Source organism: Pseudorca crassidens, chromosome 13, assembly GCF_039906515.1.
Source record: "Pseudorca crassidens isolate mPseCra1 chromosome 13, mPseCra1.hap1, whole genome shotgun sequence".
Taxonomy (NCBI): domain Eukaryota; kingdom Metazoa; phylum Chordata; class Mammalia; order Artiodactyla; family Delphinidae; genus Pseudorca; species Pseudorca crassidens.
Genome location: NC_090308.1, coordinates 8,858,182 through 9,089,036, shown reverse-complemented (window position 1 = coordinate 9,089,036; position 230,855 = coordinate 8,858,182). Strand labels below are relative to the sequence as shown.

The window sequence follows — 230,855 nt, the reverse complement described above, 5'->3', positions numbered from 1 at the left end:
ATACTTAAATATATAGGGCATGTTATGCCTCAAATCAAGAAAGAAAGGATGCTGCTCTTGTCTATTTTTTTAAAAATACACATACATTATTTAAAAAATACACATCACACAATCAGCAGTGTCATTTCTGTGTACGTGATGGAAAATGAAGGACGGATGCATAAAGTTTCCATTCCTAGAAGGACATCAATTTAATGGGGGGAAGAAGGCTGTGAATTCTTGTTCCTCTGTGTGAGTTAAAATGACGCTATCCAGTCCTTTCCCCATAAGATCAACTGAAAAAGATACGATATATCTGAGATCAGATCGTCACCATCAAAGACACTTCAGTGTCTTTATGCAGACATAACGGTGGTTCACACTACAAGCAACGTGCGCTTTCTACAGACTTTCAACTTCAAGAGTGTGATATCCACTTCCGGCTCAAATTAAGTTAGGACCGCACACAAATCATTACATTACCGGGTAGGAAGGATTCCTCAAGGGGGTGGGGTTCAGACTGGCTAGTTACTGTTTTCACTGTTGTCCAGGCTGTGTAGTTGCCCCAAGGGACGAAGACTGCGGGGTGCGCGTGTGTGACACGTGCGTGAGAACCGGTGGGCGCGCGAGTGGGTGTTCGGCGGTTGTGTGTGCGCTTTGAGGGAGTGCTCGCGAGTGTGCAGTGGCTGGAGGGTCTGTTTAGTTGGGGGTTTCGCGCGTGGCAGCAAGCAGGTGACGAGCGCGTCAGCAGCTTGGGCCGCGGCAGAGCGCGAGGCGAGGGTGGCGGGGGCCGCGACCCCAGTACGGAGCCAGCGGGCGTCAACGGACGGGACGCGGGTCCCCGGGGGCGCGAGGGCGCGAGGGCGCGAGGCTGGCTGGGGAGGCGCCTGCCAGCCGCGCCGGGTCACGTGGCGCGATCACGTGGCGCACAGCCGGGCCCAGCGGCGGCGGCGGCGGCGGCGGCGGCGGCGGCCGAGGGAGGCGGAGACTCCGCGGAGACACTGGGGGAGGCGGCGGCGGCGGCGGCGGCGTGGGGCTGCTGGAGGCGGAGGCAGAGAGGCGCGGAGGAGCGCGGGGCCGCCGCCACCGGCGCCCGAAGGTGAGGCGGGAGCTGGGCTCTTGTCACCGCCGTCCCGGCCCGGGCGCTGCCGCCCTCCCATGGAGGAGGTGGCGGGCCCGGCCGCCGGGCGGAGCGCCCTCCGGAGCCGGGCCGGGCGCCTGTCCCCTCGGGGCGGGCGCTCGAGCCCCCAGCCCCGGCCAGGCCCCTCTGCCGGGCTTGGGCGGGGGTGCGTCGGGCGGCCCCCGGCCGGGGCTTGGGCGGGGGGCGGCGGGCGGCTCCCTCGGGTGGGCTTTCCCGAGGGCGCGGTGGGGAGACGGTGGCCGACACCCGGCTCCGGGCGGCGCTCGCTGCCGTTTAGCGGTTTTAGTCTTTTGTTTCAGTGTCTAAGAAAATGGGGCGATAGAGGAGCTTGGTGTGCGCGCGCGCGCGTGAGTGTATGTGTGTCTGTGTGTAAATCAGGAGGCGTTTGGCTTGGAGCCATTTTTTTTTTCTTAATTGTGGAGACAGAAAACCACCTTAATTGTGGAGACAGAAAAAACGGTTTCCCGGGGGAAACTGTGCTCCTCCTCTTCCTCCCCGGCGTCTGGATGGAGTGGATTTCCCTCCCGGCCTCTGCCCACCTTCTCGTCCTCCAGGCTGTCCCCCTCCCGCCTGGCCTTCCTGCCGCCCCACCTCCGTGTTACCCCCGACCGAGCGGGGTGTCTGCAAAGCGGCCCGGTCACCTGTCGTGGCAGCTGCATGGAAATGCTGGCGCTTCTGCTGTTTGGTCTGTGCTGTTTCCTCTGGCAAATCACGGGGATTCCGCTCAGAATGCCAACCCTTCCTCTTTTCTCTCTGCTTAAAAACAAAGTGCATGATGCTGCGTCTGAAGTTTGACCGGCTCGGGCAATTAGTAGGGAGAGGTGTCTACTTTTTCTTGTCACACCACTTTAAGGTTGGAAAGGTGAGGTTCATCTAGCTTTGTGGAAGGAAATAAGGGTGACACAGTTCTGTCGGGGATGGATGTGACTTACCTGCTAAATTGCCATGGTGATCAGAAAGTCTTCTAACACTTCTCCCCTGGTGGACAGTCAGCTCCCCTTACAGGGAGCTCTGCCCTGGATTTCTCTATTTGGGGATTGTCCTCTTCTTTGTATTTTGCAGTAGTTTAGCAGCACCTTAAGGATACCCAGTAGGCAGATTCTTAAAAAAACACAGGGAAAATAATTTATTTCTAAAGTTTTGAAGAATGTAAAAAAACATTTGGGAGTCCCTTTCTTTGTGCCTCTCTGTGTCTCAGGTTTGCATTTCTTGGAGTTTAGTTCTTGCAGGCAAGGCCACAGGGAATGGTGCTATGGTCCTGGAGGATGCTCATCCCCAGGCCCTGCAGCACTGATTGCTGGGATTTGGGGTTGTGATGGATGGAAAGTGACAGGGCTCCTTGCACATAGCCACGCCGCAAACCAGAGGCAACTGCCTGGACTCCTGGTGATCTGGTGGGGCAGTTTGGAAGCTGATCTCAACATTGTACAATGATAGCCACGCTCAGATTGGGAGGAACTCAGCCGTCCCTTTCTATTTCTTGATAGTTTACTGTTGTGGAAATGAGTATATGAATAAATTGTGAATAGCTAAATCTAGTGTTTAACCATAGGACTTAATTTGTGTGAGAGAGTTGCTAGAGGATGTGAATTTCTTTGGAGAATTTTAAGTGCTCTATTTTAGTAAGGGCTGTGAAAGTAGCAGTGTTTTCCTGTGATGGGGGGAGGTGTTGTTGACCTCTAGAGTTGGAAGTATGTAGTACTGAGTTAGAGGGATTATATAGGGAAAATTTTTTTAACACAGTGAAGCTTTATGACATGGGAGAAGAATAGAAAGCCCAAGTTAACTTCCTGTGCCCGAGAAATAGTAATGTATTTACTACTGTTTATTTTAAAACCAACTTTTCATTTAGAAAAGATGTGTGTATCATATTGAACTTTCTAGTTTTCATATGGAGCTATATGAGTGGTAGTTTGATTATTTACATTTTCCCCACCAAAACCCTGCATGGAAAAAAACTTTTTTAAGCCATAAAAGGATATGTGGTTCATGAAACCTGTTTTATATTGAACCATCCAACATTGATGCTGAGATCCCCAGTGATGAAAGAACAATAAAGAGACAGCAGCCTTCCTTCAGTGCTTTCCATGTGCAGGACTAAGCTAGGACATTGTTCTTCATCTGTTTCACTGCATTTACAGTATCAATGATCTCTTTCCTGTTCTCTTCTGTGGATGGAGAAAGATTGAAGATAGATTGGGTGACCCAACTATGCATGTGATTCATCAAATGCATTAAAAAATTGAGTAAGGGCTTCTCTGGTGGCGCAGTGGTTGAGAGTCCGCCTGTTGATGCAGGGGACACGGGTTCGTGCCCCGGTCTGGGAAGATCCCACATGCCGTGGAGCGGCTGGGCCCATGAGCCACGGCCACTGAGCCTGCGTGTCTGGAGTCTGCTCCGCAACGGGAGAGGCCACAACAATGAGAGGCCCGCATATGACAAAAAAAAAAAAAAAATTGAGTAAAACTTCTGTTATGAAATGTCTTGATTTAGTTATTGCATTGGTTTCTATTGGTTCCTACCCTGTGAAGTATTTTCAGTATTACCAAAAGCTTTTCCCAAATTGTACATCTCTCCTTAGTGAGACTGCAGGGAATATGTAATTGAAATGTCGAATTTCTTTTAGTTTGGTTGGGATAATGTTAATTTAGTCAACTAAATTTTAACAGATTAAAATACTAAGTTTTTTATGATAAAATATATATAACATAAAATTTACCATGTTAACCATTTTTAAGTGTACAGTTCAGTGACATTAAGTGCATTCACATTGTTATGCAACCGTCACCACCATCCATCTCCAGAACCGTTTCATGTTCCTGAACTGAAACTTTGTGTCCATTAAACAATAACTTCCCATTCTGTCCTCCTCCCCGCCCCCCACACACTCCTGACCACCACCTTTCTGCTTTCTACTTTCTATCTCCATGAATTTGACTACTTTAGGTCCCTCATATAAGTGGGATCATACAGTATTTGTCCTTTTGTGACTGGCTTATTTCACTTTGCATGTCAAGGTTCATCCATGTTGTAGCATGTTTCAGAATTTGCTTCCTTTTTAAGGCTGAATAATATTCCATTGTATGTATACATTACATTTCGTTTATAAAGGTTCTAAATTTTAACATACTAAGTGTTAGCAACTGAGGTAATCTCATGCTGATCAAGAGCTCTCACTGGAAATTATTTGACTATGATTTGTTTAATTAAAACAGAAAATCAAATTAGTTGTTTTAAAATTTTATTTAATTTTATTTTTTAATGCACAGTACCTTTTTAAAAGTTTTATTTATTTATTTTTTATACAGCAGGTTCTTATTAGTTATCTATTTTATACATATCAGTGTATATATGTCAACCCCAGTCTCCCAATTCATCCCCCGCCCCCACCCGCCCCAACTTTCCCCCCTTGGTGTCCATACGTTTGTTCTCTACATCTCTGTCTCTATTTCTGCCTCGCAAACTGGTTCATCTGTACCATTTTTCTAGCTTCCCATGTATGTCTTAATATACGATATTTGTTTTTCTCTTTCTGACTTACTTCACTCTGTATGACAGTCTCTAGGTCCATCCACATCTCTATAAATGACCCAATTTCGTTCCTTTTTATGGCTCAGTAATATTCCATTGTATATATGTACCACATCTTCTTTATCCATTCATCTGTTGATGGACTCTTAAGTTGCTTCCATGTCCTGGCTATTGTAAATAGTGCTGCAATGAATATTGGGGTGCATGTGTCTTTCTGAATTAAGGTTTTCTCTGGGTATATGCCCAGTAGTGGGATTGCTGGGTCATATGGTAATTCTATTTTTAGTTTTTTAAGGAACCTCCATACTGTTCTCCATAGTGGCTGTATCAATTTACATTCCCACCAACAGAATGCACAGTACCTTTTAAAAATATGGGAACCATGGGGGATGAAACTAATATGTATGTTATATCCTTTCTGGGTCCTTTAATTTCCCTTCCACGTGGATAGTGACATATGGTACATCTTTCTGAAATTTGCAGCTGATGCAGATGATGTTTTTTTCCTCAGCTAATGTTATAATGGTATATTTTGCTGTATGGAAGAGCATGAAGGACTCACCCTGAGGTATACATACATTGTGTAGGAATGTTTGATTATTTCCCTTTATTTGCCACTCTCCAAAATCATGAGTTGGTTCCCTGCCATCTTCCAATGGTAATGGAGCTAGGGTCTTTTCTTTCCTTTTTTTTTTTTTCTTTTTGAGGATCTTTATGAACTACTCTGTTTTAGCATATATGATGCGTTTCAGTCCATTTCAATTATTGTCCTTTTGATGCTCAAATTGCCATATCTTTGGGCAGATAGACTTATTCAGTTTGGCTCTGAGTCCTTATGACACAGCTCTAGTAGCCTGTAGTAGCTTCCTTGCTTTCTGGTGTGACAAGATGTTCCAGGCTCATCCTGTAGCCTTCCTGTTCCAGGTTTGGAATCAGAACAGACCATTTTTAAAAGAAAAATAAAAGAGAAAGTAAATGACCAATAAATATATTAAAATATTCAACTTTACTAGTAATTGAAGAAATGAAATTAAAAGCAAAAATAAGATACCATTTGTTATGAACCGAATGTCTCTCCCCCAAATTCTTATGTTGAAGCCCTATCCCCCAGTGTGTTGGTATTTGGAGGTGGGGCCTTAGGGAGGTAATTAGGGGTAGGGTGGAGCCTTCATGATGGGATTAGTACCCTCATCAGAAGAGACAGACAACAGAGAGCTCTCCAACCCCTTCCAAAACACTTCCCTCCCCGCCCCTCACCATGCACAAAGAAGGGGTCATGTGAGCACATAGCTAGATGGCAACCACTTACAAGCCAAGATGAGAGGTCACAAAAGAAATCTGCCTTGTTGCCATCTTAATCTTGGAGTTTTCAGCCTCCAGAATGGTGAGAAATAAATTTCTGTTGTTTAAGCCACCCCAGACTGTGGTATTTTTTAATGGCAGCCTGAGCCAACTAAGACACCATATTTCAATGATTATATTGGCAATGTAATTTAAACTGAATTTAGACCTTACTAGATGTGAAACAATTTGGTAAAGCTTGATATAAAGTATTATGTTATTATGATTACTTTGGGTATCCATTCTCTTGGTAGTCTTAATATTTGGGCATTTCCTAATTTGGAGTGGGAATAAGGATGATAGTAATTCCCAGTGCTGCTGAAGATGAAGGGACATGTATACTCTTTGGTCTCAGTAGAGGTGTAAATTGATGCACTTATTCTAATCTTTTAAAAAATTTTTTTTAATTTGGCTTTGTTGGGTCTTCGTTGCTGCATGTGGGCTCTCTCTAGTTGCGGTGAGCAGGGACCACTCTTCATTGAGCCGTGTGGGACTCTCATTATGGTGGCCCCTCTTGCTGTGGAGCACGGGCTCCAGGTGCGCGGGTCTCAGTAGTTGCGGCCCGCGGGCCCTAGAGCGCGCGGGCTTCAGTAGTTGTGGCTCGCGGGCTCTAGGGCACAGGCTTAGTAGTTGTGGCTCGCGAGCTTAGTTGCTCCATGGCATGTGGGATCTTCCCAGAGCAGGGATAGAACCCATGTCCCCTGCATTGGCAGGCAGATTCCGAACCACTACGCCACCAGGGAAGTCCAATGCACTTATTCTAAATAACTACTATTATGTGTCAAAACGTAAAATTTGCATAACCTTTAACCCAGCAAGCCCACATTTAGGAACTTATCCTAAAAAATAGTAGGAAAAGTTAGCAAAGGTATATGTATACAGTAAAGAACTATTTACTGTATACGGTTATTTAGTAAATAACCTTAAGTAAGGAATTGATTAAATAGATTAGGGTACCTTCTTTGCATACAGCCATTGAAAATAATGATATAAATCTATATTAACCAATCTGGAAGGAGGCCCATTATATATTATTGAGTGAAAAAGAGAGGTTACAGAACTGTAGGCATAGCAATTACATATAATATAGGCATAGAAAATGCTGAACGACTAGGCTTTGCAGGCCAAGAATCAGACCTTCGAGGAGCTAGGCTTCAGGAACCGCCTAATGGGCAGTCTGTTACAGGTGCCGTGGTCTTGAAGACAGCACCCACTGATTTCATTCTTGTGTTGAAAGATTTAGTTTTCCTGGGGAGAGACTGTGATTGGCCTTGTTAGGTAATTTGCCCTTTAGCTGTATGTGTGTGTGTGAGAGTGTGTGTGTGTGTGTGTGTGTGTGTGTGTGTGTGTGTGTGTGTGTGTGTGTGTGTGTGTGTGTGTGTGTGTGTGTAGGATTGCTCTCAGTTGACAGTCCCACAAAGATATAGAATGGAGGAATCACAAGGTGAGTTGGGGTGCTTTTAACTAAAGAAAGGGAAGACATTCCAGGAAGACAAGGCGATAGATGCCCACTACACATTCAGTTAAAATTAAATACATTCTTTGCTCATAAACATTGAATTAATTACTGCATCTCCATAAATTACTACACACTCTGATAAACTTGGGCTTTCTTTTCCTTTTAACTTCTGTTTTGTTCATGTTAGGACCTATACCAGTGGGTCAACTCTATTTGATTTCTGGCTTTCATAGAAAATGGATCAAAATTAAAATTTTGGATTATTCTTGGATTGTAAAAATTATACCATTTTTCCTTTAAATGTGGTTAATCCAGAATCAAATATATTTCTCTGATGTCAGTAAGTAGAAATAGAAGTCTTTGCGCTTATGTGGTGACAAGGATACCCACCTTTGAGAGAAAGTATTTTAAGAATAGAATGGAAAAGTAGTGTTTATGGAAAGCCTCCTAGTAATGGCGTAGTAGGCTGTAGAGTGTAGAAAATTATTCTGTAGGTGTGCAGAGGTGCTGTGCAGATAATACAGACTCACTTGAACATCTTTCTCACTGGTATTATTTCTAATCAAAAGCACAATTAGAGTCAAAATGGATGTGAAAGAGCTTTGAGAAAGATAACACACACTACAACTTAAGATTTACAGTTTCTCACTTTTTAAAAATTGAAGACTTAATTTAGATCTTAATGGATGTGAAAGGATTTGGAAATGCATAATATAAGTTATTATGTTGTTACAATTATTTCTGCTATGTCTTTTTTTGGTAGTCTTAATACTTGGACATTTTCTCCCAGTTTGGAATGGGCATAGTAGAACCACTGTGTTATAGTTTTTCTTGTATCAGATCTGTTCGTGTCTGGTTAAGGCTAAGAATTGGCCTTTTTCGTGAATAATTTTTATGACAGTCTCAACCTTTCCTCTTAAGTCTCACCTGTTGATCCCAAGCTAGTTACTGTGTGGGACACTTGGTTCTACAGGCTCTTTGGTATCTACTTTCTAAAACTGTTGCTCAGTGTTTTCAAATTCTCCTTTGATAGAGACAAGTATCACTGGGTTCAGAATTTTTTCATCCTAACTGAATGTTTCTTTGACCAGTTTCTTGCAATCAGCAAGGGAAGATTAGTTTAAATTTTGGAGGCAGTTACACCTGGTGTGTGTGTGTGTGTGTGTGTGTGTGTGTAATTTTCAGTCTCTGGCAAGAGAAATGAAGAGTCTTGTGTAGAACATACTTTGAGTACCATGTTGTTGGCCCCCTATGAACCTTTCCTTCATCTTTGGCTTTTAAGAGTATATGATACTGTCCTGGGGAAACACATGGCATTGTGTCAGAGTGCCAGGGGTCCTCCATGAGGACAGGCCGGTTAGTACTGGGACAGTTTTAATATTCCAGAAAAGCTGATCAGTAGTGATGTTATCATGTGCTGAGAATATACAGGATTATCTTCACATGTAAATCAGTTTCTGAAGCTTCAGACAGTCCTCTTAGCCACAACCCAGATGGACAAATTCAGCTCCAGTGGTTAGAATATCAAAACATGCGTGATAAGAAGTTAGCCTGATGCTGTGGATGAAAACCCTGGACACCAGAGCTGACATTTCAGGTGGCCATAGTTACTGCTGTGTTAAATCATCAGGAAGTATATTTATTAACATCTGTCATATTACACAAGAATGCCTTCAAAAAGTCATTCCTGGATTTAACTTACCTGAAAGAAAGAAGTGTAAGGAGGTTGGATCATGGGGACAGCTAGGTGGATGAATATGGCTAAACCCAGGTCACATTTTCCAGTGCCTACAAATAGTTGGAACCCTTTTTGTTTTTGTGCTTGCCGTCTTTTCCCAGGAAATGAGAAACCCAGTCTGTGTTTCCTTTGTAGGAAGTTAACTTTTCAGAATTTTCTGATATCTGAATGATGAAATAAATTCTGTAATATTTGAAATGCTTGGAATAAAATACAGCAACTCAGTAAAAGAAAGCTCACAGTTTGCTTATTTTATTCCAACAGTAGTACTTTTTAATACTATGACAGAGTGAGAATGAAAGTGGCACACACATTGTTCTGTCTCCTCACCCAGCTTTGATTTTGAGGGACTTGGGGATAAATTAAGTAGCGTGGGATCGGGGTCCCGCCCACAATCCATCCGTCATAGCTAACTGGAGCATCACTTCCCAGCCTTTGTGGATTTATGGCGTCCTGTTTGTGTTTGATTTTGCATCTGCTTCCTCCTCACCATTCTTACAGCTACGACAGCCAGGTCTCTGTTATCATTGGAGAGTAAAGTGCTGATATATGAAGTCCACAAGTTATCACCATAATTCAGTTTTATCTAATTATGTCAACCTTTAATTTTAACTAATCAGCACCAAATCTTTTCTGGACCATTAACAAGCTGCACAATTACATTGCTGTATGGAATAGATTTATTTAAGTTTTTGATCAACTAATTAACGTTGTTTTGAAAAATTTCGTGATACAGTACAGTGAATAGGACTTGTACTTCTGTGTATTTATGTGCAAGAAATGGGATAGAGAAACATTAAGTACCATTGTAGGTCCCTCCTAGGCTACAAATGCTTTTCTTCACAGAGGTATTCATAGGAGCAATAATGTTTATGAGGTGCTTTGACATCAGTCTCCTATGAATTTAATGTAATAAGTTTATTGTAAATAAGTAGAGAAGTCTCAGGATTAACCCATGGTTCAGAAATGGTGTATTGTTTTTAATTCTGAGAGCCTTGGGATATCCCATTGTCTTCCCTTTCTTTGCTGTCTGTGATTTGCAAAGAACAGTGATCTCTGCTGATCAATGGTCATAGAAATGGAATCTCCTTGGCCGTCCTTCACCCGTGTTCAGATGGTGAAGTTTTTCTCTTTCATGTGACATAGAAGGATGTGCGTGTATTTGGCTTTGGGGAATTGAGCTATTTCTCTGGTGTATGTAAGACAGCTGAAACTTGTGGGAGAGAGGTAGGCACTGTCACGTGAACTATACCAGTAATCACCAGAGGTCAATATAAGCCAGTTGCTTCAAACCTTTTACTAGATGGTTAATGACGAGCACAATTGGTTTAAGTTAAACCTCCTTTGGTGCTAATGAGCAGTAAGGTGGACCCAAGGTGAGATGTCTGAGGAAGGAAGCCTGCTGGGGAGTCTGGAGTTATTCACAAATTAGATCATGAATGAGCGTCAAGAAATTAAGATTGGGTTTAATTCTATTCTTCGTTTTGTGTCTACTTGGCCTTAAGTACTGTCTTAAGTACTTAGAGTTATTTTAAGACATGAACTACTGTCTTGTAGCATAGGAAACTCCAGGTAAGTAGGGCAACAGAAAGTCTGCCTAAGGTTAATGGAAGAATGTAATCAGCTGGGGTGCAAACTTCTAGCTCCTGAATTTTTAGCTAGTGGTTTTAATCATGGTCACACTATTCTGTGTGAAAAATATTTTATCTTTTGACTTCTGTATTGTTTTATGTATGGAACTTCAATGTTCTTTTTGCTTCTTAATTTTAATATAATATGACTAATATTAATTCTTAGTATAATTCTAACTGACATAAACTCTACATATATGGAGACACCTTGAAAGAAGTATATTCTTCAGATTCTCTGGTCCCCTTCTAAATTTAAAAGCACAGAAATAACAACAACCAAAAAATTACTAAGATTGGTTGGCTCTAATATAAACTGCTGAGTTAGTTGTAACTGTGTTTTATTTTACGAAGGTGCTTTTTCTCTGAATAGGTGAGTCTCTCTAGAAATCCAGGTAAATGGGGCTCCAGGTGGGAGGCGGCTGCCCACCTGTGGTGAGTGCTTTTCTGCTTCCTTTTTTTCTGATTGGCTGGTGCTGAAATTTGAATCTGGTTTTGACCTGCGAGGTCTTCGCACACCTTAGTCTTTTCTCAGGATTCCCACTTCTGGTTGTGGTTTGACCTGTTTTCAGTATTGTGGGCACCAAGTAGGTAAGCTTGACATATTGCGCTCATAAAGAAGAAAAGAGTCCTAGATTCTAGAAGGAGACTTTGGTTAGGAGTGGTCCAACAAATTGAACAGGGTTAGCCGCTGTGGGGAAGGCTGCACTGAAGCTCTGCTTTCTCTAGCAGAGCCCCCAGGTGTGGGGGGCTGTCAGAGGCAGTGGGTGGAATGGGAAGAAACGTGGTTTAAAGGGACTGAATTGGAGTTTGGACATACAGATTTGATATGTGTGAAAGCAGTTGTAGCAGATGGAGTACCTAGGCATGTGGCCTTTTTTTAAAAATTAAAAAATATATGAAGTTTGCTATGTTATGTATATCAACCCCTTTTCTCGCATGTATATTATAAATATTTTCCCAGTTTCTTGGTTGCCTTTCAACTCCAACTCTGTTCATGGCATATTTTATGTATAAAAGTTTAAATTTTCTATGTAGTCAAGTCTTTCAATTTTTTTCCCGTAGTTTCTACTCTGATGGTTTGCTTAGAAAGTCTTTTCCCATGCAGTGTGTTTTTTCCCCTTCTTTTTTTTTTTCCTTTTTTAAGCAGACAGGTGTTTTAAACTTTTAAAAATAAGCTTCGTATCTTAGAATAGTTTTGGATTTACAGAAGGTACAAAGATACTCGGTACAGAGAGTTCCTCTGACCCAGCTTCCTCTAATGTTATCCTACAAAACTATAGAACATTTGTCAAGACTAAGAAATTAACGTTGATACGTTGTCATTAACTAAACTCTAGACTTACTTCTGATTGCACCAGTTTCACTGATGTCCTTCCTCAGGGCACTACATTGCATTAAATGGGGTGGGTTTTGAAGAGGCAGGACCACACATGGCAACGTGCTCTGGGGAGAAGCTGAGCTCGAGACACTGCACTGGTGTGGGACATGGCAGCTTTATGGTTTACAGAATTCTTTCATACATACACATGATTTAGACGGAAAATATTCTTGATCATCGGTCTTGTTAGACACACCTGCCCCTTGGAAGTGTGTGTCTTGGGAGTGGCGCTGTTCTGCATGTGTGCGACCACAGGGAACTTGGGCAGAGAAATACCTCTCAAACTGTCCAGACTGCCAGTTGCTGCCTCCGTTTTCCCTGCATTGTAATTCCCTAACATGTCTTTGCTCTCACACTGTTACCTGGTTCTTCTGCCTGGACTGGAGTGGAAAATCATACGTTGTTGATTTTTAAGTCTCGGAGAGAAAGGCACCCTCACCGTGAGGAAGCGTTTTAAGTTCCTAGACGTCAAAGTAAACCCAGAATATCACTGCTTTCACCCTCTCGAATCACAGTACTAGGCACGGCCAGTCTTCTCACTTTATTGCCCAAATGAAGGGGGATGTATCTAATGAGAAAAAAATGTGGTTGGCGTAGGTGAACGCGTATCTTACTCTTTAGATGGGTTTGAGCCTCTCTGTGGCTCGCTTGCCCATCTCTACCCCACGGTAAGTGGAGACAGATGAATGAAGAGGTGGGGCGGGCAGGTGGGAGATTAGGTAGAACACAAGCCATGTTGGGTGGCTCCATGCCCACACTGCCTGACAGAAATAGCGTTAGCAGGGAGGCCTTAGATAACCTCTGCACTTATTATCTATAGGCATCGCGACTCACACACGTTCACGTGAGTTGGGCTGAGCTGTCTCCTGGGTAACCACTGGCTTCTACTTGTGCATTCAAATCCGTCTCCCCTCTCCTAACTGAAAACACTTAGGTTTTCTTAGCCTTTTCTGGCTTGTAAACCACCCCCCCCCCCCCCCCCCCCGCCTTTCGATTTAGAAGGCAGTGAGAATATGACTGCTGTGCGTGCCTGAGGAGGAGGGATCAACGCAGAAGTGAAGAGGACCCTGGGTTGGCTTCCTACGGACCCCTAAGGCAGTTTCTGTAGAGTTGTTCTGTTCCACCTCAACTCAGAGAGAGTCGGTAGATCATGTTGGAAAGCCTCCAACCAAGTCACAAGTAAATCAATAGAAATGTAATTTTTAAAGCAGAGATCCATTAGTAGATTATACCTGCTTCAGTTTGGCCAGACAGACAACTTTTTTTTTTTGGAGGAGTTTTTCTCGGTGGCTTGTGACTTTTTACAAGTTTTAGTTATCATTGTTTTTATAAAGCCTTTTTCCACATCTACCGTTTTATCTGGTCTTCACAGTAACCTTGCACATCATGTCAAGCATGTATTTTTTTATTTTATGAGAAAGCTGAGGTTGGGGGTTTGCCTACGGTCACATAACTGTTGAGCACACGTCTTGGGACCTAAGTCTGCACCTGCTGATCGAAAGTCCGCATCTCTTCTCTTACCCCCTCGTTTGCCCTGTGGCCTCCTGTCCAAGCTGCTGCTGCTGGTTTTATAGGTGCATGTGGGTGAAGCTAGTGGGGTTTTCTCTTGGCAACAACCAGCACGTATCCCAGATTGATGACTAGCCGACCCTGTTGAGTGCATTTCTAACATCCTTTCTTCCCTTCGTCATGGAATTGGGGTTTTGTTTAGATACCCTCCCCGTCTGCATGTGCTGTGGGGAAGGCGATCCATCCCCAGCACAGGGGTAAGTCCTGATCTGTTTCAGCCAGTCCTGCGGGTCCCACTCACCATCGGTGACTGCTGTAGGGATAAGCAAGAGACCTGGTTCTGGTCTGCCAGAGGTTCTGGAGTACTTCTCAATCTTAAAATGACAACACTAGGAAAGATAGTCCTTTTCCTCTGAGTACAGTCCTGTCTGGATGTGGTGCCTGGAGTTGTTACAGCCGCATTTCTACAATCTGAACGTGAAGCTGGTGCAGGGGAGAGGACAGAGCCGAGAAAAGAGCAGCGAGAACTCCTCGGAGCCAACCACGCACCTGCCTTTGGACTTACTTTGTGAAATACATTTACCTATTGTTTAAGGCAACCTGAGTTGAGATTATCTGTTACTTGCACTGAAAGACATGCTAACTCGTTCATTCATTCATACCACGAAGGAGAAGTGCAGGGTATAAAGGTGGGATTTAATCTGGTCAGAAGGTCAGAGATGGTTTCCCTGAGGAAATGCAGAGGACTTGGTGAAAGAGATGCCTTTTCGTGCTGGGCCTTGTATCCCGTGTTTAAGGATTTTGGTCTTTATTGCAGGAGCAGAGCCCCTGAAGGGTTTCATCACTGGAGAGTGGCAGGAGAACGTGGAGCTGTAGTTAACTTAAGCTGCCTCTGCTAAAGGAAACCTTGGCTTAGCATTCCAAAGAGTCCCGTTGGATCTGCTGAGCAGGCAAGGATCAGTCAGTGGTTCAGGCCCTGGTGATGGTCAGGTGTGTCCACAAAACGTGAAAGAACATCTCTGCTTGGAATCTGGTGAAGTAAACAATCTACTTTTCCTTTTCTTCCTCCTTGCCAGTGTGTGTGTGTGTACACACATGTACATATCCATGCACAGAGGCAGCTTTCATGTTTTCTAATTTAGGCATAATTTGTGAACAGTCTATCGTTCTCTTAGTGTTTGATTATTTAAGTTAAAAAATGGCAGCTAAGAAATCTGTGTTGGAGTTATAAAAACAGGATAGATAGTTTCATTGTTAGTAAAATTTTAAGGATATATTAATGTGGCTGAAATTGAACTTTTAGCATCTCCAGAGGTTTTCCTCCAGGTTTGATGTAATGAGATCTGCTGTGATTCTCATACATATGGATATATTAGAAAACTGGATTCCGTCCCAGTGTAATCAGGCCGGGAACCAGCCTGAGCTGCAGAGTGGAACTGCAACGAAAGCTGCAGAGTCTCCTGTAATCATGTTAGAATGCGATGTGGTCCCTCCCTATGTTTATTAATTAGTGGAGTTGTAATGAGACTCCCCCCCATGCTTTTAAGGATGCTGATCAGTGGGCATCTGGGCGGGATTTGAGTTGTGTTTGGGAGCCTTCTGTGTGCAGGTGGGAGGGATCGGTGTTTCAGGTGGCGGCAGGTGAGCCTCCCGCCAAGTCGGCATAATGGGAACAGGACTCTTCTGGGTTGCCATCTGTTTGTGGCGGATAGGAAACCAGCAGTGACTTCTGAGGAGTTCATGTTGAAATACTTAGGAATTAGTAATGCTGAGACTATGCTGATCAGGTATTAGGAGGTAGGGGAGATAGCCTGTGGAGTGGCTTTTCATCACTGCTGGTTTCAGGACGTGGCTGCCTGGGCTCAGCAGCCCCCGCTCCCACCTCCCCCAAACCGCAGCTCTCTTGTACCCACCCAAACGGCCACTCACGTCGCCCCGGTTCTGTTCTGAGTTGCCCACGGCAAGGGGACACGTTATTGACAAGACTGTCTCAGGTAACATCGTGCATGGTGTTTGTCGCAGGGTGGGGGGCTCAGTCTCTGTGACTCTTGATGTATCATGTTTTTTTTGTTGTTTTAAATTGTGGAAAAATGTACATAACAAAATTTACCATTGTAGCTATTTGTAACGTGTACAGTTCGGTGGCAGTAAGTACATTTATGCTGTTGTGTGACTATCATGATGGGTCATGTTTTAACCAAGTAAAAATAGTGGATGCTTCTTCTCTGTTTACCAAATATATGTATAAAAAAATCATCAGCATGCTCTGTCTGATGGATGTCCTTGTGGTTTTTAAGCTGGGATTTCCTTCCTTTCCGCCTGGGAGTTGACTTGGTGGGATAGAGGTGCCGTGCCCCCGTTGTTCTGGGTTTAGTTTGCTGTTCCTGAACCTGGGAAGCTCTGCCCTCCAGGCACAGTGCTTTTTGACGGTACCCTGAAAGCTGCTCTGCCTCTCCTGTATTCCTCTTTAAAGCAAGGGTGTGGAATAGAGAATAGCTCACTCCCCTTTTAATCTAGCATTACTTGGTAGGTTAACTAGAGGAGTTGCCCTCGGGTGGCCTGCTGAGGATGTGTGAGGTTGGAGTCACCCTGTTCAACCCCTGCTGCTGCATCAGGTTCTGAGGTGCTGCCTGCCTTTCTGACTTGCAGACCCGGCTGGGTTCCATCTGCCACCTGCAGGTTTCTAGCTTGCCTCCTTCAAAACAATCAACAGAAAGGACCACAGAGCCCTCTGTTAGTTAGGGGACTCCTGGTTATAAGTTAGAGAGACCTAACTGAACTCGTTTATACACTAAAGGCAATTTATTGGAAGGATTCTGGGCTGTGTCCTAAAATCTCTGCAGGGATACAGCTGGGCTTCAGGCCAGGAGCCAGAGACTGGAACACTCTGTGGATGGGCCTGGGAAGCTCTTTCCTTCTCTCTGTCCCCATCTCATAGCTTCCTTCAGTGCTTCGAGTTCTTTGTTCCAGACCAGCATCCTCTGCTCCCTGGTCCATGTGGCACAACGTGGCTGCCAACACCCATGTTCTTCATTGTTATGATCCCGGTGTCTAGAGACTATTTTCTCTGTTCCAGAATTTCCTGGGAAGAACTCATGAGTGGTCACAGAAGATGGAACCAGGCTGTGAAAGCACCTAATACGCTTTGCATTAGAAATTACACAGAACAGTGAGACCCCAAACGAAATCAGAACGAAGTGCTACCATCTCCACTACCAACAAAAAATCCAGTGAGTTGAGGAGATGAACCTGCCAAACACATTCTGGAATCACCTTTTTTAAAATTAAATTTCTTTTTTAGTGAAATAAATTAGAGCCTATTTTTATGTCAGCATTGTTTGAACTCAGAGAAATTGTGGCCAAAGTTTCCTTGAGCAGGGTAGCTTGATGTGGGAGATAGATTCCTGAAAACCTGAGTATAAATACAATATTTTAAATTAAATTATATTTTAAATATACAAGGGGAGTCAGTGGTTAAGGCCCTGACTGCTTGCTATCAGAAGGAATCCTTCTGTAAATCTTTTTCTAAAATGCAGTAATTTTAACCTTATGAATTTGGATCTTCCTCTATCACATTTACCTAAGATCAAAGTGCACCAGTGGATTGTCCTTCCTTGCCGTCATTATCTTGTCGGGGTCACTGGCTCATTGGCAGATTGAACGCTCCACCGACTTCTGAGGTTATGAACAATAACAGTTCCTCTTTTAGTTGTTTGGTTACACCCATAGATCCCCTGTATGAATTTGAGAATTCCTCTGTGAGTTGGAATTAAGTTGGGATTGAACACTCTGTCTGAATTGTGAAGCTGTATGCAATAATCCAAGCAGGTTTGAAAGTATCACTTAGTGATTGCAAGGAAAAGAGCAGTCTGACAATTCTGGGAATTAGTGCCATTTGAGAATTTGGGAATTGGTCATGTTGTCAAATGTGCAGGATCTATTGTATTTGCACAACAGTCGTAAAGGTGGTTTATTACCTATTTGACTTATTAGTGTATTTAAAATTAAAAACTCAGTTTCCCTCCTCAGAAAATGTGGGTTGTGTGGAAGTATGAGTATCACTGGCCTTGAGGGGAAGGGCATGGTTAGCACCTGAGTAAATATTGGCGTAGTGGAAGATGACACCCTCTGGAAGGCTGCTCTATCTGACATGCCCCTCACTGTACTAGATTTCCTGCCCTCAGAAGGATAGGAAACATTTCTGCTTTAAAGAATTTAGAAGCCACTGGTATTCTAAAATAGTGCTGAAAGAGCCCTGCTGTTGGATGAAACCTGGGAGTACTGCATGTGGGTTATGGGAAACCCTTTATTCCATATGACCTTTCTCTCCTTGTGCAGGCCTCTTTCTACATACCATGGGGGATGCCTCTGACATGGCTTGTCTTAAATAGAATGCCTTGAACCGTCCTTCTGTCTCAGAAATGCAGAGCTGGGGAGCTCTGAGGATTGGGGAGACTCGGTGCTCTCAGAACGACAGAAGTTAGAAGTAATAATGGAAAAACAAAAGCACATATGAGGGGGCCGATTTCATGTGGTGCCTTATGACAACCCAGAAGAAATGAAATTAGTATTGTAAATGAGTATTGTAAGTTAGTACTGTAGATTAGTATTGTAAATGAGTATTGTAAATGAGTATTGTAAATTAGATAAGGCACCACCTTTTAGTTTATAAAGCATGTTACATTCCTCAGAGCATTTTTATAAACGTTGTCACCTTTGATCTTTATAGTGTTGTCAGTAAAGGTGGTAAAGAGGGCAGCAAATCGACTCTCCATTTACGGATGGGAAGCAGTCTGCGAGCAGCTGTGCACCCCTGGCATGTCCCCGCCACTAACTAGCACAGCTGACTGGAGCTCCTCTTCCAATTCCTGCTCAGATGCTTTTCCCGTTTCACTTTTTCTGACCCTCCTTTTTAAAAGAAATTTTATTTGATGATAACTTTATTTACTTACTTATTTAGAGCCCAGCCTTCTCCCACAAAAGAGTTAAGGTGGCTTAAAAGTAATGACTAAGAAGGAAATTATGTTGATAGAAAATATTGGCTCAAGTAAGGCCCGTTTTCTTCTTAAACTTTGAAAATGGGGATAAGAGGAAAACTGTTAGGTTAAAATTAAATCCTCTCTGTGTGCCGAGAGCTCCCCAGCAGTTGTTAGGTCATTGCACAGCCCCCAGATATTAAGCATATATAAACCTTTTTCGTGCCCCAAGGTTAGGATTGTATGAATGGAGAAAGGAGTAGTACGTGAGGGAGCTTTGTGGTTACAGACACCTGAGCTTCGCTCTTTTGGTGTTATACTTAGTGTCTTTATAAGTGTAAGCATAAAAAGCAGCAGTATATTACAGTACATTTATACAACGGTGGAAAATCACCCGCGATCTCCACCATTATTATAACTCTTAAGCATAGCATTATATTGAATTCTCTTACAAACACCTTTGTATGCTTTTGAAAATTGAACATAGCACAAGAATTTTTCATGTTTCTATATAGTCTTCATAACTATAGCTTTTTATTGCGACAAAATATATAACATACAATTTACTCTTTTAACCATTTTTAAAGTGTGCAGGTCAGTGGCCTGAAGGAAATTCACCTTATTATGCAGCCATCTCCACCATCCGCCTCTAGAACTTCTTGTCTTCCCAGACCGGAACTCCATACCCGTTAAGCACTCGTTCCCCATTCCCCACTCCTGGCAGCCACCCTTTTTCTGTGTGTCTGTAGGAGTGTGACTACTCTAGTTACCACATTATATTCACTTACAGTGAAATCATACAGTGTTCGCCCTTTTGTGACTGGCTTATTTCATTTAGCATGATGTCTTCAAGTTTCATCCATGTCGTAGCGTGTGTCAGAAATTTCCTTCCCTTTTAAGACTGAACAATATCCCATTGTATGTACATGCCACGTTTTCTTTATCCATTCACCTGTTGATGGACACATGGGTAATTACACATTTTTGAGGACTGTATAATATCCCACCAAGTAGATAAATCATATAATGATATTCTTCAGTGTTTGCTGTTTGGGTTGCTTCCATCTGGGGGCTATTTTAAAGTAAAGATGTAGTAAATATCATCGTACTTTTTTTTTTAAATCCTTCTGGGTTGTTTCTTTGCAATGATTATACAAATACTTATGTTCTGTTTTGTTTGTAATTTACTGAGTTAGAATTTAGGCTAAACTTTTGGATGAAAATAATTTAGGTGTATGCTAAAAATAAAAAGCATTACTCTGCATTTTATTGACTATGCCTTAGTTTTAATGAGGAAGGGCCACCTAAAGAATTCTTACTACGTCAGTCAGTAGAATGCCTCCTCAGTGAGAGGGCATGGCGCAGTGGTTTACAGATGTCAGAGATGACTGATGTTTCAGTAGTTGAAGAACTGATTTCAGGACAATATTCAAGAAGAGTCTATGGGCTGATGAAAAGATGATCAGATCTTTGAGAATTAGTCCAGTGGTGAAACTATAATTTTTACAAGACGGAGTGGTCATGTTGGGGGAGAATTGGTATCTTTGTTCCTGTTTTTGTTGTTATCAATCTTTGGCATGTCTGTGAATACAGAGCTGGAGTGAAAGATGTGATCCTTGACCTCAGAGATCTTACACCCAGGTTGTCATACCACCATGTCAAACAGTTAGAAAACCAAAGCAGCGAAGTGGTAAGAGAAGCCGGCATTGGGTTCCTACAGAGGAAGCAAAAGCAGGCTTCCCTTGCTTTTAAGATAGTTGTTAGACTGAGAGGAGGGTAGGCCCTAAGAGAGTTCCAGAAGAGGGTCTTCAGTTTGATATCCTGCCCTCCCTCCTGCACCAGCTGCTGCTACATTAGGCCTCTGCGTACAGTTTGTGGCCGTCTGACAGTAAGTCCTCCGATCACTGGGGAGCTTCACTTCTTTGCAAGGCTGATCTTCACCCTTTCCCAGGCAGCTCATTGCTGTGGCATCCACCGTGACCTGGAGTGTCGTTCCCCTGCCCATGGGTGCAATAAGAAGGCCTGTGCGGTCTCACCGACCCAGTGCAGACAGCCATTCTTTGGCCAGACGTTGCCTACAGCGCTTCAGTGGTGTGCTTGCCTTTCCTGGCTGAATTAAGGCTCTTTGTTACTTTTCTGTCAGTCTAAACCTATCTGCTCCATGTCTTTTAGAAATTCCTCAAGGGCCTGTCAGTAGTGCCTATCTGTTTTGTGCAAAAAATTCTTGTGGCACTTTTATATTTGTTTGATCATTTTAAAGGAATTTGAGAGAGGGACTAGGTAAACACATAGGCTCATTCATCACTTTGAATTTATTCTTGTGCGTTTTGTTTTCCCATTTTACTGAACTCTCTTAATAGTACTAATTTCATTCAATTCTGTGTGTTTTGCAGATGGAAAATTATTTATAAATAAGGATTTTTTGCTCTTTCCATTTTTATATGACTTTTTTTTTCCCTGTCATAATATACTTCTTGGAATTTTTGCAGTGGTGTTGAACAATACTGTTGGTGAACATCTTTGGCTTAATCCTCACGTTAGCCAAACTTTAGCACTGTTGGTGTTTTTTTTGTTTTTTTTTGTTTTTTTTTTTGCGGTACGTGGGCCTCTCACTGTTGTGGCCTCTCCCGTTGCGGAGCACAGGCTCCGGACGCGCAGGCTCAGCGGCCACGGCTCATGGGCACAGCCGCTCCGCGGCATGTGGGATCTTCCCCGACCGGGGCACGAACCCGTGTCCCCTGCATCGGCAGGCGGACTCTCAGCCACTGCGCCACCAGGGAAGCCCAGCACTGTTGGTTTTAATCACTGTCTTGTGTATTGCCCAGTCGCTTTCTGGAAACTGGGACTAGTACTGGAGTGTACATGTCACCTACAGCCTCACTAGTGTTGAGTGCCCAGAGTATTGCCAAAGCTCTTCTTAATCTGTAGTTCTGTCATTTTAACATTAAATTTGAGTTTGGTCATTGGTTATTTCCTGTAGACATTCTGGAGTCCATGAGAACAGTCAGAGTTGGGCTTTATTCATACATCATTTTGTTCTCATCAAATACTTATACACAGCTTTCCCTTCCTATTCCAGAGCAGCTTGGGTGTGGAGTGGAAATTACTGGCAACACAGTTTGGTGGAGAAAGTATGGGCCTTGGATCAGGTGTCAAATCATAGCTCTGTGACTAATAGCCCGATGATTTTTGATAAGCTTAACTTAAACTCTGAGTCTTGGTTTAATCATTTGTGAAGTAGGGATTTTACTGTCTTACAGAGTGGCTTTGAATGTAGAGGAAGATGCAAGGAGGGCTCTTAGTAATGCAGAAGTCATTCTTGCTCCTTGCCTCTTCTCTCCCCAGTGGGTTATTAACATACTAAGGCCATTCAGCAAGAATTGGCCACGATTTTGGTAGACTTTACTTTTAATCAGAGATAAGTTTTACTTCGCCACCACTCCGATTCTTTGTCCCTAATTTTCCAATTGAAATCAGGGTGAATGATGGTTGTTTTTACATATCTTTTTAATAACTTATTTTATTCCAGTTTTTTAATTGCTTAGTGGGTATAATATAAATAACATTACAACAGCAATGTCTAGCATTTTTTTGAGCAACTATAACTATGTGACAGGCAGGTAATTAAAGTACTTTGTATTTATTTATTTATTATTATTTTTTTGTATATATTTATTTAATCGTCCCAGCAGTCCTTCTTCATAGGAAACTGAGGCTGAGACAGGTCACCGAGGTTGGGAGTGTGACCCAGGCTGCACATCCTGGCAGTCTGACTCTGGAGTTGTACTTCTGCTGCCTCTGGACTGCCATCGTGGTATTGAAGGGTTTGTTCCCTTTATTCTGTATTCCTGAAGCCCATTCTAGTGTGAGTGTGTATACATATGTATGTAGAAAAAAAAATCTTAGTTTTTGAAAAGGCTAGTTATTATGAAGTTAGATAGCAAATGTCAAATACAGAGCATTCATATCTATTGAATATGTTAATTCTAATCGGTAGCGTTAAGGCTTTTTCCTTACCTAGGCAGCATAATTTGATTTATCCCCCCTTGAAATTGCCACTCAGATCTGAATCCCTCTACTATGTCTCTAGAACCCTGGTTTCGTTTTGTCCTAGATTATCATAAAGTCCTCGTTATTGGGATATTCTTAAAAATTTTTATTATAAAATATATCTAACATAGAATTTACCATCTTAATCATTTTTAAGTTACAGTTCAGTGGTGTTAAATACGTTTATAATGTTGTGCAACTGTCACCACCATCCATCTTTATAACTGTTTTCATTTTGTGAAACTGAAACTCTTTACCCGTTAAACATCCTCCCCCAAGCCCCTGTCAACCACCATTCTACCTTCTCTCTCTTTGACTAACCTAAATAGTTCATATAAGGAATCAGACAGTACTTGTCTTTTTGGGACTGGCTAATGTCACTTAGCACAGTGTCCTCAAGGCTCATCCAAGTTACAGCATGTGTCAGAATTTCCTTCCTTTTTTAAGACTAACATCCCATCATATGTATATACCACATTTTGCTTATCCATTTATCTGTTGATGGATACTTGGTTTGCTTCCATGTCATTATCTGGACAGTCTTGTCAGTATAGTTCTTGTCAGTATATTCTCCTTGCTTTGGCCCGTGGTTAAAATCTTTTTTTTGCTTTGCTATTGCACCATCTTCTTAAGATCTACACTGGCTTTATGTTTCCAGGATCTGTCGTTCAGTCACGATGCTCTCAGCTCTGCCCCAGTGCACTTGCTGGCCCTTGGTTATAGCTTATATCTTGTAATGTTGAAGTTTACGTGTTTCGCCCATCTTCTCCGACCATGTGGGGAGCTCCTCAGGGCAGGGACTGGATTTCACTAAACTTCGCAGTGCTGGCTCCCCCTGAGTGTCTGGGCCTGGGTGATGGGTACCCAGTGACCACACCTCGCTTCTTGTTTCTTGTTTGGGTGTTCCTCGGCTGCTTTCCTCATTTCATATCTCACTTTGGACTCTTGCAGCTAAAATTAACACACATGAGCCATTGATTTGATGCTTGCCCTTTTTAAAGCCTTCCTAAGCTTTCAAAATTGCTTCTTGAAATTCTGGATCCTTCACTGATGAAATGTCTCCTGAATTAGAGGTAATTTTTACCCCAGCCTCCATTGTGCCTAAATGTGGCATCTTTCGAGGCTGCCTTCACTTTTGTCTCAGCTTATACGCCAGCTTATTGTCAACATAGGCTGTAATAGGTTTATTTAATGTAAGCGGTTTTGTAGTAGTCTCTGCTCTGCCCTATTTTATTTTGTTTTCAGTTGTTGCTTATCATGTGGTAATCACGAAAGCATTTGAATCCTTCTCAGGTGGGTAGCTGTTTTGGTCCAGCTCCTCAGGGTTGTGTCATGAGGCATTGATGAGGAGGATGGGCAGAGAAATATCTAACCCACATATGCTTTGTCTCTTAGGGGAGAGAGATTTTTTTTTTTATTGTATTGCCCTTTAGAAATTTTGAAAGGGAGCTTTGATTCAGGTATAACTATCCTCCCCAAGTAAAACAAAAAGTACTGAAAAGTTGGATTCTAAAGTTAGAAAGCACTGAGAATGAATCTGTGCCAGGGAGAGCTTATTGGAAGGCTACGTTTGGGAATCTGTAGGGTTGCGTTTAAGGCGAGGTAAAGCGTGTGTGTAAAGAGTTGGCGGGGGAGGGGGGAGCTCCTTGAAAGGATTTATTAGGGCACCTGAGCAGTGGAGACCTTAAAAGTATTTGCAGAAATAATGTTAGAATCTTTAATTTTTAAATTAGAAATTTAGGAGTGGAATTTAGGAGTAAAGGGGTTGAATACCAAGAGATTAGCTCAATAACTGCTATCTCTGAGTCAGATGTGGATGCTGCCCTTGGTGAGGTTACAGTCAGGGGGGAGCAAAGCTTTCCCCACTAGATTTTTTTAAAAAATAAATTTATTTATTTTTGGCTGTGTTGGGTCTTCATTGCTGCACACGGGCTTTCTCTAGTTGCGGCGAGCGGGGGCTACTGTTCGTTGCAGTGTGCGGGCTTCTCATTGCGGTGGTTTCTCTTGTTGCCGAGCATGGGCTCTAGGCGCACGGGCTTCAGTAGGTGTGGCACGCAGGCTCAGTAGTTGTGGCGCACGGGCTTAGTTGCTCCACGGCATGGGGGATCTTCCCGGAGCAGGACTCGAACCCGTGTCCCCTGCATTGGCAGGCAGATTCTTTACCACTGCGCCACCAGGGGAGTCCCTCCCTACTAGATTTTAATTACAGTAAGATGCTGAGTTTCATGTGATAGGATGGCAGGTGTATTTCAGGCACCCAGAATAAGAATGTTTGAGTTGGGAGTCACCAGCGGTCACCATTATATTCTTCTTTTCATTATTTTCCCTCTTTGTCCCCAGAAATGACTAATCTGATTAATAGCTAAGAACTTTTGCTCAGTCTAAGATAATGGTATTAATAGTTCTTACTCATTAGGTACTTAACAATGAGCCCTGTGGAACCCAAACATTCCAGGTCAGGCCAGGGTGGAGGAACCAGCAATGGAGACAGAGAAAGAACAGTCAGGAAGGAAGAGGAAAGCCAACAGGGAGTTCCTGCCAAGATCTTACAGATGAGGAGGCTGAGACTTTGAGTGGTTAAATGACACAGCTGTCTGTGGTCACGCCCTGAGGAGTAAGTGATGGAGTCCCCCTTCTTAAACACTGCTGCTTCCCAGGTGTACAGGTGTTTCCATACCCAGTTATAATTTCACCCAGAAACAAAGAAATGTGACAGTTTAGTTTGTATAACTTTATCTTAGGTAGATGCCTAGCTCTCAGTACGTGTTTTACATTTGTGGACTGAAAAAAAATGCACAACCTAAAAGTTGAGAATTTTGATTTATTTGGCAGAGAAAACTGAGGACTTAAGCCCGGAAGACAGCCTCTCAAATAGCTCTGAGGAACTGCTCCAAAGGGTAAGAGAGGAATCAGGGTATATAGGGGTTTTTGCAACAAAAAGCGGATAGTTCGAACATCAAAGGATTACTGTTAATTAAAGAAAACCAGATACCTCAAGTTAATGAATTTAGCACTTGAAGATTCAAGAGTCTGGGCTCATTGACATTATTCCTTTGGTATGCGCCTTAACCGTCTACGGCCAGTATCCTGCTTTTCTCCATCTGGAATCCCGTGCTTTTTTCCATTTCGGGGTGGCTGCAGTGGCTGCAGTGGCCGCTGGCTTGATGCCGGCAGCATCCTTTGTTTACTGATGTGGCAGGCGGTGTTTTTCGTCCACACACTTTATCTTAGCCAAAAGGCTGGGAAGTGATCAGTACATGTTTTAAATATTGAAAGCTAGCGAATGGACTTTGATTAGTGGGTTTTAGTGCTTAGGGTACTCATGACCTGTGATTGGGAATCTGGTCCAACCTTGCCATTTTACCTAAGGAGAGAACGGACACCCTTGTTGTTTAGGGACTTACCCAAGACCTCACTGGAGTGGACTTCAGTCTTTTGACTCCAGGGTCAAGTTTTTTTCACTGTACATGGCCTTTGGAACGCATTTTCTTTTACAGGTAGTGTTGTAAATGGAAGTTAGGTAGAGTTGAAGTGAACACATAAGATGCTAAAAATGCCGTCGTCAGAATCACTGGTGTCACCTCCACAGGACCACATCCAGTGTCTTCATCCACCCTGACGCCCCAGCTGACCTTTTTGCTACGTTGTGAAGACTCCACTCTTCATTGGCTTTCCTCCTCCTCTTGACTCTTCTTTCTCGGTCTGCCCTGCTGGCTTCTCCGCCTTGGTCTGTCCTGGAGTGTTGGGGTTCCATAGGGTTTACCACTAGACCCTCTTTCCTCCTTCGTCTTCATCCTCTCCCTCACTGACTCACCAGGTTTTGTACTTAACTCATCTTGATGTGGATGATTCTTAACTTAATACTTCTAGTCCAGTCTTCTCCTCTGAGGTTCAGATTCATGTGTCCGGCTACTTACTTGACCTTGACATTTGGATGTTTCACAGACACTGCAAACTTAACATGCCAAATGGAAGCTCTTCCGTAGGCCCTCTGGACCTGTTCATAGCACCCCTCTCCCCCACCCTGCTCTTTAGTTATTGCCACCACCAACTGGGAATCATCCATGATGATAATAGTAAGAGCTGACGTTTATTGAGAATTTATTATGTGCCAGGGACTTCCTTACAGGCATTGCATGAATTAACTCAATCTGTTTTGTTCTAACAGCAGTACCACGAGGTAGGTGATGGTAGTAGTAGTCGTAAGGAGAATAGATGATTTAGCTCCTAGCGCATACTAGGCACTGTTGTAAGCGTGTTGTAAATACTGACTCGTGGAATTCTCAAATCACTGAGGTAGATACTCTTACTATCCTTCGTTGACAGATAATGTCGGAAACTGAAACACAGAGAGATTCCGTTCTTCCTACCACACTCCAGGTCCCCCAGCTAGTACGTGTGGAGCTGGAAGTACAGTCCGGCAGAGACTGAGCATGCGCACTGGCGCTGGTGCTGTTTCTTACTGTGATTGTCCCCATTTCACAGACGGGAGGCAGTTCCTCCGTTTCCTCTCCCACATCTGGTGTGTCAGAATTTCTGTCGATCCTGCCCCCACACCTGTCTCCAGTTGTCTGCTCCACTTCGTCTGTCTGGTGAGTGTTGTAGTTTAGCTACTGTGGGCTCGCCCTGGACGGCGGCCACAGCCCCTGCCTGTGCTTTCTGCTTTCTCTCTGTCCCCTGCAGGGCTCCTCCACACAGCAGCCGCTCCGGCCTGAGCCTGAAAACCAGGACGTTTCCGCCCGCTGCGGAAAGCTCGGCAGGGGCTCCCACTGTGCTCAGAAGTAGACGTGCTCTCCTTTCTGTGGCCCTCAGGGCCCCCTAGACCTTGTTTATGCTTTTGGTCTCCACTCCCCCCGCCCCAGTCTTTTTCGCGTCCTCATGTCTGTCCTTGCTGCCTCTGGGGCCTGGCACGGCATCCCCTTGGCAGGGAAGCTCCCACCCGCCTCCAGCCTTGTCCGGCCTCCGCTGCAGTCTCTCCCCAGGCCCGTCCTCCCCGCTGCTCCGGAGCTCTCCTGGGCTCGGCACGTATCACCCGTGGCCCTAACTTCCTTATCTCTGCCCTTTTGCTGCTGTTTCTCCATAAGGATGTAAGCTCCCTAAGGGCCTAGAGTGCAACAAGTGTTTGTTGAAAGAAAGAAATGCAGATTGAACTTTGGCTGCCTTAGAAAGCTGGCTTTTTCCAGGTGCAGGTGTGTCCTGAGCCCAGCAGAGCTGCCTCTCCCGGAGCCCTGTGCTGCTGTCTCGGGGGGCGCAGGCGCCAGGGTCCCGACGTCCCACCAGCTTCCTCACGCACCACAGGGTCTGAACCTTGTGGCACCACTGCTGCCGAAGCCTCAGGCACTTTGTGGCCGGGGGAGGGGAGCCAGGCGGGGGCTCTCACCAGGTGAGCTGGGCCTGCCTGCGACAGACCCCCGTCCCCTCCCTGCAGCTCGGGTTCTCCCACAGCCATGACCTCTCTTCGCTCTGTCTGGGTGGCCGCTCTGTCCCTTGGCAGCTCCAGGTCACTGTCCCTGGGGATTCTTCTAGAACGACCTTAAATGTGCATGTCACTTTAGCGGCAAGTTCTTTGACTTTCTTTAGTAACTCATTCTCCCAGGATGGGGTCCAAGGAAATGTGCCTTTTGAGAATTCCTGTAGTTAAGCAAAAAGATGAAATTTGGGCTAATATTAGTAAACAAGCAGTAACTGTTAGCAAATTAATTACAGTCTTGCTTGTAGTTCTGTTGTGGAGGACAGGAAGCGATCAGCTTGTCGAAGACCCTGTAACTTCCTAAGAACTGACATCCTGTGAGAGTACGGGATGCGGTGGGCCCCGGCGGGAGGTGTAGGAGTGTGCTGGCGTACGGACTCCTAGACTGGGGCACTCACCTCTTCCTGAGCAGCAGTAGTGGCTGCAATGACCTGGGGAGACCCTTCCTCTGAAGGAACAAAAACATGTTCTTAGTTGACAGTGGAAGAGTAAACACGACCCTGATTAATGACTGCTTCAGCTGTTCTCTGGTCCTGAGCTCACAATTTACACAGGTAACAGCCTTCGGGTCCCCTTCCCACAGCACTCTTTTGATTTTAATTTGGAATAACTGGGAAGTGATGGGTGTAAATCAGCACTTTCTCTGCACATGCCCCAAGGTGTTTCTGTTGTGCAGATAGGGCCTAAGCTATTAGAATCTGCAGCTGTTCTTTTGCCTGGCTCCTCTTGGTCCCGAATGCCACCTGTAACCGCCCCGCAGCCAGGGAGGGTCAGGGAAAGGAGATGGCTTCGTGGATGGTAAAGCGTGCGGGGGCAGGTGCTGGTGTGTTAGCCCCAGTCCATTGTGGGGTGCGGGACTTATGGACTCGCCTGCGTAGCAGTGATAATGCTTGACTTTACTTCGTCAGGATCATTTATTCAGAGTTCCGAACAATCCACTCACAAAGACTGTAACCTCATAGAGTGTGGACTAACGGGGAAGTTTGCAGCAGGGCCACCAGAAGAGGGGACTGGCCTGGGCCACACAGGCAGCAGCAGCTCCTCCTTCCGGTCCTCTGCTGCCGCCGTCCTGGTCTGGGGGAGCTCAGGGTGGGCTGCGTAGGGTCTTGTTTCTCCTGTCACACTAGGCTCGGTGGCTCTGACCTCTTGGTGGCCTGGAGGGTAACTTCTGGCTTTCGTGTGGAAACAGTTGCTGTGCACGTTGAGCATTAGATCTTATACAGGACACCTCGGGATGAGTCTCAGCTGTGGAGCGTTCGCGTCAGTGATGCACATATCCTGAAACCACTCACTCCTTCCTACAGAAGTCCCCGGTGTGTGGGCACCAGAAACATCCCTCGTTTTCTTTTTCTGACAGCAGTCATCTTTGTGGGCTCTGTGGGGCATCTCAAGCTTGGCTTGAGGCAGCTCTGCTTTCTTCACTCAGAGATCATCCTTTCAGCCCCTGTCTCCTCTAATTCCTGTTAAGTCCCTCCACTTCCTTTATACTGGGGCCTTCTCAGCAAGAGGCAGAGGCAGCTGTGGGCTCCCTCCCTCTCCTGCTAAATTCATCATCACAGTTGTGGAGTGACAACTTCAAGGGATCTTAAATCTGCCGATTGTCAGTCAAGTGGACTGCACTGTATTTGTTTTAGATAAAGTTCTGGGGGAAGGGTAGAGTCTGTTTTCACAGCTCCTTTCAGACTCTTCAAGGTGTCCAGTCTTGGTGGATGGTATAGTGAATTTTATTGACAACAACTTCATAAAGAAAGAGCCAAGTCCAGCCCCTGAGCTCTCCCTTCAGTTGTTTTGATATAGTACATTTTGGAGTGTTTGGAGGGGGCAATGTAGAGTAGGGTACTGGGGGTTTTTTTGGCCTCTTGTTTTGAATGTAAAATGATCCAGCATTTCCAAAATATGTTTTTATTATTAGAACCAAAAGACGGTGTTTATGCTCATGTTGATTGAATTGATTGAAATGCTTAATTTTATTGACATGCTTAACTCTTTTATTGACATGCTTAACTCTCTCCTAGGATGTTACTTTGATAATACTTTTTGGCTGAGAAAATTTTTACATCATGGATTTAGAAGAACTGTTGCTCTGATAGGAGTGAAAATTTCTTTTGATCATTCTACCTATTTTCTTTTTTAATAGATGCCAGTAAGTATTTATTTGATCCTCATTTTTCCCCCCTTTAAACTTCTAATTGAACAAATACTTTTGGAGGGTCTGCTGGCACTATGTTAGGTGATACAGACCCAAGTCACAGTCTCTGTATTAGGGAGTCGTTAGGTGAGGTTTAGCCTTCCTTTACACAGACTCTGGGAGGGGGTGTGGTCAGGAAGACTGGGCATAGTTTTAAATAATGTAGAACAATTAATCATTGTTCAGAGTTTAAGTCTTGTGTTTGTTTTCTACCATCTAGTTGAAACTTTAAAAAGATACTGTTAAATTTACACATAAACTGCATTAGTATATATCCATGCTTTAGCTCAGGTATGATAGAAGATGTTCTTTTCCTTACTCTGTTACAATCTAATCTTTTTAAAGTTTATTTTTCTATTGTCTTCTTTTTAAAAATATTTAATTAATTTATTTTATTTTTGGCTGCGTCAGGTCTTAGCTACGGCACACGGGATCTTCGTTGCGGCATGCGGAATCTTTCGTTGTGGCTTGTGGGCTCTTCGTTGCAGCGCGCAGGCTTCTCTCTAGTTGTGGCGTGCGGGTTTTCTCTCTCTAGTTGTGGCACGCGGGCTCCAGAGCGCGTGGGCTCTGTAGTTGTGGCACGCGGGCTTAGTTACCCCGCGGCACATGGGATCTTAGTTCCCCAACCAGGGATCGAACCTGCGTCCCCTGCATTGGAAGGCAGGTTCTTTACCACTGGACCACCAGGGAAGTCCCTGCTATAATCTAATCATAATGTCGTGGGAAGATAATAATACAGAGTTTGGTAGTAATATGTTTAGAAGATGCTTCCTAGCCTAAGTATATGATATTCTATATGCATCAGTGAGGAAAGCCTTCATTTAATATATGGCTCAAACTATGGAAAAATAAGTTTCAAATGACTTCATCAGTATTTAACTTCAGATAATTATGTTAAAAAAGGGAAGAAACGAAGAATCACCCTCTCCCAGCCCAGTCATTTGACGCGAGCGTAACTGGGACAGTGTCCCTGGCCTGTCTCCTTCCCCTGCCCCTGGGATGGTATGGGCTACCCTGTGTTCTTGCTGAGACATACAGCAAGCAGACCTCTTCGTTCTCTTCCAAAAAGTTCTCAGACGCAGCAGACAACTGTGAACACTGGATACTTGCTTGGCTTGGAATTAGCATGTGAACCTCTCTACCTAGAAAGTCATTCTCCAGAACATAGGGCTGTTGCTTCAGAACGGTGTTTGAAATTAGGAGATGCCTCTGTATGAGCAGGCTGAACGTTGAGGCATTAACCGTGTGGACAGCCAGGAGATGCATCACAGTAGATGAAAGGGTTTGGCTTTCTCAGTAACTGGGGAGTCAAAATGGATAATTCAGTACGTGAGAAAATGGCATATTTTAAAAATATATTCTCTCTTCATTTCCTTTTATAGATCATCTTCAATGTTTGTTGTTGAGAGGTAGACCTTGGTGTGAATTTTAATTAGAACTGTGGTACAACATTAATCTTGTGGTAGCAAGCCCAATGTGTTATGAATGCATGTAAAAAAAGGAATGGTTATACATTATAAAATGGATAATTGAAGCCATGCCAAGTGCACGGTACTATGCTTTTATGCCACTGTATCTTTTTTTTTTTTGGTATTGCTTTTTTATTTTTAATACTTTCTACTGGTCATTTATCACCTTATCCTCCCTGGTTATTTAACATTTGTTCATTTTCCTTCACCAGGAACCCATTTTCTTGGCTTCTTGGAGTAAGTGGCTGCCTGAACGTAGATTTTATTTTTACAGTGAAGATTAGTTTCTTACAGAAATTCTTCAGTGAGATTAAAAACTGCTTCATACCAAAGGAGAAAACCATGGTCAGGAAGAGTCCCTGCACGATTTGATCTCCCCCTCAAATGGCTGCCTCGGTGCCTCTGTAGCCAGGAAAGCTCCTGGCACAGTGCCTGCTGGCTGCGGGCACAGAGCTGAGAGCCCAGCTGCCCAGTGGCCCTAGTCGGGTGATTTTGTATTTGAGTCCCCGAGCCATTATCAGGTTTGCAGGAGACAGTCTTACATTCTAATGCTGTTTGAAAGGTGCATTCTTATCGTGCAGTACACATTTTAACCATTTAAATTGGGAGAGGGAAACACTGTCATTTGTCATCTAAGTTAGAAAGTCAGGGATGTGTTTTATTGATAGTTTCTTCACTGCTTAGCACAGAGGCTGGGGTGTAAGGTGCTCAAGTTGTTGACTGAAAAGAAATGCTCAGCCTAGAAGTTGAGAGTTATGGATTATTCGGCTGATTTTCTGAGGGCTTAAGCCAGAAGACAGCCTCTCAGATTGCTCTGAGGAACTGCTCCCAAGGGTATGGGAGGAGCCCGAATATATAGGGGTTTGTGCAACAAAAACCGAGTAGAGGGGGCTTCCCTGGTGGTGCAGTGGTTGAGGGTCCGCCTGCCGATGCAGGGGACGCAGGTTCGTGCCCCGGTCTGGGAAGATCCCACATGCCGTGGAGCGGCTGGGCCCGTGAGCCATGGCTGCTGAGCCTGTGCGTCCGGAGCCTGTGCTCCGCAACGGAAGAGGCCACAACAGTGAGAGGCCCGCGTACCACAAAACAAAAAAACAAAAAACGAGTAGTGGGAACATCAAAATACTAGTGTTAATTAAAGAAAACCAGACATCTCAAATTAATAAATTTAGCACTTTTCTATGTATGGAAAGGTGCAAGAGTCTGGGCTCATTGAAATCATTCCTTTGATATGCACCTTAGCTATCTGGGGCCAGTATCCATCCTGAGTTCCCTCAGGACTCACTGTGGGAAGGCGGGGAAAAGGGGGAGCCTGTAGTGGCTGATGGCTTGATGGCTGCAACATCCTTTGTTTGCTGATATGACAGGTGGCATTCTCAGTCCGCAGGTGTTTGTTCAGTGAACTAATAGAGGGACAGATGTATGGATAAATAAATTTAGTTGATTTTTATTCTTAAAATATTTTATTTAGGAAGAAATAGCAGATACGTTATATCTGAGAAAAAAGAGCCACTTTGCATCCTTCGTGCCCCCAAGTTTTTGGGCGAGTGGCTGGGAGGGGTATGGATGATCACACAGGGCCTGGCGGAGCTGGCTGCCTCAGCTTGGGAATGTTCTGGGAAGGATATTCAAAAAGGCAGGAGAAAGAAACGGAATTTCGTCATTAGTTTCCATGCATTTTACTGGTATCTGAGAGAGTTAATTGAGACTTTGGGCTCCCTGGGCTGAAGTCCTTGCTTTAATATCCTTATTTACAGAACCAGCCTAAATAGTGGGGTCTTTTTTTCCCATCCTGGCGTTTAATCCTTCCATCAGCTCAAAGGGATGAGGCACTGAAGTGGCAGCACTTCACAGGTGACAGAGGGAAACGGGGAGATGGAGTGTGAGCCTTAGGGCCCTTATCTTAATTTGTAACTAGTCTGATTAAGAGTCATGCATTTGTTTATGGTTTCCTTTGCTGTGCAATAGCTTTTAAGTTTCATTAGGTCCCATTTGTTTATTTTTGTTTTTATTTCCATTTCTCTAGGAGGTGGGTCAAAAAGGATCTTGCTGTGGTTTGTGTCATAGAGTGTTCTGCCTATGTTTTCCTCTAAGAGTTTTATAGTGTCTGGCCTTACATTTAGGTCTTTAATCCATTTTGAGTTTATTTTTGTGTATGGTGTTAGGGAGTGTTCTAATTACATGTAGCTGTCCTGTTTTCCCAGCACCACTTATTGAAAAGGCTGTCTTTTCTCCATTGTATATTCTTGCCTCCTTTATCAAAAATAAGGTGACCATATGTGCATGGTACCCTCAGAATGGGAGAAAATATTTGCAAATGAAGCAACGGACAAAGGATTAATCTCCAAAATTTACATGGAGCTCACGCAGCTCAATATCAACAAAACAACCCAATCCAAATATGGGCAGAAGACCTAAATAGACATTTCTCCAAAGAAGATACACAGATTGCCAACAAACACATGAAAGGATGCTCAACATCACTAATCATTAGAGAAATGCAAATCAAAACTACAGTGAGGTATCACCTCACACCAGTCAGAATGGCCATCATCAAAAAATCTACAAACAGGGCTTCCCTCGTGGCGCAGTGGTTGAGAGTCCGCCTGTCAATGCAGGGGACATGGATTCGTGCCCCGGTGCGGGAAGATCCCACATGCCGTGGAGCAGCTAGGCCCGTGAGCCATGGCCGCTGAGCCTGCGCGTCCGGAGCCTGTGCTCCGCAACGGGAGAAGCCACAACAGTGAGAGGCCCACGTACCGCAAAAAAAAAAAAAAAAATCTACAAACAATAAATGCTGGAGGGGGTGTGGAGAAAAGGGAACCCTCCTGCACTGTTGGTGAGAATGTAAGTTGATACAGCCACTATGGAGAACAGTATAGAGGTTCCTTAAAAAACTAAAAACAGAACTATCATACGACCCAGCAGTCCCACTACTGGACATATACCCTGAGAAAACCGTAATTCAAAAAGAGTCATGTACCACAGTGTTCATTGCAGCTCTGTTTACAATAGCCAGGACATGGAAGCACTAAGTGTCCATCAACAGATGAATGGATAAAGAAGATGTGGCACATATATACAATGGAATATTACTCAGCCATAAAAAGAAATGAAATTGAGTTATTTGTAGTGAGGTGGATGGACCTAGAATCTGTCATACAGAGTGAAGTAAGTGAGAAAGAGAAAAACAAATACCGTATGCTAACACATATATATGGAATTTGAAAAAAAAAAAAGGTTCTGATGAGCCTAGGAGCAGGACAGGAATAAAGGTGCAGATGTAGAGAATGGACTTGAGGACACGGGGAGGGGGAAGGGTAAGCTGGGACGAAGTGAGAGAGTAGCATGGACATAGATACACTACCAAATGTAAAGTAGATAGCTAGTGGGAAGCAGCCACATGGCACAGCGAGATCAGCTCGGTGCTTTGTGACCACCTAGAGGGGTGGGATAGGGAGGGTGGGAGGGAGATGCAAGAGGAAGGAGATATGGGGATATAAGTATTTGTATAGCTGATTCACTTTGTTATAAAGCAGAAACTAACACACCATTGTAAAGCAATTATACTCCAATAAAGATGTTAAAAAAAAAAAGTCACGCTTTTTAGGAAGACTGGGACGGACATATTCTCTGTTCACCTCATAGCACATTTCAGTCCACAGTACCCTAGCCCTCAAAAAACTGCTGTACCTATTAAGGTTAAGTTTTTATTTGTATTTCACTATAGGAAATAATTGTAAATCCTCTTCTACATTTGTGTGAGATTGTTACAGACATTATCTTTTCCATCATCTGATGGCCATTCTGTAGTGCTTTGATATTGAAATTTTTTCAGAATACAGTAATAGGGAAAATGTTTCTTTCCTGGGTAATAGACAGTTTCCTCATTTCTGATAATAAGATTTATGTAAGCCATCCTGAGTCTCCTTCTGCCCTGGTTGCAGGCATGCTTATGGCCAAGATTTTTGTGCTCAGTGTTGACATTTTTTGTCTCCTTTTTCTTAACTTTTTTCTTTTAAAACTGTTTTAAAGGTGATAAATAATCTTATTTTGTATGCACTTTTTAATCAGGTGCTTTAAATTCTTTCTGGAGAGATTTGTGCTTTTAATAGACTCATTAAAACAATGGTGCATGTTTATTATTCATTAAGTACTTGCTTTGAGTTTACGCTTGTTGTACTCCAGCCCTCTTTTCTTGCTAACTCCAGTCGACTTTTCTTTCTTGTTTAGTCCTGGGCCAGGCTTAGTATCTCCATATTTAGGTATACTTATACTATTTTATTTAAGATCTTAAGGTTGTGGTATAAGAAGTTGAAGGAAACAGAACTGATCTGTTTCTTCTGAAAGCTTAAGCTTTTGATAAATTACTCTGAATCCCTTCTGAGAACCTGGGTGATATAAATCATTGCCCGAACCCAAGACTTATGTTCATTATCTCCAGCTGTGATTATTGCCCTTAATTGAAATGCAGTTTAAGGGAGGATTTGGATCATTATCCTTTTTCCTGCTACCCAGTGTCTTCTCTTTTGTTTGAGGTGATGCTGTTTTCTGGGAAGAAGGGTTACTCCAGTGATTAGAGAGCATCATAGTGGAGATTTAAATTCTGCACTTCATTTTCTCATGTTTTATTTGCGCACTTACTCAGCCTATGAATTAACTGAATTTTCCCTGACACTTTTCATTCTTGTTAGTGTTACTGTAACAACGCCTGTAGGAAGCAGGTATCTGGATCCTACAGGGACACAGATGCTTTCCTTGATGAATCCCATTTCATATCAGCTTTTTCTCAGTTTTGAATTCTTTCAGCTATTTCATATACAGAATGTTATATTATGTGACAAGCTACAGAGTTGTGTGCCTGTAAGTGCTAAGATGTGGTGGTGTGACACTGGATCTTTATCCAGCTTCTTTGAGCTTCATTTTGCTAATTATGAGTATCTCCCATGTATGGTTATTACAAAAAAAATAAATAATAAAAAAATCTTGAAGCAGTATGCTTGACTACATTCAGTAATAATTGAATTAAAATAATAAGTGTTTCCAAGCCCTTGGTGCTGGTCCACTTATTCCCCAGTCTTTATAACCAGATTCCTTTGTAAAGCAGCACCTTAATGTGGAATGTGACAAGGTTTGGCTTGTGCTGTGAATCTCATGATTTCACAGTAGCATAACACAACTGACAGTTTGCTTCCAATAATGGAACATCCACTTCATTTATCTCATTTCCGGTACGTGGGGTTTCCTATGCCATATCTCCTACTTGAATTAACTTTATATCTGTGTGCTTGTCTTGAATTTTTTTGATAAGTTATATATACAAACGACAGAGTTATATTCCCAAATTGTCCTTTTCAACTGGTGGAAGTACCGGTAAAGATAAGCATTGTTTTCTTTTTCTTCCAGTCATCCTTCAGAACTGATTTCTGAAGCTCACATTGGTCTCCTTATCATTATGAAGTCAACGCCTGCGTTTTGTCTTGTGCCCTCCAGGTCTTTTGCGCCACACCCTGGGTCTTGCTCTTGCCCAGCCAGCCCTAGCTGCCTCTCATGTGGCCCTGCGCGTTTCCTTCGCCTGCGCTGGGCATATCCTGCTTTGACTGCTCACCTTGTTTCAGCTCCTGCTCACCTTAGGGATGATTTCTAAACCCACGTTGGAAGGTGGTAGGTGGTAGTGTGTGAACCCCTCCTGGAAGTGGAAGCTGACCAGATGTTATGGAAACCTTCCTGCTAGAAACACTTCCACTAGAAATACTGGAGAAAATAAAACAAACACCCTTTTATTATCTTTATTATAAGAAAGTGAGAAACCCACAGGTGGGGAAAAAGATAAAGAGGAGTAAACATTTCTGAGAGAGAGAGAGAGAGAGGGTCTAAAACCAGAGTGGGACATGACAGTGAGGGGACTTCTGCTGATTCTGGGAACGTAGATTTCAGGGAGACGGTTTCATCTGGACCTGTTTGAAGGGCTAGTCTGCGAGTATGCGTGGGGTGGGAACATCCATTAACAAAGGGAGGAGGTGTCTTCTTAGCTTTAAAAAAACAGTCTCTTTTGAATCTTGTTGGATTTGGGATTTGAATTTATGCCCTCCGCATGGTCTGGAAAACCCAAGATGGGAAGCTCATCTCAGTGCATCTGGGTTGGAAGTGCCCAAGGGCTTGGCAGAAGTAAACACAAATCTCCTCTGGAAGAATGCCACCCTCAACCCACTGATTAAGAGCTCTGAAATTCGGACAAACAACAAAAACTAGATGTATAAGGAAATGAGTCACCATAAGGAGAGTCACCTCGGAGCCCATTGTGATGTGCCGTTTGTTCATCCATTCATTCCTCGAATTTTTATCTATCGGTCATTGTATACTAGGTGCGCTTCTCAGTGCCGAGGTTATAACAGCAAAATATTCTGTGGGGAAGGGGGTATTGCTGTTGACCCGAGGCGAGGCTTTGGTACGTTTGCCCCAGAGTCCTGCCCACTTCAGGTTTCTGAGTCACTTCCAGGAAACTCTGGTGCTTTTTCATCCCCAGTTTGAAGACCTTTATTTTACAAGTGAAAAAACTGAGACCACTGTGGTTAAGTAACCTGCCCAAGGTATGAACCTCAGTTTCCTTGTCTGTAGAATGGGGATAATACCTACCTCTTGGGTGCTATCATGATGAAAGGTTAACCTACACGTCACCTGCCACAAATACGCCTGTTCTTCCTTTTCTGTGCCACTGATAGTCACACATGGTACGGACTCGGTTCTCCTGACTTTCAGGCTAAATGCTTTTTTACTACTGGTTCAACTCCATGAGATCTTAGACTGTTGAAGCCCGTACAGAGTCCCACACTTTCACGCTTAATTGTTCTCTGATTATTTCATGTTTGTGAGTTTTGTTTCCATTAGTTAGACTGTGAACTGTTTAAGGTCAGGGACCAGATCTTGTATTTTTTTTTTTTTTTTTTTTTTTTTTGCGGTAAGCGGGCCTCTCACTGTTGTGGCCTCTCCCATTGCGGAGCAACAGGCTCCGGACACGCAGGCTCAGCGGCCATGGCTCACGGGCCCAGCCGCTCTGCGGCATGTGGGATCTTCCCGCACCGGGTCACGAACCCGTGTCCCCTGCATCGGCAGGCGGACTCTCAACCACTGCGCCACCAGGGAAGCCCAGATCTTGTATTTTTATATTAATTTTGTATTATCTAGTCTCAGGCTGGTTACTTGGTAGAGGTTTTATAATATTTGTTTATTGTTGCTTGATTAAGCATGTAATGCCATTGTTATGAGGAAATGAAAATATTTCTGTCCAAAAAAGTTATTACGGTCATAATGTGAGAGTTTTGGCAAAGTAAGAAAATACTTTCGCTGGCCTTTATGATGTAGACATCTGTATTCTGCACTCTATCCCTGACGGATAAGATGATTCCCACCTGGCTTCCTGCTGCAGTGTCCTTTTGAGTCCAAGACTACTCATTCATTCAGGGCCAGGCACGTGTGTAAGTGCTGCTCACCAAGCTCGGACTCTCTGTGTGTTGGAAATTACTGAATACCCCACAGCCATTTCGGTGTAGTCCTAAGCACATGTTTAGGATCGGAAATGTGTCCACTTGTATGGGCACTGGGCCATCAGTCAGCTCTGGTCCCCTGCCTTCCTGCCCTGCCCTCTGCCCCAGGACATGGCCTCGATGGACAGTCGGGCGTGCTCTCTGTGTCTGCCCTGTCCATCTGTTGGCTGCGGGTCAGGCATTCCTGCTCACCATTGAAGGAATGGTGTCTTTCATTACTTTTTTGAAGGGTCAACATTTGACTTTGCTTAGCCTCTCTAATGTTATTTTTTCTCTTTTATGAATTTCTCTTCTTATCTTTATTATTTCCTTTACTGTCCTTTGGTTTATTCTGTACTTTTAAAATGAACATTTATCTTCTTAATTTGTAACACTTTTTCTTTTCTGTTATAAGCATTTAAGGAAATAAATTTCCCACAAAACACTGCTTTTTCTGTAGATGACAAGTTTTGGCATGTAGTATTTTAATTCACATTGAGTATTTTACATTTTCCATTATAATTTCTTCTTTGTTTTATAAGTTATTTAGAAATGTGTTTGTTTAAAATTTTCCAGTATATAGTTTTGTGATCATATTTGTGTAATTACTTTTAGGGTATTTTTTTTTTTGTGGCCGCATTGGGTCTTTGTTGCTGTGTGCGGGCTATCTCTTAGTTGGTCTTAGTTATGGCGAGCGGGGGTTACTGTTAGTTGCGGTGCGCGGGCTTCTCATTGCGGTGCGCAGGCTTCTCATTGCGGTGGCCTCTCTTGTTGCGGAGCACGGGCCCTAGGTGCGTGGGCTTCAGTAGTTGTGGCCCGTGGGCTCATTAGTTGTGGCACACGGGCTTAGTTGCTCCGTGGCATGTGGAATCTTCCCAGACCAGGGCTTGAACCTGTGTCCCCTGCATTGGCAGGTGGATTTTTAACCACTGCGCCACCAGGGAAGCCCTGTGTAATTGCTGTTAACTTATTAGCTTTGTAGTCATATTTCATTGACACTTATTCTTTAAAATATGTTGAGACTCAACTTTACATGGTAATTTTTTTTAATGTTCTTTTGTGCTTGAGAAGAATATGCATTCTCTGAATAGGATACAAGATTCTCTATTTGTTCATTAAGACCAAGTTTGTTAATTGTGACATTAACATCTTCTAAATGTTTACTTTTTTTTCCCCCCAGCTTGATTTATAAGTAATTGAGGGAGCTAATTGAACTCTTGTATTTTGATGGTGGGTAACTAATTTCTCCCCATCACTTTTTGCTTTGTGTATTTCAACGTTATTTCATTTTGAGTTTTATCAGGTTAGAGTTGTGATGTGCACCTGGTGAATAGGACTGTTGATCACTCTGTGGCTAGCTCTCTTCTTTGCTCCATGTTAACTACTTTTGCCTTAAAATGTATTTTGTTTGATATTAATAGAGTAACCCTAGCTTTCTTTTCGTTTCTGTATACATAACATATCTTCTTTTAAAAATCCTTTTCTTTGGGCTTCCCTGGTGGCACAGTGGTTGAGAGTCTGCCTGCCGATGCAGGGGACACGGGTTTGTGCCCCGGTCTGGGAGGATCCCACATGCTGCAGAGCGGCTGGGCCCGTGAGCCATGGCCACTGAGCCTGTGCGTCCGGAGCCTGTGCTCCGCAACGGGAGAGGCCACAACAGTGAGAGGCCCACATACGGCAAAAAAAAAAAAAAAAAAAAAAAATCCTTTTCTTTTTAAAATTATTATTATTTTTTTAACATCTTTATTGGAGCATAATTGCTTTACAATGGTGTGTTAGTTTCTGCTTTATAACAAACTGAATCAGTTATACATATACATATGTCCCCATATCTCTTCCCTCTTGCATCTCCCTCCCTCCCACCCTCCCAATCCCACCCCTCTAGGTGGTCACAAAACACTGAGCTGATCTCCCTGTGCTATGCGGCTGCTTCTCACTAGCTATCTATTTTACATTTGGTAGTGTGTGTATGTCCATGCCACTCTCTCACTTTAAAATCCTTTTATTTTCATTCTTAACTTGATCTTAGGTTTTGGGTATGTCTCTTGTGAAAGCATTTAACTGTTTTTCTGGGTTTTTTTCCCTTTGGTGTAATCTGATACTCTTTGAACTGGCAAGACTAGGTCTTTTAATCATTGATGTGCTGTGATGACTAATATATTTGCATTTAACTTTGGTCTCTTGTTTTCATTTATTCTGCCTTTTGTTTGGTTTTCCTCTTTTCAGAGGACTGATTTGAATCCACTCCCACCTCCTCCATTTTTTCTGTCTTGTGACCCGGGGTGTTGCATACTTTGTTTCTGGTCTTTCAGAGATTGCCCTTTACAATTCACCATGCTTACCTAAGCTAATCAAGTGTAAAGTTAACTAGTGTTTTAACTTTCTGAACATTATAAGGGCCTTAGGGTATAGCTCTGATCATTCTTCTTTTCACCCAATTGTCTTTTTTTTTCTTTTTTTAGTTTTCTATTTCCCCCTTCAAATAGACACAGGTCAGTGGTTAATCACAGGGGCTAGAAACCTACAGCCTGTTTGAACCCCAGTTCTGCCACCTACCAGATGAGTGAAGTTGGGCAAAGTGCTTAACTTCCCTGTGCCTCAGTTTCCTCATCTGTAAAGTATGGACAGTAAAAGGACTTTTTTCCTGAGGCCAGGGGTTTTGAATGAGAAATGCAGTACCTATAGAGCATTTAGAACTGTATCCGGTGGTTAGCAGGTGCTGTGTAAGTGTCTGCTATTATTGTTCTTTTTTGAAAAGACAGTGTTTAATTTTACCTACGTGTTTAACAATTTCTTTTTCATCATTTCTTCTTCTATCTTAGACTTTCCTTCTGAGTCACTCTCCTACCTGAAAAATATTCTTTAGAATTTATTTTGTGAGTTCAGCTGGTTTTAAAATTTAGCTTTTCCCCTTTTTAATCATCTTTGTTATTTAACTTTTAATTCTTAAAAGACAGTTTTTCTGGGTATATAATTCTGTGTTACATATCCAGAGTAGAATTCTATATTTTCTGTCAGTGCTTTGAAGATCTTAGTTCATTGATCTCTGCCATTGTTGATGTTGAGATGTCTGTTCTCAGTCTGTCATTGCTCTGTAAGTCCCTGTCTCTTTGGCTCTGTGTTTTGCTAAAATGTACTCAGGTGTGGATTTGTTTTTTATTTATCTGCCTTGGTGTGTGTGTATATATATGTGTGTGTGTGTGCGTGTGTGTGTGTGTGTGTGTGTGTGTGTGTAGTGCTTCTTGTATCTGTGGATCTTTCATCAGTTCTGGCAAATTCTGTCATTATGTCTTCAGATATTTCTTTTCCATATTCTTTGTACTATCCTTTTGGAATTCCACTTAGATCTGTCCTCCTTTTCTCTTTCTCTTTCCTTTATATTTATATCTCCTTGTGCCTCTGTACTACAGAAGCTTTCATGGGAGATTTCTTGGAGCTGTTAGATACAGTTCATTAATTCCTTTTTTGGCTGATGTCTCATATATTGCATTCTGTTTTAGTGATTAGGCTTTCCTTTTGTCTCTCTCTGGTCAATTTAGATAGTGTCTTATTGCTTGCTTTTTTATTCCTTTAAACATTTAACTATTTTATTTCTCCCTTCCTAATCTGGTGAGTTCAACTATATTGTTATGGATTTTCTGCCTGTTGGATCTGTCCATTTCTGATAGAGGGGTGTTGAAGACTCCAACTATGATAGTGGACTCATCTCTTTTTCCTTGCAGTGCTGTCACTTTTTGCCTGACGTAATTTGATGCTCTCTTGTTAGGTACATACACATTAAGGAGTATTACGTCTTCTTGGGGAATTGACTCCTTTATCATTATGTAAAGCCATTATTTATCCCTGATAATTTTCCTTATTCTGAAGTCCGCTGTGTCTGAAATTAATATTGGTTCTCCCACTTTTTAAATTTGTGTTAGCCTGGTATATCTTTCTCAGTAGATGTAGCTTTTAATCTGTATGTGTCTTTATATATATATATATATATTTTTTTTTTTAATTTACCTGTCTTTTTTTAACATCTTTATTGGAGTGTAATTGCTTTACAATGGTGTGTTAGTTTCTGCTTTATAACAGAGTGAATCAGTTATACATATACATATGTCCCCATATCTCTTCCCTCTTGCGTCTCCATCCCTCCCACCCTCCCTATCCCACCCCTCTAGGTGGTCACAAACCACCGAGCTGATCTCCCTGTGCTGTGCGGCTGCTTCCCACTAGCTATCTATTTTACTTTTGGTAGTGTATATATGTCCATGCCACTCTCGCACTTTGTCACAGCTTACCCTTCCCCCTCTCCATATCCTCAAGTCCATTCGCTAGTAGGTCTGTGTCTTTATTCCCGTCTTACCTCTAGGTTCTTCATGACCTTTTTTTTTTGTTGTTGTTAGATTCCATATATATGTGTTAGCATACGGTATTTGTTTTCTCTTTCTGACTTACTTCACTCTGTATGACAGACTCTAGGTCCACCCACCTCACTACAAATAACTCAATTTCATTTCTTTTTATGGCTGAGTAATATTCCATTGTATATAGTGCCACATCTTCTTTATCCATTCATCTGTTGATGGTCACTTAGGTTGCTTCCATGTCCTGGCTATTGTAAATAGAGCTTCAATGAACATATTGGTACATGACTCCTTTTGAATTATGGTTAGCTCAGGGTATATACCCGGTAGTGGAATTTCTGGGTCATATGGTAGTTCTGTTTTTAGTTTTTTAAGGAACCTCCATATTGTTCTCCATAGTGGCTGCATCAATTTACATTCCCACCAACAGTGCGGGAGGGTTCCCTTTTCTCCACACCCTCTCCAGCATTTATTGTTTCTAGATTTTTTGATGATGGCCATTCTGACTGGTGTGAGATGATATCTCATTGTAGTTTTGATTTGAATTTCTCTAATGATTAATGATGTTGAGCATTCTTTCATGTGTTTGTTGGCAATCTGTATATCTTCTTTGGAGAAGTGTCTACTTAGGTCTTCTGCCCATTTTTGGATTGGGTTGTTTGTTTTTTTGTTACTGAGCTGCATGAGCTGCTTGTAAATTTTGGAGATTAATCCTTTGTCAGTTGCTTCATTTGCAAATATTTTCTCCCATTCTGAGGGTTGTCTTTTGGTCTTGTTTATGGTTTCCTTTGCTGTGCAAAAGCTTTGAAGTTTCATTAGGTCCCATTTGTTTATTTTTGTTTTTATTTCCATTTCTCTAGGAGGTGGGTCAAAAAGGATCTTGCTGTGATTTATGTCATAGAGTGTTCTGCCTGTGTTTTCCTCTAAGAGTTTTATAGTGTCTGGCTTTACATTTAGGTCTTTAATCCATTATGAGTTTATTTTTGTGTATGGTGTTAGGAAGTGTTCTAATCTCATACTTTTACATGTACCTGTCCAGTTTTCCCAGCACCACTTATTGAAGAGGCTGTCTTTTCTCCACTGTATATTCTTGCCTCTTTTAGCAAAGATACGTTGACCATATGTGCATGGGTTTATCTCTGGGCTTTCTGTCCTGTTCCATTGATCTATATTTCTGTTTTTGTGCCGGTACCATACTGTCTTGATTACTGTAGCTTTGTAGTATAGTCTGAAGTCAGGGAGCCTGATTCCTCCAGCTCCATTTTTTGTTCTCAAGATTGCTTTGGCTATTCGGGGTCTTTTGTGTTTCCATACAAATTGTGAAATTTTTTGTTCTAGTTCTGTGAAAAATGCCAGTGGTAGTTTGATAAGGATTTCATTGAATCTGTAGATTGCTTTGGGTAGTAGAGTCATTTTCACAATGTTGATTCTTCCAATCCAAGAACATGGTATATCTCTCCATCTATTTGTATCATCTTTAATTTCTGTCATCAGTGTCTTATAATTTTCTGCATACAGGTCTTTTGTCTCCTTAGGTAGGTTTATTCCTAGATATTTTATTCTTTTTGTTGCAGTGGTAAATGGGAGTGTTTTCTTAATTTCACGTTCAGATATTTCATCATTAGTGTATAGGAATGCCAGAGATTTCTGTGCATTAATTTTGTATCCTGCTACTTTACCAGATTCATTGATTAGCTCTAGTATTTTTCTGGTAGCATCTTTAGGATTCTCTATGTAGAGTATCATGTCATCTGCAAACAGTGACAGCTTTACTTCTTCTTTTCTGATTTGGATTCCTTTTATTTCTTTTTCTTCTCTGATTGCTGTGGCTAAAACTTCCAAAACTATGTTGAATAATAGTGGTGAGAGTGGGCAACCTTGTCCTGTTCCTGATCTTAGTGGAAATGCTTTCAGTTTTTCACCATTGAGGATGATGTTGGCTATGGGTTTGTCATATATGGCCTTTATTATGTTGAGGAAAGTTCCCTCTATGCCTACTTTCTGCAGGGTTTTTATCATAAATGGGTGTTGAATTTTGTCGAAAGCTTTCTCTGCATCTATTGAGATGATCATATGGTTTTTCGCCTTCAATTTGTTAATATGGTGTATCACGTTGATTGATTTGTGTATATTGAAGAATCCTTGCATTCCTGGAGTAAACCCCACTTGATCATGGTGTATGATCCTTTTAATGTGCTGTTGGATTCTGTTTGCTAGTATTTTGTTGAGGATTTTTGCATCTATGTTCATCAGTGATATTGGCCTGTAGTTTTCTTTCTTTGTGACATCTTTGTCTGGTTTTGGTATCAGGGTGATGGTGGTATGGTAGAATGAGTTTGGGAGTGTTCCTCCCTGTGCTATATTTTGGAAGAGTTTGAGAAGGATGGGTGTTAGCTCTTCTCTAAATGTTTGATAGAATTCGCCTGTGAAGCCATCTGGTCCTGGGCTTTTGTTTGTTGGAAGTTTTTAAATCACTGTTTCAATATCAGTGCTTGTGGTTGGTCTGTTCATATTTTCTATTTCTTCCTGATTCAGTCTCGGCAGGTTGTGCATTTCTAAGAATTTGTCCATTTCTTCCAGATTGTCCATTTTATTGGCATAGAGGTGCTTGTAGTAATCTCTCATGATCCTTTGTATTTCTGCAGTGTCAGTTGTTACTTCTCCTTTTTCATTTCTAATTCTATTGATTTGAGTCTTCTCCCTTTTTTTCTTGATGAGTTTGGCTAATGGTTTATCAATTTTGTTTATCTTCTCAAAGAACCAGCTTTTAGTTTTATTGATCTTTGCTATCGTTTCCTTCATTTCTTTTTCATTTATTTCTGATCTGATCTTTATGATTTCTCTCCTTCTGCTAACTTTGGGGGGTTTTTGTTCTTCTTTCTCTAACTGCTTTAGATGCAAGGTTAGGTTGTTTATTTGAGATGTTTCCTGTTTCTTAAGGTAGGATTGTATAGCTTCCCTCTTAGAACTTATAAGCTTCCCTCTTAGAACTGCTTTTGATGCATCCCATAGGTTTTGGGTCATCGTGTCTCCATTGTCATTTGTTTCTAGGTATTTTTTGATTTCCTCTTTGATTTCTTCAGTGATCACTTCGTTATTAAGTAGTGTATTGTTTAGCCTCCATGTGTTTGTATTTTTTACAGATCTTTTCCTTTAATTGATATCTAGTCTCATAGCATTGTGGTCAGAAAAGATACTTGATAGGATTTCAGTTTTCTTAAATTTACCAGGGCTTGATTTGTGACCCAAGATATGATCTATCGTGGAGAATGTTCCATGAGCACTTGAAAAAAATGTGTATTCTGTTGTTTTTGAATGGAATGTCCTATAAATATCAATTAAGTCCATCTTGTTTAATGTGTCTTTTTTTTTTTTTTTGCTGTATGCGGGCCTCTCACTGTTGTGGTCTTTCCTGTTGTGGAGCACAGGCTCCGGACGCGCAGGCTCAGTGGCCATGGCTCACAGGCCTAGCCGCACTGTGGCATGTGGGATCCTCCTGGACCGGGGCACGAACCCGCATCCCCTGCATCGGCAGGCGGACTCTCAACCACTGCACCACCAGGGAAGCCTAATGTGTCATTTAAAGCTTTTGTTTCCTTATTTATTTTCATTTTGGATATTCTATCCATTGGTGAAAGTGGGGTGTTAAAGTCCCCTACTATGATTGTGTTACTGTCAATTTCCCTTTTTATGTCTGTTAACATTTGCCTTATGTATTGAGGTGCTCCTACGTTGGGTGCATAAATATTTACAGTTGTTATATCTTCTTCTTGGATTGATCCGTTAATCATTATGTAGTGTCCTTCTTTGTCTCTTGTAATAGTATTTATTTTAAAGTTTATTTTGTCTGATATGAGAATTGCTACTCCAGCTTTCTTTTGATTTCCCTGTGCATGGAATATCTTTTTCCATCCTCTCACTTTCAGTCTGTATGTGTTCTTAGGTCAAGTTGGTCTGTTGTAGACAGCATATATATGGGTCTTGGTTTTGTATCCATTCAGCCAGTGTGTGTCTTTTGGTTGGAGCATTTAATCCATTTACATTTAGAGTGTAATTATTGATATGAATGTTCCTATTCCCATTTTCTAAATTGTTTTGGGTTTGTTATTGTAGGTCTTTTCCTTTTCTGGTGCTTCTTGCCTAGAGAAGTTCCTTTAGCATTTGTTGTAAAGCTGGTTTGGTAGTGCTGAACTCTCTTAGCTTTTGCTTGTCTGTAAAGGTTTTAATTTCTCTGTCAAATCTGAATGAGATCCTTGCTGGGTAGAGTAATCTTGGTTGTAGGTGTTCCCCTTTCATCACTTTAAATATGTCCTGCCACTTGCTTCTGGCTTGCAGAGTTTCTGCTGAAAGATCAGCTGTTAACCTTATGGGGATTCCCTTGTATGTTATTTGTTGCTTTTCCCTTGCTGCTTTTAATATACTTTTTTGTATTTAATTTTTGATAGTTTGTTTAATATGTGTCTTGGCGTGTTTCTCCTTGGGTTTATCCTGTGTGGGACTCTCTGTGCTTGCTGGACTTGATTAACTATTTCCTTTCCCATATTAGGGAAGTTTTCAACTATAATCTCTTCAAATATTTTCTCAGTCCCTTTCTCTTTCTCTTTTTCTTCTGGATCCCCTATAATTCGAATGTTGGTGTGTTTAATGTTGTCCCAGAGGTCTCTGAGACTGTCCTCAATTATTTTCAATCTTTTTTCTTTATTCTGCTCTGCAGTAGTTATTTCCACTATTTTATCTTCCAGGTCATGTATCTGTTCTTCTGCCTCAGTTATTCTGCTATTGATTCCTTGTAGAGAATTTTTAATTTTATTTATTGTGTTGTTCACCATTGTTTGTTTGCTCTGAAGTTCTTCTAGGTGTTTGTTAAGTATTTCTTGTATTTTCTCCATTCTATTTCCAAGATTTTGGATCATGTTTACTGTCATTACTCTGAATTGTTTTTCGTGTAGACTGCCTATTTCCTCTTCATTTGTTAGGTCTGGTGGGTTTTTACCTTGCTCCTTCATCTGCTGTGTATTTGTCTGTCTTCTCATTTTGCTTAACTTACTGTGTTGGGGGTCTCCTTTTCACAGTCTGCAGGTTCATAGTTCCCGTTGTTTTTGGTGTCTGCCTCCAGTGGATAAGGTTGGTTCAGTGGGTTGTTTAGGCTTCCTGGCAGGACCGTGTCTGTTGGTGTGTTCTGGGGTGTCTGTGAACTTACTATGATGTTAGGCAGCCTCTCTGCTAATGGGTGGTGGTGTGTTCCTGTCTTGCTAGTTGTTTGGCATGGGGCGTCCAGCACTGGAGCTTGCTGGCCGTTGGGTAGAGCTGGGTTTTAGCATTGAGATGGAGATCTCTGGGAGAGCTCTCGCCTATTAATACTACGTGGGGCCGGGAGGTCTCTGGTGGACCAAAGTCCTGAACTCGGCTCTCCCACCTCAGGCTCAGGCCTGACAGCCGGCCCGAGCACCAAGACCCTGTCAGCCACATGGCTGGGGAAGATGGGCTATGAGTTGGGTGTCAGCCACTGCCCTGTTGTAGCTCTGTCTCACCTGTCTCCAAAGGTCACCCAGATACATTGGGCTATTCCACCATTCCTCAGAACTTGCACCTGCCAGTCTGGGATCTCCTGATACTCTTCACTGAAATATGTTGCATTCATGGTGGTGAGAGAGATGCTAGTAGTGTTGGTTATCTTCACTTCAGAGACTGGGACAGTCTGAGCCTTCATGTGGCCAAGTCAGGAGCACCTGGCCAGTGGTCCCAAAGTGATAACATGTCAGAATCCAAGAAGGCTTTCTGTAGCTCCCGAGCAGTGGTCCCAAGCAGCCACTCCGCTCAGGTGCAGCACTCTGACCAGGGGACTCGGTGGGACCCTCAAACGAGGATTTCTGCTGGCCTTAGAGCCTGACTCGCCCACCCAGGCAAGGTGCTGAGGAGAGCGTCTCCCGGCCCCGTCTCACCGGAGGAGCGGACACCTGGAAGCTCACCACAGTATTTTAACGTCTAAGTTCCCAGTGTGGATTCATTCTCAGAAGTATCTAGTTCCCACTCTTTTAAACTTGTAATCAGTCTGTTTGTCTTGCAGCCTCCATGCTCTCCTGTCTCTGTACAGATAATTAGATGTTCATGTTCTTAGAAATGGCTGTAGAAATCAGGCACAGAGAGTAAATAGGAGTAACCTTCCCTGAGAATGTATCTCTTTGCTGTTCTCTGAACACAGCAGTGGACCGCAGTCCTCTCCCTGAATTCTTGCAGTTGCATGGGCTGCAGTGCCTGGGGGCCTCAGGCTTTCAGAAGGCCCAGATCTGAATGGTTGGTGTTGGTGACCACTTGATGGTTTGTGAAGAGAACCTCATTCAGTCAGCATTTAGTTTCCCTTTTTCGTAGGCGCCTGTTTGGGACTCTGAACCATACTTAATACAGTGTTGAACACTTCATTAAATGCATTACTGGTGGGTACTGCAGGTGAGATAAAAACTGGAGTTCGGGTGTTTGTGGTTTAGTAGGTATGGTGGGTTATACTGAAAAATAGCTGTACTATGAGCAGAGAAGACCCTTGCCATGTGAGTCTGGGCAGTGCTTCTGTGTACTACGAGCATCTAAAGGAGCTAGTGCTGTTCGGAATAGGACAGCTTTTCTGTGGGAAGCGTCTCTAAGATTTACAGTCAACAGGAAAGTGATGTGACACTCACACAATTGTAGTAAGATTGCATCTTTTGAATAAGCCTGGGTATCACCATGCATATGTGTCTTTAGTTATTATCTCACTAGCATGTTTTGAGAATTAAGATCTAGAGAATACCAGGATAAAATATGTTAAATCATTATTAAACTCCATTATCTTTGCAGTGGTGGTGTTGTAGATGTTTCATGTGTGTAGCTGTTTCCCTGCATATGTAGGTAGTAGCCAAGTGACAGTTGATTGCTGGGAGTGTCTGGACCTTCTCGCCCTCTCTTCCTGCCCCCTAGGCTGTTTGACATTGATTTTTTAAAAAAATAAGTGTGGTTGTTTTATAATATTATATTAGTTTCAGGTGTGCAGCATAGTGATTCAGTGTTTTTATAGACTATATTCCATATAAAGTTATAAAATAATGGCTGTATTTCCCTGAGCTGTACAATATATCCTTATTGCTTATCTATTTTATACATAGTACCTCACAGTCCCCTACCCTTCTTTTGCCCCTCCCCCTTACCTCTCCCCACTGGTAAATAGTTTTCTATATCTGTGAGTCTGTTTCTGTTTTGTTGTACACATTCAATTGTTTTATTTTTTAGATTCTGCTTATAAGTGATAACATACACCGTATTTGTCTTTCTCTGACTTATTTCACTAAGCGTAATACTCTCTAGGTCCATCTGAGAATATCCCTACCTTTAAAGGCAGTCTTGGAAGGCAGATTTGAACTAGCCTCCAGGCAGCTATCGAAACTAATTAGGAGCCAGTTAAAACTCCCTTGATGTTTGTGGGTTGTGGAAAATTCCCCAGGGAAAGGAGTGACTGTAATTAGAGGCAGGTCAGTGTAGTTACTTTCAAATGTGGAGGTCTTCCCTGGTGGCGCAGTGGTTGAGAGTCCGCCTGCCGATGCGGGGGACGCGGGTTCGTGCCCCAGTCCGGGAAAATCCCACATGCCGCGGAGCGGCTGGGCCTGTGAGCCACGGCCGCTGAGCCTGCGCGTCCGGAGCCTGTGCCCCGCAACGGGAGAGGGCACAACAGTGAGAGGCCCGCGTACCGCAAAAGAAAAAAAAAAGAAAAGAAAAGAAATGTGGAGTTCAGGACCTGTTGTTGTCTGTGGAAAGGAGGCATCAGGGGAGCCCCGGTGCGGCGGCAGCCACCCTCCCTCCACCCTGCCGTGGCTCAGCCCAGGACAGCAGGTGTGCTTAATTTACATCACCAATCAGCAAAACTCATGTTTATATCCTTTTCTTTGCTCAAACCTGCAAACAACTCTGTAGTCAAAAGCTTAGATTGTTGGGAATATTTTATTCAAAAGTTTCTACTTTGTTTTTTTTTCCTGTTTTGCATTTATCTAACAACATCTATGTATTTTTTCCTAAAATCTACTCTCCGCTTCTCATCTCAGTCTTCTGCCTAACTACTGTATAAATTTTCATCCTTTAGAAAGAAATAGAGCTTTATTCTGAAATTTTCTTATATCCATTTGTTACTCCTAATATGTTTTTTCTTTGTGGATACTTTCTTAGCTTGAGAATTAAAATAGCATTTTTGATACTTTTTTGGGATTTTCTAGATTCAGAGAGTACTCATTAAGGTTGTATATAATAACTAAAAAAACTCTCTTAATAATTGATTTAAATTATCATAAAACCCCAGAGAACTGATGCCTAATATAGTTCACAGTGCGTTAAACCTGCTTATTGTGAGATGTACCATCCATGTAGAAGAATATGTCAGACATAGAGGTGTAGTAAAGAATAATTATGGAGTGAACACCCCATAACTACCACCCAGATCAAGACATGGAATATATGGAATATTGCTAGCGTCCCAGCAGTACCACTGTGTGCGCCCTCCCCAGGCACAGTTTCCAACCCCCTCTCCCCTTTCAGGTGACTACTAAAACAAGTGACAAATGCATTTTTATTCCCCCCAATAGTAGATTTTATCCATGTTGGTGGAAAGTAGGAATCAGATAAAACAGAATAACCTGTAGTGAAATAACTTTAGTTAGAAAATAGAATATCTAACCGGGGGCAAGAGGGGCAGCAAGTGCAGCACAGGGGCCTCCTGCATAATAGATGTTCAGTTAACATTTGTTGGTTGATTAATCCAGGAGTGCCTGTAATTAGTACAGAATTTTCTTGATGATGTACAATTCTGTCCCTAAGTTGTACTTTCCCAAATTCTCGGGCTCCTAATTTGCCATTAGGACTGGATAGTATGGGAAGTTAGAGTGTGAGGCATCTTACATGTTTACTGTCTCCTAGATCGCTGTCAGGTTATTAATTCAATCAGGCACATGTATTATTTGCTTTAAGATTGTAATCTTCTAAAAGCAGATTATAGTAGAGTTGATAGAATAGAATGGATTTTTCAGTGATTTACGATAGGAATAGTCTGAAAATAAGCTGTAATTAACAGAAGCAGGTTTGGGCCAGAATTCAGAGGTTAGCATTGTTTCTTCCTAATGAAAGCCTCCAAGGATGGCTCATGGGCCTGTATTACAGTTTTAGGGTAAAAAACATCATAATGCCAAACTGAGTATTTACTTTCAGTCTGTTATCAAAAAACTTTGTATGAATAGTTGCTTTTCTCACCTGATTTTAAAAATTGAGGTGAGATATACGTAACAAAATTTACCATTTTTATCATTTTTAAGTGTACAATTCAATGGCCTTAATAGAAGTACATTCACGTTATTATGCAGCCCTCACCACTGTCCATCTCCAAAATTTTTTCATCATCCCAAACTGCAACTCTGTACCCATTCAATAATGACTCTCCTGTCTCCCCGCCCCCAGCCCCTCACAGCCACCACTTCCGCTGTCTCTATGAAGTTGGCTACTCTAGATACTTCATATAAGTGGAATCATACTTACATGTATTTGTCCTTCTGTGTCTGGTTTATTCCACTCAGCACAATGTCTTCAAGGTTCATCCATGTTGCAGCATGTGTCAGACAGAATTTCAGTTTTTTTAAGGCTGAATAATATTGTATGTTTTTCCACATTTTGTTTACTCATTCATCTGTCTGAGGACACTTGGGTTCCTTACACCTTTTGGCTATTGTGAATAGTGCTGCTTTGAACATGGTTGTGCAAATATCTGTTCCGAGCCCTGCTTTCAGTTGAATAGTTGCTTTTTAATCTTTTTATACCAAACACCTTTACTAGTGTTGATTTGACAGTCAGCTTCCCTCAGAAACTAGTTAATCAGTTAGAGCCTTATTTTCTCATCCTCATGAGAAAATAAGACAGAAGGGAAGTATCCAACATCACCTATTTCTATTAACGGTAGCACTAAGATAGGCACCAGCCTTTCAGTAATTAGGAGACTATGATGGTAGTTTTTTTGTTGTTAGATTTTTGTATCTGTTATCCATTTGAGAAATAATAAAGGAGCATGTCATTTTTCCTTAAATGATCTGCCTTATTTTGTCTAGCGTATATGGCACTCTGTAATTTTAAAAGTTTGATTAAAAACCATTAGCAGCATATATAAAATGAAATACTTTTGTCTGTGCTTTTACTATGGAAATTTATCCTACATACTTTATTTCAACAGTTATTTAAGGCTTATATTCTGGAGAGTTAGCATATGTCAGTGATTTGTAACCTTTCTGGTTTTAGGACCCCTTTGTAGTCTCAAAAATTATTGAAGTCCGAAAAGAGCTTTTGATTATGTGGGTGTTAGCTCTTGATATTTACCATATTAGAAATTAAAACTGAGAAATTAAAAAAAATTACTAATTCATTTAAAAACAATAAACCTATAAATATTATAAATAATATATTTTTTATGAAAAATGACTATTTTCTGACTAAAAAAATTACTGAGAAGAGTAGCATTATTTTACATTTTGGTAAAATATCTTTAATGTCTGATTTATTGAAACGATAGTTGAATTCCCATTATGCTTCTGCATTCAGTGTTACAATATGCTGTTTTTGTTGAAATGTCTGAAGAAAATCTGACCTCACACAGATATGTAGCTGGAAAAGGGAAGAGTATTTTAATAGTCTTTTCAGCTAATCATGAATATTTTTCTTTGATACTGTACTAAACTCAACAAATGGTAGTTTCTTAAAGGTTAGTAGCAATGGAGAATTTTAAATATATCAGTGACTTTTTTGTACTTCGTTACATTAAAATCCATTTGTCTTTCTTGCACCTTGAATGGCTCTGTCAAGCATAATTGGTATCATCATTCACTGGTCATTTGAAGAATATTGCTTCAGCAAATTATGCGAATCTTCCGAATATTGACACACTATGAAATATACTGTCAGAAATTCACATTTATTAATATCACCTTCTGTTGCTTGCAGAGTGTCTTTAAATCTTGGGGAGCTATCAAGCTCATAGTGATAGATGCTGGTTTTCCCACAATTCTAATTTTAACTTGAAAGCTCTACTTTTATTATCAGCAACAAATACCATCAGTTGTTTTCTTTAAAGTGACAGCTCACTTTGTTCACATTAGAGAAAAATGTCTGCCAAAGACCCAAGCCTAAATGACCATAATTTGTCATTCATTCTTTCCAGTAAACATGGCATTTCATGAAAAAGCAGTTTGCTCAGCCCATAACTTAAACTATAGCACAAGCGCTTTTTCTTAGGATTACCACTGTGGTGCTATAGTCAGCAGAAGTGCTATGTGTGTATTTACTGTTTGAAACACAGAATATTAAACAACCATGTCCTCAAGGGGTGAGATTTAATAAATTAATAATTTTTACTGCTGCACTAAGAACTTTTTTTATTTTTAATATTTATTTATTTACTTGGCTGTGCCGGGTCTTAGTTGCGGCGTGCGGGATCTTTAGTTGCGGCATGTAGGATCTAGTTCCCTGACCAGGGATCGAACCTGGGCCCCCCTGTTAAGACTCTGGGAGCGCAGAGTCTTAACTGCTGGACCACCAGCCAAGTCCCAAGAACATTCTTAAGTGAAGCTGGCATTTAAAAAACTCTGATGAGCACTGGTGCTGGCTGGTGCTGGGCCTTTATTTGTGTCACAGAGCTGGCTGATAGTTTGACCCACTGTTGCTGTCGCACCGTTGATAGAAATTGTCAATGCCGTGAAGAAGACAAATAATGTCTTAGTTTTATTTTGAAAATAATTTTGACGTTATAGACCCCTCTCCCTCCAGGACAGTGTGAGGGAACTGATGGTTTACATTGTCGTGTTTAATGTGGGTGCTTTAGTAATTGTGGCTTATGCTCTTAAATAGTTTAAACCCTGTGTATATATTGCTGGGTCTTGAGAAGTTGCTTTTGCTTTTCCCCTCTGTGGTGCTGTCCCCAGGCCAGGGTAGGGACTAATGGAGTATTATACAGTGACATTAGAATTTCAGGAGGAAGGACATGGCACAATTTGAATTTTATAGCATTTGTTTTCACTTTTTCCCCTCGGGTACAAGTGCTTCCTGAGAGAATCTGTTTTGATTTTAGGCACATAGGAAGTATATGTCCTGTGACTCACCTGAATTAGGGTATCTCCAGGAAATTATCTGTAGCTGCTGCCTTGCCCCCGCCTGCATCCTCTTACAGACTTTTACTGAGTAACTTGTTTGTGCTAAGCTCCTTGCCAGGGACGAGAAGGGTAGGCTCCCAGCCTCTAGACGCAGCGAGAGGAAGACTGTTGCACGGGTTAGTACGGAGTCTCTGGGAAGCTTCATGGGAGAGGGGGTGTTCGGTGGGTGTTAGAGGGGGTGTGGGCTGGCTGGGCAAAGGAGCAGCAGGTGTGGAGACATGAAGGAGAGGGGGCACTCAGTACTTGGGGACATGGTTCAGGGAGTGGCCAGAGGGCGACGGCTGCAGCACAGGCTGGACGTGGAGGCTGTGGCAGAAGAGGACAGGTTGAAATCACATCCTAAGGGGTCTTGCTGGGACTTGATCTCATAGGCCAGTGGTTCTCAAAGCTGGTCCCAGACCAGCAGTGTTAGCGTCTCTCAGGAGCTTGTTAGAAATGCAGATACTGAGGCCCAGCCCTTGACCTTCCGTGTCAGGTATTTGGGGGTGGGGGTGGGCTGTCCGTTTCAGCTAGCTCTCCGGGGTGGGGGTGGGGTGGGGGTGGGAGACTGCCTGGGCGGGGCGAGAACAGTCCAGGCTCTTGGGGCAGCCTTGAATTTTAGAAAGATCGCTCTGAGCGTCCTCTGGAAGGTGGGGTGGTGTGGGGAAGTTAGGGATCAAGTTGTCCAGTGTCTTTGCGGATGTGATGTGGGCCTGGACTGAAGGCAGCAGGAAGGAAGAGGGGATGGGTTTGCTGGAGGTAGATTCTCTAGGACTGTGTTCTGGTAGACGACGTAAAAGCCGAGAAGACAGCTGTGCCTTGCTCTGTGACCTGCCGGCAGTTAAAGGCCTTTGCTGCCTTGTGTCTTCAGGGATTGTTTTTTACTGAAAGTGAAAACATCAATTCAGAGAACTTGCCTGAGGCTCTCCTGCCTCCTCTTTGAAGATGCCTGCCGAACTCAGGCTGATGACCTCTGGGTGGTAAAGGTGCACCTTCAGGGCTCACGGTCCTAGGAAGGACAGTCTTAGGTGTTATTTCATTCACTCTGCACAGCTGCGGGCAAATTTAGTAAATGGTACCTGGCGCTCAGACGCCTCATGTCGCCTGTTGTCTGTAAGCTGGCGAGGAGCACCCTTTTACTATTCGAATTTTACCAGTCAGTTGCTCCATTTGATATATGTAAGCGTCCAGACGGGTCTCTGATTTCAGTTACAGTGATTATGATGTTATTATACGATATTCATATGTTCATGCAAAAAGGTGTATTAGAACCTTTATTCTTCAATATTTTAAAGTTCTTTTTTTTATGTCCTATTTTGTTTTACAGATTTGTAAGACTCCAGGGCCTTCAAGCTGTGATTAATCCCATGGTTCCTGAAATGACTGGGAAAGCAGACGTTTTGTGTGCCAGTTGAAGAGTGTATGTCTGTGTCTATTTAAAACCTTCTTTCTGTGCACACACCTTTACACGAGAAGGCAGGCTCATTCTTGTGTGCACTTGAAGAGTTTTACAACTGATGAAAATTAATTTAAGAATCAGATGGAGCAACTTGACACCACTGGGCTTGGGAGCCCGGGGAGAAAAATACGTCAGTAATGGCCAGTTTTCCATATGGTCTTCACGGGTGAAGAAGGTTTGCAAAAAGAAGAAAAAAAAACTTGCACAGATCAGGCCTCAAAAATACCTCTCCAGTTTAAAGAAGGAACTAAGTGAGAAGGTGACTGAGGGAGAAGTGTGATTTCAAGCATTGCAGAGGGGAGCATGCAGTGCTTTTTGCACTTTATTTTTCAGTGGGTCTGGTGATTTGGACAGAGGTGAAAATTCTGGACCGAAGAGTGGCTCTTACTGTGTGGTTATGACTGGAGGGAAGCCAGTTAGGGTATGATGGGACAAGTTTGAACAGTGAACTGATTCCTTTGCCTTTTTTCAGTTAACTGTATTCCAGAAATTTTAATTTATTACTTCCCTTTTCCTTTCCTATACCTATAGGATAATACCTTAAGGTAGCAGTTGAAACTGATAATTACAAACTAATTATCAAGGAGCATCCGAGTAAAGCTTCTTTCCCTGGACTGTGCACGTGGCATTTGGAGACGGTCTCTGGAGGTGATCAGGAAGGTGCCCGTCAGCCGAACATGGTCGCTTTGTAGGGAGACAGTGGGGAGGAAGCTGACTCTCACCTGTGTTTTCCGTTTTAAGGGATTCCCTTCCGTGTTGAGGCTAGGAATCTTTGTATATAAGAGGAAGGCTACTTGATGGACTTAATTCTGAGATTAGTTTTTTTCCTTCAAGATGGAAAAGTATGTAATCTTTACGAGTGGAAAGGGGAGAAGTGACTAGGGTAGGAAGGGAGGAGACACAGCCTGCAGCCCAGCTTGGCTCCCGTTTGCCAGCAGGGGTATTTAGGATTCGCGGGGGGCCCACACTCAGACTCCCTCCCGTGAGAGCTTTAGAGCCTTCTGGCTCTGCTGAGGGAAGGGGCTTTCTCACCCGCCTCTATGGCACCGAGGGGTGCGTCGGCCTGCAGAGGGGCCCTCCCCGGGGACGCAGCCACCTGCTGGGAAGCCAGGTTGGGCTTCGAAGTTGGAGGTTTCTGGTTCTGAACAGTGGGGAAAGAGTCCTTTTTTCTCCTAAAATTTGGACTGCTGTCTGCACAAACTCTGGTCTGTTTTGCACGGTTTGTGTGCCTTTTTTTCCCTTTATGCAATCTTTTTCAGCTTTAGCAGCAGAGATTTGTCTAGTTGAGAAAACAAGCCAGAGGGTGGCTTCAGAAGGAAGATGATCCCCATGTATTCTGTCTCTGCATCTGAGCTTTTGAAGAGAAGATTCCAGCTCGAGGGATTCTCAAAGCCTTAAGTTACTTGAAATCTATGTATTTGCAGCCCTTTGTCTCTGGAATCACATTACACTAAACTGGAATCTCAGGCTGAATAAGAAGAACCAAGTTGAGTGAAAAGAAGAACACTCAGTTTCTTTATCACCACTTGTTAACAATGCTCTTTCTCCAAAGGGTCAGCCCCCTCTTCCTCTGAGGACTTGAACATAAAAATGGACCCCACGTTGTTTTTAAGCATTACCTTTTCTTAGCGGACTGCCGTCATCTTTTCTAGAGGAATTTTTTCACTATGCATTTGGTGGATCTTTATAAAATACTGACCTTCTAATTAGAACCGGGTCAGTCTTAAAAGGGGGTCAGGGAAAACAGCGCAAGCCAACCACAAAAATAACATCGATCTGTCAGTGGAAGCAATTTTTCAGCATTCAGCATTACTTTTTAAGTAAAACGGTTCTTCAAAAAAAAGTATGTATGCAGCGGTGGAGCATGGGCCTGTCCTGTGCAGTGACTCCAACATCCTCTGCCTGTCCTGGAAGGGCCGCGTCCCCAAGAGTGAGAAGGAGAAGCCCGTGTGCAGAAGGCGCTACTACGAGGAGGGCTGGCTGGCCACGGGTAACGGGCGCGGCGTTGTTGGCGTGACCTTCACCTCCAGCCACTGCCGCCGGGACAGGAACACTCCGCAGAGAATCAACTTCAACCTTCGGGGCCACAACAGCGAGGTGAGCGGGCTTCTGTTTCCCTTTTGGTCTGGTCACTAGCAGTGGATTTGAGCCCATCCTGCATGGATTCCAGTTTCTCAGACTTGCTGCTGAGGGAGACTTTTCAAACGTGAACCCTGTCTTGTGTGTGTGTCCCAGTCGGAGACACAGTTCCCAGCGGGCTGTGTCACCTCTCCAGCGTCCCTGGTCCTCCTCTCCCTGCGGTGGGTGGGCTGCCCCCTGGCAGGGACACCAGGGCGGCTTTCTGACCAGGTGTGAGGTTGGATGAGACGATCCTAACCTGCCTGTCATGCTCTGAGCCTTTATGGTCGCCTGTATCCATGGCAAAGAGTCACTGCCCCAGTGTCAGATGGGGAGTGCAGGCCATGGAAGTGGTGCTGGCTTGGCCGTGCACAGTTCACATCTGCATGCTTTGTGATGGTGTAACACCTAGCTTGTATTCTTGTAGTGGGAGGTAAACAAATGAATTAATTGGACGGAGGTGAAAGGAGTAATTGGACAAGAGTCATGGTTTTTCACATCTATGGGGTATATTCTGTTGAGGACATTATATATATATGTATACATGCGTATAGATTCCTCTGGGCTTCTGAAACATAACCATGGTCATTATCTTTGAAATTCTTTCAACCAGCATTTAGTGAGCAGTGTGTTTACAAGAAGAGTTGTACTTGCATAGCGTGTTAACCATATTCATGCTTCACTGTTCACTAGTTTCTTATGAGGAATCCACCTTAAATTGTCACTAGATGGTTTTTGGTTAGTCGTTATAAAGGGGAAGAGTATTTTTGAAGGGTAGCATACAGTAAAGTGCGTTAACCGTACGCATACGTACGTCTCAGTGATTATGTACATACGCAGTCACCCATGTAACCTTCCCCCAGATCAGGGTGTAGAACGTTTCCAGGACCTCTCACAGGTACCTGCTGCCCCTTCCCAGGCCCTACAGCCCACTGAGAGGTGACCCAGACTCTGGCTGTGTCATCACAGATCAGTTGTGCCTGTGCTTGAACTTCATGTAAGTGGAATCATTCATTTTATTCTCTTTGTGTCTGGCTTCTTTCACTCAACATTGTGTCTGTGAGATTCATCCTTGTCGTGTGTGCTGTTAGTTTGTTCCTTTTAACTGATGTTAGTTTTCCACTGAAGGAGGACACCACAGTTTTTCCATTCCTCCATTCTTCAAATGGTGGGCATTTGGAATGCTTCCAGTTTCTTGCTGTCTTGGTGAAACCTGCTCCGAACATTCGTGTGCGTGCCTTCTTGTGGACCTGTGCACTCATGACAGGTTTCCAGGTTGCACAGTGGGCATGCATTTAGGTGTAACAGGAATTGCCAGGAACAGTTTTCCAAAGTGATTGTGCCGTTTGATACCCCTACCATGGATGTATGAAAAGTTTCAGTTGTGTAAGAAACTTCTTTTGGATTTGGACTTTTCATATTAAAAAAAGGTAGTTTCATGCAAGGAATTTTGGTTTACAGATTCTTCTGTCCTTACTACACACACACACACACACACACACACACACACACACACCTGTAATTTTGAACTGGATGCTCTCTTAAAAGACATATTTTTCTTTTTCTTTTTAATAGATCTTTATTGGAGTATAATTGCTTCACGATACTGTGTTAGTTTCTGTTGCACAACAAAGCAAATCAGCCATAGGCATACACATGTCCCCATATCCCCTCCCTCTTGAGCTTCCCTCCCACCCTCCCTATCCCACCCCTCTAGGTCATCGCAAAGCACCGAGCTGATCTCCCTGTGCTATGCTGCTGTTTCCCACCAGCCAACTATTTTACATTCGGTAGCATATATATGTCGATGCTACTCTCACTTCACCCCAGCTTCCCCCCGCCGCACCCCATGTCCCCAAGTCCATTTTCTATGTCTGCCTCTTTATTCCTGCCCTGCAACTAGGGTTCATCAGTACCATTTTTTCTTTAGATTCCATATATATACATTAGAATACGGTATTTGTTTTTCTCTTTCTGACTTACTTCACTCTGTATGGCAGACTCTAGGTCCATCCACCTCACTACAAATAACTCAGTTTCATTTCTTTTTATGGCTGAGTAATATTCCATTGTATATATGTGCCACATCTTCTTTATCCATTCATCTGTTGATGGACACTTAGGTTGCTTCCATGTCCTGACTATTGGAAATACTGCTGCAGTGAACATTGTGGTACATGACTCTTTTTGAATTATGGTCTTCTCAGGGTATATGCCCACTAATGGGATTGCTGGGTCATATGGTAGTTCTGTTTTTAGTTTTTTAAGGAACCTCCATACTGTTTAACATAGTGGCTGTATCAATTTACATTCCCACCAACAGTGCAAGAGGGTTCCCTTTTCTCCACACCCTCTCCAGCATTTATTGTTTCTAGCTTTTTTGTTAGTGGCCATTCTGACCGGTGTGAGGTGATACCTCATTGTAGTTTTGATTTGCATTTCTCTAATGACTAGTGATGTTGAGCATCTTTTCATGTGCCTCTTGGCCATCGGTATGTCTTCCGTGGTGAAATGTCTGTTTAGGTCTTCTGCCCATTTTTTAACTGGATTGTTTGTTTTTTTCGTATTGAGCTGCATGAGCCATTTGTATATTTTGGAGATTAATCCTTTGTCTGTTGTTTCATTTGCAAATCTTTTCTCCCATTCTGAGGGTTGTCTTTTTGTCTTGTTTATGGTTTCCTTTGCTGTGCAAAAGGTTTTGAGTTTAATTAAGTCTCATTTGTTTATTTTTGTTTTTATTTCCATTACTGTAGGAGATGGGCCAAAAAAGATCTTGCTGTGGTTTACATCAAAGAGTGTTTTTCCTGTTTTCCTCTAAGAGTTTTATAGTGTCTGGCCTTACATTTAAGTCTTTAATCCATTTGGAGTTTATTTTTGTGTATGGTGTTAGGGAGTGTTCTAATTTCATTCTTTTACATGTAGCTGTCCAGTTTTCCCAGCACCACTTATTGAAGAGGCTGTCCTTTCTGCATTGTCCCTTGTCGTAAATTAGGTGCCCATATGTGCATGGGTTTATCTCTGGGCATTCTATCCTATATTTCTCTTTTTGTGCCAGTACCATACTGTCTTGATTACTGTAGCTTTGTGGTACAGTTTGAAGTTGGGGAGGCTGATTCCTCCAACTCCGTTTTTCTTTCTCAAGATTGCTTTGGCTGTTCGGGGTCTTTTGTGTTTCCATCCGAATTGTAAAATTTTTTGTTCTAATTCTGTGAAGAATGCCATTGGTAGTTTAATAGGGATTGCATTCAATCTGTAGATTGCTTTGGGTAGGATAGTCATTTTCACAGTATTGATTCTTCCAATCCAAGAACATGGTACATTTCTCCATCTGTTTATGTCATCTTTGATTTGTTTCATCAGTGTTTTATAGTTTTCTGAGTACAAGTCTTTCACCCCCTTAGGCAGGTTCATTCCTAGGTATTTTATTCTTTTTGTTGCAATGGTAAATGGGAGTGTTTCCTTAATTTGTCTTTCTGATTTTTAGTTGTTGGTGTATAGGAATGCCAGAGATTTCTGTGCATTAATTTTGTATTCTGCAACCTTACCAAATTCACTGATTAATTCTAGTAGTTTTCTGGTGGCATCTTTAGGATTTTCTATGTATATAGTATCATGTCATTGGCAAATAGTGAAAGTTTTCCTTCTTCTTTTCCAGTTTGTATTCCTTTTATTTCTTTTTCTTCTCTGATTGCCATGGCTAGGACTTGCTAAACTATGTTGAATAATAGTGACGAGAGTGGACATCCTTGTCTTGTTCCTGATCTTAGTGGAAAAGCTTTTAGTTTTTCACCGTTGAGTATGATGCTTGTTGTGGGTTTGTCATACATGACCTTTATTATGTTGAGGTAGGTTCCCTCTGTGCCCATTTTCTGGAGAGTTTTTTTTACCATAAATGGGTGTTGAATTTTGTCAGAAGCTTTTTCTGCCTCTATTGAGATGATCATATGGTTTTTATTCCTCAGTTTGTTAGTGTGGTGTATCACATTGATTGATTTGCGAATATTGAAGAATCCTTGCATCCCTGGGATAAGAGATATCTTTCTAATGCTGTGCAACAAATCACCATGGACTTAGTGGCTCACAACACCCACTTCTTATCTCACAGTTGTGTAGGTCTGAAGTCTGGGCTGGGTCCTCTGCCTGGGGTCTCATGGTGGCATCAGGGACTGTGAGCTCCTCTGAAGCTGGGGTACCCCTCAGACGCATTCAGGTTTTTGGCAGAAATCAGTTCCTTGCGGCTGTAGGACTGAGGCCCTCAGCTCCTAGAGGCCGCCCACCACTCCTGCCACATGGCCCTCTCCATAACGTGGCTGTTTGCATCTTGAAGGCCAGCAGGAGAGCATCTGCTGTAGCTTGGAGTCTGACTTTCCATCTCTGAAAAAGGGTACATCTGACTAGGTCAGACCCACCCACACTCCAGGTGAGGGAATCATATAGGGTGTGCACACCAGGGGCTGCTGTTTTAGAATTGTGCCTACCACAAAAGAGGTGATTATAATTCCTAGTGACATGGATATTTCACTACTGAAGCTATTTCATGTGATTTTTCCATTTTGTATTTTTACTTTTAATTTTTCTTTTAATTGAAGTATAGTTGATTTACAATATTGTGTTAGTTCCTGATGTACAGCAAAGTGATTTAGTTATATATACATACATACTTTTTCATATTTTTTTCCATTATGGTTTATTACATGATACTGTAATCGTTTCCTGTGCTAATTTCTATTCTTAACATTAGAATAGTTCCTATTTATTGAGTGCCTGCCAAGTAGGGTGACCAGCCATCCTGGTTTCCCAGCATGTGTGACTGTCAGTGCTAAAACTGGAAAATCACAGGCAAACTGGGATGTTTATTCATCCTACTGCCAAGGGCCAGACATAGTATCAGGTGCCTTGCAACCAAATTACTTCATGTGGTTTTCACAGTAGACTTAGGGATAGATATCACTTTCCTATTTTACAGGTCAGAAAGCTAAGGTTTATGGATGCTAACTGGTTTGCCTAAGTTCATACAGCTCGTATGGAGGAGAGCTGGAATTGGATCCCAGAGCTCCGCCATTCTCCTTCAGTGTACCTTTATTTTCTTAAAACTTGTGTTAGGTGTAAGTTCTCAGTCCCTTAACCACAGTTGTGAAATCTAAGGACTCTGAAAATGGAAAGTTTTTGCATGACTCATTTAATGGCAAGACATGAACTGATGTGAGGCTATTTTTTGTCCTCATCCTGTCATGTCGGCTGCAGAAATGTTTATGTTTTTATTATGCGTGCTGCCCAGACCCTGCTGGGGGTGTTGTGTATTGCTGGTGTCTCCTGTTTTCAGGCCTAAAATTTCAAAAACTCTGAATTTCAAAACTTACCTGGCTGCAGGGATTTTGAGTACATGATTATGAGTCTGTATCTTCCTTTAAGGGAATCATGAAAAGCAACCTCTGAAGAGTTTTATGTTTTTTCATTTTCAGGAAGGCTGACGTTTAAGTCATCTCTGTCCATTGCTTAGTTACCTTATCTTCACTGGCCTTCCACTCGAGGAGCCAAGTCCCCCTGCCCCCACCCTGACATACCCTAAAAACTCTAGTCAAGAACTGTCGCAGGATTTTACTGTCTTCCGGCCATGGGATGACCAAACTGCGCACGTCAGGTCTCGTGATCTGCTGTTTCACAGCTGAAAAACTTGGGAATGTTTTTCTTTTAGAAAACAATTCATTACGGTTATTATTGATGACATGCAAGTTAGTCACTGATTCTTCATTTAAAGAGATTTTCTTCACTTAAGTGCGGACAGGCATCCATGCGTGTTTGGTGGGATTTGTTTCATTACAGGGACCCATCCACTGTAGGAACGGTGTCTCCTGGGTTCCTGGATCTGGTTACTTCTTCTCTGAGAAGCTTTTTCTGACCCTCTGCCCACCCCCACTCCCCATCCCAGGCTGTACACTGTACACCGAACAGACTTCTGTGCTTGCCCTGGTAATGCCTTATTACAGTTACCTGCTTGTGTAGATTGGTAAACTTAGTGAAGATTGTCTGTTCTCGTGTCTTAATTTCCTCACCTCCTACTATTTAAAATGTCATTCGTTTATCTTAATTTCCTTTAACTTGTTAGCCCACTTCAGTGGGGCTTCTTTTCCCGCCACTCCACTGAGATGGTCACATTCCCAATGACCCCACGTTGCTAAACCCGTAGGCCACTTTATTGCACTTGCTGTCTTGGAAGCCTTCAGTGGAGTTGAAACGTTATTTTCTCTTGCTTTCCAGGACACCAGGCTCTCCTGATTTTCCTCTTACCTGTCTGGCCTCTACTTTCCACCCTTTTTGCTGGCTCTGCCTATTTTCACCTCATTGTTAATAAATGTTGGAGGGCCCCAGGGATGCATCTGTTTCTAGATAATCTCTCCAAGTTGGTGCTAAATCTACCTATATGCTGATGGTTTCCGAATTTATACCTTCCACCTGCCATCACCTTCTAGTTCCAGATTCTGTTCTACGATTTGTTATATGAGACACAGAATTGGACATCAGTCACTAGGCTTCCCAAACTGTAGCCCCTCTAAGAGAGAACTCCTTTTCCCCCTGCCCCTTTAGCCTCCATCTGTCTTCTCCATCTCAGGAGATGGCCCCATGGCTGGCCAGTGAGTCACACCGTACGCTGTACGCGCAGCAACCTCCCTGCCGTTTCCTTTTTCCCAGATCCAGTTATTAGCAAGGCCTCCCACTGTATTCGACTTCCAAGTGATGTCTGAAACATGCCTTCCTCTCTCCTTCACACCATGCTGTACAAGCCTGCTCACAGATCTTTTGACTTAAACTCTGTTGTTAACCCATTGTGGAGGGCTCTGCTTACCAGGGTATGTTTAGTTTCTCAGGTGTCGTTAAAGTATTCTGATTTATATCTGATGTACTTTAGTTTTCTTTTCTCTTTCCTAAAAATACTGTATGACATAGGTCACAATTCTGAAAAGAATGAGAATTTCTGGATTATAAGAATGATCTCCCCTTGTAGTTGGATCTCAGGTTTCTGTTATGCTCCGTGGTGTGTCTAGTTCACCCTCCTTTCTAGAAGCCCCAGGGCTCCGGGGGGATTGCTGAGCCTGGGCTTGTTTTTGCATCACTGTGCATGGTGATGGTCAGCTTTCTTAAACTTAAAAGAGATTTGAAAACTGCTTTTGATTTATAAACATTTGTACAGGATTCAACATATTTAAGGGTCATACACTAATTCCAGAGAGAAAATTTGACAAATTCTGGATTAAAGCCAGTGAGAAGACACAGGGAATCTTTTATCTTCCTTCTAAATTCTTCATAAAAAGTGACTTTTGGTAGATTTGTGGTCACCCACTGTGGTATCACAGTGATAGATGGACGGGAGGACGGTGATTCACTTCCTGTGGTGATGGCCTATTCCGTTCCCCGCTCTGTTCCTGTTTTTCTATATCTCTGTTCCAAGAAGTTCTAGCTCTACCACTTAACTAGCTGGTGTGTCCAAGCTGTTCATGTCCTTATTTTACTCATGGTTAAGTTGAAATAGTAATTTCTTTCTTTCAGAGTTGTCGTGAGAATCTATGAGAGTATATTTCTGAAAGGACTTCTGGTTTTTTTTTGAAGAACATTTTATTAGCCTAATCACATAAGTTTCTATTAATTTTCATTTCCATAATTAAACTCATGATTTTATGTAGTTCTCCTGATCTGCAATCATACTGTAAGCTATTGCAGCACACTGAGCAGTGGAACCCTGTGAAGCCAGCTATGTTCTTAGCAATTAAGAAGTTGAACATTCAGATACAGGAAAGTAAATATCCACAGAGTACTGCTAATATCTGTGTCAAGTCGGTTGTCTTTCATCCCTGCCTTTGAAAGGACTCTGAAAATAGTGAACGCAGTGTATATAAATGGTGATGTTAAAGTATTTCATACTCTATTTACTTACTCATTTTGGGTTCTGTAAATACTTGAGGGGCCACGCTAGGCTGTAAGCTGCTGGATTTCGGCTCCGCAATGATGAAAGAAGAGCCATTCCTGCCCAGATGACCTGCGTGTCAAGAGAATGGATATGGTTTGTAAGGAAATAATGTTGCTACTGCTGATGACAGTTGCCACATATTATATGGCCACGATTTTTTTTATGTGCTTTATGTCCACTGTTTAACCCTCAGAACAACTCTCTACAGCTTTGTTTTACTATCCCTGGTATACAGGTGAAGAACCTGAGGATCAGAGGTGTTATGGAAGTTGTCCAAAGTATAGAGCTAGATGATGACAGTGACAGATCTGGGATTTGAATTCATGCGTGTGTGTTCTTCCTTCTGTAAGACACTGCTTCGAGAAGAGGTGAACCACAATGAGCAGAGAGACAGTTATGAGTGAGACGGGAGTGCAGCCACTTACACACTGGAGGTATTTGAGAAGCAGCTCTTTTAAATGTTCTTATGAATTCTTATTTTGAACAGAGAACTGTTCTAGCAAAGAGGCAGAAATAGGCATGTTTCTGGATCTTTAGGTCAGAATTTCCTAAGACAGAATTCGTAAATCATAAATTTTAAGACTTGTATGTCTGAAAATACCTCCATGTTGCCTTTACTCTTGATGCACAGTTTGGCTAGGTATATATTTCTAGGTTGGTTCCTTCAGAATTTTGAAGGCATTTTTCCATAGTCTTCAAAGTTGCAGAGTTATTACTGAGAAGCATAATAGTTAAGAGTTCAGGCCCTGAAGCTGGATGCAGTTTGAGTCCCAGCTTTATCACTCAGTAGTGTTGTGACTTTAAGGGTGGTGTTTAATTTCTGTGTACCATAATCTTCTCATTTGTGAAATGTGTTTGTTGTAAGGACTAAATGAGCTACTATATGTAAAGCATTTACAGCAGTGTCTAGTACATCATGGGGACTTGGCGAAATTGGCTCTTACTATATTATTATTCTAAGTCAGTTATAGGTGGCCTTTAAAAAAACTGACATCTGCTCATTATCCCAGCTATGCTGAAGTTTCATGATGATGTTTAGAAGTCATGTATTGGAAAGCTTTTCGTCACCTCTGTGTGTGTGGGTGGGGGGCGCGGGTAGTTCAGCTGATGGGCTTTACTGTGGAATAACCTGGGGGAGAATCAACTGTTCTGTTGGTGACTGCTAAATGCCAGCAGCCAAGCATATTCACTGGGGCTGTTCAGTTTCTCTACATAAGGCCCCTCCGGTTGCCTGCCTGTGAATTTACTCCTGCTGTCAGCATTCTGAGAGCCTGAGGAGGGGGTGTGTGTGTGCGTGCGTGCGTGCGTGCGTGCGCTGGGCGAGAGGTCGTGATAGTAGAAGTGGAGGGGCAGGAGGAGGAGCTGATGCTTACTGAGTGCTTGCTGTGTGCTGGCCCCACTGTCAGAGCTTTACCTCGTTTAATCCTGACATCGGCTCTAGGACTTTGAACCTGTTTATTATCACCATCTTATAGATGAGGAAACTGAGGTGCCGAGATGCTGAGCAGCTTGCCTAAGGTGACGCACCTTTGCTAATCGATGGAGCTGAGACTGAGCCTGGAGCCCCTCAGATTCCACACACTTTTTTTTTTTTCCTATGATTCCATTTCTTGGAGTTACCTCCAGTGGTCAAATTCATAGAGACAGAATCTAGATTAGAAGCTACGAGGGGTAGGGGAAGATAGATTCCACACTCTGAACCTCTCGGAAAACGCCCAGTTGTCAGGCCTCGTTTTTGTCTTCTCTGTGCCCAGTGTCCCCGAGACTGCTTCCTGTGGTTCACTCTGCCAGGGGATTAAGCCTTCAGGCTCTGACGCTGCGGTGAGGATTGCCTGGCGACGTCTCTGACGGCTCCGGGGTCGGGAGCGTCATCTGGCTGCGTGGGCGCCTGCGCTAACATGCTCACGCCGGCCCTCTGGCTTCAGCCCAGCCTGCACCTCTCGCAGTCCCTGAGCCTCATTCCTGAGCCTTTCCGGGCTCCCTTCTCCCAGGCACCTCTCTGCAGGCGCCCTGTTTGGCCTTCCTCAGTTTTGTGCAGCCAGTTGCCACGTTCCTTATCCATTTCCTGTCTGCACATGCTGCGGTCAGGGCACCTCGAAGGTGGCTTTTGTGTGTGTTCTCATGCTGCTTGTGTTGAGGTGATTTCTACGGGATGGGTTAGGATCGTCTTTATTTTGACGTCTTAAATCTGAAATCTCCTGTTAACATAGTTTTTAAAGATTCTTAAAGGCATTAAATGCAGATTTATTTTCCCTAAACAAAACCCAGACTATAATAGAATTATATTTTATTAAGAAAATAGAATTTGTCAAAATAATGGCATTGTTCATTTTTTTCCTTTAGCACTTTGGTTTGTCTAATTTTTTTCTCTTAATGAAAATAAATGATCATATCTGAAAGTACTTTAGACTCATGGCAAGCTATCTTTTGGGTGTTTTTTTTGTTTTGTTTTTTTTTTGCTGTGTTGTGTCTTTGTTTCTGTGCGAGGGCTTTCTCTAGTTGTGGCAAGCGGGGGCCGCTCTTCATCGCGGTGCACGGGCCTCTCACGATCGCGGCCTCTCTTGTTGCAGAGCACAGGCTCCAGACGCGCAGGCTCAGTAGTTGTGGCTCACGGGCCTAGTTGCTCCGCGGCATGTGGGATCCTCCCAGACCAGGGCTCGAACCTGTGTCCCCTGCATTAGCAGGCAGACTCTCAACCACTGCGCCACCAGGGAAGCCCTGGGTGTATTTTTGCTAGAGAGCGTGAGAGAGGGATGTGAGTACAGGACAATAATTTTTTTGGTAGTAGCCTCCTAGGGAAGCAGCTTCAAGCTTCATGATGTCAAAATGAGAGCAAATGAGAATGAGATTGTTACTGAATTCCTGGGCAAAGAAATACTTCCTGAACTGTGGAATCTGTGTTCATGATTTATTAATAGCTGAACCTATGGATTCTTGAGCCAGACTGCTTGGGTTTGAGTTGACCCCCTTTTGGTGTGATTTGGGGCAAGTACTTACCGTCTGTGTGCTGTGGTTGCATTATCTCTAAGGGAACATAACACCTGCCGCCTAAAGTGGTTGTGCTGACTGAAAAATGTGACCCACAGACAATGCACATAGAAGAGCTCATTAAGTCTTAGTTCTTACTTAATTGTTGTTAGACTCACTGTCATCCTTGGGTGTTTCACCCGTCTGCATTTCCTTCTGAAGCTAGAACAGTGGACCCATGGCCTCTTTTCTTAGACTGCATGAGTTGGCCTCATGATGGCAAAACATAAGAATGGAGCGTGAGGTGGGAAGCAGGTGAGGGGTTAGGAGCAGGATGGGAGTGTCCCAGCCGCGAGGGAGGCTGGGCTCGTGCCAGTAGTTTTATTATAGGTTTGGGATTCTGGGACTAAGGGCGCCTCACCTGTGTTGGTTCCTTATCTGCAAGGCACTCTTGACTTCGTCTTAAGCAGAGCTCATTCCTGCTGTCAGCTTCTGTCTGAGTCCACGGGGCCTGACTCGTGGCCTCGGGGGTGCGTGGCGCATCTGTTGATCCTTCAGCAGGGAGGCTGTTAGACATAACGCAGAAATGGATCCATGTGCGCTGGCAGCGGGTATCGTATTCTAGTAGGAGATTTTTGTCTAGAGTTGATCGAAGTCTTCTTTCTGGGATATGGTCTGGGGTGGGTGGGGAGAGTGTGGGTCAGGAGAGAGAGCCCGGGATCCTGTGCTGTGAGTCAGTTTGGTGATTCTAATTGGTTCCGTCCACATGCTTGACTCCGAACTTCCAAAACAAACACACCTATGCACGTTGCCCAAGACGGTACTGCTGGGTGTTCTTATCATACGTTCTGGCAACCCACGTTTGGTTTCTCTCCCTCGTTGTTGCTGTTGTATAGAATTCTTACTGACATTTGTTGTTTTCTCCACTTGGCCTGGTTAGATTTGGATAACTAAAATACAGAAGAAATTGTCTGGCCCAGGGACCTTTTCGTTATCCTGAAATAATCCTGTTTAAGTTCGTGCCCGACCTTCCTTTCTCCTCCCTGTGTATAATCCCTAAAATAGTGTTTCAAACAAAAACCAGTTTTGTCCGTCTTAGCTCAGTTCTCCTCTTTATGTCCTTCTTAAACCTTTAGAGTTAAGGAAGAGTTTGTCAGCCAGAACCTTAAAACGGAAAAATAAGTAACGTTGTAAATAACATCGTTGTCAGTCAAGTTTATTTCATAAACTCCTTGGTAGCAGAAGTAACTGTTTAAAGGCTTTGTTTATAAGATACTATAAGTTAATGTTTAGGATTTGGGAAATTGATGTTATTCATACAGAGTTTGAAAACAGAAGTGTGAAAACCATCTATTTGTCTTCCCATTTGCTTGGTATTTTCATGAGTTTAGATTTTATTTTTTCTCCTCTTCAGGAAATTTGCTACAGATTAGCCACAAATCGGGCAATTACTTAAACAACACGACCAGAGAGCTCTTTCTTGTCTCCTAGGCCTTAAAATTTTCTTTTCCCTTAATTATGCCTTAAAAAAACCTAATTATCTACTTTATTTCCAAGATTGAAATCACCTTAGGGGAGTCAGAATCTGTAATGTTCCTTGACATTTTTCTCTAGTAATGAAATACTTGTTTAAGAGATCAACAAACACCTCTTTTCAAAAAAAGGTATTATTATATTTTAGATCAGCATTGTAAGAGAAATACAATGTGAGCTACATGTGTAATTTTAAATTTTCTAGTAGCTACATTATAAAGTAAAAAGGTGAAATTTATTTTAATAATATATTTTATGTAACCCAATATGTCTAAAATATCATTTCAATATGTAATCAGTATAGAAACTCTTAATGGGATAATTTATATTCTTTTTCATATCAAGTCCTAGAAAGTTGGCACGTCTCAATTTGAATCAGCCACATCTCAAGTGCTCAGTTGCTACATGTGGCTCGTGGCTACCATATTGAATGGTGTCATTTTGGACGATTCTGCTTCTTTTTGAGGATTATGGCAGAGCTGCATGCTTACCCCAGAGAGCTTATTAATGTACGACTTAAAAGGCCTTTTGTCCAAGGTCCTAAAACCTTTTTATTTGGAAACAATTTCAAACATACATAAAAGTTGCAAGGTTAAACACGCAGTCTTTCCACAGATTGACCTGTTGTTAACTTGTGCTTGCTTGTGTGTGTGTGTGTGTGTGTCTGTGTGTGTCTGTGTATTTCCCCTCCCAAACCATTTGAGAATATATTTCTTGATTTTTTTACCCTGATATACTTCAGTGTATAAATCCTAAGAATAAGGACATTCTCTCATATAACCACGATAGTACAGTTATCACCTTCAGAAGATTTATTGATAACATTGATTCGATGCGTTAATGTACTGTCTATATTCCTTTTTTTTCCCCACTAAATGTTCATATTTATTGCTAACTTGGGGCCTATTAACATTTAGAAAATACAGTTTCTAAGAGGCAGCTGCTAGAGATTGGCCAATTATAATTCACAAGTCAAAGAGAAAATCTTATTTGACTTTAAAATTCTGTACTTGTTTTCTCCTTTCATGAATTATCACACAGCCAAAGCACTGTGTCTGTGAGAGGAGGGATACAACAGACTTGCTTCCCGACTGTCTGCAAAAATGTATCACCTCAGATGACCTTGGTTCTTTCTACACTAAATAAGGAATTTCCTTCTGCTGATTTTACAACCGATTTAATTACAATAAAAACAATTGTGTGAATAAAATAGATTGTGATTATCTATCTCTGTTTTCAGTTCCTGTGAGGAATCTTGAAATGTCAACAGTTCTGTAGGAGAGCGTTTGTGTCATTTATTACAGTGTGCCTCCTGTATCGTGATACATCCAAAAGCCATACCAGACTGATGCTTGGTCTCCCAGACAGGTGGTTTTCAGAGCTGGGTTAAAATTCTGAGTATATAATTGCTCTTTTTTTTTTCTGTATTTATTTTTGGCTGTGTTGGGTCTTTGTTGCTGCGTGCAGGCTTTCTCTGGTTGCGGCGAGCAGGGGCTACTCTTCGTGGCAGTGCGTGGGCTTCTCATTGCGGTGGCTTCTCTTGTTGCGGAGCACGGGCTCTGGGCGCACAGGCTTCAGTAGTTGTGGCTCGCAGGCTCAGTAGTTGTGGCACAAGGCTTAGTTGCTCTGCGGTATATTCCGTTTTTTGTCAAAATTGTTTCTCCAATACAGAATCTAATTTAGGCTCACAGATTGCATTTAGTTATTATGTATGTTTACACCCTTTTAATCAGGAACAGTTCTTCAGTCTTTTTTCTTTTCCCATGTCATTGGCATTTTAGAAGAATACCCTTCCCCATCTCTAATAGAACGTTTCTGTATTTGGGGTTTAATTCAGGTTAATTGTCCCCAGCTGAACACCCTGTAAGTGATACTGGATGTTGCCTTCTTCTCAGATACTGTGTGGAGGCTCATAGTATCTATTGGCCCCTCATTGCTGATGTTAATTTTGATCACCTGGCCAAAGTGTTGTCCAGTTTCCCTGCTGTGTAGTTACCATGTTTTCCCCTTGCATTTGACAGGCATTTTATGGGAGGACACTTTAAAACCACGCAGATAGCCTTTTCCTTATCAGGATGTTCTCCATAGGTTTATCATCCATTAATGATTCTTGCTTCAGCCAGTTTTTATTATGATGGTTGCGAACTGCTGATTTTCAGCTGCAGTACTCGCTCCACAGAATGTTCCCAGTGGACATTCTATGTAAGCAAGAGCTCCCCATTCTCCCCATTCATCCATTCATTTACATATTACCAGTATGAACTTATGAATTTCAATTTTTTTCTTCAGTGCTCATTGTACTAAATTGCTGAGACCCAGTTTTGCTCAAATTATTCCATGTTTGGCCAGTGGAAGCCCCTTCAAGCTGGTGTGTCCTTTTGATGCACTCCAGTCATTGGGGGTGCCTCTACTTTCTGCCACAACAGAAGAGAGCATATTATGTATTTTTTTTCTCCTGTTTTATTGAGATATAATTGGCAACATTGTATTAGTGTTAGGTGTATATATATGCTTTTTTGTACTTTTGCTTTTCTACTTAGCATCTGGAAGTGGCTCTATGTCAGCTCATGCAGAATGTCCTCATCTTTTTTTTATAGCCCACGGTGCTCCATTGTGTGAAGGTACCAGAGTTTATTTGGATAGTGTCCAAATATTTGGATAGTGTCTCTAAATATTGAATATTTAGAGAGTTTTCTGTAGTTTGTAATTATAACTAATGCTGCAGTGAATAACTTGTACATACATATTTTCATATTGGTTTTTTTTTAATATTATTTATTTAGGCTGTGCTGGGCCTTAGTTGCGGCATGTGGACTTCTTAGTTGTGGCCTGCAGACTCTTAGTTGCGGCATGCATGGGGGATCTAGTTCCCTGACCAGCGATCGAACCCGGGCCCCCTCATTGGGAGCACCAAGTCTTACCTGCTGGACCACCAGGAAGTCCTGTATTTTTGTATTGTTGGAGGTGTATCTTCAGGATAAGTTCTTAGAAGTGGGATTGCTGTGTTCAAGTGTGAAAACATAAGTAGTTTTGTTGGATTTTGCCAGACTCCTTTCCATGATGATTGACCCACTTTGCATTTCCACCAGAAAAAGTATTTTCAAGCTTTAAAAATTTGCCAATCTTCTAGATGAGAAATGGTAACTCAGTGTAGTTTTGATTTGGATATCCTTTATTATGAGTGGATTCGAACATCTTTTTAAATATTTAAGGGTCATTTTTATGTCTTGTGGGTTGTCTAGTCACATTGTCGGTTTTTCCGTAGGATTTTTGATTACTTTGCCACCTTTACATTTTAAAAGTTCTTGGTGTATTGGGGATATTAGTTTTTTATTTGTAATATATATTGCAGATATTTTCTCCCAGTTTGTTATTGATCTTTTAACTTTTCTTATTATATTTTTTGCCATACAAAAGTTTAAAAAAATTTATCTAGTCAAATTTATCAGTCTTTTATTGCATCTGGATTTTGAGTCATAGTTAGAAAGCCTTTTTATATACCTCGGTTATAGAGAAATTCACCCATATTTTCTATAGGTTCAGGAGAAGACTTGTAACAGAGTACTGCTCGAAGAAATCAACACATACTTTGTACTTGCTGTGTAATCTGTCATCCATGGCCTCCTTACAGCAGGACAAATGGTAATTATGAACTCTTGGACCTGCCAGGCTGTTGGGTTTTGAACTGCTTCTGCAAACAGATAAACTAAAGAACAGAGAGAACCATTCAGGTTAAGTTAGAATTTCAGTCAGTGACAGAATTGACAATGTAACTCATTTTTAAAAACTCTTTGTATTCTTCATCTATTTTGAGTTAGTCCCTAAGACCAATCCACTCGTTTCTGAGATTCTTGTTTGTTAACTGGGTCCTTTCGTTTAAGGTTATTTCCTGATTTCATAGAGCATCTTGGCAAGTCTCATCGACATCTTAGAGCTGTGTTTGTCTTAGCATAGCGCTGAGGTGTGCCGAGGTTATCTGGAGAGCAGTTACAGGCCGTGACGTTTCTTAGCCGTCCTTCGTGACCCCCACTGAGCAGAGGCTTAGGATGGTGATTAGCTCCGTGTGGGCGGGTGCAGAAATCAGTCTTCACACCCCTTTCTCTGGAGAGATTTGTGTGAAAGGCCCCTTCAGCAAATGAGCTCCCAGCAGTCCAGGGGCTGGGAGAGGGCAGGTTCCCTCTGTTACTAAATAAGTGAAAATAATGTTGTAGTGATTGGTTTTCTTACAGTGAAGTATGAAAACGGGGGCCAGGGAGCAGCAATGAGTAGATGCTGAGCCCTGGTGTCTGAAACTGCCCGTGTGATCCGTGATGGATGGAACCAGTGGGAGGGAGTCCTGGGTTCTGTTCTGGCTGACAGTCACCGATGTATGACTGTCGGCCAGTACTTTCTGACCTTTAATTTTCTTTATCTTAAAATCAGGTGGTCTCCAAGAACCTTCCCAGCTCCAAGGTTCTAAATTCTTCTAGTGTCTTTTATTTTCTGCTTGTAATATGGTCCCCAAACTGCTAAGCACATTTGAGTCTTCGTCTTTTTTTTTTTTTTTAAACCATTCACTTCTTTCTAAAATTTTCTTTTTGAACATTCTTGGTCTTAAGAGTATTGGTCAGATAAGTAGATTGGTACTTGATACTTTGTCATTTCTGGTTGAGTGTAAGCTCCATGGGAATGGGGACTTGGCGTTAGCACCTTAAACTAAAAGGTAAATAGTGTATTTCTTCTTGGTGTGGCTTAGGTTCAGAAGGGTAATCAATCCTAGGGGCTTAGTAATATTGAGGTAGGCCTTAATGTTTCAGGTTTTTACCATATAGACCAGTAAGCTATCTTTGTTTCATGGTCCTACGTTGTACCCTTGCATAATTATGGCCGGCGATCATGAAAGTTCATTGTTGGGTGCAGAAAGGTTGGGTGAAATTGTTGCTTGATCCTTGCAGATCCATCCTAGTGCCTTGAAAAACAATGCAAAATATGGTAATGAATTTATACTGAAACCACATTCAGTATTAGTTCCCCCTGCCCCCCAGCTTATGTTCTGCTGTTTCACTTGTAAAATTTCCTTCATGTCTGAAGAACGGAGAATTTAATTATTAAAAAGAAAATCCATTCCCAGTTGGAATGACATTTATTGAGAACATTTGGCCTTATTGTTGAGCAGCTATCTTATTTCTCTTATGTGGGAAAAAAAAGCCGATTAAGTTTTCAAAGTTGTGACCCAGAGCCAGATGTTCACTTGAGGTAGCCCATGTCCCTTTTGTAATGACCAAAGGTACAAAACAATTCATGTTGCCATCTAACAGTCAGTGGTTATCATAGAGTTAGCTTAATCAGGAAGGAAATGCCAAGAGTTTTGTGTAATATAAAATTCTTTTAAGTTCCATGGATTTATAATAATTACTGTAAATAGAAGGCTTCTTTTCCAATGTGGATTATGTCTGTAAAGTCAACTTTTCTTTTTTTTTTTCCTAGTGAAAGTGAATTTTGGTGGTTGTTTTACTGTTGAAATTTTAAAAGGTAAAAATACCCATGTAGGGAGTTCCCTGGTGGCCTAGTGGTTAGGATTCCGGGCTTTCACTGCTGTGACCCGTCATTAATCCCTGTTTGGGGAACTGAGATTCCGTAAGCTGTGCGGTGTGGCTAAAAAGAAAAAAGAGAGAGAGGAAAGAAAAAAATAATAAATTATATATATAAAAAATACCCGTGTAAAATATTTTGACCCTAGGTTTTCATTCAGCTCATTTGAAAAAATGTTAAGCATCTTCTGTGTGCTAGCTGCCATACTAACTGCTATGGTGATAGGGGTGAACAGGATGAACATAGGTTTTATTAATTATGATATGTTTGGTTGCAAGCACAGAAAACCTACTCGTATTGGCTTAAGCAGTTAGGGAAAGGAATGTGCCGGCTCATGGAACTAAGAACATCCAAGAGATATCAGGTGTGAGTAGTGGCTTGAGCCGTTGGGACCTGGTGACTCTCCATCTCTCTGCTTCTGTCTATGTGGGCTTCGCAGGCAGGCTCATTTGACCTGGTTGCCCTTGGCAACCTAAGCTAATAATCTCCTAGTTCTCACTCTGATGAAAAAGAGAGACCGCTCTTCCCCAATAAAATGTTGGGTTTGACTCTTATTTATGTGGACTTAGTCATGTGCCCAAACCTGAACCAGTCACTGTGGCCAAAGTGAGGCAGTGCTCCGATTGGCCAGGCCTGAGCCAGATGGAGAGAGTTGTCCCTTTTCTAGCACGACGGCTGAGAGTAGGGAATAGTGGTCCCAGGGGGGAAATCCAGGCTCTGCCCTAGAAGCAGGGAGTGAATGGAGTCAGCAGTAACCATTGTCTACCTTACAGCCTAGTGGAGGAAGACGGAATTTCAACAGCAATGACTGTAAAGGGCGGTGGCGCTCTGAGAGAGGAAACACAGGCTGCCGTGGGTGCACCCGGCAGGAACACGTCAGTATAAAGCTTACTTTAAAATGTAACAAATAAGAGCAATCAAAAATGCACCCTTAAAATTACATGTTTTAAGGACACATAATATGGTGAAGGAACGTGGCAGTTAACCTTATTTTGGACATTCTCGGGCAGCAAACCGGTTGAGTCAGTGCCTGTCGGCTCTTTCTCTTTGGCCAGGTCTCTGCTGGAAGAGGACTGACTCAACCGTGAACTTTTCCCAGGCCGCCGGGGCAGTGACCTCTCATCCCGTGTTCCCTGCAACGGTGAACATCCTACGTTTCCATGTAATGAGGGCTGGTTCAGTATTGTGATAGTGGGTCAGCCACCTATGTTGCACCTTTAGTCAGAGAGAGGCAAGTGTGCTGCAACATGAGGTCTGCACAGGGACCTGAATCACTGCCCCTGTGATGGCAGAGGGGACTTTGGGGGGTGGAGGGGTGATCACAGAACATTTCATGGACAGCATGGCTTTGAGGTAGGCCTTGATTATGACCAAGGTTCCTCCTGACTGTGGGAGCCCTGCCTCACTTCATCTGCTGTCTGCCCTCTTTGGAGTCCCTGAGGATGGCTCTTCTCATGCAGGTGGAAGCATTCCTGGGTGAGTGAGCGTTCCCCATGCTCACCTGGAGGACTTCCTGAGAGGATTGCAGAGCTCAGGGAACGTCAGTCCAGTGGCCAGTTGAGTGCATTTGAGGTCCATCTGCTCTTGGGCCCTGAGTGGGGCTCACCGTGAGGACAGAAGCAGGAGTGTGGTCTGACCTGGTGCCTGGGGGCAGCTGCTTGTTCTCTGGAGGTGTCCCCCGCAAGACGCTGCTTCAATGGCCACTAGCAGGCATGCTCAGAGATGTGTAATTTCATTTGGTGGTATGTACTTTGGTAATTCAGTGACTAGTGAAAATGTTATTTTTCTGGGAAGGGCGTTTATCAGAATTGTTTTGTATTTATTTAGCCATTATATTCAACAAACCTCAAATAGTAGTGTAGACATTCAACTATAGGGCTACTCATAACTAGTGAGTACAAATCATGTTTACTGAATTAAGGCCCCATTAATTCAGTTGTATTTTCTTAAGTTTGTCCCTGAGTTTCCGAGTGTCCTTCCCCACTCCTGTGTGTGTGCATGTGGGGCGAGTCGGGGCACGCACACAGCCTCAGGTGGGAAGGGCTTTGCTGGTACCGTCGCTTAGAGGAATGAGATAGCCTGGACTCATTCCCCAAACCATCCACCGCAACAGCACTGGGCCTGCGCTTCCTGTGGATGTGCTGTCCTGCTACCGCCTCCACCTTTCCTTGGGAGTTCCTCCTTAGGACCTGCCTTCTTTCTTTCATCACCAGGATACATGGTATCCGTTCTCAGGACTCCCGTTCATCCTGCTTTTCCCTGAAGCTCCAGACCATTTGGACCAACGGTCCCTGAGGGCCTCCCACTTTAGCGCTTGGTGACTCTATGGTCACCCATCGCTAATCGTGCCACTCGCTAGGCGTAGGACTCCTTGTCTTTTGTCGTGTCCAGGGGTGTGTGCGCGTCGGGCTCCTCTGGTTTGCACTGTCTGAGTTAGAGCCTTTGAGGGGTGGCTGAGCTGCTGGAGACGGCACACAGTCAGCTGGGAGAGTTAAGGAATTTTAAGGCTGCCTCTGTTTCTCTGTTTTTGTTTTTTTTTTTTCTTTTGCGATACGGGGGCCTCTCACTGTTGTGGCCTCTCCCGTTGCGGAGCACAGGCTCCAGACGCGCAGGCTCAGCAGCCATGGCTCACGGGCCCAGCCGCTCCGCGGCATGTGGGATCTTCCCGGACCGGGGCACGAACCCACGTCCCCTGCATTGGCAGGCGGACTCTCAACCACTGCGCCACCAGGGAAGCCCAAGGCTGCCTCTGTTTTGAAAACATGTAGAGAGACTGCTGCACTTTGAAAACATTAATTTACATAAGCCCGTACTATTTATCACCATGAGTCACATCTTACCTTTGTGGTTCGTTTGTACACATTAGATATGAATCCTGAAAAACTAGCGTTTTGCTTATATAGCCTGGATTGTCAGTGGAGGAAAGTAGCTCTGCACGGCTGATTCATTCAGGGAAGTAACTGCATGGCCAGCTTGGTATCTTAAGCATGCAGGATTTCTAGAATAATGAAACAACTAATTATATAATACGTGTTTTAGATTTTGTATTTGATACTCCTCAGTGAAAGTGCAAGTCCCTGTGCTCAGTTGCCTATAATGCTGACCTTTTGAAGGGTTGGATGAATGACACTGTGGTATAAAGATCTTAGGATCTGGAGTCAGATGGACCTTGCAGCAACTCTTGGTTCTGTCCTGTACTAGCTGTGTAGTCTCACCATGATTCCTTAGCTATGAAGCAGGGATTTTAAAAGCATATTGGACTGTTGTGAGGATTAAATAGGACTGTGTATATTTATCTCACCTATAAAGTATCTGGTATAGTGTTTGACCCTGAGAAGATGCTCAATAAATGGTAACCGCTAGGCTTCCTGTAGTGAACAGTGGGATGAAAAATAAACAGTATGTTTTGGGACCAAAACTTAAATTTCGGGATACTTCTTCACAATTGTCATCTGATAAAACCATCAATTTAGTGCTTTGCGGTGCAAACACATAAAACCATGTGTCTGCTGCCAGGCCCGCTTCCTCTAAGAGTGCTTCCTCCAGACCAGCCCCAGGTGACGGGGGAAGATGGACCCACTGCAGCAGGGGAAGAGGCGGGACTGGGAGTTTCTCTGTGATGGCCTGAGGCTCACACACAGCTGACCCAGGAGGAGTGCGTAGGTTGTGCTCTTATAGCTGTGCTTACCTTGGAGCTGTTTGTGAGGGAGTTTGAGCTTTATGCTTTGTCTGTGAAGGGGAGGAGCTCTGACTCCAAAGGTGAGGTTTGCTCTGGTTCCTGTCAAGGGGCTGAGCTGGAATAGAAGTCAGATTCTGATTGAAACTGGGTCCAAAATGATGTTGTGATCTAGCTTCTCCAAACTTTACCTGGTTAAATCATTGTACATATGCTTTTTCTTTTTGTTGTGTTTCTAACCAGACAAAACACAAGTCAAGTTAATGCTGGGAAGGGGAGCATGATGAAGAAGAGACTAAAGGCTCTTCACTGGCTTCCTTTTTCCTTTTCCTTTCTTTTTTTAATCTGTCAGGACAAGTAGTTTGACTTAAAATGAAAATAGTAATAAAATGAAGTACATAGAGAAAATCATAATAAAATTAAGTATGTGAATCATTCCTATCACTGTTGTTTAGCTTTCTGAATATAAAAAGAATGTGTAATATCATACCTGGGCTTCTTTTAGTACTAAAAGGTCCAGTATTTTGGGTTCTAAAGGTTCATTTAGGCAGAGTATTTTTATTTTATTTATTTATTTATTTATTTATTTGGCTGTGTTGGGTCTTCGTTGCTGTGCGTGGGCTTTCTCTAGTTGCGGCGAGTGGGGGCTACTCTTCAGTGCATGGGCTTCTCGTTGTGGTGGCTTCTCTTGTTGCGGAGCATGGGCTCTAGGCGCGCGGGCTTCAGTAGTTGTGGCTCGTGGGCTTTAGAGCTCAGGCTCAGTAGTTGTGGCGCATGGGCTTAGTTGCTCCACGGCATGTGGGATCTTCCCGGAGCAGGGCTCGAACCCGTGTCCCCTTCATTGGCAGGCGGATTCTTAACCACTGTGCCATCAGGGAAGTCCTAGGCAGAGTATTTAATGATTTAAGATTGGTCTAGAGTTTCAGCTTTTGCTAAAGCAAACCCCCTTCAGCCACTTCTTTCCTAAAATAGAAATCGGGCTTACATTTCTGCTCTTTCCTCATGACTGGAATAATCATGATTCATAATTCTCTGATCTTTGCTATGTGCTAACTTGACATTGAACTTTAACCTTAATGTGTGCGTATCAAAATTTGGTTGTAAAATATGACCATAGCTGTAGCAAACGTGCAAGATAAAGTTCATTATGAAATTCCAGAATGTAAAAATGTCAGGTAGTTTTTTTGTTTTTTTTTTCCTTCTGGCAAATAATTTTTTGTTTTCCTTTTTTTGAAATAAGCCATTACAATAAAATATAGTTTATATAGCTTTTAACGAATTGGAAATCCTATTCTCCTGCGCTGCAAGGGTAGTTGATATTGATCATATGATCCTAAGGCATTACAATATTCCAAAGTGTCTTCTGAATCATTAAAGAAATATTATCTTTCTTAGTTTTTTAGTTCATTGCGTTTTATTGTATTATAATTGAAAAATAGAGATCTGCATATTTCATATATATGGGAACCTTCTCATTTAAAAAGCAATGCATGATCCATTAACATATACATAGCTATAAATATAGAAATATGAAATGTTGTGCATACATTGCTAATCCAGTCACTTCTTCTCATTCTGCTGCTAACCCTTCCGGAACTGTGCTGACCTAGCTGCTCACCTGCTTCTCCTCCGGACGTCCCTTTAGTCCACACGCGGCCAGAATCACATTTCTGAGCGTTAGGTGATCCCGTCACCCGTCTGCCTGTTTAGTGCCTGCTTCCTCCTGCCTTCCTGAGGTGCAGTCCTGCCGCTGACCTCCCTCTACAGCCCTGGGGCTGAGCTGAGCCACATCCGCCGCCTGCCCGCCTAGTGCTGTCTTGCATTTAGGTTCCACCTTGTTTAAGGTTGCTTCCTCAGAGAGGCCTGTCCTGACCACTGAGTCATGAGTTATCCCTTCTCTAGCTTTCTTGCCTATTTAATTAGATTTTTCTGACAGAACATTTGTATTATATTACCTCCCTGATTAAGAATCTAGAAGTGTTCTCTGAATTGTTTATCTCATCAAATGCAAACTCATACTTGGGTGTTCTTCTTGATTTGCTCTCTCATTCAAACGTTTATGTTTTATACAGTAAACCTAGGGCCCCTTTCCTTGCTGAGTTGCTGTTTCTAACAGTTGGTCATTTAAACAGCATAACCCTGAATATAAATGTCGCAAGTGTCATTTGGGAAGGCTGGCTATATGCATGACTTTATGTTGTGGTCTTTCACTGTGTTTGGGGGCTGTCACAGAACTCAGGGGTATGGACTCATTCTCTGGTACGGAGCCACACGTGCTTGCACTTACATAGGCTCCTGAGAGAGAGGTGAAGAACGGATGCTTGCTTAGGCCGGTTCTGTCACTGTCTTGGCCTGCTGCTCAGCCCCGTGGACCCAGATGTGCTCACGCTGGCATTTACACCTACTTCTTCAGCGCCCTGTCGGGTCTGTTCTTGAGGCCCAGGCTGAGCACAGCTTAGTGAGTTTCAGCTCCTGCGTGGAGAAGGCTCAGCGACCTGCTCGGGGGAACCAGTAGCAGTGAGAGTAAGGCTGCTGTTACAGCTGTCACAGTAAGGCTGCTGAAAACTGTGTTGTTTCATTTACAACTTATGGTCACACGTGTCGTGTTCTTAGGAGATGAGAAAGTGCTGGTGGCATTTCCTAGGAAGAACTCTTGGTAGATGTGCTCTCTTTTATAACTGTGACCTAGTGTGGTATTTATGGTCCCCCAGACTTAGCTACCCTGTGTAATTCAGGGATTGTTTGCGTTGGCCCAGCTGAATTTTGTCATTTGTGATAATTAAGTAACATCTTTTCATATGGCTGTATTGTGATTCGTTTAATCATTTCCTCATTGGGTGCATTTAAAAAATATTTTCAAGTTTTCCTTAGAGTAAATAGTGTTAACACACTCTTTGTAGAAGTTCCTTTGGGATTAGTTTCTGGAGATACAGTTTCAAAAGTGAGATTAATAAGATTAATGACTTGAGTAATTTAAAATTTTTGTTGTACATTCCAAGATGTTTTTCCAGAAGGATTGGCAAAATGATGAACACCAGATTTTTTTAAGACTTCTGGAGTCTAGAAGTTCTAGATCATATGGAGTCATAATTCTTTTTTTTTTTGGATAACTGAGGGGTAAAGTACTATATTATGGTTTTTGGTTTTATATTTTCATTTATTAATTAGGTTGAAATTTAACAATAATATCAACTTGCCATCTATGTGGACTAATATTGATTCTTTAACTTTGCAGATATAGTGAATTTTTGTATGTTGTATTTTATTACTTTTCTCCACCCATTAAAATATTTTTATTTTAATTTAATTTTTTTTTATTTAAAAATTTATTTATTTATTTATGGCTGCATTGCGTCTTCACTGCTGCACACGGGTTTCTCTAATTGCGTTGAGCGGGGGCTACTCTTTGTTGCAGTGTGCAGGCTTCTTACTGCGGTGGCTTCTCTTGTTGTGAAGCATGGGCTCTAGGTGCGTGGGCTTTAGTAGTTGTGGCACGTGAGCTCAGTAGTTGTGGCACACGGGCTTCAGTAGTTGTGGCTTGCAGGCTTCGGTAGTTGTGGCTTGCGGGCTCTAAAGCGCAGGCTCAGTAGTTGTGGCACATGGGCCCAGCTGCTCTGTGGCATGTGGGATCTTCCTGGACCAGGGCTCAAACCTGTGTCCCTTGCATTGGCAGGCAGATTCTTAACCACTGTGTCACCGGGGGGTCCCTAAAATATTTTTTAAATTAAAAAAAGATTTTATCTTTAATCACACCCTTCATGTCTCTAACAATCACATTTAACTTTGTTTTAAAATAAATACGTAAATCTCTTCTAAATATTTATCATGATTTAAATAACAAAGGCAAATAAGATATGTTTCCTTTCAAAATGTTCTTTCGTATTTGTGCCAACTTAATTTTTCTGACAAATTTTACTGTCATTTTAAAAAAATTCATGATTGTCAGGGCTGCAGAGAGCAGGTTCTAGTTATGAAAAAAAATTGGTCCTCAAACCCAAGTAAGGATGAGCCAGCCAGAAATTTTTACATGGGATTGATGTTGATCTGTGGTGTGTGGTCTGTCTGCTTCCCAGACGGCTTGGCTCCAGTAATGCATCTGCTTCTTTCATTCCCACCTCCCGTGGCTCTGCCAGTAGTTTTCATCGCGTTTGATAATGCTTTAAACCTGTGTATTAAATGGGGCCATGTCTCCATTGCTGTATTTAGAATTCCAGTTAGAATCCTCCAGTATCTCTCCATTTGTCTTTATCTCCCATTAGAGTTTTATAATTTTCTTTAAATAGATTGCTTATGTCCTACTTTAAGGTAATTCCCCCAAATTGCTCTTACTGCAAATTATAATTGCTTTACAATTTCATTTCGGTCCTATAGTCATGTATAATTTCTCAAAAATTTGGAGCCATAGAACAATAAACATATTCGGTATGTATATATATTTTAGTACATGCTCTTCATAAATTGAAAGCAGTCTGCGTAGTAAAATTCTCAATGTGTTCTTTTTTTTACTCTACCTGAAAATACCTTTCCAACTTCCAGCTATAAGTTTACATCTTCTTTAATTGGTTCAGACATCTCTTTTATTGGGTGCTGTTTGTGGAGAGACAGATAATGAGAGTGTTAAATTGCTGGATTGCTTGTTAGTTGGTATCTTCAAATACAGTACTACTTGTATCTTCTGTCTTTAAATTTTAGATCTCTGAGGATAGATCATTCTTAAAGTCCCTAACATTTCTTTTTTTTCCTGGAGGTTGAAATACTATGAATTCTCTAACAATAAAAACCTCCCAAGTAAAGCCTTTGACTTTGAGATTCTCTCAAGTGTTTTTTGTTTGTTTTTTTGTGTGTTTGTTAATGTGGACACTTGTTAAGGATGTCAGAGAACAGCATCCTCTCTGAAGTAGCTTCAGTGGTCGCTGTGGGAATAGGCTCTGGAATCTTCAGGGAGCATTTCCGTTGACTCAGAAGATGCTGCGTCCTTACCCTGAACACCCATCAGGGTTCTCCACCACCACTCTTTGCTAAGGAGCACCTTTGGAATTTGGGGGGTAATTATATACCCACTGTATATTAGGGATTTTATTAGACGATTGTTATGTCTTCATTTCCCCCAGTATTTGCACTTCTTCTCGGAAAAAGGTATTTAATAATTGTTAGTTGGCAGAAAGAACGAGTAAACTAATGAGGCTGGAAGCTAAAGTGTGAGTAACTTTTATGTGTTTTAACGTGTTTTAGTTCATCTCTAAGGCATCTGGAGAATGTCCAACTGCATGACAGCATCACTGAGCAAGTGCGACCATGGGTGCGTGCTCTGGTACCAACATTTTCTGTTACCGTGTTTGCTGACTGGTATCACCGTGAACAGGTACAAAACTCTGTCCTCTGACAGATTTGGAGTGTGTCTAATGGGCAGGCTTAGTAGAGTGTCAGTTTTTTCTTGTTTCACGGCTTATTTTTAAAAAACCCAAAATAGTTGTCGAGGCCACTTGTCGACAAGTGTGAATAAAGGATAAAATATTTGTCCTCAAGATGCTCATTGTCAAGTATAAGTAAAAATTTCCATACAGTGAAGTAGTTGGGTAGAGGTGTGTACGAGGTGTTGGAAGCTGTGAGGAGAATGTGAGGGAAGTCTTCAGGGGACGGTTCAGACCAGATGAACTATAAACAGTTTTGAAGGGTAAACAGAGGTTTGTGAGGAGACTCATTTGTCCAAGAGTCAGTGTAGCATGAGAGGAAGCGGACGAGGTGGGACCTTGTGTACCGAGTGAGGGATCATGTCGTCCCCGTTGATGGCGGGATGCAGCTGAAGGATGGAAGCATTTGCGTTTACGCAAGCTCTGTTTGTGCAGCGTAGGTTCTGAACTGCAGGAGAAGAGGCACTGGGGGCTGGGACTTCGGGCTCCTGCAGGGATCTAGGCACAAAGGGGTGCTCAGGCCATGGCAGTGGGAGTGAAGAGGGCAAATTTGAAAGAATGGAGGAGATCAAATTACGGGGTTGCTGACAGGTTTGATGTGGATGGCAAGTAGGGTGGAACCCAGGATGGCTCCCAAATTTATAAATGGATGTGATTGACTGAGATAAACAATGTAGACTTCATTTTGGGCCGTGTTGCATTTGAGGATCAGGTAGGATATGTATTAAAAATTCAGGTTCAAATTTATACACACAACAACAGGGATGAATCTCAGGAACATTATACTGAGTGAAAGAAGCCAGACACAGATAACTGCATGCATAGTGCGTGATTCCATTTATGTGAAAGTGTAGCAGAGACAGGTCCAATCTGTAGTGTCAGAAAGCAGGTCAGTGGTCGTCTGGGGGCTGAGTGAATGGGTGGGGTGCATTAGGAGAGCGGAGGTTGGATGCAGATGGACCCGTTTCCTCTTGGGGAGCAGGGTGGAGAGGCCGACTGAAGGGGCATGGAGCAGCTTTGGAATAGCTGCCTAGGAAGCGGGAGCGGGACGTGGCCCCAGAGGAGCGCAGGGCTGCTGAGAGGAGCTAAGCCTGCAGATTAGAAACTGCCGGGATTCGGGTTGGACGGGCTGTCGTTTCTCCCGCCGTGCCCAGCCCTTCAGAAACACAGGTTTCTCTCGCTAAGACACAAGGTGACTAGGTAGCCAGATTAACATTCCCTTTAATCTGGTTCCTAAGGGGCATTGCCTTACGTGCTGCAAAAGGTCATCTCCGTCTGCAGCCCCCGGCGCCGTCCAGGAGGGCATGTCCTGGGCCCTTTGCCCCCTCCCCATCTGTGACCACCGCGCACTGGACGTGAGACTGGTAGGGGTTGTGTTTGTAATTGACTTTGTGCCTCTCCGAATAAAGGTTTTGTTTGACTAGAAATGAGAGCCTTTTGCCTGAGGAGAGCATGCTCTTCCCCGACCCCCAGCTTTATTGAGATATAATTGACATGTGTATTGAGTTTAAGGTATGTAATGTACTGGTTTCATGTATATATTGTGAAATGCTTACGACGGTAAGATTAGCGAACGTGTCGTTCACCTCACGTAGTTACAGGGTTTTTTTTGGTGGTGAGAACTTTTAAGATCTACTCACTTAACAACTTTCAAATGTACAACACAGTTTTTGTTTTTTAATACATCTTTATTGGAGTATAATTGCTTCACAATGGTGTGTTAGTTTCTGTAGTACAACAGAGTGAATCAGCCATATGCATACGTATATCCCCATAACCCCTCCCTCTTGCGTCTCCCTCCCATCCTCCCTATCCCACCCCTCTAGGTGGTCACAAAGCATGGAGCTGATCTCCCTGTGCTGTGCTGCTTTTAACTATAGTTACCATGCTGTGCATCAGATCTCCCAAAGTGAAGGTTCACTTTGACCACCTTCAACACTGCCCCTCATGCCCCAAGAATATGCTTTCTTTAATGAAAATAGGCTGAAGGAGTAGCAGTTGGTGTTCCCTGGTAGAGTTGGCAGAGGGCTTATGTCAGGCTTAAAGCTGAGCCATCAGGTGAGAGTCACTTGTGCTGTCTTCTAACAGGCGTTTGAAATGCAAACCTTAGCTTCCGGTTGGAGGACCACCCTGAGAACATTCTCTTTCCCAGGACCCATGTTGGTGTATAAAGCACCTCTGAGATCCTATGTAGCAATGACCACAACAAGCTCACAGGACCCCAGATGCCAGCAATTCCATCAGCTTAGTGGAGAAAGTGCTGTGGTTTCTGCTGCTGTTGTTACTGGCAGGAGAGCTCCACCTTTCTCTGTGATCCTGTGCCCAGAAAAGGAAATGTTTTCTGGAACCAAAAATGTTTCTCTGGTTCAAGGCCTGGCCCTGCCCTGCTGTGAGCGCTGCATGGCCCAGTTTTACCAGGGACTCCCAGGTGCCTGGCCTTTTCCAGTTGCTGAGTTCGTTGGGTGAAGCAAGGAGGAGAGCTTTCACGTCCACCTTTGCTTCTTACTGGACTGTAACCTCTTGATTCCTTTGTAAAACTTAGGACCTCAGTTATGTGCTAAATTCAGAAAGCATGGGTTTCTAAAGATCCAGTGTAAGCGAGGAGGTGAGGTTGGGCATATCACTTCACCTTCTGCATCTAGTGTTCACCTCTGGGAGCTGGGTCGTGATTATGTCTGTCCCGCCCACCACATTGGAATGCCCTGGGCATTAATTAAGAGGGTTTAAGCAAAATGCTTTGAAAAATGTAAAGCACCACGCAAATGTTAGTTTTTAATGTTGTTGTAAGTCCAGAGAAGACCTTGACTTTCAGCCTTTCCGCCTTTCCTATGCCACCCAAAGACCTGTTTCTCAGAGTCTCCTCCTCAGAACAGCATGGGGGGCACAGGCGGGGGGAGCGGAGAGCGATTGTGTCTGAGAAACTCTGACAATTTTTTAAACTAAAGACTCTGTTTAAATAAGATAATGATAGAGCTGTATGAACTCTTCTTTGAGGCAAAAGTGATTCTTCGTGTAAATTTTAAGTGTGCTTTGTCATCATTGTGTCAGAATTGTGCTCAGAATGCTCTACCCTTACCCTACGAAGGTATTTTATTAATTTAAAAAATCTGAATCCATCAATCCTCGTGATGATGTCACTTTATTTAATTGAGTTGGTCCATTTGGGAAAAACTTGCTGACTCACATGGACTTATGCCTGACTTATTAGGCAGTTAGCACCTGTTTTACAAAGAGAACTTGAGGGTGAAGACTTTCTCAGTGTCATTCTAACAAGGAATAACAAATGAACTTACTGGTTCTTGCAGTAAAACCAGTGTCCTCTGTAAGGCTAGTCAACACGTCCTTAGCAAAGGGTATAAAAAGGCCTGTGTTTCTCTAATGATTAATGATGTTGAGCATTCTTTCATGTGTTTGTTGGCAATCTGTATATCTTCTTTGGAGAAATGTCTATTTAGGTCTTCTGCCCATTTTTGGATTGGGTTGTTTGTTTTTTTGTTATTGAGCTGCATGAGCTGCTTGTAAATTTTGGAGATTAATCCTTTGTCCGTTGCTTCATTTGCAAATATTTTCTCCCATTCTGAGGGTTGTCTTTTGGTCTTGTTTATGGTTTCCTTTGCTGTGCAAAAGCTTTTGAGTTTCATTAGGTCCCATTTGTTTATTTTTGTTTTTATTTCCATTTCTCTAGGAAGTGGGTCAAAAAGGATCTTGCTGTGATTTATGTCACAGACCTACTAGAGAATGCACTTGAGGATATGGGGAGGGGGAAGGGTGAGCTGTGACAGGGTGAGAGAGTGGCATGGACATATATACACTACCAAACGTAAGGTAGATAGCTAGTGGGAAGCAGCCACATGGCACAGGGATATCCGCTCGGTGCTTTGTGAGCGCCTGGAGGGGTGGAATAGGGAGGGTGGGAGGGAGGGAGACACAAGAGGGAAGAGATACGGGAACATATGTATATGTATAACTGATTCACTTTGTTATAAAGCAGAAACTAACACACCATTGTAAAGCAATTATACTCCAATAAAGATGTTAAAAAAAAAAAGGCCTGTATGAGAAATGGTTCTGTACTCACAGGGCTCTTACTTGACAGCAGAAGACATGCTTGTAGGCTAGTAATATACAAACCGTGAAAAATTCTAAGTAAGTGAAGGACTAAAGCACTGTGATAACTGAGGCATCATCTCCGATGATGTCAGAGAACACTTTCAAAAGCAGGACATTTGAGCTGGGTCTTGATAGGCAATGAGGGGGTTCCCTAATTGAAGAATGGAGAACAAGTGATGCCAGCCCACGGCCCTTGCAAGGGATGTGAGGAGACAGGCAACTGGTGTTGGCTGGGGCCTGGGAGGGCCTGGCCAGGCTGGAAGCGGGTGCTGGTCTGAGCTGTCGGAGCTGGGTTCATACGTGCACGTTCCTCTTCAGTTCAGCTGCTCTGATGTTAAATTAGGAGTGAGTTGTGGTGTGCTTGTGTTATAACATAGCTTTTCATAGGAAGATTCTGCCCCAGTTTATTGTTTTTATTTGTGTAGGTTTGTGCCATCCGCCCTCCCCTCCCTCATTTACCTAGAACTAAACTGAGAGAAAATGGGTGTCTCACGGTTTACAGAGGAGGTGCATGCCCATGGAACTGGGGGAGATACTCCCTCTTCTTTTAAAAGAAAAAACATCTTTCTTTGGTAATTATTGCTCTGTTCCTTCATAGGTATATCAAAGGCAGATAATACGATCTTTAACTGGTAAGTTAAAAAGTTTTAAATGCCCAGAATTTGTCCTCTCTTCTCAGTTAAATAGACCTTGACACAGAAGGTTTATACTTTTGCTTATTATGTGATGAGCTTCTCTGTGGGCCTGGCCCCCACAGATTACCTTTTGGTTTGTATCCAGTTCTTGTCCTTTGCTTCATTTCATCTGGCCCTGGGGACTCGCTGATTATTTGGCTCCACTGGACTAAGGGTTAAAGTTACCGTTGTGATTTTGGTAAACTAAAGCAATTGAAGCTTTTTTGTGCCCTGCCCCCTTTTCCTCAAAAAGTGTGAGGTTAGGGTAATCATACATAACAGGAATTACAGTCTTCATGCCGGTTGGGGAGCAGCTCTGTGTTTTGTTCCTGTGCACCCTTGTCATTCTTGGTGTCCATTTGTCCATCTTGGAGTGCTTGACAGGGTCCAAGGGAAACAGAAACCTGCAAGAACTGACAGACCCTTAATTCACCTTCTTCGGGGTTTGCAGCCTCTAATGAGATTATTAGTGTCTGCCCAAGAGGATTCTTATTATATAGCATATGCCTTAAGAATCATTCTTCCAAGTTGATGCTATTTTTCTGAGTGATGTAGAAGATTGATTTAAAAATATGGTTGGCCTGCAGTGGCAGCAACAAAGATGTGACATTTATAAAGAATTGGGTCCTATTACAAAATGAGTGAGTAGCAATAACCAGAACATTAGGTGGAAGGGGAAGAAAGACATCCAGTAATATTTATTTTACAGATGTTTGCTGCTCATACATTTACTGAATGCTGGAAGATGGAAGATTAGAAGAATACCGTCTCACAGGCTCTTAGCAGGTCAAATAGGCTCTGAGCAAGTGACTCCCTCCCCGATAAAGAAGTCTAGCAAAAGATGCAGCCCATGTTGTCATTTTCCCATCAGAAATTAGCCTGTGACTGCATTTATGTTGCAGAATTACATTTAATGGAATTATCGGTACAGTCGGACTTAGGGCTGCTATTTTTCTATTTGTCTTACCTCCTTTTTCGATTCTTCTGATCCTCCTTTCCTGTCGCCTTTTGTGTTAACCAGAATGTTTTCCTATGTTCTTTTACCTTGTGGTTTTCAGTTGTTTCTTTGCTGTATATTTGGGTTTTTTTTTTTAAGTGGTTGCTCTAAGGATTATAACGTTCATTTTTGGATTTGTCACAGTATACTTAAAGTTAATATGCAGTCACTTCTGGCAGATCCAGGCGCCCTGCAGCAGCGCCGTTCCATTTTCCCTCTCCTCATCCTTGGTGCTGTCGCCGTGGGGTCTTTCCTTTCCCTCTCAGTGGGTTGGGGCTGTTGGAGTTGGGAGCAGAGAAGTGTCAGGAGGGGCTGTTGCTGCCAGGGGTGTGTCCACACCCACTGATGACTTGAACAGAGCGGTGTTTAATTGTAGTTTGTTTCATGACGTTTTTTTCTTTTAAAAACCTATGAGTAGAGTGTTTTTCACTGTTTAGAAATAGCATGTGTTGCTCCTTAGCATTGAGAGAGATGCATCCCTGAAAGAGAACCTTAAAAGCCTATTTGATCAATGTGCCAGACTGTTTGGCTTTTCCTTAGTTTTTTCTGAAGTGGTGGATTAGTGTTATATTTCATTTAATTAGAAGTAAATCCCTATCTTATAGCTTGTTCCTCAAATCTGTTAGCTTTTTAAGTGTTTCTGACTTTTAGAGGTGCAAGTGGCTTATTTTCTTTTTGAAATTAATACGTGTACATTCTCACTGTAAAAACCTGGATGCTGTATAAACGTATGGAGTAAAATGTGAGTTTTTCTCCCTGAAGGGAAGTCTCGTGGCACATGGAGAGCTGCTGTCTCTCACCACTTCCATGTTCATTGCATCTTTTCTTTCTAACAAAGAGTGTGTACTCCTCCAAATAATACCAACTTCCTCCTGATTTTAGAGGTTAACTTATAGATGAGTCTGTCTGTTCCATCTACCTCCCCTTATAGCTTAGAACATTTCTCAGTCATCAACATAAAAGTTTTAGGTGGCTTATTGGTTTTGCCTCAAGAATATTCAAGCTCTGCAGCTTTGAAAACTTCTCTGGTAGTTGAAAGATTGGTTTGAGATTAGTTTTATTGGTTTCCACAGAGAAGGTCCCATAGCATCATTGAAATAGTGCTGTTGCATAACTGTCCTGTGTCTAAAAATAACGGTTGAGTAGCATCAGCTCTTGCCCAGGGATATGAACACACACTCTTTTGGTTATTTGTACTGACTCTGACCACAGACTGGCTTCCAGTGTGTCCTGCCAAGTGATCCTTTATAGGAAACACCAAGCTTGTTCCCATGCGGTCTGATGCTGTTGTAGTCACTAACGGCACGGCAGACGGACAGCACTTGGTGTCTGCCCAGGCCTGACTTGCCAACATTGAGGGATTTTCATAATTGTTTTTATACTTCTCTGAGGTCTCGTTGCCTGGGGTTGAAGATTGTCTATATCTGCACTGAGCCGGTACACAGAAAGTGTCTTGAAGTGAACCTTCAAGTCAGATTCAGTGTCACAGTCTCTGTATTAGGTTCAGGGTGTGTTTTCCAGCTATACACTTTTGAAATTAATACTCCCTTTATTGCCTGTTTTATCACATGAAAAACTATTGACCCTCCTCTTAATGGCTGTCTGTACAAGGTTGTGAGTGATTTACAGAGCCTAAAATAGGCAGACAATTGCTCTGGGGTCCAGATGTGGAGATTGTGGGATGACTTTATTAGGGAGTGTGTGAATGTACCAAGGATTGCGCACAGGAACCGATGTTTATATGTGAAGTGCTGTTACGTCTTTGAGGGCATCTATTTTTTTATTCACCTAGAGTGCCAGCTAGATTTTTAACTATTGTTATTTCAACTCCTATTTCCCTTTGAATTAAGGATATGATAGTCACGTGTGTTTTGTTTTCATTAAGTCAGTACACAGTTGGTATTTGCAAAACCCACTTTAATAAATGCATATTAAAATAGCAAAATAATTAGGGTCATATTAAAAGGAACATGCAACATAGACAGAATTTCTCTTTATTTGCATACAAATCAAAGACAATTATGAACTATTTATCAAAACTTCACATTTTAGAATTAGGTGAAAAAAATCATGATTTTGTGTTAAATATAGAGGAAATGGAATGAATTGTTAAGGGCCACGTAATTTGACCAAGGAAATGCAGAGAAAGTTAAATGACTAGTAAATAACTTCTTTTGGAATTCCTCCTCCTTATAATTATGCTCCAGGGAAGTTTTTAAATTTAGAAAAGGAGAAATAAGAATCTGAACGTTGTGAAAAGTATTTTGCTCGTATTTAGGAGCTGTCAACTTGGGGTTTTTAGAACTGAAAAATTAAGAGGCAGAGAGTTAGTTGAGAGGAAAGAATACTAAACTGGCAGTCAACATTCCAGGGTTCTTATTTGTCTCAGCCATTAATTAGTTATGAAACCTAAAATAAATCTTTTATTTTCTCTCTCAGCTTCTTGTATTACCTTTCAGTTTTTAAAATTATTTTTGTTGAATGTATATTCTTTATTAGTTTTTGTAGAAACTGTCTGTAGAAGGTAAACTGAGTCTTCATGTTTCATTAAAAAAAAATCTTTATTTCATTCTCACTCTTCCTCCTTACAGATTCTAGGTTAACAATGGTTTTCCCTCAAAACCGAAAATATGAATTTATTGCTTTCTACATAAAATTTATTGTTGTTATTGAGAAGTCTGCTGCCAGTCTAATTATCACTCTTGTAACTCTTTGTTTTTTTCCCCATGGTTTTTCAATCTGTTTTTCAAGATTCCTTTTTTTCTTTGAGTTTTTCAGCCTCACTACAATTCATCTAGGAGATTTATTTTTATCCAGTCTGCTTGGCACTCACTGTGGGCTTTCAGTATCAAGATTCACGTCTTCAATTCTGGAAAATTTTTGGCATTATTTCTAACACTGCTTCCCACCATTCCTTCCAGCTTCATTTCTGGAAATACTGTTAGCTGTGTTTCTCTGTCTCCCTGTTGTGTTACTTAACTTCTCTGTATGTACCTTATCTCTTTCTCTCCACTCTGAGCAAACTTCAGTTTACTAGTTTTCTCTTTGTGCCTGGTGTTGAGTTTCACTCATCTACTGAGTTTTTAATCAAGACCTTTTTTTTTTTTTTTCATTTCCAGGATTTCCAATAGACCTTTGTTTTCAGATCTACCTCTTGATCCATTATCTGACTGATTTTGGTTCCAAAAATTTGGGGGTGGTTATTTTTCTTTTGTATCTCTTTGAAGGTTTTAATACATTTATATTACAGTCCTTTTCCGTTTGCCATGTTTTCATTTTGTCAGGAGTATCTTTTTCTGATGGTTGAGTATTTGTCAGTCTTTTTTCTTTTTTAACTAGATCTCTATCAGAGTATAATTGCTTCACAATACTGTGTTAGTTTCTGTTGTACAACAAAGTGAATCAGGCATATGCATACACATGTCCCCTTATCCCCTCCCTCTTGAGCCTCCCTCCCACCCTCCCAGGTCATGGCAAAGCACCAAGCCGATCCCCCTGTGCTATGCTGCTGCTTCCCACTAGCTAACTATTTTACATTCGGTAGTGTGTATATGTCCATGCCACTCTCGTTTTGCCCCAGGTTCCCCCTCCCACCCCACGTCCTCAGGTCCATTCTCTATGTCTCCCTCTTTATTTCTGCCCTGCAACTAGGTTCATCAGTACCATTTTTTTTTGTTTTTTTTTAAGATTCCATATATCTGTGTTAGCATATGGTATTTGTTTATCTCTTTCTGACTGAATTCACTCTGTATGACAGACTCTAGGTCCATCTACCTCACTACAAATAACTCAGCTTCATTCCTTTTTATGGCTGAGTCATATTCCATTGTATATATGTGCCACATCTTCTTTATCCATTCATCTGTCTATGGGCATTTAGGTTGCTTCTGTGTCCTGGCTATTGGAAATAGTGCTGCAGTGAACATTGTGGTGCATGTCTCTTTTTGAATTATGGTTTTCTCAGGGTATATGCCCAGTAGTGGGATTGCTGGGTCATCTGCTAGTTCTGTTTTTAGTTTTTTAAGGAACCTCCATACTGTTTAACATAGTGGCTGTATCAATTTACATTCCCACCAACAGTGCAGGAGAGTTCCCTTTTCACCACACCCTCTCCAGCATTTATTGTTTCTAGCTTTTTTGATAATGGCCATTCTGACTGGCGTGAGGTGATACCTCATTGTAGTTTTGATTTGCATTTCTCTAATAATTAGTGATGTTGAGCATCTTTTCATGTGCCTCTTGGCCATCGGTATGTCTTCTTTGGTGAAATGCCTGTTTAGGTCTTCTGCCCATTTTTTAACTGGATTGTTTGGTTTTTCATATTGAGCTGCATGTGCCGTTTGTATATTTTGGAGATTAATCATTTGTTTGTTGCATTTGCAAATTTCTTCTCCCATTCTGAGGGTTGTCTTTCTTTTTGTCTTGTTTATGGTTTCCTTTGCTTTGCAAAAGCTTTTAAGTTTAATTAAGCCCCATTTGTTTATTTTTGTTTTTATTTCCATTACTGTAGGAGATGGGTCAAAAAAGATCTTGCTGTGGTTTATGTCAAAGAGTGTTTTTCCTGTGTTTCCCTCTCAGAGTTTTATAGTGTCCGTTTAGGTCTTTAATCCATTTGGAGTTTATTTTTGTGTATGGTGTTAGGGAGTGTTCTAATTTCATTCTTTTACATGTAGCTGTCCAGTTTTTTCCCACACCACTTATTGAAGAGGCTGTCCTTTCTGTATTGTATGTTCTTGCCTCCCTTGTTGTAAATTAGGTGCCCATATGTGTGTGGGTTTATCTCTGGGCATTCTATCTTGTACCATTGATCTATATTTGTTTTTGTGCCAGTACCACACTGTCTTGATTACTGTAGCTTTGTGGTATAGTTTGAAGTCGGGGAGGCTGATTCCTCCAACTCCGTTTTTCTTTCTCAGGAGTGCTTTGGCTATTTGGGGTCTTTTGTGTTTCCATACGAATGGTAAGATTTTTTGTTCTAATTCTGTGAAGAATGCCATTGGTAGTTTGATAGGGGTTGCATTGAATCTGAAGGTTGCTTTGGGTAGTATAGTCATTTTCACAATATTGATTCTTGTGAATATTGTGAATATTGATTCACAATATATTCTTGTGAATATTGATTCACAATATTGATTCCAATCCAAGAACATGATATATTTCTCCATCTGTTTATGTCACCTTTGATTTCTTTCATCAGTGTTTTATAGTTTTCTGAGTACAAGTCTTTGCCTCCTTAGGCAGGTTTGTTCCTAGGTATTTTATTCTTTTTGTTGCAGTGGTAAATGGGAGTGTTTCCTTAATTTCTCTTTCAGATTTTTCATCACTAGTGTATAGGAATGCCAGAGATTTCTGTGCATTAATTTTGTATCCTGCTACTTTACCACATTCATTGATTAGCTCTAGTAGTTTTCTGGTAGCATCTTTAGGATTCTCTATGTATAGTATCATGTCATCTGCAAACAGTGACAGTTTTGCTTCTTCTTTTCTGATTTGGATTCCTTTTATTTCTTTTTCTTCTCTGATTGCTGTGGCTAAAACTTCCAAAACTATGTTGAATAATAGCAGTGAGGGTGGGCAGCCTTGTCTTGTTCCTGATCTTAGAGGAAATGGTTTCAGTTTTTCACCATTGAGAATGATGTTGGCTGTGGGTTTGTCATATATGGCCTTTATTATGTTGAGGTAGGTTCCCTCTATGCCCATTTTCTGGAGGGTTTTTATCATAAATGGGTGCTGGATTTTGTCAAAAGTTTTTTCTGCATCTGTCGAGGTGATCATATGGGGGTTTTTTGGTGAATTTTTGAATTTTATCTTTATTTATTTATTTATACTGCAGGTTCTTATTAGTTATCTATTTTATACATATTGGTGTATATATATGTCAATCCCAGTCTCCCAATTCATCCCAACACCAACACCACCACCCCACTCCACCACTTTCCGCCCTTGGTGTTTATGCATTTGTCCTCTACATCTGTGTCTCTGTTTCTGCCCTGCAAACCGGTTCATCTGTACCATTTTTCTAAGTCCCACATATATGCGTTAATATACGATATTTGTTTTTCTCTTTCTGACTTACCTCACTCTGTATGACAGTCTCTGGATCCATCCACGTCTCTACAAATGACCCAATTTCGTTCCTTTTTATGGCTGGGTACTATTCCGTTGTATATATGTACCACATCTTCTTTATCCATTTGTCTGTGGATGGGATTTTGGTTGCTTCTGTGAGCTGGCTGTTGTAAATAGTGCTGCAGTGAACATTGGGGTGCATGTGTCTTTTTGAATTATGGTTTTCTCAGGGTATATGCCCAGTAGTGGGATTGCTGGGTCATATGGTAATTCTATGATCATGTGGTTTTTATTCCTTAATTTGTTAATGTGGTGTATCACATTGATTGATTTGCATATATTGAAGAATCCTTGCATCTATGGGATAAATCCCACTTGATTATGGTGTATGATCCTTTTAATGTGTTGTTGGATTCTGTTTGTTAGGTTTTTTTTTTTTAATTTTTATTTATTTTTTTATTTTTGGCTGTGTTGGGTCTTCATTTCTGTTCGAGGGCTTTCCCTAGTTGCGGCGAGCAGGAACCACTCTTCATCGCGGTGCGCGGGCCTCTCATTGTCGCGGCCTCTCTTGTTGCGGAGCACAAGCTCCAGACGTGCAGGCTCAGTAGTCGTGGCTCACAGGCTTAGTTGCTCCGCGGCATGTGGGATCTTTCCAGGCCAGGGCCCGAACCCATGTCCGTGCATTGGCAGGCAGATTCTCAACCACTGTGCCACCAGGGAAGCCCTGTTTGCTAGTATTTTGTTCAGGATTTTGGCATCTATGTTCATCAGTGATATTGTTATCTGATTTTCTTTTTTTTGTGATATCTTGTTCTGGTTTTGGTATCAAGATGATGGTGGCTTCATAGAACGAATTTGGGAGTGTTTCTCCCTCTGCAATTTTTTGGAAGAATTTGGGAAGGATTGGTGTTAGCTCTTCTCTAAATGTTTGATAGAATTCGGCTGTGAAGCCATCTTGGTCCTGGACTTTTGTTTGTTGGAAGATTTTTAATTACGGTTTCAATTTCATTACTTGTGATAGGTCTGTTTATAGTTTCTAATTCTTCCTGGTTCAGTGTTGGAAAATTGTACCTTTCCAAGAATTTATCCATTTCTTCATGCGTGTCCAGTTTATTGACATATAGTTGTTTGTAGTAGTCTCTTATAATCCTTTGTATTTCTGCGGTGTCAGTTGTGATTTCTCCGTTTTCATTTCTAATTTTATTGATTTGCGTCCTCTCCCTTTTTTTCTTGATGAGTCTGGCTAAGGGTTTATCAATTTTGTTTATCTTCTCAAGGAACCAGCTTTTAGTTTTATTGATCTTTGCTATTGTTTTCTTTGTTTCTATTTCATTTATTTCTGCTCTGATCTTTATGATTTCTTTCTTTCTACTGACTTTGGGTTTTCTTTGTTCTTCTTTCTCTAGTTGTTTTAAGTGTAGAGTTAGATTTTTTTTTTTTTCTGGTTAGATTGTTTATTTGAGATTTTTTCTTGTTTCTTAAGGTGAGATTGAATTGCTGTAAACTTCCCTCTTAGAACTGCTTTTGCTGCGTTCCATAGGTTTTGGGTCATCGTGTTTTCATTGTCATTGGTTTCTATGTATTTTTTAATTTCTTCTTTGATTTCTTCAATGATCTCTTGGTTATTTAGTAGTGCACTGTTTAGCCTCTGTGTATTTGTGTTTTTTACAGGTTTTTTTCCCCTGTAACTGATTTCCAGTCTCATAGCGTTGTCAGAAAAGATGCTTGATACGGTTTCCATTTTCTTAAATTTTCCAAGGCTTGATTTGTGACCCAAGGTGTGATCTGTCCTGGAGAATGTTCCGTGTGCGCTTGAGAAGAAAGTGTATTCTGGCGGTTTTGGGTGGAATGTTCTATAAATATCAATTAGACCTATCTGATCTATTGTGTCATTTAAAGCTTGTGTTTCCTTATTTATTTTCTGTTTGGATAATCTATTCATTGGTGTAAGTGGGGTGTTAAAGTCCCCTACTATTATTGTGTTACTGTCGATTTCTCCTTTCATGGTTGTTAGCATTTGCCTTGTGTATTGAGGTGCTCCTCTGCTGGGTGCATAAACATTTATAATTGTTTTACCTTCTTCTTGGATTGGTCCTTTGATCATTATGTAGTGTCCTTCTTTGTCTCTTGTAATAGTCTTTATTTTAAAGTCTATTTTATCTGATACGAGTATTGCTACTCCAGCTTTCTTTTGATTTCCATTTGCATGGAATATCTTTTTCCATCCCTTCACTTTCAGTCTGTATGTGTCCCTAGGTCTGAAGTGGGTCTCTTGTAGACAGCATATATATGGGTCTTGTTTTTGTATCCAGCCAGCCAGTCTGTGTCTTTCGGTTGGGGCATTTAATCCATTTACATTTAAGGTAATTAAATGTAATTAATTACCTTTAATTGGGGGTCATTGTCAGTCAGAAGGAGGCGGAATTTACTTTTGTACAAGCTTCTGAAGTCTGTCTCTTGATGGAGGATTGGTAGAGCTGTTTGTTTATGTTTTAAGAATAATGTTTAATGAAGAACTGCCAACATTGCAGTTAACATTTTTCGAAAAATAACTTAGCAAGGAAGCAACCATATGGTATTTGTTTAAACCTGGAGGTGTAGAATCTATTTTAAAAGATAGACCTACAAAAAGGCCAAACACAAACCAAACCCTCCCCCACTTTAATAAAAATAGTCTTTAACCATTTATGGTTAAATTTAAAAATTAGACCTAATAGTTTTAAACTTTTACAAATAGCATGTTAAATTTGGCAAGCAGAAGTTCTGAGGAAATGTAAATTTGATCCCAGTCCAGTGGTTCTCAGTGATTCTTCTGTTGCTAACCTTCTAAGCAGAAGAAAGAATTGCAGATGACTGCAGTTTTTAGGGAACCAGGTGCTAGGAGAAGAATGGGGTGAGGGCCTGCCATTAATTAGGAAGAAAGGCAAGGAAGTAGTTAGAACAGAGGGGGGAAATGGGCTCCTGAGTGGAGCCCAGGAGGAGAGGGTGGTGCTGCTGTGACCTGATGCCCAGGCCGACTTCTCACGTGGCCCCCACCTCTTTGACACACACAGGCGCTACCTGAACATCAGGACCTCAAAACTGGCGTCAGAAGTGACCTATCAGATCTCAAGTGGAACTTTGAGCTATCCATGAATTTCCTTTGTTGGAAATTCTATTGCCTCTTGGTTAGTTTGTCTGTATAGTAAAAACCTATCTATATAAAATGATTAGAATTTTTTGCATGAGAAGTTATGATCATTAATGCTAAAATGATTTATAACAGAATTGAGTTATACTCTTTAGTTTAACTGCTGGATTCAGTGTAATGTTCTTAGCCCTTTTGAACAGTATCCTATATGCCTTTTGTCTTATGTTGAAAGCATATCAGAAACCCATCCCTAATAGTCTTTAATGGCATTTGTGAATTGGGCTAATAATTAGCCCATTTGGTTAAAACACTCTGTTGGACAGAGTATTGCTTCAGCCCCTGGGTTGGCCAGTTAATTTCTTTCAGTTTTCTGAGTACAGAGCCTTGGTCCCCAAAGAGGAATAGATCCTCACATCACAATTATAAAAACAACTTCAGGGTGCACGACTAGGGCATAGTGTGTATGTCAGTACCATTTTCATTAAAATGTATATACACACAATCTCTTTTTTTAAGTATATAAAAATTATATAGTTGCCTCTTGTGGGACAAGGAAACAGTTAAATTTTTTTTTTTTTTGCGGTACACGGGCCTCTCACTGTTGTGGCCTCTCCCGTTGCGGAGCACAGGCTCCAGACACGCAGGCTCAGCGGCCATGACTCACAGGCCCAGCCGCTCCGCGGCATGTGGGATCCTCCCGGACCAGGGCACGAAGCCGTGTCCCTTGCATCGGCAGGCGGACTCTCAACCACTGCGCCACCAGGGAAGCCCTCAAATAGTTAAATTTTAAATACGTTTTTATCTTTGCAGTATTTGTACGGTATTTAGCAGATTATTTTTTCACTCAGTATGGTATAAAGAATCCTTATCATATGCTTCTTGGCCTCTGTGTAACCATAATCTTGAAGAAAACTGTGCTATGATGTAGTTTTATCTGTTTTGAAGGGACTTTTTAGAATTTTATAGTGCCGAAGAGCCACTGTAGGAGATATGGTGCCAGATTGCAAGGAATGTCTCCCTTTATATCTTATTAGAATCAATTTTAAGAATACAAATAGAGTTTCATTGAAAGGCCATGATTTTATCCTCAAGGTAACTCTTACTTCGTGCAGCTTTTATTTTGTTATAATGGCTTGTGATGAAACGTCATTTTACAAGGGAGGAGACAATATTAAGAGGCTCCGAGTTAGCCTCTGCCATAGGAGGCCAGGGCAGGAGTGGAGAGAGACCACCTGGGTGGATAACTCTGTTGCATCTGGCGTTGGGACAGCTTCACTTGAGACTTTCAAAGGTGGGAGCTGAGTATGTTTTTTAAAGCAAAGTACAGAGCAGATGTTGCTATAATTTGGTTTTGCAAAGTCATACATGTATACTTCTATACGCGTAGACTATCTTCAGAAGATATTACGCAAGAAAATGGTAACCGTGGTTGCCTCTGGTTGTGGTAATTTGTGCTTGGTGACAAGACTTGGTGGAGTCAGATAATAGCTCTTATCTTAGGGAATTAATTTATCTTCAAGGCTCAGTTTTCTCAGAAGAGGGGAAAGGAGAATATAGTAGACATCTGTTGTTTTTGACATCTAGTATCCATGCACCCTTTATGGCAGCCCTACTGGGGTTCTTGCTGGGGTTCCAGTGCAGCTGCGGGTGGTCCCATGACCTGGAGCTAGGCTTTATGGTTCCCCGATCTACAGCGATTGGCTCAGGAATAGGGTCATGACCTTGACATAGTCAGTGAGAGGTAGAGAGACTTTTGTTAGCACATCCAAGGATGAAATTCTTGTTCTTTCCCACTGGACTTGACTGAAAAAAAGGTGTGAGGTTTGGAATAGCAGTCATCTACATTCTAACCCTAAGAACCAGAGAAAATGCCAACAAGGAGGAAAGCATGGAGCCTGGAGCCACAGGTGGGATCAGGCGACCCTGGCAGCTCATTCTGTCCCAGCTGATGACTAGGCTCTTCACGTACTCAGGCCAATAAATTCACTTTCTGGCTTTAGTTAGTTTCTTGTCACGTATGTGAGAAAACAAAATCCCAGCTGGTACAGGGGAATAGCATTTGAATTTTAGGACCACTCGTTGATTAAATGACACGTATCTATTAATACGAAGCATGGTGCCTGGCACGTTGGTCGTTCTGGAATATTTAGTCACATTTTACTACTAACTTGCTCTGAGGTGGAGTAGAGGCTGCAGGAGAGACTCTAACAGGTATTTAGCTCCCAGGCCTGGCACAGGTACACTCTACTTCTGCTCAAGGCCAAATACTGTGTGAAGATAAAACACAAGTCTCTTTGGTGTATCGCAGCCGGGAAACACTAGCTCTGCTCAGGTTTCAGAGTTGATTTGAATTCCCTGTTGTTTTCGGATTTAAAAAAATACGATTCCATTCTACCTGCTACTCTTTTAAAAAAAAAAAAAAGAAGGCTATGTTGGGTGACTTAAAAATAAAAAAACAGGAACTCAACAATAATGAATGTCAAAGACTGATCAGGTCTCCGGAAGACAACACCTCATGACGGCATGATGATTTTGACTACCAGGTCCTCCAAGGCAGAAAAATCAGAACAAGCAACTATAGGGATGGAAATGTGTTGTTTTAGGTTGTTAGCATTGAACCACAGAACCCATTGGATTACATAATAGCAGAAATATCATTGTTGGTTTTCTGACATCTCAATACTCTCCTAAAAGTGCAGTGTGGCATATTTTTAAAAGATTAAATTGAATTAAAATCAGTTTCTATTTTGAGAATTTGAGTAGAGTGAGAGAGAATTGCAAAGGCCCTGGAGTGCTTCAGTAATGATTGATCATTGTTCTTAATGACAGAAATGAACCCTGAAATGACAAGCATTTTATACCCTCCAGCTAACCTGATTTTTAAAATAAAAATATTTCTAATGCATAGGGAGCTCATGTCCCCTATCTGCAATAATCTTGAACTTTTTCCCGCTTAGGGCTTTTATGTGATTATCTCATCCCCGGCACCATGTTTCTGAAGTGTCATCTTTTTTGTTACCAGCAAATATAACATGCACAGTATATGGTTTTGTTTTTGCTGCTTCATTGCTTTCACATTCTGAAAAAGTAGCACATAGCATATAGCAGATCAGTCAGAAAACATTAGGCATAAATATAAGGAACTAGGAAATTAAGCTGATATTTAGATTATTTTCACGCAGTAATAATGGAAACTGTTGCTAGCACTCCGTCAGCAGGCACCACTACTGGTGAGCAAGGTCTGGTCAGCTTGCCACTGCTCAGAGAGGAAGAACCTGTAGATTAAAATAGGTAGTGAGTAGAGTAGGGTGGGAGCTTGACCATAACTAAATGGGAAGTCAGGTTCTTAAAGACGGAGTTCTTTGAAGCAAGTGTAGAGTCTGTCCACAGTGGTAAGAGGAATTACAACAGCAGTAATGGTTTATATGTACACAGCTCTCGCTGTGTCCCAGGCACTGTGCTAAATGCTCTGCATACACTAACCTACTGAGTCCTCTTAGCAGCCTCCGAGGCAGGTGCAGGGGAGCCAGGGCACGGGGTGGTGAGGTGACCTGCTTCAGGCACCCAGTTAGCAGGTGTGGGCACTGACGCTGTTCACCACCCCCCGTCTCGCTTCCCAAGTGGACGGTCCCTTTGATGAGCGACACGTTGAGAAAGCCAAGGGGAGCTCTGAAGAAGCGGTCCTTCGTCCTGAAGGCTTTGCCCTTGAGCCAGACTTAAACATCGCGCCCGGCTGGACGGTATGGGTACTTCTTGAAAAACAATTTGGTTGGGTCCACTTACAGTTATGGAGTTCATCTCCTCTTGATAATACTGTCTTAATGAACTTCATGCTTTTCAAGGAGAGGACATTTGGAATAAACAGGTTATGGCATCCCCAGGTTCCTGAATGGTTAATTCCTCCAAGAAGCTGCCTTTAACTTTCTCAGGCCACACAGATTTTTCTTTAGGATTTATTCATGATAATTATTTACCAACTGCCAAGTACTGTGGCATGTTTTTTAAAGTTATTTTTCATGTTGATGCATTCATCAGATGTTTATTGGGCCCCTACTGTGTTCCAGTCCCTGGAGAGAGGGATTGAGGACCAAAGTGGTCCTCAAAGACTAGGTAGGTTCCATGTGGGTGGAGAGACCAAGCGATCTTACTAGAGGAGAACAGCCTGTGCAGTTGTTCAGAGAGGACCATGAGAGAGGCTTATTTTCCTTTATTTTGTAAGATACTTCAAACCTGGAAACTGTGAATCTCTGGGTTGACACATCCTGCTGTTTGGGAATCTTGACTGCACAGACCGTTTCTGGACTTGTTTTAATAGTGCCATTAGGATACTATTAATAACAGAACAATGCAGACGCCTGCTTAGATGCAAATGCTGATTAGAAGTAAAGAGTAGACATTTTCCAGGAGTGAGCTGGTAGTGTGGACGTATTGCAAATATGAGTGGTATTTGGTGGTTTACATTGATTTTCCAAAAATGGAAAGAAATGGGAGAAGAATTACGAAATTCAGAGAAGATACTACCTTGTTAGCCTTTTAGGATCTGCTCTCCAATTTTGGATTCTATCGTGGGAGCTGTCGCATGGACCAAGGAGGAGGTCAGGAGTCTAGCTTTCAGCCTGCTGCTGCCTTGGGTGACAGGGTTTATCCCTTAAGTTCTCCATATAACTCCAGATATTTACTGTTTCACTCAATTTCTTAGAAGTGGTTAAAGTTGTTTGTAGGGCACATTGCCCATTCCAACAATGCTAATACTAACGTAGGAAACATCATACTGTCCCAGCCGTCATTATGAGTTCCAGGTTTCAGCTCTAAAGCAGTGAATTTATTCACGAGTGTTACCTCCTAGGACTCATTATATTTTTGTTTTAAAATAGGTCTGAAATGTAACATTTTCCCAAAGTAGCTTATTAAGGATGCTTCTTGGTGTGTTTATAGAGTTATCAAGGTTTTATTTCTGTCCTCAAAGTAGTAGCCTTGCTATGCTTACCTAAACTAAGTGTTAAAAAAAGTCAGGTTCTCAGTCATAATTTAAGCAATTAAATGGGAGTTGTGTGTTTTTTTTCATTTAAGCTCTCCCTTTTTTGTTAGTTGTTAGCAATTCAGTATGTGTTCCTTTTTCCTCCACTCATCAAATGTTTGCTGAATACCTGCCGTATGTCAGCATTTGGTGCGGGGAATAAAAAGCGGAATACAGTACAGTCATTCCCTTAGTAACGAAGTGGTTTGGTGAGGAGACAGGCCCACAGTTCCAAGATAACGGGACAACTGAAAGGAGTTGAGGAGTGTGGAGAAGGGAGAGTGGGAGAAGAAAAGGACACACAGCCCAGCACTAAGTGGTGGAGAGACACTGAGCATCGTGTGAAACACAGGATGCTCAATTTCATTCCGCAAGAACTTATTAAACTTCTACTCCTTACCTGGTAAGGAGTAAACTAATGTATATAGTGCAGTTATATGTTGGGATCTCCATGAACAAGAACTCATACTAGATCTAAGAAGCCAGTATAATGGGGGAAAAGAATGTGACTGAATGTAATTCAATTTTTTAAATGTCTGTTATGGACAGCGGTCACTGTGGAAGTGTGAGGCGGGGCCCTGTCCTGAGGATGTGAGGCCATGTCTGCTTGTGCTGGCTGGGGCTGCAGCTCCAGGTGAGGCAAGAACAAAGGCACGGAGGCCAGAAATAGCTGCGGGATCTGGGGCAGTGAGGACCGCAGCTGGAAGGACAGCTCCCTTTCCTAAGCCCCTTCTCTTTTGCCTGCCCCCACTGTTTTAGTTGTCTGCACTGACGCATAACAAATCACCCCAAAACTCAGGAGCTTAAAACAGTAGTAATCGTGTATAATCTCTCACAGTTTCTGTGAATCCAGTACTCAGGAGCAGCCCCGTCAGGCAGTTCTGAATCAGGGTCTGATGGGAGGCCTCAGTCCAGTGGTGAGGGGCTTGGGCTGTGGTCATCTGGAAAGCCCTCCTCAGCCCCCCACCTTGGGGGGGGGGGTCTGTCTGCATGGCCTCTTCAGCCCGACTCTTCACACAGAGCCTCAGGGCCCCAGAGACATACGTCCAGGAAAAAGGGAAGTCCAGGTGGAGGCTGTATCACTGCCTCTGACTTAGCCTTGACAGTCACCAGCATCACCTGCACTGTCACAGAACCCCACCCAGATTCAAGAGGAAGGAACTTGGATCCTGTGTCTCAAAGGGGGAGTTTCAGTGTCTGTTTAAGGAGAGCATGTGGAATGGGGTATATTAGTGTGGCCATCTTTGGGAAATGCAACCTGTCAGAACCACAGAGCCTGTTCACTTTCTTGGCCTCTCTTGTGGGATGTCAGTAAGACATAAGGAGGAGTTGGCTGGGAGCCCTGGGAAAACCTTTGTTTTCCACGTAACGGGAGCAGACATGACTGCCACTGCCTCGTGCTTACCCTGCCAGATGTGGTCATTATGCCAGGAGCTGTGGCAGCCATCTTGTGACCGTGAGGGAAGGGCCAAGGGAATCCGAGTGGTTGGCTCTGGCCCTGTCTGTCGTTTCGGGTGCTGTAACAAAGTACCATAGACTGGGTGGCTTATAAACAACAGAAGTTTATTTGTCACAGTTCTGAAGGCTGGAGGTATGAGATCTGTGTGCCAGCATGGTTGGGTTCTGGTCACCCGCCTCTTCCAAGTTGTAGACTACCAACTTCTTGTAACCTCACTTGGAAGAAAGTGGGTGAGGTTCTTTTTTTTTTAAATTTTATTTATTTGTATGGCTGCATTGGGTCTTCGTTGCTGCACATGGGCTTTCTCTAGTTGCAGCGAGCAGGGGCTGTTCTTCGTTGCGGTGCACAGGCTTCTCATTGCGGTGGCTTCTCTTTGTTGTGGGACACGGGCCCTAGGCACGCGGGCTTCAGTAGTTGCGGCACGTGGGCTCAGTAGTTCTGGCTCGCGGGCTGTAGAGCGCAGGCTCAGTAGTTGTGGTGCACAGGCTTAGTTGCTCTGCAGCATGTGGGATCTTCCCGGACCAGGGCTCGAACCCATGTCCCCTGCATTGGCAGGTGGAGTCTTAACCACTGATCCACCAGGGAAGCCCCTGGGGGTGGTGAGGTATTTTGGGGTGAGGTTTTTTGGGGGCACAAATCCCATTCATGAAGTTCTACTTTCATGGCCTAGTCATCTCCCTAAGGCCCCGCCTCCTAATACCATCTCTTTAGGGGTTAGGATTGCAGTATGTGATTTTTGGGGGGGACACATTCAGTTCATTGTAGGAACTTTAGACAGCCCCGGACAAGTGACAGCACCTGTTTGCCTCCAGGCTTCTGTTTCATGGAAGAGAAAAACTCCTGTTTGTCTGAGACACTGTTTCTGAGGTTTCTGTTGCTCACATCTGAATGCCTTTCTAATGAGAGAGTATGTGATATTATATAATATGGGATGGAAGAGGTAGTAAGTTTTTTTTATTGCTGCTGCATGAGAGTAGTTGAAATTTTAATAGGCAGTGGGAAGCCATTTGAGCTTCTTGTGTAGAGTTTGAAATCAATCTGTTGCTGAAGTATTTATCAGTGTCTACTACCTGCTCAGCTGTGTTATGCAGGATGGGAATAAAAAAAAGCACAAAGTAACATCACTGTTACTAAGTAACTTATAGTTTACTTGAAAAGAGAAAAGCAAGTGGGTAATATTAATACACATACATATGACTTTTTATGTGCCAGGTATTATGCTAAATTATTCAATTTAAACTCAGAATTATTATGTGAGGAAGGTACTCTTATCTCCTTTTTTTTTTTAATTGATGAGGAAACAGATGCTTAGAAAAGTTAAGTAGCTTGCCTACGTTTAATTGTAAGGTTTTCTGTTTTTCTAAATGTGAAAGGAATTCGCCCTGGAAGTGCACATTTTTCAGATCATCACTTGACATTCATTTAGCCTGTATTTTGAGCCTCTGCACTTGTGCTGGACACCGTGTTGGGTGCTGAGAGCACAGAGAGAAAACATGATGGGACCTGCGCCTTTGAAGAGCCAAATGGAGAGGGAGGCCAACCTCCGTGTAACCACATTTGGGAATGCGACACACATCTATCGAGGGCCTTCTGTGAGCTAGGATGTTTTAATATGTTCCCTTTTAATGCATCAAATTAAGTTCTGTAATGGTTATTTATTGTAGCATAACAAACCGTTTCAAAACGAAGTATTGAAAACAACAGCTGTTTATTTAGAACAAGCTTCTGTGTGTAAGCAGTTGACTGGGCTGATCAAGGCGGCTCTTCTGTGCTCGACCAGACTAGTCACACTAGTCACACTAGCCACACTAGCCATGCATCTGTGGCCAGCCGCTGGTCAGCTAGCTAGCTCTGCTCTGAGGGTTGGTAGGCTGTCCTTTGGAATGACAGGGGCAACCAGCCCACACGTCCTTCTTCATCCAGCAGGCATCCAGGTTGGCCTGGGCTTTCTTTCATGGCAACTGGGCAGGATTCCAAGAGAGAGAAAGCAGAAGTGTGCAGGGTCTTCCGAGGCCTAGACCTGGGACTGGCACATCCTCTCTTCTGCGGCCTTCTGTTGGCCACGGTCACAGAGCAAGCCCGGTTCAAGGGATGGAGACTAGGCTCTGACTCCTGATGGATGGAGTAGCTGCAGAGTCACATTGCAAAGGGGAAGAGGATGAGTTGTGGCCATTTTTATAATCTGACCCAAGTGTTATGATAGAAATACGTTCCAGTGCATTGAGAGCTGAGTAACTGTAGGGTTTCTATCTTAGGAGTATGGTGATATCATGTATAAAAATTGAGTGATTGGGATGGGGGTCCCAGTTCTGGGGGGAAAGATAAGTTCAGTTTGGAGATGTTGAGTTAGAGGTGACAGTGGCTTATCCAAGCACTTGTATTTAACTGGAAATTTGGACGTGGAAAAGTCAGGGGGCAAGAGAGAGCTTTTTGGAATCATCTTCCCAGGGTGACAGGAGGAGCCGTGAGAACGATTTTGCCCTAAAAGGGAGGAGGGCAGAAATCTAAGTGCTGTCTAGTGGCCGTAGGAGGACCGGAGTGGAACAGGGAGACAGTGAGGGCTGCAGGAGCCTCCTAGGAGAGAGACAGGCTGGTGGTGGCACATGTGATGATGGTGAGAGTGGATTCTGGTAGAGGTGACAGGATTTGCCAACGAATCACATTTGAGGCGTGAGATAAAGAGAGGACTCAAAGCTTTCTGGCCTGATCAGTTGGAAGGATAGAGTTGCCATTTACTGGGGTGGTAAAGATTGAGTACCACATTTGGGGCAAGAATTCAGGACTTAATGCTTTGAGCTTCAGCTTGAGATTCCTTGGCTATCCATCCAAGCAGTGATGTCAGGTGGGCAGGCTCATAAAGGAATCTGGAATTCAGGGAGGAGATTCAGGCTGCAGATAAAAATTGGGGGGTTAGCTCTGTATAACTGGTATTTAAAGCCACTATAAAAAAATAACCCACTAGATTGGATGAGATCACCTAGGGGTGCTGTAATAGATGATTAGGGACTGGGTTAGGGTGGTGGCAGTAGGAGTAGAGAGCAGGAAATTCGAGAGTTATTTAAAAGAAAAGTGAACAGGACTTGGTGATAGTTATGATTTCAAACCTTAAAGATAGGGAGGATTTACACATACCTCCTTGATCTTAAGAGGAGTTTGAAGATAAAAAAGGACAGGCTTCCTGGTTTTGTTTACCTTAAGGTCTTGTGAGCAGTTTTTTATTTTATTTTATTTTTATTTTTATTTTTTTTATTTTTTTTGCGGTACGCGGGCCTCTCACTGTTGTGGCCTCTCCCGTTGCGGAGCACAGGCTCCAGACGCGCAGGCTCAGTGGCCATGGCTCACGGGCCCAGCTGCTCCGCGGCATGTGGGATCTTCCCGGAGTGGGGCACGAACCCTTGTCCCCTGCATCGGCAGGCGGGCTCTCAACCACTGCGCCACCAGGGAAGCCCTTTTATTTTTATTTTTTAATTAATTGTTTTTATTTTTGGCCATGCCCTGTGGCATCTTAGTTCCCAGACCAGGGATCGAACCTGCACCCCTTGCATTGGGAGTTCACAGTCTTAACCACTGGACTGCTAGGGAAGTCCCAGCCGACAGTTTTAAATTTTACTCTATCTTGTATATGAAAACTGTGATCTGGTGAGAATGGAGCACACTTACGAGACCCTCACAGAGGGTGCAGGCTCTGCACAGCCCCTCACCACCTTCCAGACCACACATCCCCTTGCTTTGGCAATAACGTAGAGTTAGGAAACAGTTGTGCTGAACAGATGTTTCTCAGCCCTCAAACGGCCTTTCTGTGTTCAGCAGCCAGGCCTTAAATAGCTCACTTTGGGTTCTATCTCACAGCTTTCAAGCAAAGCAGAGTGCCAGGAGGAACACGGCGGCCCAGGTGTTGCTCAGCATTGCTGAGGGTAGGGCAGTTCGGTAAGGGTGGTTTGTATCTAGAGTTGGGGTGACTCACGGGCTACACAGATGAATTTCTGTTGGGTAAGAGCCCAGGCACTCTGCTGGGCCCCAGACAGAAAGACAACGACGACAGCTGTGCTCTTGTCTGGTGAGGAAGATGGATGCGGCCCAGGCAGCGGCCCGCTGGGTGTGCCAGGTGGAGGGCCGTTCCGAGCCCTGTAACGGCGAGGCGGCGTGGGGCGGGGCGGCGTGGGGGGGGGGCGGGGCTGGAGCGGAGAGGGTTTCCTGACCAGGGTGTGGCGCACTGTGACTCGTTTGTGCGTTTTGCTCTGATCCTTGGTGATTTGGGGGAATGTCTGCAGGCAGGAAGATAGATACTTTTTACTTGACAGTGAAAAGTAGTGTTTCTTTGATTTCTTACTTCCTCTGTGCTTCCGAAAGCAGATACAGCACCATAATTTTATCTGAGACTCTGTTCTTGAATTCTGAATATTTTGAATTTTAGAAGGTATCGGACGCACATACCATAGAGTGTGAAAGATTCCTCGCAGGGCTGGGTAACACTGTAACCAAACATAGTATTTCAGCACAGCTCCCTAAATGGATGAATAAAGGCCTAACTGAGCCATGTGCCAGTTCAGAACATGATTTGTGGCCAAGTAATAAGTCAGCTTAGGTTTTATCATCAAATGAGTTAGTGAAAAACATCGGATTTTCAGCAATTTCTAGAGCTCAGAATTGTGGATAATTGATTGTTGACCCGATTCCAAATGTAGGGCGCCGCTTCCTACTTTCTTCTTCCGTTACGGACTCGATGTGCATTAGAGCCGCGGGGCATATTTCACAGTGCGGGGGTAACGTGACTGAATTTGTGACTCGCTGTGTGGGACGAACCCTGCATTCTGAGCTGAAGATGTAAACTGTTACCAAGAAGACCAATTCAGGCGCACTTATTCTTTAATAATGGCAATAGTAGAGTTTCATTTATCTTTCTAAAAGCTCAAATTATGAATATTTAACTTTTCTTCATGAAACTGCAAGTAGCATGAATTTTCTCTTACTATCAATAATCTGTGTTAATTGGATATGGCATTTCATTATGTGCAATGCGATTATTTGTCTTCCTCACTAGACAGGAAACCCTTTTCAGGTAGGCGCTGTCTTTTTTAGCTCTGGTGTCGGCATAGTGGACACTTAGGGCTACACGTGGCTCTGGCCTGACTCTGGGATGCTGTGTCCCGTGTTCTTCAGAAGCCTCCGGAGGTGTCAGCGTGCTCTTTGGTACCGAACTGACGGTCAGGAGCAAAACTTTCAGAAACAGATTTCTGAGGCTGCATCTGGCTGGCTGGCTGGCTCTGCGGTTTGGGCACTTGATCTCTATCTCTATCTGTTTAGTCTGGGACTCTGTCCGTGGCCTCTTGTGCCCGCTAAACCTTGAGAAGTGGAGGTTTCAGTGCCCTGTGAAGTTTGGGGGCCTTCACCTGTCCCTTCAGCACGGTAGACCTCTTCCTGCACGAGGATGACAGGATCCCTCTTTTTTCCCCTCTCCATTTGCCATGTTCCTCCAGGTGGTAGAATGGGTGAGAAAGAGCTTTGGAGCCCAGCAGACTGGGAGTTGAATCCTTGGTCTGCCATTCCTTACTAGTTTCTTTTTGGTGGAATTACCATGAATCTCTGAGCTAGGTTCTTACCTCTGAAATGTTGATTAACAGATAAGCTCTACCTCACAGGCCCGCAGTAAGGATGAAATGAGCTATTTCTGTACTGTGGTGCAGGACATGCCACCAGGGAAGCCTGGATGAATGGAAGTTCCATCATTGACCCCACCCCTGTGTGTGCCTTGAGACTTTGGAGAGGAACTCTGGCATTTGTGTGAGAAGTTGAGGTGTCATTACAGCAAAGATTGACATATTAATTAGAGCAATGTCCTTTTCACATAAGTGAGTCAAATACCATAATAAATACCATTAATCTTGGGAAATCAAAAAGGAGGTCCTCAGAGGCAGAGGGGGTGGTGCTGGAAGTGGAATGAGAAGAATCAAGGTCACACGGCTGATTGAGCCCCCAGTGCGTCATGAGAAGTATTTGCTGGAGCAGTTTGGCACAGTTTGTTGGATCTGGGACTAAATTGAACCCATCTTGCCCTGGACCGTTCTGCTCAGCACCTGCCTCAAAGTCCCATGGCCTTTAAGGTGTAGAAGCTAGATTTAGACCCAGTCCTGTGACTTCAGACCCGGGCGCCTCCCCCCCGCCCCCCCACCCCGGCCTTACTGCTGCTCAGAGTAACACCACCTCCCGGGGTACGTTCAGCAGGCGCCAGTGATGATGAGAACACGACTTGGTGAATTCTGTGAAATCTTGTATCCCGTTCCCTGCCTGTAACACGGGAATGATTATGTTTACTTCCGCGTACTCTTGTGAGTATTGTAATGGAACGATTCAAGTAAACGTGGCACACACAGGAATTTTATACATATTTCGGCTGTTATTACCAAAGTGTGGATTTACATCGTTCGGGTTGGGGTAGTGCCTGTTTTCAAGGCTGTGGGCAACTAGTCTGGAGATGAACCTTATAAAGGTGAAAAGGAATGGACCATTAGCATTATAGGCTGGACAGATAACTGACTAACCCACAGCAGCGTGGGGATGACAGGCGAGCCCACAGCGACCGGGAGTGTGCTCTGAGCTGGACTTGGAAGGCCCGAGGGACGCAGGAGAGCACAGCCTGGCCATTCTGAGTGCGCAGGTGGAGCCTGAGAGAAAACCTGGGAACATGGCCCATGGATGTACTGGGACGGGGTGAGGGTGGGGTCAGGGTGGGAACTGCGGACCGTCAAAGGGGCTTTGTTCTGATCTGCAGGGCTGACTAGATGAGCACACTCGGTGAACCCCCTTCTAAAGAGTTCCAAAGGGGGTGACTGTCTCGTAGGAGTTGGATGTGGCTTGGATAAGGCTTTGGAAGAAAATGAGAGCAAAGAAGTATCAGGATTTGGCAGGGAGTAAAGGGATGAGGATGCATACTGCAGAGCCAGACGTTATCTATCACAAGACTTGTGGATAGAGGAGGGGATCTAGCAGTGACGGCTGAGCCTGGTTGGTAGGATTGGTGGGGAGACTTTGGTGAAGTTCGTGAGCTCTGTCCTAACCTTCTGTATGACCGTAGTATTCTTTCTTTAAAATAAATTACCTCAGATATTCTGAACACAATTTTTTTCCTAGCATATAAAGCCAATTCTTTCATTCCCTGAATGTAGTAGACATTATGACGAAGTAATTTAATTTTGAAAATGTGACTTTTAGTATAAGAACTATATGCTTGTTTAGCTCTTACCTTTCTGTCTTCTTCTTAGTTGGCAGTGGTTGATCCTTTCTTCAGGCCATGCATTTTAATTGTTTGACAGGCCATTAGCTGGCTGACTAAGATGGGGTGAAGTGGCATTGTCACCCAAACTAGGATGAGCGGTTGACTCCGTAGCCATCTGGCATCGGACCTGAATGTGCCCTTGTTGGTTGTCACTGAAGGACTCTAGGAGCAAGACGTCCCGGGCCTTATTGCTTTGGAACGTAGTCAAGGGCTCACCTTATAAATGTTTGGAGAGTGTTTAACATGAAGAGACTGCAATATCAAACGATCTGCTTGGAAAACTTCCCAGCAGTAGCTTTAGGAATTCTGAAATTAATTCCAGATTATATCTCCCAGTACCCAGCCCCAAAGTTAGGCTTTTAATTGGGTTAGCCCGTTGACGACAATAAACAAATGGATGCTTTCATCTGGAAAGCAGATGACCTCACCTGCCTCAGGAGGTGCTGTTGTGAATGTAGGCTCTATTTCAGTAGGTCACTCAGTAATTACCAAGAAAAATAGAAAAGGTGCATGAGCACCTACTGGCCTTCCACTTCCATCACCCACTAAAATGATGATCTTGGTAAAATTATCAGGGGCTTATGATTTTATGACGGCAAACATTCCAAGGCCGTTCTTGCTGACTTTCTGTTGCCTCTGGCTGCTATTATTTCTCACCTGTGCAGTCAGGGCTTCCAGCTCACCTTTAATTAGGTTGTACTATATGTGATAGCCCACAAGGGATGGTTTTGGTCAAAACAAGCAATGCCATCAAAACAAGCAATGCCCCGTGGCAGAAGGAGCATGGGATCTTGGATCAGCAGACTCTGGCTTCAAATCCTGCCTTTCAGTTTAGTAAATGTGTCACCTGAGCAAGCTTTTTTTTATTTTTTATTTTTTTTTTTGCGGTACATGGGCCTCTCACTGTTGTGGCCTCTCCCGTTGCGGAGCACAGGCTCCGGACGCGCAGGCTCAGCGGCCATGGCTCACGAACCCAGCCGCTGTGCGGCATGTGGGATCTTCCCGGAGTGGGGCACGAACCCCTGTCCCCTGCATCGGCAGGTGGACTCTCAACCACTGCGCCACCAGGGAAGCCCCTGAGCAAGCTTTTAACCTCAGATTGTTCTGTGAAATGGTGATACCTCCGCCTCAAGGAGTTGTGAGGATTAAGCTAATATGCACATATATCATATATACATATATTGTATCTACCTATATACACCCATATAATTATATACACACTATGTAAATATACATTATAATTTATACATTGTATGTATCATTTACTATAGTGCTTGGTACATAAAGTTCCTTATTCAGTGTTAATTTTGATTCTCCCTTCTTCCCCATAATCATCTTGCCAACACATATGGTGCCATGTAGCTCAGTTTACGTTGATTAAGGAAAAGCTTACAGATACTCTGTGTAATATCTTGATTATAAAGATTGCAGTTGGCTAGCTGAAATATTCACCCCAGACATTATTTTATTTAATCTTAGCCACAATTGTCAGATCACTGCCCCTATTAATTGTAAGTTTTATTTCAGAATTAGAATAATAAATTTGGAATTTCAGTGCTCAGACCTTAAGAAAACAGTGAATTTTCAAAATTTAACAAAGTAAAACATTAATTAGATATAATTTGGAGAACATCCAATCTTTCATGGTGACACAGTGAAATTTACTAAGAGATTTGTACTCTAGCCCTCTTTCAAGAGAACAACACCTGCATAAGGTGTTCGTAGGTGCTAAGAGACACAGTGGTAAACCCATCGTTTTACTAATTTAATGTATATAAATTTCTTTCTTAAAACAAAATAACATATTACAGACGTAACTTATTTCATGCATAAGAAGGAGCCCTTAATTCCTTGACTGCAGTTTAATATAGCTACAAAGTTCAGATAGGACAGTCCCTGTTCAGAAAGGCTGTATCTAAGCACACAGACATAAGCCAGACTGGCTGGAGTAGAAATCTGACGTAACCATTTATTAGCTGAATGACCTTGGGCAAATTCCTAAACGTCTCTGTTTTCTATATCTTTATTTGCAAAATGGGGACAGTTATCATTCCTGTCTCATAGGGTTGTTAAGGGAACTAAATGAGTTAAAGCTTGGAAAGTACTTAGAATTGTATCTAGCACACAGTGTTACCTGTTTTTTAAAACTTTGAAAATTGAGGAAGAATTAGTTTATTTTCTGTTTGTTTCTCTCATCTCAAAGTGATTACAGAAATAAACAGGTTAGGGAAAATTTGGAGAAGGTAGTCAAAATAGGAAAATGTTGTAAAAGCAGAGGATAAAATCAGGAAGAAACTGTACAGTACAGTTGGGAGAGCAGGTAGGGGCTAAAGCAGAGAGGGAATCATGCTGCCGTATAATAAATGTGGAGCTGTTTGTGTAGTTGTCAATTAAAGCTTTTAATGCAAGTTCATTGTATTATACCAAAGTGCAAATTGAAATTTGAAGATCACTTCTCATGTAGGACATCAAAATTGCTATATGCCTTATATATTAAATGAGCACCCACCAGTTACACGTGTATCTTAAAGCTTCAAGATGTTCTCCAACGTAGCATGCCTTGGTAGATGTCCGTATTTGAAGGAATTGAGACTGGCAGGTGGTTGGTTAATCCAAAAGAGAAAAAAGAGAGAGAAAAGTTGGATAAGATAAGGAGTCGATTAAAAAATGATGCATTTTACTTTAAAAGTTTTACTTTAACTTAAAGCATAATTTCTGAGCAGCAAATTAACCAGTAAATAGTTTTTCCATATGTTCACTACATGGATTCCATGATGTTTTTTCCATTGTCCAAGGCATGTGCTACTTGCCATGAAATACCACACTGCCAGTGTTTTACTCAAGAAAGATACTGATGGGATTTCAGGTTATCTTTCTTACCCCCCCTCCCCATTTACCCTGAGACAGACAGACACACACACAGACACACAGACACACACACACACACACACGCTTCTTTCTTTTTAATTCACATACCATACAATTCACCTGTTTAAAGTTTGAATGTTCAGTGTAATGTTTACAGCCGTTTATTGTGAGCAGAATGAAAGCCACTTGGAAGGGAAGGCTCACAGTGGGCGCTCTCTCTAGATTATTGTCTCTGATTTTTGACAGTCGGATCACCCTCAATTCAACTGAAATCTTTCTAAGTGACCTGCCTTCATTGAATCTTTGCAAATTGAACTTAGTTTTCATAGTTAAATCATATTCATGAATGTGCATGTGAACGACTCTAACTCATTCCTCCCAAAAGTGAATTTTTAAAAATTAATTAATTAATTAATTAATTTTTGGCTGCATTGGGTCTTCGTTGCTGTGCATGGGCTTTCTCTAGTTGTGGCGAGTGGAGGCTACTCTTTGTTGCGGTGCGCGGGCTTCTCACTGTGATGGCGTCCCGTTGTGGCGCATGGGCTCTAGGCGCACGGCCTTCAGTAGTTTTGGCTCGCAGGCTCTAGGGTGCAGGCTCAGTAGTTGTGGCACATGGGCTCAGTAGTTGTGGCACATGGACTCAGTAGTTGTGGCTCGCAGGCTCTAGAGCACAGGCTCGGTAGTTGTGGCGCATGGGCTTAGTTGCTCCGCGGCATGTGGGATCTTCCCGGAGCAGGGCTCAACCCCGTGTCCCCTGCATTGGCAGGCAGATTCTTAACCACTGCGTCACCAGGGAAGCCCCCCAAACTGAATCCTATAATCAGTTCTGCTGTCTTATTTTAGTGCATATAACATAGCTGCTTAGAGAAAATTGCTGCTTTAAGAGATTCAGGTGTCTCAAATGGTTTAGCTAGAGTAAATATAAATAATCACATCTTTTCTGTTTTCCCTCTATTCTAGCAGATTGCCAAATTCCATCCAATTCATGTGGCATAGGACTTAGTAATTTCTCTGCTTAACTAGCAAATAATAAGCCTTGAAATTTTGTTTATATAGAAGACTGGTAATAAAATTTGGTCTCATCTATCAAGTAAGATTCTTAGAGAAAAATAATATACTCCTTTTCTAATGAATCAAAGAAAGCCCTCATCAAAGGTACAGTTTTTCTGCACATGTATAATTATGTTATTATTTTAAAAAACAGTCGCCTAAAAAAATTTTAGTTTAAATTAAAAAATATCTTCCTGAAGTAATCGAAGTAAACTCTGTAAATTATGGTCAAAAGTAAATTAACTCTGTAAATTATGGTCAGTGTCACAACTGAAATCTTACTAAGAACTGTAAAGCACAGACTAGATCACAGTTGTTCTGAGTTCCGTGGTGATAGCAAAGGTGACACTTCCCACCTGGGGCCGTTTCCATGGTGACTGCCAGTATTTACCGAGAAGAGCACAGGTCTGTTGTCACTCTGTCCAGCTTCAGGATCTCTGATCCTTATCTGAGGTTTGAGGAGGAATGTCCCAACTCAGGATGATGTGCGTTTGCTGATTCATGTTTCAAAGAGATACATGAGACCAAAGTAAACAGTGTCATAGTTTTGCCAGCTATGGTAGGTTTTGCTGAAAGTATCTTAATAGGCAAAGGATTTAATTTTCTCACTAAAACCTGCAACTGAAATCAGTAAAAGGCAACTTTTCCCTGAGGTAAAAGTGAGACAGCATTTTTTTTCCCTGTACTTCTTATCATATACATAAAAATACATGTTTTGAATGGAGATCAGTAGAGGTGGATTTGGGGATTTTATTGTACACATTATTTCTTACGTTTTAAATAATATTATTAATCGCAAAATGCTATAAAGGGCCATATGAATCGTGTGGTGTGCCTCTTTCCTTGGAGTTGGCAAACAATGCTTTTGATGAAATTTCTATTATTAATAAGTATGGATTTGGCCAGAAGATGGCCAGAGCCCAGTGGTACCCCTCACACCTCAAGTATGGGAAGAGCCTTTGGTTTAAGGTTAGGGTATCTGTTGGAGAGTATAGCCCAGTTCAGGTTGTTGAACAAAAATTGATGTGCACATGAATAAGCAACCAGGCTGGGTAGTTTTATTTGGTTTGAATAGTGTTAAAACATGTTTAAAACATAAGTCATTCATTTGCATAGTGAGAAATAAAGAAATACATGAAGTGAAATACCGTCTCCAGTATCTGGGGAAGCAGCTATGGGTAGCAGTCTGATATTCTTCATGAATTTTTTTGTGCGTTCAAGAATAGGCAGAAAGACACGTAACACGCACGTAAATGTCCACGGCTTTTTGTAAAACAGAGTTGAATCACGGTACCCCTGATCAGCACCGTGCTTTTCTCTCTGTGTAACTATATGTGAACTTCTTTTCTTATCAGTACACTTTTTTTAAAAAAAAGAGAGGGAAAAAAAAAAGATTGTTATTCAAATGAATGGATGGGCCATTATTTATTTAATTATTCAGCCATGTATTGGTGGGTGTTTAGGTTGTTTTCTCCTTATTGATTTGTTAGCATCTTCAACTTAAAAAAAATAACAATCTGATTCCAATTTGTCAGCTACTGCAGTAAGGACTCCTAGCTGCAGCTGTCTACAAACATTATTGTACTGTTGACTTCTTCCTGCAGTTAACTTTATCCCGCCAAGTGTTCAACCTCATTTGCATAGAAGGTTGACCCTTCTGTTTGGCCTATCAATCTTTATACTTCATTTCATCAAATACATTATGTAACTGGAAGTGTCGTTAGAGAACATCTATAGGGTGTTTATGTGACAGTTTCCTAGATACGGAGTTGTTACTATGCCCAACAGATGGGAAAATCAAATCACAGCAGGAGAGGGAGCCAAACAGAAGATCTAAGAAGATCGCAGCCTGTGTACCAAGTAATTGAAAAGTCAGATGATAGAGGGAAGCACACTGTTTATGGAGTGGTTTTGTGGAAATTAAAAACTCGAGTGAAGAATTTCCATCAACTAGCACATTTATTTTATTATGTATGGGTACTATGTTTATTTTAAAATAGGAATAAAATGGAAATACTTGAAATAATAAATAGCAGTGTGGAGACAACTTTAGTACTGTAAGGATTTCTTTCTTTAGATAGTATAGTGTTTGTGGATGTATTTATGTCTGGGGGGCAGGTAGGGGATGAGAGTTGGTGTTTATTTCCTTTTGTAAAATTTAAAATAAAAACCATAAGGAAGTGTTTTATTATGAAATGGAATAATATGGATATATCTTGGAAAATTGAATAACAAGTACAGCCCTTGTATACAGCAAGGTCTTTAGCTTTTATTTTCTGTTTCCTTATAATAATTGCATTTTTAAAGTTCATCATGCCCACAGGAGAGGATCCCAGGGAGCTGTGATGGAAGCCAAATAATCATTAGCAGCAGTTTAGAATCGGCTATACTTTATGAGGGTTTGCTCAGGAAATTTAAACACAGAGAAGCAAATTTGGTGAGTATTTAAAAAAATATTCTTTTAGCAACTACACGTTTCCCCTAAGACAAAATTTAAACTAGACCAGAAATACTGAATCAGGGGCTTCCAAATGTGTTTCCATACCTGGTGTAAAAAACATGGAATTCTTGGATTAAGGAGAACGAGTTAGGAGTGGGAGTGGCTACTTTGATACATGTGGTCTGCTTGCTTTCCAGTGTGAACCAGGCTGTCTCGGAGTCCGATTGTAGTTTTATTGTGACTTTACCAGCATTGGATGTTGTATTTCACAGTGACCTTTTGTTGGTATTAGTTTTGCTTATGAATAGGTGCTTAATGCTGTCTGTCGTGCTTAGACGTGCTTTCCTCTGTGCTGTAAGGAAGCTCCACAAGATCAGGCCCTTTCTGCTTTGCTCTGTATTCCTAGAGCCTAGGATAGTGTCTGGAATGTGGTGGGCACTCAGTAATATGTTGAATGAAGTAACAACATATGCCTAACTGTAGCTTATAGAAATAGGATTTTGAATCACATAATAGAAAGCCCAGAGGCAAGTGGCTGCTGCCGGTTTTTTTTAAAAGCCTGAAGCAGCATCTCTGCCATTCTCTTGGCCTTTTCCTCATGGCCGTAAGATGACTGCTGCGGTTCGCTCCACCGCATTAGAGTATAAGGCAAGAGAAGCAGGGTAGGGTGGCTTCGGCTGCCTTCCGCTCACATCTCATTGGCCAGAACTATGATATATGACCAGTCCTGACTACAAGGGAGGTTGGGGGGGTGGGGAGCCTAGGAAATCAGCAGAGGCAGATAAGGAAGGGGGTGTGTCGGGATTGGATGATAATGGGTAAGCCATCCACCGTCCTACACTGCCACTGTATCTGTTTACATTTGCATTTCTTTGCTCACTAGGGAAACTGAGCATTTCCTGTTATTTATTTATTTAGCATTTTCTGTTCTTAATCCTTTATTGTATTTGATAGACACATTTTTCCTAGTTTGTTTTAACCTTTTAAATTTACTAATTTAGCGATTTCAGTTAGCATTAGTTATATCTTTTTTGGTTGCCAGTTGTGTAGATCTGACTTTAACTTAGCCCCAAACACAGAATTTATTGCCTCTTATGACTGAAATGCCCTGGGTTGGTCTGGCTTGGATGTATTTCGGTCCACACATCAGGTGGTGTCCTCAGCTCTGCTTTCTCCATGTGTTGATTGTAGTCACTCATCAGCTTCTCCCACAGGAGGTGGTTTCTGATAGCCCCCAGCTTCCATGACCTCAATGGCTCATAGCGCCAGGTGAAAAGTAAACCCTCTACCCCTGGAGCTGTGACGTCAGCAGCCACCTGGAAGGCCTGGTTGGCGGCCTGAGTCATGGTCATCCTGGCCAACTGGCAGGGAGGCACAATGATGGCAGTCCTGGCACCAGCACACGGGGTGGATGAGGAGTTGCTGGACACAGAGAAATGGGGTGTCCACTCAGACCTGACAGGAGCATGTGGATGTTTCTGTAGTTGAGTCTCCTGTTTTTCTTTGATTTTTCTCCTGTTGCTTCAAAGCTTAGAAAATGGTCAGTTTTCAAAGATGTTACACCTGTACAATTCTGTTTTACGCTGGATGTGCTGTTGTTTGATATTTCCGTTCTCTGCTCAGTCCCCCTGGAGTTGATCTGAAGTGTGATGCGGGCGAGGTGTACAGAGCTGGCCCTTGACTCATATCCCCAACTTCACAGCATGGCCCGGCCTGCAGCAGCTGAGACCTTGAGCAAAGTAGGAAGTCTTCCTGTGCCTCCGTTTTCTCATCACAGAAAGTCTGGATAAAAGTAGTTCTCACTAGTGAAGTAATGCTCAGAGTTCAGTGAGAAAATGCATGTAATACTGTTAGCAGAGAGCCGAGCGGAGTGTCGGCCCTGGTGCATGTAGCTGCTGTAGTTACTGCTGTTGGCGGTATTGCCTCTCCCTCCAGCCCGTCCCGTCACAGCTGTCGTGTCAAGAGCAGAGCTCTGCCTCTTTCCTCCCTTTTGTCGTGCCCTCATGCTGACTTCATCACTTACATGTTCTTGGCAAAAATTATCCTTAATTTTAGGCAGTTCTGTCAGACTATGAAGAAACATTTACAGAAAGCTTAACTCTGCATGCCTCCTTTGAGATAGAGGTCCAGTTTTACAAGTCAAGGAAGTGCTGTGATAGTCAATTTTGCTTTCTTTCCATCAGGTGCGATACTTTAAAAAGGCAGTCAGAGGGGTAATGTATACAAAAGGAATTCATTGTCATGAAATAGGTCCTTTGAAAATATACTAAAGGGACCAAATTTAATACAGCTTTTCTAATTTTTATGTAATCTTTTATATATAAATTTATATAAATATATTTATTTTGTAAAAAATGTACAGCAGGAAGCATATAAAAATCTTTTATAATCCCATCTCCTAGGTGGCTTTTTTTTTATACACATACACATATGTTGTGATATAACTTAAGATGTTTCACTTAAGTAGTCATAAGTGGGAGAGGTGTTTTTTTTTTTAACTTACTGGTAGTAACTTCCCTACGAGAAATGTACATGCCTTTTTCTTAAGCCCAGGCAACCAGAACCCTGGAGAAACTGGCCGAGCCTGCTTTCGGTCTAATCTGTGGGAGGGCAGCTGGAGGTGTGGGAAGGCTTCAGCTTCCTTATCTTCACAGGACATTAACCAGGGATTGAGGAAAATATGGACCATGATGGGATTAGCTGATGTAATTATGAAGAGTGAGGATGTGTTTGCTCTGCAAGAGGGATTTTCAACAATAAGATGACCTTTAGGTGTTAGCTGACAACCACGTGGAGAGCAGCTGGAGGGAAGTTCGGGAAGTGGTCCTGGGAGCAAGGGTGCTGTTGTTGGACAGCCTCATGGAAACGTTTGCCTTGACTGTGGGCACTTGAGTCTCAGAGTAACCAGGTCAGAGTCAGAAGTGCCTCTTGGAATCTGGCTGTGCTCCCCATGCTGGTGCCCTGACTTCTCCAGGGACATGCAGGATTGCCCTTCTACTTCCCTTCAAGTTAGATGTTTGCAGTTAATTCACGACTTGGCCAGTGAAATACGTGCAGAACCTTGGAAAGGCTTGCTTGATTCTCCACGCCCCCTTTCCCTGCACTGCCGGTGATGATGGAACGGGCACTAGAGGCTCCATCAGCCCAGGTCCCCCGGTGAAGACAGTGTGGAGCAGAGCTCCGACTCACCCTCACGGCTGTGAAGCATAATCAAGACAGAAGCCTGTGTGATTTTAAGCCTGTGAGGTTCGGGACATTACTGGTTATCGCAGTGAGACACGGCCCCTCTGGGCTGATCTGTGGCCTTGGCCCTTGTCCTCACCTGCAGAACCAGTTCACCTGTTCCTGGGCCCAGGTGGAACTGTAATACTGCTTCTATTAGGTTGGCAATCCTATCCTCCTAGCTTTTTTTTTTTTTTTTTTTTGCGGTACGCGGGCCCCTCACTGTTGTGGCCTCTCCCGTTGCGGAGCACAGGCTCCGGACGCGCAGGCTCGGTGGCCGTGGCTCACGGGCCCAGCCGCTCCGCAGCATGTGTGATCTTCCCGGACCGGGGCACGAACCCGTGTCCCCTGCATCGGCAGGCGGACTCTCAACCACTGCGCCACCAGGGAAGCCCCCCTCCTAGCTTATTGAGAATAGGTTCATTTTGGTGTATGAAATATACTGATGACCTCCTATTTTTTCATATGTCATGAAACTTTGAAAGTCAAAATAGAGTTAGAAAGATAGATAATAGATGTTCTGCAGGGTGGTGAGGGCAGATCCAGTCCCAGAAAACCACCGTGTTAGGTTCGCGCTGGGCCTTCCTGCCTCGGGCTCCAGCAGTCTAGTGGGTCGAAGGGGAGTAAAAATCTCTCTTCTCTACCCGTCTTACATTCTCAGCTGGGCCTCTTAACTAAAGGACAGATGAGCGAGAGCAAAGCATACACATTTATTTAATATATGTGTTACATGACACGAGAGCCTTCGTGAGGAAATGAGCCGTGAAGGAGTGCTTAAGCCTAAGTGTTTCGTGCTGGGTTTGACGCGGACTGGGAAGTGGTGGGAACGTGATAGGACAGAAGGGCTGTGGCTGAGTGCAGGGAACTGGGGGAGCTTAGCCAGGCTCGTCCGTCCAGTCCTCTCACGTCCCTCCATCTTCGGAGACGATGGTGCCCCTTCCCTTGGGGTACGGGGAGGCCACCTCTCACATGAGGGTCGATGACCTGCTTCAGGGGAGAAGGATGAGGGCAAGGTCCGAGCCCTTCCCGCTCCTGCCGTTTCTCAGATTCCTTCAGTGTAAAATATGCAGCGTGCCAGCGTGTGCACATGTTGGGGAAGTGCGTCCTGAACCCCATCAGGGTGATGACCTAACAGGTCGCTAGTGCCCGGACACACAGCCAAAGGCTTCCCGGCTTCCTCACCAGGTCCTAGGGCTGGCCCTGTGGAGCCTGACGTCCTTAGTCCATCTGATCTGGGAAGTCAACCAGTTACCCCTGGTAAACACCACATGTGGGGAAGGTTTCACCGCTTCTCCAAACCAGGCTCACGGCAGGCAGGCTCCTCTCCTGGATGGCAGCTCGCGACCCGGTGTGACCGCTGGGGCCCGGCGCCGGTGTCCTCAGCTCCCAGTGGTGGTCGGCCCAGTGCCTGGCCCCCGAGGCTTTTGAGGGCTGCCTCTTCACCACGAGGCCAGACGGTGCTTCCTGCAACACTGACCCACATTGCTGCAAATGACGCTGCCCCCGCCCTGCGTAGGAAGAGTGCCTTTCGCTGAGGGGCAGCTGTAGTCACAGTTTAATATGCTGCCCTCACCCCAAGCAAAACACCTTTCACTCGTGGAACCACCTGTGTAGACTCTGCGAAACCATTTTCCATTAGTATACAGCTGATGTTGAGTTTTCTTTAGTTGGAGTATCGTTGATTTACAGTGTTGTTAGTTTCAGGTATACAGCAAAGTGATTCAGTTCTCTCTCTATATTTTTTTTCAGATTCTTTTCCATTATGAGTTTTCTTACTTTTAAATGCCTTAACAAAATTACAGAGCCATCGCGACCTCTCAGTGACTGGTATGTTCTGTTTTGGGAACACAGGTCGTTGCTATGGCTGCATCTGAGTGGTGGCTGTGTGTTCATCTGAGTCCGGCGGTTTCTACCATCCACCTGTCGGTCAGGGGGTTTCTAAGTAGAGAACACCCTCGATGTGCGTGTGCAGGTGTGTGTGTAGGTGTGCGCAGGTGTGGGTGTGAGCCTCTGCTGGCACCTTCCTCTCACGGGCACCAGTGTTCACTTTGGAAAAAGATGTTTTCCTCTGCCTCAGTTTGGGAGCTGTTCAGAGTAATCCTTAGTTTGCTGGGAATCTGAAAGGCTGGCAGCTTGTCCTAGGACTGCTGAAGTAACAGGAGAAAGGAGAAAAGACAGGAGGGGTTGCTGCTTGGCAAGGAATGGCCTTGTGGGCTTAAATGTGCTCCCTTATTAGCAGCTTTCACCTGGGTGGGTTTTCCGGATGCTGAGTGGGTGTCCCAGCATTTTATGTGACCACATAGCTGGCGAAGTGGACGTTTAGTCCTGTAGGGCGCTGCCTCGCAGACTTAAACACGCATATGAGATGCCTGTTGACATGCAGATGCTAATTCCCTGGGCCTGGCGTTGCTGATGTTCTGACACTTGGGGTAATTCTGACCGGGCTTTCGGATTCCAGTACTCAGAAGAGAAGGTGCTAGCATGTTATAGCCATTGCTTAACAGTCTGTTAGCCTCAGAACTGTATGCTCCAAATCACATTTAACAGGATAAAATGTTTACTGATAAACATGAAATTTAACTATGTTATCATTTTGTTACCATTTTGATAAAGTTTATCAAATTAAAGAATTTTAGGGCTTCCCTGGTGGCTCAGTGGTTGAGAGTCCGCCTGCCGATGCAGGGGATACGGGTTTGTGCCCCGGTCCGGGAAGATCCCACATGCCGCGGAGCGGCTGGGCCCGTGAGCCATGGCCGCTGAGCCTGTGCGTCCGGAGCCTGTGCTCCGCAACTGGAGAGGCCACAGCAGTGAGAGGCCCGCAAACTGCAAAAAAAACCAGAAACAAACAAACAAACAAAAAAATTAAAGAATTTTATCTATAAACCTTTTTAAAATTTACTGAAGTGAAATAATGTAAAGATATTTTTTATACCTTAGCATGAGCTACAAACTTTCCTTGAACAAACACCTCCAATCCCCATCAGTTAAAAAAAAAAAAAAAGCACGTACTCCAGTAGATGGCGTATTTATTTACATATTATAGGCTACTATACCAATAAAAAGTGTGTACCTTATAACATAAACACAAAAGAGAAACTGTGAACGCATGCGATGTCAGTGAAATAGTGAAATAAGTAGTAATTTTAAATGTCTTGCCAATCTGGTGGATTCATTCCGTCATTCATGTCTGAAGGTGTAGTGCTTAGAAGGCCCTCTGTTGAGTCACAGTTGTCCTTGTAAATCAGTGTCTACAACGGTCATCTCGGTAATTTCTTTCTTGATAATTTGAAATATATGTATGTTTATACATATATACATATTTAATATTTATGTAGGTTTATTTAATACACACATGCAGGCCATGTCTTGTCAGATCTGTCTAGATCAGCCTTGTACTTTTGTCACTGGTGAAGAACCCATTCGGACAGTAGGGAAAATGTCAGTCCTACCATTTTCTTGTTTTCCCTTGTGCTTGCATAATTAGTTTTATCTTCACCTTCGTTTTCTTGGCAATGTCTTTTTAAAACTGGTTGTCCTCTTTGTGAGGTTGGCTTGGGTAAGCTGGGTGCACACTCAGAAACGCAGCCCTGGGTGTGCGTACGTGCGCGTGCCTAGGACGGCAGCAGCGCTGCACAGCTCCCCCTCCTCCTCTGGGGCCTGGCCTGTCGTACCTGACCTGGGGAACCTTTCCGAGTTGGGGACCAGAGGGCCCCACTATAGTTCATATGTTAAATATTGATAACATTTTTGTTTACTTTAACTTCAAATAGTTACAAGGAAAAGTATTTCCTCCCCGCCTCCCAGTGGATTGCCTTGTGTACACCTTGGGGCACCTGTGCTAAGCTGCCAGGTCAGTTGGAGGAGGTTACGGGGTCTGCCTGTCGGAGCTCTGATCCGGTCCTCAGACGTGGAGGCTTCCTCGGGTGGCAGTGGCACTCAGTGATTGCCGTGTCCTAGTCAAGACCACAGCTCTCTTTACCTTGTAATGGCAGCGTACTATGCTTCACTACAGCCTTTGGTCGATGATGGTTTCTGTCCTCTTGAAAAATGACCTCATGTTCAAAATGGTCAGGTGTCCGTGATGTGACTCTGCAGTCTCCCCAGGACCGTCAGTCAGGGCTCCACAGGACAACAGTGTTTCAGCCTCATAAATGTAAAGACTCAGGTTTCTCTTGACTTTATATAAAGTTTAACTCTACAAATGGCCTCCCTTTTCCAAGTCAATCCCTTGCTCTTACCAAAAATTTTACACAGTGAATCTTGCCTTTCTGGCTTCTGCTGAAGAAATAATTATGTACCGAATATGTACAAAGGACCCCTCTCCCTGTTGCCTTCCTCCGGCGTGGGTGTGTGTCTTCCTGCTGCTCAGGCCTCTCGGGAGCGCCCTCCCTGGGGCATCTGGTAGGAGCTGGGTTTGCTTTTTCAGCACCTGGAGCTGAAGCATCTTCCACTAAACGGGTACAGCTGCTGCCCTGCCTTCACGGCGCACGTAAGCTCCCAAACTGGTTTCATCAGAATCTCCTGGAGGGCTTGCCAAAACACAGATGGTGGGCCCCACCCCAGAATTTCTGATTCACTTGGTCTGTGGCAGCCTAAAAATTTGCATTTCTCACAAGTTCCCAGGTTGTTCTGTGTTGGTGAACCTGGGACTAGACTTTGAGAACCACTGGCTGTGGTAACACCAAGTTTCTCATCAGTCTCATTTTTCCAGACTTAACAGAGCGTCTTTGGTGAGCTGGGTGCCCTCGAAGCAGAGCCTGAGATGGGGATTCTTGTTTGAACAGTTTACTGAAAAGGCTCTCAGGAGAGAGGGAGTAGGCGGCGTGGGGCAAGCTGGGCCAGACTCAGCACGGGGTCCAGCTTCACCCCTGCAGCAGCGGAGAAATGGGGCAGAGGGCACAGATCACCTCCCGGGGCTGCGTGTTTTCTCCCTGAGGAATGTTGGGTGGGATTTCGGAGACTGCCTGGCGGAGCAGATGGGAGGGAACGAGAGAGTGCAGGTGATGTGATTCAAGCTGGGGCACACGTGGACTTGGGGGCTTGAAAGGAAGGGGACGACTTGGGTTTGTCTGATCCCGAGAACACAGGGTGGGCTGTGATGCCCCGGCCACTCTCCTGGCTGAGGCTTTCTCAGCAACGTTAGAAAACGATGTGCTCCTTGATAGCAGCCACTATTGTGGATGCTGTCTATGGGGCTTGATCGTCCGGGCGCTGGCCCACGGGCTGTACTTGCATCGTCTCTAACAGGAAGGAGACGGCAGTTTAGAGATTAAGACAGGCTTTGGGGTCTGACTGACCAGGGTCATCCCTGGCTCTGTTCCCAGTTGCTGAGAGATTTGGGACAAACTGCTGAGCACCTCGAAACCGCAGTTTCCTCATCTTTGCGGTGGGATGGTCCTCCATACCCAATAGGGCTTTGGCATGAGGATTAAATGAGGTGCTATGTGTGAAGAACCAAGCAGATGGTGAGTCCAGAATGAATGGTAATTATTCTTCTCTGCAGTTGACTCTTGCAGCAGTCCTGTCAGTTAGGTGCTGATGCCTCTGTTTACAGATGAGCAAACTGAGGCTCAGGGAGATTGTGTGACTCACCCAGAGGCGGGCGAGGCGTGTGTCCCGTTTTTGGTTAACGGTACTCACGATGGAGTAGAATTGACTCTTGTTTTTTACAGGTTAGTAAAATAGTGGCTGAATTCTTCGGCCACCGTTGCCTTTGATGATTCCCTTCACAAAGAACGTTTGCTCCAGAAATGTGTCGAGCAGTGGATCATTCAGCAAGATGCAAAGAAGTTGAGCGTTAATAACTAGGAACATAGAGCGAGATGCAAACACCGAGTGGCTAAAGTGGAATTTAGGTGTAAAAAGGACTGGAAGTACATTTCCGGTATCTCAGGCTATTGACTGAGATCCAGTGAATGGTAAGTTATACTGCAGAAGCACATATGCACAGAAAACTAAACACTGAGAAATACTTTGAAGGGGAAATCTCAAATGCTAAATATATTAGGGAATATATAATTATAATTTTTTGTTTGTAGCTGTCAAAAAGCCCACCCCAGTTTTCATTCTGAAAGGGAGTACTGGGCAGAAGGGAAGTCTCTTGCTTGTTGAAGGAATTCTAGATAATTAGTGTTTTAGCAGGGAATGCTAAGCTCCCCTGGCCCTGGGGGTTTGGAGACACCTGAGAATGTCTTTCCCGCAGGGATCTGTGGCTAAGGAAGCCTCCCCACGCGTTCTCTCTGCATAGAGTGTTTCTGGCACCTCGCTGAGCCCATGGTTGTACAGTTACTTACCTGCCTGTCTCCCTGTCCTGAGGGCCTCTCGGGCGTGTGAGCCAAGTGCCAGCCTCGGCTGTCTCTCAGGCTCCAGCATGGTGTCCGGCGCGGGGCAAATGCCCGCTAAGTGTAAGAAGTGCCTCAGGGTCCTCTACTGTGTCTTGTACATTTTAATTGGGGTGTAAGCCCAGTGTCATTTGCCTATTAATTCTATAGGCTAGCCACCCCAGTACTTTTTGTTAATAATTGCATTGTTGGAAATGACGTAAGTCATCCTGGTAATAGTTTTGGTAACGCAGAATTTCACTTCTAGCCTTTCAAAGTGTGAAAGAGTCATAAATCAATTTGATAAGAAACTCAGCTGGGTTTTTCCCTCCTATAAGTTGTGTTTATGTTGTGTATTTCTGTGTATCATATAACTTAAAAGAATAATGACGTTTCATTTCTTAACATGGACTCATTGATGGGACAACGTGGTGTTCTCGGCTGTGTATTGAAATAAGTAAGCAGAAAATAAGGTCTCAGTAAGGCCTCTCAAGTGAGAAGAGAACATTGGCAGGTAGGTGTAGTTCAGGTTGACCAGTTGTTCGCATAAAACGCAGTGAATGTTTGCCTGTGCTGCTTACTTTCATCTGTTGCACATATTCTGGGTTGTAAGTGTAAAGTGTCCCACAACCCAATAAGTAAACAGAAGAGGGACTTTCCTGGTGGTGCAGTGGTTAAGAATCCGCCTGCCAATGCAGGGGACACAGGTCGAGCCCTGGTCTGGGAAGATCCCACATGCCGCGGAGCAACTAAGCCCGTGTGCCACAACTACTGATCGTGCGCTCTAGAGCCCGCGAGCCACAACTGCTGAGGCCGCGTGCCACAACTACTGAAGCCTGCGAGCCTAGAGCCCGTGCTCTGCAACAAGAGAAGCCACCGCAGTGAGAAGCCCGTGCACCACAACAAAGAGTAGCCCCCGCTCACCGTAACTAGAGAAAGCCCATGCGCAGCAACAGAGCCAATGCAGCCAATTAATTAATTAATTTAAAATACTTTAAAAAAAAGAAGTAAACAGAATATGTCAGACAGTGGTGAGTGCCAGAGATGGAGCTGTGCTGGGCCCTTTCATTTGGAGGCGCTGAAGGGACCTGTGTGGGGTGGAGCCTTGGTCAGAGGGTGTGGGCGGGGCCTTCCAAGCAGTCAGCAGAGAGTCAGCTCTCCGCGACTTAGAGACTCATCACCTTGTCTGTAGCTTACCTGAGCCTGACCTTCTCACTTGTCTCACGTAGAGTGCTGTCTTCTAACTTTTGCTGTTCTCCGGAATCACCCTAGTAGGTGGAGACTACACCTCCTTTCTCTGTTCTTTTGTTTGTTTCTTTTTTCGGTGGATATGACTTCTTCATAATGCTCAATGACCATCTGGTTTTTGTAAAAGTGGTTCAATCTATACCTCAATGTGGTTGAAATTAATCACTCAAAAGCAGTGTGGTATTCTGGACCGATTTTTAGGAGCCTGAATCTTCGTGCTGGCTTATAGGTAAGTCATGGAAAGGTCTTAGATAAAACTTTGATGTATGTTGTCTTATGTGAAAATGCTCCCCGACTTCTGAGAAAGTTGTGAAGTTTCCCAGGGATGTTATGAGGACAAGTTAATTAGAATTCTTTGGTGCTGCTTTGAGCTTCAAAAGCACAAACATCGCCTAAAACCTAGTTCTGAGTTGACCTCCCGTAGGTGATTCATACCTCCCATGTGGTATTGTCTTCCTAATAACCGTGCTTTAAAAAATTGAAATGCAGCCAAATGTACAGTGCAGTGCAACCAAGGATTCTCCAACAATAGTTTTTAAAATACTGGTCTCCCTCCCTTTGACTGAGAAGTAAGAGAAAGTTCAGCTAATTTTAATATAACTATGGTTTTCTGTACGGAACTGCACCATCTTCGTTTCTGTTTTCTCACAGACATCCATTCTTTACTCAATTTTTGTGACACAAATATTATAATTTTGAAAGAATAACCATGGTCAATGCTATCTGCCAACTGATTAAAAGGAAAAAATGGGGGGGAGGGATAAATTAGGAATTTGGGATTAACATATACACACTCCTATATGTAAAATGGATAACCAACAAGGACCTACACTATAGCACAGGGAACTATACTCAGTATTTTGTAATAACCTGTAAGGGAGAAGAGTATAACTGAATCACTTTGCTGTATACCTGAAACTAACACAACATTGTAAATCAACTGTATTTCAATAAAAAAAAAAAACCACCAATCTGTGATTCCATCTGTGAGCTCTCTGCTTTTGCACTTCAATTCAGTCCAAACAACAATCAGGCACTACCCTCGGGGCTGGGACTGTGCTTGGCACTGAGGTACCGAGGGTTACGGCACAGTGTGGTACACGCTGCACTGGGGATTCGGCAACGTGTGGGGCAACTGAGAGCGGGGGCGGGGGGCGGGGGCAAAGCAGGGGCACCGGGCACTTGGGCAGGAAGAGCTCCCCACGGGCGGTCAGCTCAGCTGTGGCTCGCACGTGGTGAAGCCGGTCCTCGCATGCGCTCTGGTCCCTCTGTTCCCCCAGGCTGAGCCGTCAGCAGGGCTGCCTCGTGCCCTCATGCTGCTGCCAGTTGAGAACGTTGGGAAGCTCTTCCCTGTGGCCGTCTCTCATCTGACTGAAAGCTGTGTCAGTTCCAGGAGCCCCGAGGAGCTCTCTGGTGGGGCAGTCCTTTAGGACAACCATCCACGGGCTCTGGTGAAGGTCAGTCAGTGGCGCCATTGAGGGAGGGCTCCTCACTCTCCTAAAGGAAGTCCTGGCTGGTTAACACGAGCTGTATTAAGGAGCTGCTCTTCCCGGGCACCAGGGTCTTGTGATGTGGGAACAAGATGGGGACGGGGGGTGTTCCCTCTGCCCATGAGTTTGTGGTTCAGTTTAAATACAGAATTCAGAAGTGAGAAATTGCTCGAAAACAAGATACTAGTGTGTGCAGAGATGATGACAGGAAATGGAATTGTTGTGAGGCGATGTGAGGAACTTAGCTTTTGGAAAGAGGAGGACGAATACACAGTTATTTGGATTAAGGAGTCGTGCAGGTCTGTTCATCAGCGAAGGGAAAGTATGAATCTGAAGGAATGTGCACCAAGTAGTTGAGATCTTTGTTTCAGAAGTACAGCATCTCAGGGAATGTTCCTTTTCTACTTACATACTTCTGTAATGTCTGAATTTTACTTAGTGTATATTTACACGACTAGAAGGAAGGTTAAGAGGGAAAATCGTATATGAATATTTGAGAAAATTGTAAGATATTTTAACTTCTGGGCCCCACTCAAAACCGTCAGCTTTTCGGGTCCCTAGGTAGATAGGCCAGAGTGTCACACCCAGATTAGGAGCACGTTGCCTCTGAAATCCAAAAGGGGCCCAATCAATTTGACACATAAAATTAACTATCACTATACATAGAAACTCAATCTGTATGTAAGTCTTGAACTAATTACCTAAAAAGTAACATCTCTCAGGTTTTTAAAATTATGAATGCTTAGGAGGAAACTTTTATTTAGCTCCTAACTCTGGTTGAATTATTATAACATATTCACTCAGCTCCCATCAGCTACCCACCCTCCTACCAGGTGTTATGTCATGATCCACGTGCTAGATTTTTTTTCTTGGGTGGCAAATGTGTTGAAGTTTTGCAGGATACTGCACTTAGGCGTGACTAGGCTGTATTTGCTTAGTACTTGACCAATTAGAATCCAATGTGTCAAAATATTAGAGCTGGAAGTATCTTTAGAAATGGTCTAGGCCAATTTACTTTTTCAGACAAAATGAAGATGCAGGGTGTTAGAGACCAGAGTGGAACTTGGGCTTTCTGTTGTCAGTGAGAAGGGCTTCTCGGTTCTGGCTCTGCCCTGCTCCCTTGGATCTGAGAGGCGTGCTTTAGGCTGGGCTGAGAGCCAGCTTGTTGGGAGGTGAGCTGACGTTCTGTCTTCAGTTGGTAGTCTGGCAAACTTGGCCACCGATCAAAGGTGGTGACTGAGAGGTAGCGATCTTAAAGAGCAGGATGTTGAGAATCCTGCTATCTTAACTAGTTGCTCTGAGAATTGAAGAGGAGCATCTGCTAGATTAAATGTAAACGACTAAAGTACACACCTGGTTGACAAGGTTACTATCATATTTAATATACAAATTTTTAATTCAAATGGCCAAGTTAACTACTTGAATAATTGAATTTCCCTGTAGCAAATTTAGTGGCAGTTCATCAGTAGGTAGACGCTTAAGAGCTTAAGATCAGCCTTTTTGTTTTTTGAGGCCGTAGCATCACCGGTACTAAGGCCACGTTTAATTTCGATTTGTCATCTTGGAGTTGGGTGGATGGTGATGTGGAGGTCCTCTGGTTCTAATCCAGAAGCACCCCCAGACACACACAACTGGTTAGATGAGTTGCTTCCAGGTACCCTTGGCAGTTGGCTGTCCGGCCTCTTTTTTAAACCCTTTCCAGTGTTCCAGCTGCCTTTTGAAGACAGCCCCTTCCAGTGATTGGCCGTGCTCCTTGTTAGAAAGTTCTCTTTCACAGTAAACATTGGGCTTATAATTTGCGCTTATGTCTCCTGGTTCTGCCCCAAGACTTTTTTCTAGTTTTCTCAATATTTTTCATAGCTCATTTTGGATAGGCAAAAATTCTAGACTAGAGATTTCAGCTTTCTAATTAAAAAACAAGTTGAGCATCCTTCACAAATACAGTAGTTTTCCCAGGGTGAATAGGTGTTTTCCTCCCCCGCACACACACCCCAAATAGGATCATGAAGTGATTCTGCCTTACTTCACTTTATATTGATAGGTAGGAAAACACACTGGACTAGGAATGGAGGTACCTGGTTCCCAGCCCCTGCTCTGCCTCTTGCTATTTGGGTACTTCGGGCAAGTGAACCTCCCTGAACCTCAGTTTCCTTTTCTATAAAGTGAAGATGATAATGCCTGCTCCAGGTACCAGGCCCTTTTGGGAATCAGTTGTTTTTGTAGTCTGTCCATTTCCCTACAGATATAGGAGGTTAACTCCCTTGTTTTAGAACAGAACATTTTGAATTATAAATTTGATTTATCAGGGGCTTAGATAACAAGTTATGATGATTAAAAAAGGATAGATGATGCTTTCTCAGGAGTCTAAACCCCATGAATGTGGTGGGTTGACAATTCAGTTTATGCTTTTCTGTTTTTATTTTAGAGACTGGGAAGAGATTTTAAGAAATTCAAGAAGAAATAAAATGTATGAGTTATATTGTGGAAGCTAACATGTTTGTTGGCTTAAATTAACACTGCATACCTCTAGTGCGGTCCGTGTGAAGATCCTGGTTTTAGCTGGGATCCCTGCTACCTCCACATTAGAATCAGATCTAAATCCAAGGGGGAAAAAGTATCATTTGCTAATAGACAATAATGACTTTAGGAAATTAGCGACCTTTGCTGCTTAATGCTTTTTATTCAGAATACTTTAATTTCTCATTTGTTCCTGCCTGATTCTCCTCTTTTGGTACTTCAGGCAATCTGCTTTATTTACAGCTGCTGGCACCTGAGTCCTCTCTGTGCGCTTCCAGCCAGGCTCACCAGGCTGGAAGGCTGAACAACACAAAGATGTGCTCTTCCCACTGTGAAAACAGTGGACGTGCGGCCTTTTTCTTTCCTTTCCTTTCCCTTTCCTTTTTAAAATCAAGCACTGAGTCCATTTTTTCACACACTCTTCTTCTCTCTTGCCAACCAGAAACATATTACTTATTGAGAAATTAATTCTAAAGTATGGAATTGGGGTTGTTTCACAGTCACGGTTTTGGGGGGAAGAAATAAAAATGTGTAAAAGGAAATAGTAATACAGTGTTTCAATCGAATTTGGTGCATGTGACACCGGTTTTGAGCTTTTTGTGTATGTGTGTGAATCATGTTTTACAAGAAATGTTTAGTTCTGTATGATAGCCAGTGATAAAATCTTACATCCTCCTTTAATGTTGTTTGAAATTTCAAAAGAAATGACTGAAAATCAATTAAAGCATGTGTAGTATACTTTAATAACAAGTTTTTAAAAAGTAAATCAAAGCAATTATACTTAGTATGCTTTAATTATGCTTAATATGCTTTTTTCAAATTCCACGTATTCCAGCCCCACAAACCATGCCCCCAAATCTGATATGTTTTTAGGTCCTTCTTTGAGATACACTGCCTGGCACATTATCTTATGATTTAACGGATTCTAACTAAAATGTAACTTGAAGCTTGAAAAAGAATGCTCTCAGTACTCTGTGCATAATGGGTATCGCAATGATCTGATACCTGTGTAAAGTGTACCTATGTTAAAAAGAACAACAGCCTTCATTACCAACAGGATAAAAGCCCAAGTCCCTTTAGCCTTTCTATTGAAAGACACTGTTGGACCTGACTTAATACTTAATGAAATTTACAGCAGGGGGAACAGGTAATATATTTCCTTTGTTTCTTTTAGAGGAGTATAAGGATCAGTTAAAAAAAAGCTGAGACTTGAACACAAGTGCTAATAAGTATCCTCAGAAGTTAATTTGAGTCATTCTAATGACTCAACAGTAGGGTTGTCACACTGTGCTTCTAGTTAGCATTTATTAATAACAAATGATGTTGAGCATCTTTTCATGTGCTTATTTGTCATCTATATAACTTCTTTGGTGAAAGGTCTATGAAATCTTTTACCTTTTAGAAAACATTGAGGTTTTTTTTTTTTTGAGTTCTGAGAGTCAGATCCAAACAAGGTCCGTTACATGAATCGCATTAGGTTGCTATGCCCTTTAAATCTTTTAATCTATAGGTTCCTCATCTCTTTATTGTTTTCCTTGCTTTAGGAAAACCCAGAACATGAGAAATTCTGTAGGAAAAGTGGATTTTCCTAATTACATCCCCAGGATGTTCTTTAGTCTGTTTTTCTGTCTTCTGTATTTCTTGTAAACTAGTTGTTAAGGTCTAGAGACTTCAAGTTTGACTTTTTGGGGGGCGGGGGGGTGGGTATTGTTTTGGAATTGCTTCATGGATGGCGTCATGCACTTCCATCAGGAGGCATGTAATACATGATTGTCTGCCTTTTTGTGATGTTTACATTGGTGAGTTAGGGATTGTCAGTTTGATCCATTCATACTGCAGTCCCATCAGCCTTTCACCTACAGCCATGGTTCCATTAGTAGTTGCAACATGATATCCTAATTTTGTCGTTCCTTCTTTATTTATTAACTGGAATACTTACACCAAGAAAAACTTTGCCTCATCAACTGTTTGTTTGTTTTGGGGTAGTGTTTGTAAATAATGGCAGGATAAATGTGGGTTTTGGTTTTTTCCCCCTTTTTGTGCCTGGTTTCAGGGCAGAAGTTCTATACCATTCCCTAAAAGTTAACAGTGAGGATTTTACTTTTTAGGATTGTCGTGAATTCATGGATTTTAGCATGCATGAATTTTAAGGTACTTGTCTCAGCGCCTTGCACTTTTTGTTGGTCAAATTGTTCCGTCCTTGGTTCCTGGGAGCCCTTTCCAGTTGGGTCTAGAGGTCTTTTGGTATCTGTTTTGCCTTGTGGGATACTAAGATGTCCCAGGCTCATCTTGTAATTTGTTGATTTTTTTAATGTCAAAAGCCGTTTACCTACCCAAGTAGCAACGAGCACACCTAGATCTTGGTTTCTTGGATCTAGACGCAGACCTTAGTTTCTAGTACCATCTTCCAGTAAAAGGAACCAGGGTTCCATGGAGAAATGTCTTATTCAAGGACTGGAGCAGGAAATACACATGAGTCTGGCGCATCTCGTGGTGTCAGAAAAAAAGATGGCACTCAGAAAACAAAACGAAACACATACAGTGTCGGGGGTGTGTCAAAGGGACGGAGGAACCAACTGAAACTGCTCCCAGTGGCCAAAGAAGGAAGAGTCTGAGCAGCAAAATACATGGAGTGGTGTTGGATTATAACCCAGAATGTAGAGCAGACATCCGTTAATTCTATTAGTGTCCATACTGGTAAAATTAGTGGAGAAAAGGCAAATCTCCTGAGCAGAAGGGTTGTTAAGTAATTTATGTAGACACTCCTCCCTCAAGGAGGTGGAGCATAACGCCAGTCCTGAAGTGTGGGCTGCCCGTGGTTACTTCCTTCCGAAGAGTACAGGTGAGGAAAGGGGGAAAGGCAGAGTCAGTTCACAGTGGAGAAACTGAACGGAGACTGCTTAACCAGGTGATCCGAGTTAAACTTCAACAGCGACAGGTCATGTTGAGAGAGTGTACCACTGATGGCATTTCACCTCTGTGGTCGTCCCCCCAAACTCCTAACTCCAGCCTATCACGAGGAAAACATCACACATACCCTCATTGGAGGACACCTACGAGTTCTCCTCAGAGCTGTCCAAGTCAGCGAAAAGAAGGGACGTTTGAGAGACTTTCTTGTTGTAGTCAAGAGGAGCCTGAGGAAACGTGATGACCAAATGTGGTACTCGAAGTGGGGTCCTGGAACAGATAAAAGACACTACATTAAAATTAAGGAAATTTGAATAAAGCATGGGCTTTGGTCAATAATAATATATCCATATTGATTTATTAATTGTGGCAATATACCATGCAAATGTAAGATCTTAATAATAGGGGAAACTAGGTATGGGACATGTATGGGACCTCTGTACTATCTGTGCGGTTTTCTGTAAATCTAAGACTATTCTAAAATTTAAAGTCTTAGGAATTTAAAGAGTTGTTTACCCTTTGGCAGTAACCCCAGGAGCTGATATTTGTATAGTGCACCATTGTCTTCAAACACGTTCTCAGTTCCTTTCTTTGAGTTTCTCCTCTAGTTTCCAGTTAGGCAGGGGATTGTTTTTCATGAGCATTAAGGCCATATCTAAAGAAACACGTTGGAGCTAGCGCCACAGTTAAGACATAGAACTGGGTGGTGAAGATCAAGCAGAGAGTAATCTTTTCTGCACTGGCCGAGGTTTTCATCCTTCGTTACTTAACAGCCACAGAGGGGACACCACCCACACTGCAGGAAGCCTTGCCCTTGACAGGGGGGCAGCACTGTGTCTCTGCCCAGACGGGCCCCCCACCCAGCTGATGGGCCTGAGAGGCAGGGAGGGAAGTCTGCTTTGCTGTCCGTGTTCCTGCTGTTGACAGATGGTGTCATTCACGTGGGTGAAGAGCACCGGGGGGGGGGGGGGTAGGGGTGGGAAGAGACCTGTTAGGGATGTACCGAGTTTGCCAGGCCTGTCTGGCCTCCAAGTAGAGATGTTGGGCAGGATCTAGAGTAAGGGATTGAAGACAAGAACTTGGAAGTCATCGTGCTTAGATGGTTAGACCATGGATTTAAAGCTGAGACTAGATCAGATGACTAGGCAGTCAGAGTAGACTGAAGAGGGCAGGGTCAGGACTGAGCCTGGAACTCTGCGCCCCTCGGAGGCCGGAAGAGGAAGAGCTGGCAAAGGGGAGACTGAGGGGCGCTGGAGGCCGCTGTATGCACCGTCCCCCAGCCGCGGTGCGCGTTGGCCACTGAGGCGTCCAGCTGCCAGCTGGTCCCCTGCCCCACTCCCCCGTCCCCGTTCCCGCCAAGCGGCCAGCAGCCCATGACCAATGCCCGGGGTGGCACTGGAGGCCACCCCTGCCTCAGAGCGGGTATGCCGGAGCCACACACCAGGGCTCCCTGTGGGTCAGGCTGAGGAAGCCGGTCTCCAGTGACATGTGTCCTTCCCTTACACCCCAGACCTGTCCTGCCTCGCTCACTGCCTTTGTCCTGGGAGGACCCACAGGGAAAGGCTTCAGTGCGCGGGTCCCCGTCCCAGGCTCTGCTTTCAGGGACCATCACCGAAGACGCCCGTAGAGAAGACTTACCGAGGGGTGAGGCCAGTGCCTTAGTGAATGTCAGCTGCCATTCTCCTCTTCCGGGCACAGACCTCCCTCCTGGAGCCTGGAGCCTGTCCGCCGCAGAACGGGGCGGCCGCGGACAGAGCTGGAGGAAGGCCGGGCCGGGGGCTGGGGACACAGAAGACGCAGTTCTGCCCACGAGAGGTGGCGACATTGCCACAGAGGAAGTGACGTTTGAACTGCGCGTTGAGGGAAATCCTGCACCAGCTTCAAGGCTTAACTCAAGATCCACGCTGGAGTGGCCCTGGGCCCCCTTTGCGGCTCTGTCGGCTTCAGCCTCCCATTTGGGAGCTCTCCAGGCTCGCCGGCCCTGTGGGATATCCACTTTCGAGCCACGGCACGTCAGCCCAGAGGAATGGAGAGGAGGGCCTCAAGAGTGATGTGACGTGTGCTGAGCTGGTCGGGTCTTTGGGCCGCCAGAGCCCACCACCTGCCCAGTCTGCCCCCTCCCTCTGCCCACAGCCCGGCTCCTCCAGGGCACGGCTGTACCTCCTGTGCTGCTCGCCCTTGGTGGGCCCGGCGGTGGCTGTGTGGCAGGTGCCTAGAGATGCCTGTCGGGTTCATAAGACGACTCTGATTTCTTCTTGGAGGAGGCCATGAAGGGAGGCCTCGGTGGTGGGTGCACAGCCGGGAGCTGAGAAACCGTTGTCCGGAAGCACAGTGGAGGAGCGGCGAGGGGCAGAGAGAAGGAAGAGCCTCGGTCTGTCTCCTCAGAGCATGGCACTGAGACGTGTCAAGTAGAATAGAATGTGAAAGTCTGTGGAGATACGGAGAAACTCAGAAGCAGAATCTGAAATGATTTTACACGTGTCTGATTGGAAAACATTTTGAAGTCTGGCAGGGTCGAGTGCATTAGGATCTGAGGCACAGCTGGACTGCTGTTGGGATGTGCACTGTCGGCTCGCTCTGGAAAGTGACCCGGCACCGTCTGGCGAAGGCAGAGCTGCGCCTGCCTCTGTTCCAGCTGTTCCCCAGTGCAGACTCAGGGGAGCCCTGCTCTGGTTCACAGGGGGCTGGTGGCAGCATGGTTATAAGCAGCAGTGCTAGTGTAATAAAAGCGGGAAAGAAAGGGAAGGCAGCCTAAATGTTTGTCAGCAAGGGGATGAGGTAACAAACTGTGGTGTCGTCACAGTGACTGCGATGAAGCAGTGAGAACGGGCGAGTTGGAGCCACGCTTGTCAACAAGGATGAATTTCACAGCCTAATGCTGAGCTAAAGAATGCATAGAGGTTTTAAAGCTTGAGAACAGGCAGAAAGGCTGGTCATGTGTAAGCTGGACGGCAGGTACGTGGAAGCTTATGATCCTGGTTGCTCTTCTTGGGTGTATGTTTAGTGTTTTCTGTAATATTTAAAATTTTTAAAGAAACACGAAATACTGAAGTGAGGATGCGTACGTGGGTATAAAAATGCATGTGAATTAAAAACATGAAATGCCCAGGAAGTGTTTTTTTCCTCAGAGGAGGGAGGGCTGAGGTGTGGGAGGAGCACACGGGGGCTTCCAATGGTCCTGGTGATATTTTCCTAAGCTGAATGAGGACATTACTTCAGGTGAATTTTTCTTTAAACTGTTATGTCTGCCATAAATATTGTGAAAACTCTTTTTTAAGTTTTTTAAAAAAGGCTATGGAAATATTTGTACCTTCTCTCAGCTCCACTTTTTAAATCTGTGAAATGGGAGGTTAGAATAACGGTAATACCTCCTCCTAAGATATCTGTGAAGATAAAATAAGCTAATGTATGTGAAAATGACTTTCAGACTCTTTATTATTATTATTATTATTATTATTACGAAAAGAAAGTGTTCAACTTCCTTGCTACAGAAATAGGTGAAGCTGGAAATACGTTCATTGTGGGAAGATCAGAAAACGTAGAAAAATTCTGATGAAAATCCCTTTACTTCACCACCACTAATGTTTTAGTTTATTTCTCTTTAGTATATGATTTTTGTTTTCTTCTGTCAGAATTAGAGTTTGTTGGTACAGCTGTTTTTGAGAATATTTCTGCATCGCAGAAGTCTGACAGCAGGAGTAAGAAAGAAGACATGAGGCGGCTTCTCCAAGCTCCCCCAGGCGCTCCTTGAGGGCAGGACGTCTGCTCCATCTGTGTGTGTCCCGTGAGCAGCGCCTTGGTGGGGCTGAGGGATGGATGGCCCCGGGCCAGTTTGGTTGCGGAGACCAAGTGCCCTGGACCGGAGCGAGGAGACTGAGGCTCTGGCCTGGAGCCTGACCTACCTCGAGCGTTCTGCGTGACCTCATGCTGGCTGCCCCCATCCTCATCTGTGAGACTGCGTGGTCGTGTCAGCTCTCAGTTGGCTAAAGCCAGTAACCGTTGTCTATACCAAGAGTATTTGTGCGAGAATAAGTGGGAGGTGATAATGGAGAACACATGCTTAGCCCTGGTAAGGTGCTCTGTAACCTCAGGGAACAGTGTTTGTGACTGAACATACTTTCCAGTAAAATTCTGCTTGGGAGATGGCAACTGAGATGGGACAGAGAAGGATGGAAGTGGGAGTCACAGGGAGTATTCACTGCACTGGTTTGAGATATGCACAAATCAGAAAATGGCCAGGAGATGAAGGTACTGACTGTTGGGTTTCCTACAGACTGTACTTTTGGATGAAGCCATTCAAAGCATTTTATATATTGCTTTAGTGGAAGACTCTCACTGCCACCTAGTAGATGAGAAGGCTAGGGACGGTAATTTTGCATTCGTGTCAGGAGACTTGATAGAGCTCTTTTTTTCCTAACTCAGTCCTGCCTGATAATATAAACTCTCCCCAAAAAGAAGATGTATTATTTTCCAACAAGAAGGTTTGGAAAACATCAGGAAGGAGTGTGTAGCTGTGAGTTTCCTGAGAAGCGTCTTGGGGAGCCAGGACTGCGGAAGTCACCTCCAGACAAATTCAGATTCAGGTTTAGAACCACGTAGCAGCACCCTGGTCCCTGGCCTAGGGCTTAGAAAACCATAGATCCGTGTTTTCTGAATTCCCTTATTGTCCCTGAACCATTTCCTTCATGGAGTTCTTATCAGCATATTGAATTGAATGAAGACTGGATCTGTGAACATGTAAATGAGAGAAATAGATTATGTGGAAATAAAAGCAAAAATTTCCCTCAAACAGAGTGTTTCAAAAGGCTTAGGAAGAGAAACTCTTGCAACTCACTAATAAAAAAGACAACCCAATTAAAAAGGGGCACAGGATCTGAATAGACATTTCTTCAAAAAAGGTAAACAGATGCCCAGTAAGCACTTGCAAAGATGCTCAAAACCATTAGCCATCAGGGAAATGCAAATCAAAACCACTTCATACCCACTAGGATGGCTATAATCAAAAAGACATAGTAGCAAGTGTTGGAGAGAATGTGAAGAAACTGGAACCTCATACATTGTTGCTGGGAATGTAAATTGGAGCAGCCACTTTGGAAGACAGTCTGGCAGTTCCTCAAGAAGTTAAATGTAGAATTATCGTTTGACTCAGCAACTCCACTCCTAGGCATATACCCAAGAAAATAAAAACTGATACACAAATGTTCATAGCAGTGTTATTCATAATAGCCAAAAGGTGGAAACAACCCAGATAATTATCAACTGAATGGATAAACAAAATGGTATATCCATACAGTGGAATATTATTTGACCATATAAAGGAAGTAAATACGGGCACATGCTCCAACATGGATAAACCTTGAAAACATTATGCTGAGTGAAAGAAGCCAGGCACCAAAGGCCACACATTGTATGATTGCATTTATATGCAGTGTCCAAAATAGGCAAATATGAACAGACGAAAGATCAGTGATTGTCTCGGGCTGAAGGGAGTACTGGAGGCTGATGAAGATGTTCTAGAATTTACTGTGATGATTGCACAGCTCTATAAATGATACAAAAACCATTGAGTTTTACTTTTTAAATGGGTTGTATGGTATGTCAGTATTGTCTCAGTACAACTGTTGATGCCCCCCGCCCCGCCCCAAATCTCACTTGGACTAGTTTTAACATCTTAGTGTTGAAAGAGAACAGTATAAAATTCTAAAGAAATACGGTTAATCGTCCTTCAGGAATATTTTAATTTAGAAAGATTTGTGGAGTGCTGCTGTGTGCCTGCCGTCATGCTGGGCCTCAGGAGTACAGATGCAAAGAAACTGTCAGGCTGGCAAGACCCAGAGACGGTGTGCGGGGCGAGAATTCATGCACCAGAACTGGGCAGGGGCACGTTGCTGTGTGCCTGCTGCTGCCCTAAGGTCCTTTCTCATCGTAGTTTTCACAATAGCTCTAGAAGGATTGCTGCTGTTACCCCCGTTGCAGATGAGGAAAAGGGACCCAAGCGGGTCAACAGGGTGCCCGAGGCCATGCAGCTGGTGAGCGGTGCGGCCGGGGCTGAGCTCTGGACCTCACGGGACCGTCACGCTGGTGGGCATGAAGCCGTTGTCCACATTGATTTCTTCCAGCCTCTGTTTCAGGGTGCTTTTGGTTCTTTGTTAAAAAACAGCTAAATGTATCTAAAATTCAGTTGGCACTCATTTTGTTTTTCTTGTACAAGTGAAGTTAGTGCTGTTTCGCTTAATAAATTACAGAGTAAGAACTGAGTGGTAATAATCACTTACAGGGATTTATAACTTGAGCTATTTGTAGTTAACGTATGTCCGAATTACATTCTTTTAGGGTTAAGGGAAATATTTCTGAACATTGGTGATACTGGTTGTTCACTGCGGTGGTTTCCTGTGTATATCTGTAAAGTAGAAATGATATCTGCCAGCAGCATTTGAAGGGCTCCTGCCTCAAACGATGAACGTTCTTGGATGAACTGGTGCCTTGGATTGACTGGCACTAGAGTTTTGTTCTGCCTAAAAATAGTTCTAGAAGTAGGAGGTGAAGTGACTTATTGAGGGCATTAGAGTACAGCCCAAATAGGCCTTCAGCAGACCTGCACTGTATTTTTAGTGTAGATTTCTCTGCCGTTAATTGTACTCAATAAGTATTGATTGATAAGAATAGCTGTAAAATGATAGAAACCTTACATTGGAGAGGGCGACAGGCTAGCATTTTGGGGGACTAATCAAAGACCTGGGTCAGAACTTGGCTTAGCCTCTGTCTGTAGAGGAACACATACTCCAGCTAACATGTTAAATGCTGAAGTTCTTTTGTGCCCAAAGCAAGCAGGAGCCCCGTTTTCCTTTAAAAGGGAAGGAAGCTCTGCCTTAGAATGCCTGGGCAGCTGCCTAGCACCCTGCCACGTCATCTGGGCAACTGAGAACCCAGCTGGCCCCTGCTTGGTAATTCCTCAACACTCTGGTATGTCCTGACATTGCCAAGCAGACTGGAGGGATTCGCAGAACAGGAAATAAGCGGCCGGGAGATAAGACGGGCAGCTCCGAATCGCAGACGAGAGCGGAAATGAGAAAACTAATCCAGGGAAACAACATCGCAGTTTAACTTTATTTTTAAACCAAGGATCACTGGAAAGATTTCTCCCTCTAATTTAGGGGAGCAACCCACCTATATTCAGTTATACCAGTTATACTCACAGCAAAGAAGTGTGTGTATGGGGACTGCACTTCTGTTTACTGCTGCATCTCAACTGATCAGGAATTACGAAAAGATGACATTGAGACTGTGAACTCTTTGTTTCTCCAACAACTACTACTGTGTTGTCATAAGACCAAGACATTTTTAACATTAGAAATAACTTTAAAACATTTTTTTGCCTCTGCTCTTTTGTGTTTGTGTCATGCTGCGACTTGCAGGCTGTCTTCATGAAGAAGAGAGGTTTTGTTACTGATAATAACTAAATATGCAATCATGTGTGGCGATGGTTATTAAAGGAAAAAGGCAAAGGTATAGAAAATGTGACTAACCTCTGTTCTCTGAAATGTGATGCCTTGTCATCAGATATTATAAGGAAGGTCATAGTAGATGAATATTCACTGTATTTAACTTAGGAAATAAGTGTTCTTATTTGTCATATTCCGCCCTCTTGTAGCCATCCTGAAGTGCATTAGTGATTGTGGGCTTAGGTGATGCAGGTGTCTTGAGGGACCATATTGCAGCACATTGTGGGCGGCACTGCTCAGGCCGATTGTTGTTGCGTCCGAAAGTTTATGAAGTTGGTTTTTATTGGCTACTTGGAAATTCTAAATTTTATGATACATTCAGTGCGGTGCGTTTAAAGACTTTAATTGTGTTGGTTTTACTATTTTTAAAAATTAGATCAGTAATTTAAATACAGAATTTTTAAAGCTAGACTTTAAAAACATGAATCTGGATTTGTTGCCCTCCCGTCCGCCTGTTTTGAGGCCCCTCCTGTGTATGTTCACAGCTCTGTACTTGCATACAGAGCAGGGTATTATGTCTGGTTAGTGAACTGAACTCCGCAGGGACAAAGATTTCCTAACTTGCTATCCTCACAGCCTAATGGTTTGTAATAGGCAGGCTGTCAGTATTGGCTCTTGTTAAAATGCCTTTGGGAGTCGAAAGTAACCTACTTGAAGTAGTTTTCAAAGCGTAACTGAATGAGAATCGTAACTTACGTGTGGCTGTTTGGCATGATATGCTCAGCATTCCTGTGTGTCAGTGTTCAGAGGTGAGCATGCCTCTGCCCTTTTCCTCCAGTGGCCCAGCTCAGGGGGAGGAGGGTGCACGTAAACCTGTGGTTATAGCAGGTGGTGTGAGCGCGGCACCTGCAGAGCAGTGACCAGAGAGGGACAGGCAGTCGCAGTGGAGGGACAAAAGCTAGATGGGGCTGCCGGCAGCTGGCAGTGTCCGCATCCACGGAACTTGCATCCGTTTTGAAGACGGGCCATTGACTAGCTTAGATTTGGCCGACAAGTGCCAGGTCTCAAAAGATTGCAGCCTTTCAGCTCTTGATGCACAGTTTTAAAAAAGAGCTACAGTATCCTTACATTTTAAGTGGGTAGTAATTTCCTCTTGGACAATTTGAAGATTTTAGTATGCATCTTGCAACAAATGCTGATACCACCAAGTGTGGTGGATCAAGGCTGGGGGGCCTCTCCTGGCTCCCTGGTGCCCATGGTACCACTTTGAGAAGGGGCAGGGCTTCTGTGTCGGTCTGTGGTTTGGATGCAGATGGACGTGAGGAGGGAACTGTGCTTTTGGAGGCCTGTGATGGTCAGTCCTTGCTCTCAGCTGCTCGCAGTCAGTGGTTCAGAACATAAGTGGAACTTGGGGACCCTATGCACCGGTGCCACGTATTCACGAGGGTTGTTAGCTTATCAGGCACAGAGTCCTGGGAGGAGACGGGATTCGCATCTTGTGAGCAGCAGGGGTGCTCTTGCTGGTTAGTAACAGTCCTCATTTGACCGACATACATCCGTATGTGTCCACGTACCCATGGCTGTTCTGGCTTCCAGCTGGACTTTGCGCTTGCCGAGGGCAGGCCCTGTCTTCTCTACCTCCGTGTTGGTCACGCGGCAGCGCGCAGCATGGATCTGATGAGTACGAGCTGAACGAAGGAAACGATCACGGTCACCAGCGCGGGCGGGCCAGGTGACCTCCAGAAGCATTCCCCGTGGGGAGCCCGGCTCTGGTTTTGTGCCTCCTGGGACCACTTCATAGCCCTGTGCCCTTACGGGTTTTACTGGGCTCTGTGAGGGCTGATCCCACAGACCACCTACCTGCGGCCACCTTTTACATGAACGAGTGATAGTTGAGAAAGATGAAAATGATTGTCCACGTTCAGGATTTTTCAAATTTAAAAATTAAGTTCTCATACTCATCCGTTTTGAAGCTTATAGTTTCTTCGTATTTCCTCTGTGATAAATCCTGAACAGCTTAGATATTTCAACTGTGTATTTTTTCCAAATTGGCATGCTTAGATGCTGAACTACGTGGAAATAATGGAGCCTGGCAAAGGTACAGAAAATTTCACTTTGGGAGAAAATGAGATTACATAGGCCGCACCCTTTCTTCCATCTGTACCAAGCAAATAGTGCCCTGCCTCAGGTGCACACAGGAGGTTTCGAGGAAATCGTTCCCCCACCGCCCAGGGCCCTCAGGCGAGCGAGCCTGGCACTGTGGAGGCAGGGCCGGGTACGGGTGGGCTCTGGGCCGGCTCTGCGGTCACGGCGACGGGCGCTGCGGCGCTGTGGTTCGTGGTTTGCTCAGGTGCCTGCTGTTTGTCAGGAGGCCACGTCACGTGGGCCTGGTCCCCTGAGGCGCTGCTGTGTGTCCTCTCTGCTGGACTCCCCACCCCCCATCCTCCCCGAGTCCTTGCCTTTGTCCGTGCGTTCTAGTTAGTTCTGGGTCTGATAACGTCGTAGACGTGATTGCGGCCCACGGGCTCCTTCCCTGCAGTAAGTGTCTTTATTGGTCGTTTCCTAGGTCGTGTTGGTGAGGTGGAACGAGCCGTACCAGAAGCTGGCCACGTGCGACGCAGACGGCGGGATATTCGTGTGGATCCAGTACGAAGGGCGGTGGTCTGTGGAGCTGGTCAATGACCGAGGGGCCCAGGTGAGCGGGCAGGACGCTCCTCCAGGGAAGGGCGGAGGGCAGATGAATGAAACCAGCATCCTGCTTCTCGTGCTGCCCGTTGAGTACATCACTAGAGCGAGAGAAGGATCGTCCTTCCTTCTCTTCCATTCTGCGGCTGTTGTGAGAACGCTCCAGGCCTTAAGCTTTAATTAAACCTGTGAAGTCGTTTTTCACCACTCAGGGTTGTGATTACCTGTTAAATTCCGATTTAGCGAAGCGCTCCTGGCGTAGCGCTTCTTTGCTGCCCCGTGGAAGGTATTTTCCTGTGTTGTCATCCTCCTAGTTCTCTCACGGGGAGCTCCACATGACTGTTCTCACAGCCAATCCCCAAGCCGAGTTTTTCACAGTCCCTTCGGTCAGGTTTCAATTAGCGGGGCCACCTGTTGTCGTCACTCAGCTCTCCCTTTCTGGTACCAATTTGTCGCTGCTCTGAGGAAAACAGTTGCTCCAGGGACGCCCTGCCGAGCTGTGCTATTTTAAAAACCACTTCGTGGGTTCTCGTGGCTGATGGTATGGCCCTGGCTCTCCCTCCCCGCGAGGACGGCTGCGTGGAGCTCCTGTCTCGTGTGTTTAAGGACACGGGTCCCGTGCCAAGGATTTGACAGGCCCGAGTGCTGGGGGAACCTTCATTGACAAGGGGTTTCTTAGTCTGTTTGGCTCCGGGGTGGTTCCCCTGTGACTGCCTTTCTATACATTCCTAAGGAAATGAATTCTCACCCTCTCTCTTCCCATCTGTTGCTTAAATAAGCTACGAGCTCTCCAACTTCGAAAGATGCAGATGGGTGAGGTGACATAAAATTGCAGGGAATGAAGCTCTTACTGGCAGTTACTGCCAGGCTGAGGAGCTTTGTAAGATGTCATCACAGGAGGCAGAGCTACCTCTGGGTGCAAACAGAGCATACTTCTTTGTGTGAGTTTATTTATTTGGTAGGGTCGGTGTCATAATTTTGACTGACTCTGGTAAGGCCTTACCGGTTTCCTGTATTCCGCCGTGAGTGGAAAAAGGAAGAGGTGGTGCCTACGCTGTGACTACTAACTAACCTTGAAATTGAGCCACAGATGTGGAAACCTCCATGCCTGTAAGAAGTTCACGTCACCTAGAAGGTGGACACTGTGGTCAAGAGCATGAGCTCTGGAGTCAGCGTCTCGGTCCGTCACGCTTCAGTAGGAGATACTTTACTTCTGTGCCTCAGTTTCCTCCTCTGTACACAGGGAGTTTAATGGTGCCTGCCTTCACGGATCACTTGGGAGGATTACAGAAGATTCCATGTGGAAGGGAGTTCCCTGGTAGCCCAGTGGTTAGGATTCCAGGCTTTTGCTACCGTGGCTCGGGTTCAGCCCCTGGTCAGGGAGCTGAGATCCTGCAAGTTACGTGGCACAGCCCCCCCCAAAAAAACAGGTTAAATGTGGAGAACGCTGTGCCACTGTCTGCACATGATGGTCGTCCCCACAAGTTGCGACGGTGCCTGAAGCACTCACGAGGTGCCAGCACCCATAGCCGCAGACCACGGGGCGCACCTGCCCTTAGGTCGTCGCCGTAGCGTCATCACCAAAGACCAGCTTCAGGCCTTGAGGCAGCAACTCTTCTGCACTTGCCCACGAGGGTCTTTGAAGTGCCGCTGTTCTCCCATCCACCAGAGTGAAGCCTTTCCCTAGAAAGGCCCAGTGGTCACGTGAGACATGTCTTCAGACCTTGGCCGGCAAGAGGTCTTACAGAGTGTTACTCCTACAGAACGGCACTCAGTGCTGGCCTTTTCCAGGTGTCATCCCTCACCTCCACAGGAACCCTGTTGGGAAGATGTTGTTACTCTCAGTTAATGGAAGAAAAAACCCAGCTCAGGGAGGTTGAGTAACTCACCCAGGGAAGTTAGTTCATGGTTTGTAAAGCCAGAATTTGAACCCAGGTTTGAGTCTGAAACTCTGTCTTGTTCCCAGACAATAAACTGTTTTCTCTTTAGCAGAGGTGCATATACTCATAGTACATCCAGAGAGCTCAGGCTTCACTGCCATTGGCGAGTCCGGCCCCCCCAGCCTGGTGGTGCTGCCACACTGTCTCCTGCTGACGGCAGCTTCTCTGAGGAGGGAGACATCTGTCATCTCCACGTCAGAGCCGTGTGGCCTCGGCCACCGCCATATACCCTCAGCCTTTCTTTTCATTGAGAGTTTGGCGAAAAAAAAAAGCGTGTTAGAAACAAGAACGGATGAATTCAGACCTGGAAGTGAATGAGCTTACATGGACCATAGAACATCTGGAAGCACCTAGAATCTCCCAAAAGCCTGTTCCTTTCAGGTTCGACCAGAGTAATCACTGTATCTAGTGATCTGATCCAGATCTTCATATAGCTTTGCTGTTTGCCACTCTGATTCTACAGACCTCAGAATCCATTGAGCAATTGTTATCGTTAAGCACTTGCACTTGGGGGAGATTTGGCCGCTTTTAATTGTGTTGGAGTCGCCTCCGGTATGAGAAGCATCATGCACCGGTGAGGATGGCTCACTGGTGGAGGGAGTGGAGGGTCCGCGCGCCAGGAGCAGTGTCTGGGGGCAGGAGGGACAGTTCTGTGCCTGGAGGAGGAGCGTCCTTGAAGTGATACTCTTTAGAAGAGGTGACAGGTGATCTTTGTTATATAGCAGGCCTTTCATTGTCGTGAAGTAATCAGACATTTGGCAGAAGCCAAGTGAAGCTTTGACACTCTTTTTTTCAGGAAATGATTATGAGTCCTTTATTTCCAAAATGAGTCTGGAACAGTGCCTGCATTATTTCACAGCATTGGTCACAGGCCGGCTGTGCCAGGCCCAGGCCTCGGACCGTCAGAGGAAAGGCTGTCTTGGGCGGCGGGCCGTCCAGGCTGCTCCTCAGCTTTGGTCAGTCATGTCGAGAGAGCCCTGAACGTGGGCCAGGAGTGCCACGGCCCCCCGCATCAGCTAGGCCACAGCAGAGGGCTTTCTGCTTATTTCCTTAACACACTAGGGACTCAGTTCCCCTGGTTTTGTTTTTCCAATTTTGGTATAGTCTTATCACTCTATGCCAACCTAATTTAATAAATGCAATTAGATCATGTAAACATCCTCTGTTAGCATTTTTTGTGACTGTAAGATGGGTGGTGCCTTGGAGAAGCATCTTGTCACTGGCTATACGTTTTCTTACTCTAGTGAGATGTTTTTCCTTTAGCACAAAGATAAATGAGTTAAAACCCATGTAAATAAGTAACATTATCTTTGCAAAATGAAATGACTTTTACAGTTTATTGCAGAATTAATGTGTTGTCTGTAAAAAAAAAAAAACTTTTCAGTTCTTAAGAAAAACTAGATAACGTAACTGGTTGAAACATAAGGTCAGAGAAACCAAGATTCTGAGTTGAAAAACAAACAGCTTTTTCCAGTACCTTCAGACCAGCTGTCGAGGAGCTGTCTCACACCCCCATGCCATTGTCATGAGGGGGACGTGCTGACCACTGATAACCTATAACCCCTGCTGGGAAAACAGCAAGAAGTTCATGTCCTTTTGGTGTTTGTTCATTTGTTTTATTACTACCTGAAGTGTGAAAAGTCCAGTAACTGTTACAAATTTCAATGAAGGTGAACATTTCCAAGTATAAGCAACAGTGAAGATGATAGATAATCCATTTTTTTAAGTTAGAAAATACTTAAAAGGTAATACAAACTGAAAAAGTAAATTAAGGCGATAGAAACAGGACCAAGTATAACAATAATTAGAATAAATGTAAATGGACTGACTTCACGGATCAAGATGATGCTTGACAGATTACGTTTTTAAAAACATAGCTATATGCTATTAGGAGCCACACCTAAAACTTAAGGACATATACAAGTTTAAAGTAAAAAGGTGGAAAAGATGTATTGAGCAAATATCCAGGAAAAAGGAAAGCTGGAGTAGCAACTGTTACTTTCGGATGAAATAGACTTAAAGATAGAAAGTAATGTTTCGTTTATAGAGTGCTACCACATAATGATAAAAGCTGCAGTTTACCAAGATGATATTTTAAATATGTGTGCACTTATTAATAGTAGCGTCAAGATATGTGAAGGAAATTGACAGAACTGAAAGTAAAAACTGATAAATTCATTGATATACTGAGAAGTTTCAACAACAAAAAAAATCAGCAAAGATATAGAAGATCTGAGCAACACAGTTAACAAGCTTGACCTAATGGACACTTGTAGTTACTGAATCCACCGAGTAGAGAACATACATTTTTCTCAGACACACACAGAATGTTTACAAAAATTAATCATGTTCTGAGGTTTCGCAGACTTTTTCTGTGAAGGGGCAAGTTAGTACATATTTTAGGCTTTGTGGACGAGGAGTCAGAATTGAGGATATTACGTAAGTACTAACAAGAAAGAAAAGAAAACCAGAAAACGTTTTGTTGATAAAGTTAAAAAGTTTATTTATGGATGCTAGAATTTGAATTTTATATAATTTCACATACAACAAAGTATCATTCCTCTCGAAATTTTTTCCTAACCATTTAAAACCATAGTTTGTGGACTGTACAAAAATAGGTGGCAAATAGATTTGGCCCACTGGCCATAGTTTGCCAGGCTGTTTCAGGGCATTCATAAAACCTAAACAGATTTCCATCGGTAGCTCTCATGATTATGGACCATGATTTCTGAATGGGTTAGAAGTTAATAACAAAAACATAAATTTAAGAAATTGGTGGGAATTCCCTGGCGGTCCAGTGGTTAGGACTCGGCCCTTTCACTGCCGGGGCCCAGGTTCAGTCCCTGGTCAGGGTACTAAGATCCCAGAAGCCATGCAGCGTGGCCAGAAAAAAAGAAAAGAAAGGAAATTGCTGACCAAATACCTGGACACTTGGTCATTTTTAAACGCATTGTTAACTAGTTCACGGCCATTTATAAAAGCTTAGATCTGAATGGTAACGGACTGTCCACATATCAAAACTTGTGAGGTAGGATTAAAGTGGTGATATAAGAAAATAGATATCCTAGGGTCTTCCCTAGTGGCGCAGTGGTTAAGAATCCGCCTGCCAGTGCAGGGGACAAGGGTTAGAACCCTGCTCCGGGAAGATCACACATGCCGCAGAGCAACTAAGCCCGTGCACCACAACTGCTGAGCCTGAGCTCTAGAGCCCGCGAGCCACAACTACTGAGTCCACACGCCACAACTACTGAAGCCCACACACCTAGAGCCCGTGCTCTGCAACAAGAGAAGCCACCACAATGAGAAGCTCATGCACCGCAACGAAGAGTAGCCCCTGCTCGCCGCAACTAGAGAAAGCCTGCGCGCAGCAACAAAGACCCCACACAGCCGAAGTTAAATAAATAAATAAATAAACTAATTTTTTTAAAAAAGAGAATATATATCCTTAATTTATGTATATTAGAAAGGAATAAAACTCTGATCAAATGAACAGAGTAAACCCAGTAAAAGGAGAAAGAAAATATAATTTAAATAAAAGTAGAAATTAATGCATAGCGAAAAAATCATACAATAGAGGAGATCAACAAATTCAAAAATTTGTTCTTTGGAAAAAAATTAATGAAGTAGACAAACTGCTGGCAAGCCTTGAGTAAGAGAAGAAAGATGAAACCTAAAATAATTTTATGAATGAAAAGTTGAGCATAACTGTAGATAAGGTAGAGATTACAAGGTAGTCAAAGGTAAATAAAAGATGCCTAGGTAATTCAGTGGGGGAAGAACCATCTTTTTTTTTTAATTGAGGTATAATTGACATATAACATACTGGTTTCAGGTGTACAACAGAATTTGTATCTACTGGGAAATGATCGCCACGATAAGTCTATTTGACATCCAAGGAATAGTCTTTTTGACAAATGGTGCAGAAGCAACTGAACATCTGCATTTAAAAAGTAGAACCTTGATTCTTACCATACACCCTGTGCAAAAATTAAATGAATCATAGCCATTAATGTAAAAGCTGTACACTTCTTCTGGAAAGTTTGCGTTTGCCACCTTGGGTTAGGTAAAGATTTCTTGGATTGGATACAAAAAGCATGAAACGTAAGAGAAAGAACTTGATATTGGACTTCATCAAAATTTAAAACTTACTTTTTGAAAGATATCCTTAAGAAAATGAAAAGGCAAGTTACAGAATGGGAGAAATTATTTGCAGCACATATTCAGATAAAGGATAGTATCTAGAATTTTTACAACACAATAAGAAGGTCGAAAACTTCTATATATCTGTATACATATGTGTATGTGTGTGTGTATTTACGTATATAATGAATAGGTGAACGTGAATGGATATACAAATAGATATATATGGCAAGGGATGTGAATAGAAAGGTTCCAAAAGAGGATGTGCATATGATCAATAAGCACATGAAATGATGCTCAGCATATTAGTCATTGGGGAAATGCAAATTAAAAGCACAGTGTCCTACCACTACACACCTACTAGAATAGCTAAAATAAAAAAGACTGGCAACACCGAGTGCTGGTGAGGTGTGGACCTACTCACATATATTGCTGATGGGAATGTGAAATGGTTTAGCCACTTTGGAAAAGCTTGGTAATTTCTTATGCATTTAAACATACACTTACCGTATGACCCAGCAGTTAATTCCATTCCTAGGTATTTACTCAAGAAAAATGAAACCATGTGCCTACAGAAAGTCTTGCACGTGAATACTCATAGCAATTTTGTAATAAGCAAATACTGGAAACAACCCAAACGCCCAGCCCTTTGGGGAGATGAATAAATTGTGGTATATTTATGCCATGGAATATTACTCATCTATAAAAAGGAATGAACTACTGATGCACACAAGAAATCAGAATACTCTCAAAATTATTATACTGAGTAGAAGCAATCATAAAGAAAAGTGAACATACTGTGTGGTTCTATTCATGCGAAATTCCTAGAATAAGCAGCTAGTTACAGAAGTTAGGTCACTGGTTGCCTCAGACCCAGGGTGAGGGCAGGGAATTGACTGCCAAGGGGAACTTTATTTATTGCACATAAATTATAGCTCACTAAAGGTGATATTTAAAAGGATAATAAGTACTATTAACAACTACGTGCCAACAGTTTTGAGAACTTACATGAACTGGACAAATTCCTAAAAAATTATTTTAATAGAACTGACTCAAGAAGAAATAAAAAGAGAAGCTTGCCTGCTGCTAACACTATTAAATAAATTGAAGCAATGATTAAAAATCATCCCATAAAAAAGTGCAAAGCCAGATGGCTTCACAGGCATGTTCCACCAAACTTTGAAGCAACAGGTCGGCCCAGTTTATACAAATTCTTCCTGGCCATGGAAGAAAAGGGACTACCCTCTAACTCATTCTGAGAGGTCAGCATTAACCCTGATAAATTCAAACAAAGACGTTATAAAAAATGAAATCACAAGTTTGCCTCACTCGTGAATACAGATGTGGAAATCCCAAACACGTAATCAACTTCAACTGTATGTGTAAAGGACAATACTTGACCTCGAAGTTGGGCTTCTTCTAGGTATGTAAGGATGGCATAAAACTGGGAAATCCATGGAAGTAATTTGCTGCAGTAATAGATTAAAAGAGGAAAAACATGTGGTCCTTTGAATAAATGCATTTGATAGAACTGAACACCCACGTATAAGTAATGTGTTCCGGTTAGAGATTATTTCTCATTTTGATTGCGGGAATGTTGTTAGCAAGACTGAGAAACGTATATAATCAGAAACTGAGAGCTTTACTATCTTGATAAGTGACCACGAGACACTGATGGAGAATCTGGTACTATAAGGGGCAGGCCGTAGAACAGTGTCTAAAAGCAAGGATGCTGGAGCCGCACAACCCTTGATCATTCTCTGCCTCTCGCTCTGCCCCTCGCCAGCCCTGTGAGACCAAGGAGAAGTTACTTCTCTCCGTTGTGGGAGGTATTACCATGGGCTTAATGAATTACCATGTGTGACACACTTAGCACCTCCACGCTGGCATATGCTTTTCAAATAATGTGTTTTATGTGTTATTGTTAAAATACATGCAACAACATATTGTATTGTCTCTTTAAGGCCATCTCGATCTTAGCCAAAGGCTAAGGTAATGACTACGTCTAGTCTTTGATAAAAGTGCTTTCCCTTTCAGATTACAAATTGACTCCTTTTATCTGTGTGTCCCAAAGGTGAGTGATTTCACGTGGAGCCACGATGGGACTCAAGCGCTTATTTCGTATCGAGATGGGTTTGTCCTGGTTGGTTCTGTCAGTGGACAAAGACACTGGTCATCTGAGATCAACTTGGAAAGTCAAATCACATGTGGCATATGGACGCCCGATGACCAACAGGTAACGCCTCTTGAACATGATGTGTCATGTTAAAACGACGTGAGCTGAGGGGGAAAAGCGTTAAGTACTAATACGGGGTGGGGGGAGGGGGGGAGGAGAGCTGTCTCAAAGGCTGGTAAAGAATGACAAAGGGAAAGAACACTGAGCTTGTCCAGGTAAAAATTAACACCAAAATTTCATGTGTTAATAGATTGGGGAAATAACATTCCCCACCGATACTGTGAATACTGAGTTAACAGTTTAATTATAGAAAATACTCATACAAATTTACTTTAAAATCTGCATAAATAGCCGATTGATAAATGGATAATGGACATAATTCGTTCACAAAAGAAGTTCAACCAGTCAGTAATCATGGTGGGAAAGTATGTACTCGCAGGGAAAAAATGGGAAATAGCATAGTGAGAGGGTATATTTTCACTTATTAACAAAGAAAATGATACCCATGATTTTATTTATCATTCGTAACGGTTTAATCAAATAAGTATTTTCATTCATTGCTGGTAATAATATGCATTCGATCTTTGGGGTGGCAAAGATTTGATACAATTTTTAAGCAAGTCTAAAAAATTATCATCTGCTTTGACCTGGTGATATGCTTTAGGAATTTATCTAAAAGAGACAAAATGGGAAGAAAATAAAAGTTGTGGTCGTTAAAGCATTATTTATGATAGTAAAAATTTGGCAACAGCCTACTAGTACGAAAATAGAAGACTGGTTAAGTCAACTGTGGTATAACCACTTAAAGAATCATATAGTAGTCCAATAAATTAGAGATCGTGGTTATAAAGATGACGTAATAATCTGAAAGAGCTCTTATGATATAATGTTAAGGAGAAAAACCAGGATACGAAATGGTGTATGTGGTGTGATTACCACATCATAAAACAACTGAAGGAAACTACCCACATTGTCAAACTAACTGGAAGGAAATTAATCAAAATGCCGCATGTAGGTGGTTATTTTATGGTGAGCCTCTGGGTCATTTTTAAAACCTAATTTCAAGTTTTTCTTTAGGGTGCCTATTTTACGTTCATGATGAAATGATGTATAATAACCTAGTAAAATTATATATTGATAATTCATTTTTTAATATAAGGGTTGACTAGTTAAAACCTTTGTAAATGTACAATTTGTGTTTTCCAAGTACAGGAGAATCCCTAAAATGCCAGAACATTTTACCCTTGAGATTTCAGTTTAATTGTGGTGAAATCAAACAGTATAATATGAAACCATAACTTTTGGGGGAACCTTTTTTCTTTTTCTTTTTTTTAATGAATTGCTTCTTGTGACTTCTTATCACTGTATATTTCATGTTTCCATTTTATTTTCAAGTAAAAATGCTCAGTATTTTTTTCTCTTCTCAAAATTAGTGTTATGAGAATTACAGAGAGGTAGTAGTCTCAGCTCTTGAGCTGCTTCCCTCCCCACCCCCCAAAGGCATCTTAGTGCCCAGTAGCACATGTGTGTTTCTGTGTGAAGCACTTGGACTTATTTATTACAGCATTTTATTTTTGTAGGATTTTACTGCCCCTGCAGTCTGCTCAGAGATGCGTGCCGTGGCCCAGTGAGTGACCTTGCACACATACTTCACCTCTCCCTGCTTCAGTTTCCTCCTCTGTGACAAGGGGTGTGAATTATTTCCTGCCTAATTCCCAGGGCTTTTATAATGATCAGATGAGGGAACAGATGCGAAAGCAGTTAAGAATATGTCAGAGGAAGTCTCGGCTTCACATTCTTCCCTCACCTGGAGTGACGGAACCGTGAGGCTCATGTCACCGTCCCCTCTGAGCAGTGCTGGACAGTGTCTCCAGCAGACTGCACACCTGGAGTGTGACAGGCATGGGACCCAGAGAGGCTGGGGACACAGTGTGTGAGATGCAGCACCTGCCTTTGAGGGCCTTGGGCCACTGGAGGAGGCAGGCCCACAAGCGCCTTGTGCTGCGTCCAGCATGGTCGCCCAGGTGGCAGACAGCATGGTGTCGAGCGGGGGATGGAAGCGGGGTGGGCTGCAGCTTCGACTGGGTTCCCTAGGCCTGTCGGCAGGACCCCAAAGCAGCTTTGCAGATGGTTGGGCTCCTGGCCCACACCTCTGTCTGGATGGCTGTTTTTATGGTTCTGTACTGAGGGCCAGCAGGTGGGATTTCATTTGAGGAAAGAGCTCCATTGCCTTTATAAAAAGGATTGAAGACCTTGGAGGAATTTTACACAGGGAAGAGGTGTGTGGGACGCTCTGTGGGTCGTGTTTGAACTGAGACATTCCTCCCTCCGTCTCTGTCATTCTTTCGTATCTTTTGCTTAGTGTGAAAATTATTGATGAGAAAAGAGTGTGAAGACAGTATAATGTTTGTAGTTAATGCCCTGAGCTCTGACATTGGGACAGTCTCAGGTGTGGGCTGCAGGAAGCCGGCTACATCTCTTTTCTTCTCCTTGAGAACCTTCTGCCCTTGATGTAGAGTAAAACAGCCTCCAGGGCGCCTCCTCACATCTTGAGACAGTTCTGATTGTAATGGGATCTGAGGCTGCTTCCTGTTAACTCTTCAAAATGTAAGCAGTACAGTTTTACAAGCAGTGAGTTTGAAATCTAGCCATTTTCCTGTTTGTCATATATTTTCCTCATTTTTTCTGGGGGGTGTGGGTGAACACTGTGCCTCTTCAGACATGAACATTTACAAATATGCATCCAGCTCGCTTTGAGTCTTAGCTGAGTATCAGTTCACTGTCAGAGCCTTTCAGCTGGCTGTGGAGAACTTGAGACGTGTTTCCGTTAAGTGTCCATCATCGGATGAATGGATAAAGATGTGGCACATACGTACAATGGAATATTACTCAGCCATAAAAAGAAACGAAATGGAGCTATTTGTAATGAGGTGGATAGACCTAGAGTCTGTCATACAGAGTGAGGTAAGTCAGAAAGAGAAAACAAATACCGTATGCTAACACATATATATGGAATTTAAGAAAAAAATGTCATGAAGAACCTAGGGGTAAGACAGGGATAAAGACACAGACCTACTAGAGAATGGACTTGAGGATGTGGGGAGGGGGAAGGGTGAGCTGTGACAAAGCGAGAGAGTGGCATGGACATATATACACTACCAAACGTAAGGTAGATAGCTAGTGGGAAGCAGCCGCATAGCACAGGGAGATCAGCTCGGTGCTTTGTGACCACCTAGAGGGGTGGGATAGGGAGGGTGGGAGGGAGGGAGACACAAGAGGGAAGAGATATGGGAACATATGTATATGTATAACTGATTCACTTTGTTATAAAGCAGAAAGTAACACACCATTGTAAAGCAATTATACTCCAATAAAGATGTAAAAAAAAAAAAAAAAAAAAAAGGTAGAGATGCTGGCACGTGAGCCAGCACGTGTCTAGGAGTTAGCACTGCTGTCCCAGGAGGAGGGTGAGCAGCTGGTGGATCCGTGTCCGCAAGAGCAGGACAGAGGAAAAAGCCTCAAACTTACATCTGACGGATTTAGGTTAGATGAAGAAGGTTTTTGTGGTTGAAGTTCTGAGCACAAGAAGAAAACTCTCCCTCCTTTCCTTTCCGCCCTTCCTGGGAGAACTCCAAGAAGGCGGCTCCCAGAAACATCCCTCTGTGGTGGGGACCAGGGATTCTGCAGAGGACTTCTCAGGCTGCTGGCCTTGTCTCATTCTTGTCCCAGTTGCCGCTTCTCTGTCACAGCTCCCACGAGAGGCACGTGTATGGTCTGGGTGCGCCAGCCGTGTTTGGATTCGTTGTAAGGGATCTCGGGCGTCAAAGCCATGTGCACGTGAGGCACGTTAGCGACTCCTGCTTGCACACAGTCAGTGCAGCCCCTGATCAAACAGGCTCATTCCATCCCGGCGTTTGCAGCCTCCCTCCCCGAGCCAGTGGTCCTTCCCACTAAACCCAGTCCTGGCCTGCTGGCCTTTCTTGCCGCTTCCCCACACTTTCTACTCAGGTTGCCTGCCCCCGGGCCCCCGGGCCCCCAGTCTTGGAGCATCTTCTCCCTGGGCTCCTGCCTCGGGTGAAGGCTTCCCTCCAAGCAGCCCGCGGCTTCCCTTGGCTGCTGCCCCACTGCTCAGCCCCTTCGGCCCCAGGCCACACGTCCAGGCTTCGTGCTCTCTGGTCGCTGCTGGCCAGATCCAGCCCCTGTCCCAGCCTCGTCTTCCCCTTCCCAGTGCCGCCCTTCGCCTGCTCCTGGAAACCTTCCCCAGCTGCCCTGTGCTGGCGCTGCCACCTCGGGCTCCCGAGCTCCTTCCACGCTTTCTGGGCTTCCCTCCTTGGCCTTCCCCCTTTTTGCCTGTCCTCGGGGCGATTTCTTCCACTGCCACGTGTGCATCTCAGGCTCCCCAGCTCTGTGCTATGCTCACGTCTCCCTCTGGTCCTTCACACTGAGCCCCGGCTGCCCGCAGACCCCGCTGGAATCCCGTGTGGTCCGCACTCTCTGGTCCGTCCTCGTCCCCGCCCTGCTCCTCTAATTGCTGATCACTTACGCCCCCGACTGGGAGCTGTGCTTGACTTTCCCTCTTCCTTAGCTGCACCCTCTACATAGTCACTAAACCCTACTGAGTCCACTTCCTAAATACTTCAGGGCCAGGAATTGATTTATTTGTATTTAAAAGTGGCAGATGACTGTGCTCAGACTAACGTCCGTGAAGGTAGGTAAGGCTCCACGTACCTAGAATTCTGGAGTAGGGCTGGTTGATCTGGGGACTCCCAGGTTCTTCCCACCGCTCCTCTCCTGCAGCTTCGTCCCTTGGCTGGTTCCTTCTGTCGTGTCTGGTGGCTGCTTCTGCCAACTGGGCTGCCTTTTTCTTGGTTCATGTCCAGTGAGGGAGTGAGTGGCTCTTCAGCTCTTTGAAGTTACTCGAAGGTTCCCCTTGGCCACCGCAGTGGCTTGCACACGGTGTGCATTCCTCAGGGAGTTGTGCATCTGCCTTCCTGGGGCTGGGGGTGGCCTACGGCCCGGGGAGGAGGGGGCGGAGAGCACCCAGCAGAGCCCGGGGCAGCCCCACTTCCGTTAGTTTTAGATGTGTTGTTGGGATGGGAATCTGCTCCCTCTCTGCACAGTCTGCTTCCTCTCTAACTTCCTTTCCTATTTATTTTTACTAATTTTTATTAAAGAGCTGTAGTTTTTAAAAGTCAGATAGTACTACTGGGTTTATAATGAATGTTTTTTAAAAACCACAAAACACAAGCACCTTTCAGCTCCCTGCGCCGCCCTCCCTCTCCCAGATCCCTGCTCCCTGTGGCCAGCACTTTGCTTGTGTTTCCCTCCGCATTTCTGAGTTACGGGCTTATGTGCCAGATCTGGATCTTTCTTTGGACTCAGGTCTTCTCTGCCGACTTTGCACGTGGGAGATGAGGACTGGCTGTCTCAGAAGGCCCCCTTCCACGGCTGCCCGCCCCCCACCTCCCATCCTCCCAGTGTGCTCTGTCTTCTCGCTGAAGGCCCAACTCGTACACAGAAGAACCAGGATAGCATTGCCTTCCTCATGCAGTCATTTGCTTTTTCCAGAATTAGTCAAGTTGCTTTATTTATTTCCTTAGTTTTCTGTGTACCAATCACAAATTAATCCCTCTGCTCTCCAAAAAATTGAAAATCTCCTCCGAAATGTTCCACCACCCCAAGTGGTACATCCGACTCACTTGTTTCCTGGCGCTGCCCCTCCCTGGGCCCTCAGCCGCCTGCTCCGGCCTGAACCGGTTGCTCTTGGCCTGCAGCACACCTGGCATCCTGAGCACCCGTTCCCTCATCTCCTCCTGTTTCTGGGACGAGCACCTTTATTTTTGTAGTTTGTCCCCTCATTTTGGTGGAACGTGTCTTCAGGGTGTTGTATGTTTCAAGATGCTGTGCTTTGTCTCTCTCACCTGTTTGGCTGGGACATGGTGGTCATTTTCCAACTTGTCCTTCGCCTCCAATGACTTGTCTTAGTTCTGTGATATTTTCTTTTCTCTTTCTGGAAATCGTATTATTCAGATGATGTTCTTTTAGGTTGATGATTTGATTTTAATATCTTTTCTCGCCCTGTTTCTTTTCTTTGCCTAATCTTGTTTTCTGGGTGATGTCCTGAGCTATATCCTCCAAGTTTTCTTTGACTTTTAAAAAATTAATGCTATCACATTTTTAATTATTAGGAGCTCTTTTTGTTTTGTTTTGTTTTCTGATTGTTCTTTCTTTAAAAAAAATTCATTTTATTCTTATCTCATGGAGAACAAAACAACGTGAAGATATTGATTTGAAGGTTTTTTGGGGTTTTTTTTTGCGGTACGCTCACTGCTGTGGCCTCTCCCGTTGTGGAGCACAGGCTCCGGACGCGCAGGCTCAGCGGCCATGGCTCACGGGCCCAGGCGCTCCGCGGCATGTGGGATCTTCCTGGACCGGGGCACGAACCCGCATCCCCTGCATCTGTAGGCAGACGCTCAACCACTGCGCCACCAGGGAAGCCCTGATTTGAAGTATTCTTTTGTATTCTTCATTGTCTTTCTCCTCCAGGTTCTTTCTGGTTTTGTTTTGGCTTCTCTTTTTCATGTTAGATGCTTTTCTCAAATGTCTGGTGATCCTTGGTTGTCTGCTCATATTTAAGAGGTGGATACTAAAAAGTACTTGGAAGCCTGTGGAATGGGGTAATTAGTGGACCTGTCCTTCTACTTGGAAGACCCATCTGGACATCAGAGTCTGTCTTTGAGCAGTCTTCTTCCTGACCGTGGCTGTGTTGGAGGCTGGCTGCCTGTGCGTCTTACCTGGTGGCTGAAGTGGGCTCAGTTTTAGCATTCAGTTGCTGGGTTTTTCACCCTAGGCCCCTGAGCTGTGTCTGGCCTTCTGTTCAGCCCCTTCACAGAGAGTAAGATGCGTACCCGCCTGCCTGGGTAGGAGAGGAGATGCGGAGGGCTAACCATTCGTTTTCAAGGCTTCCAACCAGTCCACTCTGGGAAGGTGACCCTAATCAGCTTACTCTTATGTTTCCTGGTGTCGCTTTGGGCTTCAGCTCGCTCTGGTCTACTCTGTCACTTACCTCGTGCCCATGTGCTGTCAGTTTCTAAGTGTTGACTTCTCTGTCTGCTGACCTCTCCGCTCTCTCTCTGTTAGAGTTTCACGCTCGTTACCCCTCAGTTGAGTGGGGTTCGGGAAGGTGTCCAGTCCATCACGCAACCCCTCGTACCTTTCTAGGCTTCTCTCTGCCCCTGTCTCCCCTTCACACTCGCCCTAGTGGACTAGTTTGACTTCCGAAGCTCACATTGCTTTCCTACTTGCGAGCGTGCTGTTGCTTCTGCCCTTGCCCCTTGTCTGTCCAGTCAATTTCCAGTCGTCCTTGAAGGGTCAACTCAAACATCACCTCCTCTGTACAGTCTGCTCCCTGCCACCTTCCTCCACTCCAGCCCAGGCAGAGCTAATTAGACTCTGGAGTGTTCCAGGAGCACCTCCTGTACACCAAGAGCACATTTTGTAACATTTTCCACACTGCGTTGTAACTGTTGGTTGCATATTTTCTTTCTTACCGGATGTGAGGGCAGGGGCCACGCCTCATTGTTCCCTGTGCGGTAGTAGTGCGGTCATGCAGTGAGTGCGGGAAGAATGCTTTCTCTAGAAGCGCCGGCCTCCCCCTCCTCTCCGCCTGGTGATGATTAAGTCCTTATCCTCACCGAAGGAATTGCCATATTTCCTCCCGTCCTCAGGTACCACACAGTCATGAGAGGAGTTCTTGGTTTACCCCACATAGGCTGTCCTGGGAGGGCCCAGCATTAGTTTTTCATTCATAACTGTTTCATACAGAAAAGTCTAATTTTTTGGTTTTTCACATCTCCTGATACTTGTGTGGAATCTTTCATTACTTAAGGCTGGTTGGATTGAGGGGTGGGGTGGGGTGGGGCGTTGTTGGTTTTTTCCTTAATTTTTTTAGGCTGTGTGGTTATCCCTCCTTTAGAAAGCAGTTTGAGTGAGGATCCTAATAACTGAATTCTTCTTCCTACTCAAATCCAAAAACAGTTTCTGAATATGAATCGTCAGCTTCATCTTGATTCACGGTATAGAAAATTCAACTCAGGGACAATTATTAGCTCTTAGGATATAGTACCAAGAAAATCCGCGTGGTTTCCTTGGAGGAAGGCCTTTGCAAGATTACATGTCTCCATTTCCTGGCATGGTGGCCCTGCAGTGCTGCCTGAGGACGGCGGGTTAGGATTGATGACATCTTCACAGACCACCCCGCCCTAAAATTTTTTTCCTTTTTTCTTCCTATGTCATATCTGACCCCTCTTTTTCCCTCTCTTCCATCTCTTCTTTACAGTAATGAGAATTTTTTTATCCTGAGCCAACAGACTTTTAGTGTCAATATTCTGAAATTCTCCTCTTTCCCCAGTGTGCCTATGACACATACTCATTTTTTTAACTTCAGTTGCAAGTGGATTATGCACCACTGTTACCGTATTGCAGACCTGGGTCTCCAGGGTGCAGGGCGGGTGCTTAGCCTCACTAGGATTCTCTCGGTGGTATGGTGAATAGTTACTAGTTGTTCTTCTGGTGCAGGGGAGCAAAGTCAGGAATGACGATTTCACCAGCTTGGTGACATCATTCCCGATAAAAATTCGTGAAGAACATCCTGGAATTACATTCAGGAAGTCTATAGCCATAGGAGGGGCACTTTAAGGCTCTTTTCCTTTAATGAGGACACAGGTCAATATTTTTAAAAATCATAAAGGCAAATACTTGTTCTTCATAAAATTTGGAAGTACTGATAATTACTTTGTAGAGTTTATCCAGGCGACGACAGATACAAACTATGATTAAATTATACAGCAGAGGTTATTGTGTGATGATGATGAACTTCAAAAACAGGAGAACGATCCTATACAATAGAAGAGAGAGAAGTAGACTATGAAAACAAATTTTCTGCTCCAAAGGATTTACAGACACAGTCTTACAAGTGAAACCTATTATTTCAATAGACACATACTATGCTTGACCTTCAATTATAATGAATAACCAGTGGTTTCTCCTTTGGAATGTTCTGTTAGGAAACAAACGTTTGTCACATAGCTGGAATATTTAAGTGTTTGCTACTGATGTTAATAGTCCTAAAGAAATACAGGTATTCTTCACTTTATATACTAGATGTTAAAATGTAGGTGAACTGAGTTTTTGTAATCATAATTATACTTCAAGTATCCATGTAAGGAAATCTTTCCTATTTAAAAGAATATTCTGTAGAAATTGCCCTTGTTTAGAAGGCAGTTTGGTGTGAAATGGGAATTCTTCACCTAATACATCTGTTTGCTAAACGTCCAGACTTTAGTTTTCCAGGAGTAGAGGTAATGTTTGTTTATATACTAAAGCTTAAAACTTGGTACTGAATACTAAAACCGTTTTCAAAGCAAGTCTTAAATACTTAAATAGACTTGATATTTTCTTAGACACTTCAAGCCATGATTTCAGATAAACTAGAAGGGGTCTGGGGTTGGTACGTCTTAAACAGCCCCAAGAGAAGGCTTTCCAATTTTCAAGTCTTAGTACGCGCAGATGTGAGTGGGGTGAAATCTTCTCCTCTGGCCTCCATCCTGGTGTGTTGTTTTTGTTGTTTTTAACCAAGGAAGAGAGGTTTATTCTTTTTGCTTTTGGATACAAATGGTAGATTCCAAGCCTCCTCTCATCGGCTGAAAGTAAGTTTTTCACAAAATGTGGTCCCTCCTGATCCAGTGTCTGATGTTTGCTGATGTGATCAGTGATCCACCAGCGTTTTTACAACAACTTTAAATGCAGTCGGTGCCGTGACGTGAACGACAACAACAAGAAAAATCTCTAAAAGTACCCTTTGTGCCTCTGTGACATCTATGAAATGAAAGCTGTTTTTATGTACACGCTTCGTAAGAAACATGACCTTTATTTCTCATTTGGAGTAGACTGGAGTCAGGACTTGAGTGGTGTAGCAGGATCGTTAAAGGGGATACTTCAGTGCAGGATTAATTCATTTAGTTCAAATAATTTTAAAAATAAAAAAATTTAAATCATTACTGTACAGCATCTTTCTAGAGATATGAATTGGTGAAAAAGGAACTGTTATGGTACTAATATACGCTTAAAGCTTTAACACATTAGTCGGTTGAAAAGAGTAATTATTCATTTAATTCTGAAATATAAGGTTATGAAGGACCAACATAGGACTCAAGTAGATTTGCTGACTCCCTCGAAGTATTTTAAGTAATAAATGATTCTGTAGGGTTTTTTAATTTTATAAATTTTAAAACTTTGATTATAAAAAGTTCAGTAACACGTCAAAAATAAATAAAGAACCCAGATATTTTACCACATTTGCTATTTTATCCCTTTATTCTTTTTTTTCTGTGCTGTATTTAAGGCAAATCCCAGATAGCATGTCCTTTCACCCATACTTATTTCAATATAAATCTCTTCAAAATGTGGGATTTCCTTCCATAACCACAGTGCTGTTATCTGTCATACCACCTCTTATCTTTACTTTGAAGAAGGTCTTGTCAGATTAAAGTAAATGATTTGTCTGGGGCTCGGATTAGCCATGGCTTTAAAGGAGGGCATCTGTTACATCAAGAAGATGGGTGTTCATTCTGAAGTTTTTCTTTGTCTTGCACTGTAAGATAGGAAATGGTTTATAAAGGAAACTTTAAAAAGCAGTGTAAATCTTTACTTTCTCAGCTAAAAATGTGATGTTGCCACCGTAGTTTTGTAAATGAAAAGTAATTTACTGATATTTGACATACAGGAAATGACTGTCTCATAGATGCGGCCCGATCATTGATAGAAAAAAAGTCAGACTTAACAAAACCAAAATAAAAAGAGTCCCAGTTTGTTATTTGCAAGGAGTCTTTTCTTCACCATAAGAAAATATTCTGCTCTGCTGGCTGTGTAAGTGCTGGTTTTTGGAGTGACTCAGCCGACTGCCCCCCACAGTGCTGCCCCCACCTCTCCAGGGAGCTGCCCCCACCTCTCCAGGGAGCCTGCCTGTAGTCCTTTTAGGTAGTAATTACGGAACTGTATAGGTCTTGGCTTCCCTGGAAAGACTTGAAAGCCGTTGTGCTAACACAGTGAGAGAAGAACATGGAAATCTCTTACCCAAGCTCTTGTACTCAAATTATTTATTACTATTATTATTTTTAATCCACAAACTCACTAGAGTAACAACTCAGTGAACCATTCTTATTCTGAAGACCCTCAGTCGTGAGGGAACTGTAAGTAGGTTAAAGGACCTGTGGAGTACAGCTCCTGCCTAGTGGCTTGTGGAAACATAGCTTTGAAATCAGATTTAATCTAAACCAGTGGGAAAAGTGATTCTCTTCCCTCTCTTCCCATTAGATTTTCCCATGAGTTTTTAGTGGTGCATGTACTAAAAAAGTACTGTACAAGGGAAGCTCATCTTTATTTAAAGCCTTGAACTGAACATATATAGGAATGCTTCTTGCCAAAATAGGCAAGGAGGATGTGAGTAACGATGAAGGAAAATAATGGAAACATGCTCAGGAAAGGAGATCAGGAGATGGCCTCCCACCCATTGTGGCTATCTTTACACTACTGTGAATACAGTTTCAACGTTTTTGGATTTTGTTTGTACGTGTATGTTCTGGATATTCTGCTGAGCTCTTCATAGGAGAAAATAGATTTTCTTTAGCAAAAACAGGTGAAACTACTGTTTGTACTATTTTGTGCTGTTTTGGTTGAGTGACATTGGCAACTAAGTCATTTAAAAATTAAATTGCTCTTTGTTATCTCCAGACTCAGATCATTGTTGGATCACTATATAGAACACTCAGTACAGATAAATTATAAAATATGCCAAATAGAAAATCTTCCTTGAAATTTACATTTGGCAGTTCAGGTTAAGAATGAAAGGCAGGAGGCAGTTTTTGTGTACAATGGCTGTTACTTAATACACCCTTTAAAGACTATGTTGGGCAGGAGCGATGTTAGCAGAATGGCAGAATAGCAAGCTCTGGACCCTCCTTTCTTCAACAGGCACACCAAATCAGTAATACACAGACCAGTTCCCTTTGTGAGAAATCCAGAAACCAGTTGAGAGGCTTCCACACCCCAAGTGTGTGTGAAACCAGCCACATCAGAATTGGTAGGAAAATTTGAGATACCCTCTTGCCATAATCACCACCCCTGGCAAAGTGCCATATGATTGGGAGAAAACTCCCAGCTTCTCCCTGGGAAGAGAAGGAAAGAACTGGATCATACATCCAATATTCTGCTTTTTTTCCCTGGGTGTAGCCTAAGCCACTGGCTTCTGTCTCATCTGTCTCAAAGGGCTGATTGAACACCGGGGTGACTGAGAACAGAGGTGGCAGTTTAAACTATCACTCAACACAGCCCCTCCTCCTGGCCCAACACAGAGTGAGCTGGTGAAAAAAAGCCCAGATTCCAGCTTCTACTTTGGGTGGGGGCTTGGGGGGCAGGGAGAGTTGGACCATGTATCCAATGTTCAGATTTCCTGAGGACTGCCCAAGGGCCTGGCTTCTGAATTAGAGCACTGACATGACCCAGCATACTCTATACACCTTGGGGCCACTAAGAACAAAGAGAGTGGTTTGGACTAGCAAGATAAATCTCCAGACACTGACCCCAATGTCATGGAGATATATAATTTACCTGACAGAAAATTCTAAACCGCAGTCATAAAGATGCTCAGTGAGTCCAAGGAACAAAGCATGAACCAAGCGAGGCTTTCAGATGTTTTTTAAAAATTAGCAATTAAGTAACTGAGGTGTACAACAACTGAAATGAAGAATACACTGGAGGGTTTCAGCAGCAGATTAGATGAAGCAGTGGAAGGAATCAGGAAACTTGAAGATGGGTCATTGGAAATTATCTAGTCAGAGGAGGAAAAAAGAGTGAGAGCATGAAGAAAGCTTGAGGGGCTTGTGGGATACCATCGCATGGACCAATATATGTATTATGGAAGTCTCAGAAGAAAAGAGAGAGAAAAGGGCAGACTGTTCATTCAAAGAAATAGTGGCTGAAAACTTCCCAAATCTGGGGAATGAAATGGACATCCAGATTCAGGGCTCCTCATGGATCCCCAATAAGATGAACTCAGAAATCCCCACTGAGATACATTATAATCTAATTGTCAAAAGTCCAAAGGCAAAGAGAATTTTGAAATCAGCAAGGAAAAAGCAACTTGTCTCATGTAAGGAAACCGCCATAACACTTTCAGTCCAGGAGGGGTTGTGACTATATATTCAAAGTGCTGAATGAAAAAACACCTGCCGATTAAGAATGCTATACCTTGCAAAACTGTACTTAACAAGTGATGGAGAGATAAAGGCTTTCCCAGACACACAAAAGTCGAGGTAGTTCATCACCACTAGACCTACCTTACAAGAAATGCTAAAGGGAGTTCTTTAAGTTGACATGAAAGGATGATAAACAACAGTATGAAAGTACAAAACTCGCTAATAAAGGTATAGACAAATACAGACTATTTTGTTACTGTAATGGTGATGGATATATCACTTTTAATTATAATAAAAGTTAAAAGACAACTATTAAAAATAACTATAATTATAAAACTGTGCCAGTGGATGCACAATATAAAAATATATAAATTGTGACATCAGTAACATAAAATGCAGTGGGAGGGGAGAATTAAAAGTAGAGTAACTATAATTTCTTTTATGTAAGCCCCATAGTAACCAAAGAAAATACCTATAGAAGTAAAAGAAAAGCAAAAGAAGCAAAAGGAAAAGAGAAAGGAATCAAAGCATATGAATACAAAAAAATCAATGAAACACAAAGGAAGACAGCAAGAGAGGAAAAGAGGGGCAGAAGAACTAAAAGACTGACAGAAAACAGTTAACAAAATGGCAGTAATAAGTCCTTCCCTATCAATAATTACTCGAAATGTAAATAGATTAAGCTCCCTAATAAAAAGACACAAAGTAGTTGAATGGATGAAAAAAAAAAACAAGATACAACTATATGCTGCCAATAGGAGGCTCACTTTAGATTTAAGATCATATATAGGATGAAAGTGAAGGGATGGCAAAAGGTATTCCATGCAGACGATAACCAAAGAGAACAAGGGTGACTATAATTATATCAGACAAAATAGATGTTGAGTCAAGATCTGTCACAAGAGATAAGGAAAAACATAAAGGCAAAAGGGTCAATTAACCAGGGAGAAATAACAATTATAAATATATATGCGTACAACATTAGAGCACCTAAGTATATAAAACACTAAATTATTATGTAAAGCAAACATTGACAGAGCTAAAAGGAGAAATAGCAATACAGTAATGGTAGGAGACTTCACTACTCCACTCTCAATACTGGATAGAACAACCAGACAGAAAATCCATAGAGGAACAGTGAACTTTAACAACACTGTAAACCAAGTGGACCTAACAGACGTGTTTACTTTTTTCATTTTAAATACCATATCAGGTTTATTTTAATAATAATTGTATACATAGTATAGTGTGTCACATACTGTTCGCTATTTTTATGTGAGGATAGAAACAAAACTGGGTAAAAAGAATTTTTTTTTTTTTACTTTAATGAACTTAATTTTTTTCTTAATTTTTTTTTAACATAGCAGTGTCTACATGTCAATCCCAAACTCCCAATCTTTCCCTCCCCCGCCACACACCCTTCAGCGCTGGTAACCATAAGTTCCTTATCTAAGTCTGTGAGTCTGTTTCTGTTTTGTAAATAAGTTCATTTGTATCTTTTTTTTTTTTTCAGTCTTGGCTATTGCAAACAGTGCTGCAGTGAACATTGAGGTGCATGTATCTTTTCAAACCATGTTTTTCTCCAGAGAATATGACCAGGAGTGGGATTGCTGGATCATATGGTAGCTCTATTTTTAGTTTTTTAAGGAACCTCCATACTGTTCTCCATAGGGGCTGTACCAATTTACATTCCCACCAACAGTGTAGGGGGGTTCCCTTTTCTCCACACCCTCTCCAGCATTTATTTTTTGTAGATTTTTTGATGATGGCCGTTCTTACTGGTGTGATGTGATACCTCATTGTAGTTCTGATTTGCATTTCTCTAATGATTAGCGATGCTGAGCATCTTTTCATGTGCCTCTTGGCCATCTGTATGTCTTCTTTGAAGAAATGTCTATTTAGGTCTTCTGCCCATTTTTTGACTGGGTTGTTTGTTTCTTGGATATTGAGCTGCATGTGCTGTTTGTAAATTTTGGAGACTAATCCCTTGTTGGTAGCATCATTTGCGAATATTTTCTCCCATTCTGTGGGTTGTCTTTTCGTTTTGTTTGTGGTTTCCTTTGCTGCGCAAAAGTTTCTGAGTTTATTTTTTATTTTATTTGTTTATTTTTGTTTTTATTCCATCACTCTGGGAGATGAATCGAAAAAGATATTTCTGTGATTATTCTCCTTATGTCAAGGAGGGTTCTGCCTATGTGTTCCTCTAAGAGTTTTATAGTATCTGGCCACCATCACCCTGGTACCAAAGCCGGACAAAGACACTATAAGAAAAGAAAATTACAGATAAATATCCCTGATGAACATAGATGCAAAAATTCTCCACAGAATATTAGCAAACTGAATTAAACAGCACATTAAAATAATCTTACACAACAGTCAAGTGGGATTTACCCCTGGGATGCAAGGATGTTCAACATTATAAGTCAATTAATGTGATACACCACATTAACAGAATATAGGATAAGAACCGTGTTCTCAATAGATGCAGAAAAAGAGCATTTGACAAAATCCAGCACCATTTCAGGATAAGAAAACTCTAAACGAGGAATAGAAGGAAATTAATTCCACATAACGAAGACCATACATGAAAATTCCACAGCTAACGTCATACACAGTGGTGAAAAACTGAAAGCTTTTGCTCTGCGATCAGGAACAAGAGGACACCTGCTCTCTTTACTTTTATTTGACAAAATACTAGAAGTCTTAGGGCAGTTAGGCAAGAAAAACAAAGAAAAGACATTCAAATAGAAATCATGACATAGTTTTATATGTAGAAAACCCTAAAGACTACACATATACAAAAAAACTGTTAGAATAAATGAATTCAGTAAAATTGCAGGATCCAAAAATCAGTGTACAGAAATCAGTTGCATTTTTATATACTAGCAATGAACTCTCTGAAAAGGAAATGAAGAAAACAATCCCATTTACAATTGCATCCAACGGAATAAAATACTTAGGAATAAACTAGATTAAGGAGGTGAAAGACTTGTACACTGAAAACTATCAAACATTGAGGAAAGAAATTAAAGAAGACACCAATAAATGGAAAGACATCCCGTGTTCATGGACGGGAAGACTTATTATGGTTAAAGTGTCCATACTGCTCAAATCTATTTACAGATTCAGTGCAATCCTTATCAAAATCCCAATGGCATTTTATACAGAAATAGGGAGAAAATTCTAAAATTCAGATGAAGCCACAAAGGTCCTAGACTAACCAAAACAATGTTGTGAAAAAGAACAAAGCTGAAGGAATCACACTTCCTGATTTCAAAGTACGCTACAGTGCTATACCAAATATAACGCTGCGGTACTGGCATAAACACCAATGGCACAGAGACCAGTGGGACAGAAATTTAACCCATATGTAGTCAACTGATCTTCAGCAAGGGTGCCAAGAATATACAATGAAGAAAGGGTAGTCTCTTCAATACATGGTTCTAGGAAACTGGATATCCACATGCAAAAGGATAAAATTGGACCCTTATACCATATACAAAAATCAACTAAAAAATGGATTAAAGATTTAAACACAAGATCTGACACCGTAAAACTCCTAGAAGAAAACATAGGGGACACTTCATGACATTGGTCTTGGCAATGATTTCTTGGATATGACACCAAAAGCATAGGCCGCAAAAGCAAAATTAGCGAAGTAGGGCTATATCAAACTAGGAAGTTTCTGCACAGCATAGAAAACAGTTAACAGAGTGAAAAGGCGACCTGTGGAATGGGAGAAAATATTTGCAAACCACATATGTGATAAGTAGTTAGTATCCAAAATATATAAAGAACTCCTTCCACTCAATAGCAAAAAAAATTAAAAATAATGAAAAATTAATAAAGTATAGAAAAACAAAGAGAAAAGCCAGAATAAAAAATGAGCAGAGGACTTGAATAGACATCTCTCCAAAGAATCCTTACATTGACCAACAAGTATATGAAAGATGCTCAACATGACTAATCATCAGGAAATACAAATCAAAACCACTGTCCGATACACCTTATACCTGTCAGGATGGCTGTTACTAAAAAAAGAAAAAAAAGTGCTGGCAAGGATGTGGAGGAACTGGAACCCTTGTACACTGTAGTGAGAATGTAAAACGTTGCAGATACGGAAGTTCCTCAAAAAATTAAAAATAGAACTACCATTTGACCCAGCAATCCCGCTTGTGGCTGTGTATTCAAAAGAATTGAAAACAGCGTCTTAAAGGGGTATTTGCACAGCCATGTTCATTGCAGCATTATTCACCATAGCCAAGATGTGGAAACAACCTAAATGTCCATCAGTGAATGAAAAGATAAAGAAAATGTCATATATTCTTACAATGAAATATACACATACTGTGAAATACTGTCTTAAAAAGGAAGGCTAGGGGCTTCCCTGGTGGCGCAGTGGTTGAGAGTCCACCTGCCGATGCAGGGGACGCGGGTTCATGCCCCGGTCCGGGAAGATCCCACATTCCGTGGAGCGGCTGGGCCCGTGAGCCATGGCCGCTGGGCCTGCGTGTCTGGAGCCTGTGCTCCGCAACGGGAGAGGCCACAACAGTGAGAGGCCCGTGTACCGCAAAAAAAAAAAAAAAAGGAAGGCTAAATAATATAATAAAAAACCTTGAGGACATTATGCGAAGTGAAATGATCCAGTCACTAAGGTCCAAATACTTCATGATCTCATATATATGAGGTATCTAAAATAGTCAAACACATAGAAGCAGAGAGTAAAATTGTGGTTGCCCAGGGCTGGAGGGAGGGGAGAACAGGGAATTGAAGTTCAGTTGCTATAAAGTTTCAGTTATGCGAGATTAACAAGTTCTAGAGATCTTTTGCACAGCGTTTTGCCTATAGTGAACGATGTTGTACACTTAAAAATTTATGAGTGTAGATCTCGTATTCTTACCACAATTTTTTTAAAAAGATGTATTTTTTTTAATTGGTAGTCTAAATTATTTTAAAGTCAATTTCTTGTCAGTTTAGTGTTATATTTTCTTCATATGCTTATATTAATACCACAGCATGGCAGTGGCCTTGTGACGCAGAGCCCTTGCAGGAATGGCGGTCTTTGTCCGGATGGCTGCACTACAGGATTGAGCTTCCCAGGGTTCCCTTTGGCATTCCTAAACCTCGAATGCCTTGCTGCTCTGACAGCCCTACCATTGGCATTGAATACATCCTGGTGTCATTTTAGAGGGAGGTGATGTGTGTCTCTAAGAGTGACAGACACTCTCCTGACTAAATTCTAGGCAGGCGCCGCTCTTCTTGACTGGGCCTCAGCCTTGGCCTGTCAAGCTAGATTCGCATCACAAATGTTTCATTCTCTCTCTCTCTCTCTGTCTTGAACAAACACTAGCATAGTTTCTGTCCACGCAAGGCTGTGTAGCTAAAGATGACAACCCCAGCCTTCCGATGTTCTTGCCTGGGAAAGCTCGAGGCTGCCGGAAGAATTACAGCACCTGAAACTAGGGCCCCTGTCTCCCAGTCTCTGGACCTTAACTAGCAAAACCCAGATGGCCTAATGACACTGACAGTCCCCACCTCCCACTTTTGGCAAAATTTCCACTTCCCTGGCTCTGCCCTAGCCCCCGCCTCCCTCGCTGCTCTCTCATTCTCCCTTTAAAATGCGCAGTCATGTCTGCACTAGTGGAAGCTGGGTTCACCTCCTCCTTATTGCAGTAGTGATTACTGGGTAAAAATCTGTCCTTACCTCCTTGACTAGTGTCCGGCTTCACTGATCTTTGACACCAGTCACAGGTGCTGTTGGGTCTGCCCTCATCACCGTGTACCCTGACAGCTACCATTGAGTCAGAAGACCGTCACTGTCCTCAGACCAGGAAATCGTTTCCTCTGAGCCCTTTTGTTGAAGTTTGTTAGTAGCCACAGGAGGAAATTACTGTTTCTGTATACTGAGAAACATATTTAGATATGTTTCGAAGATTAGGAGCATTTTGAAACAGGAAAGGATTTGCGAGCTCATCTAATATACCTTTTTTAGATGACAGGAGAGAACAAATACTCAGGAAGGTAAATGATCAATTCGAAGTTACATAAGTATTTAGGAGTCAAAATAGAACCAGACCCCTAGCCAGCCAACTCCCAGTTCTGAGTTCTTCGCAAAGAAAAGGATGTTTCCCCAGAAGATTTAAGACTGTCTTTACCAAACAGGTTAAGCAGACTTCAGCGTCACCTAGCACCTCTTTCCCAATCCAAGGACCACGTGGTAAGTGGCCTGGGTGTTTTCATCCCGCTCCGGAGATCTGATATGGAGCTGTGCTCCTGAAACTTTTCTCTCTACCTCATTCCCTGTGTAGTAAATATATTTTAATAGTATATTCACATGGTATATAATTCTAAATGTTCAAAAGGATATATGATGAAAAGTTCCATTTTCCCCACTATCCTCAAGCCACCCACTTCTGTTCCCCAGAGGTAATTGGTGTTTCCAGTTACCTGTGTATCCTTCTGGAGGTATCCTGTTTTTAAATTAGTCCTCTAGTCATTCTGTTCCCTACCCCACCCCCAGAAATCATGTGTAGGTGTCTTAAAAGGGTGCAAACTTTTAAGAAGAGCAAACTTTAAAATGGAGCCTGAAAGATTTGGGGAAGAACGTTCTAGCAATGGGAATTATCTAACATTAAATTCAGTACCTGAGGCAGATAGAATATCTCCTTCTCTGAAAATCTTTGAACTTAGCAGTCTCTCATCTTTATGGGTTAGTTTATAAGCAGTTATTCTGCAGTGAGGAGATGAAATGACTTCAAAATTACATGTTTGGACCAAAGATACAAATTTTTATTCTATATTTTGGGTGAGATTTCTTTCCCATATTTATCAGAATAAGTCTTAAAATGTCCATTTTAGAAATGCATGTTATAGTCAATTGTGAAATTATATTTCATCTTTTTTTTTGAACCAGGAAATACTGTGTTAATCAACTGAGCAATTCTGTCCTTTACAACTGTCTGATTTCAATGACTATTTCCTTAGTTGCAAAATACTCAAATCTGGCCTTGAAGCACATTTACAAGCTAGTGTTCTGAAACCCAACAGGGAGGTCTTTTCAAAACAAAAGTTTTACTGTGGTGGCATCTCAGGACAGAAGGTTCCTTCTAAAGAGCAAAGGGACGTCACGGCCTGTCCCTTCACTCCTCCCTCCACGGTAGTGCATTTAGACATTTGCCACCAACGGAGCTGAAGTTACTGCAGGCGTATCTCAGAGATGTGTGGGCTTGGTTCCAGACCACTGCAGTAAAGTGAGTCACACAAATTTTTAGGTTTCCCAGTGCATATAAAAGTTATGTTTACACTATACCGTGGTCTGTTAAGTGTGCAACAGCGTTATGTCTAAAAGAACAATGAACATACCCTAATTTTAAAAAGACTTTTAAAAAAAATTAATTTTTATTTTTGGCTGGGTTGGGTCTTCGTTTCTGTGCGAGGGCTTTCTCTAGTTGCGGCGAGCGGGGGCCACTCTTCATTGAGGTGCGCGGGCCTCTCATTGTCGTGGCCTCTCGTTGCGGAGCACAGGCTCCAGATGCGCAGTCTCAGTAGTTGTGGCTCACGGGCCCAGTTGCTCCGCGGCATGTGAGATCTTCCCAGACCAGGGCTCGAACCCGTGTCCCCTGCATTGGCAGGCAGATTCTCAACCACTGCGCCACCAGGGAAGCCCTAAAAAAGACTTTATTGCTAAAAAATGCTAACCATCATCTGAGTGAGTCGTAACCTTTTGGCTGGTGGAGGGCCTTGTCTCCGTGTTGGTGGCTGCTGGCTGGTCAGGCTGGTGGCTGCTAAGGCTGGGGTGCCTGTGGTAGTTCTTAAAGTGAGATAGCAGTGACGTCTGCCCCATCAGTTGACTCTTCCTTTCATGAACCATGTCTCTGTAGCATGCAGTGCTGTTTGATAGCATTCTATGCACAGTAGAACTTCTTTCAAAATCAGAGTCAGTTCTCTCAAACCCTGCTTTATCAACTAAGTTTATGTCATATTCTAGATCCTTTGTTGCCATTTAAATAATCAGTTAAGTTTGCCATGTTATATGGACATGGTTTGTGATGCCCCAAAATAATTACAATAGTAACCTCAAAGGTCACTGATCACAGATCACTCTAAAAAATAAAATAATGAAAAAGTTTGAAATGTTGTGAGAATTACCAAAATATGACACAGATACACAGAGTGAGCGAATCCTGCTGGGAAACTGGCACTTGCTTGGCACAGGGTGTCCACAGACCTTTAATTTATAAAAAAAAAAAAAACTATCTGCAAAGTATAATAAAATAAGGCCTACCTGTAGTAGGAATTTGTAATCACTTTGTTATCCTCTCCCCCAGCTTTAAATCACAAAAGCAAATAAATGGGGCAAAGTCAATTCCTTTTGTAGCTGGTTCCAATGCTACTGGTTAAAGTCTACTACAAAAAAGGTGAACAGTTACAGAAGCACATATTTTTATAGTTGAAATCTCCTAATATGGTCTTTATTTGAGAATTTAGATGCGTACCAGTCTCCAAAGGAAAAATCACTGGTGATATATGTCATCACTGGTTCCAAAACATAAATCTTTTGAATGATTTGCTGTCTTCTTCCTACCTCCTTTGGTCTGTGGCTTGGTTCGATTTTAATTGCTGGTGATAATTGTGTTACATTTTAAAATAATTACATCTAAAACTAGTTTAGAATGGAGTACATTTAAATGGAGAGATTATATGTGGATACCACAATTTTTTAAACATTGCATTGATACTGAACACTGCCCTGCAATAGTGTCCCCCGTCCCTGAGGGACCGCCGTTGAACTGGTGTGGCCTGAGGCCTAGCAGGTTTCTACCACCTTCTTTGGTTCTTAGTGCACCCGTTACAGAGGGAGCATTGTCCCTGCCCCGCTGTGAAGCCTGCAGTCCAGTAGAGAAAACAGCAGGAAAAATATGAGACAGAAATTTATGTCATCCATAACTGAAAGTGTTTTGGAGGCCAATTTTATGGGAGGATTTGAGCACTGGTTTAGTTTAAAGAAGAGAGGAAAGAAGTTGTTGCTTCATTTGTAGGAAAATTTGGGCAAAGGCAAAGCTTTGGGCAGAAATTTGCTTGCTAATAGTCACTGGGCATCCGCTCATGCCAGGCAGCATGGGAGAACCTGGGGGTGCAGACCTGCCCTCAAGAACCTCGTGGTTTAATGGGAAAGACAGACATGCAAAAACAGTGTTGTGGGAGCCATGGTTAGAGTGAGGTTAATTCTGTGTAGGGGGCCCCAAAAGCCTCGTCTGAGCACCTGTAACGTATCAGACACCGTACTGGACACTGGAGATAAAGCCACAGTCTTTGCTGGCAGAGGACCTGCTGTGTGTGGGGGTCAGGGGATGGGTGAGGTTATGAATCTCATCTGGGACATGTTGATTCTGAAGGGCCTGGCCTTCGACACATCCAGGGGTAGGTGGCTGGCAGGCAGTTGGACCTGTGAGTCTGGAGCTTAGGGGAATGGCCTGGGCAGGAAGCCAGCCCTGAATGGGGTCCTTGGGGCTGTGGATGTGACTCTGACCTCCTAGAAAGGGAAGGAGGTCTGGGGCCAAGCCTAAAAGAGGAGACAGAGCCTGGGAAAAAGGAGCCGGCACCATTCTGTCCAGAGCACCAGAATTAAGGAGTGGAAGCTGCAGGGACGGTTGCATTTGCCAGTGTGTGTATTTATTATTATTAGACTTTTCTGTCTTGTTCTCTTGAAGTCCTTGGCTCGTAGAAGCTTTACCTCATTGGAAATGATTAGGCATGAAAAGAACTTGTAATAGAGGAGATTTTTGAAAATCTGATTTTATGTCATATCAGTGTTCTTCAGTTATCTGACACACTTGTTCCAAAACAGAGTAACTTCCTCCATCACTGCTTGACAACCCGACTGCTAGGGTTGCCTTTTTCCTTCTCTCTGATCCTAACAGTGCGTCATCTCTCCAGAGAGATGTAGTCGGAGGCGATTAATGACGGGGGATTTGGCAGCTGGGTTTTTTTTGTCCTCTTTTGCTTTACTGTGATGTTGAACGTTGAAAACTCATTAAGCCACCAGGCCTTTATTCAGGAATTAGATGGTGTCTGTTCTTCTCCAAAATGGAAAAATGTGAGTGTTACTCAAAAGATGCTTCATTTCCTCCTTCCCTTCACAAACCCTGCCATGTGTCATCGGATATGACAGGCCCTGAGGAGATTGCAGCGATCAGAGCAGACATAGTCCATGTCCTCAGAAGCTTGCAGTCTAGCATGGGAGTCAGACAAATCAAATAATCCCACAGTCAGTTATGAGAATAGTGGTGATTGTGCCAGTGGAGACTGTGGGAGACATAACAGGAGGGGTCTGGGAACTTGTTTGGGGTTGATACGTTTTAATCCTGGGTACTTGAGAAGAATGACTGTTTGCCCTTGCCTGCTAATGAGCTACGTTTAGGAGAAACAAAGTCACAGGTGATGAAATAACCCCTTCACATACACCATGGTACAGGGCTGCCCTTCAGACATGCTTGAACAAGTGGGTGAGGATGTGGAAAGGGGAGAAGAAACGCCTGCTTCCTGGGATGTTGCCTTACAGTGGGGTTCCCACACGTCTTTTTCTTCTGAAATATGTAAATTGTACATTTCAGTTGAAGTTACAGGAGGTCACGCTCCATATTTATCTTCTCTGCAAACTGCTCAGGAAGCATATTCAGTGTCTGCCTCTGCCAGGGCTTCAGTGGCTCTGACCCACCGCTCCAGTGTCTGCCTCTCTCTGCCCGTGTCACATGAGGTCTTTGTGGACATGCTGGTGGATACTGTTTATTTTCTCTGTTGGCAGCCAAGAATTCAGCTTTTTCTAAAATGATTTTTACTGTGTTCCTGTTACGTCTTATCTGTTTTTTCCTTTAAGCAGCGTTCGATGATGATTCATCACTGGCCTTGGGGGAAAACTGTTTTAGCTTCTTTTTTTTTTAAGTTTACAATCATTAAAAATGTAGATCATGTTTAAAGGTTTTTTTTTTTTTTTTTTTGCGGTACGCGGGCCTCTCACTTTTGTGGCCTCTTCCGTTGCGGAGCACAGGCTCCGGACGCGCAGGCTCAGCGGCCATGGCTCACGGGCCCAGCCACTCCGCGGCATGTGGGATCTTCCCGGACCGGGGCACGAACCCACGTCCCCTGCATCGGCAGGCAGACTCTCAACCACTGCGCCACCAGGGAAGCCCTAAAGGAATATTTGATGGACAATTGGTTTATCTAAAACAGCTCTAAATTCTGTGAGCATATTACTGCTGAAATGAAATACATCTTCCCTTGCAATTAATCTCTCGTAATCATCAGGATAATTGCCTATTGATTGTCACTGACTTTAATTCACTCACGTAACCATAAATACTTATTGAGTGCCTACTGTACCCAAAGCTCTGTTAGGTGCCAGGGGTACAGCTGTGGACGGTCTTGGCCCTCAAGGAGCTCAGTGTCAAAATCTAAAAAGCAAAAAGTAGTATGGACCTAAAAGTCTTAAATAACTTTCCCTTTGTGTAGATCCTGGTATGGTTCTCCCAATGAGTTGTCGGTGGATAGACAGATGTCATTAGACACAAAAGATACAAAGATTTCAATGCCGGCAGATGCAGAAACCGCAGAGCCTAGCACACAAAGCAGGAGATAACACGGTGTACTCCTCAGGGAGGTCCTGCTTCCCAGGCCCCAAGGGTCCCCTCAGGGTCGTCCAGTGGGATGATGTCCGTGGGGGGGGCTTTGAGCAGCCACGAGCAGCTCCTCTGCCGCTCCGATGGAGGGCCTCCGCCGCCGCCCAGTCTCCCTCTGCATGCTTGTGCTTAAGCCCTGGCCGTGTGTCTGCCTGCGGGCCGGTGACTGGGGGGGGGCCCTCGGAGCGGCCCTCAGCACACAAGGCGTCAGGCCTGTCTCAGCTCCGTGCCGGCAGCGCTGGCGCTTGCCTCCCAGGATTGTTTTGACAGTTAGTGAGGTAAACTGGTTAGAATAGTGCTTAGCCCAAAGTAAGCACTTAATGAATGTATTAATATCATGAATTCATTATAACATTATTACTTAAATACATCAACACCATTATTAGTCTCAGTGAAATAGAACATGAGACAAACATGCTTACATACACTTAAAGTTTTTCTTTAAGAGATTTTTAACAATGAACCTCTGCTGCTGCTTTTTTTTTTTTAAGAAAAATAAGAGAATATTATCCTCTTCTTAGCCCTCCTCCTTCAACCAAAAAAGCAAAACAAAGAAAAACAACCCACAGAAGGTGAAACAGTGATTTTGCTGGTGTTTGAAAAGTCCACATAACATAATGAATATATTTATTATAGCATTAGTCACTAATAGAGGACTAAAATTCTTCCAGTAATAGCCAGCTAAGTTTCCGCCACTTCCTGCTTTGTGTATTTCCTCAGTTGCTTACCTGGTCTCTTTCTTTAGTCCTGGTGGACGAGTCAAGGTGGTGAGGTTTGCCAGAAACCACAGACCTTTCTCCCCGTCCATCACGAGTCCTGGTCCTTGGTTGCAGGTGCTGTTTGGCACGGCTGACGGGCAGGTGATCGTCATGGACTGCCATGGCAGGATGCTGGCCCACGTCCTCCTGCATGAGTCAGACGGCATCCTCAGCATGTCTTGGAACTACCCCGCCTTCCTAGTGGAGGACAGCAGCGAGAGTGACACCGACTCCGATGACTACTCCCCGCCCCAAGGTAGCTCGCGGGCTCCGTGGGGACAAGAGTGTGGAAGGAGAACGAACCCATCCGCAGGGGAAGGGACAGGCCCGCCGTGCGCACGGCTCCCTAGCCTACTGGGCAGGGTTCTCAACGGAAGTGCAAGGCAGAACTGGCCCAGTCTCTGTTCTTGATTGGACCGTCTTCTCTCTGCCATCCCTTTTTGCAGAATCACTGGTCAGGTTGATGAAGCTCCATTGGCTTAGGTTTTCCTAGATATAAAGCAAGACTTATGGCCGTTTCCATGTCCCTGGGGTGTCGTGGGACTTCGCTGCTTAGTGAGAGTAGAGAGAGCTGAAGATGAGAAATGCTGTGCCATTATTCTTATACCCTAATCTGTGGTGTTTCAAATCCCTAACGTTATTAAAGCCCGTAGCTTTAGTTGTGTGGGGAAAGGATTAGCTCTGCCCGTAGTGAAGGCCAGTACACTGGGCTGGTATCCATGCCCCTTTCTTTTTTATTTCAGGCAGAAGGTCTGGGCTTCCTCAGTTTAGGTGAACCTGCCGCCCTCACCCCCCGCCCCCAAGCCTCACAGTGACGTTAGATTAGAGTAGATGACGTCGGAGTTTTTTAACATTTGGATCAGTAATGAAAGATTGTTTCAGACCCTTGGTGGGGATAATTTCAGGTTCCAGCTTCCTTCACCCCTTGCAGTGTGTGTCTTAGCCCCCAAAGCAGAAGCCTTTGGTGTCGACGCTGGCCATCACCAATGTCAGCCCTCAGCACTGGCCCACTCAGGGCTCTGGCTCTTCCCCAGTGTCCCATCCCCTGCTCCAACCTCTTTTTTTAAAAGGAGAATATGTTACGAGTAGTGGAAGGAAAAGACTCCCCGTGGTCACCTGCTGCGGGACTTCCGGGCAGCTGTGCTCACACCGCTGGCTGAGTGCCCTTAATGGGCTAAAGGCACACGCTGGACAGTGTCTACCCTTCCCTGTGACTGTGGGCATGTTCAGCCTGTGAAGGGCTGGTCCAGGGAGAGTATTTTTAACTTTCTCCCCCATCAGCATCTGCCCTCACTGGTACTTGAAGTCTTCTCCCTCTTGTCCCAGACGTGATAAAGTGTCATGCTTCCCAGAGACGTACACATATACATCGCCATTCGTGCAGTTAGGGAGAAGGCAGTGTTCAGACGGGTAATGAAAGATTGTTTCAGACCCTGTGAAAAAAGTGTAGATTGGCGGTAGTGTTTCAGGATTGGTGGGTGTCGGGAGGGAGAGCGTTCTTCGCTCCTGGAAATCCATCACCTCGTGGGGCCCCAGCCTTGAGCGAAGTGCTGATCCATCCTCCACCTCGTGGCGATGAAGCCAGTGTCTTTCAGCCTTGGACTCGGCATCCTTTTAAAACAGAACTTTGCTAGATTGAATGCATATTTGCTTATCCACATTTATTAGGGGAAGAAACAAGATCCAGAGACCAAGTTGCTAGAGCAAGTCCAGAGTAAGTCTCGGAGCAGGACGCAGTTCCTGGCTGCTACGCTAACCTGTTGCCCTCTTCAGAAGCAGAGGCCAGTTTGGAGGATGACTGGGATTTACCATTCAGATAGAGCAGGGTGTTTCTTGGTGGCCTAGGGAATTTGAGCACAGAGGTAGGTACCTGCAGCATCTTAAAAGTGAAGCAAAGGAGAGTCATAACTGGGGATCCTCCGCAGGCGGGGCTGAGCATGGTGAGCGAGCAGAGATCAGGCTGGCCCGCCCTGGGTGGGAGAGTACAGAGCGTCGTCCCTCACGGCTCCTGCCTTAATGCACAGTCTCCTCGCACGCACGATGCAGGGTTCCCTTCTGCTGGCCGTGCGCTGGGTGTGAGCCACATCCGACCTTGGCCTTCTCTCCAGGTGTGGGGTCTCTTCTGGGAAAAGCAGAGAGCTCACGGTGGCTGCTCACTGCCTATAACGTTCAGTGAAAGTGTGTTCAGTGTTGAAAAGCAGCTTTTCTCTGTACATTGGACCAGGATTAAGAAAATGTTTTCATCCCTCTTCGCACCATCCTTATACGTTATGTGACATTAAAATAATTGACGTTTGCACATCATCAGAACCATGTAAACCCGTGACCACAGGGGTTAATAAACTCTGCACGCACGCTCTCAGCACGGCGTACAGAGCCCAGGGAGCCCTTGCTCGGTGCCCTCGGGGCTTCGGCCCCCAGCGCCTCTCATTCCAGGGGGCTCCGTGTAGTTCCTGAGTGCTGTGCAGCATTGCCTTACTTGGTAATGTCCCAGCCCAGAGTCTGGTCTGCACTGTTGGGCAGTTTCAAGGCCCTCCGCAGGATTGCAGCACGCGGGCCTGGATTCCGGTCACATGCTTGTTGCCTCGTTTTCACTCGGCGCTTCTGTCCCCGCAGATGGTCCGGCGGCGTATCCCATCCCAGTACAGAGCATCAAGCCGCTGCTCACCGTCAGCTTCACCTCAGGAGACATCAGCTTGATGAACAACTATGACGACTTGTCTCCTACTGTCATCCAGTCGGGGCTGAAAGGTACGGATCAGCCCGAGCGGCCGGCCTTCCGAGCTGGGCGTCACGGCCAGGCCTGTTGACCCCCGGCCTCTGCAGTGGCCTCTTCCAGGCTTAATGGAGTCTGTTCACTCCTCTGCTTAGCCGACAAGTCGATTCGTATCTAGTCTCACCTTGAGGAGGGATTCCTGACAGTCCCCTTCATCTTCACCTGCCCTTCTCCCCCCACGGCAGGAGCGATCCTCTCGGGTGTGGGCCGCTTGCCTGCAGCCAGCACTGCAGGTGTTGGGCGGCAGCACCTGCCGTGCCTGCAGCAGCAGGTGACACACAGGACAGCCGAGGCCTCGGTGTGAAGGTCAGCAGTCAGGGGCTGATGCCTTCCTGAGGGACGTTAATGAAATGCTGTCTCAAGGCAAGACAGGCACCCGTAAGCATTCGCAGTGTTCTGAATTTTGCAATTCAGGAATACCGTCGAGGTTGTGCCTCTGAGGAGTTCTTTGGAAAAACAGTTCTGTCTCTTCAGGGTTGAATGGTGCAGTGTAGAAATTCCAGGGCTACTTCTGGTCCTCGAGGTTAAGGGACCTGCTATAATCTGAATGGGAGCCATTGCGGGGCCCGGCGGTGGGGAGGCAAACCAGAACCTTCAGTTCAGCTGCTGTCCTTTGAGACTGGCCATCAGACCAGAGTCCTGGCCATGTTGCTTCTTGTCTGAATTGTTCAGGAATGCCAGGGATATGGAGAATCAAGTCCACATACTTAACTGTTGATTGGCGGGAATGCATCGTACCTGCCTGCACACCCCACAAGCACTTAATTCTGTTTCAGAACTATTGGATATTCTTGGAAACAAGTTAAACTCCCTCTTTTAAGTGTCCCATTTGCTGTTTCAAAACTATAATTGTAAGGAATTATTTAGCCTATAAATTCCGGAGGGACATGTAGACGTCCTTCTTTATTATCACAAATGGACCCGTTAGGAGCTGAGTAAGTTTCTTTTTACGATGATGATGAACTTAAATTCCTTGGACTTTTCTGTAAATTCTTTTCTGAGTTTTCTGTCTTTCATGGAGCTAAAACAAAAAGGTAGTCATCATAAATTCTCTCATATATTTAGTGATCCAAGCTCTACTTTTGTTCTAAAATTCTGTTTTTAAACCTTTTAACCAAGTTTATTAATTGCATCAGTACCTGCCTCTAGTTCTGCCGTCCTGAACTTCGTTCTCTACCAAGTGTCTGACCGAAAATATCATAATTACCACTCAGTTCCTTTGTATTCTTTGTCGGGTGAGTTTTTCAAATTTTTCACCATCTTGGAGACTACCTGTGGAAACTTTATTTTTTATTCCTTGGATGTACTCTTTTGTTCTCTATCAAACTAAATTATATTGGAGCAGCCCTTCTAACACAGTCCCACAATGGGCATGAGAGGATTGGGAACATGAAGGTGAGGTGACTTGGGGAGGCGACCCAAAGTACCCCTCCCAAATGTGAACGTTCTTGACTTGAGTTTTATCCTAAAAATACAGGCAAATTTAGCATCCTTGTGATGACCTAACTAGAAATCTCAGTCTAATCTCAAAATGTTTTCAATCATTTATGCCCTCATGACACGAGATGCTTTTGCACTGTCTTCCCAATTTCAGAAAGTTAGGTGATGTTTCAGTAGATTGCTGTCATCCAGTAGGTGCTGCGTGTAGGCAGTTCCTCTCTTCTGTCTTGGTTTCAGAATATTTCAGTCTTACGTGTGGTATGGACAGCAGTCGTTTTTTGAAAATTTGTTTATTTTTGTCCACCGCTTTATGGGATATGTTAGTAAATACTGGGAACAGGTCGCCAGGCGCCGTCAAAGATGGCTCACCGCAGCTTCTTCCACCTGCGGTAACCTGTCCCATCACGGACAGGTCGGTCGTTTGACTCTCAAGGTGCAGGCGGTCCCTGACTTACCGTGGTTCAACCTGGGGTTTTTCAACTTTATGACGGTGCAAAAGCGATATGCCTTTGGTAGAAACCGTATTTTGAATTTTGAATTTGGATCTTTTCCCAGGCTAGTGACTTGCAATCCCATCCTCTCTCGTGATGCTGGGCAGCGGCAGCGAGCGGAGCTCCCAGGCAGCCCCGCGATCACGAGGGTCAAAACCCGATACATTTAAAACCACTCTGTACCCGGACACTTTGTTTTTCACTTTCAGTACAGTATTCAGTGAATTACGTGAGCTATTCAACACTTTATTATAAAATAGGCTTTGTGTTAGATGATTTTGCCCAACTGTAGGCTAATGTAGGTGTTCTGAGCATGTTTAAGGTGGGTGAGGCTAAGCTGTGGTGTTCGGAAGGTTAGGTGTATTAAGTGCATTTCCAGCTTACAATGGGTTTATCCAGATATAACCCTGTTGTAAGCCAAGGAAGATCTGTAGAGCAGAAGGGTCTAGTATTTCTTTTTTACTGTCTCGAAGAAACATCATCAGGGAACTTTTCCAGCGAAGAAAGGTGACTCCTGGTATTCCCCAGTTTGTCACCAACACTGTAATCTGTGTCATGTGCACAAGAGCTTACAGTGCTGGACCCCTCGTGGTCTCCACGGCCAGCCCTCCTTCCCACCCCTGCCCACTCCATTTTCCCTGCAGACTCGTGGGGTTGGGGGGACTTTGCCTTGCTGACGTTTGCTGAGGAAGTTCTGCCTTGAAGAAAAATCTGCTGAGTATCCCAGCTTCGGGGAATTCTGTTTATCACACAGTGAACTGTAAACTGCTTCACCTCATTTGGGGTTTTTACCCTTTATTGTGACTTTCGTCTTTCTTGAGGATGTAGCGGGGAGGAGGGGAAAAGGCTATTTCCCCTCTACCCATCTTAGGCTCTCAGACCAGGCCCTGTAAGTTAGACTGACAAAAAACTGATTGACCAGAGAAAAACACACAGAAGCTTAACAACACCTGCACTGTGTTTACCTGTGGAAGCACAGAGATGAGTAGCTCAGAGGGTTTAGATAGCATGTTAACAAAAGAACAATACATTTTTTGGAGAAGTGACAAGGAGAAGACTTGAAGTTTCTAGGACAGCACATTGTGGGCAGGTAATTATATGGGGGAGCTAACGGAAGATAAGGGCCAGTTAGTAAAGTTTGTTATGCAGATTCCGCTGGTGTTGATAATGGTCTAGCGTTGTCACCAGTGGTTCATTTCTGTCCTTCCTGGTGGGGAATGGGTAGACACCTTCACAGATTTATGTCCTGCTTTTAGGCAAGTAGGGGGAAGGGAGAGAGCTTTTCTTCTATCTGCTTCTTCTCCATCGCCTTCAGCTCTACGTAATTCTCATGCCAATGTGGCATATCTTGGGGTGCACACTCTGTTATCTTTCAAGGAAAAATAATTCAGTCATGAATTCAGACTCTGACCGAGCCAGAGCATCTTTGCAGGGAAGCAAGGGTCCCACCCTCGTGCTGACTGTTTTCCTCTTTCTGATTTCAGAGGTGGTGGCCCAGTGGTGCACGCAGGGAGACCTCCTGGCAGTCGCTGGCATGGAGCGCCCGACCCAGCTCGGTGACCTTCCCAATGGCCCTCTTCTGAAGAGTGCCATGGTCAAGTTCTACAATGTTCGCGGGGAGCACATCTTTACACTGGACACGCTTGTGCAAGTAAGGATGTGTGCCAGACACCCGGCCGTGCCTCTGATGTGTTACTTTGCACCCACGCTCCGTTAAATGCTCGTGAGCTGATTCTACTCACTGTGATTATCTTTGACAGATTTTAATCTTTTGTTGACCTGAATTAAATTATGGGGTATAGACCAGAAGAAGTAAGGGAAAAAGAAGTTTTTGCCTGTTAGCCAAACCCATTTCCATTCCCAGACGAGTGCACAGTGAGTAAGCAGAGCGAGCTGGTGTTTATCATCATTCTGAAGTAAAAATCAGAAACTCGCAGAGAAGTAAATGCTGGATTTACATTTATTTACTCTGATTTTGTTTGTTACGCCAGTAATGTACTTTTACAACTAAACTAAATTATTGTTAAACAGTAAGGAAAAAAGCTTAAAGGTGTTTAAGAAAGTGTGCACACGTGGGCCCCTTTCTATTTGTTTTTATCTCCCAGAAAGCTTTAGGCCGCCTCATTTCTGGTCTGGATCGGTTATGGTGGAGGCAGAATTCCACTACAGTGGAGTGGAGTGGAGTGGAGTCTGAGAGCGAGTTGATGGTTGATGGGGGTGACAATAAACTAGGGACTTATGTCCTAACCTTACCCAGCTCATCAGAGAGACAGGTATACCAGGTTTGGGGAAATTTGTAATTAGGTGCAGGCATTAATTATTTAAATGTATCTTTTTTTTAAATTGTAGTAAAATACACATAAAATTTACTGTCTTAACCATTTTTAAGTGTATTACATTATTTTGTAACCAATCTCCAGAATTTTTTCATCTTTGCAAAACCGAAACTGTCTATACCTTCTTGTTTCTCTGAATTTGACTGTTCTACGTACCTCATATAAGTGGAACCATACAGTGTGTGTCTTTTTGTGTCTGGCTTACTTCACTTAGCAGAATGTCCTCGAGGTTCATCCACATCGTAGCCTGTGTCAGAATTTCATTCCTTTTTAAGGCTGAATAATATGCCATTGTATGTGTGCACGACGTCTTGTTTATCCATTCATCCATCAGTGGATGTTTGGTTTCCTTCCAGCTTTTGGCTGTTACGAATAATGCTGCTGTGAACAGGGATATACAAATATCTCTTTGAGTTGCTGCTTTCAGTTCTTTTGGATAAATGCCCAGAAGTCGAATTGCTAGGCTATATGGTAATTCTGTGTCAGACTTTTTGAAGAGCTGCCATACTGTTTCATGGTGGCTGCACCATCTTACGTTCGCCCCAGCAGTGCACAAAGATTCCAGCTTCTCCACGCCCTCGCCAGCACTTGTTATTTTCTGGTTTTTTGATGATAGCCGTCCAGATGGGCATGAGGTGTTATCTCGTGGTGGTTTTGATTTGTATATCCCTGAAGATTAGTTATGTTGAGCATCTTTTCCTGTACTTGTTGGCCGTTTGTATATCTTCCTTGGAAAAATGTCAGTTCAAGACCCTTGCCCATTTCCTAATTGGATTGCTAGTTTTTTTTGTTGCTGAGTTGTCATAGAATTTAAATGTATCTTTTGACAGTGTAATATGTTCTGTGGGCAGATAAGCGTATTTGTTTGTTCGTTTGTTCAAGCACCCAGCAGACATATTTTGAGGGGCTCCTACGCAGCTGGCCCTGAGCGCAGAGCTCTGCGTGCTAGTGCATAGAACGCGATGCAGGAGCCCTTCAAGGTAACAAGCTGAAATCAAGCCCCGGCCAGAGCAGGACAGCGTGGCTTTAAAGTGAGAGTCAACGTTGCCCAGGCCGCCTCTGCAGCCCCGAGAGGCAGAAGTGGTACAGGCTGCCTGAAATGAGGAACTGGAGAGATTCATGTAGCAGAGAGACCAAAACTGGAAGGAATTCAGGGAACTGCGAAGGATGGTATAGAAATGGGCAGCCAGGGAACCTTGGTGGGTAGCATCTGCTCTATGACCTGAGACTGGCAAGTAATATAAAGTCGTAATAAGGCATGTTCAGGAAGAAGTGATAAACACAGGATGGGAAGCTGTGCTTGGATAGGAAATGCAGATTCCTATTTTAGGAGTGAAGTAGTTCTAGGTGATGAGGCGAACCCAGGAAGAGCTCAAGTGGAGCAGAGTTGAGGCCGTTAGCATGAGGCCCAGGTGTGTGGCAAAATAAAGGTAGATATTGGAGTCCCTATGGATTTGGGATTGAAGGAGAGATTACCTTGTTCACACAGTAATTGTTACCTCACTGCCAGGGCATTGCTTAATACCTCTGGCATGTGTTACACTTTTCTGTTTATTTGCCTTATTTTCTTAAAGTCAAAGGCCACGGTTTGTTCATTTTTCTGACCTTCACTGTGCTTAGAATGTAGTAGAAGCTTGACGGCCTTAACCATTGCAAAAGTTCTCATCAGCTAGCCCATGAAATTAACATAGGTCCTGAATTTAAACCATTTGAGGCCCAGGGATAAGAGAGGGGCTTGGCTCATCTTCCTTTGGAGAAAGCTATTCACACAGTGTCTCAGCATTTTAATAAATTGTTGACTCTTTTTTCATTTGAGGGTCTGTTTCAGCCATTGGAAAAATCGCCTCAATAATATAAAGTTAAATAACGATGCTACTAAAAACCAAGTACAGTACTGCTTATATGTAGCACCAACTTAACTGTCGTCTGTAATGATTCTAGAATCACATGTCTGTACTGTGCCATTCAAGTTGTCCAAAGGCAGGAACGTTTTTATAGCAGGAAGGAAGTTAGGCAATTTATTGGGCTGTTTATAAAAAGAACTAAATGCAGTTTAGATCGGATAACTTATTTCCAAGTTAATGAGATTGTAGGTTATCGCGTACAAAGCCGTTGCCCAGCACAAACTGGCGGCAGCCTCACTTTAAAACTGATTCTCCTGAGTTACTCACAACAGCAATGCCTGTGGCTGAAGCTCCCAGAAGGAAATACACTGTAATTTATTTTCTTTTCCTTCCTGTCATAATTTAAAAGTCTAGAGTTGATCACACTAGGTGCTATCTGTAACCATCTACATGTAATTGCGTATATGATCCTTTGACCACAGATTTTGAGGGTTAGCACCACTGACGGAAGTTCACAGGCTTCGGTAATTCAGGTCTGTGTGTTTTTTATTTGGTTGGATGGTTGGGTTTTTTGGGTGGGTTGGTTGGTTTGTGTGTGTGTTTTAGCTTTATGAACTTTTTTTGCAATAAAGGCAAGTTGGTGGAGTTGCCTTATATTCTGTAAGGTTCAGGTGTTGATGTAAGATATTTGGGTAAAAAATTAAAAGAGGAAGATGGCAGGTGTGGGAACCGGAAAATCAAGTGACGGAGTGCATTTACGGTCATAGACTTCCGGCTCTTGAAGGAGAATTCTTTAGCAAAACTATTTTTGCCTTTTTTTTAATTGAGAATTAATTGTACCTGTTCTCTCAAAGCTGCCACAGGTGTGTTTTTCCCATTGTTTGCTGTAAGTAGCTGAGAAAGTCCCTTCTGGGCTGTCTGCTTATAAAATACAAGAACGGCATGTTCTTTCAAAACGGAGATTTGGGCGACTGAATCCTGAGCTAGCTTTTATTACTGCAGCTTAGTTGGTGGCCAGATCATTGTAACTTAATATTCAAAATTGTCCATGGCTCCAGCCAACACAGTTTTACGGTGAACAGTCACCACCTTGGTCTATTTAAAAGTGAACTCTGCTGGAAGGCTTTCCTCCTGTGTACTCGCCTGTACAAACATTAAACACCCCCTTCTACCAGGGGCTGTGAAACATTTGAAGTGCATTTCCTCTAAGACAGAGATCCCCACCTTCTTCCTAGGGGAGCTCAGAAAGGAGGGAAAGCAATTGGGAGACAGGAGACCCCTCTGACATTCCCGGGTTCTCACTCCTCGTCCCAGGGCTGCATCAGCCAGCAGCTGCGTACCTGGATGGCCTCTTTTTCTCTCTCTTGGGCCAGTGTAACTGGTTTGACCCTTTTGTTGTCTCTTGACTCTAATCCTGCTTGAAAAGCTTATCTTTAACATGGAAAGGACACCCCGCTTTTTATTCCCTTTTAAACTTTTCGAGGACTCCGCGCAGCGCACTGCTGCACACAAACGGTGGTGTGGTGAGCAGGCTTTCAGGTCCGGCCACAAGCGTCACCAACTCACTCATCTCAGGCTCTGCTGAAACTTCCTGCACGGAAGCTTTCTCTGCTCCCCTGTCTGAAACGATCCCGTTGCTCTGCCTCTAGCCCCTTATTCTACCGTTGTTACCTCGTAGCATTCTTCACTAGCTGACACCATCAGGTAGTCCGTCCCTGTCACAGAGCCTGAGGCACTTCTCTCTCCCCGTCCCCCCTCAGAGCGTCAGCTCCGTGAAGGCAGGGAGCTTCTTTTATTCCGCATCAATCCCCAAACGCCCAGCATGTGTCTGGCCCACTGCGCACATTTGACAGGGATTTACTGACTGACCGATCGACAGCTCAGGAGGCGAGTACGTGATTGGACGGATGCATGGCACGGATCGTGTAGCAGCAGGAGATGAGGTCGTGAGGTATTTAGCGTCTCTTTGCGTGCATAAGGGGTTGAAACAGGCCGTTAACCTTCCATGATGCTGTGGCAGCGGAACTAGGGTGAGCAGACTAACCTGCTTTCCTCGTAAGTAGCTGGCGTCTGACACAGAGAGAGGGACAGCCTGACTGTCCATTGGCCGCTCCTCTCGTACCTCTCCGGCCCAGGGACACCTGGCATCAGGCCAGCAAACTCACCAAAGCACCAGGTTCCCGCCACACGGATACTCCCCGAAATGCAGCTCGTCGTCTTGCCCTTCTGCCTTAGATTTACGTGCCGAATACCTACACAAATTAAGTTCTAGCCATCGGTTCTAAAAATAGTCATTTTGTGCAATTTGAGAAAGCGATGAAGTCCACACATTTACAGCTGGGTTTCTCCCTAGCAGACCGGCAGCTGTTCAAAAACAAAAACATTCATCTGCGGGAGTCGCCTCTGTGTGCACCCTCACGTGTTCCCAGGTTCGCTGGAAGAGAATGTTTGACACCGTTCTCTTCCGCTGCAGCTAATCCTGGTGGGTGGGATGTGCCTGGGGAAGATGAGCTTGGACGCGCTCTGCCGGGGGCAGTGAGCAGGGGATTCCTGTTCTACCTGCAGCGACGGGTCCCAGGGGCCGGGGCTGCTGAATCGGGACGCCCCTACCCTGTGTCTGCGGGCACGTGTGTTTACCACCGCCTTGATTCCTGTCCTTTCTGAGAAAACGGCAAGCTTGTACTGAGGGCTTTGCAGGCTGGAGCGCCAGTAAACAGCACAGGAAGATGAGCACCGGCAGGAAATGAGACTTGTAAAAAGTAAGATGACATGTAAAAAACTGTAAAAGTATAAGCAAGGTATAAAAGGATTTTGTTGTGTTGTTAATTTTCTTATTTATTTATTTCCAGTTTTATTAAGATATATTTGATATGGACACTTTGTAAGTTTGAGGTCTACGACGTCTGGATTTGCTATACGTATGTATGGCAGTATGATTACTGCCGTGAAGTTAGCTCTCAGCTCCCTCATGTCACATAATTACCACTTCTTTTCTGTGGTGAGAACATATAAGGTCTTCTCTCTTAGTAACTTCTAGGTATTTGTACAGTATTGTTGACTGTAATCACCATGCTGTGCATGGATCCCAGGTAGTAGGACTTCCTACGGGCTTACAGGACTTACAGGGATCCTGAGAGGTCATGGCCCTACTTACTGGCCTCAGACTCAATGGTAACTATGACAGTCAACTTCCCCATGTCAGTGATACCTCAGCATCTTCAGACAAGAGTATCAGCTTTCACTAGTTGTAAATTTTTCCTTACTTTTCTAATACAGCTTTAAGATTTATTATGGCAAAGGCACCAGTATTTATTTTGCTACTTTATTATCTTACGTGGGGCATATGCTGTAAAAATAAATTCAATGAGTGTGATTTCCCCCTTTGCTGAAATAAATAAATCATCACTGACTTGGGCAAGTAAGTGAATGCTGTACCGTACTGTACTGTACTATAAATTCCTAGTGGTAGTGGTCTTGTCCTGCTCTTAGAAAAGGGGGTTTCCTGGTCACCTTGCTCCAGATAACAGGTCCTTTGAGACCCTGCAGGCATCACTTCTCCAGGCCAAATTATTCCAGTGCTTTTTTCCCGGGTCTAGTTTTCAGTCCTTTCACTCCTCCTTGCTGAGAATTCTCAGTTTTCCTCATTTCGCGATGCCGGGTGTGGAGGGCACAGCCCTTCCTCCACCTTCTGCTGCTTCGCGCTCACCCGGCAGCGCCGCGTGGCTGGGTTACCGCCGAGCGCGGGCCCATGTGACCGGGGGGCTCTTTTCTGCCACAACGAGTTATTCCGGTCATTGTCCCCTCATGGTTTATGCAGCTCGTTTCTCCTCTTATCTGTTGCCTTTTCTACACATCCGTTGTTGGGTCTGTTTGTGAGTAAAATAGCCTTGACCAAGCGGATTAAGGGGAGAACTGTGGGGAGAATTGGGGTTCGTGACTGTATTTGTGGTTGACAGAGAGGCAGCGCGTTGTAGTAAGATGAGCATAAGCAGCGGGGTTGGGGGATGGGTGAGAATGTGCTCTCCTGCTGATCAGCTGTGAGTTACGGAGCTCTCTTAGTCTCAGTTTCCACATATGTTAACTGGGAATAATGATGCCTGTGTGGCAGAGTTGAGAGGATTAAATGAGATAATACGGGTGCTTATTAAGATACCTTAATGTGCAACTGGAATGTAGTTAGTTTTTAAGACCTGATTGTTAATTTTTGTTAAGATGGGTAGTGATTATACCTGTAATTATAACAGATAGGATCTTTATCTGTTTATAGACTTGAAAGTCTATAAAGTGGTTTAAATTCCTTTTTACAAAGCTATAGCATACTTATCATAATGATAATCTTATAGAAGACCCTCCCAAAACATGTAATCAGCTGTTAACACAGAGGTAATTACTATGAAAAGCAAACCAGGAGGAGGGAGGGGAAGAGAGGATGAATATATGTGTTCTTGCATTGTGACCACTGGGACATCAGGTAGATGGATTCAAAACTCATGGAAAATTGGAAGAAAGAAGTGTCTGGTATTTTTGCAGCCAGTTCCAACCGAGTCAGATTGTGCTAATTGGAAACGGTTCTTCATGATTTGAGCTGTAGGTTGTAAGTATTATCTTCGGAGACTTGGGGGTTGGCAGGGCAATTTGCAGCTTTAAGATCAAGCATGATTATGCTACCAATAGAGCTTTGTCCTAAACTGCGCTTACGGGGGGTCGGTCATACTGAAGAAACTCTCTTCGTATATTTTTTATGTGTCGTCTGCCGTGTCTTCGGCAGTGATTATGTCTTGCTCTAACCTAACAGTTTCCTCTGTGGGGGTCTACCCTCTGTGAGGGATCCTTTTATAAGGAGGCCCTTCTTGGAAGTACTCTGAAGCCCCCAGACTGAGCTCCAGGCCCTGTGACCCTCCTCCAGGGGACTGCGGCTGTGGTCCTACCCTGCGGCTGCGCGCGGCCTCGCCATGATGGAAATGAAGTTATCTTCAGCCTTGCATTTTTGTTTTGAATTCGAAGCCAGGATTAGCTGACCCTGGAGGCTATTTTAAGCAAGTGTCTTCATGTGTTTCTTTTATCTTGATGCCTGTCACTAAAGTGTTGTGAAACTTCTCTTCCTGTTTCCTATAAAAGATCTGGTATCCCCACTTCTGATCTTGACTTCATTAAATTGGAACTCCACCTGTCTGGACCAGAGTGAGCGAATCCTCTCGCTGCTTCTCCGTTGAGACCCTCCGCCTCTTCCTGGGCTGACCTTTCCTAGATGGCGCCCCTGAGCTTCAGAGTCTTTTTCCCAGTGCAGCCAGTTTCTAACTTGCATATTTGGATTCCAGCCTGCCTCTTCAAAGCCAATAATGGCCACAGACCCCTAGAGCAGCTGCCACAGGAACTGTGTCCCTCTCTCTCCCCTTTCCTGCCCCATCGGCTCAAGGATGGCTGAGAATAACAGTGATTGAATACCTGTGGGTTATCACCTGTGATGAGTCCCAGAAGCACTCTGATTTCTTTCATCTCCTTTAATCCTCACAGCCCCCTTTTGACTCATGAGAAAGTATGAGACTTGTATTATTCCCTGGGTCATGAACTTGTGACTCAAATCCAGTGTTGATCTGACTCTGAAATGTTCCTTATAGGGACAAAAGGGAAGGGCCATCTGGTCTACCTCTCCAAGCCTTGGAAACTACCCCTGTTACTTGAGGATCCAGGTAGCCAGAGCCTCAGTAAGGAATACGGGTTACTGTGTACCGCAGGCTGTTTGCATCTCCTGGCAGAGATGTCATTATATGGAGCTAGGTTAGGTTTTATGTCACCAAATTAAATGAGATAATACATGTAAAAGAACTTGGTAACACTATTCCGGTGCTTTGTGCTCTGGCCTGAGGATCTAACTACTTTTCAGTGAAAATACCGACTTTTTTTTTCCTTAATTAATTAATTTTATTTTTGGCTGCGTTGGATCTTCGTTGCTGCGCGCGGGCTTTCTCTAGTTGCAACGAGCAGGGGCTGCTCTTTGTTGCGGTGCACAGGCTTCTCATTGCGGTGGCTTCTCTTGTTGCGGAGCACGGGCTCTGGGTGTGCAGGCTCAGTAGTTGTGGCTCGCGGGTTCTAGAGCGCAGGCTCAGTAGTTGTGGCGCACGGGCTTAGTTGCTCCACGGCATGTGGGATCTTCCCGGATCGGGGCTCAAACCCGTGTGCCCTGCATTGGCAGGTGGATTCTTAACCACTGCGCCACCAGGGAAAGGCTGAAAATGCCGACTTTTTATAATGTAGGATTTAATATCCTCGTCTGTGCTTTTTAAAACCAACATTCTAAAAATCTGTTAGATCACTTTATTTCACTCGACACAGAGAGCGTGATCTTTCTTTGCTTTTCACAAGAGCAGAAGCTTACACACAGTCTCCCTTCCCTTCCCGGCAGCGCCCCATCATCTCCATCTGCTGGGGACACCGGGACTCTCGGCTGCTGATGGCGTCAGGACCGGCCCTGTACGTGGTGCGTGTGGAGCACCGGGTGTCCAGCCTGCAGCTGCTGTGCCAGCAGGCCATTGCCAGCGCCCTGCGAGAGGACAAGGACGTCAGCAAGCTGACCCTGCCCCCCCGCCTTTGCTCCTACCTCTCCACTGCCTTCATCCCCACCATCAAGGTAAAGCCTTCCCCCTGCTCCTTCTTCACCCTGCTGGCTGCCTGCCTGCCCTGGAAGGACCGCCGGGAGGAGGGCGGAGTCAGGGAGATGGGCGAGAGGCCCAGAGCAGGACCACAGAAGTGGTGCGGCTCCCCAGAGTTCTGCCGTGGTCCTCCCTGTGTGCTGTCTGTCCCTAGCGTTAGTGTCCATGGGGGACTCGCCTTGTGTGATGGACGTGAGCTTTCTTGTGGTAAAGGCAGTATTCCGAGCCTGACTGCCGTAGCCTCCCGACGGTCAGTCCGTCCGTTCAGTCCTGACTTGCGGGCAGATGCTGCCATTGTTCCCACATGAGACAGCGGGAAACATGTTCCTAGAAGTCAGGTAACTCGCTCCATCGATAGTTACGAAAACGGTCGGGATTGAGCCCAGTTCAGTCCTAGGGCCTGCCTTCCTCACCACTGTGCTGAGGAAGCTGACCGCTGCCAGCACTCACTGTCAGCTGTCCTCTATACGGGTTGTAACCCAGAAACTAGTCTGTTCTCAGTGGGAGTGTGTGGAACATAGCTGCCAGTTGCTGTTCAAGGGTGGGTTTCCTCCTTAGCCTCTGGCCCTCTGCACCTTAGGTTCTTTTCTGTATTCTCTTTTTTGTTTTTTATCTTTGCTTCTAAGTATCAGATTGGCTTGTTGGTTACTTTTTTTCTAAAACGTCAGAGTTTTAGAACCTGTTATGATGTTTTTTTTCTAGTTGGTTTACAATCTTGGTTTTGCAATAGTGGATTCTCCACCCTGGCTGCACGTTGGAATCACCTGGGGGAGTTTTTAGAAAATGCACATGCCCAGGCTTATCCCCTGGAGATTCCAGTTTCATTGTCTGAGGTGGGATCCTGGCTTACGTATTTTTTAAAAGCCCCCAGGAGATTCTTTTTTTATTCTTTGGTCATACCATGCAGCTTGTGGGATCTCGGTTCCCTGACCAGGGGTTGAACCCGGGCCCCAGCAGTGAAAGCGCCGAGTCCTAACCGCTGGCATTCTGACACACACCCAGCGCTGCGAGTCCCTGTTTCACGGCACATAGTTAACCCTTCCTGAGCTGCAGCCAGTGCAGAGTATCAGTGGTGCCCACACTCGCTTCCTTCTGTGTCCTGCCTCCAGCCCCCAATTCCAGACCCCAGCAACATGCGAGACTTCGTCAGCTACCCGTCGACCGGCAGCGAGCGACTGCACTGCACCATGAAGCGCACAGAGGACGACCCCGAGGTGGGCGGCCCCTGCTACACGCTCTACCTGGAGCACCTGGGCGGGCTCGTGCCCATCCTTAAGGGGAGGCGCATCAGCAAGTTGCGGCCCGAGTTCGTCATCATGGACCCGCGGACAGATGGCAGATCAGGTGGGGCCCCCTCCCCCGGAGGCACTGAAGCCCTGTCGGGTGTGGTTGTGGAATAGCCTTCCTGGCGAACTGTGCGGAGGGGGAGCCTGTGGATGAAACGTGAGCCTGTCTGGGCTGGCGAGGAGCATCCCTGAAGCTGCTCCATTTCCAAAATCCCGTTAAAGTTAATGACTCTCTTAATGTACTTTCTGATGGGTTTTTAACAGCGTTTTGTGCGGCTTCAGTGTGGCCGGGTCTGTAGAGGCAGCGCGGGCTCCAGTCGGGGGAAGCTGGCGTAGGCCTTCTGGGAATGGCGACTTCCTCTGTCGGTTACTCATCAGGTGTTCACTGAGGACCTTCGTGTGCTGGTGGAGGCCATCGGAAAGTAGTAGTGAGGTGCTGTCTCCGCCCCCCAGAGGGAACGATAGAACTGGAGTTGTCAGACCTTCAGCCTGCCCCCCAGCCTCCCGCTAGCACCTTGCTTCTCCTCCTCTCTAATCCACCGTTAACTGCTTTGTAGCCGACCTCCAAGGAAAACTGCTTGTTCACCCATAGAGATTTTGGCATGGTGAACCACCCCTGCCTTCCAGAAACCCTCCTAGACTGGTCTTCCTGACTCGGTGGTGTGTCCAGGTGCTCTCTGCGTACTTCTTTCTCGGAGCCTCGAGGGAAGGAACCGTGTTCTTTTTGTTGGTACCGTGTGTGCTAGCCCGGGGCCCCCACCTGGTGACTGGCATGGCCTGCGTGTCCCCGCCAGCAGGACCTGCCAGCCCGAAGGTGCTGCCGCCTCCCTGTGGAGTCTTGCCCGTCGCCGTGTCCCTCAGGGCCCGCGGTGGTTGTCACACCAGGGCTCCGTCTGGCCCCCGAATCTCGGGGGCCTGCGGGGAGGGAACTGAGTCATCGTGGTACCCCCAGGGCCTGGCATGCACCTGACCTTGAAACGACACGAGCTGAATTGGGTTTGTTTCCATTAGTTCATCTTTATTCTCTCCACTTCCCTTCTCCCACTCACGCTCCTGCCCATTAAGCTGGGCTCTGCCCCTTGATATGTCCCCAAAGCCACAGGTCGTGGGACGACCAGAGTCATCCTCCTGTCACAGTGCAGTGGGCTTTCTCAGCCTCCTTGCCCCTCCAGTGTTTTATATAGTCAATCCACCTCTGTCTGCTTTTCTTTATTCACTCAGCATCTGTGGCAACATTCTGCTACCAGTGTTACTGTATAAAATTGAAAGCAGTACAGCTGTACTTACCTTAGTCAGTTTTGTCTTCAGGAGCAGGGAGAGCGAGTAGAAGGAGTGGAGGCTGGTGAGGAGGCAGGTGGAGGCAGGAAGGCAAAGTGAGGAGAACAGGCGAGCAGTGGACGTGAACTTGGAAGGAAAATGCGTTTCAGGGGATGGGAAAGAAGAGAGCTGTTGACGATGAGCGTGGCCGACGAGGGGACGTGTGAAGAAGGGCTGAGCGGCACACGCGTCCCGGCTTCTCACGGGCGCTCTTGCCTCCCAGGTTCCTCCCGGGCACGTGACTTCATAGAGCCTATGCTCAGGTGACATCTTGAGGGGAACTTGAGTGCACAGCTTGCCTCTGTTCCCCGGGTGCATGGATTTCCTGCTGAAGAACAGGACAGAAGCCGGGGGGTGGGGGGACGAGATGTTTTATTTTTGTAGTTAAAAGAAGTTAAAAGTTGTAAAGCAAAGTGATTCAATAAGGTGTGTTTGGTGCCTACTTTGTACACGGTCCTTGAATCTCCTGCAGCTGTGAAGCAACGCCAGGGCGTCTCTGCTTTCAAGGAGTTCATAATCCCTTTTGGACGGCAAGACAACACTCGAAAAGTTCATTTAAAAAGTCAAGATTTAAATACCTTGAGACAAAAATAGAAGATGTATCACAGGCAGAATATGACTAATTACCAGCTGAATGGTGAACGTAAACGGGCGCAGAGGAGGAAAAGCTCCCTGACCAGGAGAAGCCAGGAATTGCTCATCGTGAGAAGCGGATTAACTCTTCCAAAGCTGCACATCGTTGTTTCTCACGTGTGGTCCATGGGCCGCCTCCCTGTAAGTCACCTGGAATACTTACTTAAATAGAGATTCCTGGGCTTTTGCCCCTTAGGTTAACTCAGCAGGTCTGGAGGGAAGCCTAGAAATCTGCAGATTAATGGGTGTGCAGGTGATTGTTATGTTCTAAAGTTTGTGATCCACTGTTGTAGATGTTCCCCAAGCAACTTAACAGATGTTCCTCAAAATTACCACTGTATGTTTTTATAATAGATAACATGAATCCCAATAATTTTTTTTAGCAGAAATCCACCAGTTCTCAAAGGATTCTCAAAAGGAATCCTTAGAGCTTGCGATGGACTGAATTGTGTGCCCCCCAAATTCACATGTTCAAGCCCTAACCCAGGGTTACTGCATTTTGGAGACAGGGCTTTTAGGAGGTAATTAACGCTGTCATAACGGTGGGCTCCTCATCCGATAGGATTGATCGCGTTCTAAGAAAATGAGGAGGGAGAGCGCTCTCTCTCCCCTCCCCCCTCTCCCTCTCCCCTCCCCCCCTCTCTCCCCCATCTCTGTCTCTCTCACGCGCTCTCTCTTGCGTGCTCTCTTGCTCTTTCTCGCGCTCTCGCTCTCACGCTCTCTTGCGCACGTGTTCTCTCTCTCTCTCTCTCTCTCTCTCTATATATATATCTCTGTCTGTCTCTCTGTCTCTGTCTCTCTCTGTCTCTCATGCGCGCTCTCTCTCTGTCTCTCTCTCTCTTGCGCGCGCACGCACTAACCCCCCCCCACATGTGCACACACCAAGGAGAGGCCATGGGAGCACATAGTGAGAAGGTGTGGGTCTGCAAGCCAAGGACACGGCCGTGCTGGCCCCCTGACCTTGGGAATTCTCAGCCAACATTACCGCACAAGCCAGTTCCCCTCCTCTCGCTCCCTTTTTCTGTACGTGTGTGGAGAACCTTGACTAATACAGACTGTAGTACTGAGAAGTGGGGTGCTGCTGGAACAGATACCCGAAGATGTGGAAGCAGCTTTGGCGCTGGGTCCTGGGTAGAGGCTGGAGGAGTTCTGAGGGACACCTTGGAAATACGGAAGTTAGGGCGATCTCTGGTGACGTCTCGGGCAGAGTGAGGAGCATGTTATTGGAAACTGGAGGAAAGTGACTCTTGTTATAAAGCGGCAGGGAACGTGGCTGAAGTGTGTTCTGGTGTTTTGTGGAAGATAAAACTTGCAAGCCAGTGAAACTGGATATTTACCCCAGGAGATTTCTGAGTGGTTTGGAAGGAGTGGCTTGGTTCATCGGGACTGCTTAGAATAAAACGAGAAAGGGGAGGACGAATTGAAGAAGGAATTGTTAAGTACAAAGGAACCAGAACTTGAAGATTTGGAAAATTCTCAGCCTTTCCACACAGGACGAGGTGAAGGCAGGCTGTTGGACATCTTGGATTTGCCGGGATGGGATGAGAGAGCTGTTTGTAGGAACGTACTCTGTTCTTCAAGAGAGAGAATGACCCCAGCGGCAATTCAGAGGTCAGCAGGGCCACTGCCGCAGTTTCAACAGGCAAGACGGCCTCAGCCCAGAGCCTTGAACCGCAGCCCAGCGTACCACGGAGGCGACACAGAGTATTGAACCAAAGGGGATTATTCTTGAGCCTTAAGGTCTAATGGAATTCCCCTTACTAGGTTTTGGACTTGCGTAGGACCCATCGCCCTTTCTTTCTTTCCTTTTTCTCCTCCCTTTTGGAGCAGGAATCCCTCCCCTGTGCCTGTCCCACAGCTGTGTTTTGGATGCACATAACATGTCTGCTTTCACTGGTTCACATCCGGAAAGGAATTTTGCCTCAGTGTGAATTGTACCTTGAGTTTCACCCACATCTGATTTAGATGATATTTACGTGAGACTTTGGGCTTTAGATGAGAGTGTTGATGCTGGTGTGAGGTAATAAGACTTTGGGGGCCGTTGGGATGGGATGAGTGTATTTTGCATGGGAGCTTGCCATGAATTTGAGCGGGGCAGCAGGGATGGGATGCTGTGGACTCTGGAGTTCGGGCTCTTAGGGGTAATTAAGGTTGAACGAGGCTGTTGTAAGCGTGGGGTCCTGATCCAATAAGACTGGTGGCCTTGTAAGACGAAGGGAAAGAAGAGATCTCTCTCTCTCTCTCTCTCTCTCTCTCTCTCTCTCTCTCTCTCTCTCTCTCTCTCCCTCTCCCTCTCCCCTCCCTCCCTCCCTCCCTCCCTCTCCCACACACACACACATGCACGCACTGAGGAAAGTCCTTGTGAAGACATGGTGCAGAGGAGACCATCGGCAAGAAAGGAAGAGAGCTCTCACCAGAACCTGACCTTGCAGGCACCTTTATCTTGGACTTCCAGCCTCCCAAACTGAGAAAATAAATTTCTGTTGTTTAAGCCCATGTCCGGTGTTTTTGCCACAAGCCTCTTGCCATAGACACCTTTGCTGTGAAAAATAAAATAACTGATTGACACTTTGGTTTGACAGTTTGGTTTCGGCTGGTTGAAATGCACTAGCATTTCTCCCAGTTAGCGACGTTACTGATGGCTTTATTGGGCTAACAGATGACGATGATTTGCCCAGAGAGTTGTTTTCCTATTTTGAAACACACTACGTTGGAGGAGAAGGAAGCCGAGGGCCTCAAAGGTGCAGAGCTGAACCCGTGTTGAACCCGTGTTTCTCGTAGAACTTTGCAACATCTATCAGCAGACGTGGGACCGTATGCCAAGAACACGAACAACAGTGTAGGGGCATTCCCAGCGCAACACAAAGCTCAGCCACAAATACGCAGCCTCGTATTTGGAAACCACTATCTCTCTTTTTTCTTGGCCGCACCATGCAGCATGCGGGATCTTAGTTCCCCTACCAAGGATCGAACCTGTGCCCCCTGCAGTGGAATGGCGGATTCTTAACCACTGGACTGCCAGGGAAGTCCCAACGTATCCCTGTTAATGAAGGAAGAAATTTGGCAAGAAAAAAAAGTGCGGTGTCAAATGAGGAGACAAATAAACAAGCAAAAAAAAATAACTTATGAACAAAAGACTTGGAAGACAAGTGCTTAGGTACAACCTACAAAATCAGTTATTGGCACAGTGTTGCCATGAATCAATACACGCCTTAAATGCATTCACATATTTTGTATTTCACAATAAAGTCCTTGTAATTTTGTTACTCACTTCTCATGTTTTATTATGTCCTTTCTAATGTTCCCCTTTCATGTTTCATTATTATGGCGAAATTACACGCTAGGGAGACAGCTAATACAGTAGTTACGAATGTTTGTGCCCCCATCCAAGAAAGGATTCAGGTGTTGAAATTCTGACGCCCAGTGAGATGGTATTAGGAGGTGGGGCCTTGGGGAGGTGATTAGGTCATGAGGGCAGAGCCTTTATACTCAAGAGATTAGTGCCTTATAAAAGAGCCTGCAGGAGGATCCCTGGCCCCTTCTGCCACGTGAGGACACGGTGAGAGGTCAGCAGTCTACGGTCCCGAAGAGGGCATGACCAGAACCCGGCCATGTTGGTACCCTGACCTTGGACTTCCAGCCTCTAAAACTGCAAGACAGTAATTTCTGTTGTTTGTAAGGCACGCAGTGTGTGGTATTTTGTTACAGGAGCCCAAACAGACTAAGGCTTCAGTGAAGGAAACGAGCAAACGATATGGTATATAGCAGTGGTTAACAAGTGTAGGTCAGCGTTGAGTTGTGTTACTGAACTTCCTCAGGTCTGTGGACTGGCTCTGTGCTCATGAACATGCGAAAGTGTTCTGTGAGGTCACATGCCTGTTTGAATCATGGCCAAACTTCCTTTGATCCAGGAATAATTTGCGACTAATTATAAATGAAGTAGTAGAAAGCACTGCTCGGGGCGTGGTGGAACTCAGATGCACAGCACTCTGGCTCGCTGGGTGCCGGAGCTGTGCCTCCTGATTCAGGCAGCAGCTTAAGGGGGTGAGGTGGTGACGGGCTGGGCGTCAGCAGCCTCCCTGCCGAGTTGTTCTGCTTTGCCTCCTGTGGCCTCTGAGAGGCCCCTGTTCACAGATGTCATCTCCACATGCTCAGAAACTTGGCGCCGAGTTTGGATTAACAGACTCATCCTTTCCAGTATAAACAGCCCTTTAAACGATCTAATCACTCACGTTCTATAAGTTAGTTCACGTGCCTTTTTCTATCACCTGGCAAGGCTCTCGGAGCCTGGAGGGATGAGGCTTTGTCAGCAAAGTGATTCTGAAGCACGGGGTACTTCCAGTGAGGGCAGAGCTGGGTTTCGGGGGGTTTTCGGGGGTGAGGGGGTTAGGAAGGCAGCAAAGGAGAGGGGATCTGGGGAGGATGTTAAATGTGAACTTCATCTACTCTGCGGTTTGGTGACAGCCTGCTCTGTGCACATCATCTTCTGCCTGATGGCCAGCTGGCCCCCATACAGGCACCTCAGCGGAGCCCACAGCTACCGCCGAATGTTCTACTGCATGGGTCTCATTCCAGCCATTGCTCGAAGCAAGCCAGCAGCTCCTGCAGGTGGAAAAGCCAAGGCCCACCGGCAACCTTGTGGCACTTCCAAGACCACCTGGCATCCAGACGTAAACTTCTGGGAGTCCCTGAAACAGACCTGACATGGGTCTTGGTCCAGAGCAGGCCTGGAACCAACTGGGGTCTTCCTAGGTCTCAGGGCAGTCACTGAGTCAGCAAGCCCCTTGCTTGGCGTGGGTTCCGGGGCTGCCGCAAGCCTGTGTGGCCCCAGGTGGCTGCCTGGTGTGTCATGAGGCGCAACAGCACAGCCGTTTTGGCTCCAGCCTTCCGCACAGTAAACAGGGCCAGACTGTTTTGTACATTCCAGAGGCGTTAAAATTCATGCCCATTTTGATAGCAGTAGAAGTGCCTACTTTTGCTTAGGAAATGTAAGAGCATAAAAAGGTAGATGGAAAACAATGTCCTGCTCCTTTCTGTTTCAATCTCTAGACTTAAACTGATGGCCTGTCAGAGTCAGTCTATCCTCTGGTTTCTAGTAATGACCATTGTTAGGGTCTAATCGACATTACTCCCCTAAATTTTGCTGGTTGGTGTCTTACCAGATGAAATCTATGGGAACAGCCTGATTTCCACGATGATTGACAGCTGCAACTGCTCAGACTCCAGTGACATTGAACTGAGTGATGACTGGGCTGCCAAGAAGTCTCCCAAGATCTCCCGAGCTAGCAAATCACCCAAACTCCCAAGGTAATTTCGGTCTTTAGGGGTGCGCTCCCTTTTTTGTGTCTCCGAAGGTGTGTCTGTTGTGTCTGCAGCAGAATCCCACTGAAACCAGCAGCTGAAGAGCACAGCCAGAGGGCGTCGTCGCCTTTCATCTGGAAGATCTGCCCGCAGTAATCACAGCTTCCTTCATCCTTGCCTTTGGGATAGAAAAAGACATCCAGTAGCAAGTCTGCTAAACCCGCAGAAATTCCAGGGGTGGTTAGCACTGACGGTGGGTGGCATGGGGTGGCCATAGCCAGGGCACTTGTTTTACCTTCCAGTTTGAGAAAAGTAAGAAAAATGTTTTTACGGTGTATGTAATGTGTTAAAGAAAGTGCAGAATTACATGCCTATAATTATGTAATAGGGAAAAAATAGTGAACTAAAAAGAATTAGATCCTAAAGTTTGTCCTAAGGAGTGGCAGAAAGCTGAGAGGAGGTGGAAGGGGCTACGGTGTTGTAGATAAGAAACCCCACGTGCCCCATCCTGGCTCCCTGACCTGGACACCACTTTCCTTATCTATGGAAGTTAAAGGGTGGACCAGATCTTCACTAAGATCCCTCTGTGATGCTGTGCAAAACCAAGGTATAATTCACATACAGATAGAGTCCCGCCCGATCTTAAACACATAAGCACGGTGTAGTTGATAAACCAGTGTATTCACCACCCAGTTGAAGATGGGATTTCCATCACCCTGGAGGGTTCCCTGGGCCCTTCCTGTTCGATACCTGCACCATTCTGACTTCTATTGCCGTAGGTTCGTTTTGCTTGTTCTTGAACTTCATATAGATGGCGTCAAACAATACGTGCTCTTTTTTTTTTTTGTAGGCTTTTTTGCTCAACATAATGATTTTGATTCATGCATGTCATTGCGTATATCAGCAGTTTCTCTTTTTTTGCTCTATGAAATTCCCTTGTTACGAATATACTATAATGTATTCCATTTACCAATTGATGGATATTTGGTAGTTTCCAGTTTGGAGCTATTATGAATCAAAACCAACTGTAGATGTTCTTATACAAGACCTTCTGGGGACCTATGCACTTGTTTAGGAGGGGAGTTGCAGGGCCATGGGGTAGACATGTGTTGAACTTTATGGGAAGCTACCAAACAGTATGCCTAGGTGCCTGTACCATTTCAGATTCCCACCAGCAGTGTATGAGAGCTCTCACTGCTCCCATTCTTACCTGCAGTTGAAGGTCGCTTAAAAAATTGTATGCATTCCGGTGGGTGGGAAGCGGTATTTGGTTGTATTGGGTTGGCCAAAAAATTTGTTTGGGTTTTTCCATATGATCTTATGGGAGACCCGAACAAACTTTTTGGCCAACCCAGTAGTTTAATCCTGGTTATCTCCAGTGATTAATGATGCTGAGCAAGTTTTCATACGTTTGTTGGCCATTTGGGTGTCTTGTGTTTTCTGACTGTGAGTCCTTCGGCAGATACATGGATTGTCATACAATCTAATATGTGAATTTCTTCTTTTTTTGTCCTGTTGAGGAAATCTGTGTCTACCCTAAGGTCATGAAGACATTCTTCTGTTCTCTTCTGGATGCTCTGTAAAGTTTTAGCTTTCATGTTTCGCTCTCAGATGAATTTTATACCACAGATTGATTTTTGTGTAAATATGAGTTAGGGGTAAATGTTTGGGTTTTTTCCCGCGTAGATATCCATTTGCTCTAGCAAACTGATTGATTTCTTTTTTCATCTTTATTCTAAGCTTGTTAATTTGCAAATTAGATTATGAACTTTCCTACACTTCTGCAGTGTTTCCGCTTTTCCCGTTACTTAAGCAGAGAGGCCATTTAACACATAAGTAGTCAAATCCTTCACGTGTAAATGTCCATTTGAAGTTCCTGGGTGCGGCAGTCTCCAGAGCTGGTCCTCCTTCCTTCCGTCTTTCCCAGCGTTGAATCCCCTGCACACAGCAGCCAGGCTGGTTGTCCTCGCACGGAGATTTAACGAGCTCTGTCCCCCTCAGCCCTAGATATCTTATCAAGCTCTCAAGCAGTATATGTGAGGCTTCATGGTTTTCCTTCATAGAACGCCATCAACCTTACCATGTTCATTTTTATAATACTCTCTTTGGGGTAGATTGGCATTAAACACGTATGTTCCCCATGTCATAAGCATAGGAACTGAAGACAAACTTTAGATCTAATTTAAATATTGCAGGTGGTGAAATGCTAGATAAGTCTGTTGAATTCCAAACATTATGTATTAGGAATTGTGGAATCATTGTGGTCTTAAGGTGAGAAATAACTCTTCCCATCCACCATTTCCCCGGGACTAATTTTGTAAACCCCCGGCAGAAGGCATTTCTAAACGTACTCTTTGTCAATAGGAAGTAAAAGTTAATTCTCAGGGGTTCCTTACAAACGAATCGCTTCATCTAACCGCAGTATGCTTTAAATATGTGCTATTTGATATACGATTCTGTCCTTCTTTCCTCATGTTCGTAAGGCAAAAGCAGGTGGGAGGGACTTGATTAAATTAAGGGCCCAGCCTCTGAGAGAGTGACACCACGGGGGGCTGCTAGAAAGTGAGGAGGGTCCGGGAGCGCCGGTGGGTGCCTGACCCGTGGCCTCGTCTCTGCAGGATCAACATCGAGGCTCGGAAGTCCCCCAAGCTGTCGCGTGCGGCTCAGGAGATATCCCGGTCTCCTCGCCTGCCCATGCGCAAGCCGTCCATCGGCTCGCCCAGCCTGACGCGGAGGGAGTTTCCCTTTGAAGACATCACTCAGGTAGTGTCTTGAGCCCCGCCACGCACCCCTCCTCGTGCGTGCATGACAGCGGCTGAGCCCTCGGGACCGTCTCCGTGCCTGGGACGGCAGTGCCCGACCCGGGCGCCCTGGAGAAGAGCCCTGGTTGCCCCCCTCGGTACCCCTGCCACCTCTTCATCCCGCTGGGCCTCCCTCCCACCTCGGGCATCCCTGCTGCTGCCACGAGAACCTTCTCTCAGGCAGCTCTGCTTGAGACATATCCTCATGTCCACCTCTGCTCCCTCAAACTGCTCCTGACCCCCCAGTGACTCCCAGTGTCTGCGGGAGCCCAGCCCCAGCTGCGGCCCCGCAGTCTGGCCTGCCTGTCTCCCTCCTGGTCCCCCTCACCCCGGGGGCTGCAGCCTCGCTGTTGACTGGCCTCTTCCCACCTTTGTGCCTTTGTCCTGCCTGCGTCTCCATCTCCGGGTCATCGGGCCCATCCTCTCATCTCCTCCCCCTTGTTTCTGCCTTCACGCTTGCAGATATAAGTTCACCTCCATGCCGAAGCCTTCCTTCCCTGACTCAGCCAGAGTAACCCCAAAGCATGTTGTTTATAGCTCCCTTATAACATTGCTCCGTGACTCTCTGTCTGCAAATAATTACAAGCCTGATCTCCTCCATCAGCTTATGAGCTCTCGGTGCCTATGTGTATGTGTGTGGGCAGGGGGGAGGTTTAAGTGTAATTGACCTACAACACTATGTTAGTTCCAGGTGTACAATGTAGTGATTTGATACTTTTATACATTTCAAAACGGTCACTGTGGTAAATCTAGCTGCTGTCTGTCACCATACAAAGTTATCATAATATTATTGACTGTCGTCTCCATGCTGTACATTTTACCCCTGTGATTTATTTATTTTGTAACTGGAATTGTAGCTCTTAATCTCCCTCACCTGTTTCACTCATCCCCCCCCCACCCTCCCCTCTGGCAACCACCTGTTTGTTCTCCAGGCAACCACCTGTTTGTTCTCCACGAGCCTGTTTCTGTTTTGTTGTATTTGTTCATTTGGTTTGTTTTTTACAGTCCACATATAAGTGAGATCATACAGTATTTGCCTTTGTCTGTCTTACTTCACTTAGCATATACCCTCTGGGTCTATCCATGTTGTTAGCAAACGGCAAGATTTCATTCTGTGTATGGCTGAGCCATATTCCTGTGTGTGTGTGTGTGTGTGTGTGTGTGTACCACAGCTTCTGTATCCATTCATCTATTGATGGGTAATTAGGTTGCTTCCATGTCTTAATTATTTTAAATAATACTGCTACGAACTTTGGGGTGCATATATCTTTTCAAATTAGTGTCTTGGGAGTTTCACTTTCAGAACAATACCCAGAAATAGAATTGCTGAATCATATGATAGTTCTATTTTTAGTTTTTTGAGCAACCTTCATACTGTTTCCCACAGTGGCTGCACCAGTTTGCATTTCTACCAACAGTGTTGGAGGGTTCCCTTTTCCTGAGGAGCTAGATTTTATTCGTCTTTATTATTGCCCTTGCACATGCGTACACACACACCCTACACATATGTGTGGTTTGAGCACAGTGATAACTTTTTAAGTTTTTTGAAATTTAATTGAATGAAAAAACATAATTGGGTGGTCTCAGGACATAGTGGTATCAATGCAACTGATATTTCTGGGAGAAATATCAAGGCTAAGAATGGAGTCAGAGCTTGGTACCTTGTGTAACAGATCAGTGACCGGGGCAAAAGGAGAGGTGAAGAAAAATGTGCCCACGTCACTTCTGTGACCTTTCTAAGCTACCCACACACAGGCACACTGGGACACCGTCCGCCCCTCACTCCCAGACCTGAGAATCACAGCCCGTGAGCCACCACTTAAAAACAGGGCCTGGCATGCTGTAGTCGGCGTCTGGTATTGAAAACGGTGGAACGATACAGAGAATGAATGTTTCTGTCAGTGCCCACCAGCGACTTTTTAAGCAAAAAGTGTTGGCATTCTTACTTCTTAAGTGATTGATAGAAAATATGGAAAGAGATTGTGATTTTTCTTCTTTTCTTCCCCCCCCACCCCACAGCACAACTATCTTGCTCAGGTCACGTCTAATATCTGGGGAACCAAATTTAAGATCGTGGGCTTGGCTGCTTTCCTGCCAACCAACCTCGGTGCAGGTAAGCACTGCATGCATCCCAGTCAGAACTCAGGCTGAGAAATCAGTTTTGACCTCCAGTGGCCTAAAGTAAAACACGAGCTCTTACAACACCAAAAGGTTAGCATGTGCTTTACCTCCAGGTTAGCCACCGTGATGTTGTAAAAATTAGAATTATTGCTCGAATCGGGTTTTTTTTGCCAGTGGTGCTTTGATTTTTTTCTATAAGCCCTGACTGATAAAAATGACAGAAATAACCAAAAGCTCTGATAGGTTTCTGGTTATTTTGATTTCTAGCCTTTTACCGTGGGCAGATTTTGGTACCAGCGTCTCTAGGTTCTTGAGGCAAAAGAAACTTCTCAAGAAAGTCGAGAAGAGAGCATTGGAGGCTATTAGAACATGTGGGCTGACTGTTAGTACAGTTCTTAGTGGTAAATCTTTGTAGATTTCATTTCTAAGTACCAGATAAATATCCTGTCTGTTGGAAGCTTGAGACATCGGGGAAAATGGAACCAATGGAGGACAGAGCTGGGCAAGAACCCAGAGTGTGCGTCCTCCTCGGTACCCGACTTGAGTGAGTAGCACTAACGTGTCACTTTTACTCCGGGACAGTGAGGGAGGGAAATGACAGAGGTCCTTTTCCAAGTGGCTTCCTCCTGATGGCTCAGCCCTGTATGGGCTGAGCGGCTGTGTGTACCCCACCTTGTGGGGTGGCCCGATCATTTGACACGCACACACCTCTCCAGAAGGCCGCCTTGGCCAGCCTGTGGCTGGGGGCCCCATCTTGAATGTGCTCTGTGTAACCTACTAAAACTGTTTTTTGTTTTTTGTTTTTGTTTTTTTAAATTCTGAATCTGCCTATTAGAGCTGTGTCAAACACAGATCCTTTAAAATAAATAATTCTTGCAAAGCAGACGTTAAACGATACGTTGCTGTGTCTGTGTCTTCAGAGGCTTATTAAGTAGTGCTGCAGGTGGATTTTGAAGTTATTCAGCTTAAAGAAGAGGAGGAATAAAGGTAAAATATAAAACTGACTTAGGACATAAGAGTCGACTATCCCTGTACATAATGCAGAGAAATCTCTTAGGGTATCTTCCACAACCTGGACACCCCCTGAAGACCACAAAAGCCTGTTCTTCAGTAGTTCAGCAGTGCGCTGCTGGTGTACACGGGGTCCTTACACCACTGTGTGAGGGTTGTGACCATCCCCATGTCAGTAAGCTGAGAACTTAGCCATCTGCTGACTGTAAACGTTGAAAAAAGGCATGAAGGAATTTACTTACTGGATCTTTTCATTCTCTCTGCCCTTATTGCTTGGACGTTGAGTAGATCCGCGAGTGGGTCAGCGAGACCTTAAGATGGGAGGGCCCGTAGGTGCCTCTGAGGCCCGTGCTGCTGCAGCGCGAGGAACCTGAGTGCCCGGGACCAAAGCCTGCTGTGTGACTGTGGTGAAATCACTGTCCTAGTCACTGACCTTTTTAAAAAGAGGGTTTTAGCTAGTACCATATGTCAAGCGAAGAGAATTTTCCATTTGATTCTACTAGAGAGGAGAAATTAACTCTTGGATTTTAGAAGGTATATTACATATGGGCACCCTATTAAATACTCTGGTAAGCTCACCAGTGTGGATGGAAAGCTAGAAGTCTGTATGGCCTGGCCCGTGGTTATTAAAAGAAAAAGAGAGTGCTGTTGGTTACTTTATATTGGATAATTGGATAATAATTTGTTTCTTTCTATTAGAATGATCTGGCCTGTGAAATTTTCTATTTTTAATTTTTTACATTTCTTAATTTTAAAAATATGGAATAAATTCAGAAGGTTTAAAGGAGCATAGTTAAGCTGTCTCGTCCTCACCCCCAGCACCTAGGTTTCTTCCCCCCCTCTGGAGGCAACTGATGTTATGTCTTAATCCCTCCTGAGATTTTTAATTTTATTTCTCTTTGTCAATCTGAATGACAAAGAATAGCACTTTAATGCATGCATTAATATTCTTAAGCTATATGGCCATCCAGAGTTTTTAGGCCGAAATGCATATTCTCTTCTGTGGGCAAGGGAGATGAAAAAGACCTGTAAGGACTGCTGGGTTGGAAAAATCGTCTTAGCCCACGCCAGTCCGAGCACGCACCTTACAGAGGTGCTTCAAAAAAGGAAGCCTACTGTGCCCTGGGGCTGCTGGCCAGCCAGCCACCAGGCTGTTGGAGGTGAGAGCTGTGGAGATAGGGTTTGGCTTATCTTAACACAAAACTTAAAATAGTAATAATTAAAGCAACTCTACATATGTCACAGGAAAGAGTGTAAAGGGAAAGTTGACGGGGCAGTTTCATCCTGATTCTTATCTACCGTGAAACTTAAATTCAGATTCATTATTTTTTTCAGCTTATTTTGTCTCTAAATATTTTAGTTGCAATCTAGGCCTTCTCTTAAATGTCCCCATTAATCAAAGTAAACCTTAGTATTTAAAGAAGCATGTGGCAGTTCCCCGTAAGTGTCTATCCTGATCATGAAATTGAAATTGAAAGTCAGTAAGATAAGAATTCAGTCCTGAATAAAAGCGGCATTTCATTCCTACCTGAGTCACGTCACCCCTTCTGTCATAGTTGCCTTCAAACAGCTCCTTGACTGCCCGAGATTCCCCTGAGCTCGGCGCTCTGGTTATCACAACTATTTTCACCAAATTATCCTTCTGATTGCAAATGAGGTTTAAAAAAATATATATCATTTCCAGCTCATTCCAAAAAAGAGTGTACGTTTTTAACATTTAAAATGTGTGGTTCTGTGGACAAACCACTGGCAGAGTGGCCGGGCTAGACCGAGAATTCGTTGTCCCTGAATCTGCACTGTGTCCAGGGTGGCGGGTCGAGTGCCAGGGGCAGATGCGCAGCTGCCCTCAGGCTCTCAGCCCGCCCGCACAGATCTGTCTTCGGAGGGCAGGGACACCGCAGCCCCATTTCTCTCCCCGTGAGGGACTCTGCTGGCACCCTGGCTGCCCTCTGCTTGTCTCTGTTGACCGTGCTTTCCTCCTCCTCCCCACCAGTAATCTATAAAACCAGCCTCCTGCATCTCCAGCCGCGGCAGATGACCATCTATCTCCCGGAGGTTCGGAAGATTTCCATGGACTTTGTTAATTTACCTGTCTTCAACCCAAATGTGTTCAGTGAAGATGAAGATGATTTACCAGGTGTGTTCACGCATGTCAGCTGGTTTGTCACGAGCCCACACCCTCTCTTAGTGGGTCGTGTTGGGGGCCAGAGTGGTAGTAGTTGAGGATTACAGCACGTCAGCCTGTGCCTGCTGCCTCAGTAAGGTTGGAAGGCATGTGAGGTGTCACGGCAGAAAGGTCACACACTGTCACTAGTTTGGGGAGGAGGGGAGTTGCCAGAGTAAGGACGATGGAGGTGGAGGTGGCTGTGAGCGCTGCTGCCACCTCGTCTCACCCTCAGGGTGATCCTCCTAGTCACGTGCCTGCATAAAGAGAAGTTAACGGGACCAATCAGACATCAGAAACGAACCCTGTCTCACGGACCCTAGGCCAGCCCTCGTCCTCTCTGTCCCTGTTTAGAGAATGACGTCACGCAGCTGACCCTATGCCCACGAAGCCCAGTTTCTCAAACCTGCCCCGTCTCCTGGGCAGAAAACCTGTGCATTTCAACGTCTCTCTCTTAAGTGCAGTGCAGGTCTCCATGCATAGAACAGAAGCCTGGTGTGAGTTAAAAGTAAAATCTGGTACAAGGTTTTAAAATCCCAGTTTACAGATTTTGAAATATCTATAGCATCTTAGGTTCATTTAAGCGCTTTCTAGTCAGGGGGTCCTATTTTGATTAACAGACTAGAATGAATTCTAATTAGTCTCCCAGTTATTGTCTGTGACTATTCTCAAAAGAAGTCCACCTGCAACAGTTTTATAAACACAGAGATTCCTCTGCTTACAACCAAGCAAGGTTCTGAAAGTCTCTGGTTTCTGAGCCAGAGGAACCCTGCATGGGCCACTGACTTTTCCTGTTCCTGGTCATTCTCAGACAGAAGGGCTCTAGTCTCGCCATGGGATGGGCTAGACACTGATCCCAGCTCAGGCTCTGAACGTGAGGGAGTTGTCTGCCTTCTCTCAGCCCAGTGCTTTCTGACAGTAGCCGCCTTTGGTCCTCTGACGGTTTACCTCTCCTCATGGGTGGGGCAGATGTTCTGGACTCACGCGGCCCTGATGGGCAAGGTCTTGCAACCGTGTTAGCCTGTGGTTTGGTGAGGCTGCACACCCTTGAGCGTGTAGCCTGTGCCCTGCTAGCTCACAGCCTTGGATCTGGGAGTATCTTTTACACTTTCTCCTTATCGCCTTCCATTCTCCCAGAACGTGACTGATAGAGCTCTCGCTAATGCTCAGCTGTTGTTGTAATCGTCTGTGGTTCCCTGTGGAGGAGGGAACGTTTGGTCTCAGAGTTTAAACTCAGTGCTTCGTGACGCGACAGAGACTCTCGTCTCGTTCAGTGGGGAAGACACCTGTCGTCAGTATTCTATACCAAGGAGAGAACGTCTGGAAGAGGAAGCTGAACAGGAATAGTAGAAAACTTGGGACAGGGCCCAGATTCGTGCAGCCAGGAGATAGTTACCTCTCACAAGAGGACCCCCCGGAAGGGGAGAGTCTGTTACAGGTGCTGAGGGTGGGCTTAGCTTTTCATGAACCAGCTGGTTTCGTTCTGAAGTTCTGGTGAACGGTCAGCCGGCCTCTGCAATTAGCCTGTTAAATTCTATTTCCTGCTCGGATACTGGTTGCCACACAGCACTCAGCTTGCCGTGCTCGGTGAGCACTTCAGACAGGGCAGTTCAGACAGTGGCTCTGAGCACATGCACGTGGTCTGCAGATCAACGCTCAAATATACAGTTTATTAAATCCCCACTGTGAACAAATAGGATATATTTACAGGGTTTATTCAATGGGGCTCACCTTATATACCATTTGAAATGCTAAAAAGCAGCTAAATTAGGAAATGACCCTTCCCCTCATATGCAGATTTGCTAGAGGAGTCTTTTCATTGGTTTCTCTACTGCATTTCACATGGTTCTATTTACAGAAACTTAATTGCTGTACAGATCTCAGACACACACCTGCTGCATGACACTTCCCACACTAACCAGTCCGTGACCCTGGATGAATCCACTCTAAAGAAGCCTAGGCACTGAGTCCTCAGTGGAGTTTCATACTGTACCAGGGCCCTCTTCTTGCACAAAAGAGGGGGCCGTTTTATGAATATCACAAGTTAAAAGCATCTTTTAAACACTTAATCGTTTGCCATGGTGCCATTCAGGTGCATGGTACCAAATTCAGAAGGTTCAGAGGTATTTATTGAAAAGCTCTGGCAGTGCCCTTAGCTTACGGACGACTGCAGGCTGCCCTGAAGAACCCCCTGGGATTGCCTGTGTGTCCTTCTAGAAACATTTAGGGAAGTGTTGTGTAACTTGTGTGAACTGTCCAGCTTTCCCTAAGCAAACACACCTTCCTCTGTAGCGACTGCATTCTGTATGCAGAAGGACTGGATGAGTAGAGGTGTGTTGCTTATTCTGACCCAGTTTCATGGCAGTGTTTTGTTTGTAAGCAGTTCATCTTTCTAATTTCCTTTCAGTGACAGGAGCATCTGGTGTGCCCGAGAACAACCCACCTTGCACCGTTAACATCCCCATCGCCCCCATCCACAGCTCGGCTCAAGCGATGTCCCCCACGCAGAGCATCGGGCTGGTGCAGTCCCTGCTGGCCAACCAGAATGTGCAGCTGGATGTCCTGACCAATCAGACCACAGCCGTGGGCGCTGCCGAGCACGCAAGCGACAGCGCCGCCCAGTACCCGGTGGCCAGCCGCTACTCCAGCCCTGGCCAGGTGATCTTCGGGGGCGTGGAGATGAGCCGCGTCATCCCCAACCCCCCTCAGCTGTCCCTGCCGCCGCCAGCACAGGGGGCCATCCAGCTGTCCGTGCTGGACCACGGGGACCGAGACCACGAGCACCTGCAGAAGCCAGCCAAGGCCCTGCGGCCGGTGCCACAGTTGGCTACCGAGGGGGACGCGGTGGTGTTCAGCGCCACCCAGGAGGTCCAGGTGGCCAAGATGAACCCCCCACCCCCCTACCCGGGAACCATCCCCGCGGCCCCCACCACCGCGGCGCCACCGCCGCCGCCACCGCCACCGCCGCCCCCGCTGGACACGTGCTTGAAGAAGGGCGACTTCTCGCCCTACCCCACGGCGGCGCACTACCAGCCGCCCCTGGGCTACGAGAGGATCACCACCTTCGATAGCAGCGGCAACGTGGAGGAGGTGTGCCGGCCACGGACACGCATGCTCTGCTCCCAGAACACCTACGCGCTCCCGGGCCCGGGCAGCTCGGCCACGCTGAGGCTCACCGCCACCGAGAAGAAGGTCCCGCAGCCCTGCACCAGCGCCACCCTGAACCGCCTGACGGTCCCGCGCTACTCCATCCCCCCGGGGGACCCGCCCCCCTACCCGGACCTCGCCGGCCCGCTGGGCGCCCCCGGCCGCGGCGCGGGGCAGAGACCCGACGGCGGCCTCATCCACGCCACACTGCGCAGGAACAACCGCGAGGCGGCGCTCAAGGCGGCGCCGCTGGCCGAGCCCCCGCGGCCGCCGCCGCACCCGCCCAGGCCCAAGGGCGCGGCGCAGTTCCCGGCGCGGCCCCCGCCCGCCCTGTACACCTGCAGCCAGTGCAGCGGCGCGGGCGCGGCGGGGAGGCCGGAGCCGGGCGCGGGGTCGCAGCCGGGCGCCGGCCTGGCGCACGCGGCCGGCACCTCCCCGCTGACTTCCCAGTCGTCCTACAGCCTCCTGAGCGCGGGCGACGGCGCCCGCGAGCGCGCCGACTACGTCAACTCGGCCTTCACAGAGGACGAGGCGCTGGCCCAGCACTGTCAGGCCGAGAAGCCGCTGAGGCATCCCCAGCTGAGCGAAGCCGCTGTGGCCGTGAAGCGGCCGCCCCCCTACCAGTGGGACCCCGTGCTGGGGGAGGATGTTTGGGTTCCTCAGGAAAGGACAGCACAGACCGCGGTGCCCAACCCCCTGAAGCTGTCCCCTCTGATGGTAGGTCAGAGCCAGCACCTGGATGTGTCCCGAGTGCCCTTCGTCTCCCCCAAGCCTCCCGCCAGCCCTACTGCCACTTTCCAGACAGGCTATGGCATGGGAGTGCCCTATCCGGGAGGCTATAACACCTCCGCTTTGACGGGGGTGCAGGCTGCCTGCTCCCCGAAAGACGCTCTGGCCTCAGCACAGTTTGCACAACAGGAGTCCGCGGTGGTTCTTCAAACGGCCTACCCGCCCAGCCTCTCCTACTGCCCCCTGCCCCCCATGTATCCGGGAAGCAGCGCCTGCTCGAGTTTACAACTGCCACCCATCGCCTTGCACCCTTGGAATTCCTACAGCGCGTGCCCGCCCGTGCAGAACCCCCAGGGCGCTCTTCCCCCCAAGGCGCACTTGGTGGTGGAGAAGCCCCTCGTGTCCCCGCCGCCCACGGACCTCCAAACCCACCTGGGTACAGAGGTGATGGTAGAGACAGCAGACAACTTCCAGGAAGTCCTCTCCCTGACGGAGAGCCCAGTGCCCCAGCGGACAGAGAAATTCGGAAAGAAGAACCGGAAGCGGCTGGACAGCCGGGCCGAGGAGGGAAATGTTCAGGCCATCACTGAAGGCAAAGTGAAGAAGGAGGCTCGGACTTTGAGTGATTTTAATTCCCTGATCTCCAGCCCCCGCCTGGGGAGAGAGAAGAAGAAAGTGAAGAGTCAGAAAGACCAGCTGAAGTCGAAGAAGTTGAATAAGACAAATGAGTTCCAGGACAGTTCGGAGAGCGAGCCGGAGCTGTTCATCAGCGGGGACGAGCTGATGAACCAGAGCCAGGGCAGCAAGAAGGGCTGGAAGAGCAAGAGGAGCCTGAGGGCGGCCAGTGAGCTGGAGGAGTTCAAGTGCAGGAAAGCCAGCGAGAAAGAGGACGGGCGGCTGGGCAGCCAAGGCTTCGTGTACGTCATGGCCAACAAACAGCCTCTCTGGAACGAGGCCACCCAGGTGTACCAGCTGGACTTCGGGGGGCGGGTGACCCAGGAGTCGGCAAAGAACTTCCAGATCGAGCTGGAGGGGCGGCAGGTAAGAAGCCATGTGCTGGGGTGTGGCCCAAGTGCCACTGTCTGGTCCCGACAGGTCTCTGGACTTTGGCCTTCGGGAGCATTTTTATGAAGGCCAGATGGGAAATGTGGGAAACGGCTGATGACTCTTAGCTGGGGCCGGTCGGGCTTGTAATTTTCAGTGTGCCTATTGCTATCTCTTCTTTATTTCTCCCCAAAGTAATGCATGTCCTGATTTTTTGAAGTCAGATGGTTCTGTGAGACCCGTGAGGAAAATAGCAGGCACCTGCCCACTGCCCACAGCTGCTCTGCAGAGGCCAGCTCTAACAACTAAGTCTGTGTGCTGCTTCTGGTGTTTGCCACCGTACTTGCGAAGAACACATTCCTACTTCTATCTCTTGATTTTTTAGTTTGGGGCGTCATGTACTGACTTCTTCCTGAGCACCATAAGGGTTCATTTTCTTCACCCAAACGCCCCCCAACAGGTGAACTTTCCCTTCCCCCTTTTCGCAGGTAAATCAGTAGTCATTGGTCCCCTCGTTGTGCCACTGAATATGGTTTATTTCTGAGCCATGTATTAGGGTTTAATTACAGTTCCTTTTTTATCGTGTAGACTTTTTACTCAAGACGTAATAATTACCCAGTTTTCATTTGCTTGTCTTTCTGTGTTTCTGTTGTTAAGTCCTTCCCCAGTTCTCTGGCAGAACATACATCTCTTCTTGGTGCACTTGAGCACTTTGCGTAGTTTGTCAGTTCTTCCTGCGCCAACCTGGAATTGTTGCTGTGGTCCCACTGCATAGCTGTCGTTCTGGGACTGCCCTTCTCCACCATCCCGGAAATTCCCTTCAACGCTCATATTTAAATCTCATCGTCATTAATTCGCTCAAGAAATGATTATTGAGCACTTGCTATATGCCTGGCAATCCTCTTGGCCAGGAGTTGGGAAATTACGGCCTACAGGCCCATCCAGCCTGCAGCCTCGTTATATAAAGTTTTACTGGAACACAGCCTCGCCCATTATTTCAGTACTGTCTGCGCTGCTTTTGCCCTGCAGCAGAGGTTCAGTAGCTGTGGCAAAGTCCATATGACCTACAAAGTCTAAAATGTTTTATCATCAGCCCTTTACAGAGAGTTTGGGAACCCCAGTTCTGAGTGCTGAAATTTAGAGCACTGAGGAAAACAGAGGGAGATCTCTGTCCTCCTGGAGTTTACAAAAATGGAAGAAAGACCATAAACAAATATGTGTAACAGCATATAATAACATGATACAGTGTGGTCACAGTAAGCACTGGGGTGACAGGAAAGCAGGTGCAGGAGGTGGAGTGCAAGGGGGACCACGTGTGCTCTGCTTGGTCCCTCTCTGAGCAGCGTGACATCTGACATCACAGGTGGTGGTTCTCTTAAGCCTCTTTAGCCTGTAGATTTTCTTCTCTACGTTTTCTTTCTCCTTCTGTTTCCTTGGTGGAGAAACCACTTCCTTTGACCCGCGGAGCTTTCCATGCTCTGAGTTTTGCTTGTGGCCTCCCCACTGCACGATTTAACGTGTTCTTCCATCTGTTTTTCCGACAAACTCATAGTTAGATTGAGAAGCTTTTCAGAGTCGATTTTGTTGGCAGAAATATCTCACAGGCCGCGCTGTCTGCTTCTATCAGGAGCCGCAAGGAGGTTTTCCTTTAACGTCTTTGCTTCCCCGCCCCACCCTCACCCCAGGTGATGCAGTTTGGAAGGATTGACGGCAACGCGTACATCCTGGACTTCCAGTACCCCTTCTCCGCTGTGCAGGCCTTTGCAGTTGCCCTGGCCAACGTGACCCAGCGCCTCAAATGAAGAGACTGGTGTGGGGAGGAGAAAGCGGTCTGATCGCAGACGCTGGAGGAGCCTGCACGGCCTGGTGCCCGGGGGACCAGAAGACAAGGGCAAAACTGGAAACGTCTGTCAGGCCCAGGGGAGGGCACTGACTTTTCGTTGTTGTTTGTTTGGGTTTTTATTATCCTTTATTTTTTTTTTCTTCTCTTATTTTTTTAAACAAAAGTAAAATACAGGAGAGTGGTGTTTGCAAGCAAAGGGTGCGAGGCACCTATCTGGTGGTGTTTAGGAGGCGTGGTCGCTGTGGGAATGTCCTACTGGGTTTGCTTATGTCGGCGACGGGACAAAGGGCCCTTCAGAGGGAAGGTTAGACTGCCTTCTCACCTGCTGTTCTTCTAGACGAGGAGTGTGCATTGTTTTCATTCTCCACAACATCTAGCTTTTATTATTCCTCCAACATCACTACTAGTGTAAATATAAAAAACTTGTTAAGAAAAACACAACCAAAAAATCCTGAAGGTACAGGTTCTTTTGGGGGGGGGACAACATTTAATTCACGCATATTATGTTATTCCCCCAGAGGTGACTTGATTAATGAGGGGTATTTTGGCAAATGCACTGTGTTTGACTAATAAAAGTAGGCGTTTTACGGGGGTGCTATTACCAGGTATAAATACGATTTGCTCATGAGCTCGTAGAGGAAAGGATGACGGGCGAGGAAGGATCTCCTGCAGGTTTTCACGCAGGTGGCTCACACGACTTGAAGCAGTACAAGGGCCACGCTCCTCTTCAGAGGAGGTTTACACTGAAACCTCCCCTAGTTTCCTAATACGTCAGAATTCTGTTGGTTCAGCGATCATTCAGTCTGATTGACTTCGGGAGAAAGATCCCCGAGTAGTGTGGTGTGGGGCAGCGATTTTCTGGGCTGCGGTGGTGGCTCGTTAAGAGACCTGCTGCTGAGAAGTGGGCTTCACTCCCTCTCCCCTCTCATTGTTGAACCTGGGAACCGTGCCAGAGGCGGTGTCTTCCCCATTAGGTAACACTGTTCTATACTTGCTCTTTCTAAAAATGCTGACAACACTGATTTGAAAGCACTCCTTTCCTCTTTGGGGCTGTATTAAAATTCAGTTGGTTAGAGATGTTTTCCAACAGATTAGAAATGTAGCAAAAGAAATGTTAGGCATTTGCCAGGGTATGAAAAGATAAGAGTTATAATCAACTCTTGACAAGAGCCCCACAAGCTTTTCTAGAAAAAAAAAAAGTTGTTTATTAACTTACAGACTGTTTACTGAGGAGATAAACCACTGGGAGAATGTGGTTAAAGTTACAGTACTTAATGTAGTTGGTTGACTATTCTTTGTTAATTTCAACAACAACAACAAAAAATCCAGAGGTTCTCTTTTCCCACCTCCCCCTCCACGGAGGGCAATACTCAGCCCTGATAACAAGACCCAGTTCATCGTTTTCAGTTACTGATATCTGTGATGTTGTTTAGGGCAGGAACACAAGAACTGTGTACCAGTTTAGGGTCCTAAATTTGGATTTTGTTTGAAAACAAACAGGTGGAAGATACTGCAGAAACGTTATTCCCCCCCCCCAAAAAAATTTGTTTTCAATCTTCTGTTTTAGTTTAAAAATTAGAAAAGAAACAGGCCCAATGCAAGATGACATCACTTACCATTTTCTTCAGACCCAGAAGAAACACAGGTGAGGTTTCAAATATGGTGAAGGACATCTCCCAGCTAATACCAGAGCTTCCCATTTTATATTTTAAAATATTGAACCAGATTCTTTGGTGGGTAAATATTTCCAGAAAGAATTTAGCAATGTATTCAGAATTATATAATTCTTTTATATGAGTTTCTGTAGCTTAACATGATGTTTCAATGCTTATTATCAGCTGTGCAATAATGGTTATAGCCTATTTCTAAATAATTTAAATGCAGTTCCTCTGTTTTATTGTCCAAAAGTTAATTATTTATCTTGCTTTCATAGTGTTTGTAGGAATTATTTTGTTACTATGTTCTGGTGAGTTATGCCCACTTTATTATTTATTTAGAAAAATAGTATGTAATGACTTATTTGGTGGCAGTATATTTTGCTGCAAGAAATAAAAAGGATGTGATAGAAGGTTTTTTTTACTGGACAATTTGTAACTTTTTCTAATTGGGAAAAATTCCTATTAATCCTTTAAAAGCAATTCTTTTTTTTTTTTTTTCATTTTGTGGTATCAATTATATAAAAGGAGAAGATTTCTTTGAGATAACATATCCTAAAATATTATTTCCCCTTCTGTTGAAAACTTTATTTTTAATGAAAATAAAAGGTGAAATGAAATGAGACTTAAGAGAATGAGAGTAGCACAAGAAAGGAATTATAGTCGTAAGTTTCAGTTCTTCAAGTTCTGACTGGGTTTTGAGATGTAAAGACCACATTTTAGAACTTTTCCTAATAAGAGCAAAATACAGAGGGAAATCCTTGGAATGAAGACTCCAGATGCGTGAGTGAAGAGAAAGTGAGTGTGTGTCACGAACAATTAACTAAACTTCCTGAATTCTTAGCTCCCTCCCCAAAGGACCTTTTCCCCACCGGGGGACAAAGGCCTCCGTCTGGGATCCACCTCTGGGTGAGCGGCGGTCGTTGCTCAGCTCTGCGGCCCTGGCCTGAAGGAAGACATAGTCCCCAGTCCAGTCAGACAGGCGTCTGCAGCCGTGGCGACGCGTGTCTTTTCACTTAATGGTGACGTTTTCACTTAACTTTAAAAATGCTTCCATTCGGTCAGTCTCAATTTATTAAATGCTACCAAAGTCAGTACTTTAAGCAGCAGAATTCTACATATTTAGTGTCCATTAATAGCAACTTATGAATATTAAGATACCTCAGTGAATCTCTAAAGTTAAAAACATTAGCGCAGTAAATAGCCAACCACATACAGAATCCAGGCCTTTTTGAGGGAAGCGGTGTGTTAACAGACATGAGAACCAGTTTTAAATTTGGTTTTACTTCATCAAACCAAAGGCACAGCTTTGAGTATAGCATATACCCATTGAATGTATGTATATCCTAAGAAAAACCGGTACCAAGAAAGCAGGAAGATGTCAGAGCTCTTGTGGCAGGATAGGTCAGAGCGTTTGCAGTGTTTTCATCCACGGCTGTTGCTTCCTCATCGAGTGCCCCACGAGGGCATGCGAAGACGTGTAATCGTAGACGAAAGTCAGGAGACCCCGGGATCAAGCCGGCTCTGCCACAAAACTGGAGGGTGACCGTGGGCCTCCATTTGTCTGTAAAAGAAAGGATGGCCTGGACAATTTTCTAAACTCCTGTCGACCAGCTCGAACGGCTTGAGGGCCCAAAATGTAACAGTTTCATCAATTCCATTTTACAAACTTGGAAGGAAGGTTTCAAAACATTGCCCTTTGTAGAGAAATTTTTTTTTTCCTGTATTAATGAGCAACCTACTGAATGTAAACCAGTGCATTTAAAATAATACCTTTGCAAGGTTTACCTCTAGCAACGAATGCATTTGGAATCATGTTTGTTCTCATAAAATTATACAAAAGCACCGATTCCAGGTAAGACAGAGAAGAGAAGCCTTCCCATGAATGTGCCCTACTCGGTGGACACCCCAGAGAACAGCCCTAAAGTAAGTCACCACTTTGCCCTGAAGAGTGAGTTGAAGAAAGAACAAAGGGGTATATGCCTAGGCTGGCTTGAGTTCTTGAGTGTGCTGTGCAGTGCAGGGTTGCACGAGCTTTGCGTTCAGAAGGTTTTCTCGAGAAGGAACCCGTTGTGTCCCCTTGTGGGCCACCTATCGTTTGGCCAAGTCAGGGGTTGTGAGCAAAGTTAGCTGAAACGAAATGTGTCCAAATGTTGTTTGAGTTCCTGGAATTTTGTCATAGCACACAACTCAAAACTCTTCACCTTTTGTGTATTTCCTCGTCCCTGGCTGATGAAGCTCGGAAGGGTTATGGTTTTCATTTCTTTGGCTTTGTGCAATTTTCTTGTAACTTTACTTGTACCTATATTTTCTGTTTATATGTTCTTTTAAATGGGAGGGGGAGGGTTCTAAGATCTCGTTTATTGTAGATAAAATTTTTTTCGTGTTGTAGAAAAGCATGGGTTATGCGTTTGACTGAAAAAGGCACTGTATTATTTACCAAAGGGGTATTGTTTTTGCATTTGTTTATAAATGCATTATTTTGGTACTGTAAATTTGGAAATAATTTCTGAGTTTATTACTACTGGCATTTTCTTTTTCCTCCCCCCCCCCCCCCCCCCCCCCGCCAACTGTAAGTGTGCGATGCAGGTGCACAGGTCCCAGACCAAACCAGACCACCAGCATGTTCTTGTCCCTGCCTCGGGAGCGGCGCGCTGCTGCGTGTGCCTGATCCCTCTCACGTTGGTTTGTTCGTTTTTGAACTCAGCATCCTGCTTTGTTTTACTTTCCAAGCAAGATCTGTTGAGATTTCTGATTTGCATTCTAATGAGCTCACCCTTATTTCCTCTCTTCTTATGTATTTTGTGTATTAGATTGTGCAGGAGGTATTCTAGAAGGCATTAATGGTTTGCATTCAAAATGGCGTGGTTTGTCCAAAGTATTTTCTGTCCTTATTACTGAGATGGATTAATCTCCTTATTTTTTTCCTGATGATTTGAAGTTGCAAGAGTTGTCAGCTATTGCTTAATAAAATTTTACAGATCAAAAACGAATCAGTTACTTGTGTGCAGAATTCAGATGCGGTCTTGAGTCCTTTGAGAAGAAATCACCGCTCTCCATTGGCATGACCCACCCTCCAGCTGCTTCTCCGATCCCTGGGTTACTGCCAGGGGTTGCTTTGACACCTGAGATCTTTATCATCATTGCTCTTTCTGAGAGCTCAGAGGTTGTGCTGTTTTCTTGGTGAGTTGGTATGAGTTTGTGTTTGTTTTTGTTTTATCTTTCCTTGCTTTTTCAAAGAGGACCCATCTGTGTCTCTATTTCTGCTAAGATCATCTATACCATTTTTTTAGATTCCACATATATGTGTTAATATACGGTATTTGTTTTTCTTTTTCTGACTTACTTCACTCTGTGTGACAGTCTCTAGGTCCAGCCACATCTCTCCAAATGACCCAATTTCGTTCCTTTTTATGGCTGAGTGATATTCCATTATATGTATGTACCACATCTTTTTTTTTTGTTCCCTGCCTCTTGCATCTCCCTCCCTCCCTCCCTCCCTATGCCACCCCTCTAGGTGGTCACAAAGCACCGAGCTGATCTCCCTGTGTGTGCCACATCTTCTTTATCCATTCTTCTGGCGATGGACATTTAGGTTGCTTCCATGTCCTGGCTATTGTAAATAGTGCTGCAGTGAACACTGTCATGGTAGAAACATTGAACTTTGGTCCATATCATTCAGTGTATTCTGATTACATAAGTGTTGATGATCCGTCCAAAAACAAGAGGATGTGATTCACGGTGTTTCTGTCACAGCACCTACAAGACCTGAGGTGCTAGAAACATCAACACCTTTTTAAATTTGTAGCAAACTTAATAAAACCGGGTTTTGAGCAATTCCACTACAAGTGCTAATATAGCACTTAATTGTTGTTATTACTAAGGAGTCTTAGTGCACCTCCTTGCTCCACCCTAGAATTCCCTCTGACCGTGGGAGGGAGGCAGGGACTGGGGGTCATAGGAGGCGCATCTGTAAACACCATAGTTCCCACGTGCATTTACAGAACCACCCATTTGTTTTTTTCAGGGATAAAAAATAGACACGTAGTCACTCAGGCTTTGGGAGAAAGAGAACCAAAAACGACTGTCGTCTCTAACAAATTCTAATCGTTCATTAAGTTTTAAAATAATCAAAGGACTATAAATCTGCTTTAAATAGTAATAACCATATGAAGCTAACCCCAATTCCGCAGGCGAATCTAAACGCGTCTCGTTTTACTGTGAAAGTCTGCGGACTTCCCGTTAATATTCCTTGTATCTTCATCACTTAAATCAGGTAGCAGGGAAACCTGATCAGGAACAGCCCCCTCCTCCCCTCCCCCCAAAATCAAGGGGCCAAGACCCTAACAGCCAGGCTGTGTTGGTTGGTGCCAAGGGCCATGTGTAGGAGTGGGGCTACCTTCTCCACCAGCCCAGCCCCAAGGTCAGCTTTGGGACCGTTCGGCGTGCGTTGGTGTCTCCAGAAGTGTCTTATTTTTTAAGTAAGAAAACTTGGCAAATCCCTTGCCTTCTACAGACGTATTGTGAAAAGCGTGCGTTCTGTGTTTATTCTGGCACTCAGCATGCTTTTCCCGGGAGTGTTAAGAGAAGAGGGAGTCAGTTTAGCTCTCACATCCTGGTCCCCAGAACTCATTGTAGAAGGGAAATGACTGCCTCGTGCAGACTGCATTGCAGTTTTTCAAGAGTGCACAGGTAACTCTCCAAACTCCACTATGAGGTGGTTACCTTTTGCCTTCCTTTCCTTTCAGAAGAAAATTGAAGCATGGAGAGGTTGAAATGGTTCCTGGATTCCACAGACAAAAAAATGATCCTGAAATAGAATTGAAGATTTCTAGGCCACATTAATGAATAGGCCTAGTTTATTTCCAGCTTCTCACTCGGGTGTTTCGTAATGATTTGCCTGTAATGAGCTCTGAGCCACTTACACTTAGTCATCTCCCTTGAAAAGAGGCAATGTAGGTGGGCCACCCTCGCCCATCAGCAGGTGAGCTCACCCTGTCGACAGCTCTTTCTTGTCAGAAGATAGAACAGTTAACTCACCCAGGCATCCCGGAGGAGCAGGTCTGTGTGGATTTGTTTCTTTGCGTATCTTAAAAAGAGTTGCTCAGTCCACTAAAGAAGGTGAAACCATCCACGTGAAGAATGGACTCATTTCTTAAATCTGCTTGAAGTTCCTGTTAGAACGATAGCTTCAAATGATAACAGGCACACCAGCACAGAAGCAGGACCCCGGCAGGAAACTGAGTCAGGTGTGAAAATAGTTACACCTCATCCCTTCTGCTTTCCCTTTTCTTAGTTTCCTGCTTTCCACATCGCTTCCCTCTATAGGGAGTGCGTTCTCTGTGCTTCAGGTGACCTTAAAGCCACTCTCCTGAAGCTTCCCTTACACAGGGATGGGAGCTTTCAGTGCAGTTTCAAGCCTTGTTCCTTGAAACCTTGCTGTTGAGGCAAAGTAAAAGCTCTGTGGGAAATTATAAAACTATAGCAGAGAACTTAATTGCGTTTATCTTAAGGACAAATAAGCCTGAGGAATTTCTTAAACCTCACTCACCTTCAGGACAGCGTGCACACGGTTTGCATACCATTTTTGTCTTTGCCGTGTGAAATATCTGTGCCTTTGGTGGATCCGAAATTCCGGCCCATGCACCATTTAGCTCTTGCTCTGTTCCAGGCACTTTCTAAGTCCCAGGATTATGCAGCATTTTCACTGCCTGTGCTCCGTCCCTCCTCTGCCCCCCCCACCAAAAAAATGGGGGGAGTTTGGATATTAAAGGCTGGCCGCATAGCAGTATCTCAAACTACTGATCAAGTTGCCTTCTCTTAGTCAAGCCGGTTACCTTAGTCATTTACCCCATCTTCAGCCGTCAGGGTGCAGAGAGAACCTCATGAGTTCTCTTCCAATCTTCTTCAAAGTAGGAAGAAGTGGCCAGTCCTGACACCATTCCCCGTTGTGTGCACGGGGAACCAGAGGTCGCTGTGCGTTTTTTTAGTTGGGCCTCCAGCTTGTTCAGACGGTCTTGTGGTTTCTCCTTTCACGTGGATTAATTCGGTGTTGCCTGCCTCCCTCCCTAGGTGTCACCTTGAGGGCCCGCCATGAACCGCCTGTCACAGTGTTGCATCGACCCAGTAGTGGTGCAGTCCCTGTTGCAAGAGGAGAAATCCTTGCGTCCCTGAATCCCGTTCTTTTCACGTCTGGTATCATGGAAACCTGGGCTTTACCAGTGTTACTTTTTCTTTCTCTCCTGGTAAGGTGAGTGACCCAGACACCACAGTGCTTGCGACACACACGTGCGATGGATTCCCGCTGTAAGCAGGGTTGTCCTCGAGTGACTCATTTCTTTCTGTGCTGGAGCCCCACGGGGTCCTGTGAGTCCCGGTCACATGTTCCTCAAGAGCCTTTACTGACTACACGAGGCTCTTAAGTCCCAGAATTGTGGTTTCTTGCCAGTACTGAAGCTTGACTCCTTTGTTTTAAATCATAAGAGAAAACATTTCTCTGACAGGAAGAGATTGTCTCCACTCATTCCGTCAGAATAACCAGCCCCAGCCGCGGCTTGGTGTCCAGCAGTGTGGGAGAAGGTCCCGTCAACGCCAAAGCGTTCATTTGTTGACACGGATCCCAAGCCAATGGGGGAGGCTAGTTGCTCTAAAAACTGCAGAACGTTGGATTTACTGAACCCTCAGGATTTCTGCCCCAACTCAGCCACGTGGAGTTGGCCTCCTTTCCGCTAGCCCTTCTGTTTCCTTCTGTTCCCACGAGCTCCACCCCAGTGGGTCTCACCCTTGCTTCAGGGCTCCCC

The 230,855-nt window shown here is 44.1% G+C and overlaps 1 protein-coding gene across 10 annotated transcripts; it reads left to right on the top strand.

Annotated features, from left to right (window-relative positions):
• Window positions 1-950: 950 nt before the first annotated feature.
• Window positions 951-227,048, top strand: TULP4 (TUB like protein 4). 10 transcript variants are annotated; one of them, XM_067701655.1, is made up of 17 exons: window positions 962-1,078; window positions 14,525-14,697; window positions 16,784-16,937; window positions 57,236-59,464; window positions 149,406-149,534; window positions 157,679-157,840; window positions 183,542-183,722; window positions 186,083-186,217; window positions 189,658-189,824; window positions 198,757-198,981; window positions 200,113-200,347; window positions 207,402-207,546; window positions 210,159-210,303; window positions 212,361-212,454; window positions 215,467-215,610; window positions 218,045-220,554; window positions 222,243-227,048. In XM_067701655.1, exons 4-17 carry the CDS (start codon window positions 59,213-59,215, stop codon window positions 222,357-222,359), a joined length of 4,641 nt encoding a protein of 1,546 aa, XP_067557756.1. In that variant the 5' UTR covers window positions 962-1,078; window positions 14,525-14,697; window positions 16,784-16,937; window positions 57,236-59,212; the 3' UTR covers window positions 222,360-227,048. The 10 variants fall into 10 exon arrangements, with proteins under 10 accessions (XP_067557753.1, XP_067557756.1, XP_067557757.1 ...); XM_067701656.1 differs by lacking the exon at window positions 16,784-16,937; XM_067701653.1 differs by lacking the exon at window positions 16,784-16,937 and having other exon boundaries at window positions 14,525-14,740.
• Window positions 227,049-230,855: the final 3,807 nt, after the last annotated feature.

Bases quoted from the DNA above. Each gene is read 5' to 3' on its own strand.
- TULP4 (XM_067701652.1), top strand. From the start codon at position 59,213: ATGTATGCAGCGGTGGAGCATGGGCCTGTCCTGTGCAGTGACTCCAAC. The intron at 189,825-198,756 runs GTAAGGATGTGT...CCTTCCCGGCAG, and splicing joins CACTGGACACGCTTGTGCAA to CGCCCCATCATCTCCATCTG. The intron at 215,611-218,044 runs GTGTGTTCACGC...ATTTCCTTTCAG, and splicing joins AGATGAAGATGATTTACCAG to TGACAGGAGCATCTGGTGTG.